The sequence below is a fragment of the Hippopotamus amphibius genome, chromosome 13 (genome assembly GCF_030028045.1).
Source record: "Hippopotamus amphibius kiboko isolate mHipAmp2 chromosome 13, mHipAmp2.hap2, whole genome shotgun sequence".
In the NCBI taxonomy this organism is placed as follows: Eukaryota; Metazoa; Chordata; class Mammalia; order Artiodactyla; family Hippopotamidae; genus Hippopotamus; species Hippopotamus amphibius.
Window position 1 is genome coordinate 7,003,258 of NC_080198.1, and position 211,123 is coordinate 7,214,380.

Below are 211,123 nucleotides of genomic sequence, written 5' to 3' on the forward strand. Positions count from 1 at the left end.
GGCCGGGCCTACCCCGCTCCCCCTTCCGCGTTCCGCTCCGCCCCGCACGCCGGCGGCAGGCGCGCGCCTCCGTCGGGCCGCGCCGCTGCACGGGAGCGCGCGCCTCGGCGCGGGAGCGCGCCCCGGGGGAGCACCCGAGCAAGATGGAGGCCGCGCCGAGGCCGCCGCCTGGGCCCGGGAAGCCGCCGCGGGCAGCGCCGAGCCGCGGTGCCTAGGCCGTGCCAGTCCCGGACCCGCTGCTCCGGACCGGGCCCAGGTTGGTCTCCCCGCACCCCCTCCCCGCGGCGCGTCCGGCCTGGGCGCGCGCGTCCGGCCTGGGCGCGGGGCAGCCGTCCCCCCCACCCCCCACCGCCGGCCCTGCCCGGGCCCGGCCGCTCCCCCGCGCCCCGGGGACAGCCCCTGCCCGCTGCCCGCTGCCCGCCCCTCGCGGCCTGGGCTGCCCGCCGGCCCCGGCCCCTCGTCCCCTTGGCCTGGAAAACCTCTCTCCCTAGCTCTGGCCCGCCGAACCTAGGCTGCCCCCAGCCTACATCCAGCCCTGTCTTGCGAGGGACCCTCCCAAGCCCCCGCCCCGTGTTCAAACCCTGCAGTCCCAGCCCCCGATGTCCCTCTAGCCTCATCCTGGTCCCTCCACTTCGCCCTCCCTATCCCAGCCCCCATATCACCTTCCCAGTCCCCTAGTACTAGACCCTTACAGCCCCTTCTTACCCCCTCACAGAAGCGCCTACCCCCCTCTCCACAGCCCCTTCTTAGACACCCAATACCAGACCTCCTTTTACCCTTAATACCAGCCCCCAAATTCGCTTACGAGCGCCCTGGCCAACCCTTCTGCTAATTCTCCAGTGTCGGTCTCTAGCCTCCATTCCATCTCCCCACGGTCCCTTCTTAATCCACCAATACCAGCCGCCAAACCTCCTCCCCAACTCCACCATAACCACTTTCTAGCGCCCCCCACCCCCAGCTCCCATATTCTCATTCCAGCCCCCTCACCCCAGCCCCCCAACTTTCACATGGCCTTTTCTTAGGTCCCCGAATTGGAGATCTTTGCCAGCCTCCCCCTACCCCGACACCTTCCCCAGGACTCCCCGGACCCCCTTCCTAGCTCCTCCATACCAACCCCCAGGCCCCCTCAGCTCCGCCTCAGGCCCCGCCCTCGCGGATTCCTGGGCTCAGGGCCGCTTCTCGCGTGCGTCCCCAGCTCCCGCCCGGCAGCCCGGCGGTCGGTCCCGGGCCGGCGGCCCCCGCCAACCGCGCCGCCGGCCCCGCCCCCGGGCACCATGCTGCCCTCGCAGGAGGCCTCCAAGCTCTACCACGAGCACTACATGCGGAACTCGCGGGCCATCGGCGTGCTATGGGCCATCTTCACCATCTGCTTCGCCATCATCAACGTGGTGGTCTTCATCCAGCCCTACTGGGTGGGCGACAGCGTGAGCACCCCCAAGCCTGGCTACTTCGGCCTCTTCCACTACTGTGTGGGCAGCGGGCTGGCGGGTCGCGAGCTCACCTGCCGCGGCTCGTTCACCGACTTCAGCACCATCCCGTCCGGAGCCTTCAAGGCGGCCGCCTTCTTCGTGCTGCTCTCCATGGTGCTGATCCTTGGCTGCATCACCTGCTTTGCGCTTTTCTTCTTCTGCAACACGGCCACGGTCTACAAGATCTGCGCCTGGATGCAGCTCTTGGCAGGTAGGGGAGGGGCGGGGGCGGGACTCCTAGAACAGACGCCGAGGAAGGGGCTCCTTCCTTCAAGGACCCCATCTTGGAGGAGTCAGAGCCAGATTCTGCTCCTCTGTCTAAAGACACACCTCCTTTGCCAACTCTAAGCAGCCACTGGGGAGGGGATTCTATGAGAGAGCCACTTTGGGGCAGAGGACAGAGCCTTAGAACTGGGTCTACAGGTCTATGTGCTTGGATTTGGGCAGTTTGCATTTATTGATGGGTAAGAATTATGTCTGAGTTTCTGAAGGTCTCTGAGAGTCTCTTTTGGCTGTCTTAGGGGAAATAATTATCTGAATGAGGAGTTATTCTAGGTGTGAGCAATTACTGTTGCATTGAAAAAAAGCATGAGGGACTTTCCTGGTGGTCCAGTGGGACCTCCCTGTGCTCCCAATGCAGGGGACACAGGTCCAATCCCTGGTTGAGAAATTAAGATCCCACATGCCACACTGTGTGGCCTAAAAAAAGGGGGCGGGCCTTAGATGGGGAATCAAGAGATCTGACTTTGACCTTTAACTTGCTAACATTTTCAATTTGGATGTTTCACTTTACTTCTCTGAGGCTCCGTTTCCTCATCTGTAAAACAGTGGAAAAGATCCCAAGAACTCAAAGAGTAATTTGTAAACTATGAAGTGCTGTGAAAAGATGGAGGGATGGTAAGAGAAGCCTGTCTATAGTGTCTATCCAATGTTTGAAGTATAGGTGGTTGACAACACCTGGCAACATGGGTCTCTGGAGGGCAGGTCTCCAGACTCCCACCCCAACCAAGGCAGGAAGGGTCCTGGTGCCATGTCTAGTGGGAATGAATCTCTGGGGCCCTCTGAAATATTTGACTAAGACAAACACCTTGCCCTAAAAACCAGAGAAGGGCCTTTTGGGGGTGAGGACTGCTGAGACAGTTTTCCAGGATCCATTAGAGTCCCCCATCCCCGCCTACCTTTCGATCGAAGGCAGATTTTGAGGATTCAGCAACTTGGGCATTTGCCTAATTGCAGGCAGGGAAGAGAGTGGGGCCAGGGGATGGCAGGGATGGAGGAGGAGGGCTGATGAAGGCTGATGAAGTTTAGAGCCCTCCATAGTTGAGAAAGAGAAGGGAAAATGTGATGATCATGCAGCAGAGATGGTTTTTAAAAGTAAGCACCTCAGGACATTCCACAAGTGTCCACCCCTTCATAAGAGACCTCCTGAAGAAGTTATTCTATCACTTGCTGATGATTCCGCTGATCAAAACATTGTAGGGAATTGTCTTTGGATTGTGGGGTATAGACTGTTGAACATCATCCTTGAGGGGATACCTCCATCTCTTAAAGGAGAACTATGATTTTTGGAAAGAGCCAAGTGTAGAAAACACATGGGTGATCAAATTGAGAATTGTCACTGGAGATGAAAGCCAAGCTGTGAAGGCAAAATCATGAGGCTGGGTTGCCTCCCCACGAGGACTGTTACGAATGCTGGGAGGAATTACTGGCCCATTGGAAGAACCGCTCAAACTCCCAAAAGGCCTACCTTGCAGAAGGCAGCATTTACTCAGTGTGGACATTCTAGTGGGCTTGTTTCAAATCCGTCTCACTCCAATCAATTTAGGTGGAGATCTTTTAAGATGTTGGAGAAAGTGAGAAAGGAGAATTGTAGGATGCGGGGGGTATCTCCATATTTAACAGTACCCGGATGGTGATTTTATGTATTTCCATTCTACTCTTAACAAGTGAGCAGGAAAGAATATATGCTCAGCTGGAATGCCCATTCCTGAACCATAATTTGTAGCCTGCAAATGGGTTACTGACCTCTTGGCCTTCCAATTCTCTGTAATCCACGTGGGTTTAATCTTGGGGATTTAGTGAACTATCCAAAAACCTCCATTTAAATATAGAATTTCAGGGAGCTTAGAAATCAGCTCCTTCAAACCCTGCTTTCCTCCATCCCCATTTTAGAGAGAGGAAACTGAGCCTAGAGAAGTGAAGGTCTTACCCAAAGTCACACAGCCAGTAATAGGGTAAACTAGTCTTGACTCCTGGCGCAGGGCTGTTTCCCTGCCCCACCACTGGGGGCAGTTGTGAGAGTTGAGCAGTTCTCTTTTACTTAGAGATTTCTGAGCTCTGGGGAAGTGACTGACTCACTTTGCTTAATAAAGGGCAGAGGCCAGAGCACTGGACTACGAGTCATGGGATTGCTGGGATTGCGCTGGGGGTGGGGGGTGTCTTAGCTGATTCTGCCTGTGACTCACTATGCAGTGTTAAGCAACCGTTTTTAGCTTTAATCTCAGTTTTCTCATCTGTACGATGGGGGCCTAATCAGTCAGATTAGTGGATTTAAAGTATCTCTTTCAGCCCTGTGGGGTTCCTAAAATAAGTCTTTCACCAAGATAGTTCCACTCAGAAACTAAGAAATAAGTCATCCTCAGAGAAACTGCAGAGAAGCAGGGGGCCTTGTTTGTATAAGATGTTAGAGGGACTTCCCTGGCGGTCCAGTGGTTAAGACTTTGCACTTCCATAGCAGGGGCATGGGTTCCATCCCTGGTCAGGGAACTTACTTGAGTAAATGTTCCCTTGAACAAGAACCATACAACAGGCATTCTAATTTTTATTTTTTAATCTTTTTTGCTGTGCTGCGTGGCATGCAGGATCCAGTTCCCCAACCAGGGATCAAATCTGTGCCCCTTGCATTGGGAGCACAGAGTCATAACCACGGGACCACCAGGGAAGTCCCTTTACTCAAATATTTTAGTCTTCTGAGTGCAGAGCACTGGACCATTGGAAAAATACAGAGAGATACTTATTCCCTTGTTAATTTCTAACCTGCTCAGTGATCATCCCTCTGCTAGGTGTTGCAATACTGAGATCACCCCTAACCTCAAGGATCTCAGGTCTATAAGGTGCAATCCCTGTTCTCAGGAAGCTTACCATCTAGCTGAATCACGATATTGGTCAGCAATCTTTCAGTGAAAAGTGACAGAAATCCAACTCAAGCTGATTTAAGTAAATTAAAATAAGGTAAAGAGGGTAGTGTTTTTGACTCACATACATTAAAAGTCAAGAGCACTGGCTTCAGGCACGGATGGATCCAGATGCTCAAATAACATCATTAAAAATAAATCTCTCTCCATTTTCCTGGTTCCTCTGAGTTGGCTCATTTTTTTAAGTTCACTTCTCTCTTGACGGTGATAAATAAGGCTACCAGCAGCTCTGAATTTAAATACGTTGCTTCATCTTAGCAATACCTGGGGAAAAAAGAACACCTGTTATTCAATGGTTCCAGCAAAAGTTCCAGGGCTGATTCTGATTGGCTCAGCTTTGGTCAAGTGTCTACCGCTTAATTAATCAGTGTGAGTTTGTCTAAGGTCTTGGCCACATGCCCATTCCTGGGACACATGGACTCATAGGGGAGAAAGATAAGTTCCCACAAAGGGAAATCAAGTGTGACCACTGTAAGAGGGGTACTGTAGGTTAGACAAGTGCAGATAGAAGCCTTACCCTGGACAGTCTGAGCACTAACATGTGCTCAGCTTTAGGTGCTGTGGAAACCCAGGGCAATACAGCAGGCTGCGGGCTTAGGTGGGAGGTGAAGCTTCAGTGGGGCCGGGTGTGGACAGGTGTGCGGTGTGAGAGAGCATTCTGAATGGAGAGGAAGATCATGGGCAGAGGCACAGAGGGGAGAAAGCCACATCTGGCTTGAGTGTGACATCAAGGGGAGTAGCCGGGAAGGAGGCCAGGAAGGAATGATGGAGCTCCAGTGTGCCAGGCTCTGAGTACTGGGTCAAAAAATTTGGATTTAGTCAGTAGGCCGTTCGAAGCTACTACCATTACTATTATTCAGGAAAAAATAGTTAACATTTTCTGAGCCTTTACTATATGCTTGACCATGTGCTAAACATTTACATGCATACTGTTGCTGAGTCCTCACAACAATCCTATGGGGTAGGTACCATTATGAATATTTCACAGATGAGAACACTGAGCCTCAGAGAGGAAAGAATCATTTCTCCAAGGTCATACAGGGAGTAAGTGGTGGAGCCAGAACTGTAACTCAGTCTGTCTAACTCTAAAGCCTAAGGATTTATGACGGATTTATAAAGGAACATTCAGGATGGGAATAGAGATAGGATGAACTTGCCAGAAAAGTTGAACGCTAAGTAGAGGGGCTGGGAGACTCAGGTGGCTCTTTGTGGAGTTAGGGGTCAGCTTTCCAGGGCTTCTCAGGATATCTCTGCTACTCTTTACCTGGTTTTTCCCATTCATGGGGTGCTAGACACTTTCACGTTCGTTATGTCCTTTACTCTTCCTCCGTTAAAATGACTTGCCCAAAGTCACAAACCTAGTGAAAGGAGGAGCTGAAACGTCACATGAGTCTAAATGGATCTAGAACCTGTTTATACCCCTGAACTGGACCCCAGGACGTGAATACACAGATGACGAGTTACAACTGTAAGGTCTATGTGCTCAGTGTTTACCTGCGGGCTGAGTGAGGTTAGCCAAGGGGAGGTTGCTGGCTGGAGCAGAGACTCAGGCTGGAAGCCTGGTCCACGGCCCAAGGCGGCAGCGTGGGGAAGTGGTGGAGAACTTAGAATTCCTGCTCTGCCACTTCCCAGCTGTGTCCCTTGGATAAGTGGGTTTCCTTTCTGAGCCTCAGTTCCCTTATCTGTAAAATGGAGATGATTATTGTACCTACTTCAGAGGTGATGGAAAGAAAGAAATGAAACCATGGGGCTGAAATGCTGAGTGTGGTTCCTGGTGTACAGTGAACAATCAGTAAATGGTCACTGTTATTCCTGTGACATAGTCTGAGTGAAGAGCAGCTTGTGAGGAGTCCTTGCTGCTCAGGCAGAAGACTTTGGACTTGCTGAGATAATCAAAGGCCTTGAGAAGTCATAGACTGTCAGCCAGGAAGGGTCCTACCGATCAGCTGGCTCAGCTTTCTCACTGTACGGATGAAAAATCTGAGTCCCAGAGAGAAGAGACAAGTTCGTGGTCACAAAGTGAGTCTCCTCTGTCCCCAGAAGGGAGATGATTCTGATCACATTTATTCAGTGTTGAGAGCCTACTGTGTGCCAGGCACTGCCTGGTGCTGGAATCACAGCGGAGAACAGCATGTGTGAGATGGAGTGGGAGCTGGGGAGACTGATGGTGGAGGTGGCAGCAGGGGCTGATTGGTGAGCCACAGGTGAGCGTCTTCCAGCCTTCCAGGTGTGTGTCCTGAATCATCAAGGCTCTCTGAGCTAGGAGCAGCAGAGTCCCTAAAGCTTAGAATATGCATCCACATTCCTCCCCACTTCCTTGGGTTATGTTTCAGATTTGGTTTGGGATTTTATATATCCAGTGAGTCTGTTGTATGTGATGAGACTGCTGAGCATACTGGGGCAATTTCTCTCCTCCCACTGCCCCCCCCCCATTTTCTTTCTTCCTCAACTCTCCCTTCCTTCCTTCCTGCCTTCCACCTTCCTTCCCTCCCTCCCTTCTTTCATTTTTTGCTTTGCTCCCTCTCACCCTACTCCCTTCCTTTCTTTCTCACTTCAGTCCTTCACTGACAGCCTCCTCTATGTGTCAGGCACTGTGCTAAGGTTAGGGCATCCTGAATAAGAGGCCTTGCTCTTAGGAAGCTCATAGTCTAATGGGAGAGCCAGAGAAGAAGTCAAATCATCACACTGTGGAATGACACATAAAATGATTGAATCATGCAAGGGTATCCTGGGGGCACACACTCCTGACACGTTAAGGACAGTCAGGGAAGTCTTCCAAAAAGTAACAGCATTTGAGCTGAGTCTTAAAGGATGGGAAGGAAGGAGAAGGAGAACCAGGCAGAAGAGATAGTATGATCGAAGGCACGGAAGTGAGAAATAGCCTGGTGTGTTTTAGGCACCACAAACAATCAGCATAAGGGGAAGTGAGAGCTGAGACTGGGAAGATGGGCAGAGGCTGGACCGTGGATGCCTCCTAAGCCATGGTCAGGAGTTTAGACTTTATCTATAAGCAGCAGATAGTTGGTGACTTTTTAAAAAATCATTTAGAAATTTTCCAGACTTTCATTTACTTTTTGGAAAAGTTAATGCATGTACAGGAAACAAAATTCAAAAGATAAAATGGTGTACAATCAGATATGTCTCCTTCCTGCCCTCATCCCTCAGTGATCATCCCAGAGGTCTCCCAGTGGCAACCACTTTTACCATTTCTTGAGTATCCTTTCCAAGAAACCCCATAAATATACAAGCAAATGCAAACCATATTTTTTTTGCATAAATGGTGTATTAGTTATATATTGCTGCATAGCAAATTACCTCAAAACTTAATGGCTGAAAGCAACAAGCATTTATTATTTCTGTTTCTGTGAGTCACAGGCATTTGGGAGCAGTTTAGATGGGTAGTTCTGGCTCGAGGTCTCTCATTAAGTTGTACTCAAGACCTTAGTGAGGGCTGGGGTCAGCTGAAGGTTGATCGGGGCTGGAGGAAACTTCAGAATGAGTGACCCAAGAGAAAGAAATAAGAAGGTACTTTGCCCACTCCTTTTTTTTTTGGTAATAGCTTTTTTGAGATATAAATCATATACCACACAATTCACACATATAAAGTGTACAATTCAGTGGTTTTTAGTGTATTACAGTTGTGTAACCATTACCACAATCAATTTTAAGATATTTACAGGACTTCCCTGGTGGTCCAGTGGTTAAGACTTTGCCTTTCAAAGCCGAAGGTGTGGGATTTGATTCCTAGTCGGGGACCTAAGATCTCACAGGCCTGGTGGCCAAAATATCAAAACATAAAACAGAAACAATATTGTAACAAATTCAATAAAGACAAAAAAAAAAGGTCCACATAAAAAAAATCTTAAAAAAAAAAAAAGATTTTACATAACCTCAAGACGCCTTATACTCTTTAGCTATCTACCCTTAAGCCTACCACCCCCATCTTCTCTATCCTGTAAGTAGCCACTAATCTACTTTCTGTCTATGAAATCTGTTCTGGACATTTTGTATAAATGGAATCATATAATATGTGGCTTTTTATGTCTGGATTCTTTCACTTAGCATAATGTTTTGAAGGTTCATTCATGTTGTAGCATGTGTCAATACCTCATTCCTTTTTATGGCTGAATAATATTCCATTGTATGGATATACTGCATTTCATTTATCCAGTCATCAGCTGATGGACATTCGGGCTGTTTCCACCTTTTGGCTATTATAAATAATGTTGCTTTGAACATTTGTGTACAAGTTTTTGTGTGGACACATTTTCATTTCCTTTGGATATGTACCTGGGAGTGGAATTGCTGGCTCAAGCAGCAACTCTAACATTTTGAAGAACTGCCAGATGGTTTTCCAAAGTGGAAGGACCATTTTACATTCCCACCAGCAGTGTGTGAAGGTTCTTAATCATATCCTCATCAAGACTGTATTATTATCGGACTTTTTGATTATAGCCGTCCTACTGGGTGTGAATTGGTGACTCACTGTGGTTTTGATTTCCATTTCCCTAATGATTAGTAGTGTTAAGCATCTTTTCATGTGCTTGTTGGCCATTTGCATACCTTCTCTGGAGAAACACCTGTTCAGATCCTTTGCCCGTTGTTTTCTTCCAGTTTTATTGAGATATAGTTGACATACAGCACTGTATGTATACAGCAGAATAACTTGGCTCACATACATCAAGAAACGATTATCACAATAAGTTTAGTGAACACCCATCATCTTATACAGATACAAAATTAAAGAAATAGAAAAAAGTTTTTGTATGTGTGATAAGAACTGTTAGGATTTACGCTCTTAACTTTCATATATAACATACAGCAATGTTAATTATATTTCTCATGGTGTACATTACATCCCTAGGACTTATTTACGTTATAACTGGGAGTTTGTACCTTTTGACCACCTTCATCCAGAGGTACTACCTCTCCTCCCACCCCCACCCCCCACCTCTGGTAACCACAAGTCTGATCTCTTTTTCTATGTTTGTTTTGAAGTATAATTGACTTACAACACTATGTTAGTTCCTATCATACAACATAGTTATTTGATATTTCTATATATTTCAAAGTGATCACCACGATAAGCCTAGTTACTATCTGTTACCATATAAAAATATTACATAGTTATTGACTATACTCCGTGCACATTGTACATTTCATATCCATGACTCATTTGTTTTGCAACTGGAAGTTTGCACCTCTTAATCTCTCTCACCTATTTCTTTCCACCCCCCAGTCCTTTCCCCTTTGCTCATTTTAAAATTGGGTTATTTTTCTTTTTACTATTAGGTTGTAAGAGTTCTTTATACTCTTGATATAACTCCCTTATCAGATATATGATTTGCAAATCATTTCTCCCATTCTGTGACTGTCGTTTCACTTTCTTGGTAGTATTCTTTAAAGCACAAAAGTTTTAAATTTATACAAAGCCCAATTTATCATTTTACGTTATTGTTGTTGCTTGTACTTTTGATGTCATGTCTAAGAATCCATTGCCAAATCCAAGGTCACAAAAATTTACCTCTATGTTTTCTTCTACGACTTTTATAGTTTTAGTGCTTACACTTGGGGCTCTGATCCATTTGAGTTAATTTTTGTATATGATGTAAAGTAAGGGTTCAGCTTCATTCCTTTGCATGTGGCTATCCAGTTGTCCCAGCACCATTTATTGAAAAGAGTGTTCTTTTTCAGTTGAATGGTCTCGGCACCCTTGCCAAAAATCAATTGACCATGGGTTAATTTCTGGACTCTCACTTCTGTTCCGTTGATCAGTATGTCTATCCGTATGCCAGTGACAGACTGTCTTGATTACTATTGCTTCATAATGAGTTTTCAAATCAGGAAGTGTGAGTCCTCCAACTTTATTCTTCTTTTTATGATTGTTTTGGCTATCACACTGCCTCTTTTTTTTTTTTTAATTGAAGTATAGTTGATTTACTATATTGTGTTAGTTTCACGTGTACAACAAAGTGATTCAATTATATACGTATATTTCTCAGATTATTTTCCACTATAGGTTATTACAAGATATTGAATATAGTTCCCTGTGTTATACAGTAAATCCTTGTTGCTTATCTATTCATGTATAGAAGTAGTTTGTATCTGTTAATCTCACGCTCCTAATTTATCCCTCTCCCTGCTTCCTTTCCCCTTTGGTAACCATAAGTTGGTTTTCTAGTTGTGAGTCTGTTTCTGTTTTGTATACAGATTCAATTGTATTATTTTTTACATTTCACATGTAAGTGATATCATATAATATTTGTCTTTCTTTGTCTGGTTTACTTCACTTTGTATGATATTCTCTATATCCATCCATGTTGCTGTAAATGGTAATATTTCATTCTTTTTTATGGCTGAGTAATATTCTATCGTATATAAATACCATATCATCGTCATCATTTTTGGTTATATGCCTAGGAGTGAGATTGCTGGATCATACAGTGGCTCTATTTTTAGTTTTTTAAGGAACCTCCATACTGTTTTCCATAGTGGCTGTACCAACTTACGTTCCCACCAATAGTGTAGGAGGGTTCCCTTTTCTCCACATCCTCTCCAGCATTTGTTATTTGTAGACTTTTTAATGATGCCCATTCTGACCAGTGTGAGGTGGTACCTCATTGTAGTTTTGATTTGCATTTCTCTAATAATTAGTGATGTTGAGCATCTTTTCACATGCCTATTGGCCATCTTTGCATGTCTCTTTTTGGAGAAATGTCTATTTAAGTCTTCTGCCCATTTTAAAATTGGATTATTTGGTTCTTTTGCCATTAAGTTGTATGAGCTGTTTATATATTTTGGATATTAACCCCTTGTCAGTTGCATGATTTGCAAATATTTTCTCCCATTCTATAGGTTATCTTTTCAACTTGTCGATGGTTTCTTTTGCCTTGGGAGACTGATCTAAGAAAACATTGCTATGATTTAAGTCAGAGAATGTTTTGCCTGTGTTCTCTTCTAAGAGTTTTATGGTGTCATGTCTTATATATAGATCTTTAAGCCATTTTGAGTTTATTTTTGTATAGGGTGTGAGGGAGTGCTCTAATTTCATTGATTTATGTGCGGGTGTCCAGCTTTCCCAACACCCCTTGCTGAAGACAGTGTCTTTTCTCCATTGTACATTCTTGCCTCATCGTAGCAACTGCCTGTTCTGTTCTAATCTCAGATATCACAGACCACTTCTGCCATACTCTATTGTTAGAACTGAGTTACTAAATCCAGCCCACATTCAAGGGGAGGAGAATTCAGCTCCTCCTCTTGAAAGGAAGTATATTCTAAAAGTTGTGGACATATTTATAAACCACCACAAATGGTAGCCTATGAAACACTTGGTTTATCTTGCTTTTTAAATTCAACAACACATCTTGGAGATTGTTGCAAATCACTGTATAGAAAGCGGCTTTTTTTTCTTAAGAGCTGCATAGTATACTTTTGTATGGATGTGTCATCATTTATGTAATCAAAATTTAAGTTGTTTACAATATCTTTCTTTAACAGTACTCCAATAGATAATGTTGTATATAAATAATTTGATACATATGTAAGTATAGGGATAAAATAAAGACCTAGACCACTTAACTGCTGGGTTAAATGGTCTCTATGTTTACAGTTTTGACAGATCCAGTCATCATCCCCTCTATAGAAGTCACACAAAGTTACACTCCCAGCAGCAATGTGTGAGGGTACCTGTTTCCCCACATTCTTGCCATCTGAGTGTGTTATTGAATATTTTATTTTTGCCAGCCTGATGGGCAAAAAGCACTCTCTTACGGTAGTAATTTGTCTTTCTTTTATGATTGAGGCCAAGATCTTTTATATATACAGGCAGACCTCAATTTATTGCAATTCACTTTATTACCCCTCACAGATATTGCCTTTTTTTAAAATTTATTTAACAAATTGAAGGTTTGTGGCAATGTTGTGTTGAGCAAGTCTATTGGTGCCATTTTTTCCAATAGCATTTGCTCCCTTTGTGTCTCTGTGTCACATTTTGGTACTTTTCACAATATTTCATACTTTTTCATTACTATGCGTGTTATGAGTGATAACATTATGGTACAAGTTTCTTGTATTTCTTTTTGTAAACTGTCAGTTCATAAATATTTTTCTACCAAGCTAGTGGTATTTTTCCTCTTTGATTTGTAAGAACTCTTTAAAAAAATTTTTTTTTAAATTGTTGTTGATTTGCATGTTTTATTTTTTTTTATAAATTTATTTATTTATTTATTTATTTATTTATTTATTTATTTTATTGGCTGTGTTGAGTCTTTTTTGCTGTGCGTGGGCTTTCTTTTAGTTGTGGTGAGTGGGGGCTACTCTTTGCTGTGGTGCACAGGCTCCTCATTGCCTTGGCTTCTCTTGTTGCAGAGCACAGGCTCTAGGCACGTGGGCTTCAGTAGTTGCAGCACATGGGCTCAATAGTTGTGGCTCACGGGCTCTAAAGCACAGGCTCAATAGTTGTGGCGCACGGGCTTAGTTGCTCCGCGGCATGTGGGATCTTCCTGGAGCAGGGATTGAACCCGTGTCTCCTGCATGGGCAGGCGGATTCTTAACCACTGCGCCACCTAGGAAGCCCCTGTAAGAACTCTTTATAAATGAAAAAAGTGTGGAGAAAAGGGAACTCTCCTGCACTGTTGGTGGGACTGTAAGTTGGTACAGCCACTATGGAAAACAATTTGGAGGTTCCTTAAAAAACTACAAATAGAACTACCATATGATCCAGTAATCTCACTCCTGGGCATATACCCAAAGAAAACCATAATCCCAAAAGAAACTTGTACCATCATGTTTATTGCAGCACTCTTTACAATAGCCAGGACATGGAAGCAACCGAAATGCCCATCAACAAATGAATGGATAAAGAAGATGTGGCATATATACACAATGGAATATTACTCAGCTATAAAAAGGGATGAGATGGAGCTATATGTAATGAGGTGGATAGAACTACAATCTGTCATACAGAGTGAAGTAAGTCAGAAAGAGAAGGACAAATATTGTATGCTAACTCACATATACGGAATCTAAAAATGGTACTGATGAACTCAGTGACAAGAACAAGGACGCAGATACAGAGAATGGACTGGAGAACTCGAGGTTTGGGAGGGGGCAGGGGGTGAAGGGGAAACTGAGACGAAGCAAGAGAGTAGCACAGACATATATATACTACCAACTGTAAAATAGATAGTCAGTGGGAAGTTGTTGTATAACAAAGGGAGTCCAACTCGAGGATGGAAGATGCCTCAGAGGACTGGGGCGGGGAGGGTGGGGGGGACTCGAGGGTGGGGGAGTCAAGGAAGGGAGGGAATATGGGGATATGTGTATAAAAACAGATGATTGAACTTGGTGTACCCCCCAAAAAATAATAAAAAACAAAAACAAAAACAAAAAAATAAATGAAAAAAGTTTGCTCTTTCTGATATGAGTTACAAATATTGTCTCCCAGTTTATCTTTTGACTTTGTCTATGGATGTTTTCCCCATGGTGAAATTTGTTTTTTCTCAACATAAGCAAATCATCAGTTTCCTCCTATATATTTCCTGTGTGTAGCGTAATACCTGGACAGGCCTTGGAGTGTTTTGAACAGGGAGTGGAAGCATAGATCTGGTTGTTGGTGGAGAGGATGGGCTGGAGGTGTCAAGAGGATGAGGGCTGAACTGTTATCCTGACAGCCTCTTATTTTTGTCTTATTCTCTTCATTCCCATTTAATGTTATTCATCATTATTAATCTTTAATCCCAGAGCTGTTTAATGGCATAACGAGAGCCCTGGATCAGGAGTCTGTACCTTGCACACAGTAAGCGGTTAATAAGTGTCTACTGAATGAATGAATGATAAGCTCTGATTTAAGTCCTAGCTCCACCATCCGCTCCTTTGGAGGCAGCATACTCAGTGGTCAGCCAACCCGAATTTGAATCCTGAGTGTGGCAATAAGAATCCTTTTGGAAGGTTAAACGATTTCTGACTGTTTCCCCCTTTATAAAATGGGGACTATGACAGTTAATCACTAGCTTATGGGACTGTTGAAGGATTGATTGAGAATGTGTGTAAAGACCCTGGCACAAAGGAAACCCAATTTGCTAAACAGCGATTTTTATTAGCTGTTGTGTGACTTGTGTCAAAACCATTTGGCTCCAACATTCCATGGTCTGTTCTGCAACCAGGGAGGAATGGTTGAAAAGTGAGGAGCACTGGGAGATACACCTGGAAAAGCAGGGGAGCTTTGAAAGTACAGCCTTAGACTTTGGGGTTTTATTCTTAGGTTATGGGCAATGATTGTAGGCATGGGAATGACCAGGGCCAGATGTGGGTTTAAAAAGATGACTTGGGCAGTTGCTGCAGGGACGGGACAGGATGGAGCCTTGATGGGAGACCAGGAGCCCGGGGGGGGAAGGCAGTGGCTGTGGTCCAGGTGAGGGGCTGAGGCTGGGGGAGGGGAGGAGGAGAAAACTGGAGACCTATTTAGGAGCCCAGCACGTGTGTGTATGTGTGTGTGTGTGGAGGGGGTGGGGAGTGGGTTGAAGACAGGCAGGCCTTACAGATGACTCCAGGTCCCCTAGTTGAACGACTGGGTCTTGGAATGACATACCCGAAGGACACAGCAGGGGGACCTGCTCAGTCTGGGAAAGGCTGAATTTGTGGTCCCTGTGAGACATACAAGTGGAGGGGTCCAACACACTGTCGGCTATTCGGGCCTCAGCCTGAGGAAAGAGGTCTCAGCTGCAGATGTAGATGTGAGTCTCAGTGTGGGTGAAATCGCCTGGGGAGAGCGTGTGGAGGCAAAAGAGGAGATAGCCTAGAAACACCAACCTTTAAGATGCAGGTGGAGGAGGAGCCAGAAAAGGCGGCTTGGAGAGAGGAACCAGAGCAGCTGCTCAAATTAGCAATGGAGAAACTGAGAAGAAGAGCCTTGAGACAGGACAGCTGCCCGGAGGAGCCAGAGGGGACGGGGAAGGGATGGAGCCACCTGGATGGGCCTGGGCCAGACTGGAGGAGTGAGGCAGGAGGCGGGGAGAGCGGCGGGAGGCTTCTGACCGAGCCCTTGAGATGAGTGTGGCAGAGCTGAGCCAGGGCAGCAGGGTGGGGGGTGGGGGTGCAGTGGACGGCGGATTCAAAGGCGGTCAAGAGGCTGTGTGTGGGCTCCGTTCGGGCTGGGCCCCGGGGGCGGTGGAGTAAATACTGTTCCCAAAAAATAACTGCACGAAGTGATGGGTAGCCCATATCTCCATAACAGCATCTGTTGACACCAGATACAATTATCTGTGTTCCTAACAGTCCCCCTACTAAACTGTAGTCTTCTCAATATCAGGAACCACAAGCTGGGGGCTGAATGGCTTGGAGGAAGTGTCCCAGGGAGAGGGACCAGTCAGTGCCAAGGCCTCTGGAGGGGCTGAACTGGAAATGTGGTTAGGGTTAGGGTTAGCATTGGAAAGGAGGCCCAGTGTGGCTGGAGTGTAGGGATCGAGAGGCCGCATGGCTTGGGGGAATGTGGGGTGAGCCTGTGGGCCACATAGGTCAGGACCAAGCATCAGGGTTTATCCTGAGTGTAGTGGGAAGCTTTTGAAGGGTGCTGAGCAGGAAAGGGGCACCATCTGCTTTTGAAAGCTCACTCTGGATGCTGAGTGGAGAGCAGACAATGACGGGGCAAGGATGAGAGCAGATAAACTAGTTAGGAGGTCACTGTGGTTATCTGGGAGGGAGATCATGGCAGCTTGCACAGATGGTAGCAGTGGAGATGGAGAAAAGAGGTCAGTCCTGGATATTTTTTGGAGGTTAAGCCAGTCGGCCTTGCAAGTGGGTTGGGTTGGGAATGAGGGAAAGGGAGGAGTCAGGGTGCCTCTGTAATCTGGGTGCTGGGTGGGGCGTGGGGAGCCCAGGCGCAGGAGTTCCGTCTCCCCAAGCTTCCCAGCTGATGCAGGCACTAAGATTGGGCCTGGATCTTCAAATCCAGTGGGAGCAGTTGACTGTTAGGAGAGGCCCTGCCTCCTTTGTATGATAAGCCCCTGCTCTGGGGGTCAGGACAGAGCTGGTGCAAGGGACGTGAGGACACCCTCCTCCTTAGGGTGTGTGGGGGGTTCTCCCTACAGCCCCCTACTGCACCAGGCCTGGGGAAGCGTTCATGGGGAAAGCTGCGGCTGCAGCGCCGATACAAACCCTTCTCCGGGGTCCTCTCAGTCCCAAAGTCAGCCTGCTCCTTTCTAGAAAAACCTTCCTAAGTGTGAGGAAGGGACTTGTAGAGGATACAGGATATGAGCAGCCATCCGTGCATTCTGTGCTATACTGCTTCTCTCTATGTCTCACCTTTTCTAGGACTTTTACACCTTTGTAAAGTTATCATTGTTCTTTGTACGAAAATTGGAGAATACAGATGAGCAAGATCACACACAAAATCTCACTCTCCCAGAAACAGTCGTCTTAACTGTTGGTCTGCAGTCGTAGCAGTACAGAGCACTGGTTATAAGCAGGCTCTGGAGCCAGACTGTCTGGGTCCAAATCCTGGTTCTGTAACTTATCAGCTGTGTGACCTTGGGTAATTTGGATGACCTCTCTGTGCCTCTGTCCGCAGCTGTAAGAAGAAAATAATAACAGGATCTACTTCACAGAGTGTTGTGGGAATTAAATGAAGTAATTTGTGTAAAATACTTAGCATAGTACCTGGTGTGGTAAATTTTATAAAACTATTTGCTTTAATTATGTATTTCTTCCCCAAATGAAATTATATTGTACATTATTTGTCACATGCTTTGGAAACCTAACATATCATGAGTACTTTCTGTATTAAATCTTCCTCAGTATAATTTAATAGGGGAATAGTATTCCATGGTATGAAAGAATATTTCTGTGTTGTTGGATAATTAGTTGCTTCTTTCTTTCCTTCCTTCTTTTATTATTTCTCCCTCTTCTCCTTCCTTCTTCTCATCTCTTCCTTCTTCTCTTTCTTGCAAATAATGATGTGATAGACATCCTCATAGCTAAATCTTAAACCAGATGCTTGAGAATTTTCTTTGAATAAATTCCTAGAAATTGGCAACTCAGTCAGAAGGGGTCTAGAGATTTTCGGTTTTATGTTTTTCTTTTGTGTGTGTGATTAATACATTACTCCTATGAGTTCCATTTGGCTTGTGCATTGCAATTCTTTGTTGCTTTAATTATTTCATTCCAAGTGAGTGAAAAATCTCTGGCAATCATCACTTATTAGTGGTCAACTCCCACCTACCTTATGGTTTCAGTAGGTAACTTATTCACATGGTTCCGAATTCAGAAGGTGTAGCAAGTTAGTAGTGCAAGGTCTCCATCCTGTCCTGTCCTTGGCCCCTCTGTCCCCTCCTTAGAAGTAACCAGGGATATCAGTGTGAATGTCATATAGTGGAATCATAGTTTCCCCCAATATTAAGACTCTAAGATGCATCCACGTTGTTGCACGTAGCTGCTATAACAAAATACCACAGACAGGGTGGCTTACATTTATTTTCTCATAGTTCAGGAAACTAGAATTCCAAGATCTAGGTGTCAGCATGGTCTGGTTCTAGTGAGAGTCCTCTTCTTGGCTTGCAGACAGCTGCCTTCTTGCTGTGTCCTCACATGGCAGGTGTAGGGAGAGAGCAAGCTCTCTGGTATCTCTTCTTATAAGGGCACTAATCCCATCATGGGGCCCCACCCTCATGGCCTCATCTAATCCTAATTACCTCCCCAAGACCCCTTCCACCAATACTCTCACATTAGAGCTTAGGGCTTCAAAAGAGGACTTTTGTGAAGACACAGTTCAGTCCACAGCAAGCCTCTTTGGAGTCTGCTCAGGGACAGAAAGCCCTGGGGGACATCTAATATGACCCCCTTGTAATGGGTAGCAGCTGTGGTGCATCAGGCATGGAGGGGACAGCTGAGCGTAAACAAAGTCCTCCTTTTAGAAGTGACCAGCTCAGTGGATGTCCACTGAGGATAGTGTAATGGTATCATAATGAAACGCTATTAAAATAGCAAAGCATAAAATGCATAATTAAAAAGCTTTATACAAAGGCACATTTAAAGCACAAGCTTTAAAGAAAGCAAACACCCAAGTATATTGTATATTTTCTCTTACTAATTCTTCATCACTTTTTTAGTCTCACCCTGGGTTCATTCCTCAAACTCAAGTATTGTTTTTTCTTTTAACTTTCCCTTAGTTTTGTAATTATTATTATTATTTTTAAAAATTATTTATTTATTTATTTTATTGGCTGTGTTGGGTCTTCTTTGCTGTACGCGGGCTTTCTTTTAGTTGCGGTGAGTGGGGGCTACTCTTCGTTGTGGTGCACGGGCTCCTCATGGCCGTGGCTTCTCTTGTTGTGGAGCATGGGTTCTAGGCGCATGGGCTTCAGTAGTTGCAGCACATGGGCTCAATAGTTGTGGCTCACGGGCTTAGTTGCTCTGTGGTATGTGAGATCTTCCCTCTCTCTCTCTCTTTTTTTTTTTTGGCAAAATACAGAAAACAAGATTTACCATTTTACCCATTCTTAGGCATCCAGTTCTGTGCCATTAAGTACATTCACACCGTTGTGCAACCACCCTCACCTTCTATCTTCACAACTCTTTTCACCAGCAGAACTGAGGCTCTGTCCCCATTAAACACTAACTCCCCATGCCTCGTCCCCCAGTCCCTGACAACCAGTATTCTACTTTCTGCCTCTAGGAATCTGACTGCTCTTGGTTCCACATAGAAGTGGAATCATGCGATATTTGGCCTTTGGTGATTGGCTCATTTAATTTAGCATACTGTCCTCAAGATTCCTCCACGTTGCAGCATGTGGCAGAATTTCCTTCCTTTTTAAGGTGCCCTGAGGTGGCTCAGAGCATGACAGGTAAAAATATCCAGCTAGAACCTAAGAACAACATTTTTGGTTTCACTATACTTATGTTTATAGTTTCCTTCTATCTATGGGAAATGATCCTGGTTTCCTTAAATGCGTCTCAGTTAAAAAGTGAGTCTATGGAATGACTTGGCAGTCCAGTGGTTGGGACTCCGCGCTTTCACTGCCGAGGGCCTGGGTGCAATCCTTGGTCAGGGAACTAAGATCCCACAAGCCATGTGGTGTGGCCAAAAAAAAAAAGTGAGTCTATTCAAAGAGAAACATTAAGTAAAGACCTGTCTGAATACAGAGCCCGCCACTAGCTGTGTGACATGGATACAACACTACCTAGTGCCTCTGAGCCTCAGTTTCCTCATCTGTAAAGTGAGGATGATGATTTTCCCCACCTCGCAGATTTGTTATAGGGTTAGGTGAGATCATGCCTGTTAGGAGCTTAGCACTCTGGCACATAGTTAAGCCCTCAATACTATTTGCTGTCGTTATCATATGATTAATAACATTGATATTATTAATCTTAAATTTGTCATAACACCTCCTGGCTGTTTGGGAAGTCTGTTGTCTCTAGGGTGACTGGATAGCAGTGCTCCATCCGAGGGTCCCTTTCCCTAAGCAAGTGGTTTTCAACCAGGGACAACTTTGTCCCCAAGGGGACATTCGACAGTGTCTTGAGACTTTTTTATTATTAAGACTGTGGGTGGTGGGTAGAGGCCAGGGGTGATGCTATACATACCACAATGCCCCCCACCACCCCACCGTGCACCTGCTCCTGTGTCTATGCCTTGCCAGTAGCTGGCTCTTCAGCCAGATCGTTACTTCCAAAAGAGACTTTCAGACTCCAAAAACCTCAGCCTTGGTTTCCTCATCCAGCAAATGGGGATGCTGAAAGCTGCTTTACCTCTGGTTACTCAACCTTCTGATTGTTGAGCCTCTTGATCACTTACCTGGCTTAGGCTGTCCCTAGAGATCTCTTCCTCTCTTGCCCCAGGTCTCAGGAAACCCGTCTGATTGGCTTTTCTCCATTTGCTTTCCTTCTGGGTGTTTCTCATTCCTAGAGCAGCCTCTGGGGCCCCATGGCCATCAGCTAAAACACTGCAGAGCAAAGGAGGCAGAGAGAGTGAGTGAGAGATGGAGAGAGGGGTCCCACTCCTTGCCTTCTCTGGGTCTCCTTCTAATCGCTCCCTGATGTATAAATATTTTGTGTGTTGATTTGATTTGATTCCTCTCCATACACCTCTGCTCCTGAGATCAAGAAACCATGCCTGCCAGTGTCCCCAGCACCCTGCAGAGCTGACGCATGGAAGACACTCAGAATTTTTTTGTGAAATATATGAAGGGAGAGGCAGAGAGAGGAAAGGGCGAGAGGATAAAGAGAAGAGAAGCGGGAAAAGGCAGAGAAAAGAGGAGGAGTGTTGAATGATTGTCAAATGCTGAGATCTAAGGAGAAAAGGGAAGAGGGAGGGTCAAGACTGAGGCTTGAGCACCGTATAGACTAGCTGGAGAGAGTGGGGAGGGGTGTGAAGAGAGAGGCAAGAAAAGATGAAAAGGGTGGAGAAGAGAAAGGAATGGAGACACACGACTAGAGAGACACGTAAGTGATGAGGCAGTGAGACAGAACGTGCAGGCGCAGAACCCTGGGAAGAAAACCTCATTGAAAGCTGAGTGCAGGCTTGTGGAGGGAGGAGGGCCACCCGCAGGATACTGCCACGGTTTCCATGGAGACGGGGATGCTCTGGGCTGGGAGAGGAAACACTGTACCTGGGAGAGAAGCAGAGGGACTGGGTGGCTTTCCCCCCTCCGCAGGCTCTTTCCTCACCCCTGCCTCAAGCAGGAGATTCAGGGCTGAGGATGGGGAGGTGTAAGTGCACCCCTCCACCCCTCAAAGGGCCCTGGGGATGCGAAGGACTTGGGCTCCTGTCTCCCACTCCTCCATCCCTGACTTTTGACCCTCCTACTCTCTCCAGGGTCCAGAGGGTCTTGCAAAGTGTTAGGGAAATATGGGGAGATGGATGGGTTAAGCCCTCTCTGTAGGCTCTGCCTCTCTTCCCACCCCATAAATGCTAGAGCGTCCCTGGGCTCAGTCCTGGGCCTTCTCTTCAGTTCCATAACATCCAGTCCCAGGGATTTACATGCCCAGAGCTCCCATATTTATATCTCCAGCCCTGATTTCTCCCTGAGTTTCCTTCTCCATTTGGGTATCTAAAGGGCATCTTCAAACTTGTTGAATTCTTTAACTCACCAAGCTCATTCTCACCTCAGGGCTTTTAGCATTCGCTATTCCCTTTGCCATTAACTCTTTTTTTTTTTTAAGATTTTTAAAAATTAATTAATTATTTAAATTTATTTATTGGCTGCGTTGGGTCTTCGTTGCTGCACGCAGGCTTTCTCTAGTTGCTGAGAGTGGGGCGCTACTCTTCATTGTGGTACTCGGGCTCATTGTGGTGGCTTCTCTTGTTGCAGACACAGGCTCTAGGCACATGGGCTTCAATAGTTGCGGCACATGGGCTCAACAGTTGTGGCTCACGGGCTTTAGAGCGCAGGCTCAATAGTTGTAGCGCACCAGCTTAGTTGCTCCATGGCATGTGGAATCTTCCCAGATCAGGGCTGAATCCGTGTCCCCTTATTGGCAGACAGATTCTTAACCACTGCACCACCTAAGAAGTCCACCATGAACCCTTTTCCCAGCACTTAATTAGAGGTGTCTTTCATTTGAGCTGAGAATTCTCTTGGAGAAGGCGAGTGCTGGAGAGGGGAGAAAGGCCTGCTTCAGTGTGTGTGTGCATGCATGCGTGCATGTGTGTGTGTAAAATCACAGTGCTGTCAGCAGCGCCCTGTGTCAGTATGAGGAGCACACCCTAGGGAGAGTGTGGAAGGACTGTCCTGTTAGAAGGTGGGGGGGTGAGACCAGAGGAGGCAGAACTTGAGGCAGGGAGGAGTCTGTGCTGTGGGGAGCACCTCCTCACACGGTAGATGAAGGAAGGAGATGGCAAAGCCAGGGGTCCCCTCTCCACCCTGGGGACTAGACATGCCTCCTAGACAGTGGGCAGAATTGACCACCACCCCCACTTTGTCATCACTGTCATCTAAAACCCAGGTTAAGCACCCCGTGGGCCTGGCAAGGGGTCAAGGGCCCCCCTGTCCACCCTGAGCCTTATGGAGCCTTCGGGTCTCAGACATAGTAACCCAGTTGCTTGGCAGACTGTCAGGCACTAAAAGGGCAACGTCAAGCCAGTAGACGTAGTCAAAAACTCTCACTGCCAGGAGGGGAAGGTCACAGCCTGGAGGTGGCCTACTGAGCCCAGAAAATGACACTCAACAAAAACTGGTTGAATAAATGACAAAAATAAAGAATGATGAGGATGGGAGAGGGTAAGCCTGGCCAAGATGCTAAAGAGCCGAAGGAGGTGACCATGGTTTGCTATTTTCTCCTATTTCCAGGAAGGCTTCCCAGAGAAGGAGTAGATTTGATGGGGGCAGGTGAAGGCATTGTGTTTTGGCAAGTTTCTGCTCCCCAAGGCATGAGGCCCTCCCAGACTTTAGAGTTTCTGGATCCACAGGCGGTGGTTAACAAGCTCTTGGGTTAATGGGCAGCGTGGGGGTGTAGGGCCCAGCCTGAGCGGGGGCTTCTGGTGGTCCTCAGGCTCTGGGAAGTAATCATCCCCTTCTCTCTTCCTTCCTGACCCTGGCGGTGGGCTCGGCCTGGCGCCCCCTCAGCTCTGTGCCTCGTGCTGGGCTGCATGATCTTCCCCGACGGCTGGGACGCCGAGACGATCCGGGACATGTGCGGGGCCAAAACCGGAAAGTACTCCCTGGGGGACTGCTCGGTGCGCTGGGCGTACATCCTGGCCATCATAGGCATCCTCAACGCCCTCATCCTCTCCTTCCTTGCCTTCGTGCTGGGCAACCGGCAAACGGACCTGCTGCAGGAGGAGCTCAAGCAGGAGAACAAAGGCGAGTGGGCGCGCGCTTCCGGGTGGGCGGCTGGCGGTGGGGGTGGGGGTGCACGGGCGGGCGAGGCCGGCTCCGCCAGGCTGGGCTCCTTCAAAGTCAAGCGTAGCGCAAGTTGGAAACCTGACAGAAAGGCCGACTGTCTTGCCAGACAGTTTGAGGTTATCCCTCAAATCCGAACATGTGCACGCCTGACCCAGCAAACCCTCGCATGAACATAAACCCAGGAGAAATGTACACGAATGCTCTTGGCAGCAGTTTCAAAATAGCAAACAACTAAAAACAACCTAAATGGCCATTGTCAGGAGGATGGATAAATACATGGTGATATATTCACATCACAGAATTGTTTACAACTGTGGAAATGAATGAATGTCAGTTATATGTAACAGAGTGAATGGCTACATCCTGGAAACAAAATATTGGGGGGGGGGGCATCGAATTCCAGAAGATGGCAGACCGATAATTTTTTTGAGTTAAAAAAGTAAGTAACACTATGCTAAATACAGTTGAAATATATACACATATATATGTATATATGTATACATATATATATGATAATATTGTATTTTTTTAAAAAAGCAAAGAAATGATCAATACAGAAGGTAGGATGGTGGTTCTCTGGTTGGGATGGAAGCAGAGAAGCAAGGACATCAGGTGGGGACAGGTGGGTGTGTACAAATTATTGTCGAGTTAAGTTCTTGCATGGTGAGCCCACAGATGTTTGGTACAGTATGCTTTATACCTAGTATAGTACACTTAAACTTTCGTATGTATCAGGTCACATTAATATACAATAAAGAAAAGATTACACCTGAGACCAGAGCCTCAGGGATAACCAGTGTTATCATCATCTGTGTGTCTACGTGTCCCTTTACGAAATACATGCTAATGTTACGTGCTAATACAGGAGAGGCATCGTCCGAAACAAATCCCCCCTCAGATTGCTTTTTGTGCTCAACTCTAGAGCACATCTTAAAGATCTTTATCATTTTATGGAGAACGAGCTTGTCCTTTTTATCCAATGCTGAGCATTGCTAAGACGAAGGAATTGTAGTTTCTTAACCGTTCTCCTTGTAGGGGCTGTCAGGGAGGTTCCCAGGTTTTTACTATTACTGGCAATGCTACAATGACTGTCTTTGTCTTTGCCTTCTGTTTTCTTGGTGTCTTTCCAGAAGTGGAATTGCACACTCACAATTGTAATGATAATTCCAGATTGCTCTCTAAAGGAAGGTCAGTACTCTGACCCAGGGCAGTACTCCCACCCTGCCCCCAGAGAAAGGGGAGACACCCCATCTGTCTGGATGCCCGTTTTCTGCTGTGGGAAATCGGATTTCATTGTTTTCGTAGTCTCACCCTTCCTTGAGCTGTTAGCATGTGCTGGGTCTATGTTCAGCGCTTTCCTTTAATTACATTCATCTTTTGGAGTCTGTAAAATGGGGATAATCACAGGGAGGGCTATTATCTCATTGGGCAGGAGGTACTCTAGTATTGTAGTGTGAATACCCTTGGATTATGAAGGTAGATAGTCTGTGTTGGAAGCAGGCTGAGCTAAGAAATGACTTCACCTCTTTGAGCCTCAGTTTTCTGCATTACCTAAAATGATGGTGGTGAAAAAAAAAAAAGTAAGACTCAGGTCCTTTTTATCCCTTGAGGCTACTTGGAGACCTGATCTGTGGAGTTGTCCATGGTCTCCATTCTCTTCCCAGTACAACTGGACTTGGATACAAACAGGCACATCAAATGACCATAAGGACACCTGCCCCGATGCTAAAGCATTGACCCCCAGACTCTACCCAACTCACCTCACCTGAGCCCAATCCAGGCCTGCACTGTCCCCCAACCCCCACCGTAGATGCATGTTCCAGACCGACCCCTCAGAATTGTCTTCACGAGATGGGACGAGGGATGGGCGGAGGCTCTCCAGGTTCAGAACAACCCTTTCATTTCATCCTCCTGAGAAGCCTCTTCCTACAAGTCAGATGTGTCACAGCTTAGAGGAATCTGAGTGATACCCACGTCCCAGTCCATGTTCTCCATGAGGTCTCCTCCTCTGTGGAGAGGGACCCCATCCCCACGGCAGGGAAGACTCAGCCTCCAGTCTAACATGTCATGGAGGTGACTGCTGGAGTAAGAGAAAGAAGGAAAGAGCAGATTTTGTCTCATGAATCAGCACTCCCCTGCTGTGGTTTATGTAAAAATTTCAGAACACCAAATAATACTGAGGGTTTCACAGTCTATTTCATGTAATGTTATGTAAATTTAACGTGTTTTAAATGGAGGTTACCAACTGTTGTATAAAGTATTTAGCAAATTAGAAAAAAATTAAATTGTTTCCTAATACTTTCACAATATGTAAGTCAAGTTGTTTTGCTCTACACCTCTAACTTCTACAGTACTGAATGCCAATTATATCTCAATAAAATTGAAAGAAAGATACAGGGAAAAAAAATAAAACGAGGGTGGTGAGAAGGCTGCCCCCTTACAGGGCTGCCCTGTGCCTGTAAAGGGGAGGTGGGGAATGCTCAGTGAGAGCTGTCACTCCTCACAGCTCCCCATCAGGCCGGCATCATGACCACCATTGTATAAATGGATAAGCCCAGGTCTGGAGAGGTCCAGTAACTTGCCCAAGGTCACCTAAGTGGTGGAGCCAGGATTTGAGCCCAGGTCCAAGTCCAAAGGCCAAGCTCTTTCCTGCTGCCAGTCTCTTTTTCAGGGCCTTCCTGGGCTGCTAAGCTGCCCTTCTCTGAGGCTCCTGACACCTGGTGGTTTCTACCGTCTTGGTGTAAGGTCAGAGCCTGCCCTCTGGTGGCACCTTCCAGAAGTGCAATCCTGAAACAGCCATGTGATCTGAAGGGGTTTGGGGATGTGACTGGCGTGAGGTTGGCCCCTTTAGCGTTCTCTCCTCCCTTCTCAAAGTGCCCTAATAGCTCAGTGTTCAGAGTGACATAAGGGAGCCCCAGTTTGCCTTCCTTCAGCATTTGGGGATCTGCTTCCCTCACTGGGAGCTCAAGGTGAGTGCGCCTCACAATTTAGTTCTGAGCCAAAGACCTCTGGAACAAAAGTAAGCTACATGTTGCTCTCATTTCCACTATTGACTATGTGCCAAACACTGCAGAGCCCTCGGCTGGCATTATTTACGTCTTTTTGACCCCCCAAAATCACTCTGTGAAGAAGTAGGCTATTATGTCCGTTTTACAGATGAGGAAATTGGGGCTCAGAGAGGCTGAATGGCTGGCTCAAGGACTTCCAGCTAGTCAGGCCAGGCTGCATTTCAGAACCCGTGCAGCTCACCCCTCTGCCCAGCTTTGCTCTGAGTGGCTCAGGGAGCCCCAGTGCTGGGTGGCCTCTGACTTTCTCCTATTCTCTTTCTCTCTCTCTTAGATTTTGTGGGCTCTACAGTAAGCTCTGTGTTGCGGCCAGGGGGTGATGTCTCTGGATGGGGAGTCCTCCCCTGTCCCGTCGCTCACTCACAGGGACCCTGAAGGCCAGGATCACAGCCCAGGAATTGACCTGCCCTCAGCTTGTCCTGTCTCCTGCCCTCTCATCCCTCCATTCACGCTCCGAGGGAAGACCCCTATCTCGGATTGAGCTGACCTGCTACCCACCTGCGAGCTCTGGGCTTTGAAGAGAGGTTGGGGCTGGGATGCAGCTGGGGGGAGGGGAGAGGCCCGGCAGAGCCTGGGAGGGCCTGGATCTGCACCTCCCTCAATTGACCTAAGGGAGCCGGCCCCCAGTCCCTGGCCTCCTCCTCCCCTCCAGCCTGGCCAGGGCCCTGCAGTCTCCGGGGAAAGGAGGCGCCGTGGTTCACCCCAGGCTCCCTCAGCCTGAAGGGCTGCTGCCTGGCTCTGTCCTTGCCTCCTCTGGTCCCTGCCTTCTGCAGAAACTTATTCAAGACACTGCTCCAGGGTAGACTGGACTCTTTCCTACTCTTTTTTTTTCCTGATGAGGGTTCCATCGTCTCGTCACAGAGCTCCAGGCACCACCGGCCTCCCCGGTGCCCCTCTGCTCCTGCTCCAGCCTGCTCCCAGCTCTCCTAAAGGAGTCTGAACCACATCAAGGGAGAAAGCACAGGGCTTCCTGGTCAGCTGCTGACTGGGGCCCTGTCCACACGGACTCTGAGCAGAGACAGGCAGGTCTGGAGGCAGTGCTCGGACTCCTGTTTTGGTGGCGCTTGGCCACTGCAGTTGGGGCTGGAAGTGGCTCAGCCTGGGGCTGGCCTGGCCTCCTTGCTGCTCAGATGGCTTACCAGTGACTGGACCCTTGACCCCGGCCTGTTTTGTACAGCATAGACTTCTTGGCCCTGTTGTCAGGGTTGGGGGTTGGGGAAAGAGGCCCATGAGTAGGGGAGTTAGGGGATGCGTCCCCCCTCTGCCCCTTCTCATGTTGTCCCTCCACCCCCTTCTGCCAAGGGCAGAGACTGTCTTGCCTCTTTGATACTTTTCTGCATAACTTGAACTTGCAGGTCACCTCTGAACAGGGTACCCCTGTCCCCAGCCCCAGGACTTGTAACCCTGTCCCCTCTTCCTCCTCTCGCCTTGTGGTTTGCCCAGGGTCTGCAACCCAGTGGGCACACTTGGAGCCGAGGCATGAGTGAATGTGTGAGTGTGAGTGTGTGTGTGTGTAAGTGTGTGGGGGCAGATGAAGAGTCTTCTCTCCCCCTCTCCTCCCACTGTGGGGACATCTCCTCCCCGCCCCGGGCAGGGAGCACAGGAGGGAGACTGCAGGTGTTTCTGACCTCCCCTCACTGCCTTGGGGACCTGGTGGTAAAGCCATCTGGCCTGGGGCGTGGACGGCCCCTTCCAGCCCCCAGGTTGGCGGCCGGTTGGCTTCATCTCGTGTGCCTACTTCAGTCTCCAGGTGCCGGCTGCCTGACCCCCTGTGGAGAGGGAGCGTGAGGGCCCCGCAGGCTCAGTGGGGAAGTGTGCGGTCCCCGTGTCATGTCGGCCTCAGCCAAAGGAGGGAGCAAAGCAGCGAGGGCCGTGTATTCGCAACCTTGTGTTCATTTCTATAGGACCTGGACCTGAGAGTACAGTTTCCAAGACAGACCCTAGAAATCCTCTGCCTGAGTTCCCCATCTGGACCCTAACTGGAATCATATGCTGGGTCCTGGGAGGATTCCTGAAACCTGGAACTTACTAAGTCCTGACCCCCACCCTCTCTCCTCCTGGGCAAACACCTACCCCCTGTGCTCTGGCCCCTGCACTGTGCTGCCCTCTCCTGCTCACACCAGGGTCCCGTGCTGAGTGGGAGGGTGAGGGGAGCCTTGGGACGGGTGGGAGAGTGGGGGGCAGAATGAGTTCCTCCAAGATCCAAACCAAAGCCCAGTTTGGAAGGCATCGGGGAGGGACGAGGAGCAAGTGATTAGAAATGGGGAGAAGGGGACTCCCCTGGCAATCCAGTGGTTAAAACTCCATGCTTCCAATACAGGGGGTGTGGGTTTGAACCCTGGTGGGGAACTAAGATCCCACATGCCATGTGGTGTGGACATTAAAGAAAGAAAGAAAGAAAAAGAAAGAGAGAGAGAGAAAGAAAAAAGAAAGAAGAAAGAAAGAAAGAGAAAGAAGAAAGAAAGAAAGAAAAGAAAGAAAGAAGAAAGAAAGAAAAGAAAGAAAGAAAGAAAGAAAGAAAGAAAGAAAGAAAGAAAGAAAGAAAGAAAGAAAGAAAGAAAGAAAAAGAAAGAAAGGGAGAAAGGGAGAAAGGAAGAAAAGAAATGGGGAGAAGACAGAGATGGGAGAAAGAGAAGGAGGGACAGAGATAGGGAGAGAAGGAGGGAGGGAGACGGAGGGACCAGGAGGAGGGAGGAGATTGAGAGGGTACAGAAGTGGAGAAAGAGTGACCAGAGAGGGGGGCGTGATGAATAGAGAAGTTGGATGTGGGAGAAGAGGTGGCCAGAGAAGAGGAAGGAACAGGGATGGGAAGGAGGCAAAGGGAAGGGTGAGTTGTGGGAGGCCAGGTGCAGGGGGAGAAAGGAAGGGGAAGGAGAGGTTAGAGGAGACAGGACTCGGAGGAATGGGGAGCAGCTGCTGTGTGCCCGCTGTGCGAGGGGAAAGACTACTGCCCGCTACTGGCCACAGACCCCTGTGCACTGCTGGTGGGAAGGTTAGAACCTACCTCTTCCTCAGAGGCGGCGCCGGGCAGCCATGCCTCACCTGGTTGGAGTGGAGGCACCACATCAAGGGAACGGTGTCTAGGTGATTGTCAAGCAGGTTAGTGCCACTGGAGTGGGTTAATGGTAGAGAGGGAGGGTGGTTCCCTTCGGAATGGTTGGATAGTGTTTCCCTGTTACCACCCACCCAGCCAGCTGCTGCCCTGGCTGAGAGAGGGGCAGTGGGAGATACACCCAGGAGCTTGGGGTTAGGAGGGGAGTGTTGGTGGGGCTGAAGGAACACCAGGGTACCTTAGGGAAGGGAAAGAGGCTGGAGTGGGTACCAAACCAAAGCCCTGTCCCTGAGGCTTCAGCAGAGTTGGGAGCAGGGCAGGAAACAGATATTTCAGCCAAAGGCCCCAGGTGAGGCTGAAGGGTCTCCAAGCTGGGGCCCAGATGGCTCTCTGGGGCCAGGAAGCCATCACAGTGAGGAAGTTTGTGGTTTGCTCTCACCCATGGCTGGCAACTTGGTTTTTAGCCTTAGGGAGGAGGCTGAAGCAGAGATGGTATGTTTCCAGTTTGGTCTCTTGGTCCCTCAAAGGCGCTGAGCATTGTTTGAGTGCCATTGAGGCACTTCTCCCCCAGCCGTACCTGGACCAGAGGGCTCTGGCACCATCTGGTTTCCTCAGCCTGGTGTGGGACTCTCAGGAGAGGCCAAGGCAGCTCCAACCTGGTGGGGATTCAGAGCACTGCTCGCTGAAGTCCTTCCGGATCTGGGTATGTGAGAACTTTCCTCTTTGGGGACCAGTACCCATGTAGGAAAACACCATGAGTAGGATCAAGATCTTTTTCAGGTCTGGTATAGCCAAGACGTTGAGAACTTTTAGACAAGGCTGTGGGGAAAATTCCTCGGGCGCCTTCTGGGATTCCTGCTTGGGCACAGGGGAATCACCCTTCTCCAGCTTCCAGTGTGAACTGAGAAAAGGAAACCCTCTCTTTGGAGAAGCTGGGGTCTTCCCAGCACGAGAAACTTCTGCAGGCCCCTGCCTGGCTCAGGGCTAGCCTTTGGGTGGGACTGGAGTTTCCTGAGAAGAGAACAAGGGAGCTGCAGTCCTCCCCTGAGCTCTGACCAGCAGAGGGCCTCTGCTGTGTGTCACTAGGATAGCTTGATGTTGTCTACACTCCATTAGTAAGTTCTGTCTGAATGTGTCCTCGCTGTTCATTGTCCAATTTGGTAACACTGATATCGGTCCTGACCCCTTCTGCTGCTGCTGGATTTGAGCTTCAGTGCAGGTGGAATGACGTTCAAATAAAGAAACACTTTATATCACCCATGCTAGCTTTTCCTTCTCTGAGTTGGACCCCAGGGGATTAAGAGGGGCGAGACTCAACCTGACTGTTTGTACCAGGTGTGGCTGCATATTAACAAGACCTTATGTGGAGGTGGCCAGACCGTGACTGACATGGAAGCCAGCACCACTTTCAATCCTGGCTTTCATCCTCAAGGACACCTCATGGTCTGAGGTGGCTGCCTGGACTCGTCACTTTGATCCGCATTTCATTTTAAAGAGGCTTCTGGAAATCCCATAGGACTGAGTCTCACTGCACACCTAAATGAAATGTAGTCTGTTAACAAATAAAATTGGAGTTGTTTCCGAGGAGACAGGAGAGAATAGCTGGCAGTGTCTGCCAGCTTCCTGACTGCACAGGCCTGAAAACAAGGCTGCGCCCTTTTCTGCCTGTGTGGCCTCGGGCAGGTCCTTTCACCTCTTTAAGTCCCTGATGAGTGAGTGGGGATGGCAACAGTGCCCTCAGGGAAGTGGTAAGGAACCAGCGAGGGAGTGTGTGTGAACTGCTTCGCAGTGTCTTGCGCTTAGTAACCAGCTGCACATGATGGCTATGATGACTGTCACTTCTGCACTTGGGAACTGAGTCTTCATTCAACACATTTTGAGCACATAGGATCTGCTAAGAATTCAAAGAACAAAATCAGACACTCTTAAGGGTCTGGTTGGGGAGACAAACATGTAAAAGTAATGTAAAACCCGCCTGATGCAGGTGCTATGGGTACCCAAGGTGTGTGTGGGGGGCACCTTACATGGCTTTAGGTGAGGTGGGTAGAGCAGGAGTGGACAGTTTTACTGGAGGATGAACAGGAGGTAGGCAGGCAGGGGCCGGGAAAGCCATTCATGAAAGAGGAGGCAGCTTGGGGAAAAAGGCTGAGATGAGAAACAGTTGAACCTGTGGAGAAATAAGAGCATTTTAGGAATGCTGACCTGTGAAGTGTGGGGCAGGGAGGGTCAGAGATGAACCTGGAGAGCTCAGCAAAGGAGCTGATGACAAAGCCCTGAGGCTGTGCACAGCGCTTTAGACCTAACGACAATGAGGAAGGCTTTTAAGCAGGAAAAGGACACAATTAGATACGCATTTCAGAAAGACCACTCTGGTTGTGATGTTAGGGGGTTGAGTTAGATGGAGACAATTTTAATAAAAAGGGAAGCAGAAGTCTGGCCTGAAGCAAGGTGGTGGCAGTGGCTTTGAGAGAGGCACAGAATTCAGTATTTAGGAAGTAGAATTACACAGTAACTGACTGGCTATGGCGATAAGGGATAGAGTGGCATCAATGGAGAGTTAAATTTTTTGCTTGAGGGGAAAAGAACAATTTGCCAGTATAGCAGGGGAGCAAGATCATCAGTTCCATTTGAGACTTGCATGTGGGACATCCTGGCGGCCTGTCCAGTGGTCAGTTGACTTACATGGATTTGGGAGCTCAAGAGAAAGATTTGGGCCACAAGCATGAACACGCAGGTAATGGTTGACATGTGAAGCACAGACAAGCTTGTTCAGGGTGACTGTGTAGTGTGAAAAGAGCAAGGGCTGCAAAATGTTGGAAAACACCAACGTATAAAGGTCAGAGGAACAGATGTCCAGAAGGAGAGGCAGAGATATGAAGAGAACTGTGAGAACGTGGTATCGGGAACCAAGGATTTAGAATTCAAGGGGAAGGTCAACTGGTCAGATGGAGCAGAGAGGTCCAGAATTAGGAACTTAAAAATGTGTCCACTAGATTTGGGAACAATGGAGCCACTGTTGGATTTGGTAAAAGCATGTTCAGAGGAGTGAGGGTAGAGCCAAATGGAAGTCTGTTCAGGGAGAGAGTGGGAGGTGACTGAGTGGGGATCACCTTCTGAAGAAGTGTGGACAAGAAGGGGAAATAAGTGACTGGAATTCTTTCAGGATATATCAAGTATAGTGAGCCAGCAGTGGACAAGTATCAGCATGTAATCTAGAGGAGGCTATGGGACCTCTTCTTTAAACATGGAAGAGTTCTGAGTCTGTAGGTCATGGCAGGTAAGAGTTTAAAGATGCAGAGAGGATGACTAATGGAAGAGGCAAGGAAACCTCTTTTTTGGGGTGAAGTACAAGGTTTAGGGAGTTCTTGCCTGATGGCATCCAATTCTTCAGTGAAGCAGGAGGCGAGATTGTCTACTGAAAGAGAAGGGAATGAGCAAGGGATTTGAGAAGAATTATGGAAGTTTGGAATAGTTGCTAAAGGAGCTGTCAAAGGATAAAAAGGGATCAATTAAAGGACTGATGTGTGACCATGAATTTGTGGTGGCACCAACAAATGGGAGGACAGGCACAGAAGGTAGATTGAAAGGTAGGTGCAATGTAAGCTGAAGCAGAGAGCCACCAACAGATCTAGGCTGGGTATGGGGAAAGGAGAAAATGGAGAAATGAAGGCACTAAAGTTTATGTGAAAGAGCTGGAAGGTTAAGGAGACTGTAGCTAATTAGAAAGTTGGGTATTTGACCTGAATATTCTGAGTAATTCTTTAAAAAGACTTTGAGAGAAGAGGCACCCTGGTTAGGATGTCCACCCAAATGGTGAGGATAATGGCAGAAATTAGGGTGCAGAAGACAAGCCAAAGTTGCCCCCAAATCAAAGAATCAGAGAAGTTGGACCGTGACGATGACAGCAGGAAGAAGGCTGAAAGCACAATAACCAATGTGTGAGCAGCAGAGGAAGCAGGGATTTTCAATCTGAGGGACGAGATGTATTTTGTTTGGAAACATTTAGGGAGAGCCTCCATACAACAGGATGTGAGAGGAGCAGCCTCCACATCAAAGGCTGCAAAGGAGGTGGTGTGCTAAGGAGAGAACCATATTCAGTCAAGGCCAACAGACAATATGGAGGAGGTAGGGGTTTGTCTATCAAAGAAAAGAGCACGGCAGAAAAGCTGGGAGAGGAGAATGGGACAGAGGAAGACTGAAGGATGGTATGTCATAAAAACAGAGAACACTGGGAAGCCAGATGACACGAAGATGTCTCATTTTGGGAGGTGACTAAGGAACATGAAGATGAGAGAACTCACCAGACTCTAGGTTTCCAACAGCGCTCTAGTTTGAAACCCCTTTTCAAGTCCACTGAGGCAGAGCAGAAGGACTGGTGATGCCATCTGCTGGCACCCATACAGATCTGGAGGTGCTGGAACGCTCATTTAGGTGCTGAAATTCAACCTGAGTAGGTTGGAGGCTTCTTCAGATTCATTTAGTCATTCAACAAAACATGTGTCGAATGCCTGTTCTGGTCAGGTATGGCCAGGCTCTAGAAATACACAAGTAAGTCAGACAGAGGCCCTGGGCTCAAATGACCTGAGGCCACTTAGTAGCAGGGCTGTTTGCCTGTTTATTGTGGCTATGTAAGGTTTTGTTCTTCGTTTTGTTAGACATGTTGCAGCACAAAACAAATGTACACGCAGATGAACTATTACACACAACCTTCTAACCATAACCAAAGAAAATCTTGCTAACCACCCCAGAAGCCTTTCAAATGCTCCCAAACATTATCCCCTTCCTTCCCTCCTGAGTAATGACTGCCTGGATTTTTATTGTAATCACTTTCCAACTTTTATAATTTTTTCATCCAAGTGAGCATCTTTAAACAAAATGGTTTAGTTTTGACTATTCTTTGGATTTGTCTTTACCCACTTGGTTTCTTTTTATCCCTCCTTGCAATTTGTTGAAGAGGCTGGACCATTTGTTATGTAGTGTTCCGCAGCTGGGATTTTGCTGGCTCCATTCTTGTGGTTTAGTTGAACAAGTTCCCTCCGTTCTCTGTATTCCCAGCAAACTGGATCTAGATGCTTATTCACATTCAATTGTGTGTTTGCACATTTTAATGACTGCTTCATAGTTGTTGTTGTTGTTTTTCATCAAGAGATACATAGTATCTAATTGCTTTTGTGTGATTAGGGGTTGAAAAATAGTGATGCTCCAATTCTATCATTCTCTTATCTGTGGGAAAGCTTCTATAAAGGGAAACATCCTCATTTTCGATCTAGCCAGCTAGTGGTACAACTTGTATAGGAAAGGCAAGAACAATGCTGGAGTATTTCCCTTTATTTTCTAGTTTTCAAAATTAGAGTTGGTTCCCTAACACCCTCCTAAGATGAAAAATTATTATGTTTTGGTACCATTATGGACCCATGGATTTAAACATACTTGATTCCATTATACTTATCATAATTAAATGCTTAAAATGTTGTCATTGGTCAGCAGAAGCCCCTTTAAGTTGGTGTCCTTTTTTTTTTTCCTAAATATTTATTTATTTATTTGGCTGTGCTGGGTCTTAGTTGCGGCATGCAGGATCTTTAGTTGCAGCATGCATGCGGGATCTGGTTCCCTGATCAGGGATTGAACCCGGGCCCCCTGCGTTGGGAGCGTGCAGTCTTAACCACTGGACCATCAGGAATGTCCTGGTGTGAATCTTTTAAACCTAGCCCTAATCATTTTTGATAGTATCCTTGCTCTCTGATATGACAAGATGTTCTAGAGTGATCTTGTACATTTCCTCCCTCAGACCAAAACCTGCCATTTCTTTAAGAAGACTTTCCAGTTGACAGAGCTAAGACATGGACACACACATATATATAGATATGGGATCTATCTGTGATAAAACACCTCATGAGTTAATACTGATACAAGAAAAGTTTTAGCTTAACATATATCTTAACATCTGTAACTCTTTTTTCCCCTACACTGAGAATCCTGGTTCTCAAGGATATTGGATTTATTTGCTTTATTTCACGTTAAAGCCCTCATATATAATACTACCAATATAACAATTCTTATTCTGCTTATTTCTTTGTAGAAAACATATTCTTTTCTGCTTATTTCTTTGTAGTTGCATTGTTTTACATTGTCTAGGTCACATAAACCAGCTGACACTGCAGTCTCACTTTACATTCCTCACTCATTCTTAGTTCTAGACGGTAGCTAACTGCATATAATTCACTACCAGCCTTTCCGTTGCCATTTCTTAAGACAGTTTGGTTGTATGAATCAGCTCGGTTTCTAACATATTCCTAAGAAAGAGTTAATAGGAATAAAGTTCCCCAGGTTCTGGCATGTGGATGACAGTTTGCTGCTATTACATAGTTGGTATGAAACTTTTGGTTCATAGTCTCTTTGAGTATTTTAAATATGTTATTCCATTCTCTTTTGCCATAAAGTGTTGCTGTCAAAAAACCTGATAGAGCTTAATTTTCTTTCCATTATAAATAACTTTTTAGGAGGCTTGGATAGCCAAGGGTTCCCCGCCCCCCCTTTTCTTATACTCCAACAATTTTAGAATGTCTTGATACTGGGTTTGAATTCTGGGTTGAATTTACAAGGTATGCAGTATGTTCTTTCAGTTCGTAGTCTGAAATATTTCAGGAAAAGTTTTCTTGAATTATAACTTTTGGTACTTGTTCTTTTCTCTCTTTTTTTGTCTTTGGAAACACCTATCGACATGTTGTCTTTTTTTGCCTGTTTTATGTATTTGTCATTTTAAAAAAAGGTATTTTTTAGAGCAGTTTTAGGTTCACAGCAAAAGTGTGAAGGTACAGAGATGTGGTACCTTCAAAGGTACCTAAGGTACAGAGATTTCCCATATTCTCCCTGCCCCACAGATGCACAGCCTCCTGCATTATCCGCAACCCCCATAAAATGATACATTTGTTAGAAATGATGGACTTACATTGACACATCATTTTCACCCGAAGTCCAAAGTTTACATTGGGGTTCAGATTCTGTGGGCTTGGACAAATGTACAGTTATATGTATCTACCATTACAGTATCATACAAAATAGTTTCACTACCCTAAAAATCCTGTGTTCTGCCCATTCATTCCTCTCTCCTCTCAACCAATGATCTTTTTTACCATTTCTACAGTTTTGCATTATCTAGAGTGTCATGTAACTGGAATCACACAGTATGTAGTCTTTTCAGGCTGGCTTCTTCCTCTACTAGTAATATGCATTAAAAATTTCTCCATGTTTTTATATGGCTTGATAGCTTGTTTCATTTTAGTGCTGAGTAATACCCCACTTTCAGGAAATACCAGTTTATTTATCTATTCACCTACTGGAGGACGGCTTGGTTGCTTCCAAGGTTTGGCAATTATCAATAAAGCTGCTGTAAACATCTATGTGCAGGTTTTTGTATGGACATACATTTTCAACTTCTTAGGGTAAACACCAAGAAGGACAACTGCTGCACTGTACATTAAGACTACGGTATGTTTACTTTGGTAAGAAACTGCTAAACTATTTTCCAAAGTGGTTGAATCTTTTTGCATTCCCATCAGCAATGAATGAGGGTTCCTGTTGCTCTAAATCCTCATCAGCATATGGTGGTGTCAGTGTTTTGGATTTTCATCACTCTAATAGGTACGTAATGCCATCACATTGTTTCAATCTGCAATTTCCTAGTGACATATGGTGTTGAACATCTTTTTCATATGTTTATTTGCCACCTGTCTGTTCGGATCTTTTGCCCATTTAAAAATAAGGCTTTTTTCTTTGTTCTTGCCAAGGATATGATAAGAAAGCGTTCTGCAGATAACCACAGAGCTTCATTTGAATTGAAGAGCTCTAGTAGGCTTTATACCTGCTGGTGGGTATCAGTACCACTGGACCTTAAAATGTATGCACATCTTAGAGTAGAGCCTTTAAAAACCAATGTGCCTGATTGATTTGCTAAACCCTTTATTAGTAAATTAAACACTACTCCTTTTCTCACCACCATTTCTGTTTTGTAAGTTTCTCCAGGTAAAAATTTCCTCAACTTGTACTTTATGACCTCAACTTTATCTACTGGATCTTTTAATTAGGAAAACTCGCTTATTTCTCAAAAAAGTTCTCTCTTTCCATTTCTTCTTAGCTCCCTTCTGTCAATTTCTCAAAGAATTAAGTATATCCTGTATGCAAAACTCTATGGAGAATAAACATAGTAAAATCCTGACCTTAAAGAAACTAGAGTCATACTGGCTGACATAAAAAGTTTACCTAACGGAAACAAGGCTAGAAGTATAGGCTGGACCTAAAATGTGAAGACTACGTACATCTGCTGTCACACTCTCCTCCTCAAATCTTACTTTTAAAAAAACTGAGCTAAAATTGACATATAACATTAGTTTCTTGTATATAACATATATGCATATATTGTGAAATGACCACCACAATGTCTAATCAACATCCATCATCACACAGTTACAAAAATTGTCTTCTTGTGATAAGAGATTTTAAGATCTATTCCTTTAGCAACTTGCAAATACAGTATTATTAACTATAGTCATCGCGCTGTATGTTACATCCCTAGGACTTATTTATAACTCCAAGTTTGACCTTTTGACCACCTTCACTCCTCTGGCCTACCCCCCATCCTCCACCTCTGGCAGCCAATCACAAATCTGTTCTCTGTATACATGAGTTTTTTTTTTTTTTTTTTTTTAAGATTACCCATATAAGGGAGATCATATGGCATTTGTCTTTCTGTAACTTATTTCACTTAGCATAAGGCTCTCAAGGAGTATCCATGTTGTTGCAAATGGCATGATTTCTTTTTTTACTTATGGCTGTCATTGAAAATACACATTTTCTTTATCCATTCATCCATTAATAGACACATAGGTTGTTTCCATATCTTTGCTACTGTAAATAATGCTGCAGTGAACGTAGGGGTGCAAATGTCTTTTTGAACTAGTTTTTGTTTTTTTCAGATAAATACCCAGAAGTAGAACTGCTGGATCGTATGGTAGTTCTATTTTTAATTTTTCTGAGGAACTTCCATACTGGTTTCTATAGAGGCTGCATCAATTTACATCCCCACCAACAGGGTATATTCACTTTTCTCGACATCCTCACTGATCTGCCTTTTTGATAACAGTCATTCTAATAGGGGTGAAGTGGTATTTCATTGTAGTTTTGATTTGCATTTCCCTGGTGATTAGTTATGTGGAGCACCTTTTATGTATCTGTTTGCCACCTGTATGTCTCACTTGGAAAAAAGTCTATTCAGGTTCTCTGCCCATTTAAAAAAAAAAATCTTTATTGGAGTATAATTACTTGACAGTATTGTTATTTTCTGCTGTACAACAAAGTGAATCAGCCATATGTATGCACGTATCCCCATATCCCCTCCCTCTTGAGCCTCCCTCCCAACCTCCCTATCCCACCCCTTTAGGTCGTCACAAAACATCAAGCTGATTTCCCTGTGCTCTGTAGTAGCTTCCCACTAGCCATCTATTTTACATTTGGTAGTTGTATAATTGCAATTTTTTTCTTTTTGAGTAATGAGTTCTTTACATATTTTAGATACTAACCCCGTATCAGATATATGATTTACAAATATTTTCTCCCATTCGGTAGGTTGCCTTTTCATTTTGTCCATGGTTTCCTTTCTTCTGCTGTGCAGAAGATTTTTAGTTTGATGTGGTCTCAGTTGTTTACTTTGGCTTTTGTTGCTTCTGCTTATAGTGTCAAATCCAAAAAGTCATCACCAAGACTGATGGCAAGGAGTTTTATAGTTTCAAGTCTTACATTCACATCTTCAATCCATTTTGAGTTAACTTTTGTACATGGTGTAAGACAGTGGTCCCATCTCATTCTTTTACATGTGGCTGTTTTCCCATTTATTGAAGAGACTGTCCTTTCCCTATTGTATATTCTTGGCTCCTCGGTCATAAATTAATTGACTATATATACATGTGTTTATTTTTGGGTTCTCTTCCGTTTACCTATGTCTGTTTTTATGCCATTGCTATACTGTTGTAACTACCACAGCTTTGTAATATAGGTTGAAATCATGAAGCATGATGTCTGCCTCTGGCTTTGTTCTTTCTCAAGATTGCTTTGGCTATTCAGGGTCTTTTGTGGTTCCACATATAACTTAAGATTGTTTATTCTATTTCTGTGAAAAACACCATTGGAATTTTGGTAAGAATTGCACTGAATCTGCAAATTAATTTAGGTTGTTTGTTTACACATTGTTGAATTTTAAGAGCTCTTTGTATGTTGGGTAACAGTCCTTTATTAGAGATGTCTTTTACACGTATTCTCTCCCAGTATGTGACTTGTCTTCTCACTCTCTTGATAGTGTCTTTTGCAGACGTTAATTTTAATCAAGTCTAGCTTACCAATTACTTCTTTTATGGATGTTGGTTTTGGTGTTGTATCTAAAAAGTCGTCGCCAAGTTAAGAGTTTCTAGATTTTCTGTTATTGTCTAGGTATATACTTTTGCTTTTTACATTTCGGTCTGTGATCCATTGAGTTAACTTTTGTGATAGTAAGGTCTGTGTCTAGATTCACTTTTTGCATGTGTATGTCCAGTTGTTTCAGCCCCATTTGTCGAAGACTATCTTTTCTCCATTGTATTGTCCTTATTCATTAAGTATCAGTTGACTATATTTGTGTGGGTTTGTTTCTGGGTGCTCTATTCTGTTCCATCAACCTATTTGTCTATTCTTACTTCAATACCGTGCTGTCTTGATTACTGCAGCTTTATAGTAAATCTCAAAGCCCGGCTGACTTTGTCCTTCACTTTTAACATCGCGTTGGCTATTCTGGGTCTTCTTCCTCTGCCTATAAACTGTAGAATCGTTTTGTTGATATCCACAAAGTAACCTGCTGGGATTTTGATTTGGATTACGAATCTAAAGATCAAGTTGAGATCTGACACCCTGACATTGAGTCTTCCCATTCATGGCCATGGATATACCTGTTTATTTAGTTCTTGGATTTCTTTCATCGAGAGTTTTATAGTTTTACCCATCTAGATCTTGTTCAGATACTTTGCTAGATTTATACCTATTTCATTTTTGGGGTTCTAATATAAATGTTATTGTGTTTTAACTTTCAAATTCCAGTTGTTTGTTGTTTGTATATAGTGAAGCAATTGACATTTGTATCATGAACCTTATACCCTGCAACCTTGCTATAACTGCTTATTAGTTGCATGATTTTGTTGTTTTTTTTTGGGGGGGGGGGGGTCAATTCTTTTGGCTTTTCTGTAAGACATTTATGTCCTCTGTGAACAAATAGTTTCATTTCTTCCTTCCTCATCTGTATACCTGTTATTTCATTTTCTGTCCTATTTCATTAGCATGCTTTTATCATCTGTGGGGATATTATTTTGCTCCTTTCTTATAACTGTAATTTGGATTCTAAAAGGAGTATCTTTTCAGTGTGGAGCTATGTCCTGGGAGCTTTGCTGTTTAGAATTTTCTTGGGCTCCAGCCTCTTCAGACTTAACCAAGCACTCTTTGTATGCACTGCAAATCCCTTCTGTTTTGACTGTTGTTCTCAAATTGGCTCACTGAACCTCCAAGTGAGTGCTTGCGCGGAGTTCAGAGACAAGCAATCAGACACGCCATTGCTTCCTCTGAAACAGAAGGTGATACCATGAAGGTCTTGGTGTTTTGAGGCTCATGGGGATATGCAGTTTTCCTATAAAGTTGCCAAGGTTTTGTTTTGCTATCATGACTGTTCTGTGTGCTTTTATGGAGTACTTCAGAAATATCCAAAAGTATTATCTCAGAGTAAGTTTTGGGTATAGGAGCAGGGAAAAGTTATAGGGGAACACCAGCTCCTTCAATAACTATGCTTTTCTCCAAGCTGTTTCCTTCACTGATCTTCAGCACAGGAACCTGTCTGTCTCTGAGCCTCATAGCAGGTTATGAAGGCTGTGCTGATGAATTGATAATCACTGTAGTTTCAAAGTAAATGGCTTACTCCATTTGGACAATAGTGCATTTTTTCCTTCAGGGTGACCTTTGCTAAACAGAAGCTGCACCATCAAAATGATGCCTGAGGGCTAAAAAGGCCAGACTGCTGTTTCTAAGGCAAGAAAGGGTATGATCATACTTTTTCAGCTAGTTAAGTGATTTATAGTCAGTTTCAAAGCATCTCTAGCTAACTCTTTTTGTATCCTGGGTAAACTGCAGAATTTCCAAGATTGTCAGTTTGAGTATACCATTTAGAAGAGAGAAATCTTGGACACACTGTATCCTCTGAAACTAGTAAGAAATTATAGAATGGGAATAATATTCCTACCTTACACATTCTAAGGATGAATGAGACAGTCAATGACATAAATGGAAGAGTCTGGTTAACTGTGAAGCTGTATACAAGGTACACTGGTGCACTCGCTTATTTCTTTAATACACTTCAGCTCTAACATTTATATTACATCAAAAGCAAAGCACCTAGTAATAGAGCAGGTGGCTATCTTATCTTCATATTCCCTGCACCTTACATATAACCTAGCACACAGTAGCTGTTTAGGAAAGGATTATAGCCTGATCTTAATCATAAAATGGTGACGGAAAATCATTCTGTATTCCTGGCCCCATTATAGGCAAAACAACTGCAAGAGCACACTCTCCTGAATGTGGGTCCATTTTGCTCTCTTCAAGTAAGGGTAGCGCTAGGAAAACCAAGCAAGGCAAGGTCACAGAACTGGACAAAGAAGTTCTCAACTTATGATTATTATGGTTAAGAATTTTATTATCAAAATTATTACATCTCTTGTGAAAGTTCAAATGTTACAGCAAGGTGTAAACACTCCACTTGAGAAAGAAGTGATACTTCTTCCCTTCCAAGAGTCCCCCCCACCCCCACCCCCCCTCCCCCCCCAGAGGTCTGGTCTTGACAGCACCCTGCCCACACAGAGTGGCTGGGGTCTCTGCACGTGCCAGGCAGGGTGAGGGCCGCCTGCCCGCTGGCCTCTCCCCTTGGTTAACAGGCCAAGGGGAGAATGCAAACCCCAGCCCAAATGGAGAGACATTTACATACGTTTTATATAATATACAAAGAAACTAGCATCCCAAGCAACATGATTTCCACTCCCAACGCTCTCCCAGACTGATGGGTTTGTGGGGGAAACAACAAAAAGAAAAGTATTCTGCTGAAGTCTCAGCATTAAAAAAAAAAAAAAAAAAAAAAATCTCCCCTCATTTGAGCAAACACCTGATTTCAATTTTGAAAAAGTGAAATTTTGTAACAGTCACACACAAAGAGAGAAGACTGTGCATATGATAGTTGTAGGAGAGGGTAGAAAGAAAGGGGATGCAAGAGGCTGAGGGAAAAAAGGAGAAAACAAACTGGAGGGAAGGAAGGAGGGAGACTCACAGTATTATCTTGTCCAAAAGAAAGAAGTAAGGTCCACTGCAGCACCAGGGATTACACCTGTCAGATATCTGCTACCCCTACCATGGTTATAACTGAATACAAAATTAGATAAATAAAAACACGCTGGATATTACAGTAAACAAGTGAAAGAAAGAAGCTGGCAACCGTATGGAATTTAAAAAGATTGTGTACCCCTCCTGGCTGGCTCCAGGGCTCCTCCAGGGGTGTACAACAGGCACAATGCACTGATGGGGAGAAGCCAGTCTGCTCTCATCTCTCATCCAGAACAGTGTTATTAAGTGTGTGGGTGGCTTTATAACACTCTCACCTGGGCCACTCTCAAATAAGCATCTCCCAAAGCAATGTGGGACATGCCCACACACAATCACAGTCCTGTCGGTGCCATTCCACAAACGTATCTTTCCACTCTTACCCTGCAGTCACAAGTGCACGCTCCCCAATCATGGAGGCAGTCCTACTCAGGATCGTCAACTCCTGATTAGTTGGGAGCAGAAAAAATAAAATTCAAAGATTTCCCAAACCACTTGGGACCCTTCCTAATCAAATTTATTGCCAACAGCTGATAAGTAGCAATGCAATTGGCTCATCTGAGTTATATCTCTTTTCTTTGCCTACTTACTTCATAGGTTACTGAGCGGTGAGAGAGCTTGGGGAAGGGGAGTGGGATGGTACCAGCTGGGGACGCAGATAATCTACTAAGATAATCTGCTCCTGAATAATCAAGAGTTGACCACGAGCTCTTCCTTAGAGATCCAGGCACCCCACAGTCAGAGCATACTCCAAGCTTCACTATCCCTGCCTCTTTCTTTGTGTTTTTAAGACAAAGGTAAGGAATATTCTTGGGTGGACATATCTTGGCCAGAGATCTGCTTTTGGAATGGTTGTCTTATATACCTACCTTTTTTCTTAAGTGCATAAAACCCTAACACTACTCAGATGGCTTGGGGCTTTGAGATTGGCTCTTTTCACCTTTTTTTCCTTTGAAAACTTGTTTTTTGTTTTTTTTTTTTTTGGGGGGGGGGGGTGCGTTTAAAAAGATGTCCTCACTGCACAAGTGACACAGGCTACAGGCAAGGATGGGAGATGGAGGCTTCAACACAACTCATTGCACTTAGAACCATTACTAACCGAAACACCATTTGCTTGTCAACAATGTACCCTTAACAGCAGGGAGAAACTTCTTTATAGTCTCTGCTTCAGACAAGATTTACATCTTTCTCCAAGGCCAGAGCCAGTCGCGACCACAAGTCTTGTTTCTTGTCGACCAGACCCAATCCTCTGGCACCTTGTACCCCCTTCCCCAGCAGTATGCTTGGCCTAGGTTCCAGAGGCAGCTGGAAGGAAGCAGCTATGGGCTCATTCAGTTCTGTATGCCCAAATCCAGAAGCCCTAGGAAAGTCCTGTCTGAGTCTTGACCCCCGACCCCTGCAGTGGCTGGAGCCGGTACTGGTGCACACCCCCACTCCCTCGATGTGGGTAGTGCTGTGAATTGGAAACCGCAGATACCCTGGAGGCCTGGTAGGCAGCTGACTGCCCAGCACTGGGCAGACTGATAGTCCGGAAGTCTGATGGCAATGACGACCTAGAGTTCTGAGTAAAGGAGGTGGAACTCAGAGTTCCTGTGCTGGACTGGGAAACCGAGTCTGAGGTCGGCGAGTCTGAGGGGCCCTGTGGGGTAGGGCTAGCAGCACTAGAAGGGCAGCTCCTCCTTGGAAGACTGCTGCCGGTGCTGTTTCCAGAATGTGGCTGGCTGCTATAATACCCTGGTGTCCCCGTAAAAGGGGCCAATGAGTCTGTGGACACAGGGTGGGCAGGGCTGGAATAGGACGTGGAAGAGAGGGAGGATTCTGAAGAACCATGAGAAGGGGGGTTCCCAGGTCTCAGTGCAGTAGTTCGATAACTGTATCCCGGAGACTGGGTGGGATGTCCTCTAAAGGGGGAGGAACTCTGTTGAAGGAGGCTTTGTGATTCTGTCCGTGGACTATCACACTGCAGGAGCTAGAAAGAGTTGGGAGGAAAAGCATAAGGAGGTGAAAAAGTCCCTCTTTGAGCCATTTAGGCTTGTGAATATTTAAAATACCCTATTTTTTCTTTTTCTTCACCTTCTTAAACATGTGTTCTTTTTAGGATACCAAAGACAGTAAAATGGCTGTCTTGGGTCACTTAATTTTTCTGGTATGATTTATTACCTGAAGGTGAGCAGATGATGACTTATTTCCAAGGTTGCTGAAACTATATAAAAAGACGGCATCTCAACTGCAAAGGATGGCCAGGATAACAAAATATTTGGAACCCAGAACACATTCTCATGCCCAGAGATGAGCACTTTCTTGCCTCACCTGGTAGCTGTATCTGGAAGGGCTGTAAACGGCTGCTCCTTTAGAGAGTGCTGAGCTCAGTGTCTCTGGACCTTCACCATCTGCAGGGTCTGGAAGGTAATACAAAATCAACTTATTTTCTCAGAATAAGTGTTCACTCAAGTAACCAATGCCAGCACCAACCCATGCTGCTCTCTTTCTGACAAATCAGGTGAGTGCAGCATGCCAGAAAGGCAAAAGGAGTGGTTAATTATGGGCTGTTTTAAATGCCTGATCTGATTTCTGTCTCCTTCTTTCTCTTCATCATTCATCAAGGTGATTCCCAGGGCTTTGGAGAGATGGGTTACAGAAAGGTATCCTTTGGGAAAAAAAGAGCAGACAGAGAGCAAGCAACACTAGATCTTAAGAACGCTGTAGCCCAAAAAAGTGAAAGCAAGAATGAGCTGGAACTCTGCATACAGGGGAGCCCAACTGCATAAGAAATGGACTCACCTCAGCTCAGCATTTGGTGTGAACTGTGTAGAGTCTGACTCATGTGTCCCTGAACCTGGTTGGCAGAAGAAGGCCATAGGCTCACCTGAGTCTTTTTCTGTGATATTACTCTCCCACGTGGGAGAAGGCTCTCCTTTTTGGGCCACCCTCACACTGCTTCGGAGGACCTTGGGGATGCTCCCTCCTTCTCGGAGTCGTTCTACTGATGTGGGAACCATCCTGTGAAGGCAACAGGGTACAGGTTTATGCCACAGGACTTTAGAGTTAAGAGTCTGGAACAAACAAAACTCTGACAAAAGACTGTACAATGTATGCTCTTAAAATACCCTCTTTAAACATTATTTTCTTCAGGACCAATTTAAAACAAGGTATTTTCTTTGCTTCAAACTATGTCACGCACCTAAGAACAAACACCTGTAAAGAAAAAAAGCAATTGAGGCAAAGGGGGAGTTAAAGGTGTCTACTTCTTTTAGCTGCCATCTTGAAATGCTAATTTTCTCTTCTGTGAAGTCATGAGACTGACACATGGTAGTAGTTTAATGTTTCACGGATTAATGAACATTACTCACTTGAGCCATGTCTCTTCTTTCCCAGACCTCATTTCTTCAGTCAAGGTCCCTAAAATGGCCTTATTCTTATTTCACTCATTTCATACTCATTACTTGACGTTAGTATTATTTATTTATTTATTTGCTGTCTCCCCTAAACCAGACAAATCCTTTCAGAACGTGTCACATCTCTCTGTACATGCTAGCCGCGTGGAAGTGAGGTATCCGTTGTTAATTTTAGTGGAACTAAGCTCAACTCCTGACTTACCTTTCATACAAAATGAAAAAATAGAAGAGGCAGTGTTAGTGCCCAGCGAATAAAGTAACTCCACTGGGCCCACAACTATATGCTGTCCAACATGTTTTTCTGTAGGCTCAGTGGCAATTCTTTGCTTCTGTAAGGCTGGGGGATGGTGGCTGATACTATTAAATCAGCTGAATAGGGTAGATGGCACTGTTGGCTGGCTTTCTCAGATAAGTGTCCCCATACATCTTAGGTAAACAGCCTAGATATTTACTTCCCTCCTGAATTTAATCATTAAAGCATCAAACATAAACTTACCACCTACTGCTGATACTCTCTTGAGGTCTGCAGTGAGATGAAGTGCCTCTGGAATCTGATGGGCTTACTGCCTCCAAATGAGACATAGAGGAATGAGATGGGGAGAATTTTTTGTGAGGGGAAGATGGGGTTCGGGCTGAGGATCCCTGCACACCATAGGCACCAGTGTCAGAAAGTGAGTTACTGCTGCCTTGCCCAGCTCCTGCAGACTTGCTTTTGCTCTGTGTAGAATCACCTCCCCCACCAGCGGAATTTTCCTTGGCTTCTTGTTTCCGTTTGCGGTACTCCAGCAGGGATACCTAGGAAGGAAAAAAGAAACAGGACTCTAGCTAGACATCATTAGTGGTTCACTAGCAATGGGGAAAGAAGATGGAACCCTAATAAACCACTAGAAAGCCATGCAAACCAAGCAGGCACCAACAGGTGACTTTTTCCAGGTGTGAGAGACCCCTGAGCACAACTACATATTTAAATCAGTCAGAAACTGGTAAGGAGAAGCGTACACTAGGAGATGACATTTTTGAAAAATGGCATTCACCAGTAGACCTCAACCTTTATTCTGCCTTCAGAAAAACCTGTGAGATTATAGTTCCCTGTAACAGGAGTGTGCTTAGTTATTTGCAACAATGGCAGCACCTAGAAAAGGGAAGGTGAAGAGCTGGAAGTTTGTGTAGTTTGAAAAAGTCTCCTAGATGATTCTGATACCTCTTCCTCACTCCCCAGAAATTCCTAGTCAGTTGTTTAAAAAAAAAAGAAAGAAAGAAAGAAAGAAGGAAACACATACACAAACCAAAAGCAAAAGCTTCAGAGTTTTTAAATGGGCTCAATTTTTCAAGATATACCTAGGGATTTATTACTATTTCTATTTTACACATAGAGAAACTAGTGTAAAAGGAGAAAGGAAATGATTTCCTGTTTATATTCTAGTAAGCCAGTTCTAGAAAACCTAAACTTGGAAACTTCTCCCCAACCTGCCATTCCTCTGCCTTATTCTTTCCTGACTGCCACAACAGAACCGCTTTTCCCTGCCCTGCCTAGTACACCTCCTCTTTGCTGTTTTAGTACACTGTGACCTGTCGACCTATTACAATGTCTTGTATATCTGGAAACTGTTATGTTCTACAAGGGCAAAGACCAAGTTTATTTGGCTTTTTATCTTTAACATGCAGTGCAGAAGCTGGCTGATAGCAGGTAGTCAACAATATTTCTGAAATAACAGATCATAATTTCAATCACTTTTGCACATAATAAATGAAACCAGAAATCTGAAGACTGTTTCCATTTTTGTTCCTGCTAGTCAATGCTGATCATGCGACAGTATTCTAAACCCAATGCTATTTTTTTTTTTTTGGCATCACCTCATGGTATGCAGGATCTTAGTTCCCTAGCTAGGGACAGAACCCACGCCCCCTGTAGTGGAAGTGCGGTGTTCAAACCACTGGACCGTCAGGGAAGTCCCCTCTGATGCTATTTTATTACAAATTATCTGCCAGTGTTTCCTCCTGTTATCCACTTACAGCTCTCACTTTTCTGTTCAAATGTAAAATATAACAAAAACACAAAGTAAGACAATTTTGTGTATGCATTTTCTATACACAATCATGGAAAGGCGTTATTAAAAATAAATTTTGGTAATGTATTTCATTGTAATGCAAAGATAAAAAGCCACTAGGCTACATCTGAAGAGAGTACCACAGATATTTTGCAATTATGTGAGACTGTCACACACAGAGAACGTTAACCATCTTTAGCTCTGACCAGTAAATGTAAGTTGCTGTGACAATACTCCCATGCATTTCCCAGTGCCCCCAGTTGAAAACCACTGACATAAAAAGCACCTTTTGACTTTGTAATTTCTAGTACAGGCATTACCTACAAGTCAAGCCCCAAACCAGATCTCTGAGACTTGGCCCTGCCCATCTCTGTATTCTCCTCCTGACTTTCCTCACTTTTCACCTGCCACCATAGCACATTCAACTGCAACCACATCACATCCCTGCTGTCCACTCAATGGAGTATCAGTAATTTCTTCTGTAACATCTTCACCCCCTCAATTTGCTGGCTGATTGATTCCTACTTACTGTTTGAGATCAGCCAAATCAGTGACCTGTCACCTTTCACTCTACCACCTCTCAAACCTGGCTATGTACCCTGTCTGTTCTCAAGTACCCTCCACATATTTGACTTGGCCAGGTTTCCCCTGCTAAGTTGTTCTCATCACATCTGAACAACTCCTTTCTTATCATTAATATAATTATCTGCTAAGCTCAGTCTCACTTGCTGTAAGCTCCATTAGGGCGGAATCTTGGAGGCGATATAGCATGGTGGCAATAAGAGCATGCAATCTGGAATCAGACAGACCTGGGGAGTGTCCTGGCTATTCCATATACTAGCTGTGTGACCATGGGCAAGTTATTCAACTTGCCTTAGTTTCATCATCTGCAAAATGGGAAATTACCCATCTTACAGATTATTGCAATGTTAAATGCATACAAAGAGCTTAACAGTGCTTGGAACATGAAAAGTGCTACATAAAACATGTAAGTAGCATTATTCTTTTTCACTGCTTTATCTTTTGAATTGCCTAGCCAAGTGCATGACACATACATGGTAGGCATTTAAATTTGCTTAATATTTACGACAATCATCAAATTATATTAAAACTGTCTTTCACTAGACATGCCAAGAGACCATGTCTTACTTTATCTTCATTTTCCTCACACTGAAAACAGTGCTGAAAACACAGTGGTAACTCAGTAAATATCTGCTGAATTATTCAGTTAATGTTCTTCAAAAGGGCCTATAAAATGTGAAACACTTACCTTTTTCCTCTGTGGTGGGTTCTGGGGGGCAGATGGGACTCCTTCACAAGCCCTTTCGCCACCAGGTGACATGGATCCACGAGAGATGTCTTTCATAAAACCATGTTCGTATCTGCTGGGAAACCCTTCTGCAGGGGAACAATAGCCCCCATCCAAATGTAAAGGCTTCCTATCCCCTACTAGGGGAGACCCTCGATACAATCCATCTGCTCGAGGCATAGCGTTCAATGGGGAGTAGGCATACATCAAATTAAACTCTGTCCGAAATGTCTGGTCCGAGTTTCTCACAAGGGTCTGATGTCCATCTCCACTCCTGCTTGTAAAGCCAGTCTCAGAGGTGGGCCCAACAGAGGGATGAGGAGCCAGGTCAGAATGACCTGAGTTGATCAGGGAAGGTCTGTCAGCACAGCTGTTAGTGTTGGAGTCAAGGTAGCCTACTTTTGTCAAGTCCAGGTCTTTTCGGTGACAAAGCTGAAAGAATAAAAATCAATGGAGACATGGGGTAGGGGAGAAAGGAAAAAGTCAAAGGGCAGAAAAGAAGGGAAGTGAGGGGGTAGAGGTGAATAAGAATAGGTCAGAGGGACGAAAGTAGAAGAGAGAAAGCGATAAACATCTGTAAAGGTCCCATGTAGCACCAGTGTATACATGCCAGATTACCATAGAATCCTGGCCTTCCCCAAATTGCTTTAAAGTCTTTCCGGATGAGAATACTGGGAAAGTCAGAATTAGATAATTGGCCAAATGTGACTTTTTTGCCTGCTTAGCCTTTCATCAGGTTTGCTGAGTCATCTTGCACTACATTCAGGGACTGGCAGTATAATTAGGGATTTACCTGAGCCCCATGGAGCCACAGAGGTGAGAATGGTGTCTTAAGACAACTGGCTTCTGGTGTTATTAACTTCTATACTAATATTGATGGAAGGTGGGAGGAGGGAAAAAGGTGAAAGAAAGTAGAAAGTAGACGGAAAGTCAAGTATTTAAGTTACTGGTTCAGGGAAGGAGAATGGTATTAAAGACATCAACCAACCAGTTCTTCACTCACTTTCACTATTAAGTATGTGTGTTTCTCATAAAACTTCCTGGCCACTCAATTCTTTTTGCATCCTCTAATGTATGTCAGCATACCACAAGACCACTAATGCTCATCACTGCAGAGCATATGAAATGCTGAAATGTACCAAAAATAAACCCCTCTACTTGGTCGTCATTACTTCCTAACATCAAGATTTTCTGCCACTATGTCAACTATAGCTAACTCTCTAGAAAGAATAGTACCAGAAACCCAGATAATACACCATGTCAGCCTCCAAATTATGCTATGTTAGAATCTTTAGCAACTGAGGAGAGCTTTCTTTACATTCCTTACAAAATAGAGTATAGAGTAAAAAACACCCAGAAAACCTCTAGTATGCTAGATTACAATCTTCTTCAGTCTCACGTTGATCTATAAAATCCTACTGATTCAGAATTTGGTCACTGCTCACTGAGTTTAATACTAACTTTTTATTGGAAGGGCGTGGGGTTAACAATTTAATTTCTGAAAGCTTATGAGAGACTACAACTTTCTCTTCAAGAGGAAAAGGCTTCATGTGGATTCATGGAGTTAATACTACATTTGTCCAAACTTTTTAACATTAAGAAACTCTAGCACTAAAATCTGAATCTAACATTCTCCATAGCCGTAGGATTTAATATTCTAAGCGATACCATTTGTACAGCAACCATTTCCCAACCACTGCAGAATGGAGCCGAGTCACAGAAGCCATGGGCTGACTTAAGCTGCTGAGAGGCATGACGCTCCCTTTCTAAAGAAGCTGCTTAATCTATCAACCAAAGCTCAAAACACCCAGTTAAATAGAGCTGTCAGATTAACTCTGGAATAAGGCATAAATCACTGCTTAACTTTTTCAATATAGGCTGCTCCTTTATCAGCCTAAGAAAATAAATATCAAAAGACAGCTCCTACCACCTGTTGATTTAACCTTCCTTATTTAACAAACACACGTCGTTAGGCCTTCTTAACAAGGTTCCCACCACATCTTCAGATCCTTTAAACTTGACTTCTAGATTCTATTCTTCTTTAAAAGAACTCTTCAGCCACACCCTCCCTCCTCCCCCACAAAAAACGACAAAAACAAACCCCACCACACACACACAACTAATTCATTTTCCTCCATCTACATTGAGAATTCTGAGTAACCACAGTCATACACGGTAAGATTCATTCAACTGACAGTGACCAATCGGCCACTCTCCAGCCCATCACCCCATTCACTCAGATCCCCCATCCCTCCCCACACGCGCAGGAGCACACTCATGCACACTCACTCTCAGCCTCCAAGTGTGATTGAGATGGTGTGATAACTACCTCGGGTGACAGGGACTCGGGCCTATTCGCAGGGGAACTCTCAGGGGAGGATATGTTCTAGAGGAGGGAAAAGCATCTTGTTATTCATCTACTCAAAGAAGCAAAACAAAACAAACAAAAAATAAAGCAAAAGCAAGCATAGATGGTTAGCAACAAATTTTGGGGGGGTGGGGGTGGGGCAGGGAGAGGGATAAGAATGCACAAGGGAAATGTTTAAATGCAGAATTCATCTCAATGGACAGAATGACTTGTTAAAATGCTTCCTGGTGTTTTTGAAAGCATTTAAGGATAAACTAGTTATGTTTCATGCTGTAAGTAAACATCTCAAGCAGATACCAAGAATTAAATTGGTGAGATTTTACACTATTACAGTATATGTCTTTCTATGTTAGACGAGATTTTAGCAACCTATAGTATTTGTTATTGATGGGTGCCCTACCACTCATTCCTCTTGCTTAGGGACACCTTTTCTCTTCACCCCACAACATCTCCTGAAAGTCAGGTTTCCTAATTCTCTTGTGTGACTCAGGCCTGCCACCACTACCCAGGGAAACTGCTTAGCGTGCTAGGGGCTGACAGGACTAGGGAGATGGCCAGTTCCTCTTGAATGACAGTTGTAGGAGTTATGACTGATGGATTCTCTAGGTCATAGGATAGATGGTTCTTAACATAATCCAACTGGATCTAACCACCCCCACTAAGGTTGTTCTCTGATATTAAAATCCACTGTACTTTGAGGAATAGAGGGAAAAAGGGGGAAAAAAAAGGCAGGTGTGTACACTTCCAGTCTCTGGTACTAAACAGGGCTACCCTAGGGCGGCTTTTGCCTGAGGCAGCACTCCCGTATCAAACAGGAACTGGGCAGTGAATTCAGATGGGAAAATATGAAGGGTAAAAAGCAGAGAATGATGGTGGTAGCTGTGACAAGGATTCAGGGGTAAGGTAAGCGGAGGGTTTCTAATATTGTAGGCTCTGGAGAGCTGTGGCCTGGGTGGCTGACCTATCTGGTGGCAGGGAAAATGAGGCTACTTCAGCAGAGCAGGGGTACTGGCTGTTAACTTTATTTGGTGGGGTAGTAGTATGTGTGAGATGGATAGTGGAGTATGGCTCTCATGGCAGGAAGACAAGGGAAGGGTTATTCTCGTGGAAAGGAGGGATTCATTAACCTTTCCCTCCCAATGCTGCTTTCACTCTTTTTTAATGTTTCCCTCTCTCCTCATGATCTTGTTTCTCTTCCACTACATGTTTTTTCACCTTATTCCCTTAGCATTTCTCACTTTTCTCCTGGAACGTTCTTTATTTTTCCTTTCAAAAATATTCTTCCCCCAACCAAGCTTATCTTTTACTTGTGATACCTTTCTGATATTTCTCTGTATCATACTCTTGGATGGAAATAAGGCTCCCCACCTCCCCATACTAGAATACAGGAAAGACTATGGCAATTAGAATGGTGATAAAGATGGTCAAGATGATGAAATCTGTTTTTTTTGAATTGATGGAAAAGGCCAGATTTTCTTAGTTAGATCATGAGACTAAAATAGTGAAAACAGGCACTGAACTTTTTGAAGGGATGGGTTATTTAATATAATATTTTCTTTTCCTCCTGGCATTCTCACATTATGCTTAGATTACGCATCACTAAAATGATCTTTGATCTAAAAAAATAAAAAATAAAAACACCTTACATTTTTGTACAGCATGTCATAGTTATCCAAAATGCTGCAAGGAGCAGGAAATACACTGAGTGCTAAACCTGGCTATTCTAGAAGGCAACTCACCTTCTCATTTCACCTTTAATTATAATAAAATTTTAATTACAATAAAGTATAAAATTCTGTCCCTATAATCTACTGCCCCCCAGGGAGAATCTCCTCTCATGGAATTTTACCATCAAACTTAAGCTGCTAAATGAAAAGTCAATAGCAAGTAGATCCGAGTTAAGTTAGTAAGGCTCACTTCAGCTGTTTTGCTATCTGGCTAAAAAGAATGCCACAGGGAATTTGGTAAAGGGTAACTTCCCTAGAAATTAAATGTAACCAGGAGGTTTCTTCCCCCCTTCTCAAAAAGGTTTGCTCCAAAAGTAAGTTAATATGGTCTAGTTTAGGTACAGAATAGCTGCCTCTTACTTTCAAGGTTGCTAGTTACTTCTGAGCTAGCCATTTAAAGGTTCAGGTCTTTTTAATACCCATGCTCTGAATAATTCTAAAAAGTGAATAGGTAGGAAGGCACTGATTAGAACATTTACCTTTACCAAAGAACACATCTGGAGAAGTGCAAGCTAGGGCCAGAGCTGAGTGTGTTTAGTCATCAGAACAATTTTTTTCTGAGAAGGAACAGACAGTGTCTGTTTAATTATAAATCAATGCAACATGCGATAGATGAGTTTTTTTTAAATGCACGCACATGGATTCTATTCAGTAAAGCTGTTGCCACTCAAACTTGAATACTAAAGCAATTCAGAATTAACGTTTTGAAACTGCTGACCAGAGAGTGAGTATAATAAATCTGGATCTTATAAATGCATGTTGCTAGCCTCTTTCTACTTCTCATTCCTAACACATTATGACAAGAAGGGAAAGTTAACCTAGAAATGAAAAAAACCCTAATTTGCCATAAACCATATCTCAATGCTTTCTATATCTCTCTCTACTTAAAGAGGCCACAATAAGAATGCAAAATAACAAAGACACTTCACTGATTTGAAGGCCTAGAAACGGAGGTACAACCAATCAGTATAATCTGAGCTCTCAGGCTGGTGTCATTTATGGTTACTAGGTAGCTAGAGGCCTATTTTAACCAAGGTATACAGTAAAGATGAAGATAAAGATCTAGCATTACCACCTAAAGTTATGGAGGTTGATGAGTTGCATGCAAAAGATAGATGAGTGTCAACCGTGGGAGCACTATTCTTATTTTGGGAAGACTGCCAAGATGAGAGGCTACCAGGTAATAGGTCACAATGACCCTGAGGTTTCCCATTCTCTTGCTAAGATGGGCAAAGAACATGGTAAAGAAACATTTGGAGTGATATTATATTTGAGATGAGGAGGTGCAAGTGATGATTTTCATATTCAGCACTCCCAACAATCAAATCCAAATCACCTCAAATTGCAGAGGAGTATTGCAGCGACTAGCAGTAGTAAGAGATGTGACTGGTGAGAACATGAGGCTGTAACCATTTCGACACTCCTCTTCTGGGTGAGATGGGCCAGGTGTGGTCAGCTGGGGGCTCTTTGAGCCTGGATTGGGAAGGGGTGGTGTGACTGGAGAAAGAGGCCGCAGTAACTTGGTGACATTCTGCTCCATCAGATAGCGAGACTTCCATTTCTTTAATGGACTCAACAAGTCTGTGAAACACAAAGCTTGGATGAGAGGTTTGAAATTATAGCCTAAAGGGATGCTCCAGTAGTGAAGCCATTATTAATCTCTAGCCCACAATGGCTTATAATTCCACTCTTGCCTCACCCCATTGTTATCTCCTGCAATCAAACCAAAAGCCCAAAGACTCTTTAACTGTCACACTTAAAAGTAATTCTCAAAACTCTCTACCTCCAGAAAATCACCAGATGAATCTGACCCTTTTAATAACTGATCCCTGGAGCTAATTTAATCTCTTGTACTGGAAAATATAAATTTATTTTTCCACACTGAATTTCTGAAAATCTCAAATCTATATAGGTCTGTTAAAATCACCCTCTAATAATTGCCATGTCACCAGCTCAGTTTCAAGCTTTTATGTATTTTTGCCATTCTTTAGCAGCTCTTTATATATAACATTCGGTTTTAGCAGGAAAGAGTTATATATGATTACCTGATCCTTATCGAGCCCTTAGTTTTAGAGTGCTTCAAAGTGTGAAATCATTTCTACAAAAACTTCTCCCAATCATTTTCAAAAACTAGGCTCATACTCTTTTTCTGATTGGACTATCCTACTTTCTACTGTATACTCCTTAGTTTCACTTAGAAAGTAAGTTAATATGCTATAAATTTTAGTGACCACTTAGGTCAATGCACCTATCTCACTTTCTCAAAGGAAAAATTTATTTTTATTCATTTACAGTTCAAAGTTATTCATTTACTTAATATCTACTATATGGAAATCACTGAACTAGGTATGTGGGGGAAAATGGTTACCATATATTCTATTTTAAAGGGGTTTAAAAATGTGTAAGAAAAAGAAAACATATATAAAACATATTTAAGTTTAAAAACCTCAACAGAGGTTATCATAATTCTATGTGTCAATTAAACAAAAATTATGCTTTTAAGTGCTTATTACATATAAGGCACTATACTATGTGCCTTATGAGAATTATCAGATTTAATCTGAATAACTCTACAAACCCAGTACTATTATTATCATCCCCATTTTAAAGATAAGGAATTTGATATATATATATAAAGACTAGGTAATCTGGGCCCCATCTACATTCTTAATCATTAGGTTAAATTATACTCCCAAGGAAAAAGGGAAAAAAAAATTATACCCCCAAGGCTTGGTGGAAGGAGTGACACTTATCCCAAGGCTTTGAGGAAAAGTTTTGGGACAGTATCAGAGCTATGTTTCAGGAAGATTCCCCTGGTAGCAATGGTTAGGATGAGAATGGACACTGGGAAACTACTGGGAGTTAATGGAGTAAATTGAAAGAGTTATGAGACACTCAACTAGAGCAGTAGAGGCTGAAAGAGAGAGAGACGAAATAAAAGCAAAAATACTGGAGATACATGTTTTTTCCTTTTGGATATATAAAAACTTAAAAAAATTTTCCTGGAGTATAAGTATATTTATTTGTATTTTCCTTTTGTTCCAGATACTAATTTTTCTTTCTTTTCTTTTCTCCTTTTGAAAAGTGCCTAGGTATAAACAAACAAACGTGATTCATGACTTATATTTAGGTTTATATATTTCAAGAGTCTTAAACAGTGAATCTTTTAAAAGACTGCTATACTGCTAGGTCCAACACTGTAACTACAAAGGCAATTATGTAAATAATAAAGTTCATTGTAGAAAAGCTATAAAGTCCAGATGAACTCTCCCACCCCCAAATCAACTTACAGGCCATTCATTTAAAATATATTTACTGAGTACTTATGATATAGTCAACAAAAGAGACCTGACACTTGCCCTTAAGAAGTTTATAGGCCAGTAGTAATCTGCCTACTTTTTTCTATGAATAGCACTATACTGACAAAATTGTTTTTTTCATGTTTCATTTTTCTTCTTTTTGCCATCACACAGCTATCAAATTTCATGTGGCTAAATCCATCTGCCTTTTATGGTTTTCTACCTTTACTCAAAAAATTCCCAAGATTATATAAACAAACACCCCCATATGGAAACATATACTTTTCTTGAAATCATATCCACAAATTAATGCACTGCTGATATCCTGGTGTATTTTCATCTAGAATTCTTTCTTGACATGGCCTTACTCATCCTTGTCTAAATCACACTGGACAATAAATTACTATTTTCACTTAGAAAGACATAGTAAAAATCCTTCCATTACAATGATAAAAAATGTTACAATTTTATTAATAATCTTTTTTGGCTATACAATGTTTCATATTTTTATTTAGTCAAATATATCAACCATTTTCTTTATTTTCAGGCTCTGATGTCATGTCTTTGTCACCCTACCCCAAGACTATAAAAATACTGACTTATTTTCCCTTTATCTCTATATTTAATTTTTTTTTAATAAATTTATTTATTTATTTATTGGCTGCATTGGGTCTTCGTTGCTGCACATGGGCTTTCTCTAGTTGCTATGAGCGGGGGCTACTCTTCACTGCGGTGCTCAGGCTCCTCATTGTAGTGGCTTCTCTTGTGGCGGAACACGGGCTCTAGGCGCGTGGGCTTCAGTAGTTGCGGCACATGGGCTCAGTAGTTGTGGCTCACAGGCTCTAGAGCACAGGCTCAATAGTTGTGGCGCACGGGCTTAGTTGCTCCGTGGCATGTGGAATCTTCCCAGAGCAGGGCTCGAACCCGTGTCCCCTGCATTGGCAGGCAGATTCTCCACCACTGTGCCACCTAGTAAGTCCTCTATATTTAATTTTTGAATTTAACCCAGAACATACTGTACTTTAGGTAGTAGTATGTTCCATCCTTTTCACATGCCAAATGGCTAGCATATTCTTCCAAATTCTTTTGTAATTATATCATATTTCTCCATTGATTTGAAATATGACATTTATCCTATTAGATACTGACTTTAGTTCTGAAAGTTATTCTGTATACTTTTTAGTGAAATTGTTGGGCAATTCCAGTCATTCTACTCTAGCTCTGCAAAATATTCTGCCCATTCTAGCATACTTGTTCACGTCAATGAACTGTGGAAATCATTTGTCAACTATGCTGATATTACCCCCTTCCCAAGGCTAATTGTGGTTGTATTAAATTCATGAATAATTTGTAGAGAACTCTCACTGAGCACCGTGGTGTTATCTTTTTGCTACTCAAGCCTGAATTTACATTCCTCTTCATCAGCATCAGCATCATCATCATCATCATTATTATATTATTTTGACTGCGTCACGAAGCTTGTGGGATCTTAGTTCCCTGACCAGGTATTGATCCTGGGCAGTGACAGCACTGAGTTCTAACCACTGGGCAACCAAGGAATTCCTTATATTCCTCTTCATTACAGATTTGCCACATTTCTAATGAGGTTTACTCTCCGGTGTTCTCTATTTTCTGTTACTACTATGAACTGGATGTATTTCTCCCTGTATATTACCTAAATATTACTGCTAACATGTAAGAAAATGTTTATATTTTTTTGTACCTAGCTACCCTACTGATCTCTACCAGTTTTTCAGTTAATTCTCTTGGCTTTCCCAGGTAGAGAGGCATATTATTTGTATACGATGACAACATATACATCCTCTTTACCAAAATTTTAATCTCATAGATTATTACTATTATTATTTTTGGTAATCAGTTTGGATAACAATTCTAGATGTTAAGAAAGGTAATACTGGGATAAGTTGATAACCCACTTAAAGGTTTAATCTAACTAGTTTTCACCATGAAGCTTAACTGGCAATTATTTTCAGATAGATGTAAAATAAAAAGTCATTCAGTATGTTGCTAATAAATTAATTATATGAATTTCAAATACTGAAACTCCTTTACATTCCACAGAAAAACTTTTTTTGGTCATAATACACTATTCTTTTAATATTTTTACAGTTTCAAGATTCAGATCACTGAAATCTAATTCAAAAGTAGTATGTGCTGTTTTCTGGAGGTTAAGTTAATAAAATAAGTGAAGAACAAAAATTTTAATGCTATTGTATAGTATTCCATCAAAAGTATGTGCAATAGAAGATAAACCACAAATCCTACCATTTCTTTATTCACTGAAACCCAGACTGTTTTTATCCTGTATTTATTTGCAATTATTAACAATTCCAAGACTAACACTTTGCAGAAATATTTTCATCCACACCTATTTCTATAGAACAAGTACCTAAAACAAAAAGTACTAAGTTAAGAAATATTAATTTAAAAAATGCATGGACTTCCTAGGTGGCGCAGTGGTAAAGAGTCGCCTGCCAATGCAGGGGACATGGGTTCAAGCCCTGTCCTGAGAAGATTCCACATGCCACGGAGCAACTAAGCCCGTGCGCCACAACTATTGAGCCTGCACTCTAGAGCCCGTGAGCCACAACTACTGAGCCCATCTGCCACAACTGTTGAAGCCCATGCGCCTAGGGCCCGTGCTCCACAATAAGAGAAGCCACTACAATGAGGAGCCTCCACACCACAATGAAGAGTAGCCCCCGCTTGCAGCAACTAGAGAAAGCCCGTGTGCAGCAACGAAGACCCAATGCAGCCAATAAATAAATAAATAAATATATTAAAAAAAAATGCATATGATAAATCTTACCAAATTGCTAGTAGGGATATTACTTCCCTGTCATTTTTATTGCAAATCCTTTCTCCCAATATTTTTGTCCTCTATTAATTCAGAGAACTAAAGACAAAGAAACACTGTTTATTTAATTAAAAAAAACAACAACATTGAATGTATACAGAATTTGCTTTGGCAAAGATCTAATTCTTTCCAATCCCCCATCTGAGTAAAAATTATAAATAATTTATCCAATCTTTCACTTATATAAGGCCTGTTTCTGGCTATTCTGTTTGATATATACATCCATGATTGCACCTGTACTAAATTACTAGCTTCCAGCTTTGTATTAGAAGCTAGTTTTATACTTCTAGGTAAAGTACTTCTTCGTCATTACTTTTTCAATTTTTTTTTATTTTCATGTTTATTTTTTATGATAAACATCCAAGATCATTTAATCAAATCCCCAGACTAGTTCGATGGAAACTCCATGAAGCCAGGAAAGAAACTGACTCATTATATTTCTTCTTTCCATTAAGGAGTATGGGAGTTCCCTTCATTTCCGCAAGACATAAAAAAATTTTTCTCCGTAACAGCTTGTTCTACATGGCCCCACCATTATTCCTAGGCAGTTTCTTAGTCAAGTTCGGCAATTAAAATTTTTTTTCTTCTTTCATTTTCTTGGTACATAAATGCTATTGTTTTGCATATCCAGCAGTTTTACTGAACTCCTGTTAATTTTTTCAAATGATTATTTAGGCTCTCCTAGGTATACATCCACATTATTTACAAATAATGAACATTATGTCCTCCTCTGCCTGAAGAGTAATACTGTTTATTTCTATACAACTTTTGCTTTTAGGAACTTAGAATCTTTAATGTATCCTAGTATATGACTACTTTCTGTAAATGTTCCATAAATGCTCGGCAAGAAATCTGTGTAGAATAACGACAGTAATAATTCCTATTACAGTTCTGATACTGCACTTTACGTACATTAATTTAATCTCAAATTAGCTCTGCAAAGCAGATATTACTATACCCATTCACAGATGAGGCTTAGAGATATTTTATCACTTGCCCAACATCATATAGTTAGTAAAGGGTAGAGATGGTCTTCAAATTCAGGTCTGTTGGATTCTTTCTAATATACCAATCTGTCTCCCTTTCTTGATCTTTTTAAGAAAAAAACAAAAAAAGAAAAAGAAACAAAAGCAACAAATAACAATAATTCCTCAGGATTTATACTAACTTGTAGCAATATACCAAGTCACTTATTTGAGTACTGCTTGGTTTTAATTAAATATTTTCCTGTTTATGTTGTTCCTTAAGGGCAAGGTGTGTCCTCTGAATGTTTCTCACTGCTAGAGACAAGAGAAGTTCAATAAAGGTTGGTGACTAGCAGACCTAATTCCATTCCAATCAGGGCACATAACAACAAAGGTACTTTCTCTATGAGTCTTTGCCAGTCAGGACATGAATTGCTAACACAGCCTCCCTTTCCCAACCTCAAATACATACACACGCAACACACAGACCATACACATAGGTGTGTGTATACTAGATAGACGATTTCAGTGAAGTTATACTCTCACTGTGTGTAAAAGCTGCCAATAAATTGGTAATACTGATGGAAATCTGTTACCAGCATTTCTTTCTATTAACCTGGTTTGATTAAATCTCCCTAATGTTTGGTGAAGAGAATAAGATATTTTAAATAAATGGTATCATTTATCTTCCAGATGTTCTACACTGGGATTTTTTTTTTTTTGAACTTTTATTGAGATACAATCGATGTACAATACACTGCGTATATTTAAATACCCTGGGATTTTTATTATCCTGAGGTTGCCCATGCAATTATTTATAAATTATAATCCAATCTGGGGAGAGAAAAATAAACTAAGTCAATAATTTGAAAAAAACCTATTTTTAGTAGCCTTTTTTTCCCACATACAATATACAAAGTTTTAATTTAAGCAGATATTACTACTACAAACTTCATTTAGTTCAAGTTTATATTTATTCAGGCAATGAATAGAAACAAAGAAGTGGTTTTTATGAAAATCTGAAATATTATTATGTTAGGTATAGCCTTGCATGACTTTTAGCATCTTATTTATTTTGGTATTTTGTTTTGATTGAATAATGTTCACAAAATTGATTTAGAGATAAACTAATAAAAATCACACAGAACTTTTCAATTAAAGTTAATACTGGCCAAGAGAAACTGGTAATAAGACTATCCCAAAATAAGTTAAGTTGGTATCAAGTTCATGCACCAGTGCTTTCAATTGCAATTCAATTAAAATCCCTGCAAAAATCACTGGAAAACCAATGAACCAAATGATTTTTCATCTGTTTTTCATCAGTTTAAAAACTCATGAGGACTTTAAATTGGCTTCAAGGCCATGTTTTCTAAAAAAATTTACACTAATTGTGCAAGCCCTTTTGAAAACAACCAATTTTTAATACTTTTTCGTTCACTTCACTCATCCCCTGCCCCTCAGCCAAGTCCCACCCAGCGTGATAACCTACAATTTCCATTCTTCCCTGAATAGTACCCCATATCTTTCTTGTTTATTTCCCCTCTTACAAATATGGATATAGATTTCCTAAACTTACTACTTTAAATGTATCTAACCTTTTTTTTAACCATTTCTGCTGTTATCTGTACACTGTCTAGTTCCTTCTTTGTCGTCCTGGGAATACTGATCCCTGACTTGAGATCTCTCTCTTCCTCTGTAAAGACAGATGTAAAGTAACTATTTAGAGAACAATGCTATTTCTTTTTTTTTTTGTATCAGACTTTTTAAAGTACTGTGAAATTTTTAATGTAGGACCAAAATAATTATTGCTTATACATCCAGAAAAGTTTGACACGCATACCTGCATTGTCTTTGCAGATACTAGAAGAATTACTATTCTCATTACTTTGGTATAGGTGCTGAGTTCTAGTCTCTTGGGGTATAGATGATGTTTGGGTCATCCCTTCTTCCAAGGCTTGCTTTATCCAGCGCTATGATGGGAAAAGAACAAGGGACTTATCAATAATCATTTAAAACTATTTAGGTCACCTATTTTAAATGCATTAACCAGGTCATTACATATCAACTCGTGAGAGAGGCAATACAACACATTCATTCAGGTCCACAGTCAAGTATTTTTTGTCTTGTATTTCAGCATTTTAGGATATTGCCCCATCAATTCCTTCTATGGGGCATAACTGAGAAAATCTGGATTATACATAATGAAGTCCCATAAAAAAGTCCAAACCAGCAAAACAAAAATGATTATTTAACTTTTCATATTGCTTAGAATGGAATAAATGGGAAAGGATAAGGAAGAAATCTAGCATTTATTTAAGAGAAACTCTGACAATATAGGATAAAACTAGCACATAAAATAAGTGCAGAGAAGGAAGATAAAAGATCTCTTAAAAGCTGTCTGCCCTGTGCTGGGGATATCTGAAGAAGTAATAGAAAAGATTCACAGGAAAACTCTGGGTGAGAATAAGCAGTTCTTCACTACAAGTACCGAAACACTTTCAAAAAGTCTACTCTCAAAATATCCTGTGAGTTTTCCCTCCTCGTTAAGTAGCTGGTTAAATTATGCACAAATAATGCAAATCATCACCAGAATAAATGACCTTCTGCAGAAATCATAAAGGGAGAAAAAGTAAAAAGAAGCTCTCTAATCAGTCACATTTTTTGTAGTGTATACTGGAATCTAAAATGATGGAAACAAATTTTGGTCAGAAAGTAAGCCTTCATAGATTAGTATAATAAGATTATGCATCCTTTGGAAGAGAGAAAATTTCTTACCTGTAATTGTGTTCTCTTAAGATACACAGTTGTAGGTTGCTCACCACTCTGTGGTTCTCCTGCCCTGACATAAGACAGATCGAATTTTGATAAACATCAATTTCTAAGTCAGACCCTATCCCAAATAGGAAGAGCAAAGGTGATTATAACTGTATACCTTTAGAGAACCAATATCACAGGTACGTAAGTATTCTCTTTACTGAAGAGAGCAATTCTAATAGATTTACCCTCTTAGAAACTTAGGAAATAATGTGAGGAAACCAAGAAAATGTTTATATCGTGTAAATGGCACTGGAGTCTGCCAAATGAAAGCAAAAAGATAATTATGAACATGAGGAGGTAAAAAGTAAGTAAGTAAGAAAGAGACCTCAACGTCAATTGAATCACATCAACATTTTAGGATTTGATCAGGTCTCTGAAAACCCAAAACAAGACCAAGAATGAACTAACTCTCCTACATACAGAATATTGATGTAAAGATGAAAACTGTCAGAACCATAGCTCCTTACATAGAAGAGACCTCAGAGGTCACCTTGGCCAAAGCATTCATTATGCAGACGGGGAAAATTAGGCCAGGAGGCCGAAATGAGAGAAAATCCTTTGTTATAGATAATTTAGTACAAGTTTTTCTTAGAGCAGATGACAGGACTCATTTGGGGTCACTGTGCTTTCCTCCAAAAGAAGTTAATTTCTTATATTTCCAGTGTCAAATAGATTCACCCATAAAAGAACTTATACTCAGGAACTGAAGACTACAAAAAGGGAAAGTAAAACCAGAATAGGGGCATTCTAAGGAATAAGATGCTGCTTTGGTTACCTTAAGGTCAAACACAGCAACATGATCAAACCCATTTCCCCGGTCCTACTGTATATCTAACACAGTAATTTAGGGCCCATAAAGAAGGAACAGCAACAGTTATTTGTATCTAACAAGTTCCAATCACCCCCATGGATAATAAGTTAACTTTAGACAACCCCTCTCCCCAAGTTCTAGCTATAGTTATTAAGGTCAAAAGAATATTGCTCCTTTCTCTGAAACTCTGTATTGAAGAGATTTTAGGAAGCTCAGAGATGTGTCTCAGAAATGTCTTAAAGACTCTCATTACGATGGGGAAAGAGAAAGGAATTAATTTGGGTTCTAGAGTCCAAAGACCTGGGTTGAAACTTGGCGATGCCCCTTACTAGATGCCTAACTCTGGGCAAGTTACTGAACACTTCTGAACCAAAGCTTTTGGATCTGTAAATTGAAGCAATAATCCCAACCTCACAGGGTTATCATGAATGCTAAGTGAGACAGTGCATGTGAAGAAAGCTTATAGCACAGTACTGGGCACATATGTTCACTGAGGACTAGTTCAACTGAATTTAAGTGCTATGTACAGAGATATATAGGTTAATATCCTTCCAGTGCACACGATGAAAAATCAACGCAAAGCAAAGTGTTTCATTTTCAGTTTGAACAGGAGACCGAATGCCCTATACATACTATGCCTACAAAGTTAAGTTTAGAGATTTAGAGAGAACAAAGTGGGATACTACTGAAAGGCTTGTTAGCCACTCATAAATGCTTCCCTTCTAAAATAACAAGTGAAGTAAAATCCAACAAAAGACATACCATAACATGCTAGTTAAGAACTGTGAATGGATTTCTTTTAGAAACTACAGAGACATCATAAAACATTCTGCCAAATACTCTAAGAATCTTGGTGCAAATAAACGCATGCCACTTTATACTGTTTTAAACTTATGAAGCCTTTACCTCCTTTAATCAGATATGAAGGGTAAGCCTATTAGGCATACAGACTGTTCTAACTAATCCCATGGAGGACAGTTGTTCTCATCTATCTGTTTAACTTATACTTTCCTCTGAGGGATTTTTAGAAATTTATTACAATTTTGTTTTATCATGGAAATCTTCTCAGGTCCTGCACTATATGAGCACTTTTTAACCAATCTAAAAAAATCTTCTCCATCCCCACCTAGGGTAAAGCTGAGTTCAGTTTCTATATAAGACCCAATTTCATTAATTTTGTCCCATAAAAAGTTACATTCTTATTTTGTAATATAATCCTGATACATCAACAGCAATATTAAATCTGTGATTTCAACCTAATTTTAAAAGACCCAATTTAAGTAAGATAACTTACTACATAAGTCAGCACACACAGCCTGAACTCTTCCGAAAGACTGATATGACACAAATAGATAAAAGTGCCTGAGCAGAGCCTGTATGAAACAAGACTAAGGGTGGTCAGATACATGTGGAGAATGTAACATGGACATGAGTTAAATGGGATTTCTAACTGCTGCCATTGGAGACACAAAGATGAGATACAGATATAAATCCTAAACCATTCCCAGGTAAAAACAGCTCTAAGAAACAGATTTTCTATCAGATTTGAAGTCATATTTCTACACGTGTTTTTGATTTTCACAGAACTCTGCTACCTGGAAAAAAGCAAGATGGGAATAGAAAGATCATATGATCAAGGCGGCATTTCAAGAAGCTAGTCCGTACTATTTGCAGTTCAGACTTCACTATTACTCTGTATTAATAATTGTTTACCCTTCTTAAAGGATCAAAATAAGAAATTCTATTATCTGACTTGATAAGATGCTTCAACAGTTAACATCCTAGGGAGTCTAGTACTATGTCCAGCCAAAGACAGAACAAAAGGGAAAAGTTTATTTCATATAGATATTAAGCCCTCTCTTGACTTGTTCCTCCAAACTAAAGAGCTTATTTACAGCTTCTCTAATTGTTCAGTACTACTCTGAAAATGCAGTTAGAGATTTGGAGCTGTTGCTCTTAACAAGGGACTGGGCTGAACAGAATAGGAAGATTAGTTCTGCATGCCATACCAGAGTTAATGCACCTCTCCAATTATTACAGAGTAAGGTTAATCACAATGGTCACTAAATGGCAAACACTTTTGTCCCCCTTCTCAGATAATTTCTAAGATTCAGGATAAGTAACTTGGTATAATAAAGGATCCCCAGAGACCCAATCTTCCTGTATCACTTAGGCAAATTTCTAGTCTTAAGAAAGCTGTCACTGTTTTCATTTCTGACACCTGAAAGTTATATTACTCCATTATCCACAAACTATTTTGGCAAAGATTTCATGGTCAAATTTTTCTTTATGAGTTGTTCTACTTGGGAATTTCCCCTAAATAAACCACTAAGTGACTCAAACACTTAGGTAGGATTAGGAAAAGACTTTCTTCAGTGAATGCTGCTCATTCAGTGGTAGCACCCTTTCTTTGTGTGCAGATCCCTGTTGCCCTCCTCCCCTCCATATCCCACACCACTTTGGCTCATCTTTTATGCCCCCTCCCCCCAAGAAACAGTATCTGCTCTTTGGGAAAAGAGAAAAGCTTTAAGTTTGGAGGAGTCAGGGAAGACCTGCCTGGAGTTGGAGACTTCATCACATCAAATAATCTATATGCAGCATCCTCATGTACGTGATGCCAGTGGAGGAGGGCAATGGCAGACACTGAGGAAGGCAGCCTGAATCCAGATCTGAGGATAAGAGAAAAGGGTGTTCCAGGGAACAGACTCTACCTCAAAGGAAGACCAAATGAAAGGGTGTCCTATACTTCTAGAAACACGAAAACGACATTACAGGTCTGAGGGAGTGATCTATTCTTGAGAGACACTTTTGAAAAATATGCAGGATTTCTGGGAATTAAGGAAGAGCATTCTAAAAACAAACCACCATCAAATACTACTGTCACTGGATCCAAAAACAATATATAACTAGAGAAGAGTGAGAGAGAGGCAGAGAGAGAGAGAGAGAAAATTTTATAGTAGGTTCCATAATCACTAGGGAATAAACAGTCCAACTTGTCATTTGATCAAGGAACAGGAATTATGCCAATTGTAACAGGATTTTTCCTCTACTCTCAATCAAATGATAATAGCGACTGAATTAATCCAAAACACAATCTGATCACTCTTTAACTTGTGCAACAGTTCTCTAAGAGTGCCTGGGGCCCAATCTCACACAATAATCACAAATGGACACATTAACCAGTATCACAAGAGCACACACGAAACACCCCTCCCTACCCAGTCACCAACGGCTATGTGCTCTCAACTCAGTAAGCTCAAGGGCTCTCAGAAAAGACAACAGTGAATACCCACAAACAGAGCACCAAAAATGCAGTATACATCCCACCTTAGTCTCACTGACTTGATGCATCAATATTTGTGGTTGAACAACTAACTCATTATAAACTCATATGGGCAGAGTGTAGCTACCTAGAGAACGTGTTAGATATGTCGCCATTACAGGCATCTTAGGTTCAAAGGGAAAAAAACTACATAAACACAGACATACCTTTTTACAGGAGCTGAATGTGCCATCAGGCAGAAGCGGCCTTCGACGCCTCTCAGGGATAAAGGGTGAGCCAAAGCGAATGTAGTGTTTGGGGGTGGTGCAAATTAACGGGGAATGGATAAGACCGGGTAACATGTTCAGGGTCGTTGCCAGTACAGTTGGGTCCGTGGTGATACGTAAAGGGCACTCAACAGGGCACTCTTGCTTCTCTGCTTTGTCATTCAACCATTCTGTAACTAGATACTAAGTTAAAAAAGAGACCGTCAGTTGATGCTGCAGATGTAAAAGCCAGAGGCAGCAGTGTAGCTCACAAAGACAAACCTCATCTAGAAACTAGGACAGAGGTAGACATAGCAGCTGCAGAGAGTATGAATCGCACATGCAGAGCACAAGCGTATCACTATATCTTCTTTCATCCTCTCCATGACCACTATGGGAGGAATGATTTCAGCTATCAATAATTTAAGCCCTGCCTAAAAATTATGGAACAAAACTAAGGTAGCAGGATCACCTCAGCCCCTATGCATCTAAGCATTTTATCTAAAACTTTCAATCTAATAATTCTTAGATTATATGTATTTCCCCCCCCGGGGGATTACAGGTGCTTTCACTTTACTAAGCCACAGCTTTTGCCAGACAACACTTATGAAGATGTGCTTTTAACTTACCTTTTTGGTTTTGGGGTATTTAGATGCAGCACGGTTGACATGGGATCCAGTAACTGATACCACAGTTGGGTCAGACCCCGTTAATTGCCTGTTTTCTCCTGAACTGTCTACATTTCCAGCTTCAGTAGGAGTTACTGAGCTGTTATTTCCCCCCTCTTCCAAGGCAGCTTGTGATAACTCTGCCTGCTGTGCAATGGCCTGCTTTTGACGCTTTAGTCTTTGGGCTGAACTGGTCCGGTACCGAGAAATTCGACTCTTCGGTCGGGGCCTAGAAGGCTTTGCTGGAGGTGGTTTGGAGGCTGGTTTTTCTGCAGCAATATCCTATAACAACAGAAAAGTTAACTGCTTACCAGAAATTTCTTATTAGCAAACATTCTATCCAGTTTGCTATTCACTTTAAGCATTCTGAATGTTTACTGGTGAAAAAGGTGAGCATTTAAAACCATTAATTTCAAATGTAATCCTTACAAAATTTATACATTTATATCAGCTAAAAAGGCTACAGGAAGATGTCTTGGTTAGTTATTTCTTTTTCTAATAAGTGTTTATAAAAATATGTCAAAAGTCAGCTGAAAGAAGCCATCTAATTTTAGGTTCTTAGCAGGGAGGGTAATTCTTGCTTTGTTTTTCCCCCAGATACTGAGGTTTTAGCTTAAGGATTAGAATTCATGGCTAAGATAGGAAAAGGAAAAGATTAATTTTGAAAATCCTATGAAAGGTCAGGTACATGACTGTGCTACACAAACGGCCAAAGAGAAACCATATGATTTTTATGAACTCACCACCAACAATATATGGCAGAAATTGTAGAAAGTTCCATTCTAGTTTGAGAGTATCTAGTCATTCAAATTCTGTCTCCTTGAATCCCAAGAATCAGCTGACTGAAAATAGTCTTATTACAAAATAAGGCAAAGCTGAAAATACTGATTCTAACCATTCCAAAAGACAGGTAATTGATATTAACAAAAGAAAGAATATCTAAGGCCTGGAGCCTTTTCATCTTACCCCTGCCTGGGAAGACCTCCGGGTGTTCACTCCAACACTCTGTGGGTTGCTTGGGATGGCAATGTTTGAAGCAGGGTTGCTAATTTCAGATTCAGGAGCTTCAGTTTTTGTCTCCTCTTCCACAGGACTCTCTGAGGTGGTGGTAGTAATCTCTATGTCAGAGTTGCTTTGTTCCAAGGGCTGATCCCGCCGCTTCTTTCTTTTCTCTAAGTTTTCAAAAGCATGCATGATGGCTTCAACCTTCCTATCTTCCCGAGTCTAGAAAGAAATAACACTAGCATAGAAGGAAGCCTCAACCAGGAGAAGGGAACAGCTTTTCAGAAGTATTATTAATGGAAATTGATAGACATTTATAGAAATTACCAGTAAGATATCTTGGAGAATATAAGATAAAAACTAAAAATGTTTCATTTTAAATGTTGCAAAGAGCTGTAAAAGGAAGGCAAGGTCAAACCCGAGCTTTTCAAACAGAGCCAGCTATTTTGAAACTTTTTTAATACAAAAGAAAAATAGCCATCAAAATCAATTTTTCTCTGTATTTTCAGAGTTAAAAAAAAATCAACTAGGTTTTCTTGAACAGCTTCTTAAGGACAGAAATAAACATGACTGATTTCAGCCATAAAGTAGAATTTTTGAATCCATATGACTGAAGGTTTTGTTTTTTAAATGTCAAAATCCACACAAACTAAGTTACAGTAAGTAGCCCAAAGATAGTGTTTCAACAGTTTTTTTTAAACCAGATTGTTAGTAAGAAATCTCTTAAAACCATGATCAAAAAACAGTCACTAGAGAATAGAGAACTACCTGTGTCTGTGTAAAAAAATCATAATAAAGTCTACTTCATAGAAAAAGCCCACACTGTGACCTAGAGGTGATGGTATAATAACTTACTGAAGAAATGAGATGATATAAATTCAGAAGAGAAGGGGTTCACATGCTATAGGTAATAGGAATCAGCAGGAACAAAAAGACGTTAGAAGGCACTCACCCTCCTGCTATGAGCTGGGTTCTCCTGATCATCTGTAACCTCTTCTTTCTCTTCTACTTTTTCTTCTGGATTGTCTACTTCCTTTAAGACAGAAGCAATATTCAACTGTACTCTTAAGCTCTATGAAAAATCAATCCCTGTTTTTTTCCTGGTAGCTTAAAACTCTCTAGAAACAATTTCTAGTGCTTTATAGTGTTAAGCATGTGGGGCCACGTCGTAAACACAGATGATAAATTCCATTCATGGGACTGAAACCTGATAAATACCTGCAAGGATGTTCTTGACGTTGTAAAAAATAATAACAAGAGAATGAATGAAAGCACACCCACCCTGATATGAAGGGTATTAAGCATTAATATAGATTCCCCACATAAAACAACACGTGGCAACCTGGGATCCGCTTCATCTGAAGAGGATCAACACCACAGCACTATCCTCTGAGCAGGGGGGATTACCTCATGGTCACTGGATACGGTTACTTTCTCAGGAATTTGTTCCGGTTGCTGGTTGTTATCCTCTTCTGGAGCCTCATTCTGCTGCTCCATCTCTAGCTCTTTCCGTCGTGCTTTTCTACGTCTTGTCTCTGCTCCGATGGTGGGTAGGCTTGGAGGAGGTGGGAGTGGTGGTTCTGTAGCACTGGGATTCCTTTTTTGTATAGGGCAATTCCGGTTCCCCTTGTGACATGCGCAGTCCACTTTATAATTACTGCTCCAAAGAAACAACCAAAAGTACCTGTCTCAGTACCCTTGAAATATCAGTATCGTAATTTCCTCTGGTATTATCTTTGAACAAGTTAAATAGAGTCATTAAAAGAGTCCTATAAATACTTTTAATATTCTGTGTTTCTCTATATAACCCCAAATCTTCCCATACATATGGGCAGTGGAAAGGAAAGGATGTCCCCACCAAATTCAACTCTCCCAACTGTCTTTATGCTATTCAGTGGGCAGTGAATCAGTGACAGAGTCTGCAGTGGCTATACTTATCTTGTGTCTACCTTTACCATGTCCTCACTTTTACCTACTGATTCCCTACTTATTATTAATACCTCTTCTTCTTGTACCTGCGCCAAACATCATTTTGCCACATAACCCCTTTTTGCCTGAAAGGACCAAGGGAGAAAAAGCATCCATTTTACAAAACCCATCACATAATCACCTATGACTTGCCATCTGTTTTTCTGCATTGCCATATATAGCTAGATCACATGATTTGAGTGGATGGGGCGAATCTTTAAATTCTCATTCTATATGATCCCTGGTACAAGTGCTGTGTGCATAACAATAGATAGTGCGATTTCTATGAGTGTTTCATACATACCCTTTTTGTTATTCTTGCTACACAGAGGCACAGGACAAAACACCCTTGGTCAGAGGGGTAAGAAGTATCACACTATGTACCTGTGTCTCTTAAAAAAACACCCTCAGTCTGTCTTTCCCTCCACAATTTCTAGACAGAAAATGAATCACTCATGAAAAGATTAGGTGTTAAAAAAAAAAAAAAAGAAAGAAAAAAAGAGAAGGAAATGGCAAGGCACAAAAGCAGACTGAATATGTAAGACAAGGCCATTCATGTTAGGAAAGGTTGTGCAGATCTTACCAGTTACTGTACTCATAATCAAATGCTATGGTGACCTCGGCATCCTTGGTGATGGCAGACACAGCATAGATACAGAGGTGAATCATCCCATCTGCTATCATGTGTCGCACCTGTGTGAACAAGGTTTATGGTTATGACTTATCAAAAAGACCAGGAACTCTCCATAAGAGGAAAATGACCCTTTACACAAATGATATCTCCTCACTTAGAGTAATGGTAGTCTGTTATTTAACTCCACCATTTCTTTTAAAACTACCATATAGTAATTGTCTGAAAATTTATGGTATTTCTTGAAATAAAGGAAGAAATCTTGAGATGTCAGCAATCAGGGTAAGATCACTGCTCTGCATCTTAAAGTTGTTTTCAGTTGCACTAGAAAATTAAAATTCCTTAATCTGTAAGAAAAGCTCTGTGGATTTTCTTGCTACATTTAATGTGGTTTCACTCATTATGCACCAAAAATGAACTTTAGAAATGTCTAGAATCTCTCTTACAACCCTATTACCTAAAACCTAAAAAGCTACGACCACACACCTTAGTTTTGGCCAATGATATCATCTTTTATATGGCAGTTCTTTAATATAACCTCACTGACTTTTTATCCAGTCTAGCTCTTTCTCTTTAGCAAATGCTAACTTGCTTTTTCCCATTTCTGTCTTCTCTAAAGAAAATCCATTCCTTGCCCCTCATCCTGTTAGAATAAATCCATCATTACTTTTGTTTTTCACCTCTTACAATGAAAGATCATAACCATTATCTACAGACCTTAATCTGGGTGAAGTTTTCAGACTGCTTCTTCAGTTTACTTGTCTTTTTGGTGGTTCCATTCAAAGAGAAGTTGCTACAGAAATCTTACCTCTGCATTTGGTGTACATGATCTTCTGATGAAACGAGCATCATTACCGAAAGTACGTGCATCCACACACATCTCTACACCATTGAATTTTGAGTAGAAGAGCACAAAGGGGTATGGTCTAGGGATATAATTAAAACTCCTGTAATTCTCAATATAAATAAAAAGGCCACCCCATGATTTCAAATATGAAGCATATGCTGACAGAAGCAGCAGCAGCAGTCCTTAAACTTGGAAAACATCACATGCTCGCCTGCTTTTGATTAAAGAATAAGTACAAAGCAAGGAACGCTTCGCTTGGAAAGGAGTCATCACCACTTTATACATTAAACAACTTGCAGATTTTTTTTGCACTTCTCTACAAATAGCAGAGAGGCGTGAGCTTGTATGAGCCGTAATCTTTTCCCCCAAGAGTATCCTATCAACCAGGATGGTTTTTACAGCCATATGCTCAGCCAGACCCACTTTAGCCTTTACTAAATGAATGATGTTCTTACTTTTTGAAGAAATGCCCGTTGACTTCAAATTGCTGCCGTAACATGACTTTGCCTCGATACTCTATTATAAGAGTGTCCAAAGCCAAATCTCTTGCAGCCCTCAGGATCTTCCGGTGCTTCTGAACACGAGTGACTCTTCCCAACTGTAGCTGAATAAAACCAGAGTATTAATATTAGATAATATCAACAGCAGCTTAGTAGACATTTGAAATATTTCTTGAGGAAAAGGCACTAACATTTTTAGGTTTTATTTGTATATATTATATAGCACAATGATCAGACATTTAAGAAAAATGATAAAACATTAGTATTTCTAGGAAACAGGCTCCATCTAGTCAACCTGACACACCCCCCAACACACAACAAAACAAAACTCAGAAAAATATATCATTAAAATTTTAGTGGCTCTATGTGTAATGTAAGGGTTTAAGTTTCCATTAATCTTAATAATTCCTACTGAGGCTGTATAAAATTTCCTACCCTAATTTATCAATTTTTAATTAATAAAGACATGTTCAAAACTATGTATTTGAACAGTTTCCAGTTACTGTAACTTGCTTTTGGTTTAAGATGCTCAATAGCTGGCTAATTTGTTATTCTAAGGCCTTCTACATTTGAAAGAAACGGTCATTCCAAAATATGTCCTTTTCCTGGGTTCTTAAAATCTCAACTACTTAAGGAGTCTTTAACCCTTTTGATCCTTACCTGCATTTGGGAACCAATAACTGTATTATTACAGGCCAATTCAGTCTTATTAATAGTGTCTAAAATAGCAGGTTTGCCCACAAATTCCTTGCTAGAATGTAGATGCTGTTCAAGGGCGTTCTGTACATCTGCACTGTACTGATTAGTGAAGGCTTCTTCATACTGATCAGTCCATAGTCTTATCCGATTTTCCCATCCCTCAGTTGTATTCTCATCTAAATTCTGTGCTTCAGAAGGAGAATTCTGTAGAGAACAAAGGTCAAGTAGGTTAGGAGAGTCCATAAAAGGGGCATAGGGGGTGGGGCAGGCTGAATATCCAGAGAAAATTAGTTTTCACTTGGCAGTTGGTGTGGCATAAGAGTAATGGCCTGGGAGTCAAGATCTCGTTTCTATCACGGTTTCATTAACAATGAGCTGTGAGGTTCAGTTTCCTCATTTATAAAGTGAGAAATTAATCTGGATTGCAAATCCATCCCATCACTGTGATTTCTGACCAATTTTAAGTCATAAAAATCAAACATCAGAAGAATGAAATCAAGTTCATAAGAAAATCTTCATAAAAATGAACAATAGATACCTCAAAATATCCACATTGCTTAAATTTCAGTACTTATCAAACATCAGTGTGCCATCTCAAATCGGTATAGTTTTACTGCTATCCAGGAGAATATTTTTGTTTTTGTGTGACTTATTTTTTTCATTACATAATTAATACATGCTCATTCTAAAAATACACTTGACCAAAATTAGCAAATAAGTAACTTGTACTCTTGCCTCCCATAGAAAAAGCTACATTTGGAGTATATCATTCTAGCACTCTACTTTTGACATTTTAAAACAGCCACACTCTGAAGAGGTGAGGTGGGGGGAGGGGTGTGGGTAGGTGCTGTGTAGGAAATGCTGAGAGATGCTCTGTTATACTTATTTTGGAAAACTGCTGCCCTCTATGAAAGTAGAGTACTAAGGAGAGATTATTACATCTCAGCAACATCATCCTAAACAGTTTTGTATGTGCTTGTGCTATAGAGACACAGCTGAAGTCTGATACATGTTCCCCTCCATGGTGTTCAGGACTTAAGGTGTCATAAGAAAACAAAACAAACACTGATAGTGATGATGTCACACTAGTGATGAATAGAAGGAAAAGACACCACAGTACCAAAACCACCTGCAAATCCATGTCGACTCTAAACTTGCAAAAACAGGTATAAAAAAATTAAATACAGTTTCTAGGAATGACAGAGAAAACATTTATACCCATTATAACAACTGCTTTCTTTCACTTCTGTGTCACTTGTTTTGATTGACTATTGTCCACCATCCTTCCCCCAAGGAACAGGGAAATGGAAGGAAACAGTTAACACCAGTTTTCCACACTGCTCACTAGAGTCCAAAAGAATGAACAATAAACAAAGGGATCTAACAAACACCTAAGGCCAACACACTGAGAAGAGAATATCACCTGCTTGAGGTGTCAGTAGCAGCTGAGCAAAAGAAAAGTACACAACTTGAGACTTTATGGTGTTTATGAGACTGGGGATTACAGGTGCCCAAACAGTATTCCCAGGTTTAAGCTGATCCAGCAGTGATCATTAAACTTATGACTTGTTAAACAATGCATACTGGAAGCCTATGCCATAGTTTTAGCTATTGTTCACTAATACAACTCTGTCTACTCTGCTATCCCATTCTTCTGGGTACTGGAGACCCCATCTCAGTGGGTTTAGAGCAGTGGTTCTCAACCAGAGGGCGTTTTGCCACCAAGGAGAAATTTAGTAGTATCTGAAGTCATTTTTGATTAATACATCTGTGTGTGTGTGTTACTGGCACCTAGTAGGTAAATGCTAGGGACGCTGCTACACAGCCTACTGTAATGCAAAAGACAGCCCTGATCCCTACAGAGAATTATTTGGTTCAAAATGTCAACAGTGTCGAGGCTGAGAAACCCTGGTTTAGAGCAATCTCCAGTAAGGAAATTCAATTTTGGGGTTAAAAAGCCAAATGATAGATTCTTCTCATTCTTATGGTATGGTTCCCACTCAGATCTTTGGTGAAGTTCTTACTAACAATTAATTCTGAGTACAAAATTTATAACAACTTAGAATTCTGATATGAGAATCAAAACAAACCAACTAGTATTTTTAAATTATTTAAATTTTAACATGCGTATGAGGCTGTCAACATCTCAAAACTGCAAGCAATATTTGGAGTTTATGTGTAGTTTTCTGGGAGAGCCATTCAGTACCTTTCAAAGGTTTCAAACTTCTGGAGGCAAGTTACAATAGTTAGCTGATATAAGAGAAAAGGGCTTACCACCTGGGATCAGGGCTATGTCTGCCTCATAAATCTATTTAAGGTCCCCTCTAAGCAAATGTCTCCTTGCAGAAGATAGATCTAGCAAGGAAATAGTAACCGTGTTCCAAGACATACCAGGATTCTGATGGTTTTGGGCTCGTTAAGTCCTCTCTCATCTCTTTTACAGATGTGTACAAGTCTGTTAATGGGTATATGCAAGGTGAGGCTTCCAATTTTATATAAAGTACCACCTGTGATCTTTTTAACATGAGTCATATTGGTGTTCCGTGTGTGTGTGTGTGTGTGTAAATTCTAAAAAAGCTTATCCTCACTAAAAGAGTTTAACATTTACTATGTAACGGTCGACAGGAAAGATCCTGCTTTTATATCAATTACACATTTAGGCATAATAACACTTACAGAATTAAACTAGATTTTGCTTCTAATTAAATGCTTTGAAGTCATTAAGTAATGGTTTGGGAGATACGCTGTTCTTCTATATATACACATAGGTAAAGGAAGATACCAGACAGTATATTCAAATCTCCTTTGTGCAAACTCCTTCCTTATCAACTAGTAACTGAAAGTCCCTTTAAACCATTGCACATAGTTTCTCTGTTCTCCAATCACTATCCGAAATCATGTTTCATAAGCTCTTTTATTTGATAATTGAAGAAAAGAAGCACACTAGCATCACCTGAGTCTTCTATACCTAACAGACATGCCAGGAGGAAACAGTTCAAAACTAAGTTCCAATGAGAATAATTCTTATCAATACTACTACTTTCCTACTGATGAAATTTATCCTTCTAACTGGTTATTAAAGCCTACATGGTTCTAGGCTGGGTGCACAAGAGATCCTCTATCACCAGAAAATCCTCACTCTTGAGGTGGAGGCCAATCACGATGATGGAAAACATCAGCCTCATTTTGTTTGGCAAAATGTCACTTACCCCCACCCCTAGAGAAGCAGCTAATGAAAAAACCAGTAAATGAAGGCTAATTACAGAAAAGGAAAATATTTCAGAAAATGGCCAAGAAAATCTACTTTGGAGAAAGGGTCTATGAAAACTGAACGGCAACAATTACAAACTAACGAGAAGCAGAGTCCAAGATTCCCAGACCATCAATGTCAGGAAAGAAGCTGACCAAAATGCAAGATCACAATGAAGTAAAACACAGCATCAGGGAAGAATACCCCTTACCTTCATCCGCAAGGACTTCCGGGATCCCTCTCGAAATGCCTATCCCAAAGAGGAAAACAAGTAGAACAAAACAAAACTTGGTACCAAGAATGACAGTTATACCTATCTGAGACTAAAACTAAGGCAAGAACTAGTGTTCTCGTCTGTCCCCTTTACCCTAGGTAACAAATATAGTGAAATTCCCCACACTATTATCAAGAATAGGGGTAGCACATGGCCAGTGAACTCTAAGGCTAATTCCAATACTTTCCATTGTGGAATTGGGTAATTAACAGGGAGGAGCATGCATCATTAAATCCTATATGCACCCCGACACTGAAAGAAAAAGTAAATAAAAATGTTAAGTAAGGCTGCAGATTTACCAATTTTGAAATTAAGAAGGAAACAAAGACCAATCCCCTTAACAAGGGGTGGGCAAGTCACCTAGGAGCAACAAAGTTGCTGTGATGGGGAAGAAAGAACACAAAACAGAAGAGATTTCTTCTGGAGACTTTTTAGTTGAGAATACAGGAAAGTGACCACAACACTGAGTAATCCTATACCATTCAAGAGATGTTTCCTGATTTTTTTGAAACAAGGAAAAAACAATCAACCAACAACATGAAGTGGGCATGTACCAGGACAAGAATTTCAGACTGGGTTTTGGTTGAGGAGGCGGGAGATACTGTAAGGATAGTAGAAGCCTAGACTGGAGGCTGCAGCACACATGGGCTTGTGCCAGGTGGGGCTGGGATTTCATACCTGGGATGGGGGTTGGAGTAAAAGAAACTCTATCCCAGCTGTGACAGTATAAGTTGGCAGAAAAGAGCCTGATCTACATGTTCATAACACATATTAGCTGATTTTTGCAAGTAGAGCAAAAGCGGCCCTTCAAACATCTGGATTACATTCCTTAAAAGAATTTTGGTGCATTCTTCATCCAAAATTTGGGCTATTTCAGACATATTTCTAGTGAAGATAATTTTACCCTTCATACCTTGATTTTCTTCGTCTTTGGTGCCGCACGACCCTTTTCTGGACTCTTTTTCCGCTTCTTGGGTTTGGTTCTTCTCACAGTTAAGGTGATGCTTGTAGGTGTGTGCTGTGTTGCTGTATACAACACAGTGGAATGAGAAAGCTCCTCATCCCAGCTTTCTGTTGCACTGCTATCCCCACCTGAAAAAAGGTTATTTCATAGTTCACATTGTACAAAAAGCCTCATAAGTGCACTAAAAGTGGCTTATTCCTTTAGGTCTAGCCCATATCCAGTAAGTCATTACTCCTACTATTAACTCTATTATCTGCAGAACATAAATATCTACATTCCATATGAAAACGAGATTCTTTCTATATCATGGAGATTAAGCATACAAACCCTGTTCTATACCCTAAGTATTTTCCTCCTTGAATTCAGTCCCCAGGCTCCACTGCCTCAATGGATATGCAACATAGAAAAGGAACTCTGTGTGTGTGTGTGTGCTCACAAGGAATATTTTGATTACTATAGAGCTAAAACGTTGATTCTGGATACAGTTAATTCACAACAATAGAATTACAATGGTCTTGAGAGGACTTCACTCACTGTCCATAAAAAGAGCTGAGGACCATGAGAACTTACAAGAAGGGTTCTTGGAATGAATATTAAAACCACAAAATAGTATATGTCAAAACATGGGCCAAATCCATCTTTTGCTCACCTGATATGTTGTCCTGCTTCCGCCGATGAAGTCTAATAACCTTCCCCCTGCTCATTCCCCTAAAGAGGGAAAATAAACTTAAAGTAGTCCTTCCAACAGCATGTTGCATATCATCGCACACATGGGAGAAGTGTCTCTGCATGTACTACCCCCTCCTCCCACCTACCAAATGTTTCCAGGACATAAAATTTCATATCAAATTCAATAGCTTTAACATCAATCTCTCATTCCTTGTTGTCAGCAATTCTCACCTAGTGCAGAGAATTCGAGCCAAGGAGCACTAAGGAATCATCTACATTAACAAACACAAGAAAGAATACTTTGAGCTTTTCCCTACTAATAAGAAACCCTAATCCCAGCAACCCAGGGTTGGATTTAGATGGAACACGATCTTACCTGCACTTGTCACAGTTGAGAAGGAAGCCATCCTGAGAAAGACCACAAGGACACCAGGTAGGAACAGTCTCTCCTTCAGAGTTCGGGCTGTCTCCACAGCGTTCCTCTACGGGCGACGGCAGGCCATTCAGGTCAGAACGAGGGATGATCGTCTGGACAGGGGGAGAAGCAGGAGGTGTCGGAGGAGGAGGGGCTCCGTAATTATGATCCTGAAAATAAGATTTTTTAAATCAACAGTGTCCAAACACTGGCCCCTCTCTCCCCTAAAGTATGGTACATATGGAAAGAAAGAAGAAAGTAGTACCCTTCGTTTTTTGGCTTCAACCAGGAAAGTGATAAAACAAAATGCCAAGGTCAACTGGGACATAAAAACAAGAACAATGATGCAGGGCTAGACGTCCGCTGGAGGCAGGGAAGTGCAAAAGGGGCAACTTCGTCATGCTGCATATAAACATTTCAAGAAAGTCACAATGTGTAAGAATGGATTACACTCCAGGAAGATCACTGCTCTGGAGAGAAACAAATGCATACTCACAGCATAAGGCAGTCCTCGACACCCATGCCTCTGAGTGGTCCCATAATTATGAGTGGAATACACGCTCTTCTCATTAACTGCTGGACTAGCCTCCACAGATTCAGGGCTGCACAAAGGCGAAAAGCAACGCATGATAGCATAACACCTAATCTTCTCTTAAACTAAGACTTAACTTCCCATTCTAACCCCTCCTCTTTCCACAACCACCAGCCACTAGAATAAGAGAAAGGACTCAGTGTAACAATCTGATTAACATAACTAAGCCTATAAATAACAGTAGGAGTGTTATTAAATGTGGATTTGTGTGTAACATGAAGCCAGTACAGGCAGATGTCTCAAAGCAGGCACCTGGGATACAAGGTGTCCCTAATGACAAACACAAACGTACCAGCTGAGCAGGGAGTTTCCCCTAGAGAAGCCACTCTGGGCTGGTTTAGACTCAGAACTATTCTTCTTAATTGGATCTCTTAATACTTCCATGAAACCTCACATGACATTTGCAGTGAGTGAGATGATGAAAGTGCCTTCTGCACTGCCCCAGGGACCAGGCCCTCTTCCATTCACTACCAAGACAGGATACCCTGAAGAAAGTACAGGTAAAAACAATGGCATCTTATATTTATCATACCTCTCATCTTGATGAACCCCCAACACCTTTCAAATATTAGAGTAATAATTTCTCATCCACCAATGACATGCAAGCATATCACAGACACAATTATTTAATAGCTGCATGATAATACCATAGAACTTCCAACTATTCAAAACGGTACTCAGAAGTTTAGTCTAGTGACAAAACAACAGTAGCACTGGCTACCATTTTGAACTGCCCATTATTTGCTAAGTGCTTTATTTGTATTAATTTATTTACTCTGCAACTACTAAACATGGTAAATAGCACCCCATTTTTACAGAATGCAAAGTTGAGGTGGTGAGATTATATGACTTTGCCAAGGTCACACAATGACAGAGCCAGGATTTGAAACAATGTCTGACTCCAAAGTCTGTGCTGTTTCCACTATGCCTAACTGGTTTGGAAATGAGGATAACTTTCTTCCTTTAAAGAAAATTACATAAGATCTTAAGTAACCAGGCTTAGTGAGAAGCTTTGTTGAGTATTTTTTTGGGCCCTCACTAAGTGGTAAGTAAACTGTTCAAACACAATTTATTAATACAAAATAATTATAAATGTGTTGAAATTTAGAAATTTAATGTAAGCCTTTACTTGATAATAAAAAGGCATAGGTGGCTAAGGACAAAATTCAAGTTTTTGGATTAAAAAGAACTTTAACTCTGATTACTTAGGTACCTGGTTAGGTTTTAGAAAACTTTGAAAGATAATTAAGGAATGCAACGGCATGACTTTGTAGAACTGAATAATGGATCATCTGCCATTTAAATTAACCAGCACTGAGATTCACAAATTAGAAAATCCAAAGACACACGTAACTTAAGTCTTAGTAATCAACCAAATGGTCTTTTAGGGAATCAAATAATGAATACTGCTTGCTTCAAGTAATATACATTTTTCTGGCTTGGAAATGCACATAATACAGGACTTGGCAGGAGTAAAGGGTGCAGTTTAATGTGTGCAATGTCAGCTGAGAAGTGAGGGATAAAAGAAAATTCTGAGATATGTATCCAACTCACCCAGTTATATGCTCCAAAACTGTGAGAAGGGATCTTATAAATAACAGCAAAGGTAATTTCTAGGTGAAGAAGAACTTTAGACATAGGAAAGTATTCTCTGTTAGTGAAGTGCATGCATTTTATTACTTAAGAGTGTCTGTAAGATGGGAACTGGGCAGGGGTGGGGGAATACATCAAGAATGCAGGTCAGTATTCTTGAGAAACAGATGATCTGAACATGGCTCACTGAGAGGCAGTCAGCTCTGAGTATTAGGAAACAGGTGGGGTTTCCTAAATGAAACCAAAGGCAAACAAGCATTAATAAAATGAAGGTAGAATTTAGTTTCTATGATGGACAGTTAAGAGAAAGTAATAACTTTATACAATATTGTTAATTTACTAGATAAACAAGTATTTCAAAGAGCTTTACATATTTTATGTAAGAAATTTTGTATCACTGAACACATGGGGTGAAACATGATAGCTGTTCATTAGAAATGGATTTTTTTTTTTGGACGGGAAAAAGGAAAGTGGCATGAAATAAAAGATGGCCATGGAGATGGAGCTATGCTGGTTGTATCTTACCCATCTCCAAACTGGGTAAATATGAACATATGCACTTCATGTGCAAGTCTAGGGAATAAAAATAAAATGTATATTGTGTAGGTTAAAAGGCCATCCCACTGCACAGTACTTTGTAGTCAAGCATAGCATTTAATATATTGCTATGTGTGCCAAATATTAAAATTTAAGCTCATATCTTTTGATAAGGAAACTGCAATTCCCATACTGGTTACAGATTAAATACATAGTTACATACTGACAGGTAACTGTAAGATTTCCTAGGATATTCCTTAACATATAGACACATATATCAGCTCTTATCTACATTTAAAAATACTGATAAAAAATTTGGAGTGTTAGGATTGCATCTCTTTATTAGCCAACCATTTTATGCAAATGTAATTATAGCCTTTCTTCCCCTATGTTTGAACTTCTATGACAGTTGGGCACATACACAGAAGCCATGTTTACAACAGATATACTTCATCAATTGTGTTCTAAGTATAATATGCAACCTGCTGTTATAACACTACCTCTTAGAAAATGTCTGAAATTCATTTAAGGCAGGACTGTAAACTCAGAAAAGTCTTTGCTTCTACTGTTACATCTAGAGGTTTTCCTACAAATATACAAAAAAACAAAAACAAAACATAATGCATACCATTGCCTTCAGATTTAAAATCCCTTAAGGTAGGGTCTAGGTCTTTTAATTACTGAGTATGTTGCCCAGGTTTAATCTCAGAGTGCCCAAAATAGTGGAATATGCATGACAGTGACATATGCCGAGTGAAGTATTAACAAATATCATCAATAATTTAACATAATGGTATATAAGCTAACTGTTGACATTCTCTTGCTTTGTAGGAATACTAAATGAAAAATTGTGTAATTAGCTATGACCACGTTATCAGAAACCTGTCTGGAGATTATGGATGAAAATGTTTTAGGAAATAGAAACATTGCAATCAAATTTTTAGGCCAGAAGTATTTTGTGATTCTGCAATTACTTCTGGACTCCCTAGCAACATTTATGGGCAGCCAGCTCTGCACTCTGGGAAAAATACCTGTTTTAAGAATAATTGCTTTAGGTCTTTTCCCTAGCTACTAATCCCAAACTTGTTGAGTTAATCTTTTTGAAATTTCCCACAAACATTAATGTCATCTACCTATACAGCTTGTCAGCCAATGCATATAGGAGGCTAGTGGTCGATATTATACAAATCCATTAACACTATACAATTACCTGTAAATGAACGAAGATTTTTAAGTACTTTATTTGGGAAATAGTTTGTAAAATTGGAAGTCTTGGCTATTGGCATAACTAAATCTCTTTGGCATGCAAAAAGCAAACAAACAAACAAACAAAACAAAACAAGAAAAAAGGCCCTGGAAGTAACACCATCCACCCTTCCCCTTCCCCCACCCTCCATCTTCCTTTTTATATGGGAATAAGGCCAAAAACTGCTTTCAATTCTAGACTACCCCAGAATATAACACACTGCTTCTTAGGGTAGCTTCATTTTAAGTCTTCCTCTTTAAGGAAGTCATTAAACAGTTAAATTATCCTAGGTGGCTTTGTGAAAAAATATACATGCTCTTTACTAATATGCTCAGTTTTAAGGAAGAAAACCACTATTATCAGGGATGCAGTTGAACCCAGAGTTCTGGTACAGTGTCTTTAGTTTGCTGAAGGGGAAAGAATCCCCAGGGACTGTGAAAATGGCAAGAGAAACAGGGGAATTAGAGCAACACCCACCTCACTCAAGAAGTGGCTGTGGGATCAAGAGTCTGAACTGGACCTGAACATATTCAAAACACCAGGATTTTTCCAGCCCAGACCCTAATCCCTGGTACTGCCTGGAATAGACTTGGCTTCTGGGGGTGTGCTGCTCCCTAGGCCCCTTGGGTCTCTTTCGCTGGACTTTCACATCCTGGTGTAGTGCCACTTCGTCTTGAAAGGTAGGGGGCTTCCACTTCCTTTCTGTAAGCAAGGAAGATTGGGTACAAGGGAGGTAAAAGGACAAGAGGGGGAATCTGTGAGCAGGGGGAATCTTGGACAACTTAAAAGAGAAGGGATACAAAAGGCTAAAAATTTTAAAACTGTGAATAATATATAAAGTTTTATAATGAAGGCCTACCTTCATTGCCATTTGGCATATAAATTCTTCAAGAATTGAGAGTCTATTTTAGGGATTGGACTTTTCGACAAATTCTGAATTCCTAAAGCTGCTCTTAGCTGAAAAAAAAGTTTGGTACCACTGATTTTGAAGGTCCTCTTTCTAGGCAATGAATATTAAAAAAAAACAGATGACACTACTTTCCACATTTTCTATCCCAAATATCAGAAGGTCTAAGTAACCTGCCCATATAGGTGCAGCCCCTTTACTCTAGAACAAACAGAAGTACATAGGAAGAGGCCTTCAAGGAAAATCAGTTGGAGAGAACTCCTCCTTATCCTCCATTCATCAGATAATCATTAACGCTACAGAAGCAGGTAGTGACACTTATCTCAATCTTCCTCACCCATCAAAACAAATGAAAATGTAATCACTACCTTGAAAATTTAATTCTATTAATTATTTACTCAGAAATCCCGACCCACCCAAATTCTTGTTCTCCCCCTTCTAATTCTTTTTTCCCTCCAGCTTCTATGGGGGAAAGGGAAAGGTCTAATGTAATTTATAATGGGCTAGGCTTGGGTTTAGAAAATCCCACATATTTATTATTAGATGCCCATAAGAAATCTGTCTCCACACAAACTGGTAATGTACCTACTACCTAGGAAACAGCACTTACTCTGATCCAGCAGCCATATCTGAGTAGGATGTATCTGGTGTGGTGACTCCCAGAGGGATTGCAATGCTCATGACGTCCAACACAGCAGAGAGTGGAAATCACGGGGTCCAATTATTGGAGACTGGCCACTCTGAGAGTGGGGGTGAGCTGCAGAGCCTCAACCAACATGTTATGGACATGAGGAATCCTAGCACAGAAAAGGAAAATATCTACTAAGCAGATAGTTCTTTAAATTTACTGCAAATGCTACTCAATATTTTTCATTTTTTGAATAAAGCTTTTAAGGGATAAATATAAAACAAGTACAAGGGATCAGCACTGTCCTGTGTTTACTATGTTCTACATTAATGCTCCACAAAGTGAGGTAGCAAAACTTACGTTCAATTTTCAATTCTATTTTAATTTTTTTCCTTTTCAGATAAAGGGAAAGTAATAGTCTGCTCATTACTGAGCACATTTCTCCCATTCCACACTCTTATCAAACAAATTCTTTTGGAATCCTAGGACCTAACTAACAAGTTTTAAGATAGAGGATAGTTAAGAGAATTTACTACTTTAATGTTATAGTTTAATGTTATTCCTTCCAAATTAAACATGATGATAAAAAAAATCAATTTTCGGAGAAGATGTAATTAGTAACTACATTTGTGAGGTAATACCCACTGCTAGGTATGAATAAAACCATTAAACACAAAGAGTACAGTTTCACAATAAAAATTAGAAAATTCTGCATGGAAAAGCAGTGAGGGAGGATACCTTGAGCCGGTGACCACAGCCAGCGGAATTTGGGAACAGAAAGACAAAATTGGTAGTGTAAACAAAAGTAGATTAAGAGATTTGGAGGTACAGTGCAGAGGGAAAAAGTGTACTTTGACTTTACATTAGTGATTTCACAGTTTTGTAAAAACACACACACACACACACACACAAAAACATTAAAAGAATGGGATGAAGCATTTTATGTGGGAGGGAAGAAAGTCAATGTGACTGTTAAGACCCAGGTTAATAAAGATTTTTGCAAAAAAGACTACAAAAAGAAGTCATGATTGATACACTGGTTCACGGTAAGACAAATAAGACAGCAGAAAATGATTATTTATACTAAAAAAATTAAATCAAATGAAAAGTATACCATTAATTGAGTCAATCCAGGGGATTAATGCAAATTTTAAAACAGCAGATGATCTGAGATGCTTGACTCATTTTGAAATATGAAGCAAACTAATATGGAAAAGAAAACCAATTGTGAACAGTGCATCAGGCCAGGATTTTTGAGAACATGTAAAGATAGTATTACTCTTCTATATCATTATTTTAGAATGCTAGAACAGCTAGAAACTAAGCAGTCCTCCCTGGCACGTACACTTTGAAAGAGCTGGATCTCACCAAAGGATCTAGGACTCTCTAAATCTGGGTGTGGTAATACACCTGCTCCTACTCAACCTGAGGTGACATGTTAAGACTTGAGACTGAAATGAAAAGGGCAAATCTTCCTATCTATTGCTTCCTCACAGCTCATGAAAGAAAAGTGACTAATGTAACTTTCTGTCTTTGGGCCCATCTTACACATAAATGTTTCCTTTCCCTAACAACATAACCAAACAGAGGAGAGCAGTACACCTTCCAAGCCTTTGGGAAACTGAAATAAAATCTAGAAATAACAGAAGAGAGAATACTTATCAAATAAGCCCAAAAAGGCATTTTTGAACATTGGGGATTGTTGGTTATAACTCTTTCTCTATTTGGTATCACTGAATAATTCTCAAAAAAAAAAAAAAAAAAAAAAAGCACCCAAAGGCTGCTTGGCTACATAACCAGAACAGAGTTTTAATAATGATCATACTTACTACCCTTGACCAATATAGGAATCTAAATCACATGTTATACTTCAGTAAAGAACCAATTACTCAAAACCATTAAAAAATCCTTTGTCATAGCCATTACTGTTATATGCCCATAAAAAAAGTAGGTGTTTAGATGAAAGAAAACTTAAAAAACTAAGCTGACAGTGGTTACCTTTCTGAGAGTCAAAAAAAGATATACTAAAAGGAAAAGATGGAAAAATCACTTCAGATAATATCTCCTTAATAAATGAATAAGTGATTAATACATTCCTTAATGAAATCCCAACCTAGCTAATTTGGATAGCTGATAAATAACTTTAAGAAAGATTAAGTAGTTAACTACTTTCATGAATTCATCTATTTTCCTTTTGTGTAATTTTATATGAACCCTTCCACTCTTCTGATGAAGGCATTTTAGATTACCTCAGTTATCCTGTTTCAAATAACACTTTTACAATAATAGGCCTTTATAAAAAAAAAAAAAAAAAAAAGATAAAACCTAATTTCTCATATAACCCCGAGACTAGTTCCTTTCCTAAATAACATACAAAATACAGCTATCACAATGTTAACTGAAGAACTTCTAACAGATCATCTATATGCAATATTTTATTGTAATTACTCTACTTTTATGAGACATTAGTCTCCTACTATAGTTTACCAAGCTTAGTAGTTATAACACTTACTAATTTATCACATAGTTTGGAGATTTGTCCTAGAAAGAACTGATAAGAATTAACATCTCTAGATGGAACAGTTTCAAGGTATCTTTTACTTGTTAATTTCTCTCTCTTTCTTCCTACCAAAATATAAACTCAATGCAGACAAGGATTTTTGTGTTTTATCCCCTGTTGTAGTTCCACAGCCTAGAACAGGGCCTGACACATAGAAGGTATCTGAGAATATTTGCTAAAAAAATTATGATCATTATTATATCAAAATTATAGTTTTTAGCATTCATTAAGGTACAAAAATTGAAATAAATTAAAAGAATTTACTTGGCTCAGTCACCTTTTTATAGACCTCTGAATATGAAGTCCCCCCAAATTATCTGCCAGTAGCTCTGAAGACCTAGAAAAAGTTGAGAAACAAATCAGGATAGAAAGAAATAACACAGATGGACACACAGAATAGAATCCTACAGAAATAATATTTTAACAGTAATTTTGTTTCATTTCTGTATACTGCCTTGTTTACCATCCTGTGTTCCATTTAGTACTATTTTCTTTGTCCTTTAACCTTATTTTCCCGTAAAGCCAAAACCTAAAGAAAGGGTAGGAAAGGCTTTGAGTTAAGAAGTAGTAAATACTGTCTCTGGGTAATCCTTTTCTTTCCTTCAAACCAGAATCCTCTCCCATTTCCCAAAGGATTCCTTCCTTTTAATCTCTTCTAGGAGGTGCTTCTCTTCTCTACTGACCCATTCCTAAATAAGGAGGCTTTTCTTTAATCAAATGTCAAATTTACTCTCCAGTCAGACAGGGATCTACCATTATCTATTAAAGTTCATATTACTCCTTTCTTTCCCCCATACCATCCCCCCATCCTCTTCTCCTATCATATAAAGAGTGACAAGAGGGAGTCAATTCCATTTGTGGTAAACTACACAATGGAAAACATGTAGAAAATAGAGCTTTAATGAGCTTTCTACACTCCAAAAAGAAAAAAATAGGTGATGACACAGGACTTAGGAGGGGAAAAAGTCAAATTTAACATCAGCCAGAAAGGAGTATCAATATCTGAAATGTTTATATATCATATATTTGGAAAGAGCTGTTTGTGGGATTCCAGTTACCAAGCAGTAGAGTAAATGTTCTTTATGTTGACATCCTATGGATTTCTAACTTTTTATTAAAAATTGGAAAATAAACTATTCTTCAGAAACAATTTTAAAAGAGCATACTCAGAACTGTAAAAATAAAAGGTACAAAGGTAACAGTAAACAGGAACAAGAAAAAAATTACACCAAAGAAGAAACAGACTCCTTTAGCAACAACAAATAAAGAAAAAAATGACAGGAGTAAAAAGAGAAATAAGTACATGAGCATACAGTAGCGGAAAAATGAAAGCTTCGGAATTTCAATTTCATTTCAGTTTAACTACAATCCATCAGAACCCTCAGGAACAGCAGAAAGTTCTTGGACTCAGAAGCAGAACCAACTTGTCTTCCAGTACCGAGTACTCTTTTGAGAAGTCACCATTTACATATAGTTTCTAAGGAAAAGGCTTTTAAGAACATGCCAGAAATGGTTTATAATTACCCCTGTCTTTTTAATTGGATTCAGAAATAGTCAATAGTCTCTGTATTTGCCATTCTGACAGTCTCTTCTCTATATGACTTGCTGAAAGCACAAGACCCGTGTGATCTGTCAGGTCACTCTCAGAGAAGACAGACAAAAAGTGTTTTAAGAACAACTCCAACAGAGATTTCAGAAAAAGAAATTGCATCAGCCAGGTGAGCCGGAAGCAGCTGGGAGACAAGAGTCCAATAAACAGCCAATCCGATGAAAGAAATTCAGAACAAGTCTGCTTCAGTAATCCTGTGAAGAGGACTGACAGGAAGAGGAGTGCCGCTTCAGAAAAAGAACAGGCCTCATATGCTTCAGACAGTCTTTGTACTGCGGCTGTGGACCTTGGCCATTCTCCCAGAAATGATGCAATCCTGATGAACAAGATCTGCTGCCAGAGAAACAATTGTTAACAGCCTATGCACACAGCAACTTAGCCAAGAAGCAATCTCTGATCAACTCTCTCCACAAACCACCAGAAAGTCAAATTTCTTCCTCAATTTTAGTCTCTGACAAAACCTGTTAGTGAATATATATTTAGATACATACAAACAGACCATTTTCTCAAAAATGTCCCTTTTTAGTTCCTTTGGCTTTATAACATCTATCCTCTACCATTAAATTTGAAAGAAAATATTGAGGTTATTTCTACTTTTATGAATTCTCGTGTTAACAGCTAGGTATTTAATTTAAATTTTACACTTTTTTTTCTCATTCTCATAAAAAATATGTTTTGGGATATAGTGGCTTCCCTAAGTTTTAAAATCACTCTGCAATCTAGCGCCCAATTATGAGATTTCAAAGTAAAGACAAATATGCACACTCACTAATTCAGGGCCAGAAAGGTGTATTTTACAGACATTTTTGATATTATGTGAAACTCAGTATGTTAAAAATAGGCATGTATTGCAGAAAAAGAGAAACTCTCTTCTTGCTCAGGCTGACATAAAAGGCAGGCTGAGTAATACCATCACAGTTTGCAGTGCCCACTTTTCTCAAGGGCAATAATATTACTTCAGATTTATTAAGAGGGTTAATGATTATTTTCATCCTATTAGCCACAAGTTACTATTTTAAAATCTAAAACAGCCTCAACTTAAAAATCCTCCCTAGATTCCTCATCTCCTAGGCCTGGTTTCTTTTTCAGAGCTTTGGTATCAGGTTGTTCACACAGTATTGTTATAAAATTATTAGGATTTCCGCCCCTCCCCAAAATAAAAGACTCTGTATTCAAGAAACCTAATTTCTCTAAACTCCAACCAATCAGAAGCCACAATTAACCAAATTTCTTCTTTCTGAAAGCAATAACCCTTAAACTGGGATTCACTAAAAAGATAAGCTTCTAAAACGTATTCTGAAATCAATGTGTTCAGCCCAATCTACTATCTTGATATTTATTAAATAATAAAAATCAACAGATACACAGAATAACTCTGAAGTAGTAAAAGATTTTTAGTAGGCCAATAAATCAATTCAATACAGTTAAGAAAAAAAAGTCAGAAAAATTTTCAATAAGGGTTAAAAGAAAATAACATCAATTTTAAGATTTAATTTCTGAATCTGATTATTCAAAATTTTGTTATACATATGAGTTTATTCTTAAATACTTCTATCCTTAAATTTTCTACATTTGAATGACTAAACAGTAAAAAAGGAAGACGGGAAAAGAATGTTAGACTCTTTTTGCATGATTATTACCCTCAATTTTTAAACCAAGAAACACTTAAGAATGCAATAAATATACATGTACATTTTATCTACATGACCAACTTCTCTGAGAACTAATGTGGCAGCTGCATCATATGCTTATCTTCCATTTCCAACCCAAACTGAGATATTGAGGAAAAACACTGCCATTGTACTGCAACATAAAGCTTTTTACCTTGGGAGGAGAAAGAGCGTGTTAGGAAAAAGTACAATATTAGGAATTAGGAAGTTGGAGTTCTAGCCTACAACTTAGTTTGGCGATCTCTGAAAAACCACTTTTTATAGGTGAACCTTAAGTTCCTCAAAGTAAAATCTTCATTGGGTTGCCTTTTGCTCTACATTTCTGTGAATCCTGGCACTGACTGAGGCAATTCATGCAATGTCTCAAAAGTCTGTTTTCTCATTGCACAACAGAAAGAATAATACCTGTCCTGCTGACTCACAGGTGCACAGACTAGTGTTTGTAGCAAATAAGAATTTAAATGGGTTTCTGGAACTTTTAAATATATGTAAACAAAGAGGCAGTGCTACTAATAACCTGACTGTGGCTAAAAATTATTTTCACTCATCTCCAACAGTGTGTATTTCAATTCTGCAATTTTGCTACAGTAAATAATGTGAGAAAAGGGGATGTGGGAAACATGCAAAAAAAAAAAGTCTGAAAGAGATAAGTGATAAACATTAGAATAAATAAATAAGAATTATTGGAAAATAAGAGATGAACTCTAAGAAAAGAGAAAGAGCAGAGAGATCTGGGGAAATGTTCACATACTTGGGGTAGCGTAAGTTGTAAGTCAGGCTTACAATCTGAAGCAAGTTAATACAGGTAAAGGATCTAGAAATTCAGGGCTGAAGAGAAGAAAAGACAGACGTGTTGGGATAAACAATTAAGAGAGACTAAAGAAACACCATGATTTAGTAATTTAGAGCCAAGATAAAGTTTTCCTTTTCTCCCATCTCTTCTCCTTCAACACTTATCATCCCTTGGCTCCTTTGCCTAAATTTATGCTCCCTCTAGGGGCTACTTGGCTTGGCACAATAAACTGATGTCTATAAAGGCTCTAAATTTACTAGAATAGGAGGTAATTAAAACCCAGTTTTAAAAAAAAAATCTTATTTCAGTCCATAGTAAGAATTTCTTTCCCCATGAAAAACTTCATTAACAGCAATATTATAGAGGAGAAAACATACTTCATTGTACTTGGAAGAGACAGGGTAAGTAATAGAATAAGAATACATGCTGTAAATAATGAAACTACTAAGATCTTAAATTATTTTAAGATAACACTGAAGAAAAAGAAATATTTTATTCACAACTCATTTAACAATGATTGAAACAGATACTTACTGCTAAACTAACCAAGGATGCAGACTCTTTCTATCCTTAATAATAATAAATAAGGAAGATTTTAGGTTTCTAAGTATCAAATAAAGATGATATCCTCAATGAACTTTGATTTACCTCTTTAAAAAGCTATATTCTAAAGACTTTCTAAAGGTTTTGTCCTACTGTGTTTGGAGCCTCTGATCATGCTTTAGAGCCATGTTCTGCACTCGACTGGAAAGGAACCTCTCCTAGCTCTGTGTTTGCCTCCTCTCAATCCATACCTTTTTTATTTTCAAACCTTGAACAGGAACCGTGTTTACTACTCCAGACAAAGTGGGTTAGGCATATTTATAAGGCATCAATATCTTTATACTTTCAGTAGTTTGGGCAAAATTTCTCCGGTTGATAAAAAATTTAGTTTTAAGTTTAGAGTCTAATTCATTACTCTACAGATGAAGAAACAGAGCTATAAAAATACTAACCTGTAAGAAGTCACACACACAGTAATGGAGTTAAGAAGAAAATTAGGACTTTAATGTATAGGTTCTATTTATTAAAGTAATTACTATTTACTTTAGATAGCAACATTTGAATTAAATGAAAAAAATTTTTTTTTGGCCACCGAGCAGCTTGCGGGATCTTAGCTCCCCAACCAAAGACTGAACCTGGGCCCTCTGCAGTGAGAGTGCACAGTCCTAACTACTGGTCCACCAGGGAATCCCCAAAAAGAAATTAAAAAAAAAATTAAGCACCTATTATTGGCACTATGTTAGACAAACAAGTCCAGATTAACATTCCTGGCTCTCTTGGGATTTATATTACCTAGATTTGTCAGGGTTTTTTTCATTCATTCATTCAACAATCACGAAGTGAGTAACTGCTTATGTAACTATACTATGTATAAAAATGATGTTAAGTGCTATTTTAAAATGTTTCTCTTATCCAAGTAGAAGAGGGTAGGCACTTTGCAAAAACTCTTTTGATTTGCCTATGTGCCAAGTATTGCATTTTCACAACCATGAAGGGAAAAGAAAATCCTAAAGTGTGTCTCTACAATTAATGAGTCATCCTGAAGTGAAAACAACGTATCCAACCCCCAAAGAAAGAAAACCCCAAACCACTCCATAGTTTAGTAGTGACACAGAGTACAGAAACAGATTCTTTTATAAATATCTTAAACCGTTTAGACAAAACTTTTCATTGATTGGTCTCATGAAAATTTCTACTAATAATGAAGAAGAATGAAGAACAATGGGCAGGTAGAATCTTTTAAAACACAGACAAACATATCTGACTATACATGTTCCGTGATTATCTGGCTGAGGAGGTGGCTACATATATAGCAGTAAAGGAATTTAAAGCTTAATAATTCTGATATGCACAACAGGGATTCTCTCTGGGCCAACAGCTCTATCTTTATTAACTTATAAAATATTAAATGCTTATAAAAATATATAAGCATTACAAAAGCATACAAAGTAGAAGTGAAATTCTCACACAATTCCACTTCCCAAAGTTGCCCAAAGATGAAAGTGATAACTCTACTGTTCTTTAACCTGCTTTGCTCATTTAGTAATAAGTTTTGGACACTTTTCTATATGCGTATGTACAAATTTATTTCTTTCTCTTAAATGACAGCACGGTATTCTATCCTATGGACCTACTATATAATTTAAATCAATCCCCTGCAGCAGGTGGATGTTTAGATTGTTGTTAGTTTTCCATAATATACACAATGCTGCACTGAACGGTCATGTACAGATGTCTTTCTTTATACACGTGTATAAACAATTCCTTAGGACACATTCTTAGAAGTGGAACTGCTAGATGGGCACAAGCACATTTATTAGTGATGCTGAACCACCCTCCAGAGAGTTAAAGCCATTTTACACTCCCACAAACATAGTGGGAAGGCAACATTTTCTCATAAGGTTCAAAATAATTTCAATTCTAACGTTCCTCATAGAGCCTCTTCCTTAGAAGACTCTCTACAGCCTAAAAGAAAACCTTAAAATGAAAGTTAATTGCAAATTCTCAACAATTCTGTGATACACTTCTATCTAGCTGGCACCTGTGGATTTGAGCTCTTCAGTTGCAAAACTTCGTTCTAGCAGTTCTGCCTAAGTAGTATAAAATATGATGCCTTCATTTTTAATTACTCCTGGAAAGAGAAGAAACTTTGAAACTATAAGAAGCTTGTCAATATTGATTTACTAAAAGACAGAATACCAAAATATTGACTAAATTTGTCATAGCTACAACAAATCATTTGGTATGTACTCCACTATGACACAGAACATGGTTCAAATCTAAGTCCTGGGCAAATGAGGCAAAAAATCTCTTCTTTTCACTGTGCTGCCACTAGCACCTAACTGAGAGCCTAGATGCAGAGCTATTCTTTATCCTTTAAAATATTTCACAGATTATCTTTTATCCATCCATTCACCAACACTACTCACCTCCTTATGATTTCAAGGTTGCAATGAACTGCTCTCACCACCTCTGGGTTCTCAACCCTTCAATCTACCCTTCGTTCTCCCATGACGTTAACCCTTCTAGGGCATTCCACCATTAGAACCCCTCAATGGATACCTAATACCTTTTGGGTTAGTTCAAACTCCTTCGCCTGAATGGAAGAAGACAACGTTTGTTAGTTAGCTATTCATCTGTTTCTTTTCCTTCAAAGTTTTGTTCACACTACTTATCTTGCCTGATGTTATTTTTTTTTGCATCTTAAAAAAACCTTATCATGAAAAATTTCAAATACAAAACCAGAGAAAACTCTGTAGTGAATTCATAGACCCTACCAAGCTTTAGTCAACAACCAACTCACAGCCAATCTTATTTTATCCATTACCTTTCCTCTTCTACATGATTATTTTAAAGCAAATCTCAGAAATATCAGCTGTACATATTACATCGGCTGAGTAAAGTTGTCCCTTGTTTATTATAAATACGGTGAGAGTGGTTGGCTTCAAAAGACAGGCAGCAGTGATAGGGAAAGACCATCATTCCACTGCAAAAGTGGAAATGGATAAAAAGCTTAATGTAATTCATCAGTTGATTTGCTGAGTTAATGTTTAGGTTTTACAATTATACACACATGGCTATTAAAAATGTCTTAATCATTTTTTAATTCCCTGGTGGTCCAGTGGTTAGGACTCTGTGCTTCCACTGCTGGGGACATAGGTTTGATCCCTGGTTGGGGAACTAGGATCCTGCAAGTTGTGTGGCAAAACAAAAACTCAAACTTTTTACTGTAAGCAATTAAAAAAAAATTTTTTTTAAAATGTGGACCATTTTAAAAGTCTTTACTGAGTTTGTTACAATATTGTTTCTGTCTTACATTTTGGTCTTTTGGCCCCAAGGTATGTGGGATCTTAGCTCCTTGACCAGGGACTGAACCCACACTCTCTGCACTGGAAGGCGAAGTCTTAACCACTGGACCACCAGTGAAGTCCCTGTAAGCAATTATATTCTGATTTGAGTTTGTTGATAAAATTTCTTGTGTTCTTGGGAATGCAAATTTCTCCAGAGTCAGCAAAGTACAAGCACACACACGACCCACATCTGTGACATAGCATTCCTATATGTATATGCTATATGCCAACAAGTAAAAATGGATAAAACACAGAAGAAACACCCTGAAGCCGATAAACTGTGATAAACCAGTGCATTAAACAGGACTGATAACATCACACTAGCAATGGTTCATATCTGAGGTGCTAGCCAGCTGTTCTTCTTAATGAGCAGTTTCTTAAAGAGTACTAGAACCTTAGAGTGATGACAAACTTAGAGTTAAAAAGCTCACCTACTCGATGGAGGCATACGTTCCAGTCAAAAAATAACTCACTAATAACGATGGGTGTCACAGAACAGAAACATCTGGGATATATATTGCTGATTCCTATACGAACCACAAAGCAGAGATATCTTAAGAGCCAGCTAGTGGAAAATAGGCCCAAATCACTGTCAATGGCAAATATATACCACTACACATTCTATTACCAAACTACCCTCCTTAAGCTATATTGATAACAATAAAATTAAACTCAGAATAATTTGTAATTTAAAAAGTAACAGTGATGGAAGATAACAATCAACTCGAAGAAACACTGACGTACTCTTGTTTTGCCTAAGCAAAGAACTAGCCTACGTCTACTCATTTGGTAGGTTACTGGGTAAAATGAAATCTTTGGAATGGTTATTATTTTCCTAGAAGTCCAGGTGGATAAACATCTCTGGAACAAATAGCTAGTAATCTGTTATGAGACCCAGAAACTTTAAGAGTTCTCATCACGCAAGACATCAAAAATATTTAACTTAGGGACTGTAAAAATATTCTCTGGAGATCTTAATAGGAAAATAATTTTAAAAACCTTGATACAGGGATTCCCTGGAGGTCCAGTGGTTGGGACTTCACTCTTTCACTGGCAAGGGCCTGGGTGCAATCCTGGTTGGGGAACTAAGATCCCGCAAGGTGCATGGTGGGGCCAAAAACAAAAATCTTGATAATCCAGTTTCAGTAAACACTTTAGCTGTATTTGGGCCAAAATTCTCATCACTAATTAATACAATAAGTTAGCCCCAGGACATGGGCAAAACAGTACTTTTTTTAAAATGAATACAACTGGTACAGTAAGTTGCTTCAAATTTATGCAAAATATAATCACAACCATATACCATGTTAAATTTCCCAGGTATTTTATTGTCTCCTTCAATCATCACTGTTGGTTTTCCTATCCTATCAGAGTTTGACCCTAAGCAAAGCCCAGAATTCTAGCACTGAATAAAGTGGAGTAAAATATAAAGCATCTTAGGATTTAGCTTCTATTTTTCCTTTTTGTTAAAACATCTTCTATATACAAACTTATTTTTTCCTAAGTAAAATATTTCTAAATGTTCAACATTACTGTTTTTGAATATTCTATTTCCTCTTCCAAGTGCTTGGTAACCAATATAAAAACTAAGATTAAAAAAAAAAAATTCCTACTCCTCAGATTTTGATAAATCTCTTGCAGACCACCACTAACAACTTTAGAGCAGTAGTTCCCAATCTTTTCAGGCATAAGGATAGTTTTTTAAAACTGCAAAAATTTTTTGGGGTGGAAGAAATGGCTATAGGGGGTCAAAGGTAGAAACTTCCAGTTATAAAATAAGTAAATCATGGGGGTATAATCTATAGCATGGTGACTAGTTAATATTGTATCACACATTTGAAAGTTGCTAAGAGAGTAGATCTTAAAAGTTCTCATCACACACAAAAAAATGTAACTATTTAAGGTGAGGGGTGTTGACTTATTGTGGTGATCATTCACAACATATACATATCATTATGAAATCATTATGTTGTACACCTGAAACTAATATGTCAAACCTCAATTAAAAAAATGAGGCCATTAGGTCAGCCATAATCCAATATGATGTGTCCTTATAAGAGAAAATTTAGACACACAGAAATACACCAAGGAGGGACTTCCCTAGTGGTCCAGTGGTTAAGAATCTGCCTTCTAATGAGCTAAGATCCCACATGCTGTGGGGCAACTAGAAAGCCCACGCACTCTGGAGCCCGCACACCACAACTAGAGAAGCCCACACACCGCAATGAGGATCCTGCGTGCCGCAAATAAGACTCAGCGCAGCCAAAAATAAAATAAATAAATAAATATTAAAAAAATACACCAGGGACGTGCGCACACAGAGGAATGACCATATGAAGAGACAAGAGAGTGACCATCTGCAAGCCAAGGAGAGAGGCCTCAGGAGAAACCACACCTGCCAACACCTTGATCTCAGGTTTTTAGCCTCAAAAAAAGGTTCAAAAAAAGTCTGTTTGCCGATTAGGAAAATACAGTAAAAATAACAAAAAAAAAAAAACCCCAAAACAAACAAAAAAAGTGAATTTGTTAACACATCAGATCCTTTGCAATTGGGGCTCCTGGCCCATGAAGTACCAGTGTCCAAAAATAATAATTATGGAGAACTGACAATATTTCTGCACAAGAGCCTTTCATTTATATCCTTAAGGACCATTATTTATTAACATTTAGCCATGACAGGACTAAACAATTTATACTCTGATAAATATATCAGATGATACTTAATAGAAGTGACAAGAAAAGGGAAACAAAGAAGATCCCTGCATAAGAAGGTGCCCTCCTTTGATCTTTTGGGCCAAACCACCATAAAGCCCCGTCAAAGCAATGATGTCTTTACATTCAACCCTAAATTCTAAAAAAAAATACATGACCCATGGCTCTTCAATGAATTTAGAATTTCTTAAGGATCCACTAAGACTCAAGTTTGTGTTTCACATTTTAAATTCCAGCTCTTCGCCTGTCCCTACGTGAAAGCAAGAAGGAAACCCAGGAGGCAGGCTCTCCATTTGCCTTAGTACTAATATTCAAAAATTCATCTAGGGTATAACTAATTACCTTGTTACTATTTTCCTAGCAGATTTCGGAACTGAATAATTCTTAGCTTTTTTAAAAAAATAAATTTATTTATTTTATTGGCTGTGTTGAGTCTTTGTTGCTGCACACAGGCTTTCCCTAGTTGCGGCGAGTGGGGGCTACTCTTCATTGTGGTGTGTGGGCTTCTCTTTGCGGTGGCCTCTCTTATTGCAGAGCACGGGCTCTAGGCACGTGGGCTTCAGCAGCTGCGGCACATGCGCTCAATAGTTGTGCCTCACGGGCTTAGTTGCTCCACAGCATGTGGTATTTTCCTGGGGCAGGGATCGAACCCATGTCCCCTGCATTGGCAGGTGGATTCTTAACCACTGCGCCACCTAGGAAGTCCTTAGCTATTGTTTGAGCACACATACTCATTAAATTCCTACCAACTCTGCATTACTGAACTGTTCAAAGGAAACAGTATTTGCCTAATGTTTTCTTTGAGGGGGACCTACAATGCATGTTTACTTGGCTATCAGTCTATTGCAGTTAAAAAAAATCCTAATTTACAAGCCAAAAAAAGTTTAAAGATAAATGTATGGGAGCTGCTTGACATCATTCTTTAGTCTACAGAAATTCAAATTCCTTTAAGAAGTCTTATTTGACTTCTAGACCTATTATTAACGCCTTCCTTTTTTACTTCCTTTTAAAAGGTATTTTCTTTGGGAAAAAAACTGATTTACCAAGCACAACTGGCTGTGCACCTGTGCCAACTTGATACAAGTAGGTTTTTAATAGCAAATTTTTTTTTAATTTTCAAAAACACAAGAATTCACAGATTATTTCTTTATAAGAAAACAAGTATGTGATGGTTTGCTGCCTGGCTGAGTATGTCAAAGGGGGTCAACCTCTTCATGCTGAAGAAGAATCAACTGAGTCAAGCTGCTCTCTTAGGAACCAAATCCTAGGATGCCTATAGTTGTTAACCTTTTTGAAAAGTAACCACATATTTCTGTGAGAATCTTATAAAGATTACGAACTTTTACCTCAGAAAAATGCAGAAACAAAACTCTAGATAAAAATTCTAGGGAGTCATAGGCCTCTGATCTATACCCTTTCCTGAACTGCAGGCAGGCTGAGATAAAAGAAGCCTGCAACTGACCGAATGGTAAATACCCTGGTAAACATCAGGGAAGTCAGAATTTACAATCTATCTAGTAAGGGACAAAGTCCAATAAAACCTCATCAATTTCCTCTCTATATCCAGATCCAGAAGCCCTATCTAATTCCAGGCAAAGAATCCCAGAAGAACAAAGGGAAAAACTACAGATGGATGGCTACAGCCACAGTCAGGAGGAGAGGAAAGTACAGATTATATTGGTGGAGCCTTCCTTACATAATGTAAATAATATGGTATAATGAAAAGATCCTGGAATCATACAGGGTTGACTCACCGTATTGCCAGTTGTGTGATCACTCTGATTCAGTGTGTTCATTTGTAAACCACCCTACAGCAATAGTTTGAGAATTAAGTAATTAACATTAAGAGAACTTAGCAAGATACGCAGCACACTGCAGGCACCTACTTTTGGTATGCAGGGTGACAATATTAGAGAAGTAAATACAGGTCAAAAGGAAGGCAAAGAGGAACCACTTTCCTGCTTCCAAGGCAATAGTATTTAGTGGAAGAGAGAAATCTACAGTTTAAGTTTTGTTAGTAACTTGCCCAGTCCACTAACGTTAAGACTTGCTAACAGTCACAGAATGATCTGCACTCTTAGTCAAATATCCTATTAATTTTCTTAGCGAGATCTTAACTGTTTGGCATTGATGTGGTATTTATAAGATACCTTTTCAGAAAATCAACCATCTCATAAGATGAAATCTATTATACACTGAACATACTGTTAATTTACCCACTTGCTTCCTCAATCCTGTCCAATTCCTGTCAGGAAGGCTTTCCAGAATTCTATACAGACTTGTGAAAAATATTAGCTGCCTGCCCGGCAGACATCCGCTCTTGCAAGACCAATATTAAACTCTCCCTTTGCAGTAAAAAAAAAAATAATAAAAAAAAAAGTTAAAGTTTCCTTTTAGTACAAAGTCATTGTATATCTGTGTAGCTACTCTGTTTTTCCATTGACTGGAATTATCATGTGATGGTCACAAGAGGAACTGGGCTCAGAAGGCAAGCAGCATCAATGGGGGAGACCCAAACATCTGAGTATCTTACTATCTGCTTTAACAAGACTCACAACAGCCAAGTCACTAGATACTTTTATTTTAACCTTTAAGATTTTTTATTGTGAAAAATTTCAAGCAAGTAATACAAGTAAAAATTTACAAGAAACTTCATTTATGTATCATTTCAACAATTACCAACTCATAGTTGATCTTGTTTTATCTTTTACCTCACCTCCATTCTAAAGCAAACACCAGTAACATACCATTTCATCCATAAATATTTCAACGTGTATCTCTAAAGGATATATATTCTTAAAAAAAAAAAAAAGTGTGCATTTTAATTCCTGTTTTGTTTTTGGGGGAAGATAACAATGTTTTTCAAAAATTTTTACTGGAGTACAGTTGATTTACAATGTTGTGTTAGTTTCTGCTGTACAGCAAAGTGAATCAATTATACATATATTTATATATATCCACTCTTTTTTAGATTCTTTTCCCATATAGGTTATTACAGGATACTGAGTAGAGTTCCCTGTGCTATAGAGTAGGTCCTTATTAGTTACCTATTTTACATGTAGTAGTGTGTATATGTCAATACCAATCTCCCAATTTATCTCCCCCCCCCCACCAACTTTTGGGGGAAAGATAACTTTAGGCACCATTTTGTCCTTTCCTAGAACTTCCACTACTATATCTAAAATATTGTCATCCAATCTGAATTCATTTTAGTACCCCTCAATCTCACTGTAATCCCAAAGTATTAAAACAAAAAAACCTTACAAAAAATGAAAGAGGAAACACTTCAAAACTCATTTTACCTTGATACCAAAGCCAGACATGAATACTACAAGAAAGGAAAACTACAGGTCAGTAATCTTGATGAACACAGATGCAAAAATCCTCAACAAGCATTAGAAGACTCAATTCAACAATACATTAAAAGGATCACATAGCATGATCAAATGGGATTTATTCCTGGAATGCAAGGATGGTTCAAATACCCAAATCAATGTGATACACATTTACAAAATGCAGAATAAAAACTGTACGATCATCTCAATAGATGCAGAATAAGCATTTCACAAATTCCAACATCCTTTCATGACGAAAACTCTCAACAAATTGGGTACAGATGGAATGTACCTCAACATAATAAAGGCCATATATAACAAGCCCACAGCTAACACCATACTCAATGGTAAAAAGCTGAAAGCTTTTCATTTAAGATTAGGAACAAAACAAAGATTTCCACTCTCACCACTATTATTCAAAATAGTAGTGGAAGTCGTAACCAGAGCAATTAAACAAGAAAAAGGAAAAAAAGAAAAAAAAAGGCATCCAAATCAGAAGTAAAATCATCTCTGTTTGCAGATGTCATGAAATTATGCTTAGAAAACTCTAAAAATTCCATGAAAAAATGTTTAGGATAAACAAATTCAGGAAAGTCACAGGATACAAAATCAATATTAAAAAAACCGGTTGTTTTATACACTAACAATGAACTACAGGAAAGAGAAATTAAGAAAACAATCCCATTTACAACAACATCAAAAAGAATAAAATAATTAGAAATAAATTCAACCGAGTGAAAGATCTGTGCACTGAAAACTAAAGCGCTGATGAAAGAAATGGAAGACACAAACAAATGGAAAGATAGTTCATGCTCATGAACTGAAAGAATATTCCTAAAATGTCCATATTACCTGAAGTGATCTACAGATTCAACACAATCCCTATCAAAATTCCAATGGTATTTTTCACAAAATAGATGAAGCAATCTTGAGAAGGAAAAACAAATCTGAAGCATCATATTTCCTGATTTCAAACTATATTACAAATCTACAGTATGGTGGTGTCATAAAAACAGACACATATATCAACAGAACAGACTAAAGAGTCCAGAAAAAACCCATGCATATACAGCAAACTAATTTTCAAAAGAGGTGTCAAGTATATACAATGGGGAGAAATTCAGCAAAAGCTATGAATCAGGACTTTGGGGGGTATTCTTTAACTTTGAGAAGCATCTGTTACCAGAGCTGTTAAGAATATTTTATAGGCCATGACATTACTGTAAACAACCTAAGTGTCCACAAACAGATAAATGGATAACGAACTGTGGGGTGTGTATGTGTGTACACACACACACACACACACACACACACACAGAGGAATATTATTCTGTCATAAAAAAAAGAACGAAATATTGCCATTTGCAGCAAAATGGAGGGACCTAGAGATTATCATACTAAGTGAAGTAAGTCAAAGACAAAATTTTGTATCACTTACATGTGGAATCTAAAAAAGAACACAAATGAACTTTATTTACAAAACAGCAACAGACTCACAGACACAGAAAACAAACTTATGGTTACCAAAGGGGAAAGGGATGGGGTGGGATAAATTTCTGATAAATTACTTCAAAATATAAATCACAGTACTTTAAAGCTGATGATTCTGATCAAATAATTTTTCTTAAAAAAATTTAACTCTTTATACAAATCAGTTTGTTCTAAATCTGAATTTAATTTTAAAATGTAAGTTTATACAATGGCATTTTAGTGTTCCCTCTGACATTTTCTGTAAATTATGGAGGTTGTACAAGAAACTAAAAGTGGCATTTTGACTTGCATATAATTAAAATATGAAATAACAATGTATGTAATTAAAATTTCATTCATTTATATAAAAAAAGAATACACAATGGGGAAAGGATAATCTCTCTTCACCATAAATGGTGCCAGGAAAACTGAATATCCACATGCAAAAGAATGCAACTGGACCCCCATCACACACAAAAATCCACTTGAAATGTATTAAAGACTTGAATATGAGACCTGAAACCATACAACTCCCAGAAGAAAACATAGGGTGTACGGTCTTTGACACTGATCTTGTCAATGCTTTTTAAAAAAATTTATTTATTTATTCATTTACTTATTGGCAGCATTGGGTCTTGGTTGCTGCGCATGGGCTTTCTCTAGTTGTGGCCAGTGGGGACTACTCTTCATTGCCGTGTGTGGCTTCTCATTGCGGAGCACAGACTCTAGGTGTGTGGGCTTCAGTAGTTGTCGCTTGTGGGCTCTAGAGCACAAGCTCTGTAGCTGTGGCACGCAGGCTTAGTTGCTCTGTGGCATGTGGGATCTTCCCGGACCGGGGATCAAACCTGTGTCCCCTGCATTGGCTGTGCCACCAGGGAAGTCCTTGCCAATGATTTTTTAAATTAATTTTTATTAGAGTGTAGTTGCTTTACAACGTTGTGTTGGTTTCTGCTGTACAGCAAAGTGAAACAGTTACACGTATACATATATTCACACTTTTAAAGATTTCCTTCCCATTCAGGTCACCACAGAGCAGAGCAGAGTTCCCTGTGCTATACAGTAGGTTCTCACTAGTTATCTATCTTATATATAGTAGTGTATATATGTCAATCCCAATCTCCCAAATCATCCTGCCCCTTTTCCCCCTCTTGGTAACCATAAATTTGTTTTCTACATTTGTAACTCTATTAATGCTTTGCAAATAAGTTCATCTGTACCATTTTTCCACATATAAGGGATATTACATATTTGTCTTTCTTACTTCACTTTGTATGACAATCTCTAGATCTATCCATGTCACTGCAAATGGCATTATTATGCTCCTTTTTATGGCTGAGTAATATTCCATTATATATATGTACCACATCTTTTTTTTTTTTATTGCCAAGATTTTTTTGATTTGACACCAAAGGCCGGGACAATAAAAGCAAAAATAAACAAGTGAGACTACAACAAACTAAAAGTTTCTGCAGGGCAAAAGAAACCATCAACAAAACGAGAAGGTAATATGGAATGGGAGAAACTATTTACAAACCACATAGCTGATAAGGGGTTAACATCAAAACATTTAAGGAACACATACAACTAGATAGCCAGAAAAGAAAAAGAACAATGAAAAAACCCCAATTAAAAAAATGGGCAAATGGGACTTCCTAGGTGGCACAGTGGTTAAGAATCCACCTGCCGATGCAGGGGACACGGGTTCGAGCCCTGCTCTGGGAAGATTCCACATGCCACGGAGCAACTCAGCCCATGTGCCACAACTATTGAGCCTGTGCCCTAGAGCCCGTGCACCACAACTATTGAGCCCATGTGCTGCAACTATTGAAGCTCACGCGCCTAGAGCCCACGCTCTGCAACAAGAGAAGCCACGGCCATGAGGAGCCCACACACCACAACGTAGAGTAGCCCGCTCTCACCACAACTAAAGAAAGCCCGCGCACAGCAAAAAAAGACCCAACACGGCCAATAAAATAAATAAATAAATTTATTAAAGAAAAAAAAAAGAAAAAAGAAAATATGGTACCTACCTATCTACTTACTTACCTACAATGGAGTATTACTCATAAAAAAGAAGGGAATCCTGCTATCTGTGACAACATGGAGGAACTTGGAGGCATTATGCTAAGTGAAGTAAGTCAGACAGAAAGATGTATATTGCACAGTATTCATCACTTATACATGGAAATGTTAAAAAACAAACAAAACAAAAACTCTAGAAACAGAGTGTAGAATGGTGGTGAAAAAAGTGCCTAAGGTCTGAGGATCTAATGTATAACACACATTGTAAAACTGAAATTTGCTGAGAGATTAGAATTTATAGGTTCTCTCACATCCACAAAAAGGTAAACATGATGGATAAATGTGTTAACTCGCTGCAATCCTTTCACAACATATGTGTATACCAAATCATGTTGTGTGCTATAAATATATCACAATTTTACTTGTCAATTATACCTCAATAAAAAGCTAAACAACAAAGCCCCCAAAACTAAAAAACCCCCCCAAACCCAAAACACCTGAACTGATGAGCAACCTAGCGTTACATAGCATTATCTGAAGGCACTGAAAAGGCTGATGTATTTTAAAATTTCAGAGTTAAAAAATTCCTTTCACTCTGCTCAGTATACATGGTGCCCTAGGGCCACTTGAAATAAAACAACTCCTAATGATGTCTGAAAAGGACCTTGAATCCTGAAAAGAAGCTTTGTTTCCTTAAAGCTCCCTTCTGTATTAAAATTTTTAATGTAATTATATTTATATAGTAAGCACTGGTACATTTGTAAAGTCAGAAGCCTCAAATTTTAGCTAGACGTCAATTATTCCTTTGTTAACAGTTGCCTCTTTTCACATAATCAATGGAGTTGTGAAAAACAGGTGCTATGTTTACAGCATGTAAGCATTACTTACCCTAAGATGCGGACAGTTTGGAGAACTGATCAAATATTCATAACAATAACAATTTCCAAAATAAAAGGTAACATTTACAGGATGCTCATTTTCTAAAAGCCACTGTGTCCTCAACCACTTTATACTCATCAGCTCATGTAATGCCCACAACAACTTTATGAGAAAGGCAATATTCCTATATAGTCAAAAAATTAAACTCACCAAGTTGAGAAACTTGTCCAAGGCCAGAGCAAGAAAACCCACAAACTAGAACCTGAACCAAGGTCTATCGAATTTCAAAACCCTCAGGCCTTTAACCACTATCACTTCACCATTTGGCATATCTTGATTTAATATTTTTTAGCATATAAAATAAGTATATTAGAACGTGAAACAGAATGCTGAAATGATGTTGTAACTTCTTTTAGATATTATAATTAGAAAGGATAAAACAGAATTTAATATTTAACAGGTTTAAAATTTTCAACAGGACTTCCCTGGTGGGTCAGTGGTAAAGAATCCACCTTCTAATGCTGGGGACGTGGGTTTAACTAAACCTGTGTGGGGCAACTACAGAGAGAAAACCTGCATGCCGCAACTAGAGAAGCCTGTGCACTGCAATGAAGAGTCTGCGCACCACAACGAAAAATCCTGCATGCCTCAATGAAGATCCCGTGTGTTGCAACTAAGACCTGATGCAGCCAAAGAAATAAAGAAAAATTAAAAAAAAAAAAAAAAAAAAAAAGACTTGATTTTTAACGTAAAACTTATAAAATCAAATAATTTGACTTTTAAATGACAATTAGAAATTAGATGACATCCTTTCTAAGATAATATCTAAATTTCAGGTCTAAGGGTGAATCATTCAAAAAATGTTAATTAAGGACCTCTGTACTACAGTGTCCCAAGTAGCAGTCAGGTTTAAGTATCTGAAATCACCAGAGACAAATGGAAAATGATCTAGCATTTCAAGAGAGAGAATTTTTTTTACCAGAGAAAGGAAGTTTCTTATCCTGAACTGCTTGTATTAAGTCAAGAAATTCTGAACCCTGGAAGACCAGAAAAGTCTATCTTCCTTTTCCATGGCCTGAAAGTGATCAGTTACTGAAAAATCTAGAAGCAGATAGTTTTAAGTAAACAAACTTAAATGCTTCTGTGTCACAACAGAAGTACCACGACAAAACATAACTTTAAATAGTATTCACATGAATCTGCATTCATAAGTTTTAACATACAGGGACAGGAAGAGAGCAGAATGGAAAAAAACTAGAAGCTAGATCTCTGACTATACTCAGATTTGTAAATCTCATATTTTGTATAATTATAAAACAAAAAGTAACCCATGAAAACTCTGAAAATGAAATAAAACAAATTAACCCCACTGTCTATCAAGCTGGTGGCATAATCACATAAAGAACCATCCCAAGTGATTTTAAGCCTCTAAAATTTGACTGTATATCCTTGGAGGGATATATTCTCAGGGCTAAAGAAACAAACTCACAAACAGTAATCATACTGTTCTGCCATTCTAAAACTACTGTGTGTGTCCTGTGGGACAAAGCAAAGTAATTACATTGGTTATTAGTAGAAACTGGCATTTGGGGCATGGGGAAAAGATTAGGTTTATGAAAATATCATGGAGCACTAAATTCAAAATAGAAGTTATCAAATACCAACAACTGATATTTAAAAAAAGAAAAAAGAGGAAAGGAAAAAAACCATTTTTTAGCTCTGTCCACTGAAAAGGTCTAGAAACAAGGTCCAACCCAAGAGCACTGAACACTTCTAACACCTAGCCCATGGTCTCTAAGTACCATTTCCCCACTAAAAGAAATCAGAGTTTTGCAGAAATGAGTAATTCCAGGTTTGGGGCAGGAAATATACAAAATGATCCTGGAACACCTTGTCATACTAGAAAGCAAAGAATCAATCAAAACAAGCCAGGAAACGATAAAGAATGAGTAAAAAGGACTCAGAAACCAACAGTCTAATGTGGGTCAATTTGAATGTCAAAACTATTAACTCTAAGGGACTAAACATATCAAACAGGTATAAAACCTTAAGCACACAGTAATGATAACATTTTATCGCTCACCTCTAGAGGCTGCTAAAGGTACCAACCCATTATTTTGGAAACTAGTAAGGGGGAAAAAAAAACAAAAAACAAGCACTGATCTTGCCTTTTGTATTCAAACTGTATCTTAGGGTACCCACATAATTAAAGAAGGGGAGTATCACAGAAAATAAATGAAGCAGTGACAGAATATTGCCATCTCACAACCATAAAGGAAATAATGGATCTAAGCCTGTTCTTCTCAAAGTGTGGTCTGAGAACTCCTAAAGTTCTTGAGATTCTTTCAGGAAGTAAGGGAAGGCTTTCCCTTTTCAACTACACATTTGTGTGAGGCTAGATTTTCCTCAGTCTTCAACCAAAACAACTTATCACAACAAATTAAATGCAGAAGTAACTACGAGAAAGCAGTTATCTTCTATCACTAAAGAGATTTGCAAAAATGTTTAACAATGCCACTTAAAAAACTGGAAAGTTATTTTTCATAACAGTCATGCTATTTATGTCAGCAGGATTTGTTACTGCAATTCTAAAATTAGTTAATAAAGATTTAAAAATATTCTCAGTTTTAACTTCTAATATGATGAATCTCAACAGAAACTACACAAACAGAAACTCTCTGGGGCCTTCAACAGCTGCCTAACATCACAGACAAGCAGACATTATATAACTCTTAAGGTAAGTATCCAATACTTTCATAAAGTATACTTGCAATGGATCTAATCACTAATTTACATAAAATATGGAGGGGGTCATCTAATAAGAAAATATATTAAATGACACCATGGAGACACAATTTCCAAAATCCAAGAGTAAGAACTCAACACAACGATAAATTTCATTAATAAGTGTATTACATGAGAAAAAAAGAGAGAACCCATAAATTAGAAAGACACAAACTGATCAATCAAGTGCAATGTATGGACCTTATCTTGATCAAATGGAATATTTTCAATAAAATCCAAAGGGAGTCCATGTTTCTGTTCCCTCTATTCTGTTGTATTTGGAATTTTTCATAATAAAAAACTAAATATATATCTATCCCCTCCCTCCCTCCCAACTAAAAGGAAAAGAAAAAGGCATTCTAAAACTGTGCATGTGGAAATGGGGGTTCGGAGAGGCCAACAGAAAAATCCTAGCAGAGAGGACAATCAGAAGCTCTATAAGAGAAAACAGCATTGCTATAGTGATGAGAAGTTCCACGATCCTCTATGACTAGGGTGAGCATAAAATTTATGGTCCAGACTGGGACATTTTTGAGCGTGAAAGGGATGCTAATACTAATTACTTGGTAGACATAAACTGGGACTGTCCCATGGAAACCAAGACATGTGGTCACTCTACCCATAAAAGATTAAATTTAAAAATCCTTTTCACAGAAGATATTCAACTCAATCCTTTGGGTAACGATTTCCCACAGAAACATATTCCTAATATTACAGAGTTCAGAAAAGCTAAGGTATTCTACACAAAAAAAACACTACTTTTCATCTTTCTTGCCTGGCACAGTTATATCATAAAGCGGGATATGTTTACTTCTCTTGTTGCTCAGTGTATTCTGCAAACCTCCAGCCTTCTGCAAACCTCCTTTTCCTATCAACTGTGCATGATAAACTATGAGAGGAAAGTTACACTTACCCAGAGCCTTGCTTTTCTAAAAATATACATCTTCCCATGGGCCTCCACACATGACCTAGTCATACTCCTACTCAATTTATGAACAGATACCTTATTCCTAGCAACACTAGGGGTTACTTTACCTAGGGGTAAAAGTAAGAAAGAGTAAGCAAAAACATTCTGATCAGGTCAGCCAGCCTAGAGCCCTGGAGTTATTATTACCTACTTGTTCTAAAGTGGTATGGCTACAGCAACTGCAAAGCTCCACACATGATGTTAGCATAATTTTCAATTTTTTTAATTTTAGCAAATATCTGGTTTTAGTATTGCTTGTATAATATGCCACCAAGAAACGAATACTTGTTAAACTGTGAATATTTTATGCCATTTCATAGGTTTTAAAATATTGGGTAAACCTTTTCAATAAAAGTTGCCTAAAAATGAAAATATGCAATTTGGTACAATTTAGCCCCATCCTAAAATGTGCATTGACACCATGTCGATCTACCTTTATTCTTTCCTATTACTAAGCTATGACATTAAAGTTCTAATTGCTATAAATAAAACTAAATTTGTCTAGTAAGAACAAAAATAATTAAAAACGGACTTCAGAGACTGGGACTTGCTTCTACAATTCCCTCAAACCTTTCACTTTTGTTTTCTTAAAGTCATTTCACCTTATATTTTCCAGGCTGTGGGCATAACGACATTTAACTTGCATGGCTATAGCAGTCTGCACCACAGAAATCAAGAAAATAAACATTTACGTATTCATACAACAATCTAATGCTACATTCAGCATGCAATCAGTCACAGTGTCTCAAAAGTCTTTTTTCCACTTTAGGAGATTAAACTCTGTCTTTAGGACTAAAATATAGTTTTTTTTAAAAAAAAGTGCCTTTAGACTCTATCCCAAATATTACTGTATTAAACATTTAGTTTTAAAATAACCGTATCTAACTGTGGCTCTTCCATTTCTGCCTGGTTTCTCTTATTTCGGTTTCTCTTATAAAATAACTCAATTCTCAACAGCTTATGTTAATAAAGAAAAATGTAACATAAAGGCAGGTAATTGCCAACAGTTCCTTCCAGGTAATTCCTCATAAATAAAACCTTCCTTGGATACCAAGAATGCCCAAACAGTTGATTATTAACTGCAGATCATCCTCCTTCACAGAGCTGTGAGACAGTACAAATTGTATGTGTTGTGGCATGCACAAGAGGTTGGTGGAAGTAAATAGAATTTTCCAACACAGGCCAAAGATCATAACAGGACAGGAATAAAAAACCACGGAGACAGGGGGACAAAAAAAAAAAAAAAAGAAACAACCTTAAACAAAATGACAAACAATGGGTACAAATATGAAACAATGAGATCCATCTGGATATACATTAAAATTAACAAGTCAACATTATTAAATATGCTAACACTATACTGGAACATCCTAAGCAGATCATAATTTCTAAGAATTATGAAATAATCCTCTTACTATATTGAGCAGTGCACACGCCTCATTAGATTGCTGGGTTTTGAGTCTTCACATTTCAGGAGTGGGGAGGAGAAAATTTCAGCACCAGAAAACAATAAAAATGATAAAAATAAAATTCCTTGTTTTGGGGGGTGGTGTGGGAAAAACAACGCTTGAAGAACATAAATTATGCAGCTTTGAAGAAAGAACTCTGAAGAATGAAAAAAAAAATCTATATTCAAACAATTAATTTCACCTCCACTAAGGTAAAGGGGTAAATATTCATCAAGGTTTAATTTTTAACCTTTTGTCATAAATCTGAGTTACACAAGTTAGTAATTCCCAATTCAAACTGCAAATATTATCTACAGAAGAGATTCTCTCTTTCTTCAAGTTAATAATATGGTGGCATCTGGTGGTAATATTGATTGTGTGACCAACCAATGAAAAATAAGTATGCTTAAAAACATTTTTTTTCCTGTAAGGCTAAGAACTGAAATGGCTTATCAAGAAAGAGAATGAAAGATACTGAAGTTATAAAACCTCTTTCGCTACTGACTTCTAAGAATAGGACAAATCAGCTTTGTATTTAAGTATATATAAACAAACCCACAATCTAATCATAATAAAAATCATATTAGCCCATCCAATTTTCCCCCTTTTTCCTACTTTCTTTTTTGCTGGGGAGAGGCACTGTGGGATAATAATAGCAGGAAGTAAGGTGGAGCAGCTGCACAGGCAAGATGAGGTACAGTGCTGTGTTTTACCTCCATTCTACTCTACTGCTGGCTATGTGTTACTGAAAATGAGATTAGCTGTTTGGAAAGCCAAAGCCGTTATCAAAATCTTTGGGATCAAAATGTGCCCCCTCCCCACTTTTGCCAGGAACTTTTTAGGGTCCCTGGCAAGATTCAGGTAATAGGAGTACTAGAAACCACGATGAAGAGGTTTCTAATTATTTGGGAAATGGTGTGTGCACACCGGAGCGTGTGTGTGTACATGCACAAGCATACATGCAAAGGATATTTACCCTAGTGCTAGCAATATGGGTCTCAGGACACATAGAGAAAACTGCCTGGAATGGAGATCAGGGTTTGAACTAGATGGCTTCTATTTTAGTCTCACAAATCTATGGAAATAATCCATGTGAATTAATTTTCAAGAGAAGAAACAACTAACCCTAAATTTCTGTAGTAATATAAAATACAGCCCACTAAATTTCATGTTAATGTTGTTACTATTTTATGAATTAAAAAAACATTCTAACTAATGGCAATGATAATTAGTCACTGAAATTTCCCTTTTCAGGTCAAAATATATCATTACTGCCAAGACCACTGCACATAAAAATAGCATGTTAAGTAGGTAACACATTTATATTTCTTTTACTGAGGGAAAAGACAAAAAACTTGGTCAGGTTTGTTTACTATTACAAAGTGCATTAAAGACAGTTTTTTAGTTATTTTATTAAGTTAAAACATTTCTTCCTTGCTAACAGCCACAAGCTCTGAATCCAAAAGGAAAAATTAGCACTCTAGTTTCTTTTATAGTCTCCTGCAGTCTGGATAGAAGGGAAAACTTTAAGGTTAGTTTAATAACATTGCAATACAGGTAGTACCTCAATTCAAGCAACAGATGTACTCCTGGAAAACTGAGTTCAAACCAATTATGTCTAAAAATCAAATTCTCTTAAAATATATTAAGCATTTAAGAAAACCACACCATATACTTTTTATAAAGCAGGAATCCTGCAATCAAAATAATTGCTAACTAATTTGTCCATGAATGCAGTTCTTTAACATTTTAGTGTTTTAAAAAGAACTGGCACACATGTACTATTCAACATTTATTTTAAAAGTAACTGCAGATACTGTTCAGGACATTGATCCTTTTAGCATTTTAATGAAAACTTCCACGAACTTTGAAATATTTCATTATGATTTTGCTTAAAGGCATAGATAATGACAGATTTCTTCCAACTCTGTGATTCACATTAATTCTAATAAGATAGAAGCAACCACCCCACTTGCAACTGGGAGTTGAGCACATAGGTATCAAACAAGGTTGTGCCTAACCTAAAAGGGGGGGGGGGGAGGCTCTTCAGGGAATATCACCGTCTCCAGGAAGTAGGGATGAGACTGAAACAATAAGTAGCCTTTCTTTAGTTAGCATTTTATATGATGGCAACCTAACACTTGAATGCTGAAGGGTGCTCTCCATAATACTGATATAAAATTGGAGCTAACAATATGCAACTACTTCACAAAGGGAAACAAATTATCCTACTTATTCTGGTCTAATCTCAACACAAATAAGGACAGTGTATGTATAGAAATATAAAGGTTTTATTCAGATAGAATATTCTTTTCCATTTTTTAATGAGAATTCAGCTGTCAGATGCTCTAGAACTGGTCTACTGGGGAGGTGATTTATATTTAGGAGGGTGGAGAACATGGGATTTATTCTTTTAATCTACACAAAGCTTTAATTTTTTATTTTTCCTTGGAGGAGGCTATGGGTTCCTACCAGATATTCAGGGATATACTAAATTTAGGGCTAACATTATATGGTAGGCACAAATTCAATGCTCAAGTAGGAACTATAAATGATTTCTTTAATTGTATGCCAAACTGAATAATCTCCCAGGGAAAAGAACCTCCTCCTCCCTTTCCTACCTCCTGCCCCTCCCCCATCAACACTGCCTCCCTGCTGTGCAAAGAGCCCTTTGTCCTGCCCCGCACTTATCTAGCTGTTTGGCCATATTGACAGGCCAACTAGAGGCATAATAAGCGAGTCAGTCTGACATAAGCAGCTGGCAATGTGAAACAAAAATCTTCCTTTTCTCCTCAGACCAAATCCTGCTGCAGAGGTCTCAGGCTCCTCCCATGCTTCCATCTATTTTTCAAACAGCACAGCAAGGAATTATGCATTTTCCCTCAATTAGACAGCACGTCAAAAACTTGATTCCCCTGATAGAAACAAAATTCTGTATAAAGTCCTACATACATTGCTTTTTCTGAGATTCATAACATAGGCCAAGGAGTGTCCTCAGCTCTAGGTGTCTATACATGACTAACATGGCTAAGGAAATGATTCTTCTTACTTCAAGTTGCCATCAAAACTCTGAGAAATTCTCATACTTTAAGGGAAGATAGAAGAGAAATCATATCAAATCAACAGTTGTATACATCAGGCAAAACTGACCAATGATCTTAGTGTTTTAAAAATACTGACGTTACGCCAATAAGCAGAGAATTCCTTAACCCTGTCTTTATATCAAAGATACTTAATGTGACCCTTACATCTCTCCCTGAGGTATTAGCAAACAAAATCAATACGATGGAAAAACTGAGTGAGGCAGGATGGGATTACAAATTCCTTGTTCAGTGAGGGCTTGTATAAAGTAGACAGAAATTCTGCTTCACTGTTCCTTTATTATCTCTCATAGTTCCCTTCATAAAGCATTAAGAACTTACTATGTTTTCAGAAAAAGAGAATTCTCTAAAGTAATGCTTTTCACACACACCCCCTGCCCCCGTTACAGGATATCTTTACTCAATTAGAATGAATATACAACAGGACACTTTTCGTAAGACTCTAACTGATTAAACAAAATATGTACTGAGAAATTAAATAAGTGATATTCTATCAACCTTTCCTGAACTTTCCTGAATCTTTACAAGAGAAATCAATCACTGCATCAAGGGAAAGGTTAAAAATGCCATTTCATTACATATTTTGAAATTTTTGGCAACAAGGAATGCTATCAATCCCTGTTTATCACAGGTACATTATAGTTATTTTTTAAAAGAGTGCCTCTGAAAGGATTTTTTTTAACAAATAACCACCAGTTGTATTACTAAATAGGTACTATCTCACAATTTTGCAGAGTCAAAGTTTGTTTTAAACAAAACATCCCTATCAGTAAATTTTAGTTTTCAATAGCCAAAATGATTTTTATAAAAAAAATTCATTGCTAGGCCTTTTAGTTTCAAATTAAACTGACATCACCAGAGCTGAACCGGAAGTTTTAAGAAAATTTTATTCATGATTCAATTTCTCACTGATAAGACGTAGCCAACAATCACTGACTGTCCTTAACTGTGGCCTAATGTTTTATAAGTTATTTGAATACGAAGAGGATAAAGTAAAAGTGATTGTCTGCACATCTGCATTTTGTACTATATTATTTTCCTGTCCAAAGTAAAAAAATGAAGTAGTTACTCTCCTCCAGAAAGGCCAAAATAAGTCCAGAAAGTATGTAAGTTCTTGGTCACAAAACACTATCAGAAGATATTAAAAAGTTCAAGCATAATGGTTAAATAAATCTTATGAAAAGGCCCTCTATGCTTTTAAGGAAATGATCTTACCTTAAGATTACAAGGGGGTTCCAAACATGAAATGCAAGTTAAAAGCAATTATTTTATAAGGTAACTTTCATGTTATATAATAACTCCAACTAAAAGACACTAAAAGACATTTATATCTAAACTCTGCTAAACAGCCAGTATAAGTGAAAGCATATTTATCTGATATGGCATCTTTTATATGTGATAGTAATAAGAATTAGAACCACCTAAAATATTATCCATTAAAGATTCTGTTTCATTAGTCTGCTTGCATCACTGAGGGCAACATTTGTGAATGACAGAACTCATTTCCATTCTTTTTGGTTGCCACCACAAATGGCAGAGTCATACTACACATCATACATGACTGGGTACATCTACACAAAACTGAACATACCCAAATTCTGACGGAAAAAAAAATATAGGATCCAAGAGTCTTAGGGGGAAAGAAGACAACACATGGGCATCTGTTAAGTATTGGATGTAACTGATGGTATACTGGGGTGGTGGTTCTCCTTCAAGTACTTCGATACTCAATAAACTTTTCTGCTTAATCAGATGGCTCCCTAAAGTGTGGGGGCTGTGGCAGAAGAGAGGGGGCTCAGAGGTTGTCCTCTCAAGCACCCTGTATACTAGATATTCGATTTCTGAATATTCCGTCTAGTCTGTCCCATATTGCAGATGGATCATGGCCAAACATATACATCCTTGTGCTCTTAATTGACTATATTCAACATATTATAATAAGTCAATATCTTAGGTCAAATTCTAAAGAAATAATCTAATCTGGAGAAGTCTATTACTAATACAGAAAAATACTTCTGATATTTATACACACAAATCATTCTGAAAAGGACAGTTCTTAGAGTTTAAGATTCCAAATTTAGTGAAACGTTTAGCAAAACATCTGTTCAATAAGTTAAACATGGTCTAACAAATGGAAGGAAGGAGACATGCAAATAAAGTAACAAAGGTGATTCAGTGATTAAAGAGATGGAGAAAAACATGTCAGCTGCAGAAAAATGAACTGATATTTTCCCCATTCTAGTTCTCAAGAAGATACTTAAATTTTTATCACTTAGGTTTTATGTATTGAAAAATTAAAACTCAAATGGAACTTCCAGTCCTATCCAAACAAAATCTCCAGATAAAAACCAAAAATCTGCCAAGAAAACAAAAACCAAAAAAAAAAGAAAAGTCTTTAACTATGATCCAATTTCCAGGTGCTGATATCCATAATTGGGTAGGTTATATGAATTGCTAATTCTCATCTCCCCACCAATAAAATGCAGACCAACTCAGAAGTGAAAATTCCCAGGAAAGCAAGGTTTCTTCTTAGTCCTGAAGCAGCCATCACCTAAGTGCAGCTCCCTGCAGCCAACAGCATTAATGGACGCTGCACTGCTGTCCTTCCCTGGAGACAGCAGCCAGCACTACTCAAGCTTCTCACGTAGCAACCAGAGCTCCAGAGCCAGCAGCTGCTGCTGCCTTGTATACTCACCCCTGTGATCCAACCCAAAGGAACAACCTTCTCCTTACCCCACCCCCACTCCTTACACACACTTTTTTTTTTTTTTTGGACCAGTACTCCATGCCAGAAATGCTGGAATTATGCCTTTAGAAAGAAACAATCCTAAGGTCACCCTTTTAGTTTTAACTAAGGCCTTTTATTAGAAAAATCAACATTTACCAAACTCCAAATATATATTTAATAAGCCAGCAATTTAAGAACGAAGATTAAGCTTTAGTCTTATTTAAAAGGCCATTTTGCCACTCTCTTTACAGTCAAATTTAAATTTGCAGCTAAAGACAGAGGCTTGTGTTATGTCCTACCAAAGGACATAACTCATTTTTCTATACATAATGACATTCTGAGTAAACCTTAAAGATTCTAATCCCATAACCAGCCAGAATTTTTGGCTACAGAAGAAAACCAATGATCGTCCTGAGGAAACTGGTATAATTCCAATAAAAAAATTACCTGTCCTCCAAGAGGCCCAGAAACCTCTGATAATGTGAATATCCTCTGCTTTACTACTAGCTCAGATTCCACACACCTAAAATTACCATTTATAATTTTTCTCTCAGGGTGATCCAAAAACATTAATGATATAAAACTAATCAAATAAGGGATACATATTCTCCTGAAAAGCTGAGAACACTCAACTCAGCTGAATCCTCCCTAATCAAAGTATAGCTATGTAACATCTGCCCAATAAAAAAATGTTAATATGACCTTGGTCACGAATATGTCATTTAAATGAAACTCGTTTAATCAAGTGACACAGGAAAACTAGCAGAGGACCTGGGGATTCTTTCAGTACTATGAGAACGGGGAAAACTGGAAAAATGAGCTAAGTATAGACAAAGCCCAGAGGCCTGGGCAAGAAATGAGTTAGTGGTGAACACATTGCACAAGTAACATGAGAAAGCAGAAAATGCAGGTCATACACGCACCCCTGACCCAGACCAGCAGAGCTGGCTACAGCATCAGTATCCAAGGGAAAGACCAGTTACTCCTAAGAAGTGAGACAAGCAAAGGAGCTCTGCAGAATAAATTAGCATAGAAGGGGCTTTCCCAACAGTTAAACTTTCCCTCTCACGCGATTCACCTACTTAAAAACCAAGGATTTTTCTCATCACCATTCACTTCGCATCCCTGGCTTCCACGCTGAGGGAAAGGGAATTCATAAAGGCTACATTTTTCTGCCTTTACAGACATTCCCAAATGATCGCTCTCCACGCCCAAGACAGAGAAAACGACACAATCTGGCTCAACTCCAAGCTAGAACCCTACAAATTCAGTGGGGCCATCTCAGAGATACTGGGGCATACGCCACTGAGAGCCCAAGAATGTGAGGTGGGGGTGGCGAAGGTAATGTCTTTAGTGTGGGAAACGAAGCCATCATCTGCAATGGGGACCCCAGGACGAGAGGGAAGGCGTCCGGGAACATTTTGGTTGGGGGGGGGGGGAGACCGAGGCCCCCAGAGGGATCAGAGTTGTCACAAGGCCGCGCGAACTGGGGTGGGGTGGGGGTGGGGTTTGGGGAGGAGAAAAAAAGTGTGCCTGTGTATTTTGAAAGGAAGGCTGCGAGAGGCCTATCTTTAAGTATAAAGGTGAACGTGGAGTAGGCAGTTCCCAGGAAAAGGGGTGAAGACGCGTGGGGGGAGGGGAAGCGTCCTGACCCAGGAAAGACGTGAAAAGGGGAGCGGGGTCGACGAGATTACCGACGGGGCCTCTCCGCCTGGGAAAAAGGGGTGCAACGGTGTGTGGGGGGCGGCGAGGGGGATGAGAAGGGGCAGCATCCTCCTGCTGAGAGCCTGAGGTGGGCCAGGCCCATGTCCCAAGAGGGAGTGCGGGGAGACGGAGGAGGTGACCCTTCCCTCCCCCGGGGCCCGGTCGTGAGGGTAGGTCTCTCCTTTCTGTCGGACCCTTACCTTGTCCCAGGCCTAGGCCCGGGCTGCGGCGCACGGCACTCCCGGGAGGCAGCAGGACTCGAGTTAGGCCCAACGCGGCGCCACGGCGTTTCCTGGCCGGGAATGGCCCGTGCCCGTGAGGTGGGGGTGGGGGGCAGAAAGGCGGAGCGAGCCGAAGGCGGGGAGGGGGAAGGGCCAGGGAAGGAGGGGGGGCCGGCACTACAGTGTTGGCGGACTGGCGGGACTGGGGCTGCGTGAGTCTCTGAGCGCAGGCGGGCGGCGGCCGCCCCTCCCCCGGCGGCGGCGGCGGCGGCGGCGGCGGCGGCGGCGGCGGCGGCGGCAGCAGCTCACTCAGCCCGCTGCCCGAGCGGAAACGCCACTGACCGCACGGGGATTCCCAGCGCCGGCGCCAGGGGCACCCGGGACACGCCCCCTCCCGCCGCTCCATTGGCCCCTCCGCCCACCGTCCTGTACCCATTGGCCAACTCGCCGCCAATCAGCGGAAGCCGCTGGGGCCGCCTAGAGAAGAGGCTGTGCTCTGGGGCTCCGGCTCCTCAGAGAGCCTCGGCTAGGTAGGGGAGCGGAACTCTGGTGGGGGGAGGGGGTCCGGCGGATTGGGGGGATGGGTGGCTTGGGGTCGTCTGACCGGTAATTGAGGGTCGCGGGAAGTCGGGAGCATAGCGTTTGTTACGCTGGAGGGGAAAGAGGTGGTCAGAGACAGGCGGAGTGCGGCCCGCCCTGCGGCAACCGGAGGGGGAGGGAGAAGGGAGCGGAAAAGGCTTGAATCTGGACGGAGCCATTGCTCCCGCAGAGGGAGGAACGCTTCCGGCTCTACTCTTGTCACTGATTGGTTGCTGCTCCTCCCGCCGTGTGTGAAAACACAAATGGCCTGTTTTGGTTGGAGTAAGGCGCTTGTCAGTTACAGCCTCGGGAGTGCGCAGCTGCCGAGGGACTCGCGCATTGCCCCCTGGGTGGGTGGGTAGGTAGGTGGGGTGGGGAGAGAGCTGGACGGGCGGGCGCGGTCGGCCTCCCGCGGAGGGGAGGGGAAGGGAGGGTCAGTGAAAGTGGCTCCCGCGCTGGCGTCCTTGCCACCCTCCCTTTCCTTCGGGGGAGTTGGTTTACCCGCCGCCTGCTTGGCTTCGGCATTTGATTGGCTGCTGCAGCCCAGGGAACGGCCCCTTGTTATTGGCTCGGGTCCCAAATGAGCGAAACCACTGCGCGGGTCGGCGGGGAGGCGGTCGTTGGTACGGTCCTCCCCGAGGCCCAGCGCCGCAGTGTCTGGCCCTGCGCCCCTGCGCAACGTGGCAGGAAGCGCGCGCTGGGGGCGGGGGCGGGCTGCCCGGCCGAGGCTTCTGGGTGGCGGCGACTGCGGCTCCGCCCCGGGCCCCCGCCGCCTGAAGGACGGGACTCGCCCGACCTGCTCCCGGGCCCGTGGGGGTGGAGGAAGGAACAGGGGGTCTGTCCTGCTGGTTTGTGGGTGGGAGGCGCATGTTCTCCAAAAATCGGCGCGAGCTGCAATCCTGAGGGAGCTGCAGTGAAGGAGGCGGAGAGAAGGCCGCACCCTTCTCGGCAGGGGGAGGGGAGTGCCGCAGTACCTTTATGGGAGTTCTCTGCTGCCTCCAGTTTCCTAAGGACCGCCCTGGGCCTAGAAAAATCCCTCCCTCCCCCGCGATCTCGTCATCGCCTCCATGTCGAGCCGCTCCTTCTCGATTATGGGCGGGATTCTTTTGCCCAGGCTTAACCGGATTCCTGGGCGTTGTCCTGCAGGGGATTGAGCAGGTGTAAGATTATGAAGACAAGCCCAATTTCTCTGTCTTTCCACAGACTTGAGTTTGTGTCACAAAGTAATTATAATAGGTGGAGGAGGGAAATGGAGTCCAGGCAACACCTGGGATTGATTTTATGCAGCCAGGCTGCGTGTTATTACTTCTTAAGTTCCGTTTGTCGCATTTTTCCTGGCGATTAGGGGAGGTAAATTAAAGGCATGGTCTCCTGAGTTTTATCCCCTCCCCATTTAAGATCCTTGCGACACAACCAAAATAGAGTATTTTAGATTAAATCTTAAATTTTTAGGCCCCCACACTTGCATCCCCAGGGTCAGGCATCTTAGCAACTCTCGCTCATGCTTTCAGGCCATTTTCTATTTGTTGTACTTGCTCATCCTGTCGCAGGCTTTCTTCTCTCCTGCTTTTGGTAGCCCGGTGAGTCGTGAAACTAGACAGGTTTCACCACCAATTAAGGCTGCTCAACTTAAGCATAGGCCTCACTCTTGCCCAGCGATGCGTTTATTCCTGCTTTATGGGTATTCTTGAGTCTTTACCCTCATTTTCATTTTATCCTTTTCCCTCAGCTAGGGTTCTACTCCTGACCCTTTTCACAGTCCAGATGATCTTGACTACTGCTTTCCTGAGAATTGGACATGAACACCTTTCAGTCCATCTCCAGTGCTGTTCTCATCAGTTAGTAACTGAGCTCAGGTGCTGTAATGCTAGTAGCCTCTGAACTAGTGTCTCTGTCTCTGGTATCTGCTGTTACAGCTTTTGTGTGTCCAGGACAGTTGGCCTAACATAAAGATAGAGCATGAAAATAACTGATCCAACTCCGTTTCTGGCTCCTGACTACTGACAGGATGAATTCCATCATCACAAATGTGGTATACAAGATCCCTCAATGGACTAACCGTATCTTTTCTTAACAGCTTTTTCCACTTGCCACAGTCTCCCAGTATACACACAAACATTACTTTTCAAGTCACACTGAATTCATTGCTGTTTACTTAAATCATAGTGACATTATCAGATCTTTTTATAGGGTGGTTATTCCTGGAACACGACTCTTAATAGTCCTTACTCTTCCAGTAAAGACTGTTGAGACTCAGATATCTCCCCTGTGATCTTGCCTTCTGTGATCTGCTGTTCTTTAAGCCAGACTCCCCTATAAAAAAGTATTGCTTTCTCTTGGTCGCATAGCAGGTTGAATCATAGCACCTCTCAGGTTGTTGTCATTGCTTGTTTAAATTCTTGTAACTATTCAAAGCTTCTTGAGGGCACAGGCTCTTGTTGAGTCTTGTACCTAAGCTCCTAGTATTCCTTGATGGCTAGCCAACCCTAAGTAAAATGGAGTGAGTGATATGTAGATGTCTTTATAAGGTTTGATAGATTGGTGTCTTAAACACTTCTTTGTGTGCTTGCTGGTGCTCTAGATTAGCACTGTCCAATAGAAGTTATGAGTGATGGAAATATGCTATAGCTGTGCTGTCCAATTTAGTGGCCACTAACCATACATTACTACTGAGCCCTGGAAATATGGCTGTTTTGACTAAGGAACTGAATTTTTAATTTTATATAATTTAAGTTTAAATTGCCACTGTGGACAGTGTGGCTATAGCCACAAACTTGTGTTGTGGATTGCAGAATACTTAATATGGACATTGTTAATTCTCTCTTCATACTGAGCAGTAAGGAAATAAAAGTTGAACCTCTCTGGCCCGTTTAGGTCCCCCTACCCCACCCCTGCCAGGTTGTTTGGTTGGTTTGTTTTAATACCTATTTGTATACTTCAGCTGAGAGCTAAATCCAGCAAACCATTACTAAAGATAAACCTGCCTGGGACAATGGTGTGTTGAGAAAGCAAGTGTTGGCTCGTTTGGGTTTTAAAAAAGAATGAGTAATGAATTTTAGGAAAGTGGGATTTCATTAAACTATAATGGTGACAGAAGTTTAGTGAGGAATAGGACTATATCTGATGTTAATGAAACTAGCTCTAAATTTCAGCCGTATAAAGTTTTCAATTTTGGAAAAACTTCCGTAAGCGGAGGCCCTAAGTATCATTTCTTAAGTTACAGGAGACTATCATAAAGGAAGTTTTCATTCTGATGAAGTGTAAATTAATAGATATGTTTTAACATCAAAATGCCTTTTGGTTTATATGCTAATATAGATAGCATCTGGTAAATTTCAGTTATATTTTTAAAAGACAAATTTTTTAAAATTTCTCCTTAAAATAAGAGAAGTGCACATAATTGGCTTGCTTTTTAATGCAGAGTCCCAGTCCCACACCCAGAGATTCTGAATTCAGTTAAGATTGGTGGGGGGCACTGAAATTCTGTGTCTTTTATATGCTTCTAATGTTGGTGGCCCAAAAATCACGCTGCAGATATAGCCCTGAAGGGCTGCAGTATGCCTATTTAACAAAAATGATTACAACTTAAGGGAAACTATATGTTCCCTCTACTTTGTCCCTAATTTTTTCCTCCAAAAAAACTGAATGAATGGGGAAACATTTTGAAAGGCCAAAAACAGTAGTATTTATTAGTTTTGGAAACTTATAGGTCAGATTGTTTTGTTTTTAAAGGAAATGTTAAACTATTCCAAGTAATTTTTTTTTAAGCAAGAAATTTCCTTTTTTTGTCTGTTTTCCCACTGAATACATTCCTCAGCAATATATGGATTTGTTTTTGATTCCCCAGTGCTTGAACACAAAGCTGGGTACTCAATAAATGTTGATTTTATTGATTTCTATGTGAAATTGGTTTTGAAATAATAGTTTAAGTCCATAAGAACAATGCTGCTTTTATGGAGAAACTTTAGGATCATACTTAAACCAAGTGACCTAGTATTCTGTTCATAAAGGAAACTGATGCTTCATGGTCTCTGAATACATTTGTCTGCCATTCAGCTCTTCCTTGGGTTTCCTGTGCAAACCCTAGCACTTATCCTCTTCCTGTGCTTGACTTCCATAGGCTTTATTACATTTTTTTAAACAAACCAGCTACCTATCTCCTTTTGAAGTAGAGCCATGTTATTTCTTACACTCCTAGGACAGAAATTAAGTAGAGTGAAAACTTGTACTTGCATGAGAGAATTGAAGGTTTTGTGAGGGATTTTAATTTTTTTTTTAAAGATTTACAAAAATTTGAACTACATAATGTTTCTCTCATTTTTTATGCGTGGAGGACATTAGATATAATTATGGTTTGCAGCTGTTAATCCAGAATATGATAGGGATCAGCATCACAAGGGTAAGACTAGTTTGTTTTAGGCTGATCTTAATTTTAGAGCACATCGTTAAGTCACATATCCAGAAGTCTGGTTCTTTAGTTTGCAGGCTCAGAATTCTTGATTTAGTTACCTAGTAGCATACTACTTTATATTGGAGGACATAATTCTCCAGAAGACTTTTCTTATCCATGACTTCCCATGGAGTCTTGATGGAGTGAGTGAGAAACTGGATTATTAGAGAACTGTTAATAGCATGGGGTAAAATATTTAGGTTTGTTTTATTTAGGCCAGAGTTGAATTTGATGACTTATTCCTGGTATCATGGTGTATACCTTCCTGGTAACTAGAGAGATTATTTCTGACTCTCTGATTATATCTGAACATCAAGGTTACATTTAATAATCCTAGCTTCCAGCTTTTTTTTCCTGGACCTTTGGTTTGTACTTAGTCACCCTTTGTTTTCTAGTTTTTTGGGTTTTTTTTAAAACATGTTTACAGTTGGCTCTTCCTGTTGACAGCAGTAACACATTTTCAGATCACATGTATAGAATTGGTTTTTTTACCAGCTAACTAATCCCACCTCTAGTGTATGGATTCTGGTCAATTCAGTCAATACTCTTTACAAACTTTGTTCTTTTTACTGACCTTTGGTTAAAATCTCATCCCAGACTTTTTGCTGTAATAAGTAGTAGCAACTTTAGTGGATCTCATAGGCAAAGCTAATGGAAACAGGTTAGAAGAAATGAACTAATAATGTTCATTGAGTGCCAGTTGTGTACCAGATAGTATGCCAAATTCTGCCATTGTTATTTACTGTAGTTCTGATACATAAAACCTCATCTTACAGAGTAAGAAACTAAAGCTGTGAGGTTGAACAGCTTTCCTATAAACATAGCAACCAATTTAGGGCACTTTCTCTGATGGAAACAGCCTTTTAGGAAATTTAATCTGGCTGCAGATACAGGATGGGTTTTAGGGTTGAAGACAGAGAGACCACTTAGGTTATTCTTTTACAGTAGTCCAAACAGGAAGTGATGAGGTCTAGTATACAGTGATGACAGTCAAAATGGAAAGGAAGTTAAAAGACTTGGACTAAGTAAGTATCAGTCACTGAAAATGGTCTCAACACATCACTTCTCAAAGAAGTCTTCCATGATGCCTTAACTCCACTATATTGGGTATCCCACCTGAATGCTGTTGTAGCATTTCTCACAATTGTAAATAAATTAGTAACTGGGTATTTTTTTCCTTACTTTTTTAGAGGGCATGACATTGCTTGTTCATGGCTATATCCCTGTTGCCTAAGCATATGGAGGTCTTCAAGGTCAAAACTGTTTTCATAATACAGCAAGTCCCCTACATACGAACCTCTAAGTTGTGAACTTTCAAAGATGCAAATGTGCGTTCGCATGTCCAGTCATGTAAGTTAGTTCACGTGTCTGGCGTACATCGTCATATTGTGTGCATCCTCTACAAGTGGTTGTGCTTTTGTGTACTTTATAGTACTGTGTACAGTATCTTTATTTCAAGACGAGGATGTCCAGAAGCAAACGTAGCCGGTACTGCTAAAAATACCAAGTGATAACGATGGAAACAAAAGTGAAAATAATTGAGAGTGGAGCGAGGTGAAAAGGTGGTAGACATCTCTTGTTCTTATCACATGAATCGTTCAACCATCAGCACGATTCTGAAGAACAAGGACAAGATCATGAACGTGAAGTCTGTTGTGCCGATGATGTCGACAATAATATCGAAGAAGCGTGGAAAACTGATGGAGGAGATGGAGAAACTTCTCGGCGTGTGGATGCAGGATCAGCATCAGCGTTGAGTCCTACTCAGCTTAATGCTGATTCAAGAGAAAGCTAAAAGCCTTTATGAAGACTTGAAGAAGAAACATGGCAAAGAATCAGAGGGTGCATTTTTTAATGCCAGTCATTGCTGGTTTCATGGGTTGAAGGCTAGAGCCAACTTTCACAACATAGAAGTAAGTGGTGAGGCAGTGAATGCAGATGTGGTAGCTGCCCTGGATGAGGAGCCCAAAGAGGTTTTTAGCAACTTAGTGACCCTCAGAGAGAAGCTGGACCTAGGTCTGCAAGAGGACAACTTCATTGAACTCCTTGCCGCGCAACACGAGCTTACTAATGAAGACCTGATGAAATTGGAGGCCTAGAGAAAGGACAAAGAGAGACCAGGAGAAGAAGTAACTGAAGAATCAAAGAGATTCACGACACAGGAAATGGCAAAGGGATTTTCTTTATTCCAGGAGGCACTGTTAGTTTTTGAGGCACAGGACCCGAATGAAGAACTGGTACACAAAGGTTGCCGTAGCCATTCAGAATGCAGTCCAGTGCTACTGTGTCATCTGTGGTGAGAAAGAGCTACTACCCAGACATCATTATATTGTTTTTTCAAGAAGGTAGATAGAATTGCATCCAGCAAGGAACCAGAATCTACGCCATGAAGTCAGGCATGAGTGAAGTTGCGCTCACGTCTCTTAGCTTGCCCTCTGTCTCTTACTATTGCTGACGATCCTTCAGCTTTACCATCCCTCACCTCCTCTCCCGCCTCCGGTCAGTAACTCTTGCCTGTTCACTCGATGCGAGCCCCTGTATGATAGCTGTTGTACCGTACTACTGTACTTTTCAAGGTACTGTGCTGTAAGATTAAAAATGTTTTGTTTGTTTTTAATGTATTTGTGTGAAAAGTATTATAAACCTATTACAGTACAGTACTATATAGCCGATTGTGTTAGTTGGGTACTTAGGCTAACTTTGTTGGACTTATGGACAAACGACTTACGAATGCACTCTTGGAACTGAACTTGTTTGTATGTAGGGGACTTAACTGGACTAAGATGTAACTTACCTTTTCAGCTCATTCTCACACGTGTGTAGAGGCTACATGATATGTAATGACATGATCACTGATGTTAATTGAATGGTGTTGTATATTCTTGAATTTTCCATAATTTCCTAAGGTAGTAGGTTTAGGGTATGAATATCTGCATCTTTAGAAATTAACTCACTCTTTAGGTTATACCTCTAAGATCCCAGTAAACCTCAGTATTATACAGTTGTTATAAAATCCTGTCGTTTTCTTCGTACCTAAGCATAAACATGAATACATTCTGTTGTCGTTATAAAATAAGGTTTTAAATATTTTCTCACAACTTTTAAATTTTTAAATTTAATTACAGCTTGTTTTAGAATTTAATAACTTTATTCAAAATAAAAAAATTTATATTTTTCTTAAGAATGGATCATTGGCTTAAAAAAGGTTGATTGTAAGACTACACGTTCAATCCACAACTACACCATCTATGTCTGAAAATGCTAAGAAGATTAATGTTTCAGAGTTGTCTGATGCATAGGGAGAATCAACTCCAAAAAAACTATTAAGAAAAACCTACTGAAGTATCTTAAAGGGTAAGTTATTGTATGACACTGGCTGAAGGAACATAACATGGGAGCAGAGAAATTTTACAAAAAGCCATAGACAGTTGACGCTGCTGAATATCTGCAGGATGAAAAGTAAAAACTCATGGTAGTGCCACTTTTTAACAATGCAGTATAAGATTTGTGCTCAGACATGAATAAAGTGTGTGGTAATATCTCATTGGTAGAAGTATACTTATGCCATACAATGGATGAATCTACAAACATGGCTGGACTTGTTACTTTGCTTTTAGTTGTCTGGCTTCAGCAGCAGCTAGTCAAACAGACTCCTCTGTGTGAAGCACAACAAACACAACATGTCCCAAGACAAAGCGTTGAATACCTTTAAAATCTTGTGGTTTATCCTGACATTTTCACTAATTATGAAAAGCAAAGGTAGGAAAAATGCCAGCATTTGGCATAAAGCCAGTGGCACCAAACTATCAATCATTCTTTACTGCCACCCATTTGCAGCGTAGAGGTGACAGTTTCACTTAACAATGTCCTTGTGAAAACAGTGAAATTATTTGATTAAATCTGGACCCAGAGTACATAACTCTTAATATGAGTGAGGGAAATGGAAAGCTTGCATGTCTGTACTTGTGCTACATGCTAAAATACAATGGTTGTCTCAGGAAAAAACACGCAATTAGTGTTAATTGAGCCTTATTGAATCAGCTCCTATTTTCTTGGGATACCATTTTTACCTGAAAGAATGACTTTGGTTGTCTCATTTGGCTGTTTGGCAGGTTTTTTTAGTATGATGGAAGTGAGCCTTTCAAGGAAAACAACTGACAGCAGTTGTCAATGATAAAATTCAAGCTTAGAAAAGTAGAATTTTGGGAAAACTTAAATCTACTGTCAGGAGCTTGACATCTTCCCAATACTTAGTGTTGTTTTTGTTTTAATGAGATAAGTGGGAATACTAATATGACTTTTAGGTACTATATAATGACATGGGCCAACATTTGGTAGAATTTATGTAACTAAGTGAAGCAGTATTTTCCACATGGCCAATATGTGAAATTACAGAGAATTGCAAATAAGTAACGTATCTCAACTAATTGAATACAGAAGATAAAAATCCAGCTACCTTTTATTAAGGTAGACATTTAAGAGTACTGAACTGCAAAAATATAAAACAGTACCACTCTGTTGAAAATAGTTAACTTCCAGGAAAGTGTTAATGTCATATATTTTACTATATTTTAATTTCTAATATGGTAAAATATTGGTAAACAAAGCTATATGGAGCACTCCATTTTTAGGAATGTGAAGGGGTCCTGAGACCAAGAAGTTTGAGAAAGTTGCTGTAGCACAGTGTATATAGTAAACACTCAGGCCTGTTGAATAGCTGGATGTAGTTAAAAATGGCTCCCAGCATTAAGTGTGGGTTACCGGGAGGATGGGCATGCTAGGACAGGGAGCAGATTTTAGTGGAGAAAAGATAGGTTCCTGTTGAGTTTGGTTTTTGCTTGTTTTAAATTTTTATTATTTTTGGCTGTGTTGGGTCTTTGCTGCTGCACAAGGGCTTTCTCTAGTTGTGGAGAGTGGGGGCTACTCTTCGTTGTGGTGCAGTGGCTTCTATTGATGCAGAGCACAGGCTCTAGGCACGCGGGCTTCAGTAGTTGTGACTTGGGCTCTAGAGCACAAGCTCAGTGGTTGTGGCACATGGGCTTAGTTGCTCCATGGCATGCGAGATCTTCCCAGAACAGGGATTGAACCTGTGTCCCCTGCTTTGGCAGGTGGATTCTTAACCACTGCGCCACTAGGGAAGTCCCCCTGTTGAGTTTTAAGTAGGACATACAGGGAAAGGGGTAACAACTAGGCCGTTGAAAATTCAGAATTTGGACTTGAGCAAAACTAAAATACCATTCTTTCCAGTGAAAATTGCTTTCATCATGGAATATATCATTGAATAGCTACAACCTCACAACTCATTGGCATACATGTTAGCCTTGGGGCAAACATGAGGGTGACAAGAGCAGGCTTCTTGTAAACACTGACACATTTTTTCACATTGTGCACATTTAAAAATTTGGTACAGGAGAGACCTGTATATAGTGTTTCTCCTGAACTTTAAGAGAAAAAGGGGGGGATGCAATAATTTGATTTTTTTTTTTGTCCTAGAATTTTCAAACTTTCATCGTATTCCCACATAACACCTCACCAGAACTTGGGAAAGTCTCTGCTTAGACTAAGGATGTTTTACTTTTTCTATGCCTAGCTCACTAATTAACATTAAGCCCTTGTGGACATTAATGTACTTTAGGTACTTTACAGACTTTTTAAAATACTTCCTTTTTTCAGTCTTAGCTTACCTTTTGGTCCTTGCAGTGGAGACTTTAGCCGTGTCTGACACTCACGTGTCAGAATCTAAAATTTTCTGAAAGTCTTATTACCACTTTAAAAGAAATGTTTAAACAAATCTTTCCCTCTGTAGCCACTAATACACTGTCAGTCTCTGGGAGAAAACCATCTTTCTTTCCTTTCATTAAACTTATAAAATCTGTTTCAATGTCTGTTGTTTTTTTTCCTTTAAAATATACTGAATGTCTGATCTGTAACTCATTCATTTTGTATTCAGATTATTAAGATCACCTTCCCCATCTTTTTAAATTCCTGTGGTGCAGGAGGCCCGCTTCAAAAGTTAAAAAACCAAGGTCACAGAACAGATAGGTGGCAGTGTCATACATAATTTAACCTCAGCTTTTCTGAATCCTTGTGTAGCATATTTCCTGTTCCTGTCACCAGATTACAAAACAATACTAGGGAGGAAGATGGTAAACTATTACAATATTCACTACCTACTTACATCATCTTAAATCAATCTGTTCATGTTTTTATGGTGGTATTTAATAGGACTAAAGCTATGATAGATCGAGCACAAATTTGATATACTTAGAAACAGCCAATGTGCAAAAATACCCATTTGTTCAACAGATATTAAACGTCCATGCTAGTAGTTACTGTGTCAGGCACCTGGTAAACAGTACAGAAAAACAAACATGGTCCTTGTATTTTTCCAGTCCTGTGGATTGCTGACCAACACTTATTTAGATGTTTAAATGGTGTTTGTGTGTGTGTGTCAGAGGTGAAAGGTTGTTTTATGTTGAACCCATAATAGTACAACTGTGCATTCTGATGATGGTAAAACTCCAATCAAGCCTATAAGACCCTTATAAATGTCTTTCTTCCAATCCATTCTCAAGTGTGAGGTATGTCAGAGAGAAACCACACAAGGAGAGCTGGCTATGCTGCTCATGTGAATTGTATTCTTTCAAAGGAAAGAAGTACTGTGTCCTTTTATTCTAAATGAGACATCAAAAGTTAGTATGAGTAGCACTATTATGTTACTAACATGACACTGAAAATCTAAGCTGAATGACTCCAAAATTAACTGAATACTGTACAGAATTCCACATAAAACTCCAACTCCACTCTGTCCCACAGAAGCACTGTTTTTACAAGGAGCTGATGTTTAGGTTATTTCATTTTCCACTGTCTTGGGAAGGACTTTCTGCAACTGGAAAAGCAACTAAATAGGAATAGTGACTGATAGAATAACAGAAGAACTTAACATGAAGTTTTTAATTCGAGATACATCAGTTTTTTTCTCTAGTCCTTTAGAGAAGCCAACAAAAACTTTGACAGGTTTATGTTTGACTCTGAAAAGCATCATCACCTTTGTGTACTGAGAAGAAAAATAAAATTTCTTTAAATATGGCTTGTTGGTCCTATACTTCATCTACCAGTGTATTTGCTGCTGTTTACAAATAGAAATGTCTATTTAGTTCTATGTATTAATCTGAATAACATGCATATTATAATTTTTAAGGCAGTCAGCTTTCCTGTAGGTCTTGTGAGACTTCATCTTGTCATGGGGCAAACACTATTTTACAAAGTGTAATAATGGTTCATTTTTTAAAGCTGAGGTAAAGAACTGGAGCAACTAAATAGCAAAGCTGAAGAGGCAATGAAATATAACCTCATGCTCTGTTTATGCTCTCTGCCTTTCCATTAGGCCAGGGTAGCTTTCCACCTGCTACCGTGGAAAACAGGAACTGCTATAAATCCTGAAAATAAAATGTTCTAAACCCAAATCCCAGAGTATTTTAGTAGGCTTAGCATCTTTAAAACATTTTAACAAAAGTACTAATTGCCCAACTACTCCTTTAAAACAGCTCCAAAGAAAAGCTCTGCTTTCTCATAAGACTTATTCCATTCTATTCACAACTTTTGCTAACCATGGTGAAGAGATTTATACCAAACTGCACTTTTATTAATACTATTTTTCTCTCAAAGCAAGTTCTTCATGCTGACATTTCCAGTGTCAGGAAGCACAGACACTATTAATCATCCTCAGTCTTTGCATTACCAAGGAGATCTTTCTCCATCTTGTTCTGAAGGATGAACAAAAGTTTGAGGTGTACGTTTCAGAAGATAAACTGCAGCATGAAGACCCCCTATGTTGACCCAGACAGTATGTACCTTCCGCCATAGGTGTCCCATTCCAGATAATGCCTGTGTAAACACAAAAAGTAGAAAAGTAATTAGTTGGAAACAGCTTCTCTACCAACCAGGGGTCTTAGTAAGAAACACTGGGAGAAGACAAAACAAATCTTACTCAAATATCCCCAAGTCTACTTAAAAAGGTCCTAAAGTTGTCACAGGCTGAGTTTTCAAGCTAACGTACAGTACCTTGGTAAAGCATTTCTTGTCCTGAGTCAGTAGTACAGCTCGGCCTGTCCCTGGCCTGCAGACACGGCTCATCTCCCGTAGGCAAGCTGGATAAAGGTTCCAGTTTCTTTTCTTGGAGCCCATCCTATAAAAGAAGGTCTGAGTCACTTACTTTTGCAAAAGATAAGTTTCTACGATTGTATGAAATGAGAAATTATTAAAAACGCATTCTCATTGCAATAAGAAAATCCTGAAGTATGAAAAACAGTTGCCTTTTAAAGCCAGAGCTTTGCCATTACATGTCAACGAAAAGAGTGATCAGATTTAGTAAGTTGTTTCGAATTTTGAATGGGATGAACTGGTTAAGGAAAAAAAAATTGACAATTATAATAGTTATGTGAATTGTCCCCTTAATGAGTATAAGCAATCATATAAACCAGACCAGTGATTAAAAAACACCCTGAGAGACACCAAGTTTTCCTCAGCCTTTCTCTAATGTATTAATGGAATTCAACAATGGACTACAAAGTGGATGAACCTCCTGTGATGGTTAGGATCAAAGTGTAGTTAATATAATATTCCTGAATACTCAGAAGAAACAAAATGGGTGAATCTATAATATTGTTATAGTTCTTAAGTGAAAAACTGTTAAGTGTGCTAAAAGAAACAAGATTTCTGACAGAATAAGCTCAAAGAAAATACAACAAATTTAGAAGACAAGTGGGTACTAATATAACAAATAAAAGTAAAACTCAGTTTTTACAAGTCCCACCTTTTTCCAAATGGCATATCTGTTACGATAATGTCCACAGAGCCTGTTCTTAATGGCAAGTTGCAGATATCCCACTGAATAGTATCTACAGGTAAGCCCCAGGGCAGGTTGCTGTGGGGACAAAAGAAAAGGTGCTTCAACATATTCTAAAGAATGAAATTTAAAAAAACTTTTTTTGGGTAGAGACTGCTATAAAATGCAAAAACTAAAGTGACAGTATCAGTGACATCAATAATAAGAAAACTTTTTAAAGTAGCATGTAGGTAGAAAGCATAGGTGATAAGCTAAAACTTTTATAATGACAGTCTGGAAGAAGAACAAGTAAAATTAATTAAGATTGGTTTTCAAAAGCTGTCTATATCTGTTTCATCTACAACTTAAGAAAACAGATTAAGGGGAAAAGATTGTTAACACAAAGAATTGTAATAAACTGAAAACAGTGTTGAGGCAGTTAATTGCATAACTGATGATATAAAAACATTATTGATGAAACACACTGGGGAAAAAAAAACACTGAAGAGAAAGAAGATGAGGTGACACATGTGAAGGAAAAGTTTGGTAAGTCTACATAGAAAACAGAAGACCTGAAGAAATTGATATGTAAAATTAGGAAATATAGAGGTACTGGTCTTAAGATTAAGAATTCACCTGCCCTTTCTCTCACCCCTTCATAGGGTGCCTTCTCTAAACTACATCACTTATTTAATAATAAAACGTTTCTAGAGACAAGGCCACTCACTGATCAGTTAAGACCAGTCTTGTGCCTCTGTTAAATCCCCAGCTGGCAGCCTGTACACACTAATGGAAAACTTATGAAATTAAAATGAATCCATGCAATTCTTCCACTATGTGGGGGAAAAAAGATATCTGAATAAGGAAAGAAAAAGGAAGACAGAAATAAAAATAGTTGCATTAGGGTGGCGGAAATTATAGTTAAATTTAAAATATTTTAAAAATATAAATTAGTTTCACTCAACTTTTAAAATTTAAAAGGAGTCTCACAATATATTTATTTGGTTATAAAACTGTCACAATGCATCAGGTGTATTAATTCATAAAGCCAATATAAAAAGTGATGATCTAAGTCTAAGAGATGCTACAAAATCTTTTAAATTAAATTTTTACCCTTCTTTAACTTGGCTCTTGGTCAATAAAGATAAGATGTTATTTGCCGCTCTATTCACAGCCAACGGATTATTATCACCAGCAATATGGTAACAGTTAGACCATTCTGTAGCCCCCTAAAAGACAAGAGTATATGTTAAAACAGAAGTAGCACACTGCAAAACCAAACCAAACTAAAACAAAACAAAAAAATGATTAAAGGTAAAATCATTTCAATCACTTATCAATAAACAAGACAATCAATCCAATAATCCAATGCTTTTCTAAAGCGGCAAAACACTGCATGCTGTCAGCGTGGCTATTCTGCTTGTTTGAAATGCCCTCCTGCTCTTTCTCTGTTTGTTGAACTCCTACTCATCTTTCAAGACCCAGCTCAAATGTCGTGCCCTCTGTGACATCAACCCCAACTCTCTGAGCTCTCTCTCATTTGCCCCTCCAAAAGCTCTTTGTACATGTATCTGCCACTGCACTTGTTCTCTTGTTAATCATTTCTATACCTGTCTGCCGCTCAACAAATCTGGGAACTCCTTAAGGATAGGCCTGGTATGGTATTCAATCCCTCACCCAGCAGTGTCTGCCACACAATAGGTATCACAGACTTTAAATACAAATATAGTTTGAAAAAGTTAACCAAATCAAACTGACTAACCTATATCCTTTTGTGATTATGGGATTTTTATATAATCTGATAAATTGGAATATTTGAGAATTTAAATAAAGTGTAATCGCCATTATAAAGGCTTTTGAATGATAACCACCATATTCTTGAAAGGATTTTGTAATTTTAAATCAAAAACATGTCAGCAGAACACAAATACCAATCTTTCCATATTACTGAGTTGGCCAAAAAGTTCATTCGGGTTTTCCGTAATGGAAAAACCTGAACTTTTTGGCCAACCCAATATTTATGCAATGAGGTGACATGTTACCCTGGGCCTGAATAATGTTCTACGCAGATTAACAGGTTTCTGACATGAAAGCAGAGACAGTTCTGCCCTCAGTTTAGGGATGAGTAACAAACACTTCTTCCTTGGTAAACACTAAAATCCCATCATCCATGGACATAGTGCTTCACAGCATTTTCTTTTGCCCAGACCTTTGAGGGTAATGGAGGAGGGTGATGTAGGGAGGATGATGCAGAATTTGATGAAAGCCTTTCAGGTGATTCTGATTGCCCAATATTCTTTTCTTCTAAACCTATTTAGATTTTTAGCACCTGAAAGAGATGGGTTTTGTAGTACTTCCAAGTTTAAAGGGAGTATCCTAAATCAAATACTTTATACTCTGGTGAACAAACTGTCTATATACGCTGGCAATTCCTGTCATAATTTCATTCATTTTGACCATATATGAGCTTAGGTTTTTCTATATTGACGTCCTCATGTCTACCCCTACATGGTAATGCCTCAAACATTTTCTTTTCTTTTCTTTTTTTTTGGCCGGGCCAGGGGCTCTTCTGCACTGTTTCTAGCTTTGTTGTATATTTCTTGACCTGTAGTGACCTTCGCTGCTATTCCAGACAATAGGTACATGATGGTTTAATGCTAGAGAAGAACGCTCTGCTTTGTTCCAAGAATTCTTCGTGACAACAACTGAATTTTCTCTGTGTGGCTCTTTAGCCAGAGTAAATTTCTCTAGCTGACACTAGCAGAAAACAGCAGTCATCTAGACTACTATGATTTCCTTCTGAGATTCTAATTCCCAGATGGCAGATGTCATTTTCTAACTACAGTCTGGATTATTTTTCCCTTTGTGGGCTGCTTTGGACTTGCTCATCTGTCCAGTTTCTCCTCCCTCACAGAATCTGTGGTATCTCCCTTCAGTTTATTCCCATTGGCTTTACATATACTACACATAAGAACTTGCTATGTTTCACAAATTTAAGCGATTTTACGGGAGTGCCCTCTTCCGAATTATTTATTATAAAAGTTCAGATAATACTGATTCAAGGAGACTCTCCTGTTAAACGTTCTCCACTTAGAAAATGCCTTTCTATTTCTTGCTTTGCGTTAGGCAGTTTTTGAGCCCTCTCAATGTCATGGTATTTTTTGAAAACTTTGTAAGCTTGCTAGACTTCCTAGGAAGTCTAAATAATGTTCATAGGTTTCCTCATCTGACCACTATACTCAGTCCCTCAAGAACCTAAGTGGATTAAGAAGCATAATCTCACTTTATAGAGATGAAATGCCCTCCTCCAGAGGAAATGCCCTCCTCCAGTTTATGTTTGTGCCTTCAATTACCTTTTCTGTCCAAGTCTACCAGTTTGTCTGTTACAGAAATGGGACTCATCAGTTTGTAATTCTCAGCCTCCTCTGTAATCCAGTGAATAAATATGATTTATAATCTAAATCTAGTCCTTGGCTATTTGTAAAAAAGTGGCTACATCCTTATCACAAAAGTTCCAGCTTTACTAGTGTAATTCATTCAAAACTCTTGGGTCCAAGGACCTAACCTTGGTGATCTCATTATGTCTAATTTGCCCATTAGTTCTAGAACATTCTGGATGTATCAATTCCTTATCTAAAAGCTAAAGAAAAGTTATTACCTCAATTGGTATTGCCCCTGTTCCACACATTGGATCAACTATTACATCAGTAGGCTGAGGCGCACAGAGCCTAGAGAGGAAAACAGCCTATGTGAACAGACTTCAACAGCCAAGACTTCCACAATGACTATTCCTGAAGCCATAAGATCAAAGGCCTGATATGCTAGCATGAAGAAACAACAATCGATGTTTATTTTAAAAATCAATTTATAGGGACTTCCCTAGTGGCCTAGTGGTTGAGACTCTGTGCTCCCAATGCAGGGGGCATGGGTTCGATCCCTGGTCAGGGAACTAGATCCTGCATGCCACATGGTACAGCCAAACAAAAACCCCCCAAACCGAAAAACAAACAATAAAATCAACTTGTAATTACATGTTGACTCTATATCCTAGCACTTAAAAAGAAAAAAACATTACATATAACTAAAAGTCCCCTTTGACTATTACCTGAAATGCCATTTCACTTTCAAATGGAATTTGGCTTCTAAATAGTGTGTGCGCACGCACGCGTGTGCGTGTGTGTGCGCACGCGTGCAGGTTTTTAGAAAACACGTTATTTTGTACATAAACCTGTGTTGTTACATTTAAAACAACTCAAACATGTCAAGTAGTACATGTATCAATAAATTTACTGGCAATTATTCATTCAGTATCCCTTTCCTAATTAATATAATTTTAAAGATAATAATGTTGCTATAAAATAACTGCTTTACTTTGAGCACTTGGTATTTGCCAGGCATGGATTTAAGCTCTTCACATGCATTATCTCTTTTAATCCTTTTAACAACCTTGTGAGATAGGTTACTATTATTATTCTCATTTACAGATAAGTTGATGCAAACCTGTTCATGGACACAGAGCTAGTAGGTGACAGTCAGGATTAGAGGCATTACTTGTTAGCGGCTTAAATGTTACCTCCTCTATGAAGCATCCCCTCCTCAGGCAGGTGACAAGGTTTCTCTTTCCTTCTTTTGCCCTGCTATTCTTTCCACATTCTATTATGGTTCTCCCTCACAAAACTGAGATTCCTTGGGGACTAACTCTGGATTCTTATTGTAATACCAGTCCAGCTCTACTTCCCTGTTCCTGCCCCTCAGCACATGGCAACAGAATCCTTGGCAGCCCTCTTGGTAGTGAGCAACCCTGTACTCCCAAGCCACTGCTGCTGGGTCGGGATGAACACATGACCAAAACTATGTCAAACAGATTCTCTCTTCCAAGACTTGGGAACAAAGAGCTAGAAGCCCTAGGCAGTATGGGGCTGCCTGATTATTCAAAATTGGAAATACATAAATTTAGATGAGGGGCAGCCATTTGCACAGATGAGCAGAGACAAGAGCCCATAGGCTCTCATGGGAGATAAAAGTGACTGTCTAGGTTTCTGGTGGTTTTCTAAGACCTGGTTCCTACCCTTCTTAAGACATGGCTTTCAGTTTTTCTGTGGATTCCCCAAGACTTCTCAGTATCTTGCCAGTAATTCCCCCTCCCACACAATCATCACTTTTTTTTAAATCTTAAACTAGCTTACTTAGGTTTCTAACAGTTGCACCCAAAATAACTCTCCATATTCCTGGCTCCTATGATAATGCCTGGCAGTATATAATAAATGTTTGCTAAATAAATGAAGATTAGGAGCTCTTCCTTAATCAAGGAGGCCCAGTTTTCTATTGTTGTCATTGAATTGATAGGTTCCAACTGTACTGAACTAGGACTCCATGGATGAGCATGGTAAAAGAGGAAGCAAGATTGGAAGAGAAGGAAATGCCACCAACTACCAGGCTATGCCAGGCAATGCATGTAACAGGTATTTTGCACCTGTTTCTGCAATTTACCCCTCACTAATAATACTTTAAGTCTCACATCAAACCCATTTTGCAGACTGGTAAACAGAAACCTAGAGAAAACAACTTGTCCTAGTAGTGGAAAGAAACACCCAATCAAAGGGGAAAGGGCTAAGAAGAAAGCAAGCTATGTCTCGATCTTGGAAAAGTGGAAAATTCCAGTATGATTCCTGGGTTCCTGTGAGTATAAGATTTTAAAATATAAGTAAAAGTTCTCTGTGTTCATTTATACATTATACACATTTAAAAAAATCTCTGCTTTCACTTGCTTCACTGCACAGAAATGAAACAAAGCAAAATTTGTTCTATTTCCAACATGCAGTATACCCTTTCTAAACAGAAATGTGACAACCACGTTCAAGAAGCAGATGAAAACTATGGTTCTCATTTTAAAATCAAGAAAACTGAGACAGTAATTAAGTGGTATTTTCAGGATCTCAAGGAATCAACACTGGATATAAAGAAAGAGATCTTATATTCTGTTCCTTATCTACTAGAGTCTAACACAGTACCTCACAAAAAATTATATTTTGAAGGGAAAACTCAAACCAAGATGTCACTTTCATCTGCACGCAAACCCACTGTCCTACCTGAGCATCCCATAGGCAAGAGTAGATCTAAGAGTTGTGGGTCCAAAATGTGTGATATTTCTTCGGTGAAGACTCTCTTCTGTCAATGCAATGCCCACAATAACTTCATTATCATGGATATTCAAGAGAACCTAAAAAATAAGACAGAATAAAATAGTTTTAGGATTGTTCAAACTGTACTTATTACTAAGATTTTAAAATTTGAGGCTTTATTAATTTTTGTTACTTTATTACTGAGGTATACTTTGCATACAGTAAAACGCATGAGTCTTAAGTATGCAGCACAGTGAATTTTTACATATATACGCTGTGTAACCACCACCCAGATAAAGATACACAGTTTTTTCTTGCCCCCTCAGTCAATACCCATCCCAAATTATCATTAATATGACCACTATCATGATAAATTATTTTGTCTTTTTTTTTTGAGCTTCATATAAATGAAATCATTTAAGGTTATTCTATTTAAAAATTTTAAAATCTATTTTATTCTCCTCCTAATTCATTGTATTCACAAGTTAGCTATAACCAGATTCCCCCTGAATTTTTATAAGCGAAACACATTTTGAAGATTTCTAGGTTTGTAATACGCATTTTTTAAATTTTTAATTTTTCTGGAAAAAATTCCAAACATACGGAGATGCTTACAAGAACGCTGGCACAATGAACTCTTAAGTATGCCCTTCACTTAGATTCACCAACTATTAATGCTGGGCCACATGTGCTTTAACACCTATTATTTTCTTCGTACTTTTTAAAACTTGACTCGCTTAAGTAATGTGTGTGAAAGAATGTTTCTCTTTTGTCCTAGTTGTAGTTTTTCTAACACATAGTTAAATACAAACTATTTCAAATGAAAATACAAGTAAAAATAAAATACATCCTGCCATCTTCCATCTAAAATGTCCTCACCTTGATTGCAATGGCAGCAGCTAACACTTACCTAGCGACACGCAAACCACTGTTCTACACACTTTATATTTGTTACCTCATTTCATAGCCACACCCTCTGAGCTAGGTATTATTATCCTCCTTTTACAGATGAGGAAATTAAGGCACAAAGTGGTCAGTTTACTTGCCCAAAGTCATACAGCTTGTAAACTGGGATTTAAATCCATACAGTACGGCTCCAGAATCTGTATCCTGAGAAACAAGCTAAAATGTGTTAACTTTTGGACATCACTATTCTAGTTAACCTATTCATTCTCATAACAGCTGTTACAAGAAAAAAAGGAATGGGGAGTTGTTCAGATTTGATATGCAAAAACAAACAAACAAACAAAAAGTTACAGAGCGAATAAGCAACTTGCCCCAGACTCAAGTGTCCCGAAAGCAACAGTAAATGTCTCCTTGGTAAAAACGTCAGCTGCTAGGGGCCTTTTAAGCTGTCAGAGATGGAAAGACTCGTTACTGTGGCCCACGTGTGAATCATCCGTAGAGTAGAAGATTGAGACCAAGGAGAGTAAGCATGCTAAAAAGAGGTATCTGGGTTTGGGAATCTAGCAGAATTTGAGAAAGAGGACAGCTGGCTCTAGGATGAGTATTAGCAATGATGTCTTGATTTTAGAAGGTCGAGGTTTGTTTTAAAAATGTACTCCACTTTTGTAGTGAAGTCTGCAACCAAGACACACAAAAACAAAATAGTTGTTTTAATTCTTTTAAATTTGATAATCCAAAAGTCCACATAATGTTGTAAAAAGCACTAGATTAGAAATTAGAAAACTCATGTTAATAGCTCCCATCTATTGAGCATGTAGTATAGACCAGGTGTCACACCAGATACTTAAAATGTATAAACTCATCTAACCTTCAGGACACACAGGTTTAAACATTACCGGCTCCATTTGAAACATAGGCTCAGAGAGAATAACTTGTCCAAAGATACACAGTAAGGGAGTCAAAATTTGGATCTAGCTCTGTCTCCATAGCCCATACTCTTGCTAATGATACCCTATTAGCTTTGTGGCTTTACTGTCCATAAGATTGGGTTAGTCTTGAAAATTCTACAAATTTTAATGACAGCATTCTTGAATCATCACAGTAAGAGCCTACACTTACCTCTACATCGAAGTTGGTCATGTCAGCCTTCCACTTAAAGTAATCTTGAACTGCACCCCCAAAATCTCTTGCTGCCTCATTTGAGGAAAAGCAGTGTTTCTCTCCTGCCCTGTTGCATGTGACTCTAAACTTTAGCACTTCGGAGTCAGCTTCTCGTTTTGAGCTTTCCTCAGTCTCATCTTTGCAAGATGTCAAATCATCACTTACTAATGTCGATATCTCTTCTTTGATGGCTGGATTTTCATAATAGTCTAAGATCTGTGAATCTAAGACATTGTTAGTGAACTCTTTTTTAACATCTCTCTCATCCGTTTTGTCTCCTCGTCCATTATCAATCTTCTCTTTATTTGAATTCTGACTTATCTTTCTGCGCTTTGTTTTTTTTTTCTTGAAACATGTGTTAATTTTCCATATTTTTAAAGGGTCTGACCATGGAAGCTTCCCAGCCAATTCCTCAAAATCCTTTAGAACTTCTTCCTACAAAAGACAGAGAATGAAACCCATTCACTTCATTCATTTCTCACCACTTCAATTGAACAAATAAACCCCTATTTTGCCTACAGAATACATTAATTGTTATGTTGGGGGTGGCAGGAGCACAGTTCAAAAGAGTAAATAATATAAGGCCTGCAACTGAGGAAATTAAAGTCTCCCTGAAAATTAAGATTTACACAAATTAAGGCCACTACAGAATAATACAAGACAGAATGGTAGATCAGAAGCTGGGGTTCAAGAGTAAAATGTAAGCAAATAAGGAACTATTAACAGTGGTTACCTCCAGGGAGGGGAAGTGGGTGGATGAAAGACAGGGGAGGGAGGGCAGTTTACCTCTTACTGACTGACTTCCTTTTGAATTTTGTGCTGTGTATACATATTAACTATTTTCCAAAACAAAAAACCCAAACCTTAAGCAGTTAAAAATGTATCTATTGAGGGTGGGAAGGAGTCCTGGGAGGGAGGGGATATGGGGATATAGGTATAAATATAGCTGATTCACTTTGTTGTACAGCAGAAACTGGCACAACAGTGTAAAGCAACTATACTCCAATAAAGAGCTTAAAAAATGTACTTATCCAATTTTTAAATAGTATCTAGTCATCTTTTATTTATTTATTTATTTTTTATTTTTTGGCACATGGGCTTAGTTGCTCCGTGGCATGTGGGATCTTCCTGGAGCTGGGATCGAACCCGTGACCTCTGCATTGTCAGGCGGATTCTTAACCACTGCGCCACCTAGGAAGCCCCTAGTCATCTTTTAAAAAAGTAAATCTGATCATGTTTAAAGCCCCTCAACAGCTTCCCATTATACCCCCGCCCAAATTTAAATTCCTTAAAAAGCTCAAATAGGGACTTCCCTGGTGGTCCAGTGGTTAAGACGCCAAGATCCCAGTGCAGGGTGCCTGGGTTTGATCTATGGTCAGGAAGCTAGATCCTGCATACTGCCACTAAGATCCTGCACTCGGCAACGAAGATCCCATGTGCCACAACTAAGGCCCGGCGCAGCCAAACAAATAAATAAATATTAAAAAAAAAAAAAGCCCAAATAATCCGACTCCTGCCTATGTCCCTTACATCACTTCGGGATCATTCTCTCCCTACCTCTGCTTGTAAGGTATTTGCTTCAAGTGGCCTCTTTGCACTGCTCGTTCCCTTCTCATTATTTAACAGCAATTTAAAAGGCACATCCCTGGGGACTTCCCTGGTGGCGCAGTGGTTAAGAATATGCCTGCCAATGCAGGGGACACAGGTTTGATCCCTGGGCTGGGAAGATCCCACATGCCTCGGAGCAACTAAGCCTGTGCGTCACAACTACTGAGCCTGTGTGCCACAACTACTGAAGCCCGCATGCCTAAAGCCTGTGCTCTGCAACAAGAGAAGCCACTGCAATGAGAAGCCCATGCATCACAACAAAGAGTAGTCCCGCTTGCCACAACTAGAGAAATGAAGCAACGAAGACCCAAGCAGCTAAAAATAAAGTAATAATAAATAAATAAAAGGCACAGCCTCTGAGACCTGTTCTCATTTTCTTCATAGAACTTAGCACTATCTAAAGTTATTAAGTTGATGTATTGTTAACTACCAAGGCTCCTCCTAGAAAGCAAGTGCAGGGTAGAACGACCTTAGCTGTCTTGACCACCGCTATAAAGTACACATCTAGAGCAGTGTCTACAAAAGGCACACAAAAGGTGCTCAGTGAACAGCTTATGGATAACATGTAGTTGTTAAAGTGGGTTGTGAGAGCTGTGCTGTCCAATTCAGCAGTCACTAGTAACATACAGCTACTGAAATATTTTAAATGATTTAAAATTAAAAACTCAGTTTCTCAGTCACATTAGCCACACTTCACATGGCTACTATGCTAGTGGCTACCATGCTAGTGGCTACCACTCTGGACAGTGTAAACATATAATATTTCCATTAGAGATTCTAGTGCAGAGCACTGGCACAGACAGTATATGTTATTGAAGATCAAAGTAGAAAGAAATCAGTGCTGATTGATGGAACTGAGACTTGAACTGGAAGTGAGTGAAGGCTCTGATACTACTCAAAATCTGATGAAATAATGGTAATTTCAGGTTTGGCAAATTTGATTTTATTTGCAAATAATTTCCATATAAAGAGCATCTAAAGGATCTGTAGGTTTAACATAGTGGGATAACATGGTACAGCCCCTTTTTTTCTTCAGAAACCACTCTAAAAGAAAAGAACAACAGGAATACCAACTCTACCCTAATGGAATCTACATGATATCTGTAACCTAGAACTAGAACATAATAATTCCAACATAAGAATTCCCAGGTTCAGCGAAGGTCAAGCAGAGGTGCAGGAAGACACCAGAAGGAGAATGCCTACAGATCTCTTTGCAGTCTGCAAAGTAGTAGTAAATAAACTCTTCTCTGGAACAGCAGGGAAGAAGTACGTGCACTGAGAGGGAGCATCCCTGGATCTCGTTTGTACCCAGAAGCAGCAGAGGAGAGACATGGAGGATGAACGAGGAACCTCATAGACATCCTCTATTTGCTGGAAACAGAGTAGAGATGGGGAAAGATACTCTACACTGTGAATAACCCTTAAGCTGCTGAACCCTTCCAGCTAGGGAGAAGTAACAGTTAAAAGAACTCGTTAAATGGTATGGAAATTATACTTCAATAAAGCTATTTGAAAAAAGAAGAGGAGAATTCATTCACCCACAGTCTTTTGTCAAAAGGAACTTCACAGTGAACCAGGCGGATTTCTTGCTGGCCTGGAACAGTTCCTGAACCTCCTATAAATAGCAGGCCCAAGAGGAACTTCCCCATTCAAAGATGAGCAATTACCAAAAGTTATCAGCACCAGACTTACATGAATGGAAAAAAGGAGGAAAGGGACAGAAAAACAAACAGCGGAAAAAACCAGTGACCAGAAAGACACTGCCACAGAGCAGTTGAAAACCATGATCAAATATGTTGACATGACATCAAAAAGTGTAATTAGGAAATACCTTTGCAAAACATGAGCTCAAAGCAGAGGTATAAAAGCAGGAAAAAGAGGAGGGGAGCCAGCAGAAGGAGATGAAATGGGAGCCTGTAGAGTTCAAAGAAAAAGTGGATTAAAAAACCAAGACCATTGCAAAAATGAAGACCATACTGAAAGTACCACATATAAGAGCCACTGCTGAAAACACAGTAAGGGATGTGAAGAACAGCAAAGAAAATACAATAAAAATGAGTAAAAAAATTTAAAAAGGATTAGAGAGAACATGATAAAACATCAGAGACAGTCAAAAGAGATCCTACATATGTATAACTGGTTTATCCCTGATGAAGGGCTTTAAAATAAACAAAACATATTAGAAAAAACAATTCAAGAAAACTTTCGAGAAAAATGGATATGAATTTCTCTATAGACTGACATGTCTTAACCAGGAATTATCAACAAGGAAACATATTCTGGTGAACTTATTAGACTTCAAAGATTGAAAAAAAAATCATCTGGGCATCAAGCAAAAATAACAAGAGAGCAACAAATAAGGGGAAAAAATAACAGGATGGCTTCAGAATTTTCCATGGTAACATTTCATTACAGAAGAGAAAAAACGTTGCCTATAATATTCTTAAGAAAGGAAAGCGTGACTCCAAATTTTAAACCCAAACTATTAATCAAATATAAACGTGAAAGACAAACATTTCTGAACTTATGCCACTGAAGAGATAAAAACTGTAACAAAAGGACAGGTAATGTTCCTACAATTTAACTACAGGACGAAAACGAAAACTATGATTATGACTGCAAGATAGCATGTAAATTGCTACAAAGTGGCATGTAATTGGAGGGGAAAGGTAAAAAGTAAAAATTTAAGCACGCTGATATCCTCTTCTCTTATACCTTGAGGTCAAAGGATAGAAGTTAAAGCTAATTTTTAAAAAAGTATATTTAAAGAATATAAAGCCATGTGAGTCAATGCTAAGAAAAATTGTAAAACTGGAAGGTGAAAGGGAAGGAGAAGAGATGTGGAAAATATGCCAATTTCATCACTGCTCTTAGTAGGGACTCAAAAAATGCTGTGTAAACAGTAGATTAAGCTGTATTTATAAAGGATAACAGCTAGAGAACAAATACAAGCCTTCCAAATATTTTTAAACACATGCACGTGGAAAAAGTAAACACATAAATTTTTAAAAAGAAAAAGCAGAATGTGTGTAGCATAAACGTGACAGAACCAAGACCAAACATTTCTGTCATATCAGCAAACATCAATGGGATAAACTTATCAAACAGAAAAATGACCCTCAGACTGAATATGTCTAAGGATGTATACAGGATGTTCATTGCACTACTGTAATAGCAAGAGTGTGAAAAATCCTTATGTCCTAAAATGGGACCGATTAAATTATGATGCAGTCAAATCCAACAATGATATTGGCATGATCTTCAAGATAAATGAGAAAAAACACAGCACAGAAGAGTATGTATGGTATACTTCCATCTGTGTAAATATGTAAATAAAATACACATATTCATAATATATCTCTAGAAGGATATTTAAGAAATTGGTAATAGTCGTTGCCTCCAAGGAGGGAAATGCATGGTACTAACACAGGGGAATATTTTCACTGTATATCTTTTCAGTTTTTACAATTTTGCTCTAAGTACATTTATAAACTTGTTAAAACATTTTTTTAAATCACAGATGTTAGCTTTTTTTTTAACTAGTTAATACAAAGGCTAATAAAATTCAGGATATCGGACTTCCTAGGTGGCACAGTGGTTAAGAATCCGCCTGCCAATGCAGGGGACACAGGTTCGAGCCCTGTTCTGGGAAGATTCCACACGCAGTGGAGCAGCTAAGCCCATGCGCCACAACTATTGAGCCTGTGCTCTAGAGCCTGAAGACCCAAGGCAACCAATAAATAAATAAATAAATAAAATTCAGGATATCATCTGAATATTTAAAAATAAGAGAACACATTAGAATGCTTAAACTGATAGGCTTTTATAAGACACGGGAAAGTATAATGCAACAAAGAATAAAACTGATGGTTAACAGAATGAAAACTGGAAGCCAACGTTTAAAAACAAGGTTTTACTGGGAGCATATTGCAATTTAAGTCCACAAAGTGAAGGCCTTAACAATTTTTCATGGTCATACACAAGAGAAGTTGCCCTTGCAGGGATCTGAAAATCTACCTTCATCCTTGCTGCTCTTCTTCTGGGACTTCCACCAGTAAACTCTTTTGCAGTTTCTTACAAGGCAACTCTGAAAACCTGGCTCATATAGAACTGTTCCATAATATCAAACTCGCCGCCAATTAGAGAGATCAAAACCACTCAAAACAATACAAATTCTAGGATGGTGGAAACATAGTAATTGAAGAAAATATTAATAATACCCTAGCAGATTAGAGGCAAGATTTTAAGATGTACACTTAATGTTTTTAAAAATATTTAACATTTATTCATGTACAGAATTGGCTATTAAAATTTTGAAATACCTAAGAGAAAAAACTGTCAGTAGCCTGCCTGTTATTTACTAGTTTTGTAGATATGATTTGGTCGGCAATGCCTATCAGAAGGCTGAAGGGTTATAAAGCTAGTGTTTAAAGTTACATTTTTAGTTAATAAAATTATCTATTTTCAGTCTGAATTTTTTCAGGTTTGGTTTTTTCTGGGTTGTGGATTCATATCAGTTTGACTGGTTTTTGAATAACATTTTAGAAATTAACCTGTTGCCAATAAATAAAAATTAGAGAATTAGGCAGCACATCATTGTTTTAAAAAAGATTATTTCTAATATAGGCAATAAAAATGAAAGAAAAAAGTTTTCAAGCATTTGACTCTGGAAACCAGACCAAAAAGCAATGTGGAAAAATACTAAAGCCTCACTGTGATCTATTCTCAGCCTTCAGCTTAGGCAGCATCTCAATATTTAGGAATCAGATGCTAAATACAAGTTGGGGACAAAGCTGTTGTCCTAACAACTGAAGGAGTATTTAGGTATTACTTTGGCTTTATTTCAAAAACCAAGTTAGAGAAGAAAGCAGGGCAAAAGCAGAATGGTGAGAGAAAGTGTTATTTGTAGATGACAAAAACTGTCACTTGCTCTTTGGTTCACAGCCTGAAAGCAATTCTATTTTGAAATCATATACATCAGCAAAGCTCATCTAAGGTGTCTGTCTTTTGTAAGAAACTCAAACAATTTGTTCTACTTCTTATAAGTTTTTATGTTTTTCAATATTGATTTTTATTTTTTTGTTCTGTTATTCTTTCATCTTTTAAAAAACAGGGTATAATTAACATATAATATTATTTTAGTCTCAGGTGTACCACATAATGATTCGGTATTTGTTTACATTGCAAAATGATCACCACAAGTCTAGTTAACATCTGTCACCATACAGTTAAAAAACTTTTTTTCTTGTGATGAGAACTTTTAAGATCTACTATGTTAGCAATATGCACGTGTACAATATGGTATCATTAACTACAGTCACCATGCTGTACACTGCATCCCCAGGACTTACTTATAACTGGAAGTTTGTGCCTGTTGACTCCCTTCACCCATTCCCCACCCCCTGCAATAAGGATTTTTAAAAGCAACTTTTGGGATGGACTATTGACAAATCTCTGGATTTTACTGTAAAACCTCCCAGTATTCTATATTATAAAAGCAGCAGTAATGCTAAATGATACACAGAATATGAAAAGTGGAAATAACCTCTTTGGGAAGATGGCTGAAAATCAGCTACTGCGTTTGGGATAGCTCACCTTTGTTTCTTTGAACTGGTAATCCTTAAATTCCTGAACAACCACAAATAAGTTATCAACTGATCTCAGACAATGAACCTGGGGAGGGAAAGAAACGTTAAAAAGAAATTTCTGAGAAAGCTTTTGAGGCACATAAACTATCAACATTTAAATATAAAAATTACATACAAAGATTTTAAAGTAGCTAATCCCTATAATTTGTACTTTAAAATTTTCCTGTTTCCCCAGCCTCCCATCTTTTTGGTTACCCATCAGCTTCTATTCCCCTACAGAAAAGGAAAAAAGGCAGATGGAAGGATAGAAGCTTGAAGTGTTAAGTGGGCAACTTGGGTTTGGGGGAGAAGGGGGAGACGAACACAGGGAAGTAGGGCTTTATACTGCCTCACGGCTCTCTGGGATATACTGTATAGAGTCTGAGCTCCAGCTCTGTGATTATTAGCTAAGCAACCTGCGCAAATTACTTATTCTTAAGCTTCATGATTAATGAGGATAACTGTAATGCCTATCTTTACAAAGCTGCTGAGGTTATTAATTAAAACACTGGATGAAAAATACTCGCTTACCAATTCATCCCACAAATATGTATTGGGTGTCTACTATATGCCAGACACTAAGAGCTTGGGAGATATTGACAAAAAAACAAACAAACCAGGCAATGAGTTACAGCTTAGCATTTACTCTACCTGAGACGGCAGTTTGCTGACCTTCACTTCTCACCTTCAGTGATTCCTAATTACTTTTGAGCAAGAATAAATTTGATACAGATAAAAAGAAAAATCTCTCCCTTTATGCTTTACCACTGAAGTCTAAACTTCAGCTAGATGCTGACATAAATAAATTCTAAGAGGTGTAGCACATATTAAGAATTCTTCATAATCTCACAGGATTTTTTCTGGTTAATTCATCCTCAGGAAGTATTAGGATCACTTCTAAAAAACATAGTAAACCTACTAGTCAAACTTACAAATCAGTACCCAATGGAAAATGCCATAATACTTTAAAATCACCTGATCTGGGGCAAAGAGAGGAAAAGCAGTAAGGATTCCAGAGAGCTCAGTAAACTAGAAAGTAACTATAAAATGATCTATTTAGAAAACCATTTTAAATATCGCTTCATTCAAACCTGAGCCAGACTTTCCACTGAAATGTCAAAATATATCTTGCCCCGGTCTTTGCTGATTTTGCATGATGACCCCAATTTCTCTCTCACTTCATCTGCAGCTGTTTGCTCAAAACCAGTAGGCACAGTGGCTCCAATAGTGACTTGGAGATGCTCAGATTCACTTCTGGGGCCACTTTCTGTCACTTGTATAGACCTCTGGTTCTCATGAAGGTTCACATCCAGGAGCTGGTTAGTGGCTTCTTGAACATCAGACATATTGGCAGCGCTTCCAAGATCCTGAATATAGGCCCTTTAAAAGTAGTACAGAAAAGGAAAAGAAATAATGCCCAAATGTTATCACTTCTTATTTCAACTATAACTAAAAACATCTGCTTTGGAGGTCTGGCAGAAAAATGCAACACAACTGAATCAGTATTCACCAAAGATAAAAGGATTGAATAACATGGGTACAAAATGGAGGATACAAAATACGATATTATTAAACAAGTAATATGGATACCATGGAAGAAAAGGAGACAGACGAGTATTTCCACAGCATGCAATGTTTGGTTTGGGATCACCTATTTTGAGGATAGCCATCATGTAACTACTACAGTTAATCCCAAAACAGAAGCTACTAGAACACATCAAAAAATATTTCTGCATCTAGTCCTTTTTCACCTAGTAGTTAAGAACATGGGGTTTTGAAATTTCAGACCTGGGTCTGAATTCTTGTCCTCACCATTCATTCAAAGGTTGAAATGACCTAAAACAAGTTTATTCTCCATTGCCTCAATTTCCATATCTGCCAAATGGGGATTGAATAATGCCTCTCTGCTAGAGTTGTTGTAAGACTTTCAGTGGGAATAGCATATTGCCAGGCCCATGATTAAAACTTGCTAATTAAAGATGTCTATCTTCCTCCCTCTAGTGGATAGCAATTCATGCGTTAAAAAGTGATTAACTGAACATCTACTATCTTGTGACTACAAATATTTGAATGCCTAGGACAGGGCAGGTTCTGGGATCCTTGGGTGGGCATGAAGAGAGACCTGCGAACTATCTGAAACTGTAAGCCAAATATCCTTTTCCTGAGCATTTGGTAGGGTGGGGGGCAGGGTGGAGTAGGAGGGGCTAGAGAGCTGGGAGGTGGAAATCAGTAATTCTCGCCCGATTTTCAAAGTTTTGTGACCCAAAACAACTTTACCGTTGGCACAGAGTACCTACACTGTCCTTGTTCTGTAGCCGGGACAGGCGACAGTGTCTACCACAAATAAAAGTCAATTTCTGCCATCAAGAAGCTCACAATCACTGCAATACGACCTCCACCTGCTAAATAAGGCAGCTGAAGCCCAAGAAAGGACGTATCCTGCCAACGTCAGAGAGCCAACCAGTGGCGCAGGCTGGAGTGAAACCCACGTCTCCAGACCCCCACCCGCAGGGCCCTAATCACAGCAATCCCGGGGAGCAGGTGAAGCCCAGGGAGAGGGAGTGGGAAGGGCTCCACCGAGGATCGGGCTGAATTACAACCCGTCGCCGGCCCGGGTCGCCACACGAAGGTCGTCCTTCCCTGCCGAGGGTCATCGACGCCCCCACCGGGCCACTCCCACCCGCCGCCCGGTTACCGGCCGCCAGCGCAGGCCCTTCCGGCTTCGAGACCCCGCCGACCCAGCCCGCCCAGGTCACGCCACCGGAAGCCGCCTCGCTGCCCCGGAAACGGAAGTCTGGTGGCGAGGTCACAACGGCTCCGAGCTAGGGGCGGGGTCCGGCGCGGGGCCGATGAGGGAAGAGCATGCGTATGAAGGTCTGTGCGGCGTGCAGCCCAACGCGAGGTGTTCCGCTGCTGCGGTTGGGGACAGGCTGCTCAGCGAGCTGAACCAGGAGGGCCGCGGGCCTTGTCGCCTGTCGCCGTTGTAGCTAACTTTAGAGAGCGCTTAGCCGCACTGGCGCTCAGTAAGCGCTTCACACGCTTCATTTCATTTGTTCCAGTAACTCTCGAGTGGGGGGGGGGGGCCACCCTTCTTTTTAAAGACGAGGAAACGGAGTCTCGCAGAGGTGACATCTTTTGCTCGAAACGTCCCGCCCAGCACTTTAGAGGCAGAACTGGAATTTGAACCTCGATATTGAGGCTCTAGAATGCTTGCCCTTAGCGGCTGCGCCAGTCTTGCTAAAACTAGTCCCTGAGTTGTACATTGCCTTCATTATTTTTGCCCAATTGCGCTATTGCATTTTTTTTTAAATGTATGGTTTTAACAAGTTATTTTAGAAGGGGAACTGTACAGTTCAGCAACACAAAGAGAATTCAATTTGGGGGAAAGGGATGGATATTTCTCCAGAAAGACACACATATGGCCAGTAATCACATGGAAAGATGATCGACGTCACTAGTCATAAGGGAAATGCAAATTGAAACTGCAATGAAATATTTGAGTGGCTAAAAGTTTTAAAAAGTGGACAGTTCCAAGTTTCAGTAGGGGTGTGGAACAATGGAACACGCGGGTGGGAATGCAAAACGGTTCAGCCACTTTGGAAAACAGTTTGTCCTTTCCTCATAAAGGTAAACGGAATTACCATACGATCCAGCGTTTCTACTGGTAGGTATACCCAAGAGAACTGAAAACAGATGTTCAAACAAAAACTTTTACTTGAATGTGCCTAGCAGCATTACTTATAATAGCCCCAAAGTGGAAACAACCCAAATGTCGGCAGTTGATGAATAGGTAACAGAAGTGGTATATCCACACAATGCAGTCATTCAAAAAAGGAATGAAGTACTGAAACATACTACAACATGGATGAACCTTGAAAACATGCAAAGTGGGGGAAAAAAAGTCCCGAAAGACCACATATGCCATTTGTATGACACGTCTAGAACAGGCAACTATACAGAGACAGAAAGATTAGTGGTTGTTTAGGGCTGGGGGTAATGAGGAGATCGGGGAGTGATAGCTAAAGGGTATGGGGTTTCTTTTGGGGGTGTTGAGAATGTTCTGGAGTTAGTGATGGTTGTACAACATTGTGACTATACTGAGAAGCACTGAATTGTGCAGTTTAAAATATTTAATTTGGTGAATTTTAAAACTGGTCTCATGGGAAACTTATCTGCAGTTTTCTCATATGCAAAATGATACTTCTCTCATAAGAGTTCTTGCAAGATTTAAATGAGGTTAACATGTTACCAGGCACATAATTAACATAGATGATGCCCTTAAAAATAAATATAGTGAAAACAAAACAAAATTATTAAATTCTGTCCAGATAGTGTTCCCTACAAAAGGTTCTAAATGTAAGACCCATTCTCTTTTTATTTTTTTATTTATTTATTTTTCTTTATAGTTGTGGCACATGGGCTTAGTTGCTCCATGGCATGTGGAATCTTCCCAGGGCAGGGCTCGAACCAGTGTCCCCTGCATTGGCAGGCGGATTCTTTACCACTGCGCCACCTAGGAAGTCCCCATTCTCTTTTTAAAAGGATAAATTATCAAGTATTAGGGACAAAATTGCATTAAATGAGACCTTCACATAACGGGAGGGATTAAAATGTTGAAAAGATTCTTTACACTTGATCCAGTGTTATTTAATGCAAACGTTTATACTATTTAAATTGTCTCTCATAAGCAGGTCACACACGCGAGGAAACATTACCCTAAGTACCTACTTGTAGTATCATGTTAGGTCTATCGTTTAAGCAACAGAATTTATTGAACATCTATTACATATCAGGCATTCTCAAGCACTGAGGATACAATACTGAAAATTTTTTCTAGAGCTTATATTCTAACGGGAAAAGACAGACAATACAGAAAAATACAACATCCCTGTGATGATAAGTATTATGGAGGAAAACTAATGAAGAGTGCTAGAGAGATGGATGGGAAAACCTGTTTTATATCAGGTGGTCAGGAAGCTCACTTTGATAAGTGACAAAGCAGAGCCTGCAGGAAATGAGGAAGCAAGCCTTTTGGGTATCTGGGAGAAGAGCATTCCAGGCCGAGGGCAGGAACATGTTCAACAGGGTTTAGGAATAGCCAGCCAGGAGGCCAGCATGGACTGGGAGGAGAGATTTGGTGGGGGGTGGAGAGGCGGGGGAGGGAAAAGAAGAGATGGAATGGGTATATCACATAGGCCAATGTTTTACAAATTGTCACCATCACTTACATTTTAAAAGAATCACTCTGGTTGCTGCACAGAGAACAGTAGAGTGCAGGAATGGGAGCAGTCCCCAGGCCATTTCAGTGGTCCAAGTGAAAGAGAATGATGACTCAAACTAGGATATTAGGGACGGGTGTGGTGAGAATTGTCAAATTCTAGTGTATTTTGAAGGATGACCTGTCATTGCTGATGAGTTGGACGTGGGTTTGAAAACAAGGTAAAGAACAGGAAGTTTAAGGGTCAGACCTAGCCGATTTTGCTCCTCTGAAGTGCCCATATTCTGCTGGGGGATGAATTCTCAAGAGTTCAGGCCAAAATGCTACAGAGGAAGTAAAAATGGACATGTCTGCTTTTTAGAGTTCTGGTTCTGGTTTATTGCAAAGAGTAATAGTATTTTAGCATTTATCAGACAAACCCTAATGATCTGCTGTGAAAATATTGACTAAAGTGCATCCTTGCTTGAAAATGCCAGTTTTGAATAAGTAACATATACCTGTGGAAATTGAAGCCTCTAATTTCTTTCTAACTGGTAGTTGTATTATAGTAAACTAAAGTGACCCCTAAGTAACTAAGCAAGCAAATGATTAAGTGTAATAATTCGTATCAGATATAGTGACACAAATTAGGAACTGAATGGTAGTTGCTCCCGTGAACACAAATATCTATTTTACCCTAATAGTTGTCTATCCTTGCCTATTCTTTAGGGTAAAACAATATCATGGTTAGAAAGTTAAACAGTACAGCCACTCCCCAGCCTGGTCCCTTCCTCTGCTCTTGTACAGAAGAAAGGACTGTTAACCACTTTTGCATTTAGTTCACATGGTGATTTCCTCCATGTCCCTAAATAACATGCTTGTAGTGTAATGTCTTCTTTTTCAACTTAAGGCATTATCTGTGAAGTCTGTTATGGTACTTGAGGTTTAGCCTATTTCCCCCTCCCTTCTCCTCCCATTAAAATTACAACCCAATATAGTTTGTTCTTGTATGTTAAATTTACTGGGGTAAATTTAAGTAATATATGAAACTTTTTTTTTTGTTTTATCAGCTGTAGACAGTATCTCTTGGTTCCCCATACTGTAAGGCAAGGATTTTATCAGCACTCCTGGCCTTTCCTCTACCCACTTTGTACCTTTCTCTGCCTTCTTTATAGCTCCCAACCTATTTTGTTAGGATTCCACTTGGCAGGTTGGATTCCTGTGGGGATGTAATGGAAAGAAAGGATGCCCCTACACCTGCTTCTCACTCAAAAAACTACTGACCATCTTCCCCAAGAAAACCTTTTGGGACCTCATGGGGAAATGAGTGATGTGTGTACAACCCTATTAACAAAATGATGTGATAGACTAGGAGTCCATGAACTCCTAACCCAACAGACCTTTGGCCTGTCAGGTGATGATTACAACGAGAGAGGAAAACAATCAGCTGTGGCTGGGCCCAAGACAAGCTGAGATTTATTTGCTTTTCCCATGCCCTTTCAAGCCAAAGGCTATAAAACTGCCTTAGTGATACAACTCCTGTGAGAACTCTCTGATAGAATTAGTGACAGCACAGTGAATTTTCAAGAGAATTTACTTGAAATTTATTATTCACCATGAATCTCATATGGATAAGTAAGTTTATTGAAAAGAAACTCATTCATTTTATTTTATTTTCATTCATTTTAAAGGGAACTGTATCTTGGTTATAATTGAGATTGTAAGGAGGAAGAAGGTAATGAGCAGGGGAGCAGAGCACTCCTGCCGCCTAGTGGTCACTCATTCTGAAACACTGCAGCTCTTTCAAAGCACAGACAGCAGGAAAGGAACTGAGTTGGTACAGGAAACATCCAGCAAATGTTCTGAACCGGGGAAACTTCCATTCCCTCCTCCCTTGTTAGAAATGGATGTCTGTGAGCCTTTTTTAAATCATCTAAGACAAAACAAGGTGTTAATGGGATTAGTCCCTGAGAGCCCTTCTTCCTTTGTGTAATCAGAAGAATTAACAGAGTACTGACAAAAGAAGAATGTTGTTAGATAAACATGGACAGCTCCAGAAGCAGGAAGTGCAACAAGTGAGCAGAGAGGGACCATAGTGAGGCAGGACCCTCCGCAGTGGTCACTGCAGCAGCAGCATGGGTCTAGAGGCAAAGCAGAATTAGAAGCAAGGCCAACAGGGACAATGGTGATCAAGTCGCATAGACTCAGGATCACTGGTCAGAGGCAGACCTGGAGACCATGGTTTGGGGACTATAGTACTGCTTGATTTAGGGTAGACTAATCAGGACACTCAGGGAATAACAAAAGTAATTAACATTTATGGAGCACATACTCTATCCAGGCAGTGCTTTACATGCGTTATCTCATAATAGTCCTGTGGAGTAGATATTATTACCAGCCCTGCTCTGCAGATTATGAATTTAAGTCTAAGTAACTACCCCAAAGTCACAGAGCTAATGAGACTTAGAGCCAAGATTTGAACTGAGGCAATTTGATCTGAGTTCAGGCTCTTCATTACCATGGTTTCTTGCTTCCCTAAAGGAGAGGGAACATGGGGTTCGATGCCTCTAACTCTACTGACTGTTGTATTGAGGGATAGTTGTGAATCGGCGCTCTGAAGGTGATTAAGATCTGGTTTTAAGTCTGCCACCTTCTTGCAGGAGGCTATTTAACCTTTCAGGAACTAATTTTCGTTCATTGTAAAACAGGGATAAAATGGTAACTATTTCATAAGTTGCTGTTGAAGATTCTTTATTCAAACTGATAATATACAGTTTTTGGCATGTGGCAAATGAGATGGCTTGCCTGCAAAATGGTTGCCAACAATTCTCATCATTGTAAGGATCACTATTCCTCGTAACAAGAGGTGGAATCTCTTTTCCTTCCCCTAGAATCTGGCTGGGCTTATGACTTACTTTGACCAGTAGAATGTGGCAGATGTGTCACTGGCCAGTTCCAAGCCTAGGTCTTAAGAGGCCTGGCAGCTCCCACTTTTGCTCTCTTGGACCACTCATGCCACTTTGCAGGGAAGCTCAGCCTAGATTCTTATGTGGTAGGAGAGCACATGGAGAAAGAGACGCCAGGGAGCCAGTGTCCCAGCAGAATGCAGCCATGCAAGTGAGCTGTTGAGACCTGAACTGGCCTGCCAACCTACAGAGTCACGAGAAATAATAATTTACTGCTGTGAAACGACTAAGTTTTGGGATAGTTTGTTATGCAGCAAAGAAATTCCTCAATAAATGGCATCTATTAGTATTATAATCGGTGCTGGTGAGGGATTCAGCCAGATATCTGGTTTATCTTTTCTTAGGTCACTGGTTTTTCTTTTTCCTCCTTTCACTGGAATAGGCTGAGAGAAACAAGGGTTGTATGTGCAGGTGAACATTGCTTATTACAAACATGTCTTGTGTTTTTATTAAACAGAATATTGCTGGATATCTACTCAGAAAGACTTTGTTAGCATTTCAAATTGCTATATACATTTGAAATAATATAGAAGCATATTTCTTCAAAAATTTACCACTCGGGCTTTTCACTAAATTGGTTATTGTGGGACCTTCCAAAGCCTTTATGTTGGAGGAGTTGAGGCATGAACAGAGACTTCTCCTTTTAGTCTAATCTGAAAGCCTTGAAAATGATACTTCACTCTAACCTTCATCTCCTTTATATCACCTTCTCTAAATTCTCTCTCTTTCTGTCCCTTCTCACATGGCTTTCCAAGCTCTTTTCCTTATTTGATGAGTAAATAAGATCTTCCCTACTGAAATGTAAGTTCCAAGAAGGAGGAGACTTTCACCTATTTTGTTCTCTACAGAACATTCTTTACTTGGAACAGTGCCTGGCACACAGAAGGTGTGCCACCTATGTGTGTTGAATGAATTAAATAATGCACGTAAAAGCACTTAGAACAGTGTCTGCCATAGGGCAGATTATGCTGAATAAATGTAACCTATGACAATCAGTAATGCAACATAGGAGATCATTCCCATTTATCTTTTAAATGTTCTATTAATTTTAGTCATTCCTCTCTCTGCTTTCCACTTTATCCCTTCTTTTTTTTTTTTTCCCTATCATTGCATTTTCTCTCCTGCCCTTACTTCTAGCCTGTCAGGAACCCTCATTGGTGTTGTTACACCCTACCTCAGAGGATGGGCAGAGAAAAGATTTGGGAACTTTGTCTTGGATGAAATGTAACTATTTGTGATTCATAGCTGACCTAGGACTGCACATAAAATTCTGCTGCTGAGGTGAGCCAAATTCTGGTGCTACTGAACATATTATCTAGAGGCCTACATAATGGAAAACAATATGCTTATTAAGGTATAGTCTAACAAATGCCTGACTGTACATGTCTCTGGGTGTGTGGATGCTTCTAGTGCTGCTGGTGAGTAACTGCTACTCTTGGCAGTAGAAATGTGAACAGAATCAAGCAGAACTGATTTAGCTAATTTCCTCTTCCTGCTTTTCTCCATAAGGGAATGGAAATATACTGCCATGCAGTGGAGCAGTTCTTCCTCAGGCTGGTAATCTTACGGAATTGCTGTTGAAATGCAAGCTGGGCTGGTAGAAAACAGATTCCCATATCCTCTCATGAGGTGTTTGTCAAGGTAAATCCTATATATTTTAAAATCATGGGGAAGCTTTGGACCTATCATCAGAACCAGTTATACAGATGTCTCCATTTTCTCCAATAGTCACTTATGTAGGAGGAGCTCTCTCCTCTTTCCTGCTAGTCTTTCAGATTCAAAGCAGGAGTTTCATGAATCTGTAGGCCAGCAGCTTGGTAGTTTGAGCTGAGTACAACACAGTGTTGGTGCAGTTCTCAACACAGCCTTATTTATGTTTCTGTTAGGCTAATAGGTGGCTCAGACCTCTTAGCCCTGGTAATGTTTAATAGAGTCCTGTTTTATATATATTCCTTCAAATACTACATATTCCTGTATATATTCTGTCACAGAAGACCACTTTTAAAAACAAGAGCTGGGAGGAGAAAGAATGAGTCTGTGAGCCTCCTGTCACTTTTTCTCAAGATTGCTTTCAGCCACTGTTTTCTTTCTTTCCTTCAAACATCTGATCATCTTATAGGCACTAATTTACCAGGCCTCCTTACTAAGTTAACCAACCTAGTAAATCAACCTAGACTCAGGGTAGTGAGATTTTGAGGCATTCAGACCAATGATTTGCAAACATGTTAACTTACTTGGCACAAAAGATCCCATAATACACCTAATGCATCCTTTCCACTTCTTGTGGGAAGAGCATTTGATGGTAACAAAGAATTAGGGAAGAACAAAATAGTAACCCCAAGTGGCGACATCATGACGCTTATGCATGAACAGCAAGATACAACTGGAAAAACAACGATATTTGACCCATGTGATAACACCTACAAAAAGGGCTGTATTTGAAACTTAAGACGCTATGAAGTCTCCCCAGCCCCCTCAAAATCATTCTTCTTGAAAACTGTGGAAATTCCAGCAATCTATGTTGTCACACATGTGCAGGAAATATGCTTCACTGCCAAACTTTCTGTGGCGGCCGAAGATTTTGATAATTGGCAGTACTGCCCTTTTTTTTGAAGAATATAAAATTTTAATCACTCAATAATTAATGAAGGAAGCTGTTAAGTACTTAGTCATATGTATCAATGAAAGTCCTTGGCCTTGCCTGGCATTTGCTCTGAGAGTTGAAGAAAGAACTTTCATATTTTGACCTCTTCATGTTTCATCAGGAAGACTCTAGTGGGCCACATCTGTACTTGGAAACTTGCTGGCCCAAATGATTACAACAGCCTTATTTCTGAGCCTCCTCTGGTCTGTGTTTTTAAACCTGTAACTTTCTTCCAAGTCTTTGAGTAACAATCTGATTTCTGCATTAAAATGACCACTCTATTGGTGGAAGTATAATAAATGAATAAAACCTTTCTAGGAAGTATTTGGCAAAGATTCAAAGTCTTAAAAATATACATCCCCATTGACTTGGCAATTCTACCCCAAAATAGATAATTATGATATGATCAAAGATGCATGTACAAAGATGTTTATGATAGCATCTTTTAAAGTATTTTTATGTCAGGTAATTTTATACTAAGAAATTGTTCACAACTCTAATTTTAAAAAGTAGGACATATAAAGTATGTATAATATAATCCTTTTCATCTAAAGGTGTATATTTATTTATAGAAAATGGCTGGAAGTATATATAACAGTGTTAACAGTAATTATCCTTTTGTGCTATTATAAACTCTTTTCAAATGTCTATAATAAACATGTATTAATTCTGTAATAAGAAAAAAGGTATTTAAATATAGTTAAAATAAAAAAAATCCCTTTGGCAGCAGTGATTATAAGAATATGAATGAAGGGGATTGCATGAGAGCTTATTGCAGTGATTCAGGCAACAGACAATGTAAGTAAGAACCAAGGACATGGCAGTGTGGATAGAGAAGGAAAAGCTTATTGAAGACATATTCAGCAATCCTCTGAGAACTATAAACACACACCACACCTCCAAGTCAATAATAACATTGATCTTTTTTTTTCTTTAATATTTATTTATTTATTTGGCTGTGCCGGGTCTTAGTTGTGGCACGTGGGATCGTCATTGCAGCATGTGGGATCTTTAGTTGTGTCATCTGGTATCTTTAGTTGTGGCATGTGGGATCTAATTCCATGACCAGGGATCCAACCCAGGCCCCCTGCATTGGGAATGTGGAGTCTTAGCCACTGGACCACCAGGGAAGTCCCAACATTGATCTTTTAGAAGAGCCAACATGATTCACCTATATCCTTATAGTACCTTCCAACATGCATTTAAAGAAACTCAGAGCCAATTCTGATGACAGGGTTTTGGTTTTCTGACTTGTTTAGCTGAGTTAATGGAGGTCCAGTTGATCAAGAAAGAGAATTAAGAGGAGGACCGGATTGTGGAAGGAGAAAATCAATTCAGTTTTGGACATGTGGAATTTGAGGGATTTGTGGGACACATACTAAGTTGTGGTACACAAGTCTGAAGCTCAGTTCTGGTCAGTAGATACAGAATTAGGGATCATCCGTAAATGAGCGATTGTTAAAAGCGGATGGTTGTTAAGGTTCCCTGGAGAGTGAACAGTGAGAAAAGGGCTGAGAAGGGAACTTTGTGGAACCGAAAGAGCTGAGGGCAAAATGAGGAAGAGGAGGTCCCTGAGAAGACTGAGGTGTGGCGAGCTAGGCCAGCCTGTAATAGGCTAATCCAAGTTCAAAGCCTGGCGAAAATGACCAGTTGAATAAGTTCAAGATTTCTTTCATTTCGGCTTACTCCCTAATGTGCAAACGAACATTGAATGATGCTGGGGTTTCTTCTGCTTCTCATGGAGTTGTGTGACCAGAGTTCAGAGGTCAGCACAGTCCCTCTCAAGTCTGATCTGCCATTCACTGCTCTTCAGGCTGGGGAAGGGGCCGGCAGCCCTCAGGGGCCTGGATATTACTGCTTAAGGCAGTTGCTTGCTGTTCCACAGGCACTTCCTTGTGTGTTCGCTTCTTACTGCCCCTCCACCTGCACCAGGCTCAGTGTGGCATCCCAAAAGTGGCCAGAGGGGTTCAGAGGGAAAAGGGGAGAATTTCAGGGAAGGAATTGTCAACAATATCAGATGTCAGTAAGGTCAAGTAATATAAGTGCTAAAAAGTTCCCACTACCTTTGGCAGTTTAGGGCTATTTGCAACCATACACACAGGGTACCTCCAAGCTTAGATTCCCACAAAAGTCATTTTCAGTCTCGTGAAACATAATCCAAATATTTATTTTAGCTACGGTATTTTGTTACAGCAGCCTGAGATGTCTAAGACAGCCACCCTGCCAGACTCCCTCCTTTTTGGTGATTTTCTCTTGGTGAACCTATTGTCTCTTCTAATAGTTGGATTTTTAAAGGAACTCCCCTGTCCATCATAGAGATTGTAGCATATTCCACTTGTGGGCTATATTCAACCTCTCTTCCATAAGGCTCTTGTGTCCTGTACACATCAAGGAATGTGGCTGGGTACCAATTTCATCGTCCCCAAACCTTCCTAACAGGTGAGAAGACTACTGGATGTTGGTCTTCCCAGAGCATATAGTGGACTTATAGGTGACTCACATCTATCAGGTCATCCTGATTCACGGAATGCTCAGCTGCCCTTAAGCGGCAGAATAAAAGAAACACATTCAGATGGAAAGTGTGGGTCTTTAGCACCAAATTATAATTACTGGGCTTTATAAAGCAAGGCATTTGTCAGAGGCAACAATGCTTAGACTCTCCTGCAAGGGATGAGCCAGCTCCAATCTTATGTCTGTTGGGCCAGCTTCATTTGGGGCCTCAAGCTGAAGCACTATAAATATCCATATCTTTTTACATCTGTCATTGTTTATTATTTGGTTTTCCATCTGCCCTGCTCTGGAGCAGGAGGAGGGAGAGAAGACAGAGGGAAATGGTGAGCTCTTTAGAGGAATAGTGCCAGATATTAAATCCATAAACAAAATAGATTGAACCGGAAAGAATGAGTCAGAGACTAAGAGAGCGTGAAAGCAGTGAGTATCACACTGGGAAAATATCACCTGAAAGTGCTGACTGAATGCTCCTGCTGTATTTGTGATCCGCCCTGTAAGTCTCATCAGCACAATTGGGTTCCTGTACTGCTTGCGCCTCACTGCCCTGTTGAGTGCATTTTCATTGTTTCCTCATATCAAGCCCTTAGATTCATTTCTCTAATGCAACCTGATGACCCATGGCGAGATTGTCCTTTCCTCTGGTGATAATGATCCTGTCACACCAGGTTCCTGTTTCACTGGAGTGTGAAGAGAGTTAGGCTGATTGATTGAGACCAAGCTGGGGTGAAATAAGGATTTTACTGGGGAGTCCCTTGGTTTTGCTGCATAATAATGCCTCAGATGGTATTTAAAACTGGGAGTTATCTACGTGCCCAGCCCTCTTGGGGAAGTTGCAAACAGGCAGCCCTTGAATCTGATGTGTTTTATTTGGTCTACCTAGGGTTTAGAATTAGTTGCCATCATTTAAAAATAGGAATATTCCATACCCAATTTTCATGCTTCCCTTTGAAAATGGAAGATCTGTAACGCTGGCCCTGCAGACCCTCCTGCAAATAATTGGCTCATGCTGAGTGGGTCACTGCCATTTAGTGTGGACATGAGCTCTCCAGGTCACCACAGTCCCTGCTGCTGCACTCATTTATGTTGGCCACCAGAGGCACCTGAGTTTGTGTCCCATGATCTTTAGGAAGGACATGTAGGGGAAGAAAAGCCTTTTTCCTCTACCCTCCTAGGTTCAGGACTCTGCTGGAGAATCAAATTGATAATATATAGATTAACAAGAGAAGAAAACCAGTTTTAGTTATATAGGTACACACGGGAGTTTCACAAGGAAATGACTCAAGGATGTAGCCAGATAGTTGAGGTTTATGTACCATCTTGGGCTAGACAAAGGAAAAGGAGTTTTGGGCTTCTGGGTAGGAGAGGAAAGTCATGACAAAGTAAGAGGAGGAAATATATGATAATTGTCTCGTTATGTAGATGAGTTTCTTAGGTGATAAAAGTTGTCTTTCTTCCTGGTACAGAGACACCTTTATAAATGTAAAGTTCCTTAATAAATGTAAATTTCAAAAAAAAAAAAAAAAAAGTAAATTTCCTTTACAAAAGGGGTAATTTATACTCTAGTTTTAACTAAACTAGGGGGAGGTAAAGAGCTTTTCTTGCCTCTGCTGGTTCTCAGTTGCCTTTAGCCTAAAATAATTCATATGCCAAAGAGGTATTTTTTTTAGGAACTTTTATTGAGATACAGTTAACATACAATAAACTGCATGTATTTAGAGTGTACAATTTTTTCTTCTTAGTAATGTATGTATGGCAATCCCAATCTCCCAATTCATTCCCCCCCAACGCTTTTCCCACTTGGTGTCCATATGTTTGTTCTCTACATCTGTGTCTCTATTTCTGCCTTGCAAACTGGTTGATTTGTACCATTTTTCTATATTCCGCATATATGTGTTAATATACGATATTTGTTTTTCTTTCTGACTCGCTTCACTCTGTATGACAGTCTCTAGGTCCATCCATGTCTCTACAAATGTCCCAGTTTCATTGCTTTTTACAGCTGAGTAATAGTCCATTGTATATATGTACCACATCTTTTTTATCCATTCATCTGCTGATGGACATTTAGGTTGCTTCCATGTCCTGGCTATTGTAAATAGTGCTGCAATGAACATTGGAGTGCATGTGTCTTTTTGAATGATGGTGTTCTCTGGGTATATGCCCAGCAGTGGGATTGCTGGGTCATATGGTAACTCTGTTTTTAGTTTTGCAAGGAACCTCCATACTGTTCTCCATAGTGGCTGTATCAATTTACATTCCCACCAACAGCGCAAGAGCGTTCGCTTTTCTCCACACCCTCTCCAGCATTTACTGTTTGTAGATTTTCTGATGATGTCCATTCTCACCGGTGTGAGGTGATACCTCATTGTAGTTTTGATTTGCATTTCTTTAATAATTAGTGATGTTGAGGAGGCATATTTTTGAAGGCATATCTTGGCACCCTTCAGAAGGAAACTAATATTTACTGAATGTCACTTCTATATATGAACCACTGTGTCTAGTAACTTGCATATATGATCTCATTTGATTTTCCTAACAACCCAGTAAGATTTGAGCTCCAGTACTACAGGGACCATGTCAGTGATGGGGTTCAAGACACGGTACCTGAAAATATGGCACCTTGGCATATTGGATATTTTAAGCTGAAGGAATTTGAGAACACAGCAGAAGCAGGAAGGTCACTCTGATCTCCCTGCCCTTCACCCTGAAACAAGTCATAAAACCTTTATGTGAGAAGTGCCCTCTCTATACAGGTTTCCCCTGCTATCCAAAAGTAGAATGTTCCTGTGAAACCTTTCGTGAGCCGAAGTGGCATAAGGTGAAGAAGCAATTACCTCAGGATGCATCTTGCTAATGGATGCACAAAGTAGATCAGGATAAAGCACAGATGCTCACAGACATTATTCAAAGCTAGGGTGCCTAGATGCTGAGATGCTGAGTGTAGTTCCCATAGAAGGAGCTTGGCAGAGTCACTCTGCTCTGGGTGTGTGCTTGCTGCAAAACAAACGCTAAATGCTGTTTTCATTTTTTTGTCTTTTTCTTTTTCTCCCTCCCTTCCTTTTTGTTTTTTTTTTAAACAAAACAAAACAAAACAAAAATCCTCTTTAGATTTCTTTCAGTGAGCAGAAGCAGGAAAATGTAGGTCTTTTGTAAAAGTGAAGTGGCATAAAGCGAGCTTTTGAAAAGCAGGGGATAGCTGTACCTGGAGGAAAGGTGCATCCTTATCTCTGAAGACAAAGGGACCCTGAGAAGAATCCTAACAAGCAGATCTTGCTAAGTTTCCCTTCTACTCCTTAACCTACCCTATTCCTCCCTGACTGTCCACTCTCCATCAAACCTAGCATTAACATCTCAGGTCTAACTATTTCTCTGGGTCTTCATTTCCTTATGAAGCCTCTCATGTAACATAAAACTTATATTTCATTAATTTGGATGCTTTTCTTCTGTTAATCTGTCTATGTCAGTTCAACTTTCAGGTGCAGCTAGGCCACCTAAGAGGGTCGAGAAAACCTTTTTCCTCAACACTGAAGTACCCTGCACTCTGTATAGTCAAAGCTACATGGTAGGAGCTTTGAATGGATGAATGTACCCATGAACACATAAATGTATGAATGCAGCATTTTAATTCCATTTTTGTAGATGAGAAACCAAGGCTCTAAACAGTTAAATAACTTAGACTCATAGCGCCAGTAGAAGTTACGGTTGGAATTTAAAGATGAGACTGTGTGACTCCAGAGGTACAGTGTGAAGGAAAAGACTGTGGGTCATTCAGGGCCAAATGGACGGTAGGCACTTTGTAAGTACTTACTGAATTGGTTGATGGTACACAAGCATATTTTCATGGATACAAGCAGCCAGAAGCTTGCAAGCATAGTTCTTAGCTTCTGAAGTTTATTTAAAACCTGCTGGTGTCTAGGTGCCTTGGACTTTGGGATTTTGTAATAATGAGTCTCTGTAGTAGAGGGCACCATTGGTATGTGACAAGGAAGCCATGACGTTTCTGTCCACAGTTGATTTGTGTCCCATAAATGTGGTGAAATCTCAGAGTTAATTCTCCTTGCACATCTAAGGAGCTTCCTCCAGGGCTTATTTCCTTAAACTACCTGCTGATAGTGCTTGGTTATCACCCTGGAGCCCAGAGCTGTGCTCAGGGATAAAAGTAATTCATTGCTCCTTTGGGAGGCTTATTGGGTGGACCTGAGGCTGGCATAGGAAGCAGGCCCCTGAAAATGAAGCCCCTTTCAGTGAGAAGCGTTTGGCCTGGTGAAGGAAATCAGGGAGTGGGGAAGAGGCTATCCTTGTGGCTTAGTTTCCAACTCTATGCTGATTATTCCTAAATTGATCTACAATTTTGTTCTCTCTCAAACAAGTCTCATAAACTGTTAGATATTTCTTACAGACCTTTGTGTACCATGACTCCAAAACCTCATATGGAAAAATGAGCATATCATATTTTTGCCCATACACCAGTCTTTCCTTTCAGTTTTTTTTTTTCCCATTAGTGGTTATGTGGTTATGTATTCTTTCACTTACCAAGGTTTAAACTTTGGAATTTTCTACTGTTACCAGATGAAACTTGGTTCTGCTCGCCCATCATTCAGTGAAGACAATTTACTTCACCAGGTGGTGAAGGGGTCAGCAAAGAGTACGGGTGGTTCATGCTCAAAGGACCCAAACTCTCTGATGGCTTTCAGGGAAGGGTTTCTAAAGGCAACATTTGGGGTGAGGGCTGCAGATGCATGACTTTCTTCTGATTGGTTGGTGGCAAGTTAATGGGATGATGTTTTAGGAGTCAATCATCAACCTTCTGGTTTCAGCCAGTCTGGGGATTACATGCTTATGGTCAGCATGTAGTCATCATCTTCCACCAGGGTGGAGTCTTAGTTTCTGTAGAACTCAAATATATCTGTTAGATTGTTATGTATATCCCTTGAGGAGGAACTAGGACTAATACACTCATGTCTTTTCCAAGACTGGAAACATTACTTTACATGGAGGTTACCAATTGGTGGCCCAAACCCCAAATCTAGTCCATAAATATGTTTCGTAGGGTCACACAATGTTTTCCATTAAAAAATTAGTTAAAATTTAAAAATCATGGATTTACACACACACACATTTACACATACACAGACAGACAAATCTTTCAATGTTTCTAGAAAAATAGGTTGGCAGCAAGGGGCCCAGTTTCCTACATGGCAACCTTTGACATGAAACAACAAGGAATGGCTGCCCTGCTATTCCAAATGAGGCTAGCCCCCAGCCAGCATTCCAAATAAATGTAGCCATATGAGTGAGCCCAGGCAAAACCAGCAGAAAAACTACCCAGCAAACCCATAAAATAGTGAAAAGTAGTACACTGTTGTTGGTTTAAGCAGCTACATTGTGGGGTGATTTGTTATGCAGCAATAGCTAACTGAAACAACAATTGGCAGAGTCCCCAAAGGCCTGCAGCAATTATGTTACTCAGTTATGTTACTTTCCTGGGCCTGTACGCAGGTGAGTTTCCAGTCCAGGCTTTACCCTGAAGAGCGCTTAACAGACTTATAAGCCTTTTACACATCCACTATCCCAGCCACCCCACAAGGTTAGCTAGTATTAAATCTCTATTTTGCAGATGAGGAAACTGAAAACTAGTGATCTAAAGGATATCCCTAGAGCCACATAGTGACAGAGTAGGATGAGAACTCATTACTTTTCACTTCTGCTTCAGTGCTTTCTCCTTTCCATGTGGGCAACTGACTGTTATAGTCTCTCCAGGCCAACAGACCTGGTTGCCACCAAAGCCAAACTCAGTAAGTTAATAGGGTACCATGTTTTCAAGAAGGGGAACCTTCTATCTTGTCTTTATTTATTGTGAATATTGTCTGTAAAGTGCTTAATATACTAACTAGTACATAGAAGGGCCTTAATGAGAAGTTGTTACTCTTATTATTATCTACTTTGCTTCTATAGCATCACTTGATGCTGTTTTCCTTCTTTCCCTACTCTCCGTACTCTTGACTGGATACTTTAATCTCTCATGTAAGATCTGCTACATTTTCTATATCTCTATTATAGCACATAATCACACTGTATTATATTTTTTAATGTGTCTCTCTACTTACTCCCTTAGTCCTTGGGTGCTTTGGTTTCAGGGATTATTTTTATTTCCAATCTCTCTAGCATAGGGCCTGGCCTAAAGTAGGTGCTGCATAAATGCTGAATGGAATGGAATTCCATTGAATGGAATTGAATTCCATTGAATGGAATTGAACTTCAATTGCACAGTTGCAAGATACATTCAATTCGTATTCTAATTTTACTCCCTATAATAATTATCCTGCGAAGCAAGTATTGTTATTAATATCATCATATGCATATTAAGAATGAAGAAATGGGGACCTCCCTGGTGGCACAGTGGTTAAGAATCTGCCTGCCAATGTAGGGGACATGGGTTTGATCCCTGGTGTGGGAAGATCCCACATGCCACACCACAACAAAGAGTAGACCCTGCTTGCCACAGCTAGAAAGAGCCCGTGTGCAGCAATGAAGACCCAGTGCAGCCAAAATAAATTAATTAAATAAAAATTTAAAAAACCCTTGAAAGTTAAAAAAAAAAAAGAATGAAGAAATGAAGCTCAGTATCCTGAATTCTCTCCAATTGGTGTTGCTAGGTGTTGTTTGCCAGGTTTTCCATCAAACAGTTGATTGTTATTCTTTGCTTTTCTTTATAATTTGTGCAAAGCTTTCTCACTGACAGCAGAGCCTAAGCCTTATGTAGATCTTTATCCCTAGCATGGGGTGTGGCAGGTGGCAGACACTCAGTATATGTTGATTTGAACATAATTTCTACTTCTATATGTTAGAAGCTGTGTCTGTTACCAGTTTAGGGAAATATTTGAAAGTACCATCTAAAAGTTGCTCATGATTAAATCTATTTTCAATCCATCTGAATGTTAACCAAATATACTCACTGTTTTATCAGAGATTGGATGCTAGGAGAGAGAGAGTGAGACAGACAGACAGAGAGACAGACAGACAGACAGGGATTGACTTGTATCTTTGAGAAAAGGACAAGAGGAATTGCAGGGTAACCAGACCCTGTCTGAGAGAGAATTCTTTCTTTGTGCTAATACCAGAGAATGTGGGGCTGTCATATGAGAAGCAGTTATACTCTGTGTATCGGGTAAGGCAGTAAAGAGAGGACTAAGGTTCAAGGAAAGGAGGAATTAGAAGGGGCCAAGTGATTGAAATCAACAAAGGAAACGGACCAAGAAATATGAGAAATGGAGAGGAAGGAAAGACTAAGAGGGTGTTCTGTAGATAGCATTTAAAAGAGACCAAGGAATGCAAAGTGACCCACTGTGAAGGAGCCACCAGATACCATCTGTACTCTCCCTCCCCACCCCCCACCATGAGACACTTTCTTCTGAAAAGGACTGTCATCATCAAACCCCAAACACCGCTGCAGTATTTTATGGTGGTATTGCTTTTAAAATGTAGACTATAATTTTATATTAAGAATTTGATTAATCTGTGATAACATTCTGGCATTTTGTAAAACTAAAATATGCTAAGGCATCCTGTCAAGAGAGATGGTAAGTCAAGAAGCTAGGGTATTTTTTTCCTATCATCATGGTTGCTGATTTTGATGGGGAATTACCCACGTGCAAGAAAAATTTCCAGGTATTAGCAGTGGGTTCCATATCATGTTTTGAGCTAATATGATTTTCTGGTCTAGAGCCATTTGTGTCTGAATAAAAATGACGGCTATATTCACAATTCATCATATTCTGTTTGGAGCAAGTTCCTTTTGCTCATAAGTTTGTTATTATTGAAGAAGCATTTCATTGTAGGTAAATGACCCTTGCCTTCTGTCTTTAATTGAAACTCAGCCTGCCACAGTTAATGTTTCATGACTCAATAAATCTTGGAAGAAAATGTAACGTGCTGTAAAAGCAAAGAAAAAAAATTAATTGGTTTCAACATACATTTTCCTGTGTAAACAATTCCTTGCTTTCATGTAGAAAGAGCTCTCTTGACATTCTTTTTTGCGTAATCTTCCACATGTTCTTACCGGTATCTGTTTAGCTGTATGCAGTTCTGTTTTCAGAAGAAGAACCCTTTGGTCTGTTTAGAAGGGAGTGTGAAATCTATAATCACTCTCTGGACATGCAGTGTGGGCTTGATCTATGTATTAGGAAAAGCAGTGCAAGCCAGCCTCACTGAAAGGGCTTTTACCTCACTGTGTTACTTTAGTATTTTTTTGCAACATTGACCCAGAATAGGCACCTCTCAATGACGTGAGGTCAGCTCTCAGCTTTGTAAATTCAGGTTGTATCAGTTAGCTATTGTTGCATAACAAATCACCCTACAACTTAGTGGCTTAAAACCATCACCAGTGTACTACTTTTCACTATTTTATGGGTTTGCTGGCTAGTTTTTCTGCAGGTTTTGCCTGGGCTCACTCACATGGCTACATTCATTTGAAAGGTCACCTGGGGGATGCGCTCATCTGGGCTAGCAGGAATGCCTGGGCCTCTCTCTCTATGTGCTATTTCATTTTGGGCTTCTTCACACCATGGTGGTCTTCGGGTTCCAAAAGGCTGAAGGTGGAAGCTGCAAGGCTTCTGGAACTTAACATGATGTCACTTCTACCATATTCTGTCAGTGCAAGTCTCAAGATCAGCTTACATTTGAAGAATGGGGAATCTACCTATTGTAAGAAGGAGACCCTATATGTTGTGGCCAAATTTCTCTACCACAATTAGGATATTTGGGACTGGAAAGGGTGCTTATATCTGGGTTTTGAGTCTCACATAGTTGCCAACTGAGCCAGCTGTCCCTAAAGTGGAGTGTGTATGAGAGTAGCTGGGTGTGTACAAGTTTGCTTCCATAATTGTATTCTAAAGTCAACCCACATCAGACTAGGGCAAATTGCCTCAAGTCTCATTTCCTTGTCTTTAAAATGGGAGTAGTCATAGTGTCTCTCACATAAATTGTGAGGATTCAGAGAGAAAAAGATAATGTATGGAAAGTGGTTTCATGGTTCCAGAACATAGCAGGTATTCAAATGAATGATAGCTAATTTTATTTTTTAATTTTCTTATTTTAAATCTTTTTTAAACAAGTAATTCACAACATTCTTTTCAGGAAAATTTGAAAATATAGAATAGCAAAAACAGAAAAAATATTTCAAACTACCCAGTATCTTACCACCCAGATTTAGTCGCTATCAACCTTTTGATGAAATTCATCTAGTGTTTAGACTCTTTTTCAATGCTTATACACATATGAATAAGTATGTGTTAGAGAAAAAGGGAAGAGAGAGGGAGCGATAGAGGGATTGATTTGTGTATATTTAAGTTATATATTATATATTATATAATATATATATTATATATATAATTTTTTAAATCACAGAAGTACACATTACTTTTTATTATTTGTAACCTTCTCATCCTGGCATTTGTATAGGGCACTGAGACTGCAGCCTTGAGTAGAACCTGACTTACAACCTGTCATTTTAGTCTTCCCTGGATCCCAGCTCATACCTATTACCAGATCTGAATTTCTCAGGGTGAATCTAAGAAACACCAGGCTCCAGAGATGCTCCGAGAAAGAAAGGTTTCTTCGTCATATAAGTTAGGGAAATGCTGCATATTCTTTTCCAGTCTTTGAGAATCACAGATGCTCGTTTGTTATTAGATATATATTAAATTAATACATGATTAAAGCATGGCAAAGACGTGGAGAAGTCCTATTGTAAAGCACCCTATTTCACTTTAACCCAACTTTCTCAAATTTAAGTGAACTCTTCTTTTGATTTTATTTTGAAAAATAATATACAGTAAAAATAACTTTTTTTGGGGAGTACAGTTCTTTAAAATTTCACGCATATATAGATTCGTATAGCTGCCACCACAGGATACAGAAGAGTTTCGTCACACCTCCAAATCCCCTGGTGCTATCCCTTTATAGTCACATCCCCTACTCCTTCAACCTCTGGCAACCAATGACATATTCTTCACCAATATAGTTTTCTTTTTTACAAGAAAGTCATATAAATGGAATTATACTGGCTTTGAGACTGGCTTCTTTCACTCAGATAATAAATACCTTTGAGACTCATCCATGTTGAATGTACCAAGATTTAGGTCTTTCTTATTGCTAAGTAGTATTCTATGTTATGGATGTCCCACAGTTTGTTTATCCTATTGAAGGACATCTGGGTTGTTTCCAGTCTTTAGTGAGTTTGAATGGAACTGCTATAAACTTACTTCATGTACAGGTTTTTGTATGAACATAAATTTTTACTTCTCTAAGATGAATACTCAGGAATGGGATTGCTGGGTCATATGGTAAATGGATGTAAGCAGACTTTTTTTTTTAAGATTTATTTTATTATTTATTTATTTATTTTATTTTTGGCTGTGTTGGGTCTTTGTTGCTGCTCACGGGCTTTCTCTAGTTGTGGTAAGCAGGGGCTACTCTTCGTTGCGGTACGTGGGTTTCTCATTGCGGTGGCTTCTCTTGCTGCGGAGCACAGGCTCTAGGTACATGGGCTTCAGCAGTTGCAGTGTGTGGGCTCAGTAGTTGTGACTTGTGGGCTCTAGAACGCAGGCTCAGTAGCTGTGGCGCACAGGGTTAGTTGCTCTGAGGCATGTGAGATCTTCCTGGCCCAGGGATCGAACCCATGTCCTCTGGATTGGCAGGTGGATTCTTAACCACTGCACCACCAGGGAAGCCCTAAGCAGACTTTTTTAAATCTGTGTAATACCTATTAAGATTCCACATAATCAGCATTTCACAGAATGTGCTATTAACACCCTACATTCCTAGTGCTTCACAGAACATACTTGGGAAATAAAGCATTGGGAAGGCCTTGAATGCTGTGGCAATGCTGTATTTGAGTCAAATAGACCTCAAATTCATCTCCCACATCCAAATTTTGCTTAGGTTCCACCAGGACTTCCACCACATTCCCATTTGTCGAGGACCTACTGTCAGACATTTGTATCATGATCACATTTAACTTAACACTCACAACAGTCCTGTGATTTTGCAGATGAGGGAGCTGAGGACCAGAGAGTTTAAATGGCTAGCTTAAGTTCCCACAGCTGGTAAGTAGCTGAGCTTTGAAGCCTTGTATCTTATTAAAAAGCCTAGTGCTTTTTCTGCTACCCCTTTACATGCCTTTTTCTCCCTTTCCCTCTTGGAACTTTTTTTTTTTCTGGGTCTGTAATCAGTTGTCTTAGACCAGGGTTGGCAAATAAAAATGCAAATGCTGTCCCTTCCCATTTCCATGCTCATGGCAGACATCGCTAGTTCAGTTTCATCTTCTCTTTATTAGCCTTGATGCAACTTTCTCCAGACAACTATTGGTTGACTGGAGTTAGCATTTGAGCTAATAACCATCTACTGTTTTGTTCTTGGATTCTGTGTTAGTTATCTATTACTATGTAACAAAGTACCTTGAAACATAGTGGCTTAAAAATACACAAATACAAATTCTGGACCCAGAATTCAGATAGGGCAGGTAGAATGGCTGGCCATGCTCTTCCATGGCTGGGGGCACATTCAGTTGGAAGACTTGAAGGCTGAGGCTGAAGTCCTCTTAGGTTTGTTCACTCACTTGTCTGGTGGTTAATTCTGGTTGTTGGCTGAGGGCCTACGTGGGGCTGTTTGACAATCTTCATGTGCCCTATCCCTGTGACTTGGGCTTCCTCAAAATGTGGTGCCTTGCTTGGTTCCAAAGCCTAGAGTAGAGAGAGAGGGAGAGAGAGAGAGAGAGAGAGAGAGAGAGAGAGAGAGAGAAAACATCCCATTCATCATGTTCTGTTTCTTAGAAGTGAGTCACTAAATCTGTTCCATTTTCAAGGGGCAGTAAATTAAACTCCATGTTTTAAAAGAAGGAGCGTCAACTAATTTGTGGACATATTTAAAAACCACCAGATGTTATGCACATATTGGACGTAGATGATGTCTGTGTAATGTTCTTTGTGTGCGCCTCTTATAGCATTATGAATAATTAAGTGTTGGAATTAAGTTTTTTTGGTGGTAACACTTGGAGCTAACATTGTTCAGAATGTTTTACCCAGCATGCAGGTGAATATTCACTGGTTGGAGTGAATATTCACTGGTTGGAGTGAATATTCACTGGTTGGAGTGAATATTCACTGGTTGGAGATAGTTACCTTGGAATGTAAACTCTCTGCCCTTCATTGGGCCTTAAAGATAGGACTTTATCAATGAGAGGTTTGGCTAGAGACCCAGAGATAAGACGTTTGACAGAAAAAGCTGAGGGGAAGTATATTTAGGGCTTATTCCATATGTAATTCCACAAAACAGTGTTGTGCTTTCAGTGCATCTGTCCATATTTTCATTATTCAGTGCAAATTTTTATGCACGGTGAATTAACAAGTCTCTTTCAGACATTGACAGATAACCAAAAAAGGGAATTTATTGGTTCACTTAACTGAGAAGTTCAAGGGGATGAATTTATTATGATTGGATCTAGGCCCTCAAAGAATGTTCTTAGGATACAGTTTCTTTCTCTTCTGGTCTGCCCCTATATTTTAGCCCTATTTCCTGCTCTATTGGCTTTATTCTCAAGTAAACTCCCTGGGAGATGGTCCAAATGGACAGCACCATTATACTGGCTTAGCAACCCATAGCCCAAGTTGAGTCTTTTCCTGTCACTCCAGAAAAGTGCCAAGGCTGAGGCTTGTCTTAGTTCCTTTGGGCTGCAGTAACAAAATAACACAGGCGGGTGATTTACAGACAACAGAAATTTATTTTTCACGGTTCTGGAGGCTGGAGTCCAAGATCACAGTGCTGGCAGATTCGTTGTGGTGTCTGACAAGGGCCTGCTTCCTAATTCATAGACACCATTTTGGTGTGTCCTCACATGGAAAGGGCAAGGGATCTCTTTTATAAGAACACAAATCCCATTCATGAAGGCTCTACCCTCATGACCTAAGCACCTTCCAAAGCCCTCATCTGCTTATACCATCATCTTTGGGGTTAGGATTTCAACATATGAATTTGGGGGGGACATAAACATTCAGACCACAGCAATGCTGATTGGCCTACTTTGGGTCACATATTCCTCCCTGAGCCAATCACTGTGATGTATGTGGAATCTTGACCTGGTCAGTAGGCAGTCAGTCCCTCTTGAACCCATGAACTAAGGTTGGGGGAATTTGTTTCTCCAAAGGATGGGATGGGCTTTGTTATCAGAGGCCAGCAAGCTAGACAAAGACAGCAGGTGTTCCCTGTGCACAGTGACATGCCTTTTGACCCTGAGGACTTTCTCTGACCTCTGCTCTCTTGTTCCTGTCCTGGCTTTCTACTCAGCAAGTGCTCACTTTCACAGTCATGTTCCTATTCAACTTGTGGGCTCTGAATATCCCAGGACAACTTAAAGGGCAAAAACACCCTTTTGTGTGTATTTTTAAGTTGTAGTCTAAGGTCTAGCTCTTACTGCTGATGCCTTGATTTACTTCTGTGACTCTTGCATTCCTGACTTCTGGCCAGCTTAGGATTTGAGAGGCACAGGATGCTTTGGTTTTGGTCTTAATTTTCTGGACTCCTAACCTGTCTCTCATTGTCCAGAAGCAGTTACTACTTGATGTATGGCCTTGACTTGGGGCCTTTTGACTCCTTAGTCTCTGGTATTTACAAATCTGTTAACCCCTTACTTCCCTTGCATCCTGTCTCTTGCTTTATTGCTTTGCCTTGTTACCACTACGCCTTGGCTTAATAGTATTTCATAGGCCAAATAATTTCCTATCACTGATCAGTGTTCTTTGCTATGCCTTCTCCATCAATAGGCCTCCCTTTCTCCCTTTCTTCTTTGGGAGGACAAGCTGAGATATAGTAGAATTAGCCTTGGATTCAGAACCAGAAGCCCTGAGTTTGAAACCTGGCATATGTGACTTTCTAATCTCTCTGCACCCTAATCTTTTCACTTGTAAAATGGGAAGAATAATATCTACCTCTCAGGATTGCCTTGAAGATGAAACAGAAGAATGCAGATATTGCAAGGTAATATAGATAATAATTCTAAAATGCTAATATGTGTGTGTATTTTAAATTGGTTTTTTTTTCCCCCACCTTTCTATGGCTCTTTTGTTTATGTAGTCTTCCCCATTAAGCAGCTAAGCCATTCTGTGCTCATTAACTCAGGGAAGGAAATGTCAGAGCAGAAAAAACAAGTAAGAATCTTTCTTGCTTTGGTTTCCAAAAGTCTGAAGCCCTTAGGGGAACACTGAGAGCACCGGAGATGACCAGAATGAGTGCAGGCAAGAGTTTTGAAGAGAGATTCTCCCTCAGAAGAGCAGAGAATCTACTGTTCTGGGCAGAGGAGGAGAGGCAAGGGTGGGAAGGAGAACAGACACAGCGAGTCTGAGAAAAGTAAAGATTCAGCAAGGCCCAGAGAGGGGCCCTGTGCCCTGCTTTCTGGGCAGAGCCCTGGGGAGCAGAAAGGACACGGCTGGCAGACTCCAGGTTTCCAATGTGGCCCAGAAACGGTGCTGGGGTGGGAGGGGTCATGCAGCCTGGGGTGAGGGACATGTCAGTGATGATCAGTGAGGACTGAAGCCTATGGGCCAAAGTGATGGTGATGTCATCTGACAGCTGTATGGATAGATGACAGCAAGGACCAGAATGCAAGCCCTGATCCTCCACACCCCCCTCCACCAGTGGTTATCCATCAACACCCAGAGCCTAGGGGCATTCCCTGAAGGTGGGAGGAAGACTTTAAATTAGCTGAGGTTACATTTTTTACCACTCTGGATGAATAGAGGCTAAGATGAAGTTGAGTTATAAAAATATTTTTATGTTCCATTTGTAACTGTGTGGTGGATTGAGAGCTATAACTACTACTGTAGAAAGCACTTAGCCTGTGTCTGTAGGTAGGTACCAGACTATGTTTACTGAATCTGAATCCAGGTGTTATTGAGCCTTTGAATATAATGTCCTGCTTGGTGTCTGAGGCCTGGTGTAGCCACTCCCTACATCAGGTGTTCTCACAGTGTGGTCACTTGTGAGAAACATACTTTCTCAGGTCCTGCCCTAGAACTCCTGAATCAGAAACTCTTCTGGGTCATTTTGATGCATGCTAAAGTTTGAGAACAACTGCTCTACATCATTTCCGTTTTTTCTTCTTATTTATACCCTCAGTTTCTCAGACTTACTCAAACACAGTCAAGTTATGGTTTGACACTTGACTAGCTTCAACTTTGGGCCAGCCGGACAGTTTCAACTTCTCATATGAGGACAGGAGAGCTTCTGATCTCCCCCAGAGTTTTCCTCATAAACATCCCAGTTTCATTTCCCTTCATGGAGGACCCAGTTTCTGGAAGGAAAATAGGGACATGGGGAGGAGACCCTTCAGTAAATCAGGAGAGGGAATCACAGGCAATCATGATCTTAAACCTTTACCAAATATCCAAGGAGTTGGTGAACTTCAGAGGAAATGATTTTTGTGGCCCGGCAAGGTTCCTAGGGAAATTTATGGCCTAAGCATTTCCCTGTTTCTGGGTCAGGAAATGATAGCACACAGATGGAATTTACAATGGGAGCCTGAATGGAGTGGCCCCACCCAGGCAGCTCAGCAGAAACCCCTTTCACTGGCTCTATTCAAATATAATGAGTGCTCCCCAGGCTCTCCTGGCTGGCCGCTTTTTCTTTTTCCTCGACTGCTTTCACTTTTTCACAGAGGACTGCCCTGCATGTAGTCCACTTGGGATCCGAGTGAGCCTTGTTTTGGCAGGAGAAAGGGAGAAGTACACAGCGGCCTACAAAATTGAATCACTCTGCCTCCCTGGCCCCTTTCCTTGAATAATAGGCCTTTGTGCTTTGAAATGTAGGGAAGTCCCAGTTTCTCAGGCTTAAAAAAAAAAACCCAAACCTTCTTCCAACTTCTCCTGCCTTAAGATGCTTAGCAGGAAGTAGTTAAGGGGCAGAACAATTGTTAAATATTTCTTTAGCAATTTTAGAAATTGCTAGGATAGCTGATTTCTAAACAAATATATTTGATGCATTCCTTCAGATGGACAAAAATATTGACTCAATTAAAAAATCCAGCTTTAGAAAAATCATATGGGACAAATTGCTGCATTAAAAAAGAAAAAAGAAAAACCTGTTTTTGGCTCTAGCCAGTGACCCGCTTTCGTAAAATATTGGACAGAGCAAAATTGCATTACCAGAGAGGAGTCCAGGCAGCCTTTGGAATCTGTTGAAATGGGTTTTTGATGATAGACATGATTTAGGTCATCTCTGTTTTCCCCTCCTGAACTTTATCCTACTGTTTCAAAGGTGAATGTTAGTAGCTTCGCATTCTTCTTTTAAAAATCCTGGAAGCAAATTATATTGAAGAATCATCATCATCACTTAGGTCCCCATACGTTTCAATGGTTTATGTATATTTGAACATCTTCGATTTTCACTTCACCATTAATTTTGAATTTTGTAGAATGTGACGGAAGGTATGAAACGTTCTTCAGTCAAGGATTGTTATCTATCCCTTTGGCTGGGGGATGCTGGAGGCCAGGGTATGGAACTAAACTTGAGGTAAGAGGTTACAGTCTGCCCCTCCAGCAGCCATTCCCCTTCTTTCCAGTTCCAGCCCAGATCTGTGTTTTCTCTTCTTCAGCCACCAAATCTCCATGAGGCTCCACTCTCAGCTCCAGGAGTGGAACACAGGATCCCCACCAATCAGATTAGCAAATCCTTTCTGGGGGGGGGGGGGGGGAAGAGGCACAGTGATTGGTTTACGGATGGACCACGTGACCTAGCCATAGCCAATGAAATGCAGTTTTTCTGGGATTGGTGGAAGACTTTTCTGGGATTGGTGGAAGAGAAGCAGGTACTCTCCTCCCATTGATGTTAAAGTCTGGGAAAAGGTGGAGCTGGAGGAACAGCAGCAAGATTGACACCCCAAAGTGAGAGCCTGAAGCTATGGCCGAGGCTGGGGGGTCTTCAAAGAGCCTGAGGATGAAAGAAGCAAACCCCATGAAGGTAGAGCGGAGAAATGGAGAGAACCCAATCCCAATGACATCACTGAGTCCTGTACCTGCAGCCAGCCCTATCACTAGAATGCTTAGTTGCTCTAGTCAACAAATCTGCTTAGTGCTCAAGCCAGTTAGAGTTGGGTTTTCTATTTTTAAAAGTGGTCTTGCCAAGGCAGGTCCGGAGTCCAAAGGTACTGGGAATTTGCTAAGACAAGGCTCCAGGTGCTAGGAATGAGGCTGGAGTCTGGTTGTCAGAACATGGCACCAGTGCCACCCTGCCCCTCTGCCCCCCAAACTGGCTCCTGCCTGGGAGGTGGGGCGTGACTCGATGATGCTGGTTTCCACAGAGGGGTGCTAGATGGGATTATGTCCTTGCCATCTCAGGTCAGGTCTCTCCTGGGTACTAGGAACAGGACTGGACTTGGAGGTAGGGGATCATACCCCTTCAGCTGTGGGGAGGGGACGGGCGGGCTGGAAACATACTGTGAGGGGTTGTAGTAAGACAGAAACTTCATGCTGTGTTACATCTCTTTCATTGCATGGGCTCTTTTTTCTCTCCTGTTCTGTGTGCCCACTAGAGTAGACAGTGTGTCTTTACTTTGGGTCTCTGCCCTGAACATCTTCCCACCTTCTTGTGCTCTGCCTAACTTCCACAACTGGGTTAGACGTCTCTCCTCAGTATTCCTGTAAGCTCTTTTATGTACAGAGCATTGCATTTTTCATATTATATTTTCATTCATTTATTCAACAACTATTACTGAGTGCCTGCCATGTACCAAGTGTTGTTCTAGGCACTGAAGTTACAGCAGTGAACAAGAGAAAAATATCTGCCTTCAAGGGGTTATATTCCAATGGGTGGAGATAGGCAATAAAATAAGTAAATTATAAGCTTTTTAAAAGTGGATATGTGCAAAGGGGAAAAAACAGGGAAAGAGAATAAGGACTGACAGGGAAAGGTGATCATTTTTAATGGACTGGTGAGGGAAGACTTCACTGAGAAGGTGGCATTTGAGTAGATTTGAAGGAGATGAATGAATAAGCCCTGTATCTGGGAGAAATACGCTCCAGGTGAATGGAACAGAAAGTGCAAAGGCCCTGAGGTAGGGGCTTGGTGTGTTTGAGGAACAGCAAGGCAACCAGGGTGGGTGGAGTGGAGTAAGCTTCAGGGAGAGGGGTAGAAATTGAGGTCACCACAGGGTTAACAGGGAAATGGCGATCAGAGGCTACTGCAATTATTTACTGCCACATAAGGAACTAGTCCAAAACTTGATAGTGTAACACAATTTATTATTTCCCACAATTCTGTCATTTGATCAGCCAGTTACTCTGCTGGTCTCACCTTGAGGTCCTTCATGTGGCTGATAAAGCAGGACACTAGGATGGCTGGGCCGGGCCTCTCTCCCAATGTGGTTTTCACCATTCACTTGTTTTGCCCAATCTTCTTATGTGACAGCTGGGTCCCAGAAGGGATCATTTCAAGGGGACAAGCCCCAGCGTGTGAGTACTTATCTAGCCTCTGCTAACCTCACATTTGCCAATGTTCCATTGGCCAAAAACAAAGCAAGCCATGTGGCCAAGCCCAGAGTCAGTATGGGAGTGACTCTATCCAAGAATGTGAATACCAGGATGCAGGAGTCAATGGGGGCCACTATAGAGGCTTAGGGGTCCTGGCTTCTAAACCCATTGAGAGAGTAAGGCAAGGGTATGCATGACTCATGGGCTGTGGGGTTGAGCTGGAGTGGAGGAGAGAGGTCAGGTCAAGAATGTTGACCACATTCCTGTGATCTAGTTGACTAGCTGTGTCCTTTGGTAGAGCCAAGGGATCACTTGAGAGGACTGTAGTTCTCCATCATAGCTGTGTCCTTTGGTAGAGCCAAGGGGTCACTTGAGAGGACTGTAGTTCTCCATCATTTCCATCAGCCTCCATTTCCTTGGATGTGAACAGTTGGCATTTTCTCAGTCAAATTTAAGATACTGTGCAAATATAATTTTCAAGAGAAGCCTCCAGGATGAATCTCCAACTAGACTGCTTCCTTTTAAGCTGCACCTAGGTATAAATTTTGGAGTTATCACTGATGCTGTGAATAAAAGGAAATAAGATCTAGTGAATCCATTAGGTAAACCAATGCCATTCTCCCAAATTTGAAAGGAACAGAGATAAAATTACAAGGAGAAGATAGCTGCCAAAATGATTGTTCATCGATTCATGCAACAAATATTTGCTGAGCACCTGTCATGAGCTCAGCATGATGTGTGGTATCATCACAGGCATTAAAGACATTCTGGAGAGGACCCTGAAATCTACTCACTGAGTCTCATTTAACAATTAGCTCTCTGCGATAATTGCTTCCTTTTAAAAATGTTCATAAAAAGATCTTTTAGATAGTCTTCCCTGGACTGTCATCTTCCTTTTATCTTCTTGTTGTCTATGGCCTTTGGAATCATTCCAGTGCTTTTCTGATTATTTTGTTTTTCAAAGTAAAAATAACTTTATATGTTTTCTTGGTTTTTTGTTTTTTACAATGATCTATGCTTGTTTAAGAATGTATGAACACACAGACGAGTGGAAAGAAGAGCATAAAAACCTCTCGAAATTCCACCATCCCGAGGGCACCACTGTTAACATTTTCATGAACAGCCTTCAGACATCCCTCAGTAAATATGTGTACTTTATGCAGTAAACGGTGTTGGGCTGTAAACTGATTGTTTAAAATCCCATTTTGTGAATGTTTCAATTTGTTCAATCCCACAGTGATGGATATTTAGGTTGTTTCCAATTTTTGTAACTAGAATTACATAATTTTTTGATTCTTTGGTTTCAGCTCTGCCCCTGGGGTTTTCCTAATTTCTCTGGGAAATATTTTTCTATATACTTTGCTGAAGATACTATCTTTGTAGACTTTTTTTTTTTTTTTGGTCTCGTCGGTTTTGATCATTGACATCTGTTTTGTTTAGGACCTCTAATAAGAGTTTCTAAGTGGTTTTCAAGTAATGTGTGATAGACTTTTAAAGGCCTAATTCAATCTTTTCCTTAGTTATAGCCTACATTTGATTGACTAAAACATCACCTGAATAGCTATGTGGTGGGTTCCTAGGCTGGCCAGTTCCCTCTGTATTGTTGAGTTCGATTGTGTGTAATCATGGTTACCGTTCCCTCCTTAAAGTGATTTCATACTATCAGCATTTCCAGCCCTAATGACCCCTGGCTGTCCTGGGTGTTCAGAGGTTAAACTCTCTCCAGAAGTTCTGTGCCCTGGCTGGCGGTGTGGGTGGGGTGTGAGGTGGGCAGTGACATAAGCTAGCTGGGCCTAGGTGGGCTTTGCTCCATTTCTTGACCGCCATTGTCCTGAGACTCTGGGTAGTGCCCTGCCATTATAACCCTGTCACATTGCACACTAATCCGTTGTTATGTGACTGCCTCCCTGCCCTGGGCTGTGAGCATCTCAAGGGAGGGACCTTTCCTATTGGTCTGTGTCACTCAGGTATCCTGTGCAATGCCTGGGAAATATTTGCTGAATGAATGAATGAATGAATGAGTGATTGAGTGAGTAAAGGCAAGAAAAAAAATCCTGATATTACAGCCAGGCAATGTTTTGGTGCTCAGTTGCAGGGAAAGAGGAAGGAGGTGGGGAAGGCCAAGTTACAGAGAAACACAGCCTTAAGTGTGTGGGCTTTGAAGTGGGAAAACCAGGACTCAAATCTGGGCCAGACAACCTACCAGCTATGTGACCATGGGCAAGTCACTCAACTTGTCTGTACTTACGTCTCCTTATATATAAAAGGGGATTAATTCAAGTAGCAGATGGATTCAATAAATATTTATTGAATACAACGTGCTACGCACTATTCTAGGTGCTGGAGAATCAGCAGGGAGCACAGTTTTTTTTTGTGGAAGCCATGGGATCACGTTGTTCAGAGCAACTTTAAGAGAGAAACTCTCAAGAGCTCTGAAGAAGCTAACTTTAGCCTCCCTCTACTGCACCACTGCATTGATGCTGAGGCTGCAGTGAGGGTCTAGGCCACTGTAGCCTGAGCTCTTCTCTCCCAATTCTTCCTTCTCTCTCTCTCTCCATAGGGTCAGAACTGCAACAGGGTTGGAGCCTTTTCTGCCTGCCCCTGCTGCTTCCCCTTTATCCTTCAGAAATGTATCTCCTAATAAGTCTCATGCATGTCTAATTCTGTCTTTCTTGCTGTCAGCTTCCTGGAAGGCCCAAACCAAGATAGCTCTGTTCTTAAGAGGTTTACCTGATGGAAATCAAGTAGTACATACCTCTGAAGGTGGTTGTGGGGATTAAATGAGATGATATTTGAGAAGGGCTTAGCCAAAGGCCAGCACCCAGTAAGAGCTTAGTCAAGAATACACATTGTTGTTTCTATTATTATTATCCTCACTGATTTTATTCCCCTGGTAAGCAGGTGGAGAATGGTATTTTTCAGGTGTCAGTTGGTTGGTTCAACCTGGTGGACTGCACCTACATCCCTGTGTCCTTCAGGGTTCCCTCAGGAACAAGAGGCCAGAAACTGGAAATGGGAAATCCTGGGAAGATGCTTTGTGGCCTTCAGAAAGTGAGGCTGGAGCTTCCAGTAGAATCTTCTGATTCTAGGAAGGTCTGAGTGTGGAAGGAAAGAAGCCTGAACGACTGTCTTTGAGGTCTGTCCTTGGCTGAGAATAGCACTGGCCACTCACTGAAGCTTGGAGGAAAGAGCCACAGGACAGCAGAATGTGGTGAACATGAAGACAGGAGTGTGGAGCCAGGCTACGCCTGTGCAAATCCCAGTCCTGCCACTTACTACCTGCCCCCCAGTCTTGTTATGAGGTTTGCGGTAATAAAGATAGAATGCTCAGCACAGAGAAAGTGTCTGAAAACTTTTGCCCCCGCCCCCGACCCAGGCTGGAGAATTACGGTCAGAGCCTGGGCTAAGAAGCCACTGTCCTAATCTCTGTGGATTATTGTGTAGGAGAGGAAGGTCCAGGGAATGAAAAGAAGCAGGGCATTTGGGCGTGGAAGAGGAGTAGGGCTTTCTCTGAGCAGCCACCATATGCCAGCCCCTCTGCTGGGTGCTGGATTTATGAAGGTGATTAGGACACAGGCACTGTTCCTCAGGGGCTCAGATACTAACTCAGAAGCCAAGAGTGGACAAACAGGTCTGTAAACAGTGTGCTAGGTCCCATGATGAGGCAACATACAGAGCTCGGGAGCATGTGACCCTAGGTGGAGTGGTTCTTGCCATTGCTCCCCTCCCAGACCAAGTAAAGCTCCTATGGCTCCTAGATTTTTCCATAGTGCACACTCATCCCATGAGTAGTTAAACGGTGTCTCCCTTTCCTGCCAGACGGAGGATGCTGAGAGGACGTGGCCCCTGAGTGCTTGGCTCCTGTGTGCCCCCAGGGCTGGTGCAGAGCCTCACACACCTAGGCAAATGTGTGTTGACTGGTCTTCCCTCTCCTTGCTGCAAATGAATATGACAACATTGATCTCAGGGGTGGTTGTGTGGAGTCAATGAGGTCATGTTTATCAAATGTAAATCACTTTTCAAATGTCCTTATTGTAGACTTTTCTAATTGGTGTAGCCTCTTGGGGATTAATGTAGTGAGCTGTGCAGTCTTTCTAAACTTTCTTATGTGGTTATGTGGAAGATTAAGTAAAAGTATATACTAGAACAGGGCCTATCCTGTCATAAACACTCAAAAAGTCTTAGCTAAATCAATGGGTATAAAATTTAAGTTATGCAAGATGAATAAGTTCTAGACAACATAGTGACTATAGTTAACAACAGTGTGTTGTACACTTAAAAGCCAAAATTCTCTTGTGGTAAGAAATTATTCTTATCACAATTAAATAAATTCCCCCAAACTGAAATTAAAACAAAAAAAATCACATGACAGACAAAAATATATACAGGAAAAATAGAGGCAACGTTATAACTTATTAGAGTGCCCAGAACAAATATATCACTTCTAAAATTTATCATTCACATTTGTTTATAATCCATTAGTATTATTTCAAAATAAAATGGTGAAAAAATGTGTGGGGGGGGAGTGTTAGCTATTATAAATGTTATCATCATTGCTAGTTTTTTTGTGTGTCATTTTACTGATCAGAATTCTGAGATTCAGAGGGCTGAAGCACCTTGCCAGGGACCACACAGCTAAACGTGGGCTGAGCAACCCCTAGGAACCAGGTCTTCTGAGTCCCGGATGCTCTGGGACATTCTTGGAACTGCCCACCAGGAGGCGCTCTTCACCCAGGATAGGCTCCGGCCAAAGCGCCGGCAGCAGCCGTTTCTCACTAGAACCTAGCGTTCTAGAGCTAGCAGAGATTTTGATTGTGTCTAAGCCCTTGTCTTAGAGGGACAGAAATAAAGCTCTGAGAAAGGGTGACTCTGGGCCCAGAGTCACCCACGGTCACCAGGTGGTGCTGGGAGGGAGTCCCAGTTTGCCCATCTCCGAATCTCATTTGTTTCCTGCCTCCTTGTGTCACCCCTTGCCCACGTCCCCATAGCCACTTCTGGACTCTCCCTTGCAGAGCTGGGTGCTTCCCTGCTGGGTGTTTGCCAGGCTCTGCTGTCTGGGGGTGGAGAACGTGTTTGGGAGCAGGGCAGGGGTTGAGGCAGGCTGAGGAGCCCCCCTCCCCATTTCTTACCATTTTCTGGAGTCATTCAGGGTAGTGTGTGCACTGCTAAGGGCAGGGATCCAGGAGCCAATCGGCCTTTGTCCAAATGCTCGTCCTCCCCTTACCAGTCCTGCATCTCATTGTCGCATCTGTAAAATGGGAGTTATAAAGTACCCGTCACACAGAGTCTTTGTGAGGACTGAGTTAATATGTGCAAAGAACTTTGAGCAGTTGTAAGCATGTGGTAAGAGCTATAAAAGTTAGTCCTCAGTATTATAACTCACCAGCATCCTACCTGGATATAATGGGAGGATGTTGTGAGAGTTGATAGGAGTTGATGTGAGAATTTCAGTACGATTCATCACACTCCTCAGCTATTCACTCATCCTTAGTATCCTTTCATGACAAGTGCCATCTACTTGCAGTTAGGCTGTGATTTCATCATCTCAGTTAATTCAAGGAACAACCCATGGATACTGTTATTGTTCCCAACTCAGGATTAAGGCTTGGTCTAGACTAAGGCATTTACCAGGGTCACACAGAAAGTGATGGAAGTGGACTCACACTCAGGCCTGTGTGATGGCAAAGCTGAGGCTTTTTACCATTACACTGACCTCCTCTTGAAGCCAATTGAAAACAATAAAATCAAGCCCCTGAGGGGCCCCAGGCATCTGCTCTGCTCACTGTCTCTCTGCAGGACCTCTCTCTCTCAGAAGCAATCCTTCTGCAGGCTGAGGTTTCCTACCACTCTTATCCTGGGGGACAAAGGAGCAGATTTCACAGATGTCTCCCTGCTTCCTGGCAAAGACACAGCATGCTTTGACTGACAAACAAAGAGCCCTCTTCAGATTAGAGTTGAGTTAGCCGCACAGCCTTCAAGGGCCACCTTCCCAGCCTCCCATTTCTTCTGCAGCCTGTGGGCCGCTTACCTGGGCAGGGTGGGTGCCTGCATCTCAAGCACGTGAGTTCACTGAGTTCTGAATTCAAGATGTAACACCAGCTCTCAGTGACTCAGGCCAGCCTATCTGGGATTTTTCCTCTCTTGGCATGTGAGAGAGCCTGCAGCATCAACATCTTTAGCCAAGAAAGAAACAGCAGGCACCAACCTACAACTGCAGAATAACAGAATGTCAGTCAGGGCTGGAAGGGACCAAAGGATGCAGAGAAAAGGACCCCGATGAGGGAAGGTAATCTTGGTCAGGATCACGCAGAATGGGAAGGAAGGTGCCCGGATTTAAGCCCTTACTTATCCTTGGCACCCCCAGCTCCCAGAGGTGCTGAGAAGTGGGCTGAGCTGGGATAGAGGTGGAAATATGCATCTAGGCTACTGAGTATATATGCATTCAGTGCTCTCTCTCTCTCTCATAAGTGATGGTCCTGTAAAACAGGCTTTCTCAACCTCAGCACTAGTGGCTTATGGGGCTGGATAATTTCTTGTCGTAGGGGCCGTCCTGTGTTTAGCAGCATCTTGGGCCTCTACCCATTAAATGCCAGTAGCACTCCCCCAGTCGTGTGACAACCAAAAATGTCTCCAGGCATTGCCAAATGTCCCCCTCCCTGCTGCACACTCCTGTTGAGAACCAGTGCTCTAAAAACTGGCCCCTTGGCTTTCAGAAACATGTGTTAAGAGCTTGCTATGAGCCATGCTGGGCAGGCACATAACTCAAACATGCGCTCTGTCCTTCAAGGAAGGACTCATTCTGAGTCCAGCTGGGGAGACGGACAGGGCCACACAGGTGGCAAAGTACGGGAAGCCGCTCCACAGAGACAAATGCTAGGTGCTCTGAGGGGCACGGCTCAGGTGCTGCACTGGCTGGAGATCCAAGAAAGCGTCACAGGAGGACATGGCAATTTTCCAGGCAGGCAAAGCAAGGCAAGTGAATGACATTCCAGGCAGAAGGGTTGGAATGTACAAAGGTGAAGAGTTGTGAAGTGTGACGTGTTGGAGGAGAAAAGTATTCTAGTGTGACTGTGTCCCAGAGTGCACGTGGGGAGTGGTTAGGAAGAAGGCTGGAGGAGGGCAGGGCAAGAATGATGAGGAAGACAATGATGATGGTTAACTCATATTAGCCATTATTATATGCCATGTTATATGCCACGTTATGTAGCATGTAATGGTGATGGTTAACTCATATTCAGCACTTATTGTATGCCATACTGTTCCAAGTATTTTACGAATATTGTTTCCTAATCTTCACGGCAATCCTTTGAGGAAGGTATTATTATTCTTACTTCTACTTTATAGATGGTAAAAATGATGCACAGAGAGATTAGGTAACTTGCCCCAGCCACACAGCTTGGGAAGGTGATGGAAATTTGCTTATGAGAGCCAGGATTTGAAGTAGAGCAGTGTCATGGTCAGTATCTCAGTTACCTTTTGCTGCATAACGCAGAATCCCAAATTGACTGGCTTAAGCAATGTTGCTTTATTATATTCCACGATTTCATGGGTTGGCTGGGGCTCAGCTGGGTGCTTCCTCTGCTGGTCTGGCTTGGGCTCTCTCATACAGTAACAGTGAGAAGGGGCTGGATGTCTGCCACCTTAATGTTTCTCTCCCTCTCTCTCTTCCTTCTGGGCCTTTCCCCATGACTACGCTCTCCTGCAAAGTAGCGTGTTCTTATTGGTGACTCAGTAGCTGCCAGGCATTTTTAATGTGAGAACTTGAAAGTCCCAGGATGTCATTTCCTCTGTAGTATTATTCTAATCAAAGTGGACAGAGGCACAGCCTAAATTCACAGGGAAGGGGATATGGGGCCCACCTCTGGTGGGAGGAGAGGCACGCACATACAAGGAGGGAGGAGTGGAATTGTTTGAGGCCACTTTTGGATACTGGATATCAGAGCCAGATTTTTATTCGAGAAAGAATATTCTGGCAGCATCGTGGAGGTGGATTGAAGAGGGCAATACTAAACACATGAAGGTGAATTATGAAATCATTGCAATAGCTTCAACAATTTTGGTTGAATTGGTCATTCAGCCTCTTTCTCTTTCCTTCTGTTACTGTGGAAAGATCAGAGTAATTGTGTTTTAATAATAATAATAACAACAGTGCAATAATCATACTAACCTACACTTATTGAGCACATATTATATGCCAAGCACTATGGTAAGTACTTTTCTACACAAATTACTCCTCATGGTTAGCTCATGAGATATATTCCTATTTTACCTTTCAGAAAACTGAGATCAGGTATGTTAGTCACCTTGGGCTGCCATAAAAAGATACCACAGACTGAGTGGCTTAAACAACAGAAATTTATTTTCTCACAGTTCTGGAGGCTCATGTAGCCTCTGCTTATGTAATTAGCAGGTGGGAAGCCAAAATCTGACTCTGTCTGACTTCAGGGTCCTGTTGTTAACTATTTCTTATAGCATTACCCAAAATTGTCTTTAGTTCTTGTCCCAAGCAGAAAAGAACCAGGTGGAGGAAGACACCAAGTCTGTAGAGCACTGCATTTAGGACTTAGCTCTTTCTGACTAAGGAGCAGGGGTTGAATTCCACTTACGTGTTCTGTGTCCTTCACCTGTCACTCTATCATAGTGATCTTTTCAAAAGGGCAGTGAAAGGTGGCAGGGCTGACATGTCCTGATAGAACCATACTAGAGGATGGTAGTAATGGTCATTGACACCTTACAAATGTGTTCAGTGTGCCAGGGAGAATGCTAAGTGCTTTCATGCATTATTTAATTCTCACAATAATCCTGTCGGGTGGGTATTGTTATGTTTCCTATTTTACATATGGGGAAACTGAGGCAGAATGGTGCCTTAAGCTGCCCAAATTTACCCTGCTAATAAGAAGTGGCAGAGTCAAGCTGAGCACTCAGAGCATCTGAACCCAGTATGCGTACTCTTAACTATGATTCTTCCATACTTGTCTCTGGGAAGCTGATAAAGAATGAATCATACTCAAATTGTTTTTCTTTTTGATGTTGAGTTATATGAGCTGTTTATATATTTTGGATATTAATCCATTATTGGTCATATCATTTGCAAATATTTTCTCTCATTCAGTAGGTTGTCTTTTCACTTTTCAGTGGTCTCCTTCACTGTGTAAAATCTTTTAAGTTTAATTAAGCCCCATTTGTTTATTTTTGTTTTTATTTCCTTTGCTTTATGAGACAGAGCCAAAAAAATATTGCTACGATTTATGTCACAGAATGTTCTGCCTGTGTTTTCCTATTTTCCTCTAGGAGTTTTATGATTTCTGGTCTTATATTTAGGTTTTAACCCATTTTGAGTTTATTTTCATACATGTATTAGAGAATGTTCTAATTTCATTCTTTTATATGTAGCTGTCCAGTTTTCCCAGCACAATTCATTGAAGAGACTGTCTTTTCTCCATTGTCTATTCTTGCCCACTTTGTCATAGATTAATTGACCATAAGTGTGTGGGTTTATTTCTAGGCTCTCTATTCTGTTCCATTGAGCTATGTGTCTGTTTTTGTGCCAGTACCATACTGTTTTGATTACTGTAGCTTTGTAGTATAGTCTGAAGTAGGGAGCATGATTCTTCCAACTTTATTCTTCTTTTTCAAGATTGTTTTGGCTATTCAGGGTCTTTTGTGTTTCCATATGAATTAAAAAATTATTTGTTCTAGTTCTGTGAAAAATGCCATTGGTATTTTGATAGGGATTTCGCTGAATCTGTAGATTGCCTTGGTAGGTATGGTCATTTTGACAATATTAATTCTTCCAGTCCAAGAAAAAGGTATATCTTTCCATCTGTTTGTCTTATTTTCAATTTTTTTCATGGGCAGAAGACCTGAAAAGACATTTTAATAAAGAGGAAATGCAGATGGCCAACAGGCACATGAAAAGATGCTTAACATCACTAATCATCAAGGAAATGCAGATCAAAACCACCATGAGATATCACCTCATAACTGTCAGAATAGCTATCATCAAAAAGAACACAAATAACAAATGTTGGTGAGGATGCAGAGAAAAGGAAACACTTGTAGACTGTTGATGGGAATGTAAATTGGTGCAGCCATTGTGGAAAACAGTATGGAGGATTCTCAAAAAACTAAAAATAGAATTACCGTATGACCCAGCAATTCCACTCCTAGGTATACATCTGGAAAAAAAAAACACTAATTCAAAAAGATACATGCACCCCAGTGTTCATAGTAGCATTATTTACAATAGCCAAGATATGGAAACAACCTAAGTGTCCATCAACAGATGAACAGATGAAGAAGATGTGGTGTGCGTGCACATACACACACACACATGCGCGCGCGCGCGCACACACACACACACACACAGGAATACTACTTAGCCATAAAAAAGAATGAAATTTTGACATTTGCAACAATATGGATGAACTTGGAGGATATTACACTGAGTGAAATAAGTCAGACAAAGACAAATACTGTATGATATCACTTGTATGTGGAATCTAAAAAATACAACAAACTAGTGAATATAACAAAAAAGAAACAGACTTACAGATATAGAGAATAAACTAGTAGTTATCAGTGGGGAGAGAGAAGGGGGAGGGGCAATGCAGGGGTAAGAGATTAAGAGATGCAAACTAGTATGTATAAGATAAGCTACAAGAATGCACTGTGCAACAAAGGGAATATAGTCAGTATAACTATAAACAGAGTATAACCTTTAACAATTGTGAATCACTATATTGCACACCTGTATCACATAATATTGTACATCAACTATACTACAATTTAAAAAATAATAAATCTACACTATTGCCACAAAAAGAATCTTAAGTCAGAGAGGACCCATTAAGCCATCATTTACCCAAAAGTTTTCAATTTCAACCATCAAGACATTTATTACTACATATCAAAATAAAATACTGATACTGTTTCTTGATTTATCAGTTATAGAAATCACCTATTGACTTGGTGTTATCTGAGATAAAAATGCCTGTCAGTTACTTGCCTTCTATCCTTTCCTGCAAACCCCTATAATCAATATTTATTGATATCATATTATGTTTATATAATTATTGTCCATTGCAAAGCCAAAAAGTATACTGTGATTTTATTTCCTTCCTTGTATACCTTTTTGTTTATTCTGGAGTTGATAATATTTCCTTGTTTGTTTGTTTTACTTGCATTATTTTCCATGTACTGGTCCTTTTCTTTCTAATTAGAACTTTCATGACCTAACAATAGTTTTTCATGCTCAAGTGTGTACACCACTCTATTTGGAACTCTCCTCCTTGAAACCCTCTTGCTCCAGTATAGACAGATTTTACTAGCTATTGTTATTTTGGGAGTTCTTTTTTCTTTTATGTTGGAACCCCTATTTCTTGAGTCCCATGTCTTGCTTTACTTCCTGGTTTTGGTGACACTTTTCCTTCTGTTGCTTTCTAAGAAATGATGCATGGGAGATACATTTTATTTTTGAGTTCTTGCTTATCTGAAAATGTCTTTTTTTCTACCCTCACTCTGGACTTGCAGTCTGGCCACATAGAATTCAGGTTGCAAATTATTGATATTTTCCCTTAAAGACATCTTGGCTTCTAGGGTCATTTTTGAGAAGTCCAATACCATTTTTAATCCTATTTCTTTGTATGTGACTTATCTATCTGGACATGTCTAGTTCTTCTCTGCATCCCTGGTGTGCTGAAACTTGGCATTCATCTTTTTTCATTCATTAGGCTTTCAATTGAAGATTCGGGTCCTTCAGTTCCAGGAAAGTTTTCTTAAATTATTTCTTTGATAACCTTTTCCTCCTCTGTTTTGTTATTTGGATGTTGAATTCAATTGATTCCGTAAATATTTTATACTATCCTTATTATTTTCCATCATTTTGCCTTGTTATTACTTCCAACCTGTTTATTAACTTTTTTTAAAGCTCTTTATTGGAATATAATTGCTTTATACTGTTGTGCCAGTTTTTGAGGTACACCAAAGTGAATCAGCTGTATTTATACGTATATCCCCATATCCCCTCCCTCCCGTGGTTCCCTCCCACCCTTCCTATCCTGGCCCTCTAAGTCATCACCCATCATGGAGTTTATCTCCCTATGTTATGCAGGAACTTCCCACTAGCTATCTATTTTACATTTGGTAGTGTATATATGTCAATGCTACTCTTTCACTTCGTCCCAGCTTCCCCTTTGCCCCACCATGTCCTCAAGTCCATTCTCTACATCTACATTTTTATTCTTGCCCTGTCACTGGGTTCATCAGCACCATTTTTTTTTTTTTTTAGGTTCCATATATATGAGTTAGAGTACAGTACTTGTTTTTCTATTTCTGGCTTACTTCTCTCTGTATGACAGACTCTAGGTCTATCCACCTCATTACAAATAACTCAATTTCGTTCTTCTTTATGGCTGAGTAATATTCCATTGTATACATGTGCCACATCTTCTTTATCCATTCATCTGTTGATGGGCATTTAGGTTGATTCCATGTCCTGGCTATTGTAAATAGTGCTGCAATGAATATTATGGTACATGTTTCTTTTTGGATTATGGTTCTCTCTGGGTATATGCCCAGCAGTGGGATTGTTGGGTCATATGGTAGTTCCATTTTCAGTTTTTTAAGGAACCTCCAAACTGTTTTCCATAGTGGCTGTACCAACTTACATTCCCACCAACAGTGCAGGAGGGTTCCCTTTTCTACACACCCTCTCCAGCTGTCTGTTAAGTTTTTAACATTGATGATCACTTTTGATTTCCAAGGGCTCTTTTTATTTTTCAGAGTATACTGCCTTAAAAAAGTTGATGGATGCAATATCTTCTCTTAATTCTCTGGGAGTATTGTTATTTTTATTTGAAGATTTCTTCTGTTTCTGGCATCATCTGTTTCTTCCTGATCCAATTTTTTTGAGGGGTTTGTTTTGGTCTCTGTCTTTCATGATGGGGGCTTTCCTCCAGTGCCTGGTGACCCTTAGCTGTCACTTCATATTTTAGAGTAAGGCACAAGACCTAATTGGAGGCGGGGAGGGACAAATTAGGAGTTTGGGATTAAAATATACACACTATTGTATATAAAATAGATAACCAACAAGGACCTGCTTATAGCACAGGAAACTATACTCAGTATCTTGTAATAACCTATAATGGAAAAGAATTTTAAAAAGAACAAAAATATACATAAATATATATACATATATAAAAATTATTTTCCATATATAACTGAATCACTTTGCTGTACACCTGACACTGACACAACATTGTAAATCAACTGTATTTCAATTAAAAAAAGGCAAAAAAAATAAAAGACCTAATTGGAAGCGCTGTATGTACATGCAGGTTATAAGTGGAAGCCTTTACTGTTGGGCTTTTGGTGGGGATCTTGCTGTTTTGTTAGGGTAGCCCCAACTGTTATTATCTATGGTTTTCTTCCTTTGGGACAGTTCAGTTTCTTAGGAGAAGAATCCTTTCTTCTGCTGTCTAGGGATAACACATGTTGCCTGCATTTGGGGAGGAGAGTCGAAGAAGAGGTCTGGGAGTCCCACTGCTCAGGATGCACTCTCACTGAGTCTCCTCATTTCCATACCTTACCTCATTCCTGCTGGCTACTGTGCCAGTTGAACTGGAAACTAGGACTTCCCCAGTTTAGATCTGCCAGGGATCAAGCTTCTGTTCCTCTGCCTGGATAAAGAGTAACTGCTTGGCTTCTGGGGCAGAAGATGTTTTCAGTTCTGATCCTTACCTTGGTCCATCCTTTTATCAAGGCAAGAATCTTTCAGAGGTTTTGTGGGGCAATCAGTTTGCTTCTCACCTATATCCCCCCTTCCCCACTCCCCCTGCCTTGCTCTGCTATGATGTTACTATTCCTCCATCTGCTTTCCACCTTTTAAAAAGGAACAGAATAAGTACCAATAAGCATATAAAAAACTGCTCCACATCACCAACCATCAGGGAAATGCAAATCAAAACCACAATGAGATGCCACTTCATACCCATTAGGCTGGCTTATTATAAAATACCTCCAAACAAAAAACAACACTGTTGGGGTGGATGTGGAGAAATTGGAACCCTTGCACATTGTTGGTGGGAATGTGAAATGGTGCAGCTGCTGTGGAAAATGATGTTTCCTCAAAAAGTTAAACATAGAATTACCGTTTGATTCAGCAATTCCACTTCTGGGTATATATAAAAAGGTTTTGAAAGCAGGGACTTGAATAAATATTTGCACATCAATGTTCATGGCAGCATTATTCACAACAGCCAAAAGATGGAAACTGCCAAAATGTCCAATGATGGATGAATGGATAAACAAAGGGTGGTAATATCCATATAGTGGAATATTATTCAGCCTCAAAAAGGAATAAAATTCTATCAATTATTCCTTAATAAAGCTGAAAATGAAATACAGTCTGATTTAGTAGGGGAAAAAAAGGAATGAAATTCTGACACATGCTATAACATGGATGTCTTAAAGACATTATGTTAAGTGAAATAAGCCAGTCACAGCAGGAGAAATATCATCTGATTCCACTTATATGAGGTACCTAGGGCAGTCAAATAGGTAGAGACAAAAAATAGACTAATGGTTACCATGGGCTGGGGAGGAGGGGGAGTAGGGAGTTATTGTTCAGTGGCTCCAGGGTATCAGTTTGGGATGATGAAAAAGTTCTGGAGAGTGGTGGTAGTGATGGTTGCACAAGAACGTGAATGTACTTAATACCACTGAATTGTATACTTAAATATGGCTAAAATGGTAAATTTTATGTTGTGTATATTTTACCACAATTTAAAAAAGAGCTGAAAAAAAAGAGTGGAAATCACTTGCTTGCTGTGGTATCATTTCCCATTTTCTTCCTCTGTGTGAACATATTCCTTTTTAATTCTTTTACTGTCATTTTGGTGGGGTCTCAGGAAAAAGAGGCAGTACATGTGTGTAGTCAATGCATCATGTACAACTGATTTTCCTCAAGTATTTTTTCAATGCCTGCTACATGCATGGCACTGTGCTCAAGAATATAAGTATGATTGGTTTACATGTTGAAAAAGAAAAAAAATTGCAGGCACAATACTTCTAAACTTGTATGCTGTCAAATACATTTTTGGCTCTGAGGTCACTAAAACATGGAGAAAATGGATTTGCTGCAATATTTAATATATTTGCTGTCATCTTGGACTAAGGCCCTAAGCTGCCATAGCAACGGACCAGAGTAGGAACTTCATTAGAGGAGGAGCTCCTTGGATTTTAACCATGTTATTCAATCAGGCATGAATGATGGCATAGACCATCTCATGGCACCCAGAAGATCTTTTACTTTGGTAAGCTGGGTAATTAGCTAAATCTAATAAGTCTTTGGAACAAGTAAAACAACAACCTAAAACCTTGCTTTTGCATCTTTTCTGGAGTCATCAGTACTCAAAAAATTTCCTTGGAATTTCCTTCCACTATCCAAAGCAGTGCTAGCAGTACTATTTGAGCATCGTCAGCAAAAGGCACCAACAGATTAATGATGGATAACAGTTTGCTGTCACTGGCATTTTGAAAGAAGATGCCTGGCATAAACAATGTCATCAAATAAAGAAATTATCATAGGCAAGCTTAGGCTCTTTGTCACAAGTGGGTGGGGAACTATTTTTTTGGAGGGGAGACGGGTGCCTTCCCAAACACACGCACACACATACACACACTTGAAAAAGCTTCAGTAGCAATTTCAAGGCAACATGCAGTGAGTTCATATTGCTAAGGGAGTTCAGAATAAAATGCGATCAGAATCAGGTGGGGGTGAGGTGGTGGTAATCACCACCAGGGATGGCTTCCAGGAGGACGGGAGTTTTGGAAAAAGGAAGAGTCACATACTCTTGAGGAAGACAGAGTTATGTCTGATTCATTAAGACCTTACCATCACTCCAAATCCCCAGTTTGTCTGCTTGTGATTAAATCAGACTCATTTCCAACATTGCCTCCTACCAGCGTTCCGGGAGGCCCCAGGCAGAGCAATCCAGTGGAATCATATTCTGGTGAACTTAATCAGGCAGGTAGTTATTTTCAAGTCTCTTTACCAACCCTGGAAATTAATTGTTTTGTTGGCACATTTTCCTCCCGCAACGGGTAACTTTTGAGTTTGTCTCCTATTTACAATACTGGTCTATTTTACTGCAAATATTCTTTCATTGTATTGCTATCCCCTGGATTCAACTACAGTATAGTTAAACATGAAATAAATAGCTTTTGGGTTTTTTTCTTTTTCTTTCTTTTGGGGACAGTTGCTAATATTCCAAAGCCCTAAGCAAGGTACTGTGCAGTTTACAAAGATGGGCCAGATGCAGTCCCTTTGCGCTGTTAAAGGACAACAATAGAAGAAATGACAGATGACAATCAGTGATTAATTACCAGATGAGTGATAGATGCCAGGTGGTCCCAACCTGAGCTTCCCAGTCCCATGGGGTAATGGGGGAAGAAGGGAGGGGGTGCCTGTGAGCTATTTTCAGTACTTCAAAAAGACTAAACAAAAAATCTCATATATACCAGAGATTAGATGCACAGACTATTTTTTATTTTTATTTTTGGGGGGGTACACCAAGTTCAATCATCTGTTTTTATACACATATCCCCATATTCCCTCCCTCCCTTGAGTCCCCCCCACCCTCCCTCGAGTCCCCCCCACACTCCCCGTCCCAGTCCTCTAAGGCATCTTCCATCCTCGAGTTGAACTCCCTTTGTTATACAACAACTTCCCACTGGCTATCTATTTTACAGTTGGTAGTATATATATGTCTGAAGATGCACAGACTATTTAAACTAAAACATCAGGTTTCTTTGTTCTGGGCTAGAATTATAACAAGTTAGTATAGAAACACCAGTTACCCCATGCTGACTGGAAGCTCTGATTTGCAGTTACCCTTGTCTTTGATTAATAAAACATGAGAAAATGAATCATTGCTTGATAAGTGTGTTTTGTTTGATAGACAAAAAGTATTTCAAAGCATGGGATTTGTGAAGGGAGGATAATAAAGTGTTTGGTTTGGGTGAAAATACTGGTAATGAGGAAGATGAACAGGAAGTGATTAGAAGCAGTTTAATGTGGATAGAGAGTGCAGAGAAGGAGGGACCCTCTTAAACAGGGTTGTGAGAAATGTGTAGGATTTACCTGTGCAGTGGTTCCCAAAGTGTGGTCTGCACCCACAGCATCAGCACCACTTGGAAACTTGTTAGAAATGCAAATTCTTGGGCCTCACCTGCTGAATCAGAAACTGGGAATGAAGCCCAGCCATCTGTGTTCTAACAGTTCCTTCAGGTGATTCTGATGCATGCTGCAGTTTGAGAACCAAATCTATACCATCCTTTCCTAAAGTCTGAGATACTAATGAAACAGGAGACAATTCTAAGAGGTACCTGCTCAGCCTTAAAACAAAATGAATCACTATCAAGAAAGTTATTTCCTTTTCCAATCTCTCATGCCTTTTGATAACATCACAGAAAAAGAGTCTGGTCCTCATAGGTCTTTAAAAAGAAACATTCACATCTCTCTTTTTAAAAATTTTTTTTTATTTTATTTTTTAAGCTCTTTATTGGAGTATAATTGCTTTACATTGTTGTGCCAGTTGCTGCTGTACAATAAAGTGAATCAGCTGTATTTATACATATATCCCCATATCCCCTCCCTCCCGCGACTCCTTCCCATCCTCCCTATCCCCCCCCTCTAAGTCACACCAGTCAGTGAGTTGATCTCCCTGTGTTATGCAGCAGCTTCCCACTAGCTATCTTTTTACATTTGGTAGCATATATGTGGTACTCTCTCACTTCATCCCAGCTTCCCCTTTGCGCACCTCCCCCCCGCCCCGCCCCACCCTCCATCCTTGTCCTCAAGTCCGTTCTCTGCATCTGCATCTTTATTCTTGCCCTGACACTGGGTACATCAGTACCAGTTTTGTAGATTCCATATATATGCGTTAGCATACGATATTTGTTTTTCTCTTTCTGGCTTACTTCTCTTTTTTAAACAAAATGAATAGGCCGCATTCAGGTTCAAAGGTCTGGCAAGTAACGGAATCTAACTTGACTCTGATAACTTGATTCTCCTTCCCTCACATTTATTTTTACAATTACCTTTTCTTTTGGCAAGTGATGCTAGTTGTCCTTTTGCAAAAGGAATATAAAGTATTCCTTATGAAAACTTTTTTTTATGTAAAAATGCGTTTTGACTTAGAGAAAAAAGGTAAAAGTACTAGAGGAATGTGGAAATGGAAAACATACTCAAGTTATGTGAATGATTGAAATTGCAAAGTATATTTAAGACAATTTGCGTGCATGCGTGTATGTGTGTGTGTGTGTGCGTGTTTGGTGTTAATGCTTGAATGGATGTATTTGTATTTGTCCTTGTTCATTGGTGTTTTGGGAGAATAACCCCCAGATTGAAGCAAGTATAAATGCAAGAAATAAAAGTATCCAAATAGCAAAAGGCATTCCAGGCAACAACCCATGACCGCTTGCGGAAGTAGTACTCAGTACAACAAAATCCTGGGCAGCAAAAGGACCCACTCAATCCTTTGGAGTCAATTATGCCAGGATTTTGTGATACTTCATTTCCTGAAGTATAGGGTTGCTGAGATGTGATGAGAGCTGGAACACAGGCTTTGTAATCTCTTGAGGGAAAGAAGAAAACAGTTCTCAAATAGGTGACAATTAACATCATGTTTGCACCCATACCAGATTCTCAGAGATACTTTTTCATCACTTCATAGTGAGTCAAGAAGGGCCCAAGTTAATTGATTTACGTACAAACATAGATATGTCCCAGCATGCTATGGGTAGGGTTACTCAGAGGGAAATTATACTACATTCCTTTTCTTACAATATTTTAACTACAGGTAAAGTCTGATGAAAAACAATGTAAAGGGCATCCTCTAAGACAGTAATTCTCTCACTTTTTTTGACCTCAACACATGAAATACATTTTACAGCTTGGCCCAGTATGTGTGTACACACGTAGGTACACATACACATACACAACCATATTTTGTAACACCTAAAAAAAGATTTAATGAAATTATACTCATCCTTATAGCAAGAGGCATACTCTGCAAGTTTTTACTCTATCTTGATAAAAATGATTTCCCAATCCTTTAGTGGTCTCTTCCCCACCTTCTCTGAGGATGCTGATTCAGTAAGTTTGGGATGAGGCTTGGAAATCTGCAACTTTTGATTAGTTAACGAGGGGATTCTGATGCAAGTGGAACTTGGCCACATTTTGAAAAACAGTACTTTAAAGGAAACAATAATAGAATCCTAAGATGTTAGTATATGAAAAACTTCATGAACCTTGTAGTCCAAAGTTGGAAGAACCCCTGTTACCTACTGGATAAAGTTCAAATATAGAATGACATTCAAGGCCCTTCTTTGGCTAGTCCCTGCTGGGCTTTTCAAGTATATCCCCAACTGTGACCTTACTGCTCTCCCTCACTCCTGTTCCACACAACAAACTGCATCAGATAAATCATCATGTATGCACCACCTGCTTTTTTTTATGTGGATTTTCATTTCTTACAGTGTAGTGGAATGGCTTACCTTGACTGATCCTCCTGCTGAAAACAACTAAATGTACTGGATGACATAAAAAGCCATTAGAAAACTTTCATGAGCCAGCAAGTTATTAAGGAATCCTCAAAGAGCAAAAACCAAGTAAAGTAAGCAGAGCCCCAAAGCTTGTTTTTGCCTCAAAGACACTTGCTGAACTGGCTGATTTTTGAGCTTTGATTTTTCATGGGGAGACAGAAGGTGAAGCCTAGAAGCTGCCTAAGGTACGGGTCTAATAGGACCCCTTCCATAAAGTGAGGACCTCAAATGGTCATACCTCAGTGTAAAGGCAATTTAGTGCAAGGGTGATTTAGAAATAAGCCTGTCACCTGAAGAATAAAAATAGCTGCTTGTCTTGAACACTGGGAATGGGTGGAGGGTCAAAAATATCTCCGAAAATTTGTAATCATGTCAGTCCTTATGAGGATCTATGATATGAATTCACACGACCAAAATGATTCTAGTTGGTAATATCCTCGAGGTACCTAGCAGAACAAAATGCACACCCCCTTAGAGGAACTTGTCTTCCCGAAGCCTCAAGGAATCCTTCATGATAAAGTTTTAAGAAATTTCAGCTCATTTTCAAAAATGATAAAAATACATAAGGAAGTGAGGCAACATGAGTATTGAGCCAGCAGAAACAACAGACAGCAGAGTCAGACCCACAAAGTCTATAGATAGCAGAATTATCACAGAGTATAAAAGAAGTATTTTAATATCTTTAAACATATGACAAAATTACGAATAAAGAATCACACTGTAAAACCGACAAAGTATATTAAAAAAAGAATTTCTAGAAATAAAAATTTATGGATTCAACAGTTATTTAGATACAACTTAGGAGAGAATCAGTAACCTGGGGGAGAGTTCTAAAAAAATATGCTCAGAATGTAGCACAGAGAGACAAAGGGATGGAAAATGTGAAAGAAAGATTAAGCTATCTGGAAGATAGAATTAAATAATTTTATACACATATAATTGGTGTTCTGGAAGAAGAGGAGAGAAAGAATGTTGCAGAGACAATATTTGAACAGATGATAGTTGAGAATTTTTCACTATTGGTGAAAGACACCTGTTCATACATTCAGGAAGCCCAATGAATCTCATGTAAGATAAAAAGAAATCCACACATGAGAAGGCAATGCTCTTGCACTGTTGGTGGGAATGTAAATTGATACAGCCACTATGGAGAACAGGATGGAGGTTCCTTGCAAAACTAAAAATAGAACTACCATGTGACCCAGCAATCCCACTGCTGGGCATATACCCAGAGAACACCATCATTCAAAAAGACACATGCACTCCAATGTTCATTGCAGCACTATTTACAATAGCCAGGACATGGAAGCAACCTAAATGTCCATCAACAGATGAATGGATAAAAAAGATGTGGTACATATATACAATGGACTATTACTCAGCTGTAAAAAGCAATGAAACTGGGACATTTGTAGAGACATGGATGGACCTAGAGACTGTCATACAGAGTGAAGTGAGTCAGAAAGAGAAAAACAAATATTGTATATTAACACATATATGCGGAATATAGAAAAATGGTACAGATCAACCAGTTTGCAAGGCAGAAATAGAGACACAGGTGTAGAGAACAAACATATGGACACCAAGTGGGGAAAGCGGGGAGGGTTGGGGGGGAATGGATTGGGGGATTGGGATACCAAATTGTATACTCTAAATATATACAGTTTATTGTATGTTAAGAAAAAAAAAAAAGAAATCCACACCTGCACATAGCATAAATGAAACTGCAGAACACCAAGATGAAGGGAAGATCGTAAAGCAATCAGAGAGAAAGATAGATTATCTTTAAAGAATGGTAATTATCCTGACAGTTGTCCTCTCAACAGCAATAATAGAAATGATTGAAATATCTTAAATGTTCTGAGAAAAAATAACTGTGAACCTAGGATTATATATGCAGCAAAAATATTTTTAAAGGAGGATTTGCAGACAAAATCTGTGAGAAGTCATTACCAGCAGACTCTCACCAAAGGAAATTCTAAAGAATATACTTTAGGCAGAAGGCAGGTTTGAGATCGAAGAAGGAATGAAGAGCAAAGAAAATGCTAAATATGTGGACAAATAAAAAACATCAACTCTATAAGACAAAAACAATGTCTTGTAAGATTAAAAAAAACAATAAAACTGAAGTTTATGATAATAATGGTTTAAGATTTGGGGAGGAAGTGATTAAATTTGAAGAGTTATAATCCTTATTTTTGGGGGGAGAGGAGGATCAAGGTACTGATCGACTTGGATTTTGACAAGCATCCATGCTTGTCAGATTACTTTCAGTTACTAAAAGAATAGGAACAGAATGGCTGCCATCTCTCCCCTATACAGTTTGCAGCTCTAATGCTAGTCTTCTGTGTCTCACTTGGGTCTGTACTTCTGGACAGTGGTGAACAAGTGGGGAGCAGTGCGAATGGTCTGCCCACGCAGCGAGGAGTAGTTCATCAATGGCATTGTTTGAAATAGCCAGTATACCGTAACAGCAAAGCATACCAACTTTTAATGGGTTTTATTATTGTTTAAATTTTCCATTTCCCCTACTCCATGCCACTGTTCTCAGATTCTCACTGATCACTTTTCCCTCCCCAAGCAGTGACCCATGTGAGGTCTGATTTTTCAATTTGCAGATGTCCAGCTCTTTGCTTCTTTTTGCTCATTCTTCTTTAAGTCATTACCTTGATCAACAACATACTTTAGGGCAGTGATTCTGGAACATTCACAGACCCCTGAGATTCCTCATGACCCTGTCAGGGGGTCCTCAAGGTTAAAACTATCCTTAGATTAATACTAAGACTATCATTTGCCATTACACTGTGTTGACATTTGCACTAATGGCGCAAAAGCAATGGTGGTTAAAGCCACTGGCACCTTAACAGAAATCAAAGTGGTGGCACGCATCTTTCTTAGTGTTACTTGTGTTGCATACCAAAGTAGGATGATTGTCTCAGGAAGAGCGCTTGTGCAACTGTTGTGCTGTGAGTTGAACTAGCTGAATTTTTCACAAAACTCCATTTTTTTACTCGAAAGAAAGAGTAACAGAGGACTGTAGGGAAGGTTTGTGCTTTAAAGGAAAACTGTGTGTTGTCTATAGCACATGCTTAGCTGGTTAGGATTCTATGGAGCTATTTTACAACTCTGTAAGTTGTAGATAACTGATAGCAATGCAAAATAATTCTTTTCTATAGATATGCAAATGACTTGTGTCTGGTAGAGGGATATCCCATCCCCCTCTATGAAAAAGCCAGTTCTGTGCAATGTGCACATTCATTTCAACATTCTTTTATTCATTATAAATTTGTGCTTCTTTAGCTTCTCCTTTGAATTGGTTCAGACATCTGCCTGGTTCCCTCAATTTGACTTAAATAAAATCTTTAATATGTGGTCGTTTTACATCTGTATGAGAGTTTTACATCTGTATGAGAGTTTTTATTTTTAAAAAATAATCTTTTAGCAAAAAATTATAGTTACTCCAGCTTGGGCATGTGGCAGAAAATTTCTCAAAAATAATTGAAATGAGCCTGTCAGGGAAAACACTGACAGTATTGTTACCAAAGATCAAATTCAAACTTTCAAGTGAAAATTAGAATATCTGCCACTATGAATTTGACAGCTTCCTAACACTTAAAAACTTATCTCCTGAGGTTGGTAGTGATGTTAACGAATGTGATATTGTATAGTGAAATGTGACATTTGGAAGGTCTGCGTAACTTGGGGAGCCAGTATTTTCCAAATGACCAGTGCATGGTATTAAAAAATCATGCACAGGTGAAAAAGAAATCCATTCAAAGTGCATGGTAGCCGATAGATTTTAATATAACAGAGTTCACTGATATGGTTTCAGATTCTACATGCAACTAATCTTTAAGAAACTAACACTTGCTGAGTTTTGATGTAGTTGATTATCAAAGAGGAAAATTCACAATTATTTGAAGTCTCTTAAGTATTCCTTCCTATTCCAACTATATATCTGTGTGAGATGTATTTTCTTCATATATTTCAACCCAAACAACTTATTACAATAGATTGAATTCAGAAGCAGATATGAGAACCCAGCTGCTCTCTATCAAGCCAGACATTAAAGAGATTTGCATAAATGTAAAACAATGCCACTCTTCTCATTAAATTTGTTTTGTTTTGTTTTGGAAAGCAGTTATATTTCATGAAAATAGGTAATTAATGTTAAAATGTAATGAGGTTATTATTGTTATTTTAAAATAGACTAATAAATAATTTTGAAAACCCATATAAACAAAAGCTCTTTGGGAATCTTTAATAATTTTTAAGTGTGGAAAAGGATCCTGAAACCAAAACGTTTGCGAACCACTGCGTTAAAGAAAGTGTTAAATGTGAATGAATTAAATGGTCAGTTTATGTCAGAAGATGGGGTATGGAAAGAAGTGGTCCTATAGATTAAGATGAAGTTGGATTTCCTCTTGCATTATGCACAAGTCTTCTGGGGAGAAATCGGTCTAGTTCTGGCTTTGCCATTAATAATAATAGTATACGGCCCCTATTGTATGCTAAATACACTACACGGATCTACATGGATTACTTCATTTATTCCTACAACAACCTTGAAAGGTAGGCCTTATTATTATCATTGTAATTATTGTTATTCTTAAGTAAACCCAGGTTCAAAGAAGTTAAGTGACTTGCCCAGACAGCCATGATGCAAACCCCCACTCTGTCCTGTTCCACAGCCAGTGGCCTTAACCAGGAGTCCCTATCATCTCCTGATTCTGAGTGAGCATGGCCAAGTCTCCTAATTTTCTCGGTTTCCCCAGCTGTAAAACAAATGAAGCTAGACAGAACTTCACCCAGCTGGGGTCAGGTCCTCAGCTCTATGCAGAACATGTGACACATTCTCCTGCCTTCAAGAGGCTCCCAGTCCAGGTGATCCCTAATATCTGTTCAAACTGTCTGATTCTGTAATTTTCACAGCCCATATTCTTTTTGCTGTCACTGTGAGTCCTGGGGTTTGAATGGCTTTGTGGTTGGAAGTGAAGAAACCCAAGCAGAGGATGAAGAGGCTGCCAGTTCTTTAGTGTGGAGTGGCAAGATATTAATCTAGTAGTTAATTCATCTTGCCACTGAATCCTAGAGGCCTGAAACCAGAAACCTAAGCATGAAGCTTCCACTGCCAGAGGATTTTATCCCCCCCAGTTTAGGAATTGCTTTCAGCCAACATTACCTCTGCTTTCTGAGCACAAGCCAGGCTATTGTGCTGGAAATAATCTGTGTTAGTCTTATTGGAGTGGCTTCGTTGCCATAGTTACTGTTTGGGTTCTGTGCACCTAAAATTTCAAGGATTTATCAGGGAAAAAAGGAGTTTGCTGATTTTTCTCCTTTTCTCTTTGGAACACCAGACTGGAGAAAAAACAGCAAACTGTTTTTTTCCCTATTAAATATCTGTTCTGAGTGGGTACTGTCATACCCAGCATTGCAGAGTTATGGTTAACTCTCCAGTGGTGAAAATTGGGTTTGGCCATGGCCTTGAAGAATGGACTTGTCAGCATCCAGCTGAGGACCCACAATCACTGCCCGATGATGGATGGAAATGCGGGTTGTCATTGCCGGTTGTGCAGCTCAGGAAATTGCACGAGACAGCTGGTTATTTATGACAGAGAAACACAGAGCTTCTTAGTAGGTTTCCCAGTTGCTGCCACTCTATAAATGGTCACTTTTCACCCAGCACTGAGGCTGGGGCAGAAGTTTGCACAGAGATGGGAAGGGGAGAGGGGCATGAACTGGTGTGGGCAAAGAGAGCCAAGCTGCCACTGGGCACACGTGAGCTACTAGAAGTGCAGTACACGGAGACTCTGCTTTTGTAGTAGTGCTGCCTGTTTGTGCTGCCTGTTTGCTTGTCTGGTTTGCAGACTGTCTCAGCCCACAGTTGAGTCCAGAAATAATCCCCTTTGCCTGGTCTCCATGAGTCAGACTGGTCTTTATGTGGCTGTCTCCTAGGAGCCCAAAGCTATGCCACATGGCTGGAAGCTGTGTTTACAAGCTTTTCATCCGTCTTCCTTAACTTGTGGTTGCTATGGTTTCCTTTGCCTGCTGAGCCTGGCCTTTTTAGGAGGACAAGCTGTCCACTCAACCGAAGGGCACAGCTTTGCCAGCATTGGCCTTTTGGCCACAATCCCAACCATATCTCATCACCTGCCCATTCTGAGCCCCAAACCTCACCCCTTATGGGCCTGACCTTGACTTTTGCCCCAGCACAGTGCAGTGTGGGGTCCACCACCTTACTGCCTGTCCTGGGACTTTCACACTGGCCTCATCAGGGCACTGATTTTGTTCTCATCAGACTGAATTCTCTGTAGCTAGAGTGTTACTTTGTAGAGCCCTGTCCTCCTCTATAATCATCACAATCTCCTACTTATATGCATAGCTCATTTAAACCTAGAGATAACTCCACCAGCTGGCTATTGCATCCTCTGTCATGGACATCTGTTGCTGCTGCCCCAGCATCTATTTCCCCTTTTCAGGCAGTAGCATTTTGTCTTTTGAGGAACCACTCCCTTTTCCCCATTCTCAGCTCTAGTGGGGATCATCCCACTGCTCTTATTCCAGGGCCTGGCCAATCAGAATATTATCATCTAACTTCAGTGATTGGTCCAGGGAGTCATCACATGATCCAAGCCAGGTCAATGGGAATTAATTCCAGAACTTGCACAAGAAAGAAGTCTTTTTGCTCTTGTTTAGGGTGTTGGATGTAATCTTGATGTGCTGGTATGGGGGACCCACAATTTAAGGAGAATGAAACAATGCAGAGAATAGAATTAAGAGGTTAAGAGAGAGCCTGTGACTTGGTGACATTGTTTGTGTATCTCAACTGTAATCCAGATACTTGAGTCAGAATAAACTTCCTTTTTATGCAAATGCCTGTTTGAGTTGGGTTTTCTGTCACCTGCAAGTGACAGAGTCTGATATATCCCTATTCAAGAGGACATTGAGGCTCAGAGAAGTAAAATAACCTGCCCAGGATATGTAGCTACTGCAATGTGATATGTGCTACTATCCCATTTCTCTTGGCTGCAAAGGCTGTCTCTTCCACTATCCCACGCTGACTTTGAATAGTTGTCTTACATTTGTGACACATTTCACAACATGCAGAGTACTTTCACATAACTTATACTGCTCCCAGCACAAGGCTAATTATTTTTATTGTTATAAACACAGTACTATCATTTCTATTTTCTAGATGAGGGTATTGAGGATTGGTTGCTTATGCACTTAGTGAGCGAATAAGTGGCGCTGCTTAATTTAAGTGTGGTTTAATATTCATTTCATCTCTCTCCATCACTTCCTGAATTGCTCTAGCTGCTGGCCTCTTGTCTCTTTCTTTTCCCCAAGGAGCCTTGACCACTCTATACCTTGGAGGTATTTGCCTTTGGAGGAGGTCTAACACAATGGCAAGGGCATGGGCTCTGGGGGTCAAACAGATCCACTTTTAGATCTTGCTTCTACCACTTACTGACTCTAACCATGGGCATGTTACTTTATCTGAGCTCTAGTTTCCTCTTTTGTAAAACCTATTAGTCAGGGAGAAAAATACTTACCTTGCAAGATTTTTGTGAGGATTAAATGAAGCCAGTGCATGGGAGCGGTAATAATAATGATATCAACAATGAACATGAATTGCACATTTACTGTGTTACTTAATATTATTATCTCTATATTCAAATGAGAAAACTGAGGCACAAATAAGTCAAGTGACTTGCCCAAGGTCACATATCTTATGAGTGGTAGAGCAGCATTCAACCCAAACATGCTGGTTAAGAACTCAATCACAGTGCTCAGCACAGAGTAAGTACATAAATAACAGAATTATTCTCTATCCTACTCCAATTTCTCTGAAAAGCTCAGTATCCGATGTTTAGGACAGAACTGAAGCAGTGGATCTAGGGTGGAAGAGGGCCATGTCTGGGTGGATGGATCAGAGTGGGCTGGAGGCCATACCAGGGAGGTAATATCAGTCAGAGCACTTACATGGATCAGAGACGAGGAAGACGGATGGGGCCTGGATGCCAAAAAAGAAGGGCCTGGCAAGGGAGGTGGGCTCAGGAACTAGACACTCACAGGGCCAGAGAAAGCACACTAGGAGGCACCTTAGTGACCCAGAAGGCTCTTTTTCTAAGGCTGACAGCTCTGCTGTGATTTCTGTTAAGCCAGGAACCCACTGAAGAGTAGTTGACTGGGGCCCGCAGGAGAAGGGGTTAGGATTAGGTGGAACTGCAGCTTCTGGCAGGCATCTGTATCTTGACATTGACTGAGGCACGATAGTGGTAATCTCAATTCATTCACTCAATGTATGAGGGTGAGTCAAAAATTTTCTGCACTCTGGCTGTAGAATTTATTTTAATTAACTTTTATAAAAGACAAATACATCATTTTTTGATATAATCTCCTTGCTTTTCAATACAATCTGTCAACAAGCTTTTGTGTTCCCTTATTAAGAAATGATTTAGGCTGAGCCGCAAGCTACGAATGCACCACTGTCTTCACTTCTTCATGTGGACAGATGTCCGGCTCCTTGATGGCTGACACCTATGCGACCTTGCTTGAACTCCTCTATCCATTCATACACACTTCTTCACGATAAAACACTTTCTCCACACTGAGCACAAAGTCTTCAATAAATAACTGTACCAGGTACACCCTCAGACCACAGAAAACGAATCACTGCACAATGCTCTTCTTTCATGCAAATCACAAGTGGAGCATCCATTTTGCTCGCACCGCAGTTACAAATGAACTGATGTAACATGTTCATACCTGCACAGCAGTGAGTGGGGAGCCAGTAGCCATGAACGGAAAACACTGGTAAGACAGTGTAGCCAATGAAAATTTTAATAATAACTGGAGTGCGTAAATTGGATAACCTGGAAGAAATGGATAAATTCTTAGAAAAGTACCATCTTCTAAGACTGAACCAGGAAGAAATAGAAAATATGAACAGACCAATCATAAGCACTGAATATATGAACAGACCAATCACAAGCACTGTGATTAAAAATTTCCCAACAAACAAAAGCCAGGACCAGATGACTTCACAAGCAAATTCTATCAAACATTTAGAGAAGAGCTAACACCTATCCTTCTCAAACTCTTCCAAAATATAGCAGAAGGAGGAACAGTCCCAATCTCATTCTACGAGGCCACCATCACCCTGATACCAAAACCAGACAAAGATGTCACAAAAAAAGAAAATTACAGGCCAATATCACTGATGAATATAGATGCAAAAATCCACAACAAAATACTAGCAAAAAGAATCCAACAGCACATTAAAAAGATCATACACTATGATCAAGTGGGGTTTATCCCTGGAATGCAAGGATTCTTCAATATATGCAAATCAATCAATGTGATACATCATATTAACAAGTTGAAGGATAAAAACCATATGATCATCTCAATAGATGCAGAAAAAGCTTTTGACAAAATTCAACATCCATTTATGATAAAAACTCTCCAGAAAGTGGGCATAGAAGGAAGTTACCTTAACATAATAAAAGCCATATATGACAAACCAATAGCCAACATCATTCTAACTGGTGAAAAACTGAAAGCATTCCCTCTGAGGACAGGAACAAGACAAGGGTAACCACTCTCACCACTGTTATTCAACATAGTTTTAGAAGTTTTAGGCACAGCAACCAGAGAAGAAAAACAAACAAAAAAAAGGAATCCAAATTGAAAAGAAGTAAAATTATCACTCTTTGCAGATGACATGATATACATAGAAAACCCTAAAGAAACTTCCAGAAAACTGCTAGCACTAATCGATGAATTTAGTAAAGTTGCAGGATACAAAACCAATGCACAGAAATCTCTAGCATTCCTATACACTAACAACAAAAGATCAGAAAGAGAAATTAAGGAAACAATTCCATTTACCATTGCAACAAAAAGAATAAAATACATAGGAATAAACCTGTCTAAGGAGGCAAAAGACCTGTACTCAGAAAACTATAAGACACTGATGAAAGAAATCAAAAATGCTACAAACAGATGGAGGGACATACCATGTTCTTGGATTGGGAGAATCAACATTGTGAAAGTGACTATCCTACCCAAAGCAATTTACAGATTCAATGCAATCCCTATTAAATTACCAATGGCATTTTTCACCCAACTAGAACAAGAAATTTTATGATTTGTATGGAAACACAAAAGGCCCCGAATAGCCAAAGCAATCTTGAGAAGCAAAGATGGAGCTGGAGGAATTAGGCTTCCTGACTTCAAACCATGCTACAAGGCTACAATGATCAAGACGGTATGGTACTGGCACAAAAACAGAAATATAGATCAATGAAACAGAATAGAGAGCCCAGAGATAAACCCACACACATATGGTCACTTAATAAATGACAAAGGAGGCAAGAACATACAATGGAAAAAAGACAGCCTCTTTAATAAGTGGTGCTGGGAAAATTGGATAGCTACATGTGAAAGAATGAAATTAGAACACTTCCTAACACCATACACAAAAATAAACTCAAAATGGATTAAAGACCTAAATTTAAGGCCAGACACTATAAGACTCCTCGAGGAAAACATAGGCAGAACACTCTATGACATAAAGCACGATCCTTTTTGACCCACCTCCTAGAATCAGGGAAATAAAAGCAAAAATAAACAAACGGGACCTAAAGAAACTTAAAAGCTTTTGCATAGCAAAAGAAACCATAAACAAGACAAGAAGACAGCCCTCAGAATGGGAGAAAATATTTGCCAACAAAGCAACGGACAAAGGATTAATCTCCAAAATATACAAGCAGCTCATGCAGCTTAATACTAAAAAAGCAAATAACCCAATCCACAAATGGGCAGAAGACCTAAATAGACATTTCGTCACAGAAGACATGCAGATGGCTAACAAACATGAAAAGATGATCAACATCAGTAATCATTAGAGAAATGCAAG

The 211,123-nt window shown here is 40.3% G+C and overlaps 3 protein-coding genes and 1 pseudogene across 24 annotated transcripts; 2 read left to right on the forward strand and 2 right to left on the reverse strand.

Annotated features, from left to right (window-relative positions):
• Positions 1–1,274: 1,274 nt before the first annotated feature.
• On the forward strand, positions 1,275–26,939 carry LHFPL4 (LHFPL tetraspan subfamily member 4). Its single transcript, XM_057706349.1, has 3 exons — positions 1,275–1,680; positions 23,221–23,457; positions 26,839–26,939. Exons 1-3 carry the CDS (start codon positions 1,275–1,277, stop codon positions 26,937–26,939), a joined length of 744 nt encoding a protein of 247 aa, XP_057562332.1.
• A 17,067-nt stretch (positions 26,940–44,006) lies between these two features.
• Positions 44,007–119,768, reverse strand: SETD5 (SET domain containing 5). Of its 18 annotated transcripts, XM_057705297.1 has the most exons (28): positions 119,458–119,768; positions 88,420–88,479; positions 86,697–86,785; positions 85,565–85,751; positions 84,525–84,749; positions 80,964–81,156; positions 80,576–80,681; positions 80,041–80,249; positions 79,645–79,703; positions 78,945–79,123; positions 77,969–78,007; positions 74,469–74,711; positions 73,764–73,912; positions 73,270–73,387; positions 72,414–72,523; positions 71,270–71,519; positions 70,815–70,895; positions 69,827–70,084; positions 68,822–69,142; positions 68,154–68,396; positions 62,877–63,006; positions 55,231–55,475; positions 52,129–52,185; positions 49,761–50,231; positions 46,939–47,237; positions 45,914–46,047; positions 45,358–45,446; positions 44,007–45,016 (listed from the first exon to the last, which is right to left on the reverse strand). In XM_057705297.1, the coding sequence occupies exons 6-28, from the start codon at positions 81,053–81,055 to the stop codon at positions 44,408–44,410; spliced, it is 4,491 nt and encodes a 1,496-aa protein (XP_057561280.1). In that variant the 5' UTR covers positions 81,056–81,156; positions 84,525–84,749; positions 85,565–85,751; positions 86,697–86,785; positions 88,420–88,479; positions 119,458–119,768; the 3' UTR covers positions 44,007–44,407. The 18 variants fall into 18 exon arrangements, with proteins under 18 accessions (XP_057561280.1, XP_057561287.1, XP_057561279.1 ...); XM_057705304.1 differs by lacking the exon at positions 86,697–86,785 and having other exon boundaries at positions 80,041–80,192; XM_057705296.1 differs by lacking the exon at positions 86,697–86,785.
• On the forward strand, positions 118,748–127,683 carry LOC130834403 (uncharacterized; annotated as a pseudogene).
• A 3,763-nt stretch (positions 127,684–131,446) lies between these two features.
• THUMPD3 (THUMP domain containing 3) lies at positions 131,447–151,529 on the reverse strand. Of its 5 annotated transcripts, XM_057705317.1 has the most exons (11): positions 151,336–151,434; positions 149,850–150,138; positions 148,727–148,804; positions 141,482–141,958; positions 139,424–139,554; positions 136,993–137,062; positions 134,448–134,563; positions 133,323–133,433; positions 132,572–132,695; positions 132,362–132,394; positions 131,447–132,273 (listed from the first exon to the last, which is right to left on the reverse strand). In XM_057705317.1, the coding sequence occupies exons 1-11, from the start codon at positions 151,410–151,412 to the stop codon at positions 132,223–132,225; spliced, it is 1,557 nt and encodes a 518-aa protein (XP_057561300.1). In that variant the 5' UTR covers positions 151,413–151,434; the 3' UTR covers positions 131,447–132,222. The 5 variants fall into 5 exon arrangements, with proteins under 5 accessions (XP_057561300.1, XP_057561301.1, XP_057561302.1 ...); XM_057705318.1 differs by lacking the exon at positions 151,336–151,434 and adding an exon at positions 151,454–151,529 and having other exon boundaries at positions 131,447–132,394; XM_057705319.1 differs by having other exon boundaries at positions 131,447–132,394; positions 151,056–151,444.
• Between the last annotated feature and the right edge of the window lie 59,594 nt (positions 151,530–211,123).

Coding starts and splice junctions, on each gene's coding strand:
- THUMPD3 (XM_057705316.1), bottom strand. CDS start 151,412: ATGACCCTCGGCAGGGAAGGACGACCTTCGTGTGGCGACCCGGGCCGG. Junction 137,063..139,423: donor CTTGCCTATGGGATGCTCAG/GTAGGACAGTGG, acceptor TTTCCTCTCTAG/GCTCTGTGCGCCTCAGCCTA. Junction 133,434..134,447: donor AAGAGCCAAGTTAAAGAAGG/GTAAAAATTTAA, acceptor TTGTCCCCACAG/CAACCTGCCCTGGGGCTTAC.
- SETD5 (XM_057705298.1), bottom strand. CDS start 81,055: ATGGAAGTATTAAGAGATCCAATTAAGAAGAATAGTTCTGAGTCTAAA. Junction 73,913..74,468: donor TTATTGGTTCCCAAATGCAG/GTAAGGATCAAA, acceptor GGTTTTATTCAG/CTACAGTTGGGAAGAGTCAC. Junction 47,238..49,760: donor ACCCACCACAGAGGAAAAAG/GTAAGTGTTTCA, acceptor TTTCCTTCCTAG/GTATCCCTGCTGGAGTACCG.
- LHFPL4 (XM_057706349.1), top strand. CDS start 1,275: ATGCTGCCCTCGCAGGAGGCCTCCAAGCTCTACCACGAGCACTACATG. Junction 1,681..23,220: donor CTGGATGCAGCTCTTGGCAG/GTAGGGGAGGGG, acceptor GCGCCCCCTCAG/CTCTGTGCCTCGTGCTGGGC. Junction 23,458..26,838: donor GCTCAAGCAGGAGAACAAAG/GCGAGTGGGCGC, acceptor TCTCTCTCTTAG/ATTTTGTGGGCTCTACAGTA.